This window comes from Talpa occidentalis, unplaced genomic scaffold (genome assembly GCF_014898055.3).
Source record: "Talpa occidentalis isolate TD23 unplaced genomic scaffold, MPIMG_talOcc4v2.1 talOcc4.6, whole genome shotgun sequence".
NCBI classification, from domain to species: Eukaryota; Metazoa; Chordata; class Mammalia; order Eulipotyphla; family Talpidae; genus Talpa; species Talpa occidentalis.
Genome location: NW_023604972.1, coordinates 110,550,897 through 110,809,671, shown reverse-complemented (window position 1 = coordinate 110,809,671; position 258,775 = coordinate 110,550,897). Strand labels below are relative to the sequence as shown.

Genomic DNA, 258,775 nt, shown 5'->3' with positions numbered 1-258,775 from the left:
CAGCACAAGTGCTACATTGTGGCCACAATTGACCTGGACCTTAAATCCTGGGGTTCCCATTATGCATATATATCTATTCATAATACAATATTGAGTGGATTCCAGATGAATATGGAGCCCTCTTCTAATGCTTACACGGAAAGGATTCCTCTACTTTATTTAGTCGACTTTCTGTCACCAGTTCTTTTATTTTTTTTTTTAAACTTTTTTTTTTTTGTTTAAATAGAGGCAGTTTGATTTATTTATTTATTCATTTGTTTTGTTTTTTTTTGTTTATACATGCACTGGGTACAGTCAGAAGCGCGAGGGTGAGAGAATTCTCAGAGCCAGCGGAGAGCAGGAGAGCAGAGCAGGCAGAAGGACCGAAGTACACTGCTGAGGGGAGCAGCGGGGGCGCAGGAGAGGTCTGCGCGCCATGTGGGACCCTCCTCCGGTGGCTGGGAGCAGCCGGGGATCGAACCGGCGCTGCAGAGGCTGCTGGCAGCTTCGCAAAACCCAGCGCTCAACCACTGTGCCACGGGGGAGGCCCTGTCACCAGTTCTTTAAAACATGCTATATAAAAGACATGAATTGTTACTCCCGGTCCTTCCTACCCCCCTTTTGCTCTATTATGAGCTGAGTCTGGTTAAATCACTTGCCTTTTTTTTTTTAAGATTTATTTATTTATGCATACAGAACTGTGGTATAGGCCAGAGGTGGGAGCAGGGGGGAGGCAGTGAGAGGATTCACCAGGGACAGATTTAAAAATAAAGGCAAAAAATTAAAATATAACACGAATACAGAAAAAATCTATAAGCTATAAAAGTATAGCTTATGGATTATCATAAAATAAAACTCCCTGTGCACTTCCCAGGCCAAGAAAGTAAATATGATTAACATTCCAGGAGCATTCTCTCACCCACCCACTCCCAATCATCTTTTGTTTATTTTTTTATTATACAAAATTATTAATATAGTGCCTCCCCGGTGGCGCAGCGGTTGGAGCGCTGGGTTGGCGAAGCTGCCCGCGCTGCGACGCCGGTTCGATCCCCGGCTGCTCCCTGGCCACCAGAGGAGGGTCCCAATGGCACGCGACCTCTCCTGCCGCCCGCTGCTTCCTCAGCAGTGTACTTTCGGTCCTTCTGCCTGCTTCTGCTCCCCGCTCTGGCTCTGGTGAATTCTCTCACCTTCTGCACTTCTGACTGTACCCAGTGATGTATAAACAAAACAAACAAACCAGCAAACAATAAATAAAGCATGCCTCTATAAAGAAAAAAAAAAAAAAAAAAAAAAAATTATTAATATATCTCAGTTTCAATGAAGGGCTAACAAGTATTTCAGAGTGAAGACAATTAATGGGATATAATAGAATCCAGACTGTGGAAAGGAAACAGGAAAAGTTATGGTAAAGGAATGACATTAAGACTGTGAAATTGAATATGGATTATATATATTTTAGATATAGTATTTTATCATATTAAGTATCTTAAGTTAGAACATCACTCTAGTTATATATCTAAATAGTCTCCTTTTTTTTGAAGATTTATTTATTTATGTAAACATGCACTGGGTACAGTCAGAAGCGCGGGAGGGTGAGAGAATTCACCAGAGCCAGAGCGGGGAGCAGAGCAGGCAGAAGGACCAAAGTACACTGCTGAGGGGAGCAGCGGGCTTGGCAGGAGAGCGGTGGCCGGGGATCAAACCGGCGCTGCAGAGGCTGCGGGCAGCTTTGCAGCCCAGCGCTAAACCGCTGCACCACCGGGGAGGCCCTCTAAATATTCTTTTTTTTTTTTTAAAGAGGCATGTATTTTATTCATTTATTTATTTGTTTTGTTTTGTTTTGTTTATACAAGCACTGGGTACAGTCAGAAGCACGGGAGGGTGAGAGAATTCACCAGAGCCAGAGCGGGGAGCAGAGCAGGCAGAAGGACCGAAGTACACTGCTGAGGGGAGCAGCGGGCGGCAGGAGAGGTCTGCGCACCATGTCGACCCTCTTCTGGTGGCCGGGGAGCAGCCGGGGATTGAACCGGCGCTGCAGAGGCTGCAGGCAGCTTTGCAACCCAGTGCTCAACCGCTGCGCCACCGGGAGGCCCATTATTCTTATTTTTTATTAAAATTTTTTTTGCTGAAAATAGACAATAGGTTGCTGAGATTGTATGTAAATCTTAAGAATATTTAGGGCCTCCCCGGTGGCGCAGCGGTTGAGCGCTGGGTTGCAAAGCTGCCCGCACGCAGCCTCTGAGCGCCGGTTTGATCCCCAGCCGCAGGAGAGAATCCCACATGGCGCAACAGACTTCTCCTGCTGTCCGCTGCTCCCCTCAACAGTGTACTGTCAGTCTGCCTGTTCTGCTCCCTGCTCTGACTCTGGTGAATTCTCTCACCCTTCCGCGCTTCTGACTGCCCAGTGCAGTCAGAAATAAATAAATCTTTAAATAAATAAATAAATAAACAAACAAATAAATAAATAAAAATAAAAAATAAGAATAAGAAGGAATGAAATAAAAAAAAATGTATCTTAGCTGTGTATAAGTACTTGACAACACTGGTGAAACATTAATCACTGACCACTCAGTGCCCAAATATCCCATGTCAGACAGTTTGCTCAAAATTTCCATTCACTGCAAATGTAATGGAGATTTGATGTATGGTGTTAGGTTGACATAAGTCATAACAATAAAAGCATTCCAGAAGAACTTTTCTGAACTAAATGAGGAGGCTAGCAGGTTCTACAACCTAAAATTCTGTGAAAGAACAAGGAGATTCACCAAGCAAGCACTTGAAAGTAGTCTAGTAAGACAGAAGCACTAGATGTTACCAGCTGGTATCTTTGGGTCTCTCTGAGAATGATTTCAGCAGGGTCCTCATTCAGTAGCACATGGCAATTTCATTAAGGAAAAAGGACTTCTAGATAGACACAAACAGACAAAACCTACATTTTAAAAGGGCAGATTTATTAAGAAAAAGAAACACCTACAAAGACACAGGCAGGCAGTCTTAGGGCAAGATCTGCATTTTGCTAGAGCAAGGGGGTTCCTGTTCTTTGATGGAATTACTTTGTGGAATTTATTGCTTTGGAGCTGGGTTGGGCTGGTTTTCTGCAACTGGTAGTCATCTCTGCCCCCACCTCTGATTCCTGAAACTTCCATAGCCAGTTTTACAGACTCTTTAATCATTCCTATCTCCCAATCGCCCATGCTCTTCTCCCCCATTATTTTCTACCTTTTCCCACCAAAACCCAGTCTTCTGCTTTCTATTATGATTATTGTCTTTTGCAATCCAGGCATCTACTTCCTGAGTGTTTTTTTTGCACTCCTGACATTAAAAAGTGAAATGTTAAAAAATTGAATCTATAGTGTGAGGTCAACTGACTTAATGTCTTAAAAAAATCATATCAGACTTGGCCTTGCTAATAAAAACACCCCTGAAACACGGACCCAGTGACTGGGCACTAGGTAACAGTAAGGCAATGGAGACAGCCCATGACAAACACTTTAGAAATTTAAGGCTTACATAGAGAATCACCTCCCAATTTATGGGATGGCAGTGACATGTGCTGTACTGGCACTGCATCAAAGTTTCAAAAGCGGGTTGGTATTTCTGCAAAACCCAAGTTCGGAGCCTAAGTGTTTGCTGCCACATCTAGACTCTGACAATGTGGTCCTGCACTTCTGTCCCATGTCTAACCTTTGCCTACTATTCCTGCCAACATAATTTTCACTTATATCTACATTACGTGTCCAACAGGTAACCAATAGTGCCCTTCAATGCCTCAATATCTTTGCTCATCTGTTGCATATACTCAGACCACCCTTACGCACCAGACATCAAAAAAAACCTCACCTTGTTTCCAGTATATCCCAAATATCAACAGATATTTATTGTGCTACCACTAGAGGCAAGAACTTGCAACAGATACAATAATAAGGTAAAGCAAAGCATGCCAGTCTTCATGGAGTGTATAACTAAGTGGAGGAGATAAGCATTAACCAAATCCTCACACAAATAAACATAAAACTGCAGGTCTGATTTTTAAATCTTTCCACAAGTCTGACTCCTCCAAGCAGAGGTTGGCCCTTTCATTTAGGACTTTGCAAAAGTCATTTGTATTTTTACTTGTATTGTTGCTATATTTCATGTCTTTCTCCCTTGATAACTTCCTCAACCAAAACTGAATTGTATCAATTGTTTTCCTTCCCTGTTGTTAACCATTCCAGTTCCCCTTCTATAGGTATATTTAACTCCTCGTAGCTTTATTCTTATATAATACTAGTCTTCTCGGGGATGTACTACCCACCCCAAGACTCACACAAACTTTATTCATGGAATTTATTACTTTGTCCAGGCCCTGTACTTTACTGGTGATCGACCCCCATACACTTAGATTAAGGAAATAGTAAAGGTAACTACACAACTCCAGGGTAGAATGCTAACTATAGCCAAGAGCATCTCTGGCGTGACACATTTTCCTTTTGCATCACTCACCTTGATAATACTTTCAGTTCACTGACTACTACACTGTCTGTGGTGCTTATCACCCCGGTTGGCCTGAAACACATATCTATGTCCTTTTTATTACAACACATTGGATAGTTTGGGTGTGGCATGGAATTCCTCTAAAGATGAAGATTTAAACAAGGCAGGCATGCAAATAGAAGTGGAGACTAGGAATGAAAGGCCAGAGTGTGTTCGTCTCTTTGACTACTGAGAACATACAAGATAATGAGTGACTAAAAGAGGCCATAGCTGGCCCTCACCAATGGCATATTGTTCATTGGATTAGCTTGTCCTTCTCTTTCTGCAGTCACTTTCAGGATGGTCTGTGAACCTTATTTTGCAGCTTTAGTTTTCCCCAAGAATAAGTTAAAGAGCACAGCCCTACAGAACAGGAAAATATGGCAATATATGCTATAGTTACTCTGAAAGAAGAATATAGGTGAAGTAAACTACAGGGCTCTTCTCCCACAGGAATATGGAGATAGTCAGCTTTCCTAGCCATAGAGGGAGCAAAAAAAGGAATCAATTTTACAATATGTCACTCTTTTGCATTCATTATCTGAATCTTCAAAATAGTCCAATGAACAATGTATTACTCCTAGTTCACATATGTGGAAAGTAAATCTTTGGCCAATTTATTAATTAGTCTAACAACAAATTAGTAACAGAGCCAACATTGAAATCCAGCTTTGTCTGACTCCAAAATCACCATGACACACACCTCCAGGATATTCAAAACACAGTTCATTCATTCAGTCAACAGATATTTATTGTGCCCCCACTAGAGGCAATAATCTGTTATTATTGCAATAGATACAATAATAAAGCAAAGCATGCCAGTCTTCATGGAGTGTACAACTAAGTGGAGGAGATAAGCATTAACCAAATCATCGCACAAATATACATAAAACTGCAGTTGTGAATAGTACCATGAGGGAAAAATTCATGGGACCATAAGAATATATAATAGGGATAGAACCTCGTGAAGTGGACATCCATTTTCAGCAGTCAAACATTCTCCCTTTTAGAAACTGCCCTTCCATTTCCCCTGCTGAACCACCCCTTACCCTTCTCTGACAATGCATTTCAAGTGGGGGTGACCCCACCACTGACTTCGTTGAAGGTCCCATGAGCAGTGTGGCTAGTGAAAGCACTGCACCCCACGACCACAGTGAGTGGTTCAAGAACATTTCATGTGACTCAGCCCAGCCAGTAAGGGAGAGAAAGGAACTTTTCCTGGGACCATTAAGAATGAGATGTACGTGCCTTATACCAGTATTCTCATGCAAGATGGAGGTTTCCACATAGAATGACCACTGGTCATGTTACAGGGCAGGGCGAGGGGCACCCCAGACCCCCCAAACCTGCCTGCTCTAAATAGGTTCTGCCATCCGCAGCATCAATACAAAACATATTAGACTTTAATGAAAAAGAGAAAAGCAAAGAATATAGTTTCTAAATCAAGCACCCAAAGTTACCCGTCCCCTCATGGGTAAAAGTCCACCAAAGTGGGATTCACCCAGAGCAAGGCCCCAAAGCTGGCCACAAGTCTAAAGCATTTTCCAGTGGGGACCCACAGAAAAGGATCAGAAACAACCAGACAAGTCTGGGAGGAAAAGAGCAAAATCAAAATCAAGACAAAAACCACCATTGTCACCTCCCCACAAGTCTCACCCACATCTGTGTCACCCAGTCCCCAACCAAAAGGCAAGCTCAATTTCTTCACGTGTCTCTTGGCCCCATGTGCCTCCTCCAGGTCTCCTCCTGGCTCTCCATCCTGCTTCCTTCCTTCCTCAGTCTCCTCTGCAGCTTCTACTCTCCCTGCGTAGCTCTACCCTCCTTTTGGGTGGGGCAGGAAACCTGGAACCTCCCCCTTTCCTGGGGACCACCCTGTTACAGTCAGTGGTCACAACACTATGAATTCCAAAGGATGGAGCTAGGGGAAACATCTGCTCCTTATCTACCAGTGGGCTTTAGGAGCACAGGGCCTCTGTCTAAATCATCTTTGTGTCTCCACAGGACACCCCTTTTACTGGGTTCTAGTTAATGTCTTTTGACTTCATGAATACAATAAAAGATAGTTTGGTTCTTCCTACTCTTGCTGGTGCTGCTTCCAGTGCACTTTGGTCATTCCTGGGGGTCTGGGGAATTCAAACTTCAACACTCAGTCTAGGAGAACAAGGCCTAACAGTCATTAAGTAATTTCATTACCAGACATCATTCTATGTGCTTGTCAGGTAGTAACTTACTTACTCATCATGAAAAATCTTTTTTTTTTTTTTAAAGATTTATTCATTTAGGCATTCAAGAGCTGGGGTACAGTCCAGAGGTGCAGAGCGGGGGTGTGTGAGAGGATTCACCAGAGACAGAGTGGGAAACAGAACAGGCAGGTTGACTGAAATACACTGTTGAGGGGAGCAGCGGACAAGTCAGGAGAGGTCTGCTGCGCCATGTAGGTTGCTCCCTGGCTGGCCAGAGATTGAACTCGTTATACAGAGGCAGCAGATTTCTTCACAGTGCTGTGCTTAACCCCTTGCGCAACCAGGGAGGCCATCATGACAAATCTTTAAGGTAAGATTAATCCTTACCTCTACTTAACTTTCAGGAAAGTGAAGTTCAAAAAATTTAAGTGAGCTTGTTCAAGGCGCATGGCTAAAAAGAGAGTCAGACTTTTGAATTCAAGTAGTCTGATCCAAAACCTGTACTTTTGAATCTTAATGATGAAGAATTTAGTTTTCCAGTTGTCCACTCTGTTCTGTTCTGTCTTCTCCACCTCTATGACCTTCCCTTCCTGACCTTCACACTTTCCTGCTCACGTGAAGGCCACTTTCCTTCACATGAATGTCACTTTTCCATTTCCTTTCACATGAAGGCCACTTTCCTTCACATGAAGGCCCCCTTCATGTTTCCTCTGCTCTTACCCACAGCAAACCAAATTTAAAGTATCTTCCCAGCATCTTTGTTGCCCACTTGGTTGACATAGATGAGTCTACCTTCCTTATCTTTGTTAAGCACATTTAGAGATAAAACTTCTGAAAGGGAATTCAGTTCAGCCTTTTTTTTTCCCCTCACAGAACATGTTTGGCCTGGACACTCCTGGTGGAAAACCAAACTCAAAACTTCATGGCAAAGAAACGTAGATTGAAGAAGCAGCATAAAAGCTACAATGGGCTTCCCTGGAGGTGTAGGGGTTGCGCCTCAGCGCTATCACTGCTGGGGCCTGAGTTCAGCCAGGGAGCTGACCCATGTGGCATAGCAGACTTCTCCTGTCTCACCCGCTGCTCCCTTCAGCAATGTATTTCAGTGGATCTACCTGTTCTGCTGTTCTGCTCCCCAATCTGTCTCTGGTGGATCCCCTCATCCCCCTCTGCACCTCTGGCCTACACCCCAATTTTTCTATGCATAAATAAATAAATCTTATTAAAAAAAAAGCTAGAATGATCTGCAAATCTTTGCTGGGCCCAATGTTAATTTTATATAAATGATCTCTAGCACACCAAGTTAGAGTAATAAACTCAATTTCAAATTCATGACACTAATTTATGTTCTTTTACAATTCAGTAATTACTACCCATTTTTCCCACCCTACACTTCCATCTTACCTCCCTTTCACTCCTTCACTGAATTTATATTACAAAATAAACATAATGAATGTGAATTTGACATTTCTCTTTTGTAGTCTGTATGAAGTGACATGAATTTGTAAGAAAATATTAGTTAATTGATATGAAATCTTTTCCAGGTTGGTTTTCCCAGAAATAGACTCTGTGACAGAAGTTAGCATGTGCCTTCCTGAGGAAAGGAGGGTGAAAAGCAGGATCAAGGAGTCTACAATGCAAGCCTCAAAGGCCTTGCTGGCCCCAAACGGTTGTCCTACAAACTGATAGTCCTTCAGAGATGGACAGAGTTAGGCAGGGGAAGTCAGCATTTGTTTGTCATTGCAGGCCAGCCCAAAAAGGATGGTTTTCTTAAAGTCCAGGCTAATCACCAGTCAAGCACAAACGTCAGCTGAGGGCTGACTCCTCAGAGTATTCTGGCAATTGAGAAAATAAAACCTTCATTCCTGAAAGGGGATCTAGGTGGGGTAAGACAGTGTCTACCACCAAAACGGTTAAATGTAACTTATTTGGTTGTCAAAATCTAAAAAAAAAAATCACATCTCCCAATCCACAACACATTTCATCATTCAAGTCCAGTCAGCATCATTTTTTCGGCCCTATTCTGAGACCATGGCAGAAGCAAAGATGGTCAGAAGAGGTTCATGCACCAGGAGTAGGAAATATTTACAAATCACTGTGTTACAGGGCCACTCCATGGAGTGCCAAAGTGTAGCCAAGGCAATATGTTTCTGAAAATGAAAGGTGGTTTCTGACAAGAATTCGGGCTTTTTCAAAAGATGACAGGACTTACCATGGCTGGACCTCAGCCAGCTGCTGAATATGTCCTATAAGTAATTGATAAAGCATTGTGGGCCCGGAAGCAGCTACAACTAAGTGGGGCCTGCGGCTGACGCAGCAGTGGCTGCTGAAGCACCTAGGCAAGGCCAAGAAGAAGGGACCACTGATGATCATCTGTCCAAGATGGCGGGCCTCGTGGTTGGCATCTGCAATGGCAAAACCTTTAACCAAGTAGAAATTGAGCCTAAGATGAAAAGCCAATACCTGAGCAAAATTCTCCATCACCTACAAGCCTGTAAAACACCACCAATCCTCTCCTCCTGCTTCACCCCTCTCAAGTAGCGCTTGGCCAGCAGAAATGCAGACAGGTTTTTGGTATGCAGAAATGAGGATGGGGAAGAGAATTCTAGTTGAGGGAACAGAGTAAGCAAAGGCCTTCTTCTTGGCCTTGCTACAAAACAAGTGATGCACATGACTTTTGTTTGCCTTTATCATATAAGTGAAAAATCCCCTTTGGATTTCTTCTGGCTAACCAAAAGTAGGTACTGATGTAGGTATTTTATAAAAGTGAAGTGCTAGGGCCTCCCCGGTGGCGCAGTGGTTGAGCGCTGGGTTGCGAAGCTGCCCGCGACCTCTGCAGCGCCGGTTCGATCCCCGGCTGCTCCCGGCCACTGGAGGAGGATCCCACATGGCATGCAGACCTCTCCTGCCGCCCTCTGCTCCCCTCAGCAGTGTACTTTGGTCCTTCTGCCTGCTCTGCTCCCCACTCTGGCTCTGGTGATTCTCTCACCCTCCCGCGCTTCTGACTGTACCCAGTGCATGTATAAACAAACAATCAAACAAATTAAATAAATAAATAAATAAATAAAACATTCCTCTATAAAAAAAAAAAAGTGAAGTGCTATAATGATATTGTGTGTTTATGTAATATATATATGCTATAATGATATTGGGTATATGTAGTATATATATGCTATGATAAATATATACTACATACACACACATACACGTACATGTATACACAGATATAGATGTGTGTGTATATATATGTATTCCTACATGAGCTGTATACTATGACTTTGGTTAAATATAACTATTTTATATTCGTGTTGTACTTGATCACTTTTAAAATAGATTTTCAGTGAAATTCTACAGTAGTCTGAATGAAAAGATATTTCATTTTCTTTTCCCTTTCTGCAATAGGTACAATTTTTCTTCTGGGAAGGAGCACATAGTGATTAATATGACTTCCTTGAGAGTGATAGACAGCAGTAAGATGGACTTAATCACACTTGTTTCCCACAAGAAAGGAAAAATTATTAATTATGTCATTAGTGTCAGAGGGTCTTCAGATCCATATCATGCAGCTAAGATGTTTACTTAAATTCTTTTCAAGTGGATTTTCATGTTTGGGGTTTTCTTCAAAACCTTTCTTCACGCCCACAAAGTACCCTAATAACTGCATGAAGTTGGTGGATTTATCTTACCTGTTAGCCCCATTGTGGAGGGATTGTCTCCACTTTTCTCTTGTTATGTTTGCAAGTGAATTCTTAATATGCCTATTCCCTATAAGCTGAATTCCTCTCTTTTTTGGGTCTCCAACCTGAAACCACCATTAACAACAGATACCTGTTCTCCAAATGTGAATCCTTTCCCCAGGATGCTCCACTTGTCTTCCAATGTATTGTCTTCCAGATAGCTTCCTGCTAAATCTTCCTCACTCTAACTTCTGCAAAGAAACGGTAGAAAATGAAATTTACAATCACAATGTCTTTGGAAAAATGGAGCCTAGTAAATAAAATCCTTTTTGTTCTACTGAACATTTGGATGGGTTTGGATATGCAAAAGTGGGTCTGGACCTTATCATGGAAATAGATACCCATAAGAACGGCTGTGCTCTGCATAAAAATGAGAATTTGGGGGGGCGGGAGGGGAAGGATTGGGGTCAGAATGGGGCGTTTGCAATTGTATGGGGGAATATAAAAATAAAATTTAATATTTTAAAAAAAAAAATAAAATTAATATAATTCTGAAAAAAAAATAAAAAAAAAAATAAAAAAAAAATAAAGACGTTCTGGCATTTAAAAAAAAAAAAAAAAAATGAGAATTTGCATTGGGGGCTGTAATATAGGAGTGAGAGGGTATTGAGGAGCTCCTAGACAGAGGAGAAACAGAAAGAGAAACAAGGTAACAAATATATTGCTAAGCCCCTTTATGGGTGAGAAATTAATTGAATAATTCCTGGCAGAAGGACTTTTAAAAAGTGCATAGTTTCAAGGGAAGCCGTTCACATTTTTGTTTTTTTATTTTTTTTTATTTTTTTTTTTTTTTTATAGAGGCATGCTTTATTTATTTGTTTGCTGGTTTGTTTGTTTGTTTTGTTTATACATGCACTGGGTACAGTCAGAAGCGCGGGAGGGTGAGAGAATTCACCAGAGCCAGAGCGGGGAGCAGACCAGGCAGAAGGACCGAAGTACACTGCTGAGGGGAGCAGTGGGCGGCAGGAGAGGTCTGCTCGCCATGCGGGACCCTCCTCCGGTGGCCGGGGAGCAGCCGAGGATCGAACCGGCGCTGCAGAGGCCGCGGGCAGCTTCGCAACCCAGCGCTCAACCGCTGCGCCACCGGGAGGCCCCGTTCACATTTTTGAAATGTTGCTATTCATACCCCATTTGTCTTTCTAAATTTTCACTAAAATCTGATAAAAACTAAATGCCTCTTGGTAATGTGTAAACACGTGTATATGTTGGGGGGAAAGGGGAATCGCGGTGTTATGAGTATATATCAAGTGAGAAAGGGATAGAATTAGCAAACGGGTTGAGATGGTGCAGAATGAGACACCCTGCATAAGAATTCGTGAGACCATCCATTCACAGTCCATTGTTCAATAAAAGCAGAACTTGGAGCCTGACATCATAACAGTAACAAGGATGAGAAGGAGGAAGCAAAAGAGAAGAATGAAAAGGGGGAAATAATCTATACTTATAAAGAAGCCAGTATTCTAAATGCTTTGCTTTAGTTATGTAAGGATGAGAATGTAATCCCCAACACCTGCCTCCTTCCCCCAGAGTTACAGAAATCTTAGCATTCCAGAGTATTGTAATGGTTCTAAAAGTGAACATTCTAGATTCCTATCATAGGAGACCTCACTAACATCTGGTTAGCTTTTAAGAGTTAGCTTTACCCAACTGGTGTTCCTAGTTTTCTCTACTGTTATTCCTAGTCCCTTGTCAAGACTATCTCATCATGCCCCAAACTGGTGTATATTTCTCCATACAGTTTCCAGAAAGGAGAAGAAAACAGTTTCATAATCAACTTTGAAGTTCTCAGATGGTTCTTTTTTCAAGAGTTAAGGCAGCTCTTGGCTGCCCTCTTCAGGGATCAAGTCCCTAAGCGGCTTGTCGCTGTTGACCAGAAACCAGGTAAATCCCAGCTACCCTTTGAGCTGGGGTTAGTCATAGTTTTGTGTACATGACTCTCCTCTTTTACTGCTGCCATGGGATCTGAGCAATGGCGTTGAACACACACATACATACCAATGTACCAATGTGTGTGGTAAAATAAATATACATACACATATATTCATATCTGCTTTTTAATCTCTTAAATGGTGTTGCTACTTTACCAACAAGGAAGATTTTGTGGAAGGAAAAAAAAAAAAGAAATGCAGAGCCTTCTCAGATAATAAAACATTAAATCAATCCAATAAATTTAGATAACGTTATCTGGCATTTATCTATTAAATAACCTCTTCTAAAAATTTCACATGCAGATTACATATCATAAAAATTAATAAAAATCTCCAGGAAAAAAAATTTTTACACTATTCCAGGGTGGCTAGTTTTTTAAAATTAAATTGAAATATGAAGAGTAAGTGAATATGCTTGATGTTCCTAAAGCTTCCAGCATGTTCCATTGATTTTTTGTAGCACACATGTTCCCTCTACTCACAATTTTTTGAAAGATTTATTTATTTATGCATACAAGAACTGAGGTACAAGTCAGAAGTGGGGAGGGGGGTGAGAGGATTCACCAGAGATAGGGTGGGGAACAGAATAGGAGAACTGACTGAAATACACTGTTGAGGGGAGCAGCAGGCAAGACAGGAGAGGTCTGCTGGGCCATGTGGGTCAGCTCCCTGGCCGGGGATTGAACTTCTGCTGCAGTGGCTGCTGATAGCTTCACAGTGCTGACACTTAACCCCTTGTGCCACCAGGGAGGCCCTGTTTAGATCCCTTATTTACCTTTACAATCTACTTTTGTTACAGGGCAGGGAGAGGGCACCCCAAGCCCTGCAAACCTGCCTGCTCTAAATAGGTTCTGCCATCCGCCGCATCAACATAAAATATATGAGACTTTAATGGGAAGGAACTTTAATACAATTAGGAAACTACATGAAAGAGCCCAAAGTTACCTGTCCCCTCAAAGGTAAAAGTCCACCCAAACGGGATTGGCCCAGAGCAAGGCCCCAAAGCCGGCCACAAGTCTAAAGCATCTTCCAGTGGGGACCCACAGAAAAGGATCAGAAACAACCAGACAAGTCTGGGAGGAAAAGAGCAAAATCAAAATCAAGACAAAAATTGCCATTATCACCTCCCCACGGGTCTCTCACTCACATCTGTGTCACCCAGTCCACAACCAAAAGGCAAGCGCAGTTTCTTCACGTGTCTCTCGGCTCCATGTGCCTCCTCCAGGTCTCCTTCTGGCTCTCCATCCTGCTTCCTTCCTTCCTCAGTTTCCTCTGCAGCTTCTTCTTTCTCTCAGCTCCACCCTTCTTTTGGGTGGGGCAGGAAACCTGGAACCTCCCGCTTTCCTGGGGACCACCCTGTTATACTTTGTCTTTTGAAAGGAATAAAAATAACAGGGATAAATTATAGCATCAAAAATGACATGGAATTAGGACCTCCCTGGTGGCACAAGGGGTTAAGCACCGCACTATGAAGCAATCCTCAGCCTCTGCAGAACAAGTTCAATTCCTGGCCAGCCTGGGAGCAACCCACATGGGGCAGCAAACCTCTTCTGACACACCTGCTGCTCCCCTTAGCAGTGTATTACAGTAGCTACGTCTGCTCTGCTCCCCACTCTGTCTTTGGTGAATCCTCTCACCCCCTGCACCTTTGGCCTGTGCCCCAGTTCTTGGATGCATAAGTAAATAAATCTTTAAAAAAAATTGGATATGAACACAGGCACTTGAAATGTTTTAGAATATCCAAAATTCAATCAGGATTTAACCTTTTAGACAATCAAAATGAGAGATCTCCTCAATGGATTAGCATTTCTAAAAGGAAAACACTAAAGAGAGTTCTCTCTAATTCAGGAATTCCCCTCAGGAGAGGGAAGGTAGGAGGGGTAGGAGGGAGGGGTGGGCAGGAACTGAAAGATGACCTGAGGGAGAAGTGGGGTTGGATGACCTTTACTGTTCTTACTGCAGTGCAATATTATAAGGGAGGAACATCACCTGAGGGGGATCTGGGAATTTGTGAGAGTGTTTTATATTGTTACAAAGATAGCATTTAATGAACCTAAATTTAGTCAACATAACTTGTTTCAAAGATAAATATTAAGTATTCTTTTCTACTTTTAATATGCATTGAATTTCCTGGGAATGCAACTACTGAATAAACTGAAGGAAAACTGTACTTCCTTTCATGGGAAACATTCCAAATTTAAGAAAATAATAACACTTATTGCATGCTAGCTAAAGTTGTCTATATATTCCACTACTTTTAGTCAGCATGTGTGGCTTTTTCCATATGAGAACGGTTAAAAAATCAATTGAGGCATACCAAAAAATAAATTTATTTGACCAAAACTTGAACCAGGTAGCATCCAATCTAGTAGATAGAAAACAGCTTAGAAAAGCTGTATGCAATAAAAGAGTTTTATAAGCAGCAGGGAGTGGGATCAAGGAAGTTATATTAGGCAAAAAAGCAATTCGATTATTGCAAGGTTTGTTCATGTTAAGGGGCTTCAGGGGTCTATGAGGCAGATTATGTACCTAGTGGTGGTCAGGAGATTCCTGATCAGGTTTAAGATTCCATTACTAGGAGAATAGAAACTGTAATGAATGCTTGGGTTAGTGACCTGGCGCTTAGCATCAGTAACTTTTTGTTTTTTTAATTGTACAGAAATACAACTGTTGTAGTGCAACCCCGATACAAAACGGGGTGCCTGACTGTGCGCTTAAAAGGACTTATCAATGCTCTACTGCAGGCACACACGAAAGGTTAATAAAAGGTTTATTTACAAGGGAAGGGGAGATGAGGAAATGTATAGCTCAGGGAGAAAAGTGGGAGACAAAGTTTTAAATGAGACCTACCCGATCCGCTGATCTGGAATCCCAAATGGCGCTCTGAGAGCTGGCCGCAAGCCAGGAGCCGTGAAGCCAGGAGGCGAGCTATAGCGAGCCCCCTAAGGCCCACGTATTTGGTTTTTATACCCAACCTGGCTGCTTAACTCCACCCTCAGGTCCCAGCCACCCTCCCTTTGGTGGTGATGGGATTTGTCTTTCCCAATGTCTTGATGGCTTTAGTCTGGACTGGGAGTGGAGTCCACAAAGCCTGTATGGGATTAGCTCAGGACATCATTTCTCCCTAACACGACCACCCTATTAAGCATTCCACTGAAACTATGACAAAGTGTTTGTATGTTGAATTGTGCTTTATTGTAAATTTCCTTTTGATTACAGTAAAAGGGGCAACAGAAATATTTTATTTTAAAAAGAGAAATGGCAAAATAGAAAAAACAAAAAAAGAAGAAAAATTAAAAAAAAAAAAAGAAAAGAAAAGACAACGGTATAAATATATAGAGCTGAGACCCAAGGCCTGGTATAAGAGCTTTTCACTTTGGGATTGATAGCTTCCTTCAGACAGAACACCCTGAAATCCTGGAAACCTTTCATTTACATCTAAGCATACACATTTACATAAGAACTCTACCCTTTAGTATATGCAAACAGAGCAACTCTTTTGATATTTGAACATGAGATAATGGGAAAGTGTGTATGAATAGTTTATTTAATAAACAAACTAGACTTAGTGGGGTTCAAGCAGAAAACAACTTTATTCCTTTCCACTCTTGTGCTTGTAAATCCTCTCTCTGGAATGATTCTCTGTCCCAGGATAAAATCAGGGCTTGTTCCAATCTGTGTTTACTCTCACTTTCAGAATAAATAGATCAGAATAAATAGATCTAGTTTAATATTCTATATTCCAGGCTTTCACTATTTCAAATTCTCCCCTCCCTCAAATGCTAACCTTTTCATTTTTTTAAATTTTAAACTTTTGGTGGGTGTAGGAGCAGTTTCTTCCCTATTTTCTACTTCTCTGCCCTGAATTTCAAGGTTGCCTTGCCCCCTCCTGTTTAATTGAAGGGGTTGGGGATCAGGAGAGGAAATAGGAAAAGGGGCCCAGAGGTTTCACACAGCTGTAATCTGTCATTGGTGTTCTCTAGATTGCAGATTCCAAGTTCTGATTCTCTCCCAGATAGTGCTTTTCTAGACACTTAGGAAATACCTCCTCTTGGAGAATTTCTAAGCTTCAAGACCATACTTTAAATTCCCACTGACTCCTCTAGCTGGTTAGTCCCTGGTTTTGACAAAGATTCTCTCAAGCAATTTCTGGCCACATTCCTCTTTGACATTTCTCAAGGAGGCCACAAGCTTGGCCTTTAAAGACTTAAACACTGACTTGGTTTCTAACTGTGCAAAGCTACATGCCTAGGATGATCCAGGCTCCTTTAACATTCTGGCCTGAGGAAACTCAAGGCTTCCAAAAAACTTTACTATGTGTTCCAGTCATCAAAGAGACAGGTCCCTGTCATGAAGATAGGCCTCAGTGGGAAGGTGGGAATTTAACTTCATCCAAATGGGTTTCACATAAATCAACCGTGCCCCCCCCCCTTGTTTTTTGTAACTTTTCACTTCTTGGACTTTACTGAGTCCTTTCTCATTCTTCTTATTCCCTCATTCTTCCTTTAAAATGCCAGCTCATCTCTATACAGATGGTAGTTGAATTCAGATCACAGTGGGACTCTTTTCCGTATTGCCAGAAAAAGGGGAGGCTCCAGGTTCCTGGCCCCACCCTGTTTACTGCAATAGTATGAAACTGATTAAAATTTGTCCTTACCACTTTAACTAGTGGCCTGCTGTGTTCTTTTACAATATCCAGTGACCCACTGCTCTGTTGGAGTCATGACTCTCCAGGAGGTCTTCTAGGGTCAAATCCAATTCCTTTCACTGAGTCCACCTCTGGCCTTTGGGTAACAATTGCATTCTCTACCCCACCAATCTTAGGGTGCAGACCATTCCCAATACAGCCTTCTTGCTTAGCTCTGTTGTCAGACAAGTAGGTCACCGGAGTCTTGCGTTTATAAGGTCTTAGTCAGGTATCCTGTCTTTCCTCTTAATTCATTTAAGGATGGTCTAAATACCTTTCTCCCTTTGCTCACTGCCCAGGACATTAGGTAGTAGGGAGAACATCACCACAATAATATAATAAATATTTTATATTCAATGCTTTTTGATTCCTAAAATCAAAAAACAAATTAAAAAACAAAGGAATTCTAAAGGATTTTCCCAGTTTAGTTTTCTTTCTCTCTTATTGAGTTTTATTTTCTCATTCCAAGTCTATGTTTGTATAATTTTTTGGGTTCCCAACTTTTTCCCCAAAAGTGATTGTCTTCCTTCACCTTTTTATACTTCTAAAAGTTTGGCTGAATTCATCCTTTTCAGAACAAAAGAAGGAGACTTCTCAGAGTCTTTCTCAGACTCCCATTTCATTCTGCTGAAGTGAAAAGAGCTACTGCCTTGGACGATAGTGGAAAACTGGATAAGATAAATTGCTTCCTTTTCAATTTACTTTCCACAAAAGGGAACCCACTTTAAAGGAAACTTATTTATAGATAGAATAAATGAATTTGATTCTTTTTTTGGGCTAGCCATAGTGGTGACACAAAAAGAGAAAGAAAAACACCAGAATTGTTACACTTACCCCATTGGTTGTTTCAGGGCCACTTCTTTTACCAGAAACTGAAGGTTTTTCACAATTCACTGTTGATATCATGGATGAAAGAAAACATTGCATGGGCATCAGTCATCCTACAAGACAAGGAGCCTGAATTCATAGGTATTCCTTAGACTGGAAGTGACATTCCAATTCAAACTAGTAAAGTAATAAAGGGAATCTATTTACCTATGTTACTATGAATTTCAGAGATGGTCACTGCCTCAATAAGAATTAGGTGCAAGAACTAAAAGAATGTCAATACTCTGATTATATTTGTCTCTGAAAGCTACATGAAAGGCAGGTAGAAATTCAGAAATTTTCCACTGGAAATTCCAGATTTATACCCTGTCAGTTTTAGTAATCCCAATGGAATGAGAATACTTCCTGGTAGCATCTGCAGAAAAGTCTTAGAAGGTTTTGACTGGTCTAAATTGAGTCAGGTACCCCAAGTCAATGTTGTGGTCATGGAGATTAGGTTCCAGTTAGGCAAGGGGAATTGGTAATAGTTGGGGTCAGCCCCACTCATACCACACAGCAAGACTTCTCTCAAGAATCTGGTATTCTCTTACCAGAGGAAAAGGAAAATAAGTGTTGACCAGACCTCAAAAGTTTTATTTTAAAATTTTTATTTATTTTTAATTTATGCATACAATAATTGGGGTGTAGGCCGGAGGTGCTGGGCAGTGCAGGGGGAGGGGATGAGAGGATTCACCAGAGACAGAGTGGGAAGTAGAACAGGCAGATCCACCAAAATATACCACTAAGGAGGGCAGTGGGTGGCACAGGAGAGGTCCACTGCACCATGTGGGTTAGCAACCTGGCAGGGGATCAAATCCATGCCACAGTGGCTGCTGATAGCTTGATAGCACTGAGCTTAAAACCCTTATGCCACCAGGGAGCTCACCCCCCACCAATTTTTTTTTAAAGATTTATTTGTATTTATACATACAACAACTGAGGTACAAGCCAGAGGTGCGAGGGGTGAGAGGATTCACCAGAGACAGAGTGGGGAACAGAACAGGCAGATCAACTGAAATACACTGCTGAGGGGAGCAGTGGGCGAGTCAGGGGAGGTCTGCTGCACCATGTGGCTAGCTCCCTGGCCAGGGATAGAACTCAGTGCTGCCGTGGCTGCAGAAAGCTTCATAGGTTGTCTTTACCCCTTGTGCCACCAGGGAGGCCTCCCACCAAATTTTTTAAAAAATCTCTATTTTAAATTTCTTCCAATTATTTATTTATTTATTTATTTATTTATATATACAAGAACGGGGTACAGGCCAGATGCGTGGGAGGATTTGCCAGAGACAAAGTGGGGAACAAAACAGGCAGACTGACAAAATACACTGCTGAGGGGAGCAGTGGGTGAGACAGGAGAGGTCTGCTTCGCCATGTGGGATTCTTGCTGGCCAGCCGGGATCGAACCCACGCTGCAGAGGCTGTGGACAGCTTCACGGTGCAGCACTCAAACCATCTACACCACCAGGGAGGCCCAAATGTGAGATTTAAAAGATAAAAATATAGGAATTCCTCAGACTATTATGTTATCTATTCTAATATTTAGTAAATTCCCATCTATTCATCTTTATTTCTTTTTTATTTGTTTAGGGAAAGAAAAAAGTTTATTGAGGAGAAAAGGCTGGTGGAACCAGGAAAGGGAGGGGCAAGGAAGCCCCATCTTTATTTCTAAATAAACCATCATGCTCTGATTTATAGTCACATTTACTTTTGTAGGATTCTTGACAGAGATGTCAACTGTGATAAAATTTGCCTTAATAACTTTATAGGTTAGAAAGAGAAAACTAAAAAGCAATAAAATAAAACCAAGGGAGAAAATTCAGAAATAATATACATGCAAAGTAACTCTAAGAGCGAAGAAACAGTTCTGAGTTAATTAGTCACCTTAGTTGTCATTGGGTAAGTACTGGAGTAAGTGGGACAAAGAATTCCATACTGACTCTAAGTAATACTGATGAACAAATGGAGCAATCCTTAATTACTCACTGAAACAAGAAACTCAGGTATAGGAAATCCGCAGATAATTCAAGCATTTCATTTTCATCAGGAATTCTAGCTTCTTTCTCACGCCTTTAATCACCATTGTTAAGCATTAAAAGAATATTCTATTTGAGTTTCAATTCCTGTTCATTTCCCTGTCAATTTTGAGATGGAAGTGCTGACTAAAACTGAAATGTCTCAAAGTAGGGTAGTTATGAGATGATACAAATGGAAGGCAAAGAACCTTTCTAGGTTCACCAAAAGGCTCACTGCTAAAAAAATAAAAAGTTTGTAAGAATGGGGGTGGGTGATATGTCTATAAAAAGCTTTGAATAAAGTAGGGGTTTAAACCTATAGGTTTTTTGACATACAACTAGATGATAGCAAAAAAAAAAAAAAAACTAGATGATAGCATTATCTGACTATTTCTCAAAGACAGAATTGAATTACAAAAGTCTTTATTTTCTAATTTTTTCTCATACATTTTGCTTTTACAGGTCCATGTCAGGCAATAGATTTATTTGGACAATATGCACTTTTTTTTACAATTAGATTTTTAACACTTCGTATTTTATCAGGATTTGAAAGGCATTCTAGAGATCTTACAAATCAATGAGGGAAAAAATCAATACTTTTCATCTGCCAAACAGTCAGAGGACTTGAACCAACAATTCACACATACACAAACACAGCTGATCGATGAACCTATGAAAAGGCATTCATGCAACCTCAATACTATTCAAAAGAATGCAAATTCAACCTCAACCGTACTCAAAACGCTAAACATTTTATTTATTTATTTTTAGATTTACTTATGCATACAAGAACTGGGGTGTAGGCCAGAGGAGCAGGAGGTGAGAGGATTCACCAGAGTGGGGAGCAGAACAGATGGATCTACTGAAATACACTGCTGAGGGGAGCAGCAGGCAAGGGAAGAGAGGTCTGTTGTGCCATGTGGGTCAGCTCTCTGGGCAGAGGATCGAACTCATGCCACAGTGGCTGTCAATAGCTTGATAGCACTGTGTCTTTAACACTTGAGCCATCAAGGACATCCCAAAACACTAAACATTTTAAAGATATGATTTTTATTTTAAAAACATCAGGGGTATTCTCAGATGTTTCTAGGGAAAAAAATTGGTAGAACATTTCTGAAAGGCAATATTTGTACACACACACATATATAGTCAAATATATTCTTTTAGCAATTTGATATTTCTAGGAACATATTCTAAAAAGTAAAGCATCATGTACACTAAAAAATTCAAAAATTTATTTTAGGAAGAGCAACCACGACATGTGACTTGGTCTATTAAATCCTGCCAGCCGGCCAACATGACCAAGAAGTCAAATCAAATAGTCAAATATCAATAAATAAATGATTTATTGACCAAATCACAACCCAGTTATAATCATTGGCTTTTTTCTTGTCTTATCTTCACAAACATTTATCTACTTTTGAATCTGTTCATATGTATTCAAATCATGAAATCTGAAGTCTAATGGGTAAGACATATATGTCAAACAATCATAAAAATAAGTTTAATTTATAATTATGATCGGTAATATAAGGAAGAGCACAGGGAGACCTAGGGAATCAGGGAAGACTGCCCAAGGAAGTGACATTTAGACTGAGACTTGAAAGTTTGTAAGAATTCGTGAAAAACATGTGTTCAACTAGAAGGAGCAGTCTGTGTGATGCCCATTTACACAACTGTGTGTTAGAAGAGTGATAGAGAAGTGTAATATATAGGAGAAACACATGGTATGTAGGAAAAAACCAATAGATGGCAAGGGTGGTTTCAGCCACCATCATCTCTCACCTGGGTTAATGCAATAGTCTGTTAGCTTCTTTCTCTTCCTGGAGATTCATTTTCCTAATCTCTTCTCCAGAAGATCACAAGAGGGCCCTTTTATCTCTCTCTCTCTCTCTCTCTCTCTCTCTCTCTCTCTCTCTCACACACACACACACACACACACACACACACACACACAATAAAAGACTTTACAAAGTCTTCAGGACAAACATCTAGTCTCCCTAGCACCAGGTCAAGTTCCTGTGACAGTCTGTGCTCTTTCTTCTCCAGCAACTTTTCGTGGTTTCCAAAAGCCTGTGTGTTATGGGTTTCTTCTCTTTGCATCTTTGGAAATACCTTGCTTTGGCTTATTTTCATTTTTGCAACTCTGACTGTGCAAAAGCTTCTAAAACCGGAAGCCTCTTTGCTTGTAGAATTCTGTTTAATTTGCCACTCATTATTATTATCATACGTAATTGATATATAACATTATATTAGTTTTAGGTATACAATATAATGACTTGATATTTGTATATATTATAGTGTGAGGACCACAATGTCTAGTTAGGTCAGAGCATAGTTATAATATTTTTTCCTTATAAGCCATGCATCTTAATTTTTAAGACTTCTTGTAAAAAAGGTATCTTGTAGTACTCTGTGCTTACACTAATAAACTTATTTACTCCACAAATATTTATTGAATGGTTACTATTGCTTGGCATTATTCTAGGCATGGGAAGATACAGCAGCAAAATAGATATATTAGTTTCATCCTTCAGGCTATAAAGGATTATATCTTAAGCATTTCTGTATCTTCAACAGATAGCACAGAAACATAAAAAGAAATTTGAGTTCAACTGAGCTAGAATCCAAGCCCAAGTCGGCCTAATTTCAAAGTTCATGCTTTTTCAACTACTATATAAAATTCAGGCTGAATGGACTCTATTAAAGCAAAAATAGTTAACACTATATATTAAGAAAAAATGGCAAAATAGAGCACAGTTAACTAGGGCCTGTTCCTTCATAGGCCCTTAATAATGTTATCTTGTAATTCTTCCTTTGAAATTATCATCCTTGGCTCAACGATCTACCCACTGGCAAATTACCATCATTTTTCACTCCCCCCTCCTTCCTTCTATACTTGCTCTCTGAATTCAGAAACATTCACTAACAAATGGTTTATAATAGGAAAAAAAATTAGATATCAATGTAAATGTCCTTCCATAAGATACTGGTTAAATAAGACAAATTTTCCAATGGATTATAACACAATTCTTAAAAATAAAAAGTTAACGTTAAAAGTATTGACATGTCCACATATTAATAAGTTGAAAAAACAAATTGTAGAAGAGTAGGTATAGCATAGACCAATTTTATTAAAATGTATGTGTGTGACACATATGTACAAATGAGACACAGGGCAAGCTAGGAATTAGGCAGTTTTAGGGACACTACAGGAGGGGACCTCAGAGAGTTGAGGAAGTCTTCAGAAATAAGGGCAGCAAGAGGAATGTAACTAATTCCACCAAACATCCCAGGACCAAGGACAACATTGTTAACGATGGCCTTGGTTTCCTTCAGGTGATAAAGGGAGGCAGAGATTGGAGAAATGGAGAATGGTTTAATTTATGGACAACTTAGAAGGGCAGCTGTTTAACTTCAATGCAGGGATGCTCATCTGAGGACTGGGCCATAAAGATAAAAAAGTAACAAATGGGGAAAGAGAAAGCTGTTAGATAAGGAATGTGAAGATCCCCCACTCAGTAGCAAATTAAGTGAGACAGCCGAGAACTAACCAATCACAAAGAGACTGGTGGAGCTTTAGAATAATGAGGGAAAGAAGGCATATATTCCCTGAGACACAACTCCACTTTGGCTTCCTTGCCCCTCCCAGGCCTGGTTTCCTGGCCTGGGAGTCCCACTTTATTTCTGTCCCTTTTCTCCTAAATAAACTTTTTCTTTCTCAAAACAAACCTGCCTCTTCTCGCTTGCTTGCCTGAGAGTCTGCGAAGTTCCTGCTGCGACTTCATGAGACACCAACCGGTGGGGGTCTAGTGGCTGGGGCTCAGCGCTGCCCCTGCAGCCTGAGTTCATCTATATGATCACACCCTAAGTTGATCTATATGATTACTCTAATTCTGAAACTTAAAGGCTTAGTATAGGTATCAAAATGAGAAATCTTCAGTTTTACTTCCATATCTGACACCTTTGGCTTTTTTTTTTTTACCTTTGGCTTTTAAAATATGCTCTGTGATAATCAGGGTCAGTGTTATGAGAAATATTAAAGATGTAAGTAGAATGGTTTGGGAGGGTTGCCAGTCAGTTTTATAGGGAAGCCACGGATTTAATAAAGTTTTTAAAATATGATATATATACTTTCATAAAATGGGTATTCATGGGGGCAGGGGAGGAGAAGAGGGATTAGGATCAGAAAAAGGGGTGGGAATTGTATGGGGAATGTAACTAAAAAAAATATGGGTATTCAGAGCCAAAAGTGGAGGATGCTACCCCAAAATGAACTTGAAAACCTAAGAGGATAAAGATAAGGAAAATCTTTATTTTTTGCCTTCACCTTTCTCTTTTCAAATAATACACAAATCAAGATTATTCCTTTGCAGTGTCCCATATGTTTATTATATTTGGAATCACAATGTAACAAAGTGGTCCAGCTCCAGATTCAGTTTCTCTTATATATATATTTTTTAATTTTATTTATACAATCACTGGGTACAGTTAGAAGCACAGGAGGGTGAGAGAATTCACCAGAGCCAAAGCTGGGAGCAGAACAGGCAGAAGGACCGAAGTACATTCCTGAGGGGAGCAGCGGGCGGCAGGAGAGGTCTGTGTACCATGTGGGACCCTCACTGGCAGGCCAGGATCGAACCAGCGCTGCAGGGGCTGTGCACAGCTTCACAGTGTGGTGCTCAACCGCCTGCACCACCAGGGGAGGCCTTCTATGTACAATTTAAAACCACTACAGTGCAATAGCAGGACCACAATCAGCAGTGAAGAGAATTCCATCTAGCTAGTCACATTTATTGAAGGCCTCCTATGAGCTAAACATTGGTTTAGGTAAGGGATGAAGTATTATGTTTTTTTTTGAAATATTTATTTATGCATACAAGAGCTGCAGTACAAGCCAGAGGTGGGGTGGTGGTGGTGGTGAAAGGATTCACCAGAGACAGAGTGGGGAACAGAACAGGCAGATTGACTTAAGTACACTGCTGAGGGGAGCAGAGGGAGAGTCAGGAGAGGTCTGTTGTGCCATGTGGGTTGCTCCCTGGCTGGGGATTGAACTGGTGCTGCAGAGGCTGTGTGTGTGGACAGCTTCATAGGTTGCGTCTTAACCCCTTGTGCCACCAGGGAGGCCCAGTATTATGGTTTCCTAAAGACTTTTTTTTTTTTTTAAAGATTTATTTATTCATTTACACAAGAACTGGGGTACAGGCCAGATGCGCGGGAGGGTGAGAGGATTCACCAGAGACAGAGTGGGGAACAGAACAGGCAGACTGACTAAATACACTGCTGAGGGGAGCAGCTGGCAAGATAGGAGAAATCCTCTGTGCCATGTGGGGCAGGCTCCCTGGCTGGGATCTAACTGAGCCAAGGCTTGGAGGCTGGGGACAACCTGATAGCACCTATGCTTTAACTCTTGCGCCACCAGGGAGGCCCTTGAAAGGTTTGGCGCAGTAAAGAAAAGGAGAGCCAGGCTAAATTTCTGAAGGGGGGGGGAAATTTATAGCGCCCTGGTGGGGATTCACGGACCCTAGGTTGGGGGTTGGTGAAGCTGCACACATTGCCAGGGAGGCAGGCTTTTACAGGGTGAGGAGAGGTCAGGTGGGAGACTGGGTTGCATGGCGGGAAAAGATTCTAGGGCGGGGAGGGGTTCATTGTCTGAATTTTCTAGGCAGGCTTCTGCATTCCTGGCCCCAGGTGGGCTTCCTGGTGGGCTTTTGCATTCCGGCCTCCTGCATCGACCTTTCAGGCCTGATTATTTTTAAAAGGTTGGTATGGTTATCCTCTCCGTAAGAGAAGAGGTCTTGCTATATTTTGTAAGAGGTCTTGATATCTTTAAGAGGTCTTGATATATTTATCATACAAATCAAACATTAAATATCAAGGAGGGGCCTCCCTGGTGGGGCAGGGGTTAAGTCTTAGTGCTATCAAGCTATTGCCAGGCAAGGTGGGAGGAGTTCCATCCCCAGCTGGGTATGTGACCCACATGGTGCAGCAGACCTCTACTGACTCACAGGCTGCATCCCTTAGCAGTATATTTTGGTGGATCTGCCTGTTCTGTTCCCCACTGTCTCTAGTGAATCCTCTCACCCCCTGCATCTCTGGCCTACGCCCCAGTTCTTCTACGCAAAAACAAATAAATGTTTAAAAAATAAATATCAAGGATAGTAACTGAGTATATAATTGCATAGTATAAACATACACTATGATTAAGTAGTAACCTGTTTGTCACACCCTAAGTTGTTTCTTCACTATTTGTTTTCAATTTTGCTTTTGCCATTTAAAGGCACAATTCACTTGCATATTCAAATTATCAATTTTTCCTTTGTTTCTTGAAATGACATATTTAGAGAAGCAGAAGCAGATCCTGAAGCAATGGGAGGTGGTGGAAAGAATACGGATCAAGACCCTATAGATTTTGTATGCAAGCCTGGAACAGCCAAGTCATGGCGCCCAATTTCTGTGTTGCCAAACCTTAAGCAGGTTGCTTAATGTAAACCAGTTTCCTCATTTACCCAATGAGGGACGCAGCGCCCACTTCTGAGTTTGATATAAGCATTAAAGTGCCCCGCACAGACAAACGCATCCAGCAAGTGTTAAAAATGTGAATTACCTGTATTCAGTCAGGCATTATATTAATTGGCAAGAGTGTCTACCTCCCCCATGAAGACTAAAACAAGAGACTGGGCAGGGTCACTTTTGATGAAGTTGCATTAGAAATTTTCAGCCGTCCATTTAAATACACACTCTGCAATGCACAAGGACCATAAAGTTTCCGCGTAGGAAGCCTTTGTGACTTGGGGAGAGCTAGGAGCAAAATACTCTACTTTTTGGGATTTTCCCTCGTTTCAGACACCCTCTCCCCACCTTTCCCCTCCCACACGTGGCTACTTTTCTTCCATGTAGAAGGTCAGCTTCACAGGTTTCAAAGTGAGCTGTCATTTATAAGACGAAAAGGCATCGCAATTAGAGAACTGTGAACAACACAAACCTCATTTGAAAAAAACCGCATGGACCGTGTGGGGTCGAGACACCGCTGAAACAATTCTCACCTAGGGAAACTTGAGTAGAAAGAAAAATAATTAGCACGATGACACCCAGGAGCCATTTTTACCATTTGGACTCTGAGCTAAGTTCCCCACGAACGTGTCTTGTCTCGCCTCAGCCATCGGCCGCCGCTGCGTGGGATTCTGTCCACACCCGCATTTGCACGGGATCCATTGCTTCGGGGCGCCCAATGAGCCCCGCGCCCGCACGGCCGCGCAGAGCGGCACACGGGGAGCATGTGATCTCCGATCTGCCCACCCGAGCGCGGTACCCCGTGAGCGGCGCGCGCCGGGCTCCGAGGCGTTTCGAGGCCGGGAAGACGGCATCGGCGCGCGCCACACGAGCCAGCGCGGCCGTCTCCCGGCGCCGCGCAGCCCTCGCGCCCGCCCGGCAGCCCCACCATCCCAGGCTCCGGGCGGCCCCGGGCGGGGGGAGGCGGTGGAAGGAGGGGCTCCTCAGGGAGCGGCGGGGAATTCCCCCTTCTACCGAACGTTCCCGATTGTTCAACGTCCTCACGTCAGCAGCAGGGGGTAATCCCCGACTCCAGCTGCTCCTGACGTCACGGCGCGTAGCCGCCGCCCCCCGCGCGCCCCTGCCGCCGGCGTCTCCTCTAAGCCCCGCCCCCAGATGTAGCCACGCCCTCTTCCCGTCCCCCTTGCCGCCCTACGTAGAGGGCGGAGCTTCTTGGGCCGGGGCGTGAGCGGTTGCTTGGGCCAGAAGGTTCTTTGGTGGAGGCGCTCCTCCTGCTGCTCCGCCCAGTAGGTTTGTTCGCACCGCTTCTTCCACACCCGTTTTCCCTCCTCCTCCTCCTCGCTCCGCCTTTCTCCCCACTTCTCCTCAAGCCCTCTAGTTCCTTCCCCGCCTCGCTACCTTCCACGATCTCGCGAGACTTGGCCCAGAACATTGCGGATCGGGTCGGCGCCATTTTGGGACTGAGACTGGTTGTGGGGGAGGGAAAAGCGGCAAAAGGGGATTATTCAAAGTACCGAAAACCTCCTCCCGGGATTGAGCGCAGCGGCACCCCCAGGCCAGGGGCACCTCTGGTGTGGCAGAAGGTAACACCGTCCTCTGTGCCCCGCGTCGGACTCTGGGGGAGGAGGGGGCTGCCCGGTTCGGCGTTAGGGTTTAAGGGGTCGAGAGCGGCGTTGGCGGCGCGAGATGTGAGGCTGCCCGTGGAGCGGGGGTGGGGGGGTGGGGGGTGGGGGGGCGGAGAGCTGGGGCGAGGGGGAGGACGGCGCAGGGAGGCCCCAGTAGGTATTGACTCAGCCCTGGAGGAGCGGAGGTGGCGGTTGTGGGGAGGGGGTGGGAGGCTTAGCCTTGGCGGCGGCGGCGGGGGGCGGGGGGTGGTGTTGGCGGAGGCTGGGAATGGGTTCGACGCCCTGCGTGCTCCGTCTTCCTCCGGCCTCTCTCACGCCCTTCTTTTGCACTGCTGCCCCTCCGGGGCGGAGGGAGCCGAGGCCGAGTTGTGGCCTTCGGTGGTTTCTTCAGTTCGCCCTGTCCCCACCTCTTTCAGCTCCGTGGCCCTAGCTGTGTACTGAGTCGAGGGCTGCCTTGCCCTTTTAGTCCGAGAGGACTTGTTTGTTTTTCTCTCTCCCCCCCCCCCCCAATTTTTTTATTTGCATCGAACCACTCTTAACGTGGTTTACGAGAAGAGCTGGGGCTCAGTACCTTCCACCCCCTCAGTGCTGGGAGAAACCTGTTTTCTTAATTCAAGGAAATGGGAACCGGCACCTTTATCCCACTGCTGCCCTCGGATGCCTGGGAAGCCTCACCCTGGGGCGAATTTAAGGAACCTTCCTGGCCCTGCTTCTCCGCCACGAACCTTTTTATTCTTGATGGGGGAATTGTGTTTCTTTTAGACATTTTAATTTGGAGGAGATGCTTTTTCTTTATACCCCTTTTCTTTTTTTAATTTTATTTAAATTTTATTTTTATATTCCCCATGCAATTACTTATACCCCTTTTCTAAGTTGCATTTACTAGTACTCGGTGGCACCACACCTGTTCTTTGGATACACTGAATAGAAAATAGAGGTCTTTTACAGGATTGCCATTTGTATATTTTTAATATTTACTCAAGAAGTATAATAAGGCTTGCTTATATAAACCCCTAATATAATTTGCACCTCCTTCCCATTTGAAAGTACTTGACCTCTAGAACATCATTTATTGTGCCTCCATCCCCTCAAAGTCCTTATTGTAGACTTATATTGGGTGCTCGCCTGGGCATAATCTTTTTTCAGATACCAGTAGAATTATGTAGAATTTCTCTCCGCAGCTTGACTCTTTGGGGATTAACTTTTATCTCGAAATTGAAACTCGGTGTGTAATTTAAGTTTCCCTCCCCCCCCCATAACTTTTACAGGTGATCCAATTACTCAGATATGAAGATCATCTTCTAGGTTTTGTGTAAAAGGCCCCGGATATTTCAAGTGGCCATTTTGGAATTACAATGTTTTTGGATAATTTTGTCCCAGAAGTTTATTAAAATTGGCAAGAATCATCTCTGAAGTGAATTGATAGTAGTGAACAATTCTACAAGCTACTTAAAAAGAGACCCAGGCATTTCTTCAGTATTTTGATTCAAACGGATTATATAACTGGTTAAAGTATTCAGCTGGTGGTATTTTTTTGCCTTTTCCCCAAACCCCTTCCCCTGTTGTTGGTGTTCTTCAGCCAAAACTGTAAGATATGTTTGATTTGTGTACTGAGTAATTTCAGCAGTTTCAAATTACTGTTTATTGCTGAAGTTTCATGGCAGTTTATTTTTACCTTTATCAGAAGTTTTAGTTGTTTTTGACCTCTCAGTCCTTTTCATGTCACAGTGGGACAGCTTTTCTAAATGAAGACATTGAAAGAATACAAAGTTTTTTTCCTTTTATCTTTTATTTAAGTGGAAATTTAAGATGTTGCCGTTTCCTAGCAGCATGGTAGTATTGAGATAGCTATGTGTCTCTGTAAATGCTGATGTTTAGGAATGCTCTTCAGATGTGAAATTTTCTTTTTGTTTTTGCTTTTGGGCTCATAATTTGGATATTTCATCTGGAGTGGATAAGTACAACAGTGACAAGTACATGGAATAATAAAGAAGATTTTATAACCTAAACCCAAGGAACTTGGCTAATTCTGGAGATAACCCTATGAAAACTTTAAAACAGAAGTATGGGTAGCTGACTTGAAGTAACTCTATGTCAAATAGTCATAGGTTAAGTATCTTCAAAGAACTTGGATATTATTTCAGAGGATACAAAATAAAAAGACAAACTGGAAAACATAAAGATTACAGAGAAAAACCCAACACCTTCCTGTGCGGTCCTCTTGGAATTTGTAAGTACTATATGGTGAGCAAATCAAATGTTCGTTTGTAAACTAATGAGTGTCAGGTTTATCCTCTGTTATTCTTGGAAGCCTTTCAGTTTTTTGCTTGGCTTCAATTTCCTGGACAGTCTGAAAACAACTATTAACAGCCATTGAGGAAATTGTAATGTAGAAAGATTCAAGATTTAAGAATATTTCTTATAAAACAGTCCAATTTTTAAGTTTTTGTGCTCTAATGGAAAAAATTAAATCCATATGGTCTCTTCTCTTTAGATTGGTAGAAAGGTAGAAAAGTCAAATATTTTGTATGTTTTGATAGCAAGCTTACTTTCTTAAGTGTGAGTTTAGACTGCATTCTAAGTGCATTTAATGCTGTAGTTTACAGTTAGGTCGCTGTTTAAAACAACTTACATAGGTCTTGGTTTTTAAAGTTATGTTTAATGACGCTTGGAAACATAACCGTTTCTAGCATTTTAATTCATTATAGAAATGAAGCTTTTGAAACAATTTGTTGGTTTTGTGTTTCAAATTATTCCTTAAGATCTCATTTCCAAAAAGTTAAGTCATGACTGGGAACAGAAACCAAGTGGAACTGAATAAACTGCATTAAAAACCTTTAATATAACTTACATTCTGTAGGGTTATAATGACTTAAGTTTTACAAAGAAAGCTTTTTAAAAAAAAGTTGTAGCTATTGCTGTAATAGAAGTCATTTTGACAAATGAGAGAATTATCTTTTAATAATTACCAGGTCGAATGGTGTGTTTAGTTACCATTAGTTATTACATTTAGTTTTTTCCTGTGAATCATAGCCATTTAATAGGAGTATTTGTTTTATTAAAAAACCCTGGAATTTTTTAAGCAGTTTATATTAGTGAACAGATTAATGGAGCTAAAATTAAGAGTTTATTTTGTTTATCCTTCTGAGATAAAAGATTATAATTTTTAAACACTTTACTGAAATAGTGTAATAACTTGTCAAAGTTATTTTGAAACAACTCTTTTTGCTATAATGTTGAATCCTACTAGCTCACATACCACAGAAGAGGAAGTGTAGCATACAAAAAAATGTAGACATTTAGATATGAATGTATCGCATTTATTTTCTGATCTAAAATTGAGATTGGAGAATTAGTAGTTCTTTTAAAATAGATGATGTTATTTGTGTTATCATACACTGGGTGTATTAATTCAAATTGAGTTTCCATCTTGATTTATGGTGAGAACATTCCCCACTCCTTCAGTTTTGAGAGCCTGTATTTTATGCATCTTCAATTTAATGGCTTTTCAAGTTACTTTAAATACGACTTTTAAATTAAATATGGTTAAGAAGTTGAACTTGAAGCTAATGACTTTATTTATAGAAAAGAACTACATAACTTATTACTTGTGATTATTCTTTTAAATTTCTTTTGTTTATGTTGTTACCCCAAGCTGTGGTATGATAAAAATTACTCTAGAGACCAAGATTTTTGGCAGTTAACTTTAATCTTTGAATAGTCAAACATTTATTAACATTGTTTACAGTAATTATTCAAGGAAATAATTACTTGAGGAAACTATTTTGATACTTTGGTATTCCAATAGTATTTGGAAAAATTGTTCATCTACTTGTTTCCTTTTCCTATATTTAAACTGTAGGTTAAAAATAAAATTCATAGATAATTAACACAGATGTTGATTGAGTTATGTAAAACTGTATTTTATGTATTATACTATCTTAATTACAGTAATTCTATGAGGAACGTAGTCTTATAGGTAGTAGTGAGAAAAATTAAGATTTAGGAGGTCTGTGACTAGGAGAAAGTTACTTGGTTTGGACCTTTCAGTACCATGGTTAGGTTGGAATCTCACCAAATTTCCAACCTGATTTCCATAGCTCCATACACTTAACCAGTATGACATATTTACACTGCCTGCTTGTGGATTTTCCTTTACAAACTCATTCTATTTGAGCATTACCCTGGTATTTTTCTTTTTACATGCTGCTTTTTTTTTCGTACTGATTACTGGTGGAGCTTGGGGACAAGCTTAGAGACAAAAAGAGAAACTACTGTTGAATTTTGCTACTTGTTAGTAGCTATTTGACAGCCTTGGTTAGCCAAAAATAAAAAAGTGGTTATATTCAGTTCTCATTTATCTATAGCCTCTGCACAGGTATGGTGCTCAATGCTGCTTATTAGCTTTATTTTACTTCCTCAGTTTTTGAACATATCACTAAATTTTTTTGTGTGTGCACTTAACACTGGTTGATGCTTTAGAAGTGAGAAAGAAGAATAATAGAGAAATAACAGGAATGGGAAACAGAAGCAGTAGATTTGATTTTAAGTGAGAATAAAATGGAAACCCAGTCGAGGTTATCTAATTTTCTTTGAACAATCTTTTTTGACTAATTTTTGATAATGTTTAGATGACAGTTTACATACAGGTAAGGTAGTGATGTAGAAAAAGGGTAATGAGGAAGAGAGACTTGGTTTAGGATTTGGAATACCTAGAAAAGGGTTTATCTGATCTTGCGTATATTCATTTGACCTCTTTTAGGCTTAGTTTCTTTAGAAAGCTGATGGAAATAATGCATATGAAGGCTTTTTATTAATTATGAAATACATTATAGATGTAAAATTTTGTTCTAATATTTTAAAATTCTTCTGCATTTTACATCTCAAACCATTATTACAATCGCTGAAACAATTACATTTTGTACCTCATTTCTGTTAATGGCATTCATTACCAACATCCATTCACAGTCTGCCTCTCCAGTTCCAGTTTCACGCATCCTAGGAATTTCTTTTTTGTATCTCATTTCTTTAATGAAATTCATTACTTGCCTCCCTGTTTTCAGTTTTGCCTGTCTTGTTTTAGCTTGGTTCTTGACTAAGGTAACTATCCTTTTGTCTTTAGTCCCAGTGTCTAACCTCTCTACTCTTTTTTTGTGGCCAGAGTATAAATACTGCTTTTGAAGTTGTTACTTTAGCAGTTCTTAGGGTCGTAAGCTTGGCATATTTAGGAAAGAGCTGGTCAAAAAGTGTTGTATTTCCTCCCTGGCTCTATCCCTAAGTGTTTTATTTTTATTTTCATTTTCTTTTTTTCAAGATTGATTTATTTTATACAAGAACCGGGGTACAGGCCAGATGTGTGGGAGGGTGAGAGGGTTCACCAGAGACAGAGCCGGGAACAGAATAGGCAGAAGGGAGCAGCAGGCGAGACAGGAGAGATCTGCCTCGCCATGTGTGATTCTCCTCAGCTGGGATCGAACCCGCGCTGCAGAGGCTGTGGACAGCTTCACAGTGCGGCGCTCAACCACCTGTGCCACCAGGGAAGCCCCCTAAGTGTCAGCAGTTTCTAACATGAATTCTTTTTGGCTACATGGTGGGTGTGGAGATGGTGGTTCAAGACTACTGTGACACTGATAATAATTTTATTTTCTTACATTGATTCTATTTTTGTAAAATATTTGATTTCTCCCCTCAGATGAGGTCCCCATAATTCTCCCACCGTCATAGTACCCATGAGTTGTCAACGTAATCCCTTGTGCTCTTCCTTATTTTTACCCCTCTTCCTCCCCTGCTGTATGTCACAGACCTGTAGTTTGCTTGCAGATTTTATCATTTTCCTGATCCTTTCTTTGGCTTCCCTGTATTCACCCTATAAATGAGACCATCTGATATTTTTCTTTATCCTTCTGACTTGTTTTGCTTAGCATAACTCCTTACCTTACCATCCCTGTTGCTGCAGAAAGTGTGAGTTTACCTTTTTGATTGCTCAGTAGTATTCCATTGCGTTTATATACCTGACAGAAATAATTATTTTGTGGGTACATTTATATACATTTTTCTGGGGAGTAAGTTCATTGTTTTCAACTGGACCCTCGGAAGAGAACAATGTCAGAATTATGGATAAACCTTTTTTTTCTTTAAAGGTTTATTTATGCATACAAAGGCTGGTGTACAGACAGGTCAGAGGTGCAAGGGAGGGGTGTGAGAGGATCCACAGGAGACAGAGTGGGGAACAGAACAGGCAGATTGACTGAAATACTCTGCTGAGGGGAGCAGTGGGTGAGACAGGAGAAGTCTGATGTGCCTTGTAGGTGACCTCCCTGGCCGGGGGTGGAACTCCTGCTTCAGTAGTTGTGGATTTCTTTACAGTGCTAATGCTTAACCACTTGCGCCACCAGGGAGGCCCCTGATAAACCTTTTGCGGTTGTCTCTCTTTTTCATCAAATTAGCTACTTGATTTCCTTTTTATCAGCTGCCTGCAGTAGAATAGTTACAGGTTTTTACTGTATATTCCTTCATATAATGGCTAGTTTCTGTATCTTTTATATAGATATTTCAGTTCCTTTTTCTTGAGTCCTCTTTCTGTTCACAGCTTGATGAGTACAGTGTTTTTGATCTTTCATTTTTTTGTCCTTTAATTTTCAGATTTTTTTTTTTTTACAGATTTATTTATGATACAAGAACTGGGGTACAGGCCAGAGGTGCGGGGGTGTTGAGAGGATTCACCAGAGACAGAGTGGGGAACAGAACAGGCAGACTGAGTGAAATACACTGCTGAGGAGAGCAGCAGGCAAGACAGGAGAGGTCTACTGAATCATGTGGTTTAGCTCCCTGGCTGGGAATCGAACTTGTGCTTCAGTGGCTAGCTTCATAGTGCTGAGACTTAACCCCTTGCTCCACCATGGAGGCCCAGTTTTTCAGATTATGCTTTTAAAAACCACATTTAATAGTTGTTCCCGTATATTTTTTTCTATTTTTACCAAGAATAAGCGTTACTAATGCCGTGTTACCTTTGAAACGAAGAACTTGCAAATATACTTGAAAAGTACTTAAACTGTAAAATAGGAATACTTACCGTTGTCTTTACATGTGTATACTAGTAAAAGAAATTGTTTGCCTTTCAGTATACATAGTTTCACTCAATTTCAAATTTGGGAGCAGTTTAGCTAAGTTGGTCTGGCTCCCTCTAAGACTTTCATAAATATCTGGCAAGACATCGGCCAGGACTGCAGTCATTTGAACACTTGACATGGACTGGAGGATCTTCCAAGATCGTTTCACTCATTGGTCTCATAGGTTGTTGGAAGGTCCACTGCTTGAGTTTCTTTACAACATGGCAATTGCATTTTCCAAAGCAAGTAATCTGAGAGATAGGTGTAAGTACAGTGCTTTTTGTGACCTGGACTCCAAAGTTATGAAGCCGCATTTTCATTAGAAGTTTGTCACAAAATCTAATAACCTGCAATCAAGGGAAGGGGAATTAGGCTTCCACCTTTTGTCAAAGAATTTGTAGGCTTTAAAAAAAAAAAAAAAGATTTATTTATTTATTTATCTATTTATACATACAAGCACTGGGTACAGTCAGAAGTGCGGGAGGGTGAGAGGATCCACCAGAGCTAGAGCGGGGAGCAGAACAGGCAGACTGATGAAGTACACTGCTGTGGGGAGCAGCTGGCAGCAGGAGAGGTCTGCGCTCAGTGTGGGACCCTCACTGGTGGCCGGGGATCGAACCGGCGCTGCAGAGGCTACGGGTAGCTTTGCAGCCCAGCGCTCAACCGCTGCGCCACCAGGGGAGGCCCTGTAGGCATATTTTAAAAAAACGATAATAAGAGGTAATCCTTTATAACCAGTAGTTGTCAACATAATAAATTGAATTCTTCACCCCATAGATAGGAGGTTGTGTTATTTTAAGTTTAAAAAATAAGTATGGTGGCTGGGGGGGTGCTCCCTGGTGGTGCAAGGAGTTAAGTTGCAGCACTATGAAGCTGTCTGCAGCCACTGAAGCACGAGTTCAATCCCCCACCAGAAGAGGTGACCCAGTTGGCGCAGCAGACCTCTCCTGTCTTGCCCACTGCTCCCCTCAGCAGTGTATTTCAGTACATCTACCTGTTGTGCTCCCCACTTTGTCTCTGGTGATTCCTCTTAACGCTTGTACCCCAGCTCTTGTATGCATAAATAAATAAATCTTAAAAAAGAAAAAAAAGTAAGTATAGGGCCTTAGTGGTGGTGCAAGAGTTTTAAGTCTCTGCACTATGAAGCCATCAGCAGCCACAGCCTGCATTCGATCCCCAGCCAGGGAGCTAACCCACATGGCACAGCAGACCTCTCCTGTCTTGCTCGCTGATCCCCTCAGCAGTTTATTTCAGTGAGGAGCAAAACAGGCAGGTTGAAATAGTCTGTCTCTGGTGAAGCCTCTCATCTCCTTCCTGCCCGCCCCCCCCTTTCTGGCCTACACCCGAGTTCTTGTATGCGCAAATAAATCTTTTAAAAAAGTAAAATAACAAGGGAACTACATTCTAAATATTTGTAAGTTTGGGAGGTTGAAAGCGTTCTACTTTTCTAGCTACTCTGTGAGATGTGGAGATAAGGCAGTTATTTCTCTTTGATGCTGATCCCCTGTCATTGTAATCAGTGAACTACTTTTGTGGTAAAATTAACATAGAATTTGCCACTTTAACTATTTATGATCATAAAATTCATTGGCATTAAGTATATTCACATTTTTGTGCAAACAGCTTCACTTTTCACAACCAGAACATCTTTCATCTTCCTTAGCTTAAATCTGTGAGTCCATTAAACATTAACTCCATGTTAATAGCTCTTCGTAATCACTATTCTACTTTATATTTCTATGCAGTTGACTGCGTAATTCATATAAAAGGAATCATGTAGTATTTGTCTTGCTGTGACTGACTGCTTTTAGCCTGATGTCTTTGAGGTTCATCCATGTTGTAGCATGTGTCAGAATCATAATTTCCTCTTTTAAGAGGAAATAACTCAATTGTATGTTATATGACATTTTGTTTATCCACTTGTTTATGGATGTACACCTGTGTTTTTCACCTTTTTACTATTCTGAGTAATGCTTCTGTGAGTCAGTCTACTAAGACCTGTTCTGAGTCCCTACATTTAATTCTTTTGGGTATATGCCTAGAAGTAGAATTGCTGGATGATGTGTTAATTCTGTTTTTAAAACTGAGGAATGACTATAGTGATTCCCATAGTGGCTGCACCATTTTGTATTCCTACCATCAGTGTACAAGGGTTCCAGTTTCTCCATCCTTTCCAACATTTGTTATCCCCCCCCTTTTTTTCAAAATCACTCTAATGGGTGCCAGATGGTAGATCACTGTGGTTTTGATTTGCATTTCCTTAATGATTAGTGATGTCTTCTTTCCCCACTGTCTATTTGTATATATTTGGAGAACTGTCTACTCAAGTCTTTCGCTCATTTTAAAAATCAAGTTATTGAATTGTCGGAGTTCTTTATGTATTCTGGATATCAATGATTATCACATTCCAGGCAGTATTATAAACATTTTTTTAGGTTCTGTTAATGCATACAAGAATTAGGGTGCAGGCCAGATGTGTATGGGGCAGCGGTGAAAGGATTCACCAGAGATGAGTGGGGACCTGAACAGGTGGATCCACTGAAATAACACTCTTAAGGGGAGCAGTGGTCCTCTGTGCCATGTGGATTGTGCCATGTGGATTATCTCCCTGGCTTGGGATTCAACTCATGCTGAAGTCGCTGGCAATACCTTGATAGCGCTGAGACTTTAACCCCTGCACCACCAGGGAGGCCCAGGTATTGTAAACTTTTAGAATGTTAACTAATTTAGTTTTCATAGACACTTTTGTGTGGGAAGGCCCTGTTGTGTCCTTACTTTTTTTTTTTTTTTTTTAAAGATTTATGTATTTATGCATACAAGTACTGGCGTGTAAGCCAGAGGTGTGAGGGGTGAAGAGGATTCACCAGGGAGAGTAGGGAGCAGAACAGGCAGATGTACTGAAATACACTGCTGAGGGGAGCAGCGGTGAGACTGGAGAGGTCTGTTGTGCTGGCTGGGGATCAAACTCCTGCAGAAATGGCTGGCAGTAGCTTGATAGCGCCATCTTTAACCCTTGCACCACCAGGGAGGCCCCTGTAGGCTTTACAGGTGAGAAAATGAAGGCAAAGATATTAAGTAGTTTGCCAAGGTCACACTACCAGTAAGTGGTATTTATACATACATATATATATATATATATAAAATGAGCAGGTTTATTAGGGAAGGGGATGGAGGAATAAAGGAAACTTTGCATAGACACAAGCGGGCAGGAAGAGCTGCCCCGAAAGGGACAGGTTTGCTAAGAGAGGACTGCATAGTTGCAGGCGGGTGGCCCGGAGGAGAGCTGCCTCCACTGAGGGAGGTCAGTGAAGAGAAGTCCCAGCATGGTACAGGTCACGGGCAGGCAGGGTAGCTGCTGCCCTGCAGAGGAGAGAGTTGGTGAAAAGAAACACCTGCATAGTGGGCAGATGGAGATCTGCCTGAGTGGTATTTTTGAACCCATACATTCTGTGTCCAGAGCCTTGCTGCAGTGTCTGCTGATAGCTTCATAGTGCTGAGACTTAACCCCTTGTGCCACCAGGGAGGCCCTTCCTTAGTGTTTTTAACTAGTAGGTCTTACTGTAGAGTATTGCTGTCCAACAGAATTTTGAGGTGATGGAAATACTTTATGTCTTCACTGTTGAATATAGTAATCAGTAACCACAGATCATTGAGCACTGAAGTGCAACTAGTGCAGACAAGTAATAGAACTTTAAATTTTATTTTAGTTTAAATACCATGACTACTAGCTGCCATGTTTATACAGCAGTGGTATAGAATCCAGTCAGATCCATTCCTTATAACAAGTGATTTTTATTATTTTCAAAAAATTTAAAAGATTTTTATTTTTGTGTCAAACTGGTGTGTAGGTCAGAGATGCAGGGAGTGAAAGGATTCACCAGAGACAGAGTGGGGAGTAGAGTAGGCAGATTTAACTGAAATACACTGCTAAGGGGAGCATCAGGTGAGACAGGAGAGGTTTGCTGCACCACATGTGGGCCAGTTCCCTGGCCTAGGATTGAACCCAGGCTGTTGAGGTGGGCTGTAGTGGTGATAGTGCTGAGACTTAAGCCCCAGGCCATCAGGGAGGCCTAACAAGATTTTTAAAGTTCCCTTTACTGTTTTAAATAAAATATGCTGTATATGTAACATGAAAATACACAGGTGTAATGAAAAAGGTAAATAAAAGGAAAAACATTTGTAATGTTTTTCAATATGTAGTAGTATAGGTGATCATTCTACAAAACAGATTTGCAAAATATCCACTATAGGACATTTTCTCTTCTTAAAAGAAACAGCCTAATGTTCTTAAATGTTCCTGTCGTTTAAGGAACAAAGTATCTTAGGCTGATTATTAATTGCAGTTAATAGAGAACATTTACTTTACTTTTCTAATATTTATTGCCAGTGTAGTTGAATGGGCAATTAACCAACATTATTAAAGCTATCCTGTGGTGTAGTGACATGGTGTTTCTAGAAACCAAAAGTAATTCTCAGTTTACCATACATTAAAGGTAAACAACTTTACCATATATTACAGGTAACCATCTTTGCCATTAAAGGTAAAGATCCAGTTTGAATAAGTGGATTTGGTCCTAGATGTAGGAGGAAAAATAGTGGGATTAATTTAAAAATCTTCTGACAAGAGAAAATAAATTTAACGGTCACAGTAGCATAGGGGAAACACTATTAAGTCTGTGTTTTTACACTAAAAACCATCTTTTTAATAGTTGGTCTATATAAATGAACATCTGCTGCTAATTTTTAATGGGGCATGAGCCCATTTTAAAATGAGGTTTATTTTTATTTATTTGTAAAGATTTATTTATGGATATAAGAACTGGGGTACAGGCCAGATGTGTGGGGGAGTGAGAGGATTTACCAGAGACAGAGTAGGGAACAGAACAGTCAGACTGACTGAAATACACTGCTGAGGGGAGCAGTGGGCAAGACAGGAGAGGTCTGTCTCGCCATGTGGTTAACTCCCAGGCGGGCCGGGATTGAACCCGTGCTGCAGAGGCTGCGGACAGCTACACAGCGCTGTACTCAACTGCCTGCACCACCAGGGGAGGCCCTAAAATGAGGTTTAATGAGGTATAGTTTACATAGAATAGATTTACTTTACTTTTTTTTTTTCAAGATTGATTTATTAATACATACAAGAGCTGGGGTACAGGCCAGAGACGCGGTGGGGGTGGGGTGGGGTTGAGAGGATTCACCACAGAGTGGGGAACAGAACAGGCAGATGGACCAAAATACACTGCTGAGGGGAGCAGTGGGTGAGTCAGGAGAGGTCTGCTGCGCCTTGTGGGTTGCTCCCTGGCCGGCCGGGGATCGAACTTCTGCAGAGGCTGTGGATTGCTTCATAGTGCGGGTGCTTAACCCCTTGCGCCACCAGGGAGGCCCAGAATAAATTCACTTTAAATGTACATTTTGAAGATTTTTTTACAATTCTTTAAATGTATACAATTTTTTGTATACATTTTTATAGTCCCAGAAAATTATCTTGTTCTTAAGTCTTCTCACCTCATTGCCAGTACCTGGTAATTTACCATTCTGTTTCTTTTGATATTTTGTGGTGTTTCTTAGAACATTATCATATAAAGGGAATCAAACAGTTTGTAGACCTTTGTTTCTGACCTCTTAGTTGTATTTCTTTTTTTTTTTTTTTCTGCTAAGTAGAATTGTCTGTGTGGCTATATCCGCAATTGTTTGTCCATTCTCTGGTTACTAGACATTAGGGCTGTTTCCAGTGGTTGGCTATAATGAATAAAAACTTTTGTGAACATTTGCCCATAGCGCTTGGTGTGGGTGTGTTTCCATTTTTCCTGTAGCTAACATTGAGATTGCAGGGACATATGAATTGTATTTAACTCTGCTAAAAAAAAAAAAGCCATTTTTTTTCCCCGAAGGTGCTAAAACTTGCATTCCCACCAGCAATGTGTGCCTTCACGCCAGTATTTGATGTTGGTCATTTAATCATACCACTGGGTGTATGGTTTGAATTTGTATTGTGGTTTTAATTTGTATTTCCTTAATAAGGGTGCTGAGCATTTTTTTATGTGGTTTAGTGAAGTGTTGAAATCTCTTGCCTATTAAAATAAATTGTCTTCTGACTTGTAACAATTCTTTATATACTCTGGATACAAGTGTATCAGTTACTTAATTTGCAAATAATTTCTGTTTTCATGATTTGTTGTCATTTTCTTAACAGTGCTTTGAAGAACAAGTTTTTTTTTAATTTATTTTATTTTATTTAATTTATACAAGAACTGGGGTACAGGCCAGATGTGTGGGAGGGTGAGAGAATTTACCAGAGACAGTGGGGAACAGAACAGGCAGACTGAAATACACTGCTAAGGGGAGCAGCGGGCGAGACAGGAGAGGTCTGCTGTGCCATGTGGGTATCTCCCCAGCCGGCCGGTATCGAACCTGCGCTGCAGAGGCTGCGGACAGCTTCACAGCACTGCACTCAACAGCCTGCGCCACCAGGGAGGTCCTGAAGAACAAGTTTTAAATTTCAAAGTAAAGTTTAATTTTTTCTTTCTTTCTTTTTTTTTTTTAACTTATTTGTGCATACAAGAGCTGGGGTTGTAGGCCAGAGGTGCAGGGGTAGGGGTGAGACAATTCACCATAGACAGAGTGGGGAGCAGAACAGGCGGATCTACTGAAACACACGTTGAGGGGAGCAGTGGGTGAGACTGGAGAAGTCCACTGCACCATGTGTGTTAGTCTCTGACCAGGGATCGAACTCTTTAGTGCTGAGGCTTAACGCCTTGCACCACCAGAGAGACTCCAAAATTGTTCTAATTTTTTCTTGTGCTGCTTTGTGCCCTAAGAAGTTTCTGCCTAACTCATGGTTACAGGATTTTACCTGTATTCTTCTAGAATTTTGTAATTTAGTTCTTTTATTTTTAGGTATATGATCCATTTTGGATGACTCTTGCATGCGGTGTGAGGAAAGGGTTGAGTTTATTTTGGGTTGGGGAGGGAATGTATTTGTACAGTGGTGCCAGTTTAATTTGTTGAGAAGGTTTTCCCCTTGAATCACCTTGAAATACTCTGGCCACGTATGTGCGCACCTCTTTCTGGACTTATTCATAGGTATATATATATGATGTCAGTTTCCTGGAGTTGTAGCTGATAATATGAATGGTAGCATTTGACATTTTATTATTAAGATTTGATTGACATCTTTTATATTCTGAAGTTTTCATAAGAAATACAGGTTAAAAGGGAAATTGTTTTTATGGGCATGTGAAAGACCAGTTACAAAGATGCACTCAAATTCACATAGCAATTTTTCTAATATGTTTAAATGTTAACTAATTAAATTTGACATAATTGGAAAATACATGACAACATTTCTCAACATTTAGTCTGGGATTCTTCCCCTCTAATGTCCACCCACCACCCCTTCTTATCCTTTGGGTGTTAGTCTGTTGTAAAGATGTTCTTTGCCCTGGTAGATGTTAGAGTACCTAGTATATGCCTGCATGTTTCTTTGGTGCTGGATATTTAGAAGCAAACAAGGCAAAAATGTAAGATTCCCTCAAACTCATATAGTTTGCTCTTAATTTCTGTGAATTCAGAGTAAAGAGAATCCTTGAATTTGAATTGTGCTTTCATTATACCTATTTCATTCTGCCTGTTATACAGTGGGTATTTATTTGATGGTGGCCAAATTGGGCTTTATGAGATTTATATTCCTGCTCTATAAAACAATGGTTTTTTTCCAACTTCAGTAGTTTATCATTAGAATCATGAACTAATGACTGCTGTATGCGTTGAGATTGTTAAAATGATAGAAACAGTATTCTTATGGCTCGGTCACATAGAGTAGTAGTGTTTGAGGACCATCTAACCTGAGATTGTGGTTTGGGGACACTGGTAAATGTAGGTTAACAGGATAGAACTGAGCAGAAACCAGATCTATTTAGATTGCATTTTGTAACATTTAAAATTGTTGAAACATAATGTATTGCATTCTTCTGAGGTTATGTTTATGTAACCTGTGATTATGGCACTGTGGCTTTAAATGGCATAATGATCTCTTATGTTTCCAATCCATTTCTCTTACCCATATTCTGCTCTTGTAATTTAATTGTTTTCCTGTCTCCACTTGAGTTTACAAATTTGATTGTTGCAAACTGGAGTTTCTTTAGCCTTTCCCAGAGCTATAGTGTCTGCCTGGCTTAAAAAATGGCTATATTAGGCACCTAGTCAAGTTAAGAAATCTGGAAGTCATCTGCTTTCTGCTTTTTCTCCCATCAAATGAGTTAGCAAATCTGTTTGCTCTACTTCCAGAGACTCCCAGATAGGTCCACTTCTATCCCATTGCTGTTAGATTTGTCTAAGCTACTTATTATCTTCTCTCACCTTAACCATAGCTGAACTTTGTAACTTTCTATGCTGTTTTTGCACCTCTTTAATTAGTTACAGCATAGTGTCTTACTGTTGGACCTAAGAATAATGTGCAGATTCTATAACTTTCAAGTCTGTCACCTCCATTTCTCTGCAACCTTGTTTAATACCTTCCTTATCTTCTTTCAACACATCAAGCATTTTCCTTTTTCTTAGTGTTTTTTATGTTTTTTTCCCCTCTTCTGTGCCCCCCCCCTTAGCAATTTACTTTGTATGTTACATTCTGAGTAACTTTCTCTAACCATTCTCTGTAAATTGGGCCACTCCCATCCACTCCTTGCTTACTATTTCTTTTTTTCTTTCTTTCTTTCTTTCTTTTAGATATTTATTTATGTGTACAATAATGGGTACAGGCCAGAGGTATGGAAGGTGGGGTGAGAGGACTCACCAGAGACTGAGTGGGGAACAGGAAAGGCAGGTTGACTGAAATACATTGCTGAGGGGAGTAGTGGGCGACACAGGAGAGGTCTGCTGTGCCATGTGGGTCACCTCCCTGGCCGGCTGGGGATCGAATTTGTGCTGCAGTGGCTGCTGATAGCTTCACAGTGTTTCATCTTAACCTCTTATGCCTCCCACCCTACCAGAGGAGGGGTGGGAAGTGAGAGGATTCACCAGAGAGAGAGTGGGGAGAAGAACAAGCAGATTCACTGAAATACACTGCTGAGGGGAGCAGTGGGCGAGACAGGAGAGGTCTGCTGCACCTTGTGGGTTAGCTCCCTTGCCAGGGATCCAACTCACGCTGCAGTGACTGCTGATAGCATTTTAATGCCCAGACTTAATCCCTTGCGCCACCAGGGAGACCCTGTCTCATTTATTATTAACCTATATCGCATGAATTCTGAGGGGAGCGATTTTCTTGCTACATATTCATAGTTCAGTTACTTGCAGAGTAAGAGAATTTTTAAATCTTAGTTAATTTAGCTTAACTTTTTCCCCAGAATTGGGTATATATTGTTGGTATTTGAATTTCAGTATTGTTTCACTGCTTGGGAACTAGGTGAAATATGTCAGGGGGTTATTCGTAGCACAGTTAATTTGTTGTTAGATCATGTAGAAGGCATATTATCTTAGGAGTTTTAGGTAATTTGTTACATGAATTTCTAGTCGGTTAGATTTAAACTATTTTGAATTTGTTGCTAGCTTTCTGAAGGGACTGCCTGATAAAAACTACTTTATTATATTTTCCTTTAAAGCTTTTCCCCCAAATTTCAGCTGCTTAAATTGTCCTCTCACCTTTAAAAAGATAAAACACAAGGTTTCAAGGAATAACTGCTAAATAATGCAGATGAACAGAATTTCAGCATTCTCTTTTTCAGAATTCCAGAGGGCTATGACAATGCATTTATGTTTTATGAGGAAAAAACAGGAGAACTTTGTTTCCTCCTCAAGTAAACATACAAGTATAGATTTTTCCCACAGCTTTAATTATTTTTGGTATTACAGGATTTCTCAGTGTAATCTTATTTTAATTTTTTCTAAGGAGTATGTTGCAGATCCCTAGCAAGGAGACTTGTTTGCTAAAACTTTGAAAGGATGTTAAACAACACTGTTGAGTATTATCAGAGCGATAATATAGTTGTGGAACACTGGTTTAAAAACTAATTGAAAAATGGATTTGTGGCCATTCTACTCAAAGCAGTTTACCGATTTAATGCAATTCCAGTGAAGATCTCAGTGGTGTTCTTCAAGGAAATGGAACAAAATACTGCTGAAATGCAAATGGAATCACAAAAAGACTCCGAATAGCCAAAGCACTTCTGAGTATGAAGAGGAAGAATGGTGATAGTATCCTTCAAGACTTCAAGCTATACTACAAAGCCATAATAATAAAAACAGCATGGTCCTGGAACAAAAACAGACACAAGACCAGTGGAATAGAATTGAAAGCCCAGAAATAAAACCACACATATATGGTCAACTAGTCTATGACAGAGGAGCAAAGAATATACACTGGAACAAGGAAATTTCAACAAATGATGCTGGGGAAATTGGACTACATGCAAAAGCATAAAACTAGACTACTATCTCACATCATTCACAAAAAATCAACTCACCGTGGATAAAGAACTTGAATGTAATACCTGAAACCATAGAATATAGAAGGAAACATAGGCAGAACTCTCCATTGACATAAACTTCAGAAACAACCTTTGGGAAACTTGTCTCCAGAAGCAAGGAAAACAAAGGAGAATATAAACAGCTGGTACTGTATGAAACTAAAAAGCTTTTGTATATCAGAGAGACGGTATCCAAAATGAAGCGACACCTCACTCAATGGGAGAATATATATGTGATAAGGGGCTGATATGGAAGATTTATAGAGAAGTCACGCAACTCAACAAAAACAAATTAAACAACCCAATAAAAAATGAGCAGAAGATCTAAATTGGCCACACCTGAGAGGAGACATCAGATATTGTCCAAAAATTAAAAAAAAAAAAAAAAAAAAACCAACCATTGAAGTAATGAAAAAAAAAAGGCTTCATTTGCAAATCAAGCTGTCTTCAGAACTCTACCTGTGAAGGCCTATTTGACTTAGTTTTTTCCTTTATTTGGAATTTTCCAATTTTTCACATTACTCTGGTCTTTTACATTAAAATGATTCTCTTGATAGGGATGCTGTAGAAATATTCATAAGAGATGTTTTCACTTCAATCCTATTAAATTAGAGCTTTCCAGTTAATGAGAAGCCAAAAGTCTGTTTGGGAACGGAGTTGGTTAGGTTTGTGGAAAGCAAGTTGTGATGGCAGTGGTACCTTAGAATCTTAGAATACATATTGTTTACCTGCATGGAAGTTGGAGGGTTTTGTATGATTTGAAATAGCTATAGGTAAAAGTGTCTGACTGGTTGGACTGAACTTTAAAACACAAAATCTTAAAGAATTATTTACGTACTTGTTATTAAAACTAATATATATATATAAAAATGTAGTCTTTACTGTATCCAGATTATTTACAGTGTGTGTCATGCATGCACTTAGTAGCTAAGAATTTCAGAGTACTGTGACCTTGCTTTAAAATGTGCTTCACATCTATATAAAAGCCTATTTTCCCTATTTTGAGAAAAAACCAATTTCTTGGGGATGTCATGACTAAATTAAACCATACTTGTAAAACACTAAGCAAATTGTACATAGGGTGAAGAGTGTGTACATTGCTGCTGCTTTTTTTTTTTAATTGTGTATATCGCTAGTGAGCGTTCTTGTGAATATTGAGTATATATTCTTTTTTTTTTTTTTAATAGAGGCATGTTTTATTTATTTATTTATTTATTCATTAGTTTGTTTTTGTTTATACATGCACTGGGTACAGTCAGAAGCGCGGGAGGGTGAGAGAATTCACCAGAGCCAGAGCGGGGAGCAGAGCAGGCAGAAGGACCAAAGTACACTGCTGAGGGGAGCAGTGGGCAGCAGGAGAGGTCTGCGCGCCATGTGGGACCCTCCTCCGGTGGCTGGGGAGCAGCCGGGGATCGAACCGGCGCTACAGAGGCTGCTGGCAGCTTCGCAACCCAGCGCTCAACCGCTGCGCCACCGGGGAGGCCCTTGAGTATATATTCTTATAAGTGAAATATCTGAGCGTAATTTTTGTGCTATGCCAAATTGCTCTTTTTTTAAAAAAAAAGATTTATTTACGCATACAAGAAGTGGGGTGCAGGCCAGAGATGGGGTGAGAGGGTTCACCAGAGACAGAGTGGGGAGCAGAACAGGCAGATATACTGAAACACACTGCTGAAGGGAGCAGTGGGCGAGTCAGGAGAGGTCTGCTGCACCATGTGGGTTGCTCCTTGGTGGACTGGGGATTGAACGCATGCTGTAGTGGCTGCGGATAGCTTCATAGGTGGCGTCTTAATCCCTTGTGCCACCAGGGAAGCCCTATGCCAAATTGCTCTTCATAGAGATACACCAGTTTACATTTTCGGTACCAGTATGGAAGGCATTTTACCCCAATGTTGCTTTTTTGAAGAGAATGAATATTTTCATATGTGATCCTTTTTCTGTGAATTATATTTAAATCTTTTTCCCCTTTTTTTCTGAGTTACATTTTCTGTTCATTTTTAGGAATATTTTATGTATGCAGGAAAGCCAGCCCTTTATCTTTTGTTTTCTTTGACTTTTGTTGTGGTAAATTTTGTCATGTAGAACACCTTTGCATTTACACGCAAGTGTACACACTTTTATCACACTGGCTTTGTGTATCTAACTTACAAAGGTCTTATGTCTTCTGAGATCCATAACATTTTTTCTCCCCCTTTCTTCAGATAACTGTTTCTTTTTCCCTTTAAATCTTTGAACCATTTTGAGAAAACATTGGAGGTAGAATTGTGCCAGTTTGTCTCACATACTGTACATTTTTGGGCATATGGACTTTTCTGTTGTCTTCCACTGGTAATTATATTTATATAGTAAAGCTATGGTGGTTTAATCAATGTAGTTTTAAAACTGAGTCAGCAAATAAAAGGGTGTTAAGCCATTTAATCTGTGGAATTAAGCTATTAATGTTTTATATCAATTTATGATTTTCTCATTCTAAAACATTGATTGCTTTTGGCATGTAAAATGTCAAATTCTGTTGTAAATAGTTAGGAAAGTTACATTAAAAATTAATGCTAGACCATAATTTAGATAAGAGTGGCATAAGACATTTGTACTTGGAAATCATTAGGAACTAGCTGTGACATCTGGGGTTGTACATTTTCTTTAAGACAAATTTTTTTTTAATTTGAAAATGAGGATTAAAAAACCCTTTTTCTTGTTAGAATTAATTGAGATTTATAAAGTGTTAATAGTAATATTTGCACATAGGTGCTTAGTAATAATCTCTTTCCTCTGTGTATGTTTCCAGTTTTCCATCTCTACCTCTGTCAGTCTGCAAAGTCAAGAATTCTGTTGTTTTTGCTAATAAATCTAAGGTGGATTTTCAGCACAAAGTAATCAGTTAGTGGAATTAATTTGATAAGAAATTCTTAGTCTGGTGGGTTTCACATTTTGATAGTTTAAGGATAATCATTACCATTATTGCACCTTCATTTTTTACATGAAATTGCCACTATGATCACCAGGAAGAATGAGCTAATCCTCCTTTTATGTCTGTTCCCTACTAGTATGCATTCTTGTACAGAATATTGTTTAATGGTCTGGTTTGGAGTGGCATCTGTGAATGTTGATGAAGTATGTTAATTCAAAAGACAATATATCAGAAATGTTTGTTTATCGGACGCGCAATCTCATTTACTGGACTAGTACATGGACACATGAGCTGAATCTTCTTCTGATAATTTGGTGAAGTAGGTTGATTTTTAAAAGGATGGTACTTTGGCACATTGAATTAAGTTCTGAATGCTTTAAATTGAAAGTAAATTTTAAGTTCTAAGCTAATCTAAATGTGTATTTATAACTTCAAACTGATATTTCCAATTCAGGTTCAGGATTACAAGGTTTCCTGCAATCTCATTTCTCAAGGACACCATAGGACTGCGTTTTTGTAATGGAACTAATTTTTTTTTTTTTTTACATTGCCCTTTTTTTTTTTTTTTAAAGATTTAATTATTTATTTATACAAGCACTGGGTACAGTCAGAAGTGCTGGAGGGTGAGAGAATTCACCAGAGCCAGAGCGGGGACCAGAACAGGCAGACTGACAAAGTACACTGCTGAGGGGGGAGCAGCAGGCACGCAGGAGAGGTCTGCATGCCATGTGAGATCGAACCGGCGCTGCAGAGGCTGTGGGCAGCCCAGCGCTCAACTGTTGTGCCACGGGGGAGGCTCTACACTACATTGTTCATTTTTGTATGATTGATTTTTCCTCCGGTGTTGTCCCCTTTAAGATACCCGTGAACCATCACCATAGACTCTTGTGATATTCCCTCTTGTTTTGATCCCTTTACCTCCCCCTTCCCTGATGAATGTCTCCAATTCATAGTTTGACTGCTAGTTTTGTCTTTTTTTTTTTTTTTATCCCTTGTATGGTTTCTCTGTTCCTCCTATAAGTAAAACCACCTGATATATTTCTTTTTCCTTCTCACTTATTTCACTGAGCATAATCTCTTCCTCTTGCTGCAAATGACATTTTTTTGACTGCTGAGTAGTATTCCATTGTTAATATATGCCACATCTTCTTAATCCAGTCATATTTTGGGGTATTTAGGTTGTGGAACTCTTTTTTTTATGGTAATTAATCTGTGTTAAATTTTCTGTCTACTGAAGACATTATTAATAAATTATATTTTTCTAGGAATTATCCATCTGCTTTTCCTCCCCTCCTGGCCTTCCTCCCTTTCCATCTGTATGATTTTAAGAAATTTTAAATTTAATTTAAATTTTAATTTGTAATTTTTATGTTTGTACTGGTGTCTCTTGAGCCCCTTGCAACAGTTTTGGGATTTATGTGTATGTTCTTCTGCTTTTCCAGTCTGTAAATTATTTCATGAAATTATTTTTACTTATTTTAACACATGAAAATCTATATAATCAGTATGTAAGATAAAGTACTGCAAAATCTTGACTGCTTCTGTTGTCCATTCTCCAGTTCACTGCTAGACACTTCATTTCTTTTTGCCACCATCAACATTGACCTTTGCAGTCCCAGACTGCCTTCATTTTGTTCTTGTGTTTCTTTTGCTTTTTTCTTGAGGTCATCATCTTTTTTTTTTTTTTTTTTAAGATTTACTTATACAAGAACTGGGGTACAGTCAGAGGCACAAGAGGATGTGAGAGGATTCACCAGAGACAGAGTATGGGGAGCAGAACAGGCAGATGGGCTGAAGACACTGCTGAGGGTAGCAGTGGGAGAGGCAGGAGAGGTCTGCTGTGCCATGTGGGTTTCTCCCTGTCTAGCCAGGAATCCCCGCTGCAGAGGCTGTGGACAGCTTCACAGCACAGCACTCAACCCACTGTGCCATCGGGAAGGCCCAAGTTCTTTTAAATAGGAATTGAATTGAATGGAATACTCGTGAATAATCCTTAAACTTTTTTAAAGTTGCACAAAAATTTTGAAGACTGCTGTCGTGAATTGATAGTGATGGGAACTAAAGTTCTAGATTTTAACACTTCCCTCTCTACTTGATCTACTGAGTTTTCACATCCCTCTCACCCACCCATTTTACACAAGAACAGATTTTTTTTAAGCACATTTTGTGAGACGTAACTGCAAGTTTAAAGCCTTTGAGTACTTTCCGATTTCCTGTATTCCTGTGTACTGTTCAAGATCCTCTAGGTACTGTCCCCAAAAGTATTTGGGTTTATATATACCTGGCATAGCAAGTGGTTTGTTTGCCTGATGGTTATTCCATTTGATTTGTTGAGAATATAGTGACTAGATTCATTAGTTCCAGATATAGTCATAACAGAATGGTTTAGTATCACTTAAGGAAGCCCTTAGTTTTTAGAATAATAAAAAAAAATGATACTGAATTCTAAATTCTTACCACAAAGTAACTGGTGATTTGATACAAATTTGATTCCAAATTTTATGGAATGGTGTTATTGGCCAGGGAGCAGGCAGGGAGAAAATCATTGATAAATCCCATTTCTTAACAGTGCTTGAGTGGGTGCTTTTGTTTTCTGCTTAATTTAAACAAAATGGCAAAATCATGAAGCTTTACCTCTCAAGTTTTCTTCAGATAGTTTTATACTGTTAGCTTTTGTTTTTTAGTTTTACAGATTAGCTTTTGATTAATTTTGAGGTATTTTTGTATATGGTGAATAGTGGCCTCGTGGATAGTCTGTTGTCCCAACATCATTTGCTGAAAAGACTGTTTTTCCCCGTCATTGAATGTTCTTATTAGCACTTTTGTTGAAAATCAGTTGCCCAAAGATAGATCCATTTGTTTCTGTTCTGTTGGTTTCTATCCTTATGTCAGTACAATACTGTTTTGATCACTGTAGTAAAGTGATCTTGCTTTTTAAGTAAGTTTTAAAGAAGGGAAATGTGAATCTTGAAACTGTAGTCTTTTTTTTCATTTTTTGTTTTGAATATTTGGGACCCCTTGCAGGTATTTTTTTTTTTTTTTTAAGATTTATTTATGCATGCATACAAGAACTGGGGTATAGGCCAGAGGTGTTGGGGGGTAAGAGGATTCACCAGAGAGTGGGGAGCATAACAGGCAGATCTACTGAAATATATTGCTGAGGGGAGCAGCAGGTGAGGCAGGTGAGGTCTGCTGTGCCTTGTGGGTTGCTCCCTGGCTGGCTGGGCATGGAACCTGTGCTGCAGTGACTGGCCATAGCTTGAAAGCACTGCCTTTAACCCTGCTCCACCAGGGAGGCTCCCTTTTTACTTCTTGAGTTGCTTTTCTTGCTGCTGTGAAAATTCATGTTTAGATTTTGACAGTTTAATGTGTCTGGGAGTGTTTATGCTTGTCTTTCTTGAAGTTGCTTTTTGGGTACATTTACTTGTGTCTAATTTGATAATTTAGCTCTTCAGATTCTCTTATCTCTGGGAGCTTGCATTTTTAAAAAATTTATTTTTTACATTGTTTTTCATTTTTAAACAATATTTGCCCCCCCCCCTCAGGTGTAGACCCCATAGAATTTCCTTCGCCAACTTACCTGTGCACCATCACCAGTCCCCTGTGCTGCTCCCTCCCTTGATTCCTCTCCCTCCTCCTCCCCTACAGAATGTGTCTGATTTATAATTGTCTGTTCTTGTTTTGTTGTGTTTTTTTTTTTTTAACACTGCTGTCTTGTTTGATTCCCCTATATTCCTCCTATAAGTGAAACCATCCGATATTGTTCTTTTCCCTCTGACTGACTTCACTGAGCATAATTCCCTTTAGCTCTGGGAGCTTGCATTAAGTAATGTTGGTATGCCTGATGGTGTGCCTGTAGGTCCTTTTGGCTGTGTTCAGTTTTATTTTTTCTTTTGATCCTCAGACTCATAACTTTAATTGACTTATCTTCACATTCTGTGATTCTAATGTTCATTCAGATCTTGTATTAAGACTGTTAGTGAAATCTTCATATCAGTTACTGCATTTTTTGACTCAATTTTTTTTCCTGTTATTCCTATCTCTTTATTGACACTCTTTTGACATTGTGAATCTGACATAACTTTTTGAGTTTGCTTAAGATGATGACTGTGCTTCATCAGATACAATTTCTGTTAATTTTGTTTTATTCCCTGGGAATAGCCCATACTTTCTTGATTCTTTGAAAGCGTTGTAGATTTTTTTTCTTGTAGAAAATTGAACACTTTGTTGTAATGTGGGACTCTGGAAATCATGGTTTTTTTTCTTATTAGAGTTTGTTTTTATTGTTTGTTTTGGTTTGTCCTGTGTTCCTTTAGTGGTTTTTCTAAACTATTTTTTAATCCTTTTATATATATATATATATATATTTTTTTTAAGATTTCTTTATACAAGCACTGTCAGAAGCGCAGGAGGGTGAGAGAATTCACCAGAGGCAGAACAGGGAGCAGAGCAGGGAGACTGACGAAATATACTGCTGAGGGGAGCAGCGGGCAGCAGGAGAGGTCTGCGCGCCTTGTGGGACCCTCGCCTGCGGCCAGGGATTGAACCGTCGCTGCAGAGGCTTCAGGCAGCTTTGCAACCCAGCACTCAACCGCTGCGCCACCAGGGAGGCCCTTTCTAAACTATTTTTGCTAAGTCTATTTCTCATGGATAGTCCCTGAAGTCTGTGCCCCTTAGGTAGTTTTTTTTTTTAACCTGGCAAATATTTTTATGAAATATAAAAAATATTAATGCAAAAGATATATGCTGAATAAACTATGAATGTTAAATACCATCAGAGCCAGTGTGTTATATTGTCTAAAGATTGTGCGTCCTTCAAACATGTATTATGCAGGGAACCAATTCCTAAATGCCTACAGTGTAACTGAGACAGGCTGAAGTTTTTCATAAGGTTCAGTGGTTTTACAAAGAGTGATTTTTTTATTTTAGTTTTTTTATTTATTCCCTTTTCCAGAAAGTAATTTGAATATAACACAGCAGCAGATTTATTTAGCTGTCCCATGTATATTGCTGCTTAGAGCTCTTCAGACAAGTGCCCTTTCTGCCATGTTCAGCTAGTGTTTTGTAGATGCATATTTGGAGCAAAAAAGGAGTAAAAAGAAAGAAAAAGAAGAAAAGAGAGAGACAAAAACCTGGTTTTTGCATATTGGGTTTGTTTTAAGGGCATTACTTCAATGTTTAACCAAGTACTCTTAACTCTTATTTTAACCTTTACTTTTTACTTTGGCTGAACCTAAAAATCAACCAGAGGCGAAAGCTTTCATCTTTTCAGATTTTTTCCTGAGCATTTCCTAAGTTTTTTGTATGTAAGGGAGTTCTTTGCAATACCATATTTTCTCAAGGAAATTCTCTCCTAGCCTTTTCTCCTAGGCTTTGGGTATGCTATCATTTACACAGTTGTAAGGTTTATCCCAGGTGCAGGAGGGTTGTTCATTTACCTTAGAATGTTTTGGAGGAATTCCTTTGCATAAGTATGTTTTCCTTCCAAGTTAGGTAAAACAAGAGGAAGTGCCGCATGTTATTCCTCAGGTAGCCTCCAGACAGGTTTACACAAACATAATTATGTAAGAATAAAATTTACTTGGAGGAACCAGAGACCATGTTCCCACACGGGATCTTCAAGACCCCCATTGTTCAGAGGATGTGGATCAAGGGCAAATGAAAATGCCACAAAGCATGCCTACTGTCCTAAAGGCCTCTTTTTTTTTTTTTTTTTTTTTAATTTTGATTGCTTGATCATTGTAAGCCTTTAGTTTTTTCAGAGTTCTGACAATTTGCTTCTGGCAATTTCTGTGGAGATGTGGGCTCTTGGAGTTCCACATTTCAGCATTTTTGTTGGTGTCCTTCGTATGTCCTTTCATATTTTTAATGCTCAAAGTGTAACTGATCTGGGCATTGGGAACCCATTCAAATTGGTTTTGGTGGTGTTTTGATATTTCCGAATCAGTATTTGGACACTTTCTTTCTTTTTGCTACAAGAAAATATTGCAGACTGATTTTGTGATCCAAATCCCTTATAAATTGATTGAAATAGATTCTGCATGTCAGGGTAACTCTGGATCCTCCCATAATTACTGTGGAACCAGATAGCCCCGTACCTGCCTCCCTTTCTCCCTTCAAACCCTCCCCAAAACTCTGATTTCTTTTGGTGGAAAATGGTTTTTAGAAACCAGGACTTGACTGTTAATTATTTTCATTGCTATTGTAGCATCAGTATGTTTTGGCACTGTCTCAGTGCATAGATTTTTGGGGAAGGGAGACGTATATTTATCACAGAGGTATCTGTCTTTATATGGTATGTATGTGAACATTAGTATTCTATTATTATAAGACCATGGGTTAACTATAGTGACATGATACACAAACCACAGCATTCTTCCTAGCTTTCATCCATTCCTCTATTGGTATTGCATTCTTTGAGTTATAAAATGTTGTTTTCATTGTTCTAGATATATTTACGTATTTTGTCAAGTCCCCTGTTTATAACCTGTCTTCTGTTGTAGTTGCTGCCACTCCCTCGTGTGGACATCCTCCTCTTCCTGTTTAGCACCTGTTCTCGTTGCTATTTTCCTCCTACTACTTTGGGAGGAATTCAGGCCTTATATACTCTTTGAGGTCAGTGCCCCACCCCACTGACTCTGAATGGTTGCCTTTCCTTACCCTGCTTTGACTCTTGACTTCCTGTGCTGGGCCCCTCTCATGTGTTGATATTCCCTCTGAGCTATATACCCTGAATCTAAGCAGGTTGTGTGGAGTCCTTAGCGCTTTTGCTCCCCCTCTTATACTGGCCTTAGGCCTGCATACAGGAGAAGAAAACCTTCTTTTAATGAAGCTTGTTAATATGTTAAACTAAGTTTAAAGAGAGGCAATATTCTACATGTTTAATGTAAAAGGAAGTAAAGATGCATTTGAATAATCATCTGGTTCTTGTTTATTATGAAGGAATGTTAGTAGTTTGACTAAATTTTGAGAAACCTTATCTTAATCTTATTCAAGGGTTTATATGTAGATGGTCTGGTAGTTAAAAAATACTTGTCTTTTTATAAGTTTAACAGTTTTTAGCTTGAATCTTGAAGGTATAAGTAGTCTTCCCAATTTTAATGGTGAGCAAAAATTGAGACTTCTCCAAAGTCATTCAACCTAGTAAATTGCAAAACTTAGTTGAAGCCAGGACTGTTGGACTCTGTGATCTGTGTTCTTTGTTAAAGATCTGTGCTCTGCCTTTAGTTAAAATACTTTAGCTATTGATTGATTTGGGGTATTTTTTTTTTTTTTTTTTACTTCATGACTCTCAAAGCTTACATTGTCTGAAATACAGACTTAAAAAGGTAGTAAGTTTCATGTTCATTTTGATGAATTCAGTTTGATTAGGTTTTTCATTGAAAACAGTTGGCACAGTTTTGCTGGATTTAGATGTAAAACATTTAAGAAATATATTTGTGTCCTTTTTGCTGTATATTGTTTTGGGCTGAAGAACTATATATAGGGCTTTTAATTTATCAGTTTCATTTTTTTTTTTTTAATTCAGGCATGTGCACTTAAAAATATACAGAATTTACAGTTTTGTTATCTTTTTTCTTCTCAGAACTAGTTTTCCCCTAGGGAATTTTTATTGTTGATTCAGACTTCAGGTACGGATTCATGAACAGGTTGTAAGCTGACTGAGAGATAATTTTGTATGGACAGTAATTAAAAATCTTAACTCTTTATGTTTATCTGGAACCTTCATACTTTATAATGGAATCTGGCAGAAAATTTCAAGATAAACTCCTTGGGGTGCTACTAGGACTGCTGATTTTCTCCCTTCTCCCACTGTTGGTGGTAATCTCCTATATGAACCAGTTGGTATAAGTGTAAAAGAAAGATAAAAACAGCTCTTCCACAGGAGGCCTACACACCGCTGCTGGGCCACTGCCATGTCTCTAGTGATCCCTGAGAAATTCCAGTACATTTTGCAAGTATTCAACACCGACATCTATGGGTGGTGGAAAATAGCCTTTGGCTCCAGTTAGGGTGTGGGGTGAAAATTTGCTCATGTGGTGTTGAGGAAAGCAGACATTGACCTCACCAAGAGGGCCAGAGAGCTGACAGAGGATGAGGTGAAGCGTGTGATCAGCATTGTGCAGAATCCGCGCCAGTACAAGATCCCTGACTGATTCTGGAACAGACAGAAGGACATGAAAGATGGGAAATACCATCTTTCCTGGTCAAAGGTCCTGGCCAACAGTCTGGACAACAAGCTCCATGAAGACCTGGAGCTACTGAAGAAGACACAGGCCCACAGAGGGCTTGTGCCACTTCTGGGGACTTCGTGTTAGAGGCCAGCACACCAAGACCACAGGACACTGTGGCGTACTGTGGGTGTGTCCAAGAAGAAATAACTCTCTAGGCCTTGTCAATGAAAAGTTCATACGGCAAAACAAAGCAACAACAAAAAAGAAAGATAAAAACATTCTTAGTGTATTTCTAATGTTGCTGTCTATTAGGTTGCTAGGGCTGCCACAACAAAATGCCACAAACTGGGTAGCTTAAACAGAAGTTAATTTCCTCACAGTTTTGGAAGTTAAAAGTCCAAGATCAGGGTGCTGACAGGATTGATTTTTTTTTTCCCCCCCAAGATTGATTTATTTATATAAGCACTGGGTACAGTCAGAAGTGTGGAAGGGTGAGAGAATTCACCAGAACCAGAGCAGAGAGCAGAACAGGCAGACTGACGAAGTACACTGCTGAGGGGAGCAGCAGGCGAGACAGGAGAGGTCTGCGCGCCATGTGGGACCCTCGCCCAGAGGCCGGGGATCGAACCAGTGCTGCAGAGACTGTGGGCAGTTTCGCAACCCAGCGCTCAACTGCTGTGCCACTGGGGAGGCCCGATTTCTTCTTTTTGGCTTGCAAGTGTTACAAGCCCCTACCCAAGAAGAATGGGTCCTTTGCCCTCTAGGAAAAGAATTCACCAGAGAGTCTTAGATGTAGTTGAACCAAGTAAGACATATTAGAGAGAGTCATGCATGAGGGAGACAGTGTGGGAAAGGAGAACTTAGCCTGGTTCCTGGAGGGGAGTTAGGAGTGGATGTATTATTTATTTACTTATTTATTTATCTATTTATTTATGCATATAAGAACTGGGGTAAAGGCCAGAGTTGTGGGGGTTGAGAGGATTCACCAGAGACAGAGTGGGGTACAGAACAGGCAGATTAACTGAAATACACTGCTGAGGGGAACAGCGGGTGAGACAGGATAGGTCTGCTGCACCATGTGGGTAGCTCCCTGGCCGGGAATCGAACTCATGGTACAGTGGCTGCGGAATCTTCATAGGTTGCTTCTTAATCCCTTGCGCCACCAGGGAGGCCCAGGAGTGGATATTTAAAGGGTAGGTTCATGAGACCTGTCAGAGGAAAGCAGCATTATAGCCTGTTTGTTCTGGGTAGGACTCCTTTGGGCATGCGCAGAAAGGATTCGTACCAGCTGCTCACGCCTGCTCTAAGCCTTCTCCTTCCAGGAAGTTGTATGATAATCATTAGTAGGGTGCAGTGTGTTTTTCCTATCATGACGCCTGATGGTCAGTGTGGTGGGCCAAAATGTTTGGACAGGACCTGTCAGTCCACCTGTTCAAACAGGACTTGGGGCAACTCATCCTATTGATTGCCAATTTCTTTTACCTAGACTGTCTCCTAGATGCCACTGTTTTCCTGCCTCTCCATGTATTTTCTTCTGTACAACCCTGTTCTCTGTGTGTTAGAATGAGTAGGACCCACCCTAAGTGCCTCTTTTAGTCAGTCATCTCTTTAAAGACCTTATCTTCAAATATGGTTGGTTTTGCAAGTAGGGGAAGTTGAAATTTCAGTATATGAATTGGGAGGTCATAACATACAGGGAAAGGAAGATGGAATGAACTCAGATGGCACAAAGCACAAATAAAAGAAAGTGAATAGGGTGGATTTTGGGAATATTGCATGATACCACTACACCAGCAGTGCCTGTTTAGGAGGGATTTTGAAACTTTAATTTGCTTTTACACTTGAGGGGAAGTATTATCTTTCTACTCTCCTAGATTCTCTGGTAGGGGCCCTGCAAATTAGACAAAAGATTAGCAAGATCAAACAAAACTGTTCCTTAGCAGTATTTACATTGGGGGAGAGTATCCAGAGGTGAGTAATTCAGAGATGGTTAGAATTTGGGATCTCTGTTTCTATAATTCCTTACAAGAAAGGGAGGAATGTGGAAAAGGGTGCTTAATGGAAAAACATACGACTTTTTGGAAAGATAGATAAATGGACCCTTAGAAGAATAAATGGGGAAGTAAAAGTTTGTGACTGTGGCTGGGTATGGTATATATATATATTTTTTTTTATCTCAGGAGAGAGTTGACCCCCTTCAGGGGAAAGGATTTATTAGTCCTTTGGAAGTCTCTGCTTTTAAAATAAGGGGTTTTAGGAACTCAGATGCTTTCAGCTCAAAATTTTTTCATGTAAGGGCAGTATATTTTGGGTGGGAATCCTCATTCCCTTCACCCACTGTGTCTGTAAATATTGTAATACTAACTACTTGCTGCACCCCCCCCTGCAGTGACCTTCAGGGCTAATGGCTGTTGCCATGGTCCCTGAGGTCCGGCGTGGGCAAGGAACCATGCACGCAGGGGGAGAACAGCAAACTCCCTAAGATGCAGAGAAGCCGAATGCCTGCCAAGAAATAATGACCACCAGAAGCTGCCACAAAAATGATTAAAAGAAATGCTGACCACCTGGAACCTTATCTCGCTTTCTCAAGGCCCACAAACTTTATTCTGCTACAACTGTCTTTCTAAAATCTTTCCTTTTTCTGGTCATTGATTGCTAATTAAAAAACATACGTAATTTAATAATTAGGCTAATGTAAATGAAACATTACTAAACACTGTTATAATAGAATTGTTGGTTTAATAATCTTTCTATTATGTGCTTAACTTTAGTACCTTTGATATTAACTGCATTATAATATAAATTTACCTATGACAATTAATTATGAGTAAACATAAGTAGGTAATAGTAGTAGTAGTTAGTACAAGAATATAGAAAGAGTTAATAACCTGTCCAATTAGGAATGAGGCTAGGTCCAGGTGTAACTTCGGACATAAATCACTGCCCTGTCAATTAAGCTAAGCCTATGAGCAAACTGATCTCTTTGATGTTCACTGTTCCTATGCCTTTAGAAAAAACATATATATACTTACCACTAACTTAATTAAAGCGCACTCAGATTTTCACTCTCTTGAAGTGTGTCTGTGTGTCATTTATTCATCGAATCCCTGACCACCCTGCGCAATCTCTCAACCCTGAGACGGCCTCATCGTCCATCGCTGTGCTGGTCCGCGGCAACTACTGTTTTGCAGAACATGAATTATAACATTTGCCATTAGCTATTTATATTCTTTCAGATTGGGTTTAAATTAAAATTCATAGACATTGGGCAGAGAAGCTGATATACATTTAGCAGTGTAAGGACTGTACCCAGTGCATGTTAAACAGGCCTCTACATAGACATTGCAGAAGTGAATATTTAGTAAGGATAGGTTTAGTTTATAATTTCCCAGTTAACCAATTTTTGAACGAAACCCCTTCAAAAATGATAAAATTTAACTGTTCAGTTTTTTGTGAATTTTTATTTAGTACAAGCTAGCAAGTGTATTTTCATTCCTATTGAGTTACTGGAATTATAATTTTAAGTTTCAAAAAAAAGTTCCTGGTAATCTAAGATTCGCATCACAAACAGCACAAAGCAGTTTGGTATTTAGTGTCAGGTCACAATAGATGTAAAAGTCTTTTATTCTAAAACATTTCAGTATTCATTTTTATTTCAGAAGACTTCAAAGTGTAATGCATTTAAATTAGAACACAGAGTACCTGATTTTTTTCTTGGAGGAATAATTTTAGACATACTCAAATATTTTGATCTTTTAAATTATATGTTCTGGTGCATTTGACTTTTCATTTTGAATTAAATAATTTATAAATTCAGGATGTCAATGAGATTAAAATATTTGGTATTCACATTAAATATATTTTAATATTGATATCTTTAGTGTCTGGATTTTTATATTGTTTATTTTGATTAGGTAAACTCTTAAAATCTTGTATTGTGAAAGTGATATTGTAACAGGGTGGTCCCCAGGAAAAGGGGAGGTTCCCTGGGAGGCATACTAAAATAAGACCAAGAAATACACTGGGAGAAAAATCACTTTACTGCTCTCTTTAACCTGGATCTGACTCTTGCGCTGGATTAAACTGCCAGCCTTCCTAGACGCCAACAACAGTGAATTTGAAAGGACTGATAAAAAAGAACTTTTAACCTACTTTTACTCTGTGACCCCTCCATCTGACTATTTTTACCTTTTGATTCCTTCATCTGACCATTGATGATTACCATATCTATTATCTCATCCTTCATTACTTTTCTATCTGTAAGCCTTCTTTCCCCACCTTACCTTCTCTCCCTTCACTCTCTCTCACTCTGAATCTCCTCTTGGATACATTTTGGGTTTCTAATATGAACCTGTTCTCCCCGAATTTCAATTATCTGCTCTTTCCAAATGCATATATTTTGGTTTATCACTAAACCTCCTGTTGTACTGAAGGTCTGGATATGTGTTTTGTGGGATTTTGTCTCAGATTTTAAGTACTAAGAAATTGATAGGACTTTAAAAAATTCTAACCTGGTATTTCCATTTGAAATAGTTTTGAAAATGGAAGATTGCTATGGTATTGATACTTTGATTATTAAAAAAATTCCCATTTTAAATTACTAGATTGCCATTTCATTATTAGATTATATTATAGATTATATAATTTTTTATAACATTTATTGTTTTTAAAAATTTTTTTTAAAGATTTATTTACACAAGAACTGGGGTACAGGCCAGAGTCGCGGGAGAGTGAGAGAATTCACCAGAGACAGAGCGGGGAGCAGAACAGGTGGACAGACTGAAAACACTGCTGAGGGGAGCAGCGGGTGAGACAGGAGAGGTCTGCCATGCCATGTGGATATCTCTCTGCCTGGCTGGGAATCATACCCACGCTGCAGAGGCTGTGAACAGCTTCACAGCGCTGCGCTCAACCTGCTGCGTCACAGGGAGGCCCTATAGATTATTAATTTGATTAGAAAAAATAATAAGCTTTATATTTAGATTAGTGCAGTTGCCCATTTGGCTTTTGCCTTATTTTAAAACTGAATTTACTATCATTGAATTGGGTTGACAACTTGAAACTTTTATTAATGGAATTGAGATACTCGCAAAATGTTTAATATGAAGAGGAATAGTTTCTAAAATATTTAAGATACCCATTGTGATGATTGTAATTAGAAAATCCTCTTTTATTATGGAAAACATCAAATACGATTGTTCGTATAGAAAAGAGCATACACCACCTTCCATGCAGCAACATTTACAAACATAGGAACAATCTCTTTCAACTATACCCCTGCTCAGCATTTTCTGATTTATTTTAAAGTAGATTTCACATTTATGAATTTAATTGTAAAGACTTCAGTATGTTTTTCATATACCACTATATTAACATTATCACATTTAAAATGATTATAATTTCTTAATTATAGCCAAATAGTTTGTTAATGAAACCAGATCATTTGGCCTTAGAAAATTCTGTGATCTGGAATTTATTAAGTTCCTCAGATGTTTAACTTGCTCTTCCTCTATGTTGAATTTCCTGTGAGTTGATAGACCAGGTTTAGACCAGGTTTTAGATTCTTTATGGGGTGGGGACAAGACTACCTATCGATAGTGCTGTGTATGTCTGTTGTGTCTCACTTGATGTTTAGTCTATTAGTGATTAGGCTGCTGTAATTTTGAAAAGTTTTATTGAGGTATTGTTTACTTAAAGCTAGCTAGTTTTAAGTACATGATTTCATGAAGTTTGACAAGTGTGTATTTGTATAACCAACACCATAATCACGATTAATACTCCATTACCTCAAAAATTTAGTCTTTCCCATTGCAGCCATCCCTTCCACCCATACCCCACTAATTTAGTTTCTGTGACTATATTTTTGCTTTTTCTTAAACTTCACTACAAATGGAATGGAGGATAATATTGGTCAGGAGCTACATGTTTAATTACTTCCATTTTTATGACAGGGACTTGCAATGAGGTGTTGAAGCCTTGTTTCACTGAGTCGGAGAGACTGGACCTAAATGGCGCAGCATGACTTTGCTCCAGCCTGGCTTAATTTTCCTACTCCACCATCATCAACAAAGGTACTCTCGCATCTCTTTCCTTTTTGTCTTTTAGTCTGCCCCTCTTTCTTTCATGTTCTTCACCAGTGTATTTGAGATGGAAAGTTTAATTTTTTTTTGCTTTACCATCTAAGTTATTTCCTGTTGTATTTCCTGTTGGTTTTTATTTAATAAAGTCAGTTTTCAATAATCAACACACTAAGCATTTACGTCAAGGTTGTTTTTGCAATAATCAAAGTTTTATGTGATTTAATTCAAACAGGTGTGGAATGTTGAATCTACTTTCGCAGTTTACTCTTGCGTACACTATTCTTCTGACAACTTGGTTTACTTACTTTCCTAAAGATATATTTTAAAAAATTAAATTTTTGAAGTCTTTTCAATTAACGAATACTTCTTTTTCAAATAAATAAGACTGAATTCCACATGACTGAAATTTCAGGGTATGATGAAAACTTTGCAACATTGTTACACATCAAGACTCACTGATATAAAAATGTTCATTTTAGTTAACAATGTTCATTTAGTTAAAAGCTTAGTTTAAGACTTAGTGTGCAGGGCCTCCCCTGGGCAGGCGCGCACTATGAAGCTCTCTGCAGCCTCTGCAGCGCCAGTTCCATCCCAGCTGGCCGGCGAGGGTCCCACATGGCGCAGCAGAACTCTCCTGCCTCGCCCGCTGCTCCCCTCAGCAGTGTATTTCATCAGTCTACCTGTTCTGTTCCCCACTCTGTCTCGGGTGAATCCTCTCACCCTCCCACGCATCTGGCCTATACCTCGGTTCTTGTATAAAATAAGTAAATAAATCTTTATTAAAATAAAAAAAGACTCTGCATTGAAGTTGTCATCTGTTTATATAGCACACTAAGAGGCAATTTGAAATTGATTAGAATTAATCTACTTGCCTAATATTTGTCTTTCATTTTATTTTTCCCTTAGTTCAAGAAATTCTTGGCTATTAATCAAGGCCTACAATGCTAAGGCATTCAACTAAACCTTTTGGGGTACAGGTAGTTCTTATGAAACTCTTTATTAAAAGCAGCTCTTACCAGAACAGTTTTAACTTGGGAATTTCTTCCCCAATAAGGATCATAACAAATTTGGCCATAATATATTGAAAAAGCTGCATTAGAGTGACAGGCAAAAGAATTTCATTGTTTGAAAATAGATCTCAATGATGAGATAAATTGACTTTATTTTAAACAAGTGGAGTCTCTGGATGGTTAATTGATTTGCCTGTTTTCACATAGACAAGTAGTGTATTCTGTACTCTAGAACACATCCATTAAAATGTCATTCATTCTCTCATTTGGTGTATCTGTTTTGAGTAGGGACTGGGTATTTAGCATACCGAGGTGTGTGTAAAAGCAGACATGGGCCTTTCTTGTAGAAACTTAGAAACAAGTAAGGAAGTTATTTAGTGATTAAATTATCATACTAATTTATATAGTTATTGTGGATTAAATGTGGACTAGAATCCAGGTACATTTCCTATTATGTGCTCTTTCCATAGGACTCATTTTAGAATTCTGTAAAATGAAATGATTTTAACATTTCATTTCATAGACTTGCCACAAAATAGGATTTAGGGAATGGAGGTAAGTATTAAGTTACTGAGATCACTTAGTTACGGACTCTCTGTTTGCCCCCTTTTCTCTTAAGTCCCTGCAGTTTACTTTTTTCTTTTTCTTTTCCTTTTCACCTGCTCTTGCTCATATGTCCTTTTAATGGGTTTGTTTCCCTTCCAGCCTACTTCAGAGTCTGGCTATATAGGAGTTTTCTGTTTCCTGGTTTATTTCCTTGTTCTCTGAAATAAGTGTGAGACTAGTTTTCATTTTAAAGTAGATTGATAAAAATTAGCCAGTAGAAAATTAGTTGTGAAACATTAAGAAAATAGAGAATAATTCGTATCTTCATTCAGATGTTAATCTGAGTTTAAGACTCTTGATCTGAATTTAGACCCTCATGAACAGTGATGAGTAATTTTGAGAACTGAGATTGCCCATTCTAAATTTTCATTTACTTTAAATCTCCAGAAAAAAGGTTTGTTTTAACTCTTAACTAACAGTATTTGAAATTATTTCCTTCGACTGTGCCCACCTTTTAGTAATGACTTTTACCTTCTGTCATGTTTTTTTCATTTCTTAGAACCACTGTTCATCTGTTCTCATAATTCTTGTCATTTGCCAGGGACCTTTAAATCTTACTCTGAATAAATGGAAAAACTTTACTTGCTATTAGTTCTTTATTTCAGCTTAATGCAGGTCTTTTATTTCTTCTTTGAAAGAATGATACCTGTGAAGACTTGAATTATGGGTAGGGATGTTTTCAGGCTGCACTTCATTGGGTTCCTGAGGTATGTAGAATATTAGCCCCATCATGTGGTGAAATTTTAAACTGCAACTGATTCTTTATATACCTCTTTACACTGATTGGGACCAGGGTAGAAGAAAAATTTACATGTTTATATAAATACTTAAATACAACTAAAACAAAAGTTGTATACATATAGTATATTGATATTTTCTTTTGTGATCTTTGATTCTTTTTCACTCCATTAAAAATGCATTTTAAAAGCAACATTTTTCTTGTTGAAGGAATACTGAAATGGTTGTAGACACTGGAAAGTTCAGATAGTGAAATCTCCTTTGCTTTAGATCCTTTTCCTTCCCATTATCTTATCCTTATAGTCACAGTGAAGTAATCTTTCATAGTAATTAAAGAAGGAATGTACCAGGGATGTGGTATTAAAAGGCTGTGTGAGGGCCTCCCCGGTGGCGCAGTGGTTGAGCGCTGTGTTGCGAAGCTGCCCGCCGCCTCTGCAGCACCGGTTCTATCCCTGGCTGCTCCCTGGCCACTGGAGGAGGGTCCCACATGGCGTGCAGACCTCTCCTGCCGCCCGCTGCTCCCCTCAGCAGTGTACTTCGGTCCTTCTGCCTGCTCTGCTCCCCACTCTGGCTCTGGTGAATTCTCTCACCCTCCTGTGCTTCTGACTGTACCCAGTGCTTGTATAAATAAATCTTAAAAAAAAAAAAAAAAAAAAAAGGCTATGTGAGTGGCAGAAAATAGGGGAATTGTTTTATTTATTTATTTTAAAAAGATTGGTTGATTGATTGATTGATTTTTACATATATGCATACAAGCACTGGGTACAGTCAGAAGCGCAGGAGGGTGAGAGAATTCACCAGAGCCAGAGCGGGGAGCAGAACAGGCAGAAGGACTGAAGCACACTGCTGAGGGGAGCAGCGGGCAGCAGGAGAGGTCTGCGCGCCATGTGGGACCCTCCTCCGGTGGCCCGGGAGCAGCCGGGGATCGAACCGGCGCCGCAGAGGCCGCGGGCAGCTTCGCAACCCAGCGCTCAACCGCTGCGCCACCGGGGAGGCCCAGGAATTGTTTTATTTAAACAGAACAAAAAAATAATAAAAACATATTATGGTGAGATTGTTACAGTGAATACATCTTGTTTGTAATCGATATTCTGAGTTCTATGATTTAGAGTATAGCAGTGTAGTGCTTTATTGATTAATTTATGGCAACATTTAAAAAGCAATGATTAATACTGTCTTAAAACTTTCCTTTAATACAAAAGCAGTGTCAACTTGCACTGAAAACATGTTCTACTATACTTTAGGCAAAGAAATGGTAAGAAAATTCAGTGGGATTGGTAGCCAGGTCATTGAAACTTCTTGTTTGCTATGTAGAGTGAATTTTTTTTTTTTTTTTGGTCAACTAATTTGGATGTTCTAGATATCAGAGAAAGTTAAACTTTTTCTTTTAAAGATTTATTTATTTATTTATTTATACATACATACATACATACATACATACAATAACTGGGTACAGTCAGAAGCATGGGAGGGTGTGAGAATTCACCAGAGCAGGGAGCAGAGCAGGCAGAGGGACCGAAGTACACTGCTGAGGGGAGCAGCGGGCGGCAGGAGAGGTCTGTGCGCCATGCGGGACCCTCCTCTGGTGGCCGGGAAGCAGCCAGGGATCGAACCGGCGCTGCAGAGGCTGCGGGCAGCTTCGCAACCCAGTGCTCAACCGCTGCGCCACCGGGGAGGCCCGAAAGTTAAACTTTTAAAAGGAATCAAGAAAGATTTAAAATGTGTAGTAAAGTGCTAGAGATCTTCTGTGGTTTGCTTACTCTAATATCTGATATAGTCATCATATTACATACCAATCACTTTGTAAAACGCTTTATATGAAGATTAGCAAAAATAATAGAAGGTAAATATGTTGAATTTTGACCTCATTAACAGATGAAGGTATTACTGGCTTTTTAATAGAATTTGCAGAGACCCATTATAACCCTTGGTCCACATTGGACATCATATGGGGACTTGATCAAGTATACTTAAATGATCACTCTCTATACGATCTAGGATTGTGTCTCTCTAGTGAGAGAATCCAGGTTGCCAAAACAGATTGTTTGAACTAAGTTCCTTTTTGGCTAGCTTATCACCCTGGCTTGTGGACACTTTAAAGAGAAAAAAATCATGTCCCGGGATGATCGGCACAGAATCCTAATATTTTTAAATATTAAAATTTAACTTACTAAAAAGAACCCCAAAATGATTTTTTTTTAAGATTTATTTATTTATGCATACAAGAACTGGGGTACAAACCGGAGGTGGGGGGGGGTTAGAGAATTCACCAGAGACAGAGTGGGGAGCAGAACAGGCAGATTGACTGAAATACAGTGCTGAGGGGAGCAGGAAAGGTCTGCTGCGCCAAGTGGGTTGCTCCCTGGCCAGCCTGGGGATTGAACTTGTGCTGCAGTGGCTGCAGATAGCGTCATAGTTTGCATCTTAACCCCTTGCACCACCAGGGAGGCCCAAGGACATGATCTTTTTGACTGTGCTGCAGTCATTGACTGAACTGTTACCATTAAGATTTATGTGGAGAATGTGGGCTGTAGATATATTGCTTTGAGTTGACTTTGAGGAGATTGTTCCAATGTTAGTATCAGTTGCTTGTGAACAGTAGGAATTTTGCTTTTACTGTTTCTAATAGGTGGCAATAGCTCAGCTTTAACAAATTAACTTCTAATGTTTTCATTTTTCCCAAAATTTTGTATCCTCATTGCTACACTGTTTCAATTTGGTTAGTGATCCTTTGACTCACTGGCCATAACCATGTTCTTCATCTGGTACCTTACCGTGATAAGACATCTCTTCCTTGTGTTACTGAAAGGAGGGTGAAAACAGTCAAAGCATCATTTGAAATATCTAGTTTCCATCCTACCTTTTACCACTTGGTCACTAACCAGTGAGGGAACCTCTCACTCTGATCCATCACTTGAATGAGAATAGTTGCAAATTCTGGAATTTCTCATGTGGTTCAGAATTTTCTTTATTTTTTTGCCTGAACTTAAGAAGACTTAAAATCTATTTGAAGTACTAACACTAATCTGTATTTCACATAGGGTTCTTTTACTTACCAGTGTTATGTCCAGTTGACCCATGTCAGAGACAAAGCATTATCTCTTGCCTAGTTGCTCTGTAGTTCCCCCCCCATTCCCCAACCCCCCTACCCCCACTTGCAGTTGTAGCTTCAAGTTTGGTAGTTCAGCTGCAGTGCTGAATATTGAGAAGTAACTGTTGGGGTACATATCAAACATTTCATGACCTCCCCCTGTTTGTAATTCCTCTGTTGACTCTGTCCTTTCTGTCTCCCATCCACCCTCCTGATTTTCCAAGAGCATACTAGTATGAGTTTGTATTTTCCCATTCATAGCAATTCAGCCAGAAAGTATGTCATCAGATTTCAACCTCTAAGGTAGTTATCAAAATATTTCTTAGAAATAGTTTTCCTCCCGAGTAAAAATCTAGTAAATAAAAATCCCTCTGTCTTCCACTTCTGTTGTAGTTCATGTAGGAAGGACAAAGTTAGTTAAATGTCTGGCAAGAGATTTCTGCCACATTATGGCCACACCCAGAAGAAGTTATGAGGAACTGATTGGACTTATGACTCCTCTCCTGTCTATGTGGTACTCCAGGAAACTGAGTAAATCTCCGAGGTGGCTTAAGTCATCTTAAATAACCGACTCAGAATTTTCTTGCTTTCATCTTCCAGAAGGCTTTAGCTCTGTCATCACCAAAGCTGTTTGTGTCTGCAAAGGGCTTGGGTTTTTAACCATACTTGCACATTAACAAAATAGTCCATGAATGTTTTCTTAATTGCTGGCAGATGACATGAGATATCTTGGACATGTTTATTTTTCACAGCACAGAAAGTGGCGTGAGAATAAGATTCTGGGGTCCGGGAAACTGGTACCAATAAGTCCTAAGCAGGGGCAACATGGAGGGTCCAATTGGATGATAGGGTTACATGTAGTGAGTTTTCATCATAACTGAGGATCTCTTTCCTTTGTCTTGGAGGGAGTTGTAACATAAACACAAATCTGAGAAATGGTTAGGATTTTTTTTTTTTTAAATTTAAGCTTGGTGTTTTGATTGTGATTTTATCAGATTAATTAATTAATATTGAGGATCTTTGTAAATAATTGTGAATTTATTCTCTTGATAATAAAAAAAATTTGCTTTGGAGAGGAGGAGTTTGGAAGTAAATTTAGAGAGCTTAAAATAGACCTGTAGCTTCATTTGTCATTATTTTCTGATGTTGAAGAAAACCTTGAACTATAGCAAAAAATTTAAATCCAGTAGTATGTGATATAAAATACTGTGTTTATTATAAGAACTATATTGTTCCTTTTCTTCCTTACAGTAGCATTTTGCCTTTAAAGTTTTTGGGTATAAATAGATGTAGGCGCCTTGAATAGGTTTTTTATCATTTATTATTTATTTATTTTTGAAAAGTTTTATTTATTTATTTATACAAGCACTGAGTACAGTCAGAAGCACAGGAGGGCGAGAGATTCACCAGAGCCAGAGTGGGGAACAGAGCAGGCAGAAGGACCGAAGTACACTGCTGAGGGGAGCAGCAGGCGGCAGGAGATGTCTGTGTGCCATGTGGGACCCTCGCTGGCAGCTGGGGATTGAACCTGCACTGCAGAGGCTGTGGGCAGCTTCGCAGCCCAGCGATCAACCGCTGCACCACCAGGGGAGGCCCTTGAATAGTTTTTTAATTTCCACCAGAGGAGAAAATACACCAACAGTGTTATCATTCTTACCTATTAAAAGTTACTCGTTACCAAACACAGAGGAAACAACCACAAAACTTTCTTTATCCTTAAGCATTCCTGTTTATAACTTAGGTCAGAGTATTATAGTTTTTAAAATTATATTTTAAGATTCATGTAAATATTTACCTGTATGTTTACAATTTGTTTCAGTCGTCACTGAATTTTGAGAAACATTCTGAAAACTTTTCATGGACAGAAAATCGTTATGATGTGAATCGTCGACGACACAACTCTTCAGATGGCTTTGATTCTGGTATTGGACGTCCTAATGGAGGTAAAAAATTTGCTAAGAAACATCAGAGTTTAAGGAAAATTTTCTTCCGCTTCTTTTGAGACTCCTTTGATTGCGATTCCGTCTTTAAGCGTAGCCATCTTTTTTGAATTTGTAATACTTTGCTTTCATCAAATGAAGGTAACTTTGGAAGGAAGGAAAAAAATGGATGGCGTGCACATGGAAGAAATGGTACTGAAAACATAAATCATCGAGGGGGATACCATGGTGGAAGTTCCCGTTCTCGTAGCAGTATTTTCCATTCTGGTAAAAGCCAAGGACTACATGAAAACAGCATACCCGACAATGAAACTGGGAGAAAAGAAGACAAGAGAGAACGCAAACAGTTTGAGGCTGAGGATTTTGTAAGTTTCTTATGATTTTAATACAAATGAGGTTTCTGCAGTGCCATTTTAGCATCAGGGTGATATCATGAGGTTTTATCAGCCAGCATAGCTTAGCTTTTTTCCTACAGGAATGACAATGTACAGGTCCAATTATTTTCAGTCCTTATTTTTTGGAGGCTTTTTTGTTCATAATTTCCCTCCTCTAATTCCCTCTCCCGCTCTACTTATTTTTATGTCTAACAATGTCTTTTATTTTACGGCTTATGCCAAATTTATGTTGTATTATTCTTTATAGAAACTTAAACAGTTTCTCTTAGAAGTAATGGCTGAGCTTAATGGCTTATTTACAAATGCATCATAATACTAGCTTTAAAAGCCATCAATTTTTTGGGAAGAATACTTTATCTGTCCTCTTTATTTAGATTATCTCTTAAATAACACATGATTATTCATAAATGTGTCTTAAGCTAATCTCAATGATAGTTCTCTTGCCCTTAAGCTACTTTCTCTATTCAAAAGTTTCTTTGCGGTTAGGGAATACAAACTAATTCTTGGCTTAGGCCAGATGCAAATAGGTATGAGGTAAGTAGAAACAACATTTTTGTATATTTTTTTTTCTATTCTAAATCTCACCGTATGGCTTGTGTAAACTCTCAATTTATGTAAGTCTTACTAATTCCTGGTGGTTAATTTTTCTGGTTATGTTGTTTGTTTTTTATTTTGTATATATTTGACTGGCTCTATGAGCCCACTAGTTGTTCTTGACCTTCAGAATACATAGGTGAACAAACTAGGCAAGGTCTTCACGGTCACTGAGTTTCTGTTCTAGTGGGGATATTTATAACATAAAAAGTTATTAGTATTTTTCAGAGAATTTAGACCGGAAGTGACTTCTGACTGAGGTCGGGAGAGGTTTCTAAGAAAGTTTCTCTAGGGAAGATTGATCTGGGAATACTTCATAAAGAGTGAGCTTTGTTAGAATGGGAGAGGGAAAAGCCTCATGCCAAGGCCAAAAGTTGGAAGCCAGTTTGTCATGTTTAAGGGATAAAAATTTGGCCACTATAGGCAAAAAAAATCATTTTAGGCCACGTTAAAGAGGTGGGAAAGGGTTTTAATTGAGAAGGACATTAGCAGGTAAAGGTAAAGAATTTTAATTTAACTGCAGACACAGTGGAAATCCTCCCTGGAGGGTAATTATGTACGCTGATTTTAGTTTTTTTTTAAAGGCTACTGTAGTTGTTAAGTCTTGAATGGATTACATTGTGAGCAGGGAGGCCAGTTAGGAATCAGTGTCAGTATCTCAGGAGAAAACAATGATTTGAAAATAAGTAGTTTGGGATATAGTTTGACATTATTTTGCACAGAAGGTGGAAGTTAGAGAATTCGATACATTGAATTTAGGGCCGGGGAGTGGTGAGGAAAAGAGGAACAAAAAAATCATTCTTTTTTTTTTTAAGATTTATTTATATTTATTTATACCAGCACTGGGTACAGTCAGAAGCGCGGGAGGATGAGAGAATTTGCCAGAGCCAGAGCAGGGAGCAGAACAGGCAGAAGGACCGAAGTACACTGCTGAGGGGAGCAGCGGGTGGCAGGGGAGGTCTGCGCGGCAACCGGGGATTGAACCAGCGCTGCAGAGGCTGGGGATCGAACCAGCGCTGCAGAGGCTGCGGGCAGCTTCACAACTCAGCACTCAACCGCTGGCGCCACCAGGGAGGCCCAACAAAAAATTATTCTTAGATCCTGCTAAGAACCTTGGAATCTCCATGCCTTCCCATTTCAGTGCTCCATTTTCCCCACTTGCTCTTTACCATAAAAGGAATTTTTATAATCAAGCTAGGGATGACACTGGTCTGCATCTGTAGTGTCTTGAGAGTTTAAATGAACAATACAAGTAAATTAAACTCATACCTGACAGATGCAAACACCCAGTAAAACCTAGTGGCTGCTATTGTCATACCCCACCCCCAACTTCCAGGATTGTATCAGCTATAATAATCCTAGTCTCAAATGTAGACCTATAGTGTAACTTCTAATACTATATTTCTATAAAGGCACGTGAAACTTTACACCAGAATCACCCCGGTTTTACTTAGTTTGTATCAAGAAATCATGCTGGTGTGCATACATATTCTCAGTAGAATGTTAATGATTCACTTAGGGGTAATTAAAATATTTGTATCAGGATCAGTTTATTCAATATCTATTAAGTATCTTCTTTAAGTCAGGCTGTATTAATTGATAATATGGGAATTATTGATGTAATTTTGGAAATTTAAGATTTCTCAAATCATAAATTTTTAGGATATTTGCTAAATATTTAGCAAATATTTCTAACTAAGTTAGCTTTAGGGTATACATTTAGTGTTCCGACTCTAATATCCTGAGGATCACTTGTTAAAATAAAATTTGCATTTACCTTTCAGAATGAGTGTGTTAATAACTAAAGTATCTAGCAGTGAAAATCTAATAGAAGAGTTGAGGAATGGTCTGATTTTCTTCTTTCCTGATTTTAGGCCCAATACTAAGAAAGGAGGGCCTTTCAGATTCATGGAAAGATCATACATTCTCTTTGAGTTTGTTTTTTTTTTTAAATTTACATCCTTTCCTGAGATAGTTGGAGATGAAAAGAGTATTTAAAATTAATATTATATCCTGTTAGATCCCTCAGTACAGTTCTGAGATTACTTTTATAGGATTTATTTTTTAAAATGTGAGAAGTTTAAACATTTATTTTCATTACAATTTTCTTCTAGCCATCTTTAAATCCTGAATATGAGAGAGAACCAAATCAGAATAAATCTTTAGCTGCAGGTGTATGGGGTAAGTAATTTCGGATTTATTTTTGAGGGGTACGAAATGCTTTTTGTAGGTTTTACTTTTTTGTGTTTTTTAAAATAAGTGGTAGGCTAGAATTAAACCTCATCTTTTAAATATCTGTTTTGATTATTACGCTAACAAAAAGAAGGTAATATGTACCTTTTATAAACTAGATATTGGGGGTAGATAAGTATTTAATTTGAAATAATTGATTTATACATATTAGTACCATTAAGTATACTCAAATGAGATTTATGAAAATGATTATAAGTTCATGTAATCATTTAATGTCATTTTAAGAGCAGCCTGATAAGCAAAGAACTCATTTTAAATTTTTAGTTGTTCAAACTTGAAAATTTAGCTAACTGGAAATAAGTAATCATAGTGTGATATAAAATTGTCTATGAAACTAGTCTATATTTGAAATTATTTGTTGTTTTGATTGTTAAAACCTTAATTTTTCTGGCAGTGTCTCCCTTTTGTTTAAAACTGCTGAGTTTAATTTGATAGCATCTTATAGAAGATTAAGCTGCACTCAAGTAGTACAAATTAGACAGCTTTTTAAAGATTCAAGTGAAGTTTAAAATAATGGAAATATTAAAAAAAAGATTTGATATCTGAAAAATAAATTTTATTATTTGATGCCAAATTCAATGGTGCTGTATCTGCTTTGGAACTTGTACATATGTTCATATGTATTTTTCTATTGAAAAATCAACAACTTAATCAAAACAAAAGGATTGTGGCTTATGACAGCATACTAGTCCTAACAATAAAGGCATTATTTTAAACTTTGCCACTTCCTGTGCTGTTCTTTATTGTATTTATGGGGTGATACTCTGGGGAATTACTTTGTTTTATTTTGCTCTCCCTATTTATTTAAAGGGCCTTTTGAGGGTGGGGGTGGGGGTTGTCAGACACTTTTGTTAGAACCATGTGAATGGCATTGTTTTTTCTGTATTGCAAATTAGTATTTCTACCACTCTCCCCAGGCCTACACGCCCAGACACACACATACCCAACCAAAAAAATCTCCCAAGCTCCTCTCTTAGGTATGTTTCCTTATTATTCAGTTTTTCTGGGAACAACTGATTGCATAAGAATATAGAACCACCTGGAAGGTGTTAAATAGAATCTCTAAGAAATTAGGAATAGTTCGGATTTGAGTAGAATGACAGTAAATAAAAAATCAAGAATGTCAGTGAGCATTTGTCATATAAAACTACCTATAGATAATATTGGTACTGATCCTTGGTTAATTTAATAATAGAAATGATTTAAGGGCAAATACATTTTTGGAAATAATGAAAATAAAATGTATTAATACAAAGATTTTGGTTCTACTGTTTCAGGGTTGATCTAAGAATTTTGAGCACTAGTTGAAAAGATGTTTAAAAGGAAGATGTACTCTTTACTGTGTCTTAGGTAAACTAATAAGTATGTTTGCATTAGAAAAAATTGGTTAATTGTGGTTGGTTAATTGTTAAATTCCCAGTACTTCCCACTAGGAATACAATGAAACTTTCATTGTATTACACCTCACAGTATTACTTTTCACTTTACCCCTGGGTTCCCAAATATTGTCTTCCCCATTGTAACATTTAGAATAGCTATGTTCCTGAGGAAGACAAGAGAGAATTTTAGGAAAGACTGCAATAGAACTTTTCTAGTGCTGCTTCCTTCCAGGTAAGTAAAAATTTAATAATGGAAATATAATATGTATTTTTAAAAAGGTTGTCCCTGAAACTATCCTCTTGTAGATTGAATCTAAACATAATAACTAATTAAAAAATTACCTTGAAGGAGAGTAAGCTATTTAAAATATAGTTACATAAATTATGCTTAGAATTTTATAGGCTTTATTGGAAACACCTTCATTCAGTTTTTATCTGTCATTTCTTTATGTTTTGATCTTAATCAGGATTACTGTTGTTTGGTGTCATAAAATAATCTTAACTCTCTTTCATGTCCTTAATAATTTAAAACTGAAATAGGATTTATGGTATTTCAGTGTACCTGTGAGGATTTGAAAATAATTTAATTGTGTGGTTGGTTTATTGGCATATTTATGGAGAGAAAATGGTTTTGTTTTAAGGCAGTTTGAGACATGATTAGTGATAGTTTTGACTTGTCTATTTTCAGAAGTCTTACTGGCTATTTTTTTGTCACTGGCGCTATAAGCAATAATTTTTGACAGATCCAAAGATTTAGTACATAAGATAATAAATGGTAAAAAATTTCATTCGCTTGTAATTAAGTAGTGTCTTGCTTCAACACAGCATTTATTTGTAGCTATTCCTTGATAACTTGATGAATTTTACTGATTTTTGCTCATCTTTGATATTTTACTTAACAGTGTCAAGGTTCATTTTTAGCAGTATTGTTTTTATTTTTTTAAAGATTTATTTATTTATACAAGAACTGGGGTACAAGTCAGAAGCATGGGAGGGTGAGAGAATTCACCACAGACAGAGCAGGAAACAGAACAGGCAGATGGACCGAAGACACTGTGGAGGGGAGCAACTGGCAAGGCAGGAGAGGTCTGTCCGCCATGTGGGAATCACCCTGGCTGGTGGGGAATTGAACCGGCACTTCAGAGGCTGCAGACATCTTTGGAGCACAGCGCTCAACCGCTGTGCCACCAGAGAGGCTCAGCAGTGTTGTTTAGCTTTCAAATTAATGCAAATTGGAAACCAGCTCTTATAGATGGGTTGTTTTCTGAAGAATTCCAGTGACATTAGCCAGAAAAATGCAAATTAACATAATTGCATTAAAACAAGTGAGGAAGGGAGTAATGTTTACTGAGTTTTTTTGTAAAAGCATTTTTCTGGTGGGTTATATATGTTGAAATGACTTTAATTTTCATCAGTCTGTCTTGTATGAAACCAGTTGTTAAAATTATAATAAGAAAAAGATAATGCAGTGTGTTTTCAAGGTTGAGAAGGGAACACTAATTGGACTTGACTAGACAACCTGACCAGTACATTTTATTTGGTCATGATAGAATAGAAGTATTACTTTTTCATCTTATAAGTTCTTATTTTAATTTTTATTTAGAAGTATATCTCTTTAGGGCCTCCCCTGTGGCGCAGCGGTTGAGCGCTGGGCTTTGAAGCTGCCCACAGCCTCTGCAGCGCGGTTAGATCCCCGGCTGGCCCCTGGCAAGGGTCCCACATGGCATGCAGACCTCTCCTGCTGTGCCCGCTGCTCCCCTCAGCAGTGTACTTTGTCAGTCTGCCTGTTCTGCTCCCTGTTCTGGCTCTAGTGAATTCTCTCACCCTCCCGCGCTTCTGACTGTACCCAGTGCTTGTATAAATAAATAAATTAAATCTTACAAAAAAAAAATAGAAGTATATCTCTTTAAACCTTTTCTTCATATTAGTAATATAGGGGCCCTTGTTAAGGAAAATACACTGTACCCCTCCTATTGACGTAAATAGTAAAACTCATTTGAATAAAAAATCATACTACAAGTCAGATGTGTACATTAAATAAAATTCAGCAGCAACAAAATTCAGACAGCATCAGTCCATATAAAAATAATCTTGAACTTTTTTGCGTTAAAATTGGTACTTAAGGGGGGGTGGGAAAAGGAAGGATTGGGGTCAAAATAAGGGGGTTGTAATTGTATGGGAAATATAAAAATAAAATTTGAAAAAAAATTGGTACTTAAATAGTAATTTCTTATAATTGCTATGTTTTATATATATTCTTTAGAGTTTGATATTTGTGTATTATTGTGTCTTAATGTGACTAAGATCCTTTTTAAATTAGTATGAAAGTTTATTTCAAATGTTATTTACCCTTCACATGTCTATATGCTTTTGGTCAAAGATGCTTCTTGTGGGCCTCCCTGGTGGTTGCCTAGGGGTTAAGTCTCAGAGCTATCACCACTCCAGCCTGAGTTCAATCCCTGGCCAGGTTGCTAACCCACATACGGCACAGCAGACCTCTCCTGTATCACCCACTGCTCTCCTTAGTAGTGTATTTCAGTAAACTAGCCTGTTCTGCTCCCCCTGCTCACTCTCTCTGGTATATCCCCACCGCCCCGCCACACACACACTTTTGGCCTACTCCCCAGTTCTTCTACGGAAAAAAGTAAAAACAAACAAAAAAACAAAGTTGCTTCTTGTGCTGAGATGATGAACTGAAATAATAACTGGCATTAATATGATGGTAAAGGACATCACTTGGTTGTGAACACTTACAGCAAGTTATTCTATTCTAACCATTCAGTGGAGGCTTATTGTTAGTATTTTTATTTGGGAATGGCAAACATTTTTAATTGCCTGACCTACCAATATACTTTAATTTTCATTTCCCCCAGTAGTGTAATATAATGGTTAAGTACACTGACTTTGGAATCAGATAGATTTGTATCCTAGCAGTTGAGCTTTTTTATTTACTGGTTACTTAGACTTTGGACAGATCATTTAATCCTGCTAAGAGAATTTTCTTACGTGAGAGCAAGGTGACCACAGTAATCCTAATGAGAAAAATGTTAATTTTAAATTGTTTACTTTGTAAAAGTCCTTGAATGTGTTACAGGTGTTTAAATAATTGTTGGTGTATTGTGTTCAAATTGTGTAAGAGGGGTATTCTAAAATATTTATTGAAAGGTAAAAGAAGGAATTTTAAAGCGATAGATCAGAGAATAAAGCCATAAGTGACTGAATCAGAAAATGATGTCTATAGGAGACAGCTATGTGGGTAATACTGAGAAACAACAAGAGCGTGAGGAATAAAGATCTCAGCTATGAATTGTATGTGTACCTAATTTACTCTGTATTTTATGTGGCAGTATTTTAATTCTAAGCTTTCTTCAAAAAATTGAGCCACATGCCCTCCACCATTGACTTGGAATTTAAAGAATAAAAGGTAATTTCATAGATATGAGGAGGGAATGAATAAAGGGATGTTTATTTATTTTTAAAGATTTTATTTATTTTTGCATAGAAGAACTGGGGTATAAGCCAGGGTGAGATGGATGAGAGGATTCACCAGACACAGAATGGGGAGCAGAGCAGATGTATCTGCTGAAATACACTGCTGTGGGGAGCAGCGGGCAAGGCAGGAGAGGTCTGCTGCACCATGTGGGTTATCTCCCCAGTTAGGGATCTAACTGAGGCCTTAGCAGTGCTAGTGCTGAGACTTAACCCCTAGGCCGCCAGGGAGGCTGGACAACAAGGTTATTTAAAGTCTCTGTTATTGTTAGATTGCAGTAATTTGTGAGGACATAAGGAAATGCAACCAATGGAGAAAGTCAATGGAGAAAGTGAGGTTGACATTTACATACTGTTTGCAGTAACAACTTAGACTCTTTCAAACATTTGGAAGGATTGTGTGAGGAGAATTTGTAGAGACGAGTCAGTGTGTAAATAATATAAAATAGAAATGATGCAAATTAAGGCATTGGCTATTAGTGCTTTCCTTACTTATATGTAACTGTTACTGTTATCTTATTCTTAAATGGTGAGGTTTAATGTATTTAGCATAATTACTGTCATGTATATAGGTTAGACTTAATTGTGCTTATTTCTGTTAACAGTTTTTTCTTTCTACACTCTTGTTCTCAAAAAAGGGACAACTTTAATTTGAATTATAATTGGAAGCCTATTAATGTGGATATAGTGTGATTTTTCTGAACTTCTCTAGTAACTTGTTTGAAGAAAGCATTTCACTGTAACTGAGACAGGAACTATTATTTCCATTTTATAGATGAGAGAGTAGCAAGGTTGGGGCAAGTAATCAAATACTGTGAATTTGGTATGAAAATACATGTTCTTAACACCCAGTGCTATAAACATTTGAATATGAATGCATAATAAATACATTAACAATATGTCTACTTTTCTCCCAATTCTTGTATCTTCCTTTGGTACCTTAATCTTCTTTTACTTTGCTGCCTCTTTTTTATGACTGATTTCTTAGGTTCTACCTTTCCTTTTTATGGGCTATCCTGTCATTCTTTGCCTCTTTATCCTATCATTAATGCCTCTTTGAGAAAACATCCAGACTGTTTTCTTAACTTGTCTTGGAATTAAATTTTAGGAAAGGCGAACTGTTAGGGACTACTGTGAGACTTAAAAAGATAGCGTATCTGCTTTTGCTTGTCTACTTTCCTTTTCTTCTGCCTTCTAGTCTTGATCAACAATTGCATATTATTTCTTTCCTTCTTTTTTTTTTTTTTTTTTTTTTTTTTTTTTTTTTTTTTTTTTTTGTTTAATAAATTTTATTGTTATATTCCCCATACAATTGCAGCCCCCCCATTCTGACCCCAATCCCTCCCCTCCCACCCCCGCCCCCCTAAAAGTGTCTCTGGTTCATAGTTTTTTGTTGATTTTGATTTTCACTTTCTTATAGTTATTCATTTTCCTGGTCCCTTATTTAAGTTTTCTAGATTCCTGCTATGAGTGAGACCATCCGGTATTTTTCTTTTTCTTTTTGGCTTATTTCGCTGAGCATGATCCCTTCCAGCGCCATCCATGTTGCTGCAAATTGCATGTGTTTATCTTTTTTGAATGCTGAGTAATATTCCATGGTATATATGTACCACATCTTCTTGATCCAGTCATCTATTTTTGGGCATTTGGGTTGTTTCCAAAGCTTAGCTATTGTAAACAGTGCTGCTATAAACATAGGGGTGCAGGTGTTCTTTGGAATTGATGTTTCTGTGTCCTTTGGGTAAATACCTAGGAGTGGAATTGCTGGATCATATGGAAGCTCTATGTTTAACTTCAGCCTTCCATGTGGAATCATTTTCCTTCTGCCTAAAGTACATTGTTTAGGATTTATTTTAGTAAGGATCTTTTCTTGGTGATTTTGTTTGAAGAAGTTCCATTTCTGCCCTCTGACATAAGGTATTTTCAAGTCCTAATCTGCTAGCCAAGATTCTTCATATTCTAAGCCTTTATTTTTCTAGAAATGTGTGTTGAAATCATTTCTTGCTGATGATCTTTCTCCTGTATTTGGTTTCTTCCACTTTTTTTTTTTTAAAAGATTGATTTATGCATACAAGAACTGGGGTATAAGCTAGAGGGTATGGAGGGTGAGGTGAGCAGATTCATTAGAGGCAGGGTGGGGAGCAGAACAGACAAATTGACTGAAATGCAGTGCTGAGGGGAGCAGCGGGCGAGACAGGAAAGGTCTACTGCGCCATGTGGGTTGCTTCCTGGCAGGCGGGGATCAAGCTCTTTATGCAGTGGCTGGCTATAGCTTGATAGCACTGTTGTTAGCCCCTGCGCCACCAGGGAGGCCCCCTCTTCCACTCTTATAGTAATCTTAACAGAAGGATATAGACATGAAAGAAGATAAACTTATTGCTTTAGATGGCCATATTAACCTGCAGTCTTCATCAGTCATGTTTGAATTTACTTAACTGTAATGTACTGACAGAACTGAACCTTCACTACATCAACACCTGTTTTCCTCTGAGATGAGGCTTTTGCAAACTATTACCCTTTTGCAATCCCAGCATTTATTATTCCTCAATTCTGAATTTAATTTAGATTTTGAGTACTATGATGCTAAGATTTTCTCTGGTATTTTATTTTATTTTTAATATTTTATTTTATATATTCTCTTGTATTTTAATTAAAAAAATTTAGAGTTCAAGAATCTTTTCATGCTTATCTGTTTGCAAAGTGCTAATTGCAAATCTGCATTGTTTAGAACTAGTCATTCTTCATTGATATCTGTTTGAGATCTTTATTCTTAATAATTGTGTAAGTTTTTCCAAAAAGCTATATACATCAGTGGTATAATTTCTGTGTCCTCTGTCTTTGAAAGATGTCTTTCTTAGTCTTCATGTTTTGGACCCTTTTAGACAACTAAGAGGTTGAGATTTTTGCCTTAGTAGAGTAACATGTTTAACTTTTTTTTTTTTTTAAGATTTATTTATGCATACAAGAGCTGGGGTACAGGCCAGACATGCAGGGGATGAGAGGATCCATCAGAGACAGAGTGGGGAACAGAACAGGCAGACTGACTGAAAATACACTGCTGAGGGGAGAAGCAGTTGAGACAGGAGAGGTCTGCTGTGCCATGTGGGATTTCTCCCTGGCCGGGGATCGAACTCGTGCTGCAGAGGCTGCAGATTGCCCCATAGTACAGTGCTTAACCCCTTGCACCACCAGGGAGACCCAACGTGTTTAACTTTTGAAAGAGGAACTTTTTTTTTTGTCAGTTTGCTCTAGGTCCCTGTTATTTTTCCTTCATCATTAAGTAAATGTATCAGCTCTGTATTTTTTGGAGAGTTTTAAGTCCTTATTTGATTCAATTTAGTTCTTGAGAAGATCCAGTAGGAAGTTGGGTTTTGTTTGTTTGAGGTGGGGTGTCATCACAGATAACTGCACAATTCGTCATCTCACATGATCATAGCTTTCTTAATAGCAGCTTTATTTTAATTTAGAATTTTTCTGGGATTTCTCTCTCTGAGTTAATTCTTTATTCTAAACTCTCCAGCTATGAAACTTGCTTTCAGAATTTTCCTAAGGGAAGGAAGAGAGATTTAACCATAAATATTGGTTTGATTACACATTCATATTGATTAAAGTCTAGAGTAGTTTTTCATGTTTCAGCAACGGAAGTGGGCTTGGGAAAAACTTTCAGTTAGCAGTTACTATAAGTGCTATCTTAAAAGTCAGTTATTGGTTGTTCTGCAACTTGCACAATGACTTGAATGTATAGTTCAAGTAAATATCAAATAAATGTGGCCAGTAAATGTTTGAATGACTCGGTATTATGAAAAAATGAATTCTCTTTTTCATTAGTTGTACCTTAATTACAAATTTAGAAATAGACTATAGTTCTTTGCATAGTGGTAATGATTTTATAATTAAGATTAAAAAGAATGAACCTGAGTTAGGGAAATTCTCTTTTCAAATGGAGAAGAAGCGTATAGTCATTTTATAGTCTGTTAAGAGTAATGATGAGAAATTTTCAATTAAAAAAAAATGAAAAATGTTAGAATGCATTCAGTCTTGGTTTGGTCATAATTTCTAGTCACTGTCTATCTGAATTCATCCATATTACTTAACATTGCTCAATTCTTACTGTGATCTGTTGGATTATGTTTTCACTTTGTTTCTTAAGCAGGAATATAGTTCATCCTTATCTAGCATAATTATTTTATACAGAAAGTAATTTAAAATATTAAGGTTTAAAATACTCTATTTTGAGGGCAGTTTTATTTTATGCTAAAATTTGAAACTGTGTAACTCTTATTCGTGCTTTATTCATGCAGAATACCCTCCGAATCCTAAATCTAGAGCCCCAAGGATGCTGGTTATTAAGAAAGGTAATACAAAAGACTTACAGCTGTCTGGATTCCCAGTTGTAGGAAATCTTCAGTCACAGCCAGTTAAGAACGGGACTGGTCCAAGTGTTTATAAAGGCTTAGTCCCTAAACCTGCTGCTCCACCTACAAAAGTAAGTTCTACATTGTTAAAAATACACATTTTGAGTTGATGCGAAGTTAGATACTTTGGGAAAAGAATGTTATAACTGTATACCATAGTTTGGGTATTGGTGAGCTGCTGACGTGGGGTGGGCAGAATTGGTTCTTTGTGTGTCTGTGTTGTTAATTTTAATTATCTGTTAAGTGGTGTGTGTTTACCATATATGTGTTTTCTTATTTTAGTAGTAGTGAATGAAATCTATAAAATTTTTGTATGCTAGGTGCATCAGTATTTGCTTAACAATGCTATTTCTTGGTGTTAGGTCTTAGGTTTTTGAAATTCCTACTGTGTTTCTTGATTTTAGATAATAAGAACCTAGCCTTAGGTTTCTAAAACTTTGAAGAAAAAAAAAACCTCCTAGTTCAGATATTTTTATATGAATGCCAAACTTTGATTTTATTTGTAGAAAAAGATGGAGAGAGAACCATACAGAAATGATTAAGAATTAAATAATACTTGTTTTTATGGTGTGGTAACAAACATCTCAAAGGGGATACAGTGTTGTAAAGCATTATTACATTTGTAAAAATAATACAATTAAAATGTTTTCATGAGCCACATGTCATCTTTATTTCATAGTGTTTGCTTTGTTTTTATTATCTGTTTTTAATATCTGTGTGTGTGTGTGTGTTTTTGTTGTTGTTGTTTTTTTTTTTTTTTTTGTTTTTTTAAATTAAGCCCACACAATGGAAAAGCCAAACTAAAGAAAATAAAGTTGGGACTTCTTTCCCTCATGAGTCTACATATGGTGTTGGCAACTTTAATGCTTTTAAAACAACTGCCAAGAATTTTAGTCCATCAACAACCTCAGTGAAAGAGGTATGGTATTTAAAGTTATTTTTAAGGAAGGCAACCTGTCTCAATCATTATAATTAGTAGTGAACAAAAAGACTTAAAAGTCATTAAATAAATACATTAAAGTGTGATGTTTTAGCTATTTTATCCTTGAATTAGCTTGTTTTGAAATGGGTGGACAGGGCAACAGGGCAGGAGGCCGGATGGTAGGACTGAATGGCCATTCACCTGCCGGGGGCTCTGAGATAAGAGCTGCCAAAAAACCCCCAAAGGCCAAAATACCAAAAACCAAAACCAGAGGCTGTAGCAATACAGTTCCCACAGAATAGGAGCCTATGGGCTATAACCTAACAAAGGACAGTGCCTAATAAGAGGACAAGTCACTGTCTGTGGGTTCTTACCTGTGCACACAATTGCAAGAGACCCCAGGCTCCAGGAACAACAACCATGGGATTTATTTTACGAACAGGAGAAAACAAAGGGCTTGACCTCAGGCTCCAGGTACAGCAACCATGAGATTTATTTTACAAACAGGGGAAACAAAGAGCTCACTGTACTGCAGGTGGCTGGCTGTCTCACCCAGATAGTGTCAGTGATGGCTGCCACCGGTCAACTAGGAGTGCTGGACAGCACTGGCCAGTAGTGATGGTCACTACTGGTCCCCCAGGGATGGTGTTGGAGACACCAAGTATTAACAGCTCTTCGTGAGTTAGTTGGGCTATGCCAACAACAAACAGATCTTTGAGACACCAGGCCCAGGGCCTCTGATGCTCCTTTCAGGCAATGTCAGAGACAGTACTGGAGGCCCACTCTCTGACAGAGGTCTTTGGGTTGTCTTCTCTCCTTGGAGGTCAGCTGCTGGATAATGCTTTTCTTTCTTCTTCGAAGGCCAGGAACAGAGTCTTACCCTTCTTTCTTCTTTTTTTTTTTTTTTTTTTAAGATTTATTTTTTATACAAGTACCGGGGTACGGGCCAGATGCACGGGAGGGTGAGAGTATTCACCGGAGATAGGGGGGAGCAGAACAGGCAGACTGAAGAAATACACTGCTGAGGGGAGCAGCGGGCAAGACAGGAGAGGTCTGCTTCACCATGTGGGATTTTCGCCGGCTGGCAGGGATTGAACCTGCACTGCAGAGGCTGCAGACAGCTTCACCGTGTGGCGCTCAACCGCCTGCACTACCAGGGAGGCCCTTCCCCTTCTTTCTTCTTCCTTTGGAGACTGGAGTTGCCTCTTCTCTTAGGGGCCTGGAACCATCTCCTGTTTGGGAGCTGGAGACTTCTCAGCTCACTCCAAACCTGGATTATATCCTCTTTCAGGGTGCCCCATCCACATATCTGATTGGACCATTTTTCAATTCTGTGACTGATTGGACCATTTAGCATCAGTCAGCTCATAGCTGGCACCTCATTGGTTCATTTCACAATCCAGGAACTACGCTGTTACATAAAAGGACTCTGAGGAGCAACTGTCATAACTGACAAAAAGGCAGTTACTGGGCTCTGAGGAGCAACTGCCACAACTAACTTGGGGTGGAGCAGCAGGGTGAGAGGACACGGCTGAGGCAACTGGGTTCTGGTAACAGAATCACGTAGTTTTTACTTGCTGTTTTTCCACTTTGGTTAAGTAGTAACAGTATGAAATATTTTTAATGAAAATTTGTAAACATACTAAAGCAGAGAAAACAGCATAGTGAAACACTGCAATACTTATCAATAAGAAAGAGGAATAAAAGAATTACGAAAACAGCAATTTAGACCTTTGTGATAATTATGCTGTAGGATTAAACCTTGACAAATAATGAGGAATTGTAATAGATAATCTTTCTGGGATGATGGCTAATTTACCAGTGTTTACATTTTGTGGTAGAGAGGATTAAGCAGGAGGGAAAGGTGTGTATTGTTACTGTGTTGCAAGTACCTGATCTCTTAAGTACTTATCTCTCATTTGACCACATTTCTGAAACTCCCAGATCAGGGAGTTCCTTCACTAGTTTAGGGTCAAAGAATACTTGTAATTGTATTGTTATGCATGGAATTTCTCTAGATATTATATTGAAACATCATAGCCTCTCATATACTAATTTTTGTGTTTTAAGTCACAAAATTAATCAGCATTCTCAGTGGTTGTGACTTAGAGTCATTGTCCTCTGCACACATTATTCCACACAGTAAAGCAATGTGATTTATTTTTGTGGCCGAAAATTTCTTAACACAGTATTCTAGCATTCTACTTTATAGTATTTTGTTGTAAAAAAACAAAACCCAGAAATGAAAGGACTCTAGTGCATCTCCTTTGCTCCTGCCCTCCCACAGAAATCTCCTCTGGTGAAATGCTACCTATTAAGTGTATATGTATATAAAGTCATAGGTAGATATTATTGACTCTGTTATTGCAGCCTAGAAGTTTGTGGAACATAGTTTGAAAAGCTGCTCTTTGTAGAAATATTTTAAGCAATTTTTGAATCCGTTTTGTAAAATCATGTTTAAACTCCTATTTTAGAAAAATAGTTCTTAATATTAACAGGTACTAATTGTTTCTTGGATAAGGAAATTCTTCTGTTTACTTATTTGGTGGGATAAAACATACAGCATATCGGGGGAAAAAGTCCTTTAAAATCATTTTTTATATTGTGACTAAAGGGAAGATAAGAAGTTGTGGTAACTGAACTTTATATTGACATTGGTTTTCTATGTTATATTTTTATCAACACTTCTGATTTTTTCTTAGTGTAATCGTTCAAATTCCTCTTCACCTGTTGACAAACTTAATCAGCAGCCTCGTCTAACCAAACTGACACGTATGCGCACTGACAAAAAGAGTGAATTTTTGAAAGCATTGAAAAGGGACAGAGTAGAAGAGGAACATGAAGATGAAAGCCATCCTGGCTCAGAGAAGGTAATTGAACATGTAGTAACTCTTGGTTTGACAGTATTTCAGCGAAGTATTTGATCAAATACCATTTGAAGTATCACATTTAGGCACTGCCGGTGATAATCTAAACTTTATTTAGGTTTTTAACAACAGTTCTCTCATTTCTCTTTTTAACGTCCTTAAAATCAGGATGATGACTCATTTAATTTGCATAACAGTAATAGTACTCACCAAGAAAGGGATATAAATCGAAACTTTGATGAAAATGAAATTCCACAAGAGAATGGCAATGCCTCAGTGATATCCCAACAGATCATTCGGTCTTCAACTTTCCCACAAACTGATGTTCTTTCAAGTTCTCTTGAGGCAGAACATAGGTTAGTATTTTTACCTTTTTTCCCTGGCATTTCCTATAGACTTCTGATACTATTACAGAAATGTGTTATTTATAACAGCTCTCTTGAGGTATTTTATGTACCACAAATTTTACTTGTTAAGTGTCTGAGTCAATGAGTATTTTTTTTTAAAGATATATTTTATTTATGCATACAAGAGCTGGGGTGTAGGCCAGAAGTCTAGGGGCCAAAAGGGCTGACCAGGGAGAGAGGGGAGCAGAACAGGAGGATCTATTGAAATACACTGCTGAGGGGAGCAGAGGGTGAGGCTGGAGAGGTCTGCTGCACTATGTGGATTAGCTCCCTGACTGGGGATCGAACTTGTGCTGCAGTGGTGGCCGTTAGCTTCATAGTACTGAGATTTACCCCCTTGCGCAACCAGGGAGGCCCCTGATTCAATGAGTTTTAGAATATTTGAAGTTGTACAACTGCCATTTCAATCTAAGTTTAGATCATTTCTTATATCTTGGCCCAGAACTTTTAAAGAAGTCATCTTTCTGTTGTAAAAAAAAAAAAAGTACCTCTTTCATATTAAATTATGTGTTGGGGATGAATGACTGGTATGCACATAAGAGGTTATATGAATGGATAAATAAGGTTCTGTGCTTCGCAAGACTTTGCAGAGGCTGCCCTTTTTTTGGTCTCTGCCTTGGACATGCCATCCATACAAAGCGAGAATAAGAACTTCCAGGCCACATGAGCCACACCTACTGTCCTGATGACAAGCACCTGAAGCACCCAGGAGGTTGGGGTACTTCTGGTGGTGTGCATCAATCATTATAGGATCAGTTTTGACAAATACCATCCAAGTTGCTTTGAGAAAGTTGATATCTTTGATAAAAGAGGAATCATAGCTATCAGCTTCGATACTAGGCACTAGTAAATGCTGCCAAAAGTAAGGCTAGACTGGCCCTTGTTTATTTGGTGCTGTTTGGTGGCTACAGTGTTCTGAGGAAGGGAAAATTCCCACAGCAGCCTGTCATTGTAAAAGCCAAATTCATCAGCAGTAGTGCTGAGGAGAGAAAGCAAGGGGTGTTTGTAGCTTGAAATCATGGAAGTTTCATTAAATGCTGCGATTTGTGCTTTTCTTAAAACAACATATAAAATACAAGATGAAGACATTAGAAAACCTAATAAGTAGCTTAAGAGTACTAGGGAGTCTGGTGTTACGAAAGAAAATGAAGAGTGGTTTTTACTTTAAGTATAAAAATTTAGCAAGTTTTCTTCAGTTTCTAGCTAGGAAGCCTTTGGCAACAAAGAACCTCTGAAGTTAAACAGTTCATTCTGATCTTATTATCTAAGACAGTATATCTTGGGTTTAATCATAATCCATTTTCAGAAAGATGTTTAAAGCATAAGCCTAAAAATCCTTTTTGGTGTATTTTGTGGACTTTGTGTAATGGATTGTGGACCATGTTTTCTTTGTACATAACATAAATGGAAGTACCCTACTTAAATGAAACTATAAAGTAGATTTTTATCAATTTCCTCTCTTTTCAGATTATTAAAAGAGATGGGCTGGCAAGAAGACAGTGAAAATGATGAAACATGTGCTCCCTTAACTGAGGATGAAATGAGAGAATTCCAAGTTATTAGTGAACAGGTAGGAAAAATTGAATCATGCAAGTTTTCTTTAAATAGCTCCTCTTTTTTTTTTAAAGATCTATTTATTTATGCATACAAGAGCTGGGGTACAGGCCAGAGATGCAGGGGGGAGAGAGGACCCACCAGAGACCGAACAGGGAACAGAACACAGGCAGACTGACTGAAATACACTGCTGAGAGGAGCAGTGCACGAGACAGGAGAGGTCTGCTTTGCCATGTGGGTTTCTCCCTGGCCAGCCAGGCATCGAACTCGTGCTTCAGAGGCAGCGGATTGCTACATAGTGCGGTACTCAACCCCTTGTGCCACCAGGGAGGCCCTAAATAGCTCTTCCTCAATTAACATTAAAGTAAGCATTGGGGGTGGGGAAGTTTGCACAGCTTTATTTAGGAATTTATTAGACATCACAGTGTAGGTCAGATTTGCCTTTTATTTTTAGCTGGTCTGTGTATGCACATGAAATACTTAGGAATTAGTATAAGCAGTATCTATGATTTATCATATTCTAGGCTTTTTTCCACTAGTAGCTCCTAGGTAAGCTTCACTTTTTTTCCCTCCATGCACATGAATATTCTATATTCTAAAACATATCCTTTAATTCTCTATTTTTTCTTTTTTTCTAAAGATTTATTTATGCATTACAAGAACTAGGGTGTAGGCCAGAGGTGCGGGGGCTGAGAACATTCACCAGAGACAGTGTGGGGAGCAGAACAGGCAGATATACTGAAATACACTATTGAGGGGAGCAGTGTGTGAGACGGGTCTGCTGTGCCATATGGCTTAGATCCTTGGCTGGGGATCGAACTCATGCCACAGTGGCTGGCGATAGCTTGATAGTGATAAGACTTTAATCCCTGTGCCACCAGGGAGGCCCTGTGTCTCTATATTTTCCTTTTTTGAAAGAGTATTAGGAAATACTTGATAATACCTCAAGGAAGTTGAGGTATTTTTTCAAATCCATTGCATTTTTTTTAATACATCTGGTAATGTAAAAGGGATTTTCTATATTAGAGATACAATGAAAAAATTTAAAGGTGAATTTATAATACTGATTTTTTTTCACTGTACTTTTAAATGCTTGTGGTAAAACATCATAACTTACCATCTTAACCATTTTTTAATTTACAGTAAAGTGGCAGTTAAGTACATTCACATTGTTGTGTGGCCATTACCACCATCCACTTCTAGAGTTTGTATTTTGTAAAGTAGAAACACGATATGCATTAAATCATAATTTTCATCCCTTGCTTCCTCTAACCTCTGGAAACCATTGGTCTACTTTTGCTCTCTGAATTTGACTACTTGTGTCAAATACATACAGTAGTACACTTTTGTGACTGGCTTGCACTTAGCATAATTTCCTCAAGGTTCATCCACATAGCATGTGTCAGAATTTCTTTCCTTTTTAAGATTGAACAATATCTCGTTGTATACACATACTGCATTTAGTTTATCCATTCACCTGTCAGGGAACAGTTGAGTTTCTTCTACCTTTCTGCTTTTGTGAGTAATGCTACCGTGAACATGGGTGTAAAAATATCTCCTCAGATCTCCACTTTCAATTCTTTACCTAGAAGTGGAATTGTAGATCATATAGTAATCTATTTTTAACTTTTTGAACAATGGCCATACTGTTTTTCCATAGTAACAATATCATTTTATATTGTCTCCATCTGTATCTAACCAAGAGTTCCTTTTTCATAAAAAGCCATCCTAATAACTGAGTTGTTTTGATATGTGTTCCCCAAATAACTCGTGAGCGTGAGTGATATTGAGCATCTTTACATGTACTTATTCAACTTTATGTATTTTCTTTGTAGAAATGTCTGTTTAAGTCCTCTCCCCATTTTTTTTTAACAGGGCTGTTGTTGTCATTGAGTTGTAACACTTCTTTATATGTTCTGGATATTGATCTCTTATATATATGATCTGCAGATAATTTCTCCCATCCTATTGATGGCCTTTACACTGTTGTGTCCTTTGATGCATAGAAGTTATGCATTTCGATGTAGTCCAATTTATCCATATTTTTCTTTTGTTATCTCTGCTGCTGTCACTGCCAAGAAATCATTGCCAAATTCACTGTCATGAGGTTTTCCACCTGTTCTAAACCATTATTGTTTTGGAAGTTGTCATTGTTTTATGTTAGTACTATACTGTTTGAATTACTGCAGCTCTGTAATAAGTTTTGAAATTAGGAAGTATAAAACCTCCAAGTTTGTTCTCAAAAATTGTCCTGATGTTTGGAATAACTTGAGTTTCCTGCCAATTGTAGGGTGGATTTTTCTAAAAGGGATTTTTCTAAAAAGGGATTGCATATAACCTGTAGATTACTTTGGGCAGTATTGCTTTCGAGTATTAAGTTGATTATAGGATGTCTTTTTGTTTATTGATGTTTTCTTGAGGTTCCCTCTCCCAGCCATATTTTGTAGTTTTCAGTGTAGAAGTCCTTTGTCTCCTCGGCTAAGTTTATTCCTTAAACTATTCCTGTGTATTTTATTCTTTTTAATGCTATTGTAAATCAAATGGTCTCCTTAATTTCATTTTCAGATTGTCACAAATGCAATTTGTTGGGGTTTTTTTTGTATTGATTGCTGCTCTTTTTACTCGGTTCTCACAAGGTGGTGTTGGTTTGTAGGTTATTTATTATTATTATTATTATTATTTTTTGCTTCGAAGAATTGGGATGTAGGCCAGAGGAATGGCAGGGTGAGAGGATTCACCAGAGACAGAGTGGGGAGCAGAATGGCAGATCTACTAAAATATACTGCTGGGGTCAGCAGCGGGCAAAACAGGAAACGTCTGCTATGCCATGTGTGGGTTAGCTCCCTGGCCAGGGTTAAAACTCAGGCCGTAGTGGTGATAGTGCTGCGACTTACCCCCTAGGCTACCAGGGTTTCTTTTGGGTGAAATGTTTGATTTTTCTACATAGATTATGTCTGTGAACAGAGATCATTTTATTCTTTCCAATTTCATATTTCTTCCTTTGCAATTAATTAAAAATTGTTATTCAGAAATTCTCAGTGAACCATGCTATTTTTCACAACATGGTTATGAAGCAGATGGTGGATAATAGTTTTGAAGGATAGTTGATGCCATTTATTTTATTTTGCAATGTTTACATGCGAAAAAAAATGAAAACTAAGGGTATGGTTGGGTGAGTTTTGACAAATAAATGTATGTGACTGTATAGCAATCATACCCTTAAGTTCCTCATCTCCTCCCATTCAGAAATCTCATGCCCAGCTTTAACCCTTGGCAGCCACTGATTTGTTTTCTGTCCCTATCGTCTGGTCTTTTAAGACTGTTTTAATAATTGAATCATACGCTGCAAAGTCCTATATAGATCAGGCTGCTTTCATGCCTTTGAAACTCATATTTGTGGCATAATACCCATTATTTTACCAGTTGTATATCTGTTTGAAGGATTCGTTTTTAATAAGAAGAAAGGAATTGGGATTCAGTGGGTAACATTACCATGGTGATAGTGCTAAGGAAAGTATAATATTGTTAAGATAATTGGCTTTAAAACCTTTTGATGATTAGTACAGGTAGTTGAAACCTGTTGACAATAAAATAACTGATACAAAAATGTTGTGTATACTGTGGGATGGAGACAATTGCATGTAAACATACCATTCACATTATTCTGAACAATGATAAAGATGGATATATTTTCTTTAATAAAGACACACCATTTTGACATTTCAAATGACAGAAAAAATCCTAAGAGCTGATTTATAAAATGATCTCTATTGTATAATAAAGGAGAATTATTTACTATGCTTAGGATATATGTAGTTTAGAGACATTGACTGTTTTATGAGGTAGCTAAGATTCCCATATAAAACAGAATGTAATAGCAGTTTTTGAATTGTTTAAGGTGAGGATAGGAGAGAGCATCATGCAAATTCAACAGATATTTCTAAAGTGCCTGTTACATACCCGATCCTATTCTGGAAAACTGGGAAAACATAAAAATTTGTGCCCGCATAGAACATAAAATCTAGTTATTAACCTAGAAGTAAGTCCAGATGCCATTATCTGGGAAAGCATAATTGAAGAGTTGGATTTTAGTTGCCTTCGACAGGTAAAGGTGAGGGCATAACATTCCTGGTGCAAGGAGTAAAAAAAAAGGCAAAAAGTAAGGATATATAGGGTGTATTGGGGTTTATAGTGGCTGAAACCTCGGGGTAGAAAGCTTTAAAGGAAAGGTCACAACAGCAGTAATAGGGTGAGTCTGAGTCCTGATTTGCCAGAGAGCCCCCGTTTATACAAACTGTCCTGCTATAATTACTAACAGCAAGTGATTTCATTTTTAACAGTGCCTTTATTTGAATAAGTTACATGGCCTCCCTAATAGTAACACTGTATGAGCTCTTAATACTCTTCAGCTATTATTCTAAGTGCATTTTTGTAGCATTTGTATGAAGTAGATAATAGTCCTGCTATATAGATGATGAAACTAAGGCTCCTCGAGGTTTTGTAATTTTCTTTTTAAGTATAGGGTTTATAAATAGTGGAGCTGGAATTTGAGCCCAAGTCTGACCTTACAGCTTTTGCTTTTAATCATGATCTAAGGCTGAAAAAATATATTGGAATTAGACGATAAAGTACTTTGCATGCCAAGTCAGGTGTGTGTAGATTGTACTTTCTAATGAGAAACACTTGGAGGTTTTTTTAAGATTTATTTATGCATACAAGAACTGGGGTACGGGCCAGAGGTGTGGGGGGTGAGAGGATTCATCAGAGACAGAGCGGGGGACAGAACAGGCAGACTGAAATACACTGCTGCTGAGGGGAGCAGTGGGAAAGTCAGGAGAGGTCTGCTGCGCCGTGTGGGTATCTCCCTGCCCGGGGATCGAACTCATGCTGCAGTGGCTGTGGATAGCTTCATAGGTTGTGTCTTAATCCCTTGTGCCACCAGGGAGGCCCCACTTTTGGAGGTTTTTTAGGAGTATGAAATGATTAGTATTTGTACATGAGTAAATATGTGTGTAAAAAAGCAAATTGTAGGATTTGTTAATTCTGTCAAATTAGAATAATAAAAATAATCTATCGTTTAATAGTTGCTGAATAAGTATATTCTGAGTAGCAGCAGAAGGTATTTTCACCTAAGGAAATGAAAATTTTTAAGATTTAGTACCTTAAATGACAGAATTGGTATCCACATCTACCCTGTTTGCATCCAAAATCTGTGCTCTTTTCATTATACTGATAACTACATAATTATTTATTAGTTGTATAGCAGTTTAGTGAATGTGTTTTTTTCTTTTTCGTAATGCATAGTGATTTATTCCTAGAAAATTGTTACATCAGTGGGGTCATTATCTGTGTCTTTCCCCCCCCCCCCAATGTTAGCTGTGGAATTTTCAGCGTAGAATACATTTTTATTAACTTTACTATGTTCATGGTTATATTGCTATTATGTCATTATTATGTTAAATAACGATTGTGTTAACTATTGTCATTATTATGTTAAATAACTCGTGGAGGGTAGTTCATTTAATTTATTTATTTTTGACATTTTAGTTACAGAAGAATGGTCTGAGGAAAAATGGTATTTTGAAAAATGGCCTGATCTGTGACTTCAAGTTTGGACCCTGGAAAAACAGCACTTTCAAACCCACTATTGAGAATGATGACACAGAAACAAGTAGCAGTGACACATCAGATGATGATGATGTGTGAAGGATTTCCTAACAGCTTTAGAAATTTTAGTGTGATACATCTCTCTCATACAGTTTGGGGTGAATTGTAAAAACGAAGAACTATAATTTATGTAGTAAAATACCCCATTAGAAGATGATTTTTTTGGGGGACTTCAATATGAAGAAAACCAAGAATGTTGTGTTGGGCTGTGTTGAACATTATTTTCTTTGTAAATGAATGTTGTAGACATGAGGACTTTGGTTGATCCAACATTGACTTTCTTCATCACTGCAGCATTTCTCTGACTAGCAATGTGACGATGTAACAAATGAGATTTTTCTCATTTAATAATAAAAAATTGTGTAATGTTTTGCAAAGCTTCTGTCTTAAAATGTCCAGGTCTTAAGAAAAAAGGCAGCTTACACTGTTTTGCTTGCAGAGTCATATCTTTTTCGTACAATGGAAATCCTCAAGTCCACTTTGTGTGCCCCAAGTCCCCCCCCAAAAGGACAATGTAGCATGTTGGCTAAAACTGGAGCAAAGTGCACTAAAACATTAATTTCCTGAATTCAGCTGTTGTACTAGTCACCTTTTAAAAACATAAATTGCTCTTTAGCCATTTTGTAGTTCAGTAAATGTTACAGAAAAGACTTGCCACACTTTCTTCCAAATTTTAAGAGGTGATTTTCAAGAGCTTTATTTGGGTATGTGTCAGACCAGGGTTTTCAGAGTTGATGGAAAAGAGTCTTGTGGGAAAACTTATTTTGATAAATTATTACACTTGCAGAAAAACTGATCACACTGACTGGATCTGTCCACAACATGGAAAATAAAACTGGATTTTCAGAATACTGTTGTTTTCTGTAGTGTTGAAGGTATTGGTCTCTAAACACAAATGTGCTTTATTCACTAATTAAAACAAAGTTATACTTTATTCAAGATGGTGATTACTTCCTGATTTTAGAAAAAATAAGCTATGGTAAATAGTCTTTATTATCAACTGCTTAATATGCTTATTAAATGAATGAATGCTAACCACTTTATTTTCATTTGTACATTAATTTTAGAATCATTTCTGTTTTACTGCTGATGGGAAGAATAATTGACTCTAATTGTATTTTGTTTTTTCTGATTTTGTTTACCCTCATTTACTATCCCATCCCACTCCCATGTTTAAATATATTTTAATTATAAAGAGTATAATCTTAGAACAGAAATGTTTTAGATTTTATGTCAGTGATTATTCTTTTTTTTTAAATTGTCTTCTTAGAAGGCTGCAATAGTTGTTCTGCGTCTATCTCAGTATCCTGCCTGGACCCCCCCAACTCTTACCTAAAGTCATTTTTTTGTTCACACTGAGAATGGTGATGGGGGGGAGGGGGACAAAATTGTCACCTTCACAAAACTTACAAGGATGAGTAACAAAGTATTTAATATATCTTTAAGTTATCTTTTAAAATAGGCATTCTATTATATGCCACATCAGTCCAGTCACACTTTGACAAAACTGTTCCAACGCATTTGAATGTCTTTTGGACTCTTGGGTTGCATTCTTTGGTTAGTAGATTAATGAAATCTAATACAAACTGTATTTGCTAACAAATGCTACAAGGGACCTGAGAAATGTGGTTTACATTTAAAATCTACCTTACTGTGTTATCTAAATAATTTGCAGGAAATATTTTGTAATTTTTTAATTTTCTGTCATCTCCTGCCTTATATTCAGATAAATTTGGGGGCCTAATTCTCATTTATCAGCAGTTAAGTAATATTTATTGTACATTCATGCATTGTGATATGGGGATGTGTTTAGTAGTTCACTTTATAAATATAGTAAGGTATAGCAGTATGGTTATTTTATTCATTAAATGATAGGATTAATAAGTTTGGTTGGGAGTGGAGCCTTACAAATTGTATTTTGATAGAACTGTTAAACATTAGCATAATTTTAACTTGCTTTTTAAAATAATGGTGAACTGATAAAGATTTTGGACCATACTTTTTGTGAGGGAGCCCCACCAAGTGTAGAAACTAGTTAAATTGTACATCTAGAGTGAAATTGCCAAAGTGCAAATAGACTGTGGAGGTTTTGGAGGTGGGTGGGTGGGATTAGTTTGGGCTGGTTAAACTCAGTTTCTCTGAAGCAAGTTTTTTTTTTTTTTTTTTAACAACCCACTTTATTTAGGTATAGCTTGACACACACTTGCAGCATATATTTCGATATTTTGACCTGTGAAACTGTCACTGCAATCAAGTGGTGTACATAGCTGTCACCTCCCAAAGTTTCATGGTGCTCCCTCTTTTGTAATTCTTACCTCTTAATGCCATCCTCCTTAGTATTTTTAAAATTTATTTTTGTTATGAATTGTAATTAATGAGCAAAATTCTTAATGGGTTTAAAACAATTTAAAAAACTATCTTGGTTTATATTAAGAAAAGGATGAGAGATTTATTTCATAAATATATTTTTATTGAAGTTGAAATAAATATAGCTGTATTAACCTAAATGCAACCATTGATTTGATAACATCAGATAATATAAAAAATTTAAATTCAGTATGTTGAAGGTTCTGGTACCTAAGCAAATACTCCTGGTCCCTTACTAGTATTTATAATGTACTGTTAATTAGAATATGGTTCTATAAACATTCATTTTTAACTTATTTAGAAATGTCATAAGTGAGTTGGTTTTTTGTTTTTTTTTTAATTTATTTATACAAGCACTGGGTACAGTCAGAAGCGTGGAAGGGTGAGAGGATTCACCAGAAACAGAGCGGGGAACAGAACAGGCAGACTGGCGAAATACACTGCTGAGGGGAGCAACGGGCTTGGCAGGAGAGGTCTGTGGCATCATGTGGGACTCTCGCTGGCAGCTGGGGATCGAACCGGTGCTGCAGAGGCTGCAGGCAGCCTCTTAGCCCAGCGCTCAACGGCTACGTCACCAGGGGAGGCCCTGAATGACTTGTTTTTGACCAGGAAAACAACCAAGTATCCTTACCCTGACATCGCCTTCTATTTGAAGCTTCATAATTCATAAACTTTATGAAGGAATCTAGATACCTGGATTAAAGAAGGCACATGCTGGTGAAATTTTTCTTTAAAGCAAGACATTTTAAATTTTGGCTTACATGATAAACTTGGCGATATTGTTAGGACTTTAAAATAATAGAGTAAAAGAATTTTTTCTTTTGAATAGTTATTTCTAAGGTCATAATGGTTATTTGGCTGTTGGGAAGGAGATGGGCAGGACATTTCAAACAATAGCAAAATTCCTAAAAATCTCAATTTTAATCCTAATCTTACTTTAGGATTGAATGCCTGAAATTAGGGGAGAAAAAAATGACGGCACGCCATAGAAAGCTGTAGTTGTTTTAATATATAATTACGGGCCCTGTGGGACAAGTATACCGGAAGACTTTCTACTTAAGGACTTGGGGGTAATTGTATAATCTGTAATTATGTACTTTAAAAGGTTTTGTGACTGAGTTTTATTTACTTAGGAGACATAACTTGTTCAGTTTGTCACTTGCTAATGCATAATTTATGCTACAAATTTACTCCACCTCCACGTAATTTATTTTTGTAGAAACCTTATCTGGCACATTGATTGTACTTTATAATGTGTCAAATCATTAGGTCTGTTGTAAGATCACTGTTGTGACATGTTCACTGTAGCAGTATTCTAATTCTTGGAGGTATAGGTGAGTGCTCCTAAAATGTGATTTTAATGTAGTGACATGCAGCATAGTGGGAATAGTCCCACCTGCATTTGAAACTTGGGGTTGGCTTTTAAGAGCCAATATAGATACTTAACCATAATATAGATACTTAACCTCTCAAGATGTTACTACCGATATTTGTAGTAGTATGAGGAAGAAAAGAATCACGAAAAGAACCTGGTGTAATATTGGGTACTTAGTAAAAGGTGTTCCATACATTGTAGCTGTTAATTCACTACTGAATAACACCATGTTATTCAGTAACTAGTTGTGTGTATGTAGTACATATGTTTTAAATTATGTTAAACAGGTAACTGTTACAGATAGTTGCACATAGTTGCTTTATTTGGCATCTCAGTTACAAAGTTTGATGATAACCTGGTTTTATCTTTAAAGTGAGGTTTTACCAGTTTTCTGAAATGTAATCATGAAACTTCTGGTCAATTACTGTTGTAAACTAATTACAAAGATTGACTTGAGTGCTTTCAAGTCTTTAAAAATTGGATTATTCCCAGTAGTCACATCATTTCATGCTATTTGTGGAAGGTAAGCACCACAGTTCCTTCACTCCATTTCTTTCAGGGATTTTTCCTTCTTCTGGGATGCTAAAGATGAGCAAAGATAATGGGCTGGATAATTGTAGTGGTGAGAGGGAGGGAGATAATTACTTTCAGCTACTTACACTTCTTAAATGGGCACTATATAGCAGAACAAACTTGTCTAGGTCTAGGTGGCGTTATTGATGACTTGAAAAAATGATTATAGGCTTCCACTTCTACGCAAGAAGTTTATGATTCTGTAGTGGCATTTTTACTTAGTTGTTGGAGAGTGCCTTTTCAGTAAGGGATAGGGATACACTCTTGTTGTCCCAGCCATATCGCCATTTCAATGTGGTTTTCTTTAATGATTGGAGAAAAGGGCAAACTAGCAATTGAATAATAACCCAAAGAAATTTCTCTTTAATTCATCTATTTAGTTGCCGTTGCTTACAAGAAGTTGGTGAGGTGGAAACATTTTTTGAATTTTATTTGGAGTATTTTCCCCTTAAATCTGAATTTAATATCCTGACAAGTGCTTAATAATATGTTGGTGGAATGAGTTGTGGAGTTAAGTCATTTGGCAGAATCAAGAAGTTAATAAAGGAACCACCTCTGTGGTCAAATAGAAGCATAGAGGCATCCCAACTCATAAAAACTTGATTTCCTTTGGGAGATTGCTTTCTAAATCAGGTCTTGACAGTCTTTATAAAGGGCAGATAGTAAATATTGGGGCAATATAGTTTCTGTTACAACTATTCAACTCTGCCACTGTGGTTGATCGTGGTCATAAGTAATGAATATACAAGTCTGTTCCAATGAAACTGGCCAACTGGGGTTGTTAATGTGCTAATCCTTGTTCTAAATCTTAAGAACTGACGTTTAAAAATGTAGAAACTTGGGTTGTGTTGTTTCAGTATTACCTGAAATGTTTTTCAGTTTTGCAACATGCTTATTTATTGATTTAAGAAAATATTACCCCCTCTTTGTAAAACGTGATAGTGTATTTTTTGCACAAGCTAAAGCATCTTGAAATCAGTTCAATGCCAGTGGAGATTGTTTTACTGAGAAAATGAGAAAAAACCTTAGTTAATATATGGAGACAGTTTTAAAAGGACAACTCTCTCCCCTGGAAATAATTACTTGTGTTACTCTTGTCAGCATTCTCTCTCTCTCTTTTAAAGATTGATTTATTTATACATACAAGATGTGGGTTATAGGCCAGAGGTGCAGCGGGAGAGGGATGTATGTGAGAGCATTCACCAGAGACAGTGGGGAGCAGAACAGGCAGATTGACTGAAATACACTACTGAGGGGGAGCAGCGGGCGAATCAGGAGAGGTCTGCTGTGCCATGTATGTTAGCTCTCTGGCTGGGGTTTTAACTCATGCTGAAGTGGCTTGTCTTAGCTTCATAGTGCTAGACTTAGCCCCTTGCGCCACCAGGGAGGGCCCCCATTCTCTTTGTTTATAAAGATAAAAACTTTTTTTTTAAAAGATTTATTTATTTATACAAGCACTGGGTACAGTCAGAAGCACGGGAGGGTGAGAGAGTTCACCAGAATAAGAGCAGGCCGACTGACAAAGTACACTGCTGAGGGGAGCAACGGGTGGCAGGAAAGGTCTGCGCGCCATGTGGGACCCTCACCCAGTGGCCGGGGATCGAACTGGTGCTGCAGAGGTTGCGGGCAGCTTTGCAACTCAGTGCTCAACCACTGCGCCATCGGGGAGGCCCTACAAAGATAAAAACTTTAATTGGATTATGCCAATAGTAACATGGGCCATTTATTTTAAAAGAAGAGCTTTTGCCTGCTTTTGGTGGAAATTAGAGCTTTCTGAGGCGACAAAGACTATCACCCTCTTTGTTCTGAAAATGAATTGAGAATTAGAAGCATTTCTTTACCATCAACAGGAGCTTGAAATATGAGGGTCCAGGGTTTGGTATGGAAGGCTACTATTATTACAAAGCGTGAGGTTCCCATCTGAATTTTGTGTCTGTATTCTAAAATGTATCCTGGTGAGAGAAAGCCCAGACAGTAGGTCAGATAGAAAACAGGCAAAAGTGAGCAGCAATGAGCAAGCTAAACCTACAAAGAGTAAAGGTAATTCCTGTGATAAAATTGATGACAGACTTGTAGGACAGGTGACAGTGTATGGGGTTAGTATAGGGTTAGAGTGAGTACAGGGAAGGCATCCTAGAGGATATCAGCTCGGTATTAGATGATGAATAACAATTGACAAGACACACACAGGGCAGAGGAAATTCCAGGCAAGGGGGTTGATCAGTGCAATGGCACAGTTCAGTACACACTAAGAGGAGAAAGGAGACTGGTGAGGCAAGCAGGCGCCAGACCCTGAGCAATCCTCTACCATACCGACCAAGCTTTGATTTTATTCTGCAAGCAGTGGGGAACCATCAAAGATGATAAAACCAGATGATCAGGTTCAGTGTGCTTTTTGTTCAAATTTAAAAATGCAGTGATACCAAGGTCTGTAATTGCCTAAAACTGCAGCAACAGGAGGGAAAACCTGTGAGTGCTTCACTCGTGATTTTAGGTGAAAAGTATCTAGTAGAGAGGTATATGTTAGCTATTTAACAGGTAACTTCCTGACACGTTGGGGAAAAGTTGAATAAGGATCTGGCCTGCTTTAGAGAAGTGCTTCAAGGTAGCCCATCAATAATACCTTGTTACGTAATGACCTTACAAAAATGAGACTCTGATAAATAATTTTTAGCTTAAGACCTTTTTCTCAGCCCTCTTCAAAGTGATTCACAGTTAACTATCAAATAACTGAATACTCATAGTGCAATTATTATAAACAAAATGTAGTGTTAATGAATGATGAAACACAAAGATAAAAAACATGGCCCCACATCAATAAACACAATCTATTTACCTGTGTCTCTATATACATCCATTTATACCTAAGTCAGGGAAGTTAAGTCTTGGATTCTTTGTCTGCATAACCTACGTAGATATGTAGACACATTCTCAATACCTGAAGTTTTTTTTTTTTTAAATCTCTGAAAGTAAGTGCTTTTGGCATTTCTAAAAATAGTAATTTACATTTATAGTATGTTCAAATTATACATGCTTTATGAACTTTCTTGAGCTATGTATCACAGTGACAGAAGAAATAATCCCACAACTTGCTAAGCAAACTCTAAAGTCCAAAAAGCAAAATCCAAAAAATTCTAGTATAAAAAATATTTAAAATAAATGTTTTGGCTTTGGAGGACACAGCTAAAATAATCCGAAAAATGCTTCAGGTACTGACAACAACCAGTATTATCTAACTTTGAATGCCCGTGTCTCTGGTACTATCCTGTGTGTTATTAAGTGCAGATCTTAACCATGTGGCTACTCTAAAGGCAGCACCAGTAATTTGGATGGTCCAGTTCCAGTGTGCTTGTTAAAAAGTCACATTTGTTTCATGTGACTTGAGTGAGAAAATTCTAAGATATTATAGGTCGTTTACCTTGGGTTGTAACTATTGATTTGGTAGGCAAGAATTTTGCTGAAATTGCAGGTGCTAACTTCGACAAATTTTAAGCTGTTCATTTTGACTTGGAAATGAGAGGTTATAGTCTCATAATTATCTTTCAGTGCAAGCCAGTGGCTCTTGATGGATATTTGTGTTGCTGAACCTGATGGGTACAGCCATTCTTGGGTCTCAGAAGGTCAGTATTGGTCAGTTGCTCCAGAATCCTGGGCCAACTTTCTAACTAGGCTAATATGAGCAAAAGATACGTGTCTGTGCAAGGATCCCCAAAGGATGAGGCAAGTAGAGAGCAGATAAGAAAGCTGTTTTCAAGTAGTTGAAGGACTATTTGGAAAAGAAGAATGAATTGGGTAGTTTTTGTGTGATGTTGGTTAAATTATCTAACTTGTATGTGCCTCAGTTTCCTTAGGGGTAAAATGGAACACTGGGGGCAATCTCATAAAATTGTTGGGAAGAATTTTTAAAAAAACCCACCCCAACAAAGCTCTCATGAGAACTTGACATGTATCTGCACTCAATAGTTTTTTGGTTATTTTTTTCTATATGCAATGGAGAGAAAGCTAGCAAGATGTCTTTCTAAATAAATGTGTCTCGCATGAATAAATATTTTTATGTTTTAAAACATAAACAGTTCCTTGTACCAGCTGCTGGAGTACACCAGAGTACACCGCAAAGAGTTAGTACTCTCCACTTTTACAAGCTGGAACTTGGAGTTAGTAATTTACCCAGTCACCCGGCAGCTGGTATGTGAATGGGCTGAAACTTGAGGTTTTCTGATGTCCTGACCCAGTGTACTTTTCTCTGTACCAGGCTACCTTAATGGAACTACTGTGAGTCAAAGGGTGCTGGAGGCTTGCAGATTTCCTTCAGCTCACTGAAGGAAAAATCTTTACTAGAGTACTTACAAAATGGTTTGTTTGCTGGGGAGTAAGCAGTGGCAGTATTCAAACTGGAACTGTGTGGCCAATTCTTAATAATGTCAAGACTTAATTGCATTAGGGACAATCTTGACTTAGATGAATATGATGACCCTCCTAACTTAGCTGTTATAGTATTAAATAGGTGAAATTTAACTTACTTTAAAAATTGTCACTTTTTATTGATTCATCATAAATAAGCTATTTCTCTTTTGGGTGTTCCAAGGAATTTCCTCCTGCTTTCAAAATAGCAAGTGTAAGAGTAACATAACTGGAATATTTAGATTTAGGTGTATGTGCCATTGCAACCTCATAGAATATTAAGAAGTTATATACTCAAGAATTAAAATCTAATAAAATGAATTAAGTTTTTTTTTATATACAACATGAAGTGAAACTGGATTTTTTTTCCCCCTTGACTTTTAAAGAGTCCATAATTATAAGTTTAAAATGTTTGTGTTCATTTCCAAGGGTTGCTGTAATGTCACAAACTAGGTGACTTTAAAAGAAGTTTATTGTGTGATACACAGTTCCAGAAGATAAAAGTCTGAAATCAAATGTTAGCAGGACAATGCCCTCTTGGAGGTTTGTAGGGGAGAATCCTACCACAGCCCCAGGAAAAAATGCACAAAACACATTGTTTTTAAAGCAAACAATACTCACCAACCTTTTAAACCTACATATTTGAACAATTGTCAAAACTAAGTTGCCAACATTGATGCATAACTAGAAAACTTCCTCAATTTGTATTAAATCAGAAATGTATTACCATCAATGCATTAATATCTTTACTAAATACTGAAAAAATAAATTATTTTTGTGAGAGTTTCATCCTGGCGATGTTATCTTCACACAGGTTGAGACTCTGTGGCTCACCTATCAAGCTCAGTGGAAAAGCAGGTCTGTGTTGGTGTTATGTGCTAGTCACAGCCACCTCAGATTATGTTCAATAAAAAAGCAAAAGGGTGGCACAAGGGGTTAAGATGCAACCTATGAAGTCGTCCACAGCTTCTGCAGCATGAGTTTGATCCCCAGCCAGGTAGCTACCCACATGGTGCAGTAGACCTCTCCTGCCTTGCCCGCTGCTCCCCTCAGCAGTGTGCTTTGGTCGATCTGCCTGTTCTGTTCCCCGCTCTGTCTCTGGTGAATCCTCTCACCCCCCACTCCTCTGGCCTGTACCCCAGCTCTTGTATGTATAAATAAATCTTAAAAAAAAAAGTGGTGTATACAGAGATTTGCAACAACTTTAAAGACCAAAAAATGTTCCTGTTATATGGTCCCAATAATAAACTCAAAAATGAGTGACAAATAGGGGCTTCGATGGGTTGTATATACTTTGGGTACAGTTATACTAAAAGCAGAGTTCCTTTGAAATCTTAAAAAAAAAAAAAAAGTGGGCCTCCCCGGTGGCGCAGCGGTTGAGCGCTGGGTTGCGAAGCTGCCCGCGGCCTCTGCGGCGCCGGTTCGATCCCCAGCTGCTCCCCGGCCACCGGAGGAGGGTCCCACATGGCGCGCAGACCTCTCCTGCCGCCCGCTGCTCCCCTCAGCAGTGTACTTCCGTCCCTCTGCCTGCTCTGCTCCCCGCTCTGGCTCTGGTGAATTCTCTCACCCTCCCGCGCTTCTGACTGTACCCAGTGCATGTATAAACAAAAACAAACAAACCAGCAAACAAATAAATAAAGCATGCCTCTATTAAAAAAAAAAAAGTCCCTGTTAGTTCTCAGATGGTGCTCAAATGGGATACTTAAATGTGTGAGCTGAATACTTGTTAGCCAAGACTAGCAGGTGCTCCTTGCCATTTATTCTTAAGGACTTTTAACTTCAATTTCTGCTTTCTTGACCGTTCTTGACAATTATCATTATGGAGATTTTTCTGCTATTAACTGTTTTAGTAGAAGTTGACATGGATTTAAAGGTGTGCATCTCACTGCCTCCAAATGACGTGAAAGAGAATGAAAGGAGTCCCCTGTGACCCCGTGAACTGAAGGAAGTAAATCCTGTACCATAGAAGAAAATCCCTGTCCAGGGCCTCCCTGGTGGTGCAGGGGTTAAGTCTTAGCACTATCAAGCTAGTACCAGCCACTGTGGCATGAGTTCGATACCCGGCTAGGAAGCAACCCACATGGCACAGCAGACCTCTCCTGTCGTGCCTGCTGCTCCCTTCAGTGTATTTCAATCACTCTGCCTAGTCCGCTCCCCACTCTGTCTATGATGAATGCTGTCACCCTGCCCCCACACCTTTGGCCTGTACCCCAGTTCTTGTATGCATAATTAAAAAAAAATCTTAGAAAAAAATCCCTTTCCAAAAGATGAAAAAACCACTGAAAGCAGGGGAAAAAAATGACCCTGTGCTTGGCTCCTACTTCCACTGGACCCCCGTCAATTCCCCCCAAAAGTCCTCAAATGGATTTTCAAAGAAGTCAGGTGAAAACTGGTCTCTTCCATCAAGAGATCCCCTGAAGGCATCAACCTGGTTACGGAACATGAAGTTGACTCAAACGGTCTGCCAAGATGGCTTCCTTCTTCATCTCCGCCGTTTACTCCCCCTTAGTCATATTTGTTATTGATGTCCCATTTCTTAGCATCTGATAACACCTCATAAGCCTGATTACTTGCTTGAATTTTCTGTCTGCTGCTTTTCTCAGGATTTTAATCTGGATTCCACCTCAGAGTCAGTTTCCAGTATGCTTTAGATGTCCTCCACTAGGGCGCAGCCTGCACACCCACAATTTCATGGTTACCCACCGTGCTTTAACAGGCTGTTGGAATGTCTTCATGGAGTCACCCCAGGATCCTTGCTTGTCTCTTCCTGGCTTTGGGTGACTGCTGGCAGTCCTTGGCACTTCTTGGTTTGTGGCAGCGTGGTGCCAGTCTGCTCCATCTTTACTTGACATCTGTAGAGTCAGGAATGGTCACTGAGCAGGTTTTCTGATCCAGCAGACCAGGTAAAGGAGGAGTCAGAGTCCTCAGTGGCTTTTGCAGGTCTTTGACTGGTATTTACCCGGTACACAGTAGGCAGGGGTGCTGCGGGGCTGGGAGGATGGCAGTCTGCGGGGCTGGGAGGATGGCAGTCCTCCCAGCCCCCAGCAAATCCTCACTATCTGGGCTCTCCGGCGATCTCGGCTTCTCTTCAGCTTCTTCTGCTGCTGCTGGCGTCCCCGTGACGCTGCCCTTAAAAACCCAGTCTTAGCCCAGGTGAATTCCATCTACATACGCCCACACCCCACTCCAGGTGCCCGCCATCAGGCATGCATTCAGGACCGCAAGGATCCATCATCTATCCTGATGGCGGGAGGGCAGAAAAGCCTGACGTTTTTCCTTACCCTACAGTCCACCCCCTCAGGGTTTTCTGCCATATAGTCTTCATATATACAATTTTCTTAGCAAACAAACAATGCAGCCGTGGCCCACAAAAGCAAATACATCACAATATAACAACAAAATACAACAGAACACAAATAAGTCCAGGCAGGGCCCCAACCTAGTGCAAAAGACAATTATTGGTACCAGCAGATAAGCCACCAAATCTGCTGCCGCAGGCACTGCTCATATGAGAGAGGGGAATCACTCATGGCATCTACTGTATCACACCAGGAGCCGTCAGGCTTCCTGACCTTCTCTGGCTGTAGTCTCGGCTACAAGCCACACACAGCATCCACCCCCAGGATGCACTCGCTCTGGGACTGGCGATTCTATTCTGTTGGGGGTAATCGCCAACCCTCAGGGTTTCTGTCTGCAGTCGCTCCAACACTCGGCCTTCATGGCCACCCATGCGACTCGCAGACCCCTGCACTCAGGCCCACCCACTGCACAAGCACTTGGGTCGGGGATCCAAACTCTACATTCGGCTTGGGCTCCACCCCAAGCCACGTTCCCCACCCGTCCCCCAAGGACGGGTTCCTCAGCTCCTCACCCTCTCTCGACAATGAGCAGGGCATCACCCACAGGTGATTTTACGAGACTCACAGGGCTTCAGCATACTCAGGCTGCTTAACAGCCGCTCAGGGCTTCTCAACTTAACATCAGCACCAGCTTTTGCCTTCTCAGTTGGCTTTTCTCCTCCGCCTGGCTGCTGGGCATACACAGGCTGCTTTTGGCCATCAAGGCCCACTGGCCACCCCCAGATTCCCATCTCCTGGGGTGTACAAACAATAGCATCCTCCCCCAGGGTCCCAAAAACAACATGAACTTGCCAAAGTTCCTCCGCCTTCTGGCAGGATTGTCAGTCCAAGTCCATCAGTCCAAGTCCATTAGTCCAAGTCTGTTGGCCTCTCCCTGCATCAGCACCGGCGAGCTCCGAATCGTGGTCCTCTCCTCCCCAGCGATTCTGCTGTCTCAGGGGTCGTGGGCTGGTCCTCTCGGGTGTCTCCTCCACGCGAGGTCTTGTCCCGCAGCTCCTGGACCTTGTCCATCTCCTGTGCCGCCATGACGCCTCCAGCGTTGTCACAGGCAAACAGTCTGTTACTCCTCAGTCCCTCCAGGTCTTCGGAGGCTCCATACCTGTCTGCCTGGGTCATCCTGCCGACTTACGCCAATTGTAAGGGCAGGAATGGACACGGTGCAGGTTTTCTGATCTAGCAGACCGGGTAAAGGAGGAGTCAGAGTCCTCAGTGGTTTTCGCAGGTCTTTTATTGGGATTTACCCAGTAGACAGCAGGCAGGGGTGCTGGGGGGCCGGGAGGCTGGCAGGCCTCCCAGCCCCCAGCAAATCCTCACGCTATCTGGGCCCTCTGGCGTTCTCTCTGCTTCTCTGCTCTTCCGTTCGTTCTGCTGCTTCTTGGCTTCTGCTGGCGTCCCTGTGACACCGCCCTTAAAAGCCCAGTCTCAGCCCAGGTGAATCCCATCCACCCATGCCCACACCCTAGTCCAGGTGCCCGCCATCAGGCATGCATTCAGGACCGCAAGGATCCATCATCTATCCTGATGGCGGGAGGAAAGAAAAGCCTGATTTTTTACTTACCCTACAACATCCCTCTGGGTTTCTGTATCTGTTTTCTCTCCTGATAAGAACACCAGTCATGGGTTAGGGCCCACCCTCTGCCAAGACCCTATTTCTATTAAGTCGACATCGTGAGGTTCTGGGTGGATATTCATTTTGGGGGTATATTTTCAACCCAGAATATTGTAGTTTCATTTTTTTCTTTAAACTCTATTCTTAAAATGATGTTGTAACTTAAGAAGCACTATAAAACTACTTGAAACTGTATAAAATAAAATAAGGTAAGTTATTAACTTCTATTAAAGCAACTTCTTTAATTAAGACAATTAAGATTCATTTCCATCATACTTATATTTTTCTCTAGTAGCTTTCTCTACTCCAAAAACTAAGATGTTATTACTTCCTCCCATGAGGTAGAGATCACTTGGTTATCAGTTTTATAACTTCCTGCATAGATGTCGCAGCCATAAATTGAAAAAAAGTCTTTTAATCTCCTTATTGTAAGCCAACTATTTTCAATTGTAAGAAAAATAGTTAATTTTAGTACAAAATATTATTATATAATTACATTAAAAAATTGAAAAGATTTTGGGAATTTAAAAATATTGCAGAACAGGATGTTAGAATATATTTAGTAGTGTTGTTTCCATAAAGGTGTAAGAAAAGCTTGTGGACCTCAAAATTATGATTCCTGCATAATAAAATTGCAGAGATCATAGCAGGTAGGACTGAAAGCAGTTAGCAAGAGCCCAATAGGAGTAGAGAGCATACTGAGTTCATCTCTGAAACTACACAGATTTTTTTTTTAAGATTTATTTATTTATGCATACAAGAGCTGGGGTACAGGCCAGAGATGCGGGGAGTGAGAGGGCTCACCAGAGACAGAGTGGGGAACAGAACAGGCAGATGGACCCAAATACACTGCTGAGGGGAGCAGCGGGCAAGACAGGAGAGGTCTGCCTTGCCATGTGGTTTGCTCCCTGGCCGGCCGGAGATCGAACTCATGCTGCAGAGGCTGCGGATTGCTTCATAGTGCAGTGCTTGACCCCTTGCGCCACCAGGGAGGCCCCTCTTAAATGTCCATTGAAATAATTTGAGCAATTTAACAATTTCAGCAGAAAATATGGCGAAAGTATTTTTAAATCTTTGGCGCCCTCAAGTGGCATGATATTGTAAAGCAACTCAGAAAATACTGCATATATAATTATTTTAAAATCCTCCCATTTTTACATCATTGTTCATTTTTCTACAGTGTTTGATATGCAAGATTGGGTGAAAAAACCTGACATTGAATGGAGGTTCCCTCTTGCTATATACCCCCAAAGCAGAGAAGCTGTTAGAAAGGATGAATGGATTATTAAAGCAGAACATTCACTTTGTCTAGGCGACTAAGGTCCTATCCCAGGCTTTAATACATTTGAATGATCAACCAGAAGGGTCAACTGCCTTATAGTCCAGACTATGGGAACCCTGCTGGGGATCCAGGAACATAAATTTATGGAAATAGTGGAAAATAGACATTGCCTTGACTCTGACCTTGGATCCACAGGCTATGTTGCTGAGACCATGAAGCCCTACATGCCTTGGAAAGGTGCTCTGCACTGGACTTTTCAATGGGATGACCCTACAGGGGTGGTGAGTTACTTTGTATCCCTGGGTGAGGGGGAACTGCTCAGTCTCTAGTGGCTCCCACTGTCCTGCTGGAAGCTGGACCTATTGAAATACACTTTATCTGGGATGGAACCTGCACCATTGAGAGGGAGGAAAATGGGGGTCCAGGTCTGACATAGCCCACCCAGTCCATCTTCTCATGCCTGGCAGCATTGCCTCCCCTGGCCAACATGTTTGGTAGGTGCAACCAGGTCAAGTTCCTAAAGCTGCCAGCTTCCCGCAACTCAAGGCCAGATGGCATATTCTGCTTTCCACTGAAATGATCATTTGGCTGCCATCTTTGCGCCGTCCGTTAGCTTGGAGCACATTATAGCACACATAGAAACCCTTACTAAATTTCCCCAGCAAGCCTTAAATGATGGCCAACTGAACACTGCTTTGCTTCTAATGATAAAAGCTGTTCATCACAATAGGAAGGCTTTGGACATGAATACTGCCTTGCAAGGAGACACCTGTGTGTTCTTACTCTGAACCTGCTGAAGCATCATCTTTATTATATCATTTGAGAACACAAGTAGAAATCCTGAGCGATCCAGCTCCTGGCCCAGGGGACTTAGTAAATCAGTGGTTGGGATCATGGGGCTTGTAGGGTCAGGAATGACCACCGAGCAGGTTTTCTGATCCCATGCAGACTGGGTAAAGGAGGAGTCAGAGTCCTCAGTAGTTTTTTGCAGGCTTTTATTGGGATTTACCCGGTATACAGCAGGCAAGGGTGCTGGGGGGCCGGGAGGCTGGCAGGCCTCCCAGCCCCCAGCAAATCCTCACTCTATCTGGGCTCTCTGGCCTTCTACTTCTCTTTTTCTTCTCTCGACTGTCGTTAGTTCTTGGCTTTTACCGGCGTCCCCGTGACGCCGCCCTTAAAAGCCCAGTCTCAGCCCAGGTGAATCCCATCTACCTATGCCCACACCCTACTCCAGGTGCCCGCCATCAGGCATGCATTCAGGACCGCAGATCCGTCATCTATCCTAATGGCAGGAGGGCAGAAAAGCCTGATACTTTTTACCTTACCCTACAGGGCTCTTGGTGGAAAAAATTACTTATTTTGGGAATTTTTTTAATATTAATTTTTAAATTTTTTACATCTTTGTTCATTTTTAAACAATATTTGCTTCCCCCACCCCCTCAGGTGTAGTCCCCATAGAGTTTCCTTCCCCAATGCACCCGTGCACCATCACCTCAGTCCCCTGGGCTTCTCCCTCCCTCCCTCTGATCCCTCTCCCTCCTCCTCCCCTGCGGGATGTCTCTGATTTATAATTGTCGGTATTTTGGGAATCTTGATCTTAACCTGTATTATTTTCCTGCACACGTTCCTATATTGTTGCTGTGGTTTTCAGCCCCCAGTGCAGCCAGATAGCTGCCAAAAGAGCACCTCCATGTTATCTGCAGGGCCAGCAAGCCCAGAGCAGTTTCTCTATGATCCCGGCAGAGGGATAAAGGAGTCCTGGAGTCTTCAGGGGCTTTTTCAGGCTTTTAATGATCTTTCTACAGCATTTGTAGTGAGGCAACCAGATGCAGGGCAGGCAGGGGGGCAGGCCTCATAGCCCTCCACGAATCTTCACTCTTCTGGATTGTGGTGTTCTCTACCTCTCTCCGCCATGCAGGCCTCTACTTACTGCTGCAAACTGCTCTCCGCTCTGCTCGCTGCTGTCGCCCTGAGACTGACGCTCCTCGCTAGATGCAGGTGCGCATGCACCACTCACGCATCCGCACACCCTACTCCATGTGCCGCCTCAGGCACCCTCAGGTGCCACCTGTAAGGCCACAGGTGTGGATCATTGATGGTAATGTAGGGAGGTTGGAAAACACCCCATTAGCAAACCCCATTAGGAAAACAACCCTACATTAGCAGAACTCCTTGCCCTACATTAACGACCCTCAGGTTACCTTGCAGAAGAGGGGAAGATATGAGAGTGTAGGAGAGCCCCAGAGAGGAAATGGAGACAATGTTGGAGGTGCTCACCGGGAGGATGTTGTAGGGTAAGGTAAAAAATCAGGCTTTTCTGCCCTCCCGCCATCAGGATAGATGAGGGAACCCTGTGATCCTGAATGCATGCCTGATGGCGGGCACCTGAAGTGGGTACACCTGCGCTAAGACTGTGCTTTTAAGGGCGGCGTCACCGGGACGCCAGTAGAAGCTGAAAGAGAAGAAGCCCGAAGCAGAAGCAGAGAACGCCAGAGAGCCCAGATAGAGTGAAGATTTGCTGGGGGCTGGGAGGCCTGCCAGCCTCCCGGCCCCCCAACACCCCTGCCTGCCATATGCCTGGTAAATCCAAATAAAAGACCTGCAAAAGCCACTGAGGACGCTGACTCCTCCTTGACCCGGTCTGCTGGATCAGAAAACCTGCACTGTGGCCTGTTCCCGACCTTATAGATGTCATTGCTGGGTAGCCCTCCAGCTGGAGCCGAGTAATGAGGGCCTGCATTCCCCCTCCCCTGTCCCTGGAATGCGAGTTCTGCCTACGATCCCGATCCCGACGGTGGCGGCTATTTTCGTGCACAGTTTAGAGAGGAAGTGTTATTGAGGCCACCTGGGCTATGGACTCCTGCCTCGGCCTCCATGTAAACTCTTCCTTTGTGGAGATCTGCTCGCCTTTGGGCTGCCGGGACAAGCTGGCGTGTAAGTTCCCTTGCTGTTTTAAAACCACTGTGTTAGCAGGTTTGGGATCTCTAGTGTGCTAACTTCTGAGAAGCAGGAAGGTTTTGCTCAGGAGCACAATCTGAATGTGGCTATATATGCTTATAACCACAACATGAATTTATTGGGGACAAATTCACATTGCATTGGCAGCAAAAAAGGGGAAGGTCATGAACGTCTTGGCTGAGTGGGTGTCGCCATTCTGTGGAGGGCTGAGAATCTTGGGGAAGAGGAGGAGGAGGAGGAAGAGGCCCTGGCGGCTCTTGCTAAACTCTGAAGACGCCTGAAGGATCACAGGCGTGGAGTCCATAAACATCTCCAACTGCCCCCACTTCAGTGCCTTTATTTATGCCACTTGGTGGACGTGTGTTACCTTTGGTTTAGGCCAGGCCTCCCTCTCCCCCACCAGGTTTTTAGCTGTCCTTGGCATCTTCAGGTCTGTTTCTCAGTGTCTGGGTAAACAAGAGGTTGATCACTTTAGTGTTTTATTTCATTGGCCCACCTTCCCATCAATGAGGGTCAGGACAGTATTAATAGATATGACAAAACCACCTTCCAGGCTGACAAGCTCACCTCTTTCTTTGGTCTCACCTTGCTGTCTGGATACCTGGTGGGGCTGGGAGAGTGGAGGGCGATGTACAAGCCAACACCCCTCTTCCTTGCTTTCTTTAAGGAAACAAACCTGCTTCCCACGGCTTGGGCTTTTGGTCTATTCTCTCTGCCTTTTCTATAATGTTTTTTTTTTTAAATCAAGAAAGTTTTTTTTTTTTTATTGAAGTAACACTGGCTTACAACACTGTACATGTTTTGGGAGCACAGGTGTGTGCTAGCGCATCATGCCCAGCACCAAAGGGCCAGAATCCCTCTACCACAATTCATTGGGCCTTCTCCCCTCCTTACTGCCCCCTATTTCACTCCACCCCTTGGAACCAAAGTTCTGCAGTCAGAATACAAGTGTTTGCTTTAGTTTGGTTTTGTCTGTTCCTTTGCTTTGTTTCTTTATAATCAACACACAAGTGAAATCATCTGTTGTTTTTTTTCTAACTTTTCACTTGGCATAATCCCCTCAAGCCCATCCATGTTGTTGCAAATGGCATTTCATCTCTCTCTCTCTGAATAGCTGAGTAGTATTCTATTAAGTATATACATCACATCTTCTTTATTTAGTTATCTGTTGGTGGACACTTAGGTTGTTTCCACACCTTGGCTATTGTAAATAGTGCTGTCATGAACAAAAGAGTGTGTAAATCTTTTCAAATTAGTGCTTTTTTATTCTTTGAGTTGATATCTAAGAGTAGAGTGGCTGGATCATGCAACAGATCCATTTTTAATATTTTGAGAAACCTCCATAATGTTTCCCATAGGGGCTGGGTCAATCTTCATTTCCACCAACAGTGTACATGGGTTCCTTTTTCTCTACATTCTTGCCAATACTTGTTTCTGGTTTTTTTGATAGGGGCCATATCTTACTGTGGTTTTCATTTGTATTTCTCTCATGATAAGTGATGGTGAACATTTTTTTCATGTGGCTGTTGGCCATCTGTATGTCTTCTTTGTAGAAATGTCTATTTAACTCTTCTGTCCATTATTTGATTGGATTGTTTTCCTGTTGTCGAGGTCTTAATAGATCTTGCACATGAACCCTTGCCAGAATTATGACGTGCAAATATTTATTCCTATTCAGTAGGAAGTCTTTTCCTTGTAACAATTGTTTCTGTTGCTGTGAAGATTCATATTTTGATGTGGTCCCATTTGTTTATTTTTTTCATTTTCTTTTATCATTGGAGTCAGGTCCCAAAAGATATCACTGAAGCCAGTGTCATGGAGCGTTTTGCTATGTTTTTGTCTATGTATTTAATGGTTTCATGTCTTACATCAAACTTTTAATCCATTTTGAGTTAATTTTTGTGTTTGGAATTATATAGCGGTCTAGTATTATTCTTTTGTATGTAACTGTCCAATTTTATCAACAAAATTTGTTGAAGATGCTTTCCTTTGTCCATTGTATGATCATCGATCCTTTGTTGTAAATTAACTGTCCACATATGTTTGGGTTTATTTCTAGGCTCTTAACTCTATTCCACTGGTCTGTGTGTCTGTTTTTATTGTAGTAGCATGCTGCTTTGATTACTATTGTTTTGAGTATTATTTTATATATCCATAAATGTACTGTTTGCTGTTCTTTTTTTTAAAAAAGGATTTATTTATTTATGCATGCAAGAACCTGGGTACAGACAGAGGTGTGTGTTGGGGGGTGAGGGGTGGGAGGATTCACCAGAGGCAGAGTGGGGAGCAGAACAGGCAGATCTACTGAAACACACTGCTGAGGGGAGCAGCGGACAAGACAGGAGAGGTCTGCCACGCCATGTGGGTCAGCTCTGTGGCTGTGGATCGAACTTGTGCTTCAGTGGCTGTGGATAGCTTCATAGTGCTGTGTTTTAATCCCTTGCACCACCAAGGAGGCCCTATTTGCTATTCTTTTTACAGTTTTAGCATGACAAAGCATATTTGAGATGATTTTATTTGAATATGTGAAAAGTTGGCTGACAGAAGAAAGGTTTCTGAAAGTCACAAAAACATATGAAATGGAAATGCTTCCTTCTCCGACACTGCCAGTGGATGTGCAACACACTTAGAGAGCTTAATGGAGGTCTCAACAGAAAAGAAATAATGAATTTGTATTTAATTTACACAAAACGCTTAGCTAAGATTTTACTATGCTAGTACCAGTGTATCTGGCCAGCAGAGGGAGCCAACGAGCTTCCCATGATTGCAAATTCCCTGACTATAGAAATAGTCAGCATCACCTTTGCCTGGCTTGCGCAGCATATCCAGTGTTTAAATTTGGCTACTAAGAAGCAAAGCCACAGCTTTCATTAAAAAAAATAATTTTAGGGCCTCCCCGGTGGCGCAGCGGTTGAGCGCTGGGTTGTGAAGCTGCCCGCAGCCTCTGCAGTGCCGGTTCGATCCCCAGCTGCTCCCCGGCCACCAGAGGAGGGTCCCGCATGGCACACAGACCTCTCCTGCCGCCCGCTGCTCCCCTCAGCAGTGTACTTCGGTCCTTCTGCCTGCTCTGCTCCCCGCTCTGGCTCTGGTGAATTCTCTCACCCTCCCGCGCTTCTGACTGTACCCAGTGCTTGTATAAATAATAAATAAATAAATCTTTAAAAAAAATAATTTTAACATATGCACATTGTTAAAAAATTTAATACCAAAACATGAATAAAAAATCTTTTTGTATATAAAAACACAAAATAATACGGAAGATCCCTATTCTCTCCAACCCTTCTTTCCAGAGGCAACCATTGTCACCTCCTGACTCTTTTACTCGGGGAAAAGAAATTAAGGATCTTTAAATAATGCCATAACACAGTTCAGATTTAAAAAGTACAGTAAGGATGCTTTAGTGAAAAATGTTTTTCTCTCTCGTCTGTTTCTTCAGCCTCCCATTTCCCTTCACTAGGGGCAACCAGTGTTAGCAGTTTATTGAATGACCTGCCAAGGAGATTTGATGAGTCCTTTAACAAATAAAACAGTTCCAGGAAAGCAATAGGTCCACATGTTCCATAATTCAAAAGCTTCCAAAAACAACTCAGAGAAAGATCTCTCTCCCTCCTCTGTCTCAAAGAAGCAACATTTAAGTCATATTTCCTGAGTTATCAACCTGAGACATTAGCTACTCGCTTTATATTATGGTAGATGAAGTTTTACCTCTTGTATTCTCTTTCCCCACTCCCCTTTCCAACCCCCTGGTATAAACATAATGATTACTTTATTTGACAAACAATATTCTTGATGGCGGAGCTTAATATTATAGTAATTTTTTTCCCCTTTAGATAATACTTTTTCTAGAGTTAATTGCCTCATTTTCCATTGGCTTAGCTTTTTTTTATGTACTTGTCATTGATTTTCCATGCACATCATCAGATTTGTTAAATGCCAATGATATTTTCCAAATTACAAAAGGATCACAAATCTTTCCCATTCTTGGTCTTCTTGTTCTAAACTGACCTGCCTGTGCTGAGTATACACAGAGCTCTCATCCTCTGACTTGCTTCATCCTTCACCCCAATAGATTTCCTCTTGCCTAGATCCTATGTGTTAATCAATTCTTATATGCATAAATAAATAAATCTTAAAAAAATGAACTTATACAAATGCTTTTTAAAAGAGAAAACAAACATCCCAATCAAAAAACAAACAGAAAAGTTTAATAGACACTTATGCCAAAAAGACATACACATGCCTACAGGTACATGAAAATTGCCTGTCATCACTTATTATCAGGGAAGTTCAAAAGCAAAATGAGAGATGAGATGCCACCATATGCCTGTGAGAATGGCCAATATCAATAAGACCAGAAACAACAAATGTTGGCAAGGGTGTGGAGACACAAGAACTCTCCTACACTGCTGGTGAGAATGTAGACTGGTCCAATCACTATGGAAAACAGTACAGAAGTTTTTCAAAATAGTAACAATAGCGATCTGTCCTATGATCCAGAAATTCTACTCCTACGTGTCAACCTGAGGAATGCAAACAATCTAATTTGAAGGAATATATGTACTCTTAATGTTCATTGCAATACTAATTATTATATCCACATAATGGCTTGTTTTTTTTTAAAAGATTTATTCAACTATGCATACAAGAACTGGGATACAGGCCAGAGGTGTAGGGCATGAGAGGATTCACCAGAGACAGAGGAAGGAACAGAACAGGAAGACTGACTGAAATACACTTCTGAGGGGAGCAGCGGGTGAGACAGTAGAGGTCCACTGCGCCATGTGGGTACCTCCCTGGCCAGGGATTGAACTCATGCCACACTGGCTGTGGAAAGCTTCATAGGTTGCGTCTCAACCCCTTGCACCACCAGAGAGACCCAATATATCCAAATTACGGAAACAAGCTAAAGTGTCCAGGAATAGATGAGTGGTTTAAGAAGATTTGGCACAATAAAAAACCACTTGGCTATTTAAAAAAAAGGATGAAATCTTGCCATTTGCAGCAACACAACGACATGGATAGAAATTGATGGATTATGCTATGCAGAAAAATTCATAAGGGGAAAGAGAAATACTGAACAATTTTATTCATATGTGAATACAAAGAAACAAAGGAAAGGTATAGAGAAAGCTAAACCGAAACAAACCCTAGAAATCTGAAAGTAGACTGAGACTACATACCAGAGGGTCATGGTAAAAAGTAGGGAGCAATGGGGGAGGGAATGCAATGGGGGTTCAAGGAGTTGGATGCCTTAGTGGTGGGTGTGGTGTGGTAACATACGCTACTCTTTTCCTTTCCCCTCTTCCCATTTTGAGCAGGTTTTCTAACTGGCTTGTTAGTTAATTTGCAGTCATCTTGTTGCAGGCCTGTTATCTATAGTCAAGGCTGTCTTGATATCATTGGCTATGTTTTTAGTGACGAGGACACCATAATTTTGTGGTTTTGTTAGTGGGCAGAATGAGGGGCACCCAAGAACCCTCAAACTTGAATGCTGAAAATGGGTTCTGCCATCTGCCACATGAGGACATACTCAAACAATTAGTGTGCAATAGAATAAGGAAAAAGAATATAGTTAAAATAATTTCCCCATGAAGCATCCAGAGTTACCCATCCCTTCGTGGGAAAATGCCCAACCAAACAGGGTCGGTGCAAAGCAGGACCACTGAAGCCCAAAAGCCTGCCACAAGTCTAAGGCACCTTTGAGCAGGGACCTATAGGGAAGGGGCAGAAGGGACGAGGTAAGTCTGGAAGGAAAAGAGCAAAATCAAAACCCAAGTCAGTGGCTGCCATTGTCAGCCTCTCCACGGGTCTCTCACCCAGGTTTCTGGCTCTTTCAAGTGTCTCCTTCCAAGTCCCCCATGTCCTTGGTGCAAGTCCAAGGCCATTCGTTTTGCTCCATGTACCTCCTCCAGGTCTTCTTCTTTCCCAAGTCCTTTATTTTGTTTCTGCCTTCCCAGCTCCTCCCTTCTTGGGGGCCTGGAACCTCCCCTTTCTGTGACTATCACTCTGTTACAGTTTCTTTTCATTTGTTCAGAGGTTTCTGATTTCTTTTTTGAGGGAGACTATGTCAATAGTTGCCTTGGGCAAAACCATAAAATTTATGCTCTAAGCAAAACACTAAAGCACTCTGAGCCATTTGAAGAACAAAAATTCAAAAAATCTTGACATTTGTTATTTATCATAGAGCAGAGATACAATACTTAGGCTATAATTTTCTCAGCTTATGCTTGATTGATCTTTAATAACCCAGAGTAAAAGGGCAGGTGACCAGTGATTTTCTTAACAGTAGCTTACTGGTATATATTCCTGCTCTTGTTTCAAGCTTCATGCAGTCCTGTAATTTTATGTCTCATTATGATAACTGGCATCTAATATAAAATGTCAGTGTATAAATCAACTATGAAATTAGCCTAAATTGTGTAATAAATTTTGTCACACTTCAGAGTTTTTGAAAATCTTCATTTATCTCTTTCTTATTACAATAAAATGGACACTTTTATTTGTGAAAAATCCAAAAATCTGATAATGCTGACTGCTGCCAATGATGAATAACACAAGTAATTTTCTTCATTCTTCATTATGTAAATGGTAAGTATCTATAGCAATGCACTTTGGTTTTGTAGTGCATGTAAAAAATTACAACACAAAAGATGAGACTTTGAAATGCTTATTTAAATGTATTTTAACAATGTGACATCCATAGAAAGGAGAGCTTCCAGTTTCCCTGCCCCACCCAAGGAAGGGTGGATCTAAGCAGAGAGAAGTAAGAGAGGTCTCGGAGAAGGAAGAAGGAGATCAGGAAGGAGATGTGAAAGAGGCACATAAAGAAGAGAGGTGAAGAAGCTATGCTTGTGTTCAGCCTTGGACTTGTACCAAGGACATGGGGGACTTGGAAGGAGACACTTGAAAGAGTCAGAGATGTGGGTGAGACAACCACGGGGAGGCTGACAATGGCAGCCTTTGTCTGGATTTGGGTTTTTATTTTGCTCTTTTCATCCCAGACTTGCCTGGCCCCTTCTTCCCCTTTTCTATGGGTCCCCACCAGAAGGTGCCTTAAAATTGTGGCAAGCTTCTGGGACTCAGAGGTACTGCTTTGGTCCAACCCTGTTTGGCTGGGCATTTACTCACGAGGGGATGGGTAACTTAGGGTGCTTCATGGGAAAACTATTTTAACCATATTCTTTCTCTTCTGTTCTCTCTATTGCACACTATATCAAAGTTCTTTTCCGTTGAAGGTCTTATGTACTCAAGTGTGATTGTCTTTATGTAGCAGATAGCAAAACCCATTTAAAGCAGGGAGGTTTGGGGATCCCAGGATACCCCACCTTCTGCCCTGTAGCAGTATGTTGTATGTACCCAAACATTTACCAATATATATGTCTTCACCTACATCTTATGTTTCCTAGCTCTAGTCTGAGAACAGCTGACGCTTGCTTCACACCAAAAATATAGGGTACAGTGTTGCTAATTGCTAAATAGTTTTCCCACTAAAAGGAACAAATGCCAGGGCAGGTTTAGAAAATGTACCAAATGAGAATGGAGCTTCTTTTTATACCATAAGTTAAGAAAGTTTTCAAGATTGATGGGGATATATTGAAAGGATGTAGGACTGTCAGCTTGACATATTTTCCAAATGTCAAATTTTTATGGTAAAATTTGAGCCTCAATAATAATGGGTCATGACCCATTGCATAAAACAGGTATACTATGCTTATACTGATATAAGCAAACAAATAATTGAATGTTTGATTAGGAAAAATTTTAAAGTCTCAACATAATTTCCAAAAAAATGCTTGTTAAGTCTAGGAAAAGGTTGATTTTTTTTTTTTTGGTGGAAAACTAGGCAAACACTACCTTATTCAAGTAATCAAAGTGAACATTATTAATAATGGAATAAGTTTAAATCCTGGGACTCCTGATAGTATGCAAAGTAAAGGCACAATCTAGTAATATATAAATGTTAATTTCCTTTATTCAGTTTTCCTCTTGGATTATGTAGAAAACTGTCTTCAATTGTAAGCAACACACACTAAAGATTTTTTGGGAGAAGAATAACATCATGTCAATAACTGACACTCAAATAGTAGATACATTTTTGAAGCATTCTTACAAATTTTCTTTTGAAATTGTTTTAAATTAAAATAACTGCTTTTAACAGTCTTAATTTCAACTTACATACCATATCTTGCCAGTCTTTTTGTAATAAAAAGACTGGTGTACTCATGAGGCTAATTAAATTAGTAATATTGGTCAAAGATTTTTTTCAGAGATCATTTAACAAGAAAAAAATTAAATTTTATGCATTGAATGAGATTCAGAATAATAAATTCTCAGAAATCATAACACTTAAATTACATACATAAGATATTCTAGAGTAATTAAAATATTTTATGACAATGGTAGAACTATGGAAATGCATTAAATATTTTTATTTATATTAAATACTATTATTTATAGTAAGGTTGTTATTAGAAATGACAAATTTAGTTCTAGATTAAGGAACATCTTTGTTTTTTAGACTTCACTAATCACCAATGTCATCTCCAAATGTTATTCAGATTTAATCATTGAAGATTTGTAGTGAAATGATAAGGTAAGCGAGACAGAAATGTTATCTAATCCATTTAAGGTTAAAAAAAAACTAAATTATTATTGAAATACCACTGCCCTACATCCTTGCCAGTGTATTGGCAGTATAGACTGTCCCCCGTCAGGTGTAGTCTTGGTCACATTCCCACTGCCAGAGTACCCATAGTCCTCCAGCAAAGGCTATTGTGCTCCTCAGCCCCTCATTTCCCCCATTCATATCCTTCCTTCTTCCTCTCTCCCTCTGAAAACCTTAGATCTATGGTCAAATGGCCTTTTTTTAAAATTTATTTTATTATACATACAAGAACTGTGATACAGGCCAGAGATGCTGGGGGAGGAGGGGTGAAGAAATACACTGCTGAGGGGAGCAGCGGGAGAGTCAGGAGAGGTCTGCTGCACCTTGTGGGTAGCTCCCTGGCCGGGGATCAAACTTGTGCTGCGGTGGCTGCACAAGTCTTAACCCCTTGTGCCACTGGGAGGTCCCCGAATGTTTTTTTCCAGTGGAGAAGTGGATATCCTTTTGAGTAGTTCACCTCCTGCTGTGTAACTGGACTGTAGAAGGCATGTTTGCCTGAAATTGTTTGAGTATAATCTTTTCTTATTAAAAAAATATTGCTTGCAAAGAAAAAATAAGAATTAAATTATGGATATCCCAGATCAGATTGCGACTAGGGAATACTTTTAAGTGACATTCAGATATAAATATTCAGACTGAGACATGATTTGTATGGGTGGTTTCTTTGGTACTCAGCAAGCATCCCCAAGCAAGGTAGAGTCAGTGTGAATGCGCTAAACAGCTTTATACAAAGAGTCACTTATACTTTGCAGTTTAGAAAGTGCCTCATATTTGTGGTACTCAGAGTCATATTTCACCATTGGAAAGCCCCAGAAGTTTCAGGAAGGCTTGAAGTTTTTACCTTGATTTTTAAGTAAATCTGCTATATATTCTAACACATTCCTAAATGGTACATGGAATGGAAACAAAATTGATTATTTCAGAATTACACTTATTGAAACAACTCATAGCCTCCTTATAATGGAGAAAATCATCTATTTTTCCTAGTATTTTCATGATAACGTTCCATGTTCTAAAATATGTGATCTTTGTTGATTCCATGATTCAGAATACTATTGGAATACTATGTAATATAGCGTCTTTCCCCTGAATGCTTGGGTCTCCAAAAAGTGCTTAAAATTTCAAAGTCCACAGAAATACCAAATGGGGGAGAAAGTTCTCTCTCTTTGCATATTGATAATAGCATTATCAACAATGAACTATAAATTTTGGACAGGTTCATATTTCCAAAGGCTTTTCTTCTGTAAAGGGGAGTCAGGAGTTAATTTTGGGTTGAAAATAACTATGATGCCAAGTGCCTCTTTCTCAGAGTTCAGACACTACATAGGATTTAATATACATGTGATTAGTGCAGTACGCTGCATGTCTAGTGCTCTGGATTGCTATGAATGGCATAGTGTTGAAGCATGATTCAAACTTCTTGAGTATCACCATCCCAATTTTGGACATATCAGTGTATCATCTGTACTCCTGCTTACTGTACATTTTTTAAAAACGGACTCACTTTTATATTTAAAAGGATCAATTTCAAAGACATTCTCTCACTATTGTACATGTCTATCTTTTGCCAAAAATTAGAAAATAACCATAACAAAAACTGATGATAAGTTATCTCATTTTTCACAGTGCAAAGAATGTTGACTATTGTCAGGTAAGCTTGGATTGAGTCTGCATTTAAGTTTTTTTTAATTGAAGTAATGTTGCATTCTAACATTACATAAATTTTGCATGGGCATCATTATAAATCAACATCTGTGTATGTTACCTTTTGTTTACTACTAAAAGCCCAATTCTATCTTTCACCAGATAGTTGATCCCTTTTACTCATTTTACCTAGCCTTTTCCACTTCCCTAATTTGATCACTAATTTGATTTGTAAGATGGATAAAAGTTCACCTTTTAGTGTTCCATGAAATAAGCATAATGAAATTATAAGGGGAAAATCCTCTAGTACTAGAAAAACATAGTTCATCAATAAATAGCAACTTTTTTTTTAAAGATTTATTTACTTATACAAGAACTGGGGTACAGGCCAGATGTGCAGGAGGGTGAGAGGATTCACCAGAGACAGAGTGGGGAACGGAACAGGCAGACTGACCGAAATACACTGCTGAGGGGAGCAGCTGGTGAGTCAGGAGGGGTCTGCTGTGCCATGTGGGTAGCTCCCTGGCAGGAGGTCAAACTCATGCTGCAGAGGCTGCAGACAGCTTCATAGGTTGAGTCTTAAGCCCTTGCGCCACCAAAAAGACCTCTTAATTAATTTTTAAAAAGATTTATCTTATTGTTTATGCAAACAAGAACTGGGTATAGGCCTAGAGTTGAGAGGATTCACCAGAGACAGAGTGGATCTATAGTTGGATCTACTGAAATACACTGCTGAATGCAGCAGCTGGCAAGACAGGAGAGGTCTACTATACTATGTGGGTCAGCAACCTGGCCAGGGATCAAACTCATGCTGCAATTGCTGGCGATAGCTTGATAGTGCCGAGACTTAACCACTGTGCCACCAGGGAGGCCCTTAATCATCAATTTTTAAGCTGTTTTCTGCAATATTTTCATCTTTACTTGTGGAAATCCTACTCAGTCTTTGAGTTCTAGACTTAAAAAATACTTCCTTCTCTCTGATTTTCCCTATTTTCCTGGCTGCAAATAAAAATTTATTCTAGCATTTTCAAATACCTTAAAAATAAACATACAAAGGAAAAACAGAAAATAAAAACTTTTTTTTTGCTTTTTATTGCTTATAATTTCCTCTAGTTTTTGAAGAGCTATTTTCATGAAACTGGTTTGTTTTTTAATTAACAGAAAGGAGATTTTGCATTAAGTGTCATGATTTATTTCCAAGTTGTTATAACAACAACACACATAAATTGCAGAAGAGATTTTTTTAAGAGAGCTTGTAGAGCTTAAGGAGGTTGTAACTAGAGACCTTAATAATGATAATAAAAAAGCTCCCATAAAGAACAAAATTGTGTTTATGCATATTCTTTAGTTTTACTTGAAATAGAGTACAAAATACACTAAAATTTGCTACAGTGAGTACTTCTCCCTTTAATGACCTGCAACATATTCTGTGTCCGTACAATTGGATATATTCCTATCAGGACAGTTGGAGGCAATTAAACCTGGAGAGATCAGGGTATAGCAAAAACCAGAATGATGGTAAATGGGTAAAAAAGGATTTTCATGCATATTGCAGTGCTTGCTGATATCATTAGTATATTTCAAGTAACTATCTAATTGGCAAGTAGTTGTTTAAGTTAGTTTAAAAAATGACCTTTGATATTACCTATTTTTAAAATGCTTTCAGTTTTTTTACCCTTAGAAGATCATAATAGATAATAATAGCTGAATACCTTTTTTTTTCCCCAAGCAAGTAAAGAAAAAAAATACAGTATGAAACTGATTCTTCATAATTGAATTAAAAAGCAGTAAATTTAGACGAAACTTCCTGCATGCATGCTCATTCTCACCTGGAATGATTTTGTCTTTTTTGACTTTGTTCTATTCCAAAGGTAAACAAAATTGTGACAGTTTTTCTTCCTATGATCACTGCTCCCAATACTGTGAGCCCAAAAGTTATCTTTTTAACACTCTGTGTTATTTTTCTACAACTGCTATTACAAATCAGCACAATTTACTGGCCTAAAAGCACAAATTGATTTTCTTATGGTTCTGCAGGTTAGAAACCTAACATGAATATAGCTAAGGTAAAATCAAAACATTTATAGTGCTGCTTTCCTTCTGGATGCCCAGTGGGGGGAATTCAATTTCTCATCTTTTCTAGCTTTTAGAGATCACCTGCATTGTAGCTTGTGACTACTTCTCCATTTTCAAAGCCAGCATCGTGTCTTCTCTGACTCATCTTGGAAAGGTTCTCTACTTTTCACAACTTTGTGTTGTATTAGATCCAAGTGGATATTTAGGATAATCTGTCAAACAATTCTGTTCCCTTAATCATATTGGCAATTGTGATAATGTTAAGTAACATATTCATAATGTCCAGGAACTAGGATGTCAATCTTTGGAGGCCATTTTCCTGCTTCCACATTCTGAACTAAGGACAACAAACTTTCTTTTTTTAAAATTTTATATATTTTTTACATCATTTTTCATTTTTGCACAATGTATGCATTTTCATCCGGGTTATAGTCCCCATAAAATTCCCACCCCCCTTGTTTTAATCCTATTCCCTTTACCCCCCCATGTAGTGTATCTCTGGTTTATAGTTGCTTGTTGATTTTGATTTTTTCTTTAGTATAATTAGTCTTTTTCCTGGTCCCTTATTTAGGTTTTCTAGATTCCTGCTATGAGTGAGACCATCTGGTATTTTTCTTTTTCTTTCTGGCTTATTTCGCTGAGCATGATCCCTTCCAGCTCCATCTATGTTGCTGCAAATTGCATGAGTTTATCTTTTTTGATTGCTGAGTAATATTCTATTGTGTATATGTACCACGTCTTCTTGATCCAGTCATCTATTTTTGGGCATTTGGGTTGTTTCCATAGCCTACCTATTGTAAATAGTGTTGTTATAAACATAGAAGTGCAGGTGTCATTTTGAATTAATGTTTTTGTATCCTTTGGGTAGATACCTAGGAGTGGAATTGCTGGATCATATGGAAGCTCCATCTTTAGCAGAATGAGGAATCTCCACACAGCTTTCCATAGTGGTTGGACCAGTTTGCATTCCCACCAGCAGTGCAGGAGAGTTCCTTTTTCTCCACATCCTTTCCAGCATATGTTGTTGCTTGTTTTTTTAATATGTGCCATTCTCACTGGTGTAAGATGGTATTTCATTGTAGTTTTGGTTTGCATTTCCCTGATTACAAGTGATGTTGAACATTTTTTCATATGCCTGTTGGCCATTTCTGTTTCCTCTTTGGAGAAGTTTCTTTTGCTCTTCTGCCCGTTTTTTGACTGGGTTATTAACTTTTTTTTTTTTTGTTGAATCTCTTCAGCTCTTTGTAGATTTTTGTGATCAGTCCTTTATCATTAGTGTTGTGTGCCAAAATTTTCTCCCCATTGGTGGGGTGTCTCTTTGTGTTTGTTACTGTCTCTTTTGCTGTACAGCTCTTTAGTTTGATGTAGTCCCAGCTGTTTATCTTTGCCATCACTAATACTGCTTTGGGTGATGTGTCTTTAAAGATGTTACTGAGGTATATGTCATGTAGTATTTCTCCTGTATTTCCGTCTATATATTTTATGGTTTCAGGTCTATGTCTAGTTGTTTAATCCATTTTGAGCTGGTTTTTGTGCATGGTGTGAGGTAGTAGTCAAGCTTCATTCTTTTGCATGTAGCAACCCAGTTTAAGGTCAACAAACTTTTGCTTCAGTCCATCTTGTTAATAATGAGGATTTAGAATGAATTACTTGTATGAAAAGACAAAATTTAGAAAATGTAAATAATGATTTGAAAAATATGCTATGGGGTTTTTTCCATGAGGACAAGAAAGTACAGTGCTGTGTTTAAGTGCAGTCATATTCACTGAGAGGGTTTAAACTGTTTTTGTTTGTTTGTGTTAAAGACTTTCTTTCCTTCTTTCTCTCTTTCTTTCTCTCTTTCTCTTTCTCTCTCTCTTTCTCTTTCTCTCTCTCTTTCTTTTTCTCTTTCTTTCTCTCTTTTTCTTCCTTCGTAGAAGAGCAGGGGTGTAGGCCAGAGGTGCAGGGGATAATAGCATTCACCAGAGAGAGAGTGGGGAGCAAAGCAGGCAGATTTACTGAAATACACTGCTGAGGGGAGCAGCAGGTGACAGAAGAGGTCTGCTGTGCTATATGTGGGTTAGTTTCCTGGTTGGGGGTTGAACGCAGGCCATCATGGTAGGCCACCAGGGAGGTCCCAGAGGGCTTGAACTGTTTATCACTATTATAATGCAGACCTTCCGTGTAATGGAAAAATAATACCCATGTCAATAAATTGGTAAAAGATTTAAGTAATAAAATTACACAAAGACTTAGCATAATCGTTGGAACAAGAATCAAAATTGCTAGTTTCTCCATCTCTACAGACATACAGTTATTCCAGGATCAATAGAATGATAGCAATATGTTCCTCCCATTAGGTGTTTCTTGGGAAAGAGAGAAAACAAGTGGGAGAAAAACAGACAGGAAAATAGGGAAGTTTCTTTACCCATCTGGCATAGGATCATATAGAGTAATAATTAAGAGCAAAGACCATCTGGAGCAAGGTTGGGTTATCTGAGAGCTGTGTGCATTGCTATATAAATAGCACTTTAAATCCTATATCCCAAAATCCTCAAAATGTTTGCGAAGAAGCTCTGGTATTGTGTTCTTAAAGTTACTTATATCTATTATATTTGTATGGTGGAAATATTATGTAATAATGTGATTCTACACTTGTTTTTCTAACTTCTCATTAGGGAATTTGTGTTAGGAATTCAATGGGTCATGGTGGGAATATTTATTTCTTGCAAATCGGTCAATGATAGAAATTAGGGATTCTTTCCCCTTGTAGCACTGATTGGTAAATGTTTTCCAGAACATGACTGCATATAATTCTACACAAAGCCATCTTCGTTTAAGAAAACATTTTTCCTCTATTAACATTAAGTAAAGGAGAAGAATCATTTTGTTATAAAGAGTTTTTATCTCTTCATACTTGAGAAACAAAATTGGTATAAAAAGACATAGGGTAAAGACTTTCAAACACCTTATTAGGAGGTTAGAATGAACTATTTCTCATGACTCATGAAGTTCCCCATCAGGTAGAATTGACACGCCCTAGTGACCAGTGGCTGAAGTCAAAAACTGTTATAGATGCTATCATCAGTGGGGGTTGCTGGTGAGGCTGGATAGCCCAAGCGAAAATGCAAACAAAGTATGTTTGGGGGTGGAGACTCTGGTAAGAAACATAAGGGACTGCAGAAGCAGCCCCCAGGATTCAGTGTTCAGGATTCAGCTTTTGGGATGTCAGTGATCCCGGATTTAGTGATTTCTGAACCCACCATGTTGGTCTTCCAGAAGGCTGTTGTGGGCCTCTGAAGGATGTGGAGAGGATTCCATCAGCCAACCTCAGAGAAGAAACCTTCGGAGGCTTTGCAAGTAGCCAAGCTACTTAAACTGTTCCCAGTTTTGCTGCTCTTACAGCTTGGCAGGGAAGGCGAAGACCCAGAGCAGAGCGCCTCACTGAGCTGGGTGAGTGTGGCCATTTATCGGGTTGTTAAATGTCTGCAGCTGCTGTTTGGAGTGTCGCTTGTTTAGTTCAGAGCTGGGGCATCTCGGCAGTTCTGGTGAGCATCTCCTGTTGTGTCTTCTGCTGTCTTTGTGAGTTGGATCCCTGTGTTTGTGTTTAAGACTTTATTTATTTAAAGATTTTACTTATTTTTTTTGCTTAGAAGTTGGGTGTAGGCCAGAAGTGTGGAGGGTGAGAGGATTCACCAGAGACAGAGTGGGGAGCATAACAGGCAGAATGACTGAAATACACTGCTGAGGGGAGCAGCAGGTGAGACAGGAGAGGTCTGCTGCGCCATGTGGGTAGCTCCCTGGTGGGGGATGGAACTCATGCTGCAGTGGCTGGCAATAGTTTGAGACCCCTGAGACTTTAGCCCTTGCACCACCAGGGAGGCACTGTGTTTAAGACTTTAAAACACTGGACACTGCTTTGGGTAAGGTAAACAGCGATTTTTGGCCACAGTTACTTTTTGTTTTTCCCTGGTTTGTTAAATAATCCCATTGTTGTTGTTCCCTGACCCTGAGTAGTCTTGCAATTGTGTGCGCAGATGAAGAACTCAGACAGTGACTGGTAATCTGTTTGGTCAGTATCCTTTGCAGTTTCAGTGTCCCTTGCTGCCCTGTATCACCTTTACTTTAATGAGGAATCTACTGCCATTTGTAAAATTTTATTAAGAATTTATGGTTTCTCAGTAAAAATCTATAATATATCCTCTAAAGTTTTATTGTTTTTGTAAAAATTTCCTTTGATACATACTTGAATTCTTAGCTAATGAATGATCTGTTTGAATTTCGTATTTGTATAACCTATTACCTAGTAAGGCACAGTTTACCTAACTTGATATGCAATTAGGAAAATGGAAAATATGAGCTTGAGTGTTTCTGATTTTCTATGTGAGATGTCAAAACCTTAAATATGGAACTGTAAAGAAAAAATTAAAAAACAAAGAGACTCTAAGGTGTTTTCCCTGGAAATTCTTAAGAATGACTGTGGGGAGCTTCACACTTTTCCCACCTTCCCACTGATCATGAGCACTCGGCTAAACGGCGTGGCGTGGCGTGGCGTGGTGTCACGCTGAAGACCGAAGAGTGGAGTGGAGTAGATGGAGCAGTGCGGCGAGCTGTGCTAGAACCGGTAATGAACCTACCCGGCATGGGTTGGTTGCGCTGCAATTACTAATAACCTTAGCTCTCAGATGCCACATGTTCAGCTTTGCTAGTTCATGAACGTGAACTACACCTTTATGTTAGAAATGTAATTTTTTTTTAAAAAAATACTAAAAATAGATTATGACAATATATTTTCCCATTAGGAAGGAGTCATCTTTGCTAGTACTTGCTAGTAAAATGATGAGGTTTCAAAAATGAATTAACAATAGTCAATAAAAGAAAACAAGATAAAATTCAACCAACCAAATACATAAAAAAATAAGAACAGAATGCTAGGCGTCTTGAGACACAATTTGCAGAGAAATTCTGTAATTGGAAGAGTTGGTGTTAAATCTTGCATTGTTAAATGACTTTTCACAGGAATTATATTGACACAATTTTGATGCATTTTTCCATTAGAAAACCAATTTCCACCTAAGTGGTAAAATCAAGCTGCAGCTTGATTGTTATAGTGAGAAGGATTATGCTGTCAAGTAGGATAGATCCTTGTGAAGGCAGTATTTTTGTTTAGACAAATCCTGAAAATTATTTGAGTGCAGAATAACAACAGAGGTCAAATGTAAAATAAGCTTTAAAGAAAAGTTGTTTCTCTTCTTTCTTAAATAGAATGACTAGCTCAATCCATTCTAGAAAGTAACATCCAACAAATTTTAAAAATCATTTAGATTATATTGAATGCTCTAGACATTTATTTTCTATGTTGGTTTGTACTTTTGTGGCTAATGTTATTTTTCTTCTCTTCCAATGTGTAATATTTTTTCCTAACAGTCTTTAATTTGGTGTGATTCTTTTGTTATTTGAATATCATCTTCTGAAATCAGTTATGGTCAATGGAGAAGTTTTATTTTTAGATTGTTTTAACATACTTGGTTTGATTCTCTGGCTTGTGACTGGTATGGTAATTTCTGACTCTAGGTTTGGTCCTAGAGAAAACAATAAATACCTGCTTTGTTTAGTGCAGGTTGAATGAACATCTACCCTTGAGAGATTTCAAAGTTGTTTGTTATTTTTAAGGTGTATAAGCCATAGTTTTGGTAAATCACAGACTTCATTGATGAACATGTAACCTATTGAAACTGAGTTTTTCAATAACAAAATATGTAACTTTATTGGGTTGTTTAAACGTACTGTCATAGTGGATTTTCTCTCTTGAATTCCTAGTAGATAAAATCAATTACTATCTGCCTGAAGAATGTATTGCAAGAAACATGAGGTCAGAGCTCCTTGAAAGCTAGGAGTTCTAGTTAAAAGTCCATGTCCTGATAGTACATAGAGGCAGAAAATCAGATTAATAAACATGAGACTGAGTGAGGTGGTCATTATTAACAGGATAGCAAAAAAGAAAAAAATGTCCATTTAGATATTGAGTTCCCTGGAACAGGGGCCCTTGTATGTACATATTCTCTAGACACATGTGGAATCCCAGAGTCTCTGGCACTCATAAATAATGAACTATATTTATTCTATAAAATAAGATCAACAGTATGATCTTAGCTTTGGCAACAGTAGGAAGTGAAGACAGAACTTTAATCTGATAAATGTACCTTGGTTGGCATGTGTAGAGCATTGTTGTTGGCATTCAATGCATTGGCTCCACATGACCTCTGTAGCCAAGGATAATGGCACAGCAGAGTGCAGTTGAACAGTTTACCTTCTCTATTGATGATTATGTGGACTCCCTTTCCCCTTTCCTCCGCTCATCCCTTTATTTTTTCTTCTCTGTACCTTAAGGTTATAACTCTTGATTTCCTTTGAGAAGGGTTATACTTATAATTCTATAATGCCAAAAGCCAAGGAAACATTTATTACAATGTTAAAAGGAATGGAAACAAGAATCAAAATTGGATAAGCTCTGTAGGCATGAATAGTCATAGCAAGATTTTGGGAGGAATGTAATGTGTTATCATGGCACAACAGAGGATTAGGAATCAGAGGACTTCAACTGTAGCCTCTGCCATTGATCAGCAGCACGACCTTGAGAACTTGAATTATTTATCATTATAATGAGGCATTTAGAAAACCAGGGCTCTTGATAGTCAACTATTGTGCGATTTTACCATAGCCTGCAATAATGGATTCAAACCTGAGCTAAACTCTGAATTCTTAGCAGTGCATGTGCTTTAAAATATATTTTGCTACTTCTTTAAAAAACTGAGAAATGGCAAATGCATAGCTTACTGTAGCCTTTGGGCTTTATATCAACTTGCTCTTGATAGTTTTATACCTAAAGGACAACATATATCAAGGGGATGATCTTCTCTGTAACTCTTGACATATTTTACATCATCACACCAATGCATTCTCGGCTACTTAAGCCAGTGCTACTGTGGCAGTCAAGGTCTAAAAGAGTCCTTGGTTGACTTAAGTGAAATGAAATTTTCAGTGCTTCCTAACACTTTCTATTAAAATATATTTGTTATAGTGGTAATTGTTGGTAGGTGACAGCAGACATTGATAGAAAAAAATACACCTTTTAGCCAGTGACAGAAATCAGTACTTAATTGTGTCTGTACAGAGAAATGTTTCTGAAGATCATTGTTTTTCAATGGCAGAGGTAATGTTCAGTATTGCATTTGAATCTCACTGGTTCATTATAATATAGATTAGAAAATTTAGTAGCCTAGCTGAATAGCCTAAACTGAAAGATTTAGAGAAGTCTGAGTGTTTTCCACCATTTTAGTCTGAATTAAACACTGTTGATGCCAATAAGTGGTCTATTATTTCTATATTGATGCCATTTCTCCCATAACAATTGCTACCCTTTGGAAGTATTGCATTAGTCAAATATAGATATTGTTTATTCATTCATAAAGAATAATTTATGATTTTGCCAAAGAAATGTTCATTGTTCTCTGAATAACAACATGAAGATTATTTTCTCCCCAGTAAATCCAGAAAATCAGGGATTAAAATGTACCAACTTAGAAAACCTTACAAACATTATACTGAAGAAAAGAAACTAGTCCCATACTAACCAATGGTGATTGAGGTAATAAAGGGTTTTATTTTGGAGAGATTGGAAGGTAGGATCAAAGGTCATGGATTGCCTCAATGGAGGCATGAAGGAACTTTGTAGGGTGATGCCTGTGCTATATATTTTATTTGGTGTGGTGGTTATACAGATATAATTCAGCTGTCAGAATTAATCATCTTAAATATTTAAGATCTGTGTATTTTATTGCATAAGAATTCTACTTCAGTAAAAAAATAATGTGAAAGCAGATTATTCTGAAAAATTTATCTCTATGCAAAGAAAACCAACAACTTTGAATTATAAAAGTATATGGGGCTTCCAATTTCAGAATGGTAGTTTGAGGAACTCTTTGGACTTTATTTCTGGTGAAATAATAAAAAGGGGTAATATTTTCTTTTTATTTTGCATCATTGTTCATTTTTCATTCAAATATTTTTTTTTTAGTATTTTCTTTTCTCAGGTGTATTCCCCATAGAATTTCCACCACCAAATTCACACATGCGCCATCAACATAGTCCCTTGTGCTCCTCCCGTCCACTTTTCAATCCCTCTGCCTCCCCCTCCCCTACAGAATGTCTCTGATTTATAGTTGTCTGTTTATTTTTGTTTGGTTTGGTTGTGTTTTTTTTTTTTAATATTATTTTTTTCCCTGATCCTTTATTTGGTTTCCCTATGTTCGTCCTATAAGTGAAACCATCTGATGTATTTTTTAAAGATTTATTTATTTATGCACGCAAGAACTGGGGTACAGGCCAGAGCTGTGGAGGGGCAGTGGGAGGATTCACCAGAGACAGAGTGGGGAACAGAACAGGCAGACTGACTGAAGTACACTGCTGAGGGGAGCAGCAGATGAGTCAGAAGAGGTCTACTGCGCCATGTGGGCTGCTCCCCAGCTGGCTGGGGATCGAACTTGTGCTTCAGCGGCTGCGGACACCTTCATAGGTTGCGTCTTAACTCTTTGTGCCACCAGGGAAGCCCCCCATCTGATATTTTTCTTTTGCCTTCTGACTTATTTCACTGACATAATCCCTTCTAGCTCCATCCATGTTGCTGTGAATGGCATTGATTTATTGGTTTTGATTGCTGAATAGTATTCCATTGTCTATATCTGTGACATCTTTTTTTTTCTTTTTCAATAAAGTATATTTATTCTTTTTAAAGATTTATCTATTTATGCATACAAGAACTGGCATAAAGGCCAGAGGTGTGGGGGGTGAGAGGATTCACCAGAGACAGAGTGGGGAACAGAACAGGCAGATCAATCGACCAAAATACACTGCTGAGGGGAGCAGCAGGCGAGTCAGGAGAGGCCTGCTGTGCTATGTGGGTTAGCTCCCTGGCCAGGGCTTGAACTCATGTTGCAGTGGCTGTGGATAGCCTCATAAGTTGTGCCTTAACCCCTTGCGCCACCAGGGAAGCCCTAAAGTATTTTTATTTTTATTTTATTATTTTTTATTTTTTTAAATAAATTTTATTTTTATATTCCCCATACAATTGCAACCCCCTTATTTTGACCCCAATCCCTCCCCTCCCTGCCCCCCACCCCCCATAGAGTGTCTCTGGTTCATAGTTTTTTGTTGATTTTGATTTTCACTTTCTTATAGTTATTCATTTTCCTGGTCCCTTATTTAAGTTTTCTAGATTCCTGCTGTGAGTGAGACCATCCGGTATTTTTCTTTTTCTTTCTGGCTTATTTCGCTGAGCATGATCCCTTCCAGCGCCATCCATGTTGCTGCAATGTGCATGTGTTTATCTTTTTTGAATGCTGAGTAATATTCCATGGTGTATATGTACCACATCTTCTTGATCCAGTCATCTATTTTTGTGCATCTGGGCTGTTTCCAAAGCTTAGCTATTGTAAACAGTGCTGCTATAAACATAGAGGTGCAGGTGCTCTTTGGAATTGATGTTTCTGTGTCCTTTGGGTAAATACCTAGGAGTGGAATTGCTGGGTCATATGGAAGCTCTATGTTTAGTAGGTCCAGAAATCTCCACACAGCTCTCCATAGTGGTTGGACCAGTTTGCACTCCCACCAACAGTGCAGGAGAGTTCCTTTTTCTCCACATCCTCGCCAACATTTGTTGTTGCTAGTTTTTTTAATATGTGCCCTTCTCACTGGTGTAAGATGGTATCTCATGGTAGTTTTGATTGGCATTTCCCTGATGACAAGTGATGTTGAACATTTTTTCATATGCCTGTTGGCCATTTGCATTTCCTCTTCAGAGAAGTTTCTTTTTAGCTCTTCTGCCCATTTTTTGACTGGATTATTTTCTTTGTTTGTGTTGAGTCTCATCAGCTCTTTGCAGATTTTTGTGATCAGTCCTTTATCATTAGTGTTGTGTGCAAAAATGTTCTCCCAGTCGGTGGGGTTTCTCTTTGTTTTTGTTATTGTCTCTTTTGCTGTGCAGAAGCTCTTTAATTTGATGTAGTCCCAGCTGTTTATCTTTGCCTTCACTATCACTGCTTTGGGTGATTTGTCTGTAAAGATGTCTTTGATGTGCATATCTATGTGACATCTTTTTGATCCAGTCATCTATTTCTGGGCATTTGGGTTGTTTCCAAGTCTTTCCTATTACAAATAGTGCTGCAACAAACATAGGGGTACTAGTATCAAAATGGGTAATAATTATATCAAAACTCAATCATCTGAAGTTTCTTGGAATTGTCCTAGTGACAACTACTGCTGCATTTATATTGATAGGGTGGCCACTGTGGCATCTTCAATGGTAATTTGTAACCAGCAGGATCCTGACATCCACCCGCACTACAGATTTTGGCAGAGACTTATGCAATGAAAACAGTTATGTGCTTTCTAATGAAATGTCATTTTATAACACGGTTACTTTTAAAAATCTGCACAACAGCCATGTCCTTGTTTGCTGTTCCTTTCTCAACCTCCCATGTTCACCTTCCCCTGTCATCTGCCCCCTCAATGCCCATTGACTCCAGCTGCAGATATTTAAAGTGTTGAGTGAAGTCATTTTGATTGAGTTATTCACTTTCGCTCAGAGGTATACATGTTATTATTAAGCTCTTTTTTTCTCTTGTCAGACACCATACACATATAAATACACAATTACTAGGTACTTCCTAAATAGAGGGTCTTTGACTGGACTTTGCCAGCTCTCATGGGGCACTCTTCATTTCAACTCCTTTGTGTTTTCTCCTGATTTCCAGAAGTCCCTGATGCTGATTTTGCTGTACAAGGCAACTGCAATTTGGAATCAGATAAAACTAGGTTTTAATCTGTGTGTCATTACTTACTAGCTGTGTTTTGATGGTGAAGATCTTTTTTTTTTTTTGAGGATTTTTTTTTAAAGGTTTTTTTTTTAAAGATTTATTTATTCATGCATACACGAACCGGGGTACAGGCCACATGTGCGGGAGGGTGAGAGGATTCATCAGACAGAGTGGGGAACAGAACAGGCAGACTGACTGAAATACACTGCTGAGGGGAGCAGTGGGAGAGACAGGAGATGTCTGCCGCGCCATGTGGGTATCTCCCTGGCTGGCCGGGATCAAACCCGCTCTGCAGAGGCAAGGGACAGCTTCACAGCACTGCACTCAACCGCCTGCATCACCAGGGAGGCCCTGTTGGTGAAGATCTTCATCAATTTTTTTATTTTTAAAATAATTTTTAATTGAACTTCCATTGTATTATATAAAGTTTCGGTGTGCATTGTTGAAAATCAACACAGGTATATACTACATAAATACACCACCACTTCTGTTTCCTTATCTGTAAAACGAAGATAGTACTTTCCAGGTTGTAAAAATCAAATGGGATAAGACATGAGAAAGTATTACTATTTAGAAGTCATGTACTAAACCACTCTAACTTCAACTAGCATTGTGGGTACAGAGAGTGAGATTAGAGTCACAAACCATCCATAAATGCAGACAGGCAGAAAACCCCACTTTGTACTAGCACCAAACTGCTTTGCCTCAGTCCACAATGACTTGGGAAGTTGCAAATAGGAAGGTAAAAGACAAAGCCATTCAGGGAATAGTCTTTATAAGAGAAATGCATATTACTGCCCAAAGTTGATTGTTCTTTCTGCAAGATTTTAAAAATGACACCAAAGGGAAATGTGTTTCTATTTGTCTTTTCTCTATTATTGTATTGCTGCAGAATATGTAATTTTTCACAATGATTTACAATGTAGCATTTAAATTATGGTTGGGAAATCCAGAAATCTGAAATAATTTTCTTCTATGCAAGTGTAAGTACCGTTTTAGCAAACTTTATGTCAATGCACTATACACTCTGGGTATTTCTCAGAGTAGTACAGGCAATACTGTAATCTGTCTGGAAAAGAACAAAAGTACTGTGAGTTATTGCACTGCATGTTGCTATTAACAAAGTAGGTTAAGACCAGTGACAGTTTAGTTCAAAAATATTTTCTGAGGTTATCTGCTACATTAGATGTGACTTTTTTAAAACCTGTTCTCTGTTTTCATTTTTTCCTCCTCTTTCTTTCTTTTTCTCCTATCTTCTATCTAATGTGTCATGCCATCTCCCTCCTTTTTTCCCTTCTTCCTGTCCCCTGCTGTCCAGCTATGACCTGTCTGTCTTTACCTTGAGAGGATACTGGGAGGAGTTAGAGAAGAATTTAGTGGTGTGGAGGTAGGTGCTAGGATGTGTCAACTTTGTTAATTTTATTAGCATGATTTTCTGGGATTCCAATAAAAACTAAAATTATGAGGAGTCTATTTAGAGACGTTTACCTCTGTTACTGCTAATGGACCCTTACTAAAATGAAATGGAACCAGATACTTTTAGTTGATGTTGCTAGCTGTTTTGGTGATACACAAACTGATTGTATTTATTTTAAATGTTATTTTAATCCAGAGATTATCTTAATTTGTGAAATATCAGTGTGTTCTTTTCAAAAATGAAATTTTGAATTCTTGAGTGCTTTGGTGCTTTACGGCAGATAGCCGTAAAGCCAGATCATCACTTTGTGGTTATACAGAACCATAAGCAGGAACATACAGTCGTTCCCTCAGAGGTCTTCTAGAAAGAACTATAACTCCTACTGAGATATTCTTGAGGTTTCATGTTTTCTTTCCAGATGTGCTCTAAGGCTGTCTAAGGTTTCAAGGTTTCCATTTATTTATTTATTTGTTTATTCAAAGATTATTTATGCATACAAGAACTGGGGTACAGGCCAGAAGTGCGGGGGGTGAGAGGATTCACCAGAGACAGAGTGGGGAACAGAACAGGCCTATGGACTGCTATAGGACTGCCTATACACTGCTAAAGGGAGCAGAGGGCGAGTCAGGAAGGGTCTGCTGTGCCATGTGGGTAGCTCCTTGGTTGGGGATCAAACTCCTGCTGCAGTGGCTGCGGATAGCTTCATAATGCTACATCTTAAACCTTTGTGCCACCAGGGAGGCCCTCAAGGTTTCCTTTTAAATCCATTAATCTAAGTAACGAATGCTTGGGAGAAGGCATTCTCCATATGTTTGATTTTGCATATTCATTCTGTACTTTGTAGTTTGTTATCACTTATAAGCACAGACTAGTCCTTGGGCTTTTGAGAAAATAATGCCAGTATATGAACATTAAATACTTAATTCACTATTAAAAGTCTATCAGGTACTCTCCCATGGGATAGAGGTGACAAAGTCAAGGAAACAGATTCTTGCTCTAGCCAAAGCCCTCATACATGGGGACTAAAGGCAGCAAATGACATTTACACTATAATTAAGAAACTGTGATGAGAACAAAAGTGGAGTTTCTCATCCAGAGAAGACTTCTTGGAAAAACTAAAAGAAAGAAATATCTTAAATAAGTTAGAAGAAAGAATAAGAATGAACTAGGAAAAGAGTAAAGGAGGAAGACAATTTCTTATAAAGTATATGAACAGAAGCAGAGAGGAAGGTCTTATGCAGGATTTCTAATTTTATTGTATGGTCAATGTTAGAGGCTTTTGAAAGATTTAAAAAAAGCACTGTTCTGATACTAGCTTCACTTTTGGTAAGTCAGTACTTAGCAATGAATTCTAGATGAGTAGAAATGAAGGTCTGGGCAATCAGTCAAGACTGTCTCAGGAAACTAGAATTACAGTGACTGGGATCTGGACTAAGTAATTAATAGGAATAAAGGGGGAGAAAAGTGTGGCTTTAGAGATATTCATTAGATAACACCCTTAATACTTTGCTATTACTTGGATGAAGTCTTTGAATAAGGCAAGGGAGACTAGGTCAGGTTTCCGAAGTGAACACCCACATGGAGGGACATGCTAGTGACGGGGACAGAGTACATACAAAAAGCAATCATTAGGGCCAAGTATAAACATATAGATGATATATTTGATTTTGCATATCAGAGTTTTGAAATGTCAGACCTACACATTGTCATGTGTACAATTGTACAATATCCGGTGTGCAATTAGATATAGAGACCTAGAATCCAGAAGGCAGATAGAGGTTATCAAATACATTTAAAAACAGAGAAATAAGCCAGAAAGAAAAAGAAAAATACTGGATGGTTTCACTTATAGGAGGAATGTAGGGGATCCAAATAAGGGATCAGGGAAAAAAGTAATTATAATAAAGTAAAAATCAAAATCAATAGGCAATTATAAACCAGAAACATTCTAAAGGGGAAGAAGGGAGTTGCATCAAAACATGGGTGGGAAGCGCACAGGGGACGCTGGTGATGGTACATGGGTGAATGGGTAATGGGAATTACATGGGTACTATACCCAAGATGATAAAGCATACATTGTATAAAAATGAAGCCTGATGTAAAAAATATATAAAGTAGTAATAAAAAATTAACAAACATAGGTGAAGATTGAGCTAATGGTGGTAGATGGTATTACTTTGAGATGGGATGTGTGCAATAAGAAAAGATTCTAGTCCAGACTCATTTTCTGAGGTTGAATGGTAATTGCCTAAATTTATCTAAACCCAGTCAGTTATTCCTTACTTTTATCTATTATAGTAAGACACTTACCAGAACCTGAATGATAGTAATTCATTAGCTAACCTATCAGCAGAATGAACTTGTCTACCAAATGATTCAATGAAAGACATTAATTCAAAATATGTATTCTAATCTAAAAAAGATATGTTTTCATCTGATAAGTTATTACTGTATTATATTTTCAAATTATCAGAATAGTTTGTGTTATGACATTTCTCTAGTAATTTTCAAGAGCTCTTGGGATATATAAAGGGAGTAGAGTTTATGATTTTCTTTACATTTTCTTAAAACATCAGGTAAAAATGCATACTGCTGACATTTAATAAATATTTACTGTCTCAGGGAAAAAAAGAGTATTACCAAGTTTCTTAAATTAAGATTTAAAGTCAACTAGTGTTTATTAGATTATTACTAATTCTAACCATAAACTTAATCTTATGCAGAGAATATTCCATTGTGTAGATGGAAGGTTTTAGTAGGAAAGCTGAATGCTGCTGGAGCATGGACAAAGTGTACGGAGCAGAACTAATGATGTCAATATCCCATCTTCATTTATCAGCTGAATGAGCTACTTTGTTCAATGAATCATCTCTCCACACTTATTTTTTCATGGTTCTGTTCTCTTCTTTCTGCTTTGTCTCAGTAGAGGTCAATGGAAATTTCAAGAATTTAAAATTTCTGACTTGAATCCTGTATTAGGGATAATAATAAACTTTGAACCTTATACAAAATATCAAACATGGAAAATTGACCATAGTTGTATCAGTTTCCTAAGACTATAACAATAGCACAAACTGGGTAACATAAAAACAAGGGAAACTGATTCTTACATAAAAATATAGGGGCAAGAAGTTCAAAATCATGGTGTTCACAGGGCCATGCTCTATTGGAATTCTGCAGCAGAGGAGCCTTAGCTCTTTCAGCGTCTGGTAACACAGTTGTCCCTGCTCTTTTAGATGCTGCACTTCAATCTCGCCTCCCTGGTCATGTGGCATCTTCTCCCTATGCCTGTGTATTCACAAGCTATCACATCTGTTTGTGTGTCTGTGTCTATGTTTTACTGTTCTTATAAGGATGCCAGTGTCATAGTCACTTAGGAATTATGCTAATGACCCCATTTTAACATAACCACATCTGCAATGACCCTATTTCTAAAAACGGAAATATAAATACCAGAGGTTAGTACTTTAATATATCTTTTTGTGGGACATAATTCAAACCCATAACTGGTTTTTTTGTGTGTGTGTATGTAGAAGAACTGGGGTGTAGGCCAGGGGTAGAATGGAGGGGGCAGGCTAAGAGGATTCATAAGAGACAGAGTGAGGAGCAGGACAGATGGATTTACTGAAATACACTGCTGAAGGGAGCAGCAAACGAGACAGGAGAGGTCTGCTGGGCCATGTATAACAGTGGTTCTTTCCCAAAGATAAATTAATTTCTGTATATCCAGAAGGTATATAATTGGGAACAAAAAGAATTTAATGTCCTTTCTTGCTTATATGATATCACAAATAAAGTCAGAAAACCTGTCATTTCAAAACATATGTTTTCCTTAGAAACTGCTGGAAGATATTTTTAAATGGTGACATTCAAAGTTTCAAGACAAAGTGGACAATTTAACTTTCAATAATTATGGAACAAAAAAAAATTCCCTTTATATAATCATTGGTTTTAACATCATTGCAAATATTTGAACAATTTTAAAGATTGTAAAATATTAATGACCCATGGAATTTTCCATGTTTTCTACTTATGGATAAGTTATGATAATACATTTAATCGGGCAACGGAAAAGAATCTGCAGACATAATAATAATATTACTGACATATTTTTGGTCTGTTCTTCAGAAAATGTACATCTACTAGTAGTGTATACAAGTGTCTATTGATTGTATTCTCAATGACGTTGCTGTATAAGCATTGAAAGAAAAAATATATCTTCTCTAGTCAGAAGGTGGATTGTATTTCATTGTTCTTTTAGCTGACATTTCATTGAATGATAATTAAGAATGATGTTTAATATTCATCATATTAAAAGTTTTCCACATTTATCTTTTACATTTTTGATGACTTTTCTTATTATTAAGTAGGAAATTTTATCTTGCTCTTTGCTTTGTGTTTTTTCCGACAATTTAGAAATCCTTTGCCCATATCAAGATAAGTCAAATATCTCGCTATCTCTATATATATGGGTGGGAAAGATGTATGTATATGCAGAACAAATGTTATGTATTTTTGAGAAATATGTTAGAAGAAAAAGCTCTTTATTCTTATTTATTAATTCATGAAACCAACTGACATATTAAATACTAACTCCACAAAACATTATGATGAGTTAGCCATGGTTTCTGTGGCTATGAAGTTCAGGGTTTAGTGGCGGATAGAGAGTAAAACAAGTATTTCCTGCTTATGTGATTGGTGTTATTACACGGATATATATGAGAAATAATGGTATCCAAGAGAAATACCTCAGTATTTCTTGGAAGATTTCAAAGAAAGTCTCTATCTGAGCTGGATGATAGTTATTAGTTGAAGCAATTCATAAAGGACAGAATGGAGGGAGATATTCCAAAAATAAGTATATGATGTGCCAAGTGGGGAAACTTTTCATTTAGATTGTATATTCAATAAAGATAGTGGCCATTTCTGGCTTGACCATTATCGAAGACACAGCATTGAACGCTCTACCTTTTATAAATATATTATTTATATTTATCTGTAAGTAGAGACATGTAAATATGTAAGAATAAATGAGAGGTAATGAAGGAAAAGAGGTTTGTTTGGCTAGCATGTGAGGTGGAGCCTTGATGATGATGTTGCTGGACATAGTGGAAGAGGTGGTTTGTGCCCTTGAACCTAATAGTCATTCCATCAAAAAAAGACATAATGGCCACTTTATTGATACTGAAAAATTACTTAATATGGCATAAGACTCATATGCCTGATAAGGGCTAAGATACTAGAAATAGTGTTTTTTAATGTTTAAAGTTAATCTGACAGTTTTTACATTTGCAAATTGTCTAAAGGTTAGTATAGCTTTAAAATTGACAGGGTATATCTATATGTCTATCCATATCTATCCTCTTTGTCTCTATCTATACACACATACATATAGCTATGTTTATCATATATATCCTAAAAAAGGGAAAATAAATTATTGTCATCAAAATATGACTGAGTTATTACCAGATTCTGTCATCTGTGAAGCAGAAGGTATCTTTTGCAGGTTCATTCTGCTTTACAGCTGCCAACAAGCCTGATCTACTTTCCTGACACTGTTGCTCAACGAGACTGTGAGGATTTCATGACTTCCACAGTATCAAAGTGCCAGTATCTTGTTCAGGAACGGAAGGTTGAGGTGTGTTCTAAATGATAGTCATGTAACTTGGAGGCCAGATTCTGAAGTTATCTGGTGTAACTTCTGATGTGACTTGTGAAGTAGGATCACCATAATTTATCTTCTTAACTTCCATAATCCGAAATTGAGAAGTTTCATGCTTCTATCAAAATATTAGAGGACACTCTAAGGGGAAAGTATTTTACTTTGTGCCCTTGTTGGAGTAAAGTTATGAATAGAAATTTCCTATCTGTGCAAAGTGCACTGCTGAATAAAACTTGTTAGGATATATCATAATAGGAAGTGTTGATAATGAAAAAAAAAAGTCCTGCCTTAAATCTTAGTTTAAAAAAACACAACACAAATACAAACTCCAAATGCACACACATATTATAAATATGGTAGCTGTTATTAAAGGGATGTCATTAAAAGGCCTCTGAAACAGTTCATGAAGCCCCCAACTTCCCATGATACATTTCTAGTTCTTTAGATGTTAATGAAAATCTCCTTGTGTTTTCATGTTCATTATTGGAGGTGTTCCATACTTGTTCATGATTTAAATTTCCATAAAAATGTAATGAACCTGGAGCTGGCATTAAAATGTCATTAAGATGACAACTTATGATCAGTGCCTCTTTAGATGGAGTTGGTGATAGGGGTTTCCATTTATTAATCCTAGCAGAGGTCTTACATGACTACTCATTAATCATTTTATTTTCATTAAGATGTCTTTTAAGATGTAACTGAGCCAAAAAAAAAAAAAAACCAAACCAAAACAAAAAAACCCAAACCGTTATTCCACAACAGATACCAGAATATCTTAGTCTTAGGTAGTTGAGAGGAACAGCATTTGGCATGTGGATTTGCTCTGCCATTTGTGTCTTTCCTGCTTTCCATTTATTCTCCAATGGCATTTTCTATGAGCTTATAAATTATCAGTTGGGAGTCGAAATGATTTAATGTTCCAAGTTCAGGCCTGTGAGATATGTCCAGGTGCTGATTTTTAGGCATCAAGATGCTGTGGGTGAAACTTGGATCAATTCAGTTTTAGCATATGCACATGAACTTAATTGGCTATTGGAAAATTGCTGTATGTTATATAAAGATCTTAAACATAAGTGCTTAGTAAACCATATCAGGAGAAATAAGTACACAGAGAATAGAAATAGACTCTGTCTTCTGAGTTTTCTGCTTTGTTCTTTTGATATTCTTTTGTTTGCCATGTACTTACATTTACTAATAAAGTAGGTGACAGTAGTTTCCAGCTACTTAAGAACAATATAAAAAATTGAAAGTTACAATATTGTAAAGTGAGATTGATAACAGAGTCTTCTTCCTTTAAGAAATGGTAAAGTCCATTTTACTTTGGTCAAGAGACACCTCAGATGAGGTGCCAAAGTGCTCCTTCATTAGCTTATGTGAGTAGATACAACTGAATCAAATGAAGTTTCGGTTTAGGAATGGTTGTAGATAAAAAATATGTATCTTACACTCTCTACCCAGTTTGGGGGATGGGTAAAGACTGTCAAATTAAATGATATGCATACTTCTGTATGCATCATTGAATAATAAAATACATAATAAATAAGTAATAGTAAATGAAAAAGGAAGCACCGTGGAAAATGTCATGGCAGAATGTGTGTGTATAGATGACAAGTTAAACAAATTTTTGAGAGATGATGCAAAGTGCACAAAGCATATTTGAGCCTGTTTAAGTAGAAAGACTGTTGGATTCTAGTACTTAGTGATATCCTGGATACAATTGGCACTCTACCTTCAAGGGGATCCCCATATGATCCGGAAATATACCCACAATAATTGAAAATAGGGACTCAGTTACAGCATGCCAATGTTTATTGCAGCTTTATTCACAATAGTCAAAGGGTGTAGTTTAAAACAATGTGGTAAATATGTGTAATTAAATTTTTTTCAGCCATTGAAATCAAGAGTTGGTGCCTGCTACACTATAGATAAGGCTTCAAAACATTGTGCTAATAGAAATAAGCCAGACTCAAAAGGACAACTGTTGTATGAAATATCTAGACTAGACAAATTTATGGAGAGAAAGTAGATAGATCAGAGGAATCATGCACCTGAGAAATGGAGGCTATGTGGAGTTAATACTTAGCTGGATAAAGAATTTGTATTGTTGTTGAGAAGACTGAAGGTCCCAGTGGTTTGTGATGTTGAAACAGGAATCAGAAATTCTATCTAGTGACTAATTTGCTTTTTAAATTATTGCTCTACAGAAATTATAACTACATTACACACATCAGAGAGAACTTGGGAGAGCTGAGTTTTAAGGACTCTGCAGGTCTCAAGGAAACTTTTCAAAAAGTAGGAAATACTATATTTCTCCTTGGAGGACAGATGGTTCCTGACACAAGTATAGCTGGCAGTGTAGAAGTGTGCGAGCATATGTGTGGGCACACAAGTGTCAGAGATACAACTTCCAACTTACTCCCTGGATGTGAGCTTGTGCCAGTGTTTTCTCAGGGAGTGGAATGCAGGTGAAATTGCATTCATCACACCTAATTAGGTGCCTTCATACAGAGCACAACATTTATGACCTTGCCTGGCAGTGGCAGAAACATCCCCAAGTCATTTGAGCCCACCTTCCAGGCCAGGAGCTTCCATTCCTGATAATCCCTGTTTATCCCAAAGTTTTACCCATTGCTGACCAAAGATCCACAGTCAGTTCCTGAGCTCTTCCTTTCCTTCTAACACATCACCAGTGTAAACAGGGTATTGTTCTTAACTTCTGAGTTCTGTCCCTTCCTATTTTTCTTTACAAAGCATTTGCTTTGTAAAGGAGTGATAGCCATTTCTGAGACTATAAATGACAATATATTCAAATAGAATATAGCAGTTTACAAAAACATGTAAAAGTTTGATTTTTGTCGTAATTGGATAAAATTGAAGACCTGTCAAGTAGACATAGATTGTTTTGAAAAGCCCTTGTGATTTAGTCAATTTTTCTTGAGCAAATTATACCCCTACTTTTCCTGTGAACTCTTTTCTGTATTTATTTGTTTCCATGGGACAGATGTCCCTGCTGCTTTCAAAGATTAAGAATAATTTTGTGGATTTGGAAAAAAATATATTTGAAGGGGGCCTCCCTGGTGGCGCAAGGGGTTAAGCACCGCACTGTGAAGCAATCTGCAGCCTTTGCAGCACAAGTTTGATCCCCAGGGAGCAACCCACATGGCAAAGCAGACGTAGCCTGACTCGCCCACTGCTCCCCTCAGCAGTGTATTTCAGTCCATCTGCCCGTTCTGTTCCCCACTCTGTCTCTGGTGAATCCTCTCACCCCCGCACCTCTGGCTTGCACCCCAGGTCTTGTATGCATAAATAAATAAATCTTTAAAAAAATATACTTGAAGGGTCTTCACATTAGATTCGGGGTGGAAATATGTTACAAATGAATTTGTTTCTCAGATTTGCTTTTTCATGTCAGGCTGGTAATTGATCCTCAGCTACTAGTTACTATTTTCTCAAGTGATTCATAGGGTCCCTCAAGCAGCAATCAAGAATGCATAGACCTGCTATATAGCGAACAATCTCTTGTGCTCCCAGCAGAAGATAATGGCAACCTTTATTTTAAAATTCTGGAGCAAAGTTTTCAAGCAGATCTTTCTCAATTCTGCAATGGCTCATGTTAATATATAGATTCTATAAAGATGACATATTCAGTTTTACTGAATTTAATTTAGACTTTATAATTTTGAAGCAAAACTCCACTGTCTTGATTATAAAAAACAATATAAAACCAAGAGACAAATATTTTCAAAAAACATAAAATATGCCTGTATGTCAGCTACAGTCATACATCAACAAAGTATAAGTGTAATTGAATCCCATCATTTTGGGAAACAATTTTAACTTTCCCTCTTTGAATACCATGCATTTATTGGCATTTGGATATCAACTGATTTTCCTTTATAAATTTAAAAATTCACATTTTGAAAATAAAACAGACTGCTCTAAAGTTCTATTTATATGGAAAAATAATGATAACATCAAAATATTACTCCATAAACCAGAATAGAAAAAAATGTTCTTGCTTCCTAATTTTTTTTTAACATTTAAAAATTCTTAGTATTCCAAGAATTAAGAATTGACAGTAGTGTGTAAAACCTTACTGTGTAAAACTATAGGCTTTCGGTGATTTCTAGACTCCTGTATTGTTACTTGATCCATGAAAGACCAAGAGCAGTGCGCTAATGGTCTCCTTCAGTCTATACAAAAAGGAGGCAAGATAGGTGTGAACTTGAATTATTTATCAGCAGCAACTGGAGAGGCTGTGGCTTGAAGCATTCATTTTGATCAAGAAATCAGGTATTTTTCTGAATTGTTACACTAGGCTTATTTATGAAAATTATGAAGTAATGATAAGTGCTCAAATTTCAAAGTCTTCAACCAAAAACGCTGTACTTTTTTTTTTGCCAGGACCTTCAGGCCTTCTCCATTCATCTAATTGATGAGAACCATGAATGGGAGATTTCATGAAACGTTTTGTAGGCATGTCCTAAAAGTGGTGTGCATCCTTCCTGCCCACATTCCATTCCCTGAGGCTTTGTCTCCTGGCTGCACTCACAGTAGAGGAGCTGGAAAAGTAGCCCAATGTGTACCCAAAAGGAAAAGGGAGAGTATGTGGTGAGCTTCTAGCCAGACACTGCCACCCCTTATCTTTTTTTTTTCTTTTTTATAGATTCATCCTTCCATGCACACAAGAACTGGGGTACAGGCCAGGTTGAGTCCTTTAGGAGAGGGTTGAATTTACCCAGGCTCAGGCCTTTCACATTCAAAGGATTCATGGCAATATTATTACCATAGTGGGTCAAAATAGGAGGTCTGTAAAAAGTCTGCTCTCTGGTTTCAGCTGAGGAAATTTGGAGAACTGTGGCACTTCATCGAGGATCTCCTTGTCTTGATCGCTAAGGCCACACTTCCATGCCAGTTTTGGTAAAATCTCATCTTTCTTATAGTCTTTGCATGACCTTCAGACATGACTTGAAATTTACAGCAGAACTTAATATTTTACTCAACTTGTCTAACAGTAATAATTGTAGCATCTGCCTTGGATGCTATGCAGCTGAAACCCTCATTTCAGATACATTAGTTATTGATGTTGCCAATCATTTCCAGATTCCAAAGAACTGTCCAGGATTAGGCTAATTTTTCCCAATTTAACCTCACTGTATTGTTTCTCATTTCATTTTATGAACTCTCTTGTGGGATCTTTCTGTCACCTCTAGACAGATCGCCACAGATCTTTCTGTCACCTCTAGAATGGACATCAACATCTTGCAGTCCCCCTTCCAGAATTATATTGTTTTCATCAAACATTACTGTTTTCCTCAGCTATTAATAGACTTAAGCCATCTTTCATTGCCCACCCCTGCAACATAATTCTAGAATTAAATGCATTTGAGAAATAGTACATACAGCTTTTGTCTTTCACAGTATCATAACATATTTATCAAAGAATCATTTTTTTCATTAAAATTTTTTTAGTTTTGTTTGACAATTATTTCCTATATTAATTTGAACAAAAAGTGCCTTTTTTTTAAAGATTTATTTATTTATTTATACAAGCACTGGGTACAGTCAGAAGCGTGGGAGGGTGAGAGAATTCACCAGAGCCAGAGCAGGGAGCAGAGCAGGCAGACTGAAGTACACTGCTGAGGGGAGCAGCGGGCGGCAGGAGAGGTCTGCGCAACATGTGGGACCCTCCTCCGGTGGCCGAGGAGCAGCCGGGGATCGAACCGGCGCTGCAGAGGCTGAGGGCAGCTTCGCAACCCAGCACTCAGACACTGCGCCACCGGCGAGGCCCTAAAGTGCTTTTTTAAATAGAACACTTATGAATAGTGCTTTCTGGAATGCATAACTTCATGTATCTTAAAAGGGAGGATGATCCTATTGTCCATTTTGATCCTATTGTCCATTTGTCCTTTAGATTCTGGGAGTGTGTAAGTATCTCACCTGGGTCAATCAGTGGTTTGATTGAAAGAGCCATCATCTTGGGGGGAGTTTGATACAAGAAATAGTCCTCATGAAAAATTTTCTAAGGGATACTGGCCTTTCTCTCTCAGGTAGAAAGTGAATTGTGAGAATTGCCCCTGCCTCACGTGTACATTGTTTGTATTGTAAACAATAAGATAAGGATGAGATTTGGAATGTGAGAGAAAACAATTTTGATTTTATCCAGTATTCTTTAACCTCTTGCAGTCTCAATTTCATCATCAATAGAATGGGGGTAGTAATGCCTATTTTTAAAAATTATTTATAAAAAAATAGACTGTGAAGTGGAAAGCACAGGGAACAAGGTAAACCTTAATGAATGTCAGCTTCTGAGCACAAGATATCTTTCCCCCATTGTTATGATGAGAGAAAGAATTTGAAGTTCAGCTTTCTTCTGTATTAAAAGGAAGGAAATCTTCTTGAATATTCTACTTAAAAGAAAAGTATAATCTCTAGAGTTGTGTAGGTGTTCATGTAGAGATTTGGCAGGTTGGAATTTTCACTTGAGGCCATATGTCTCTGGCTGGCTCATACAAGGATTTTATTCTGAATGACAACATGGTGAAAAAGTCAGGCCCACCCTAGATCCCTCTCATCAGGGTGGGGCGAGAGAAGGGACTTGTATTCTTTGTCTTATTTTCTTTGAGACTTTTTGTACAAAGTCTTTTCAAATTATTATAAACCTTGGTTCTCTTCTATTTCTGAATTCTCATCAAAGAATTTAATATTCAGTTATATGTATTTTGCCATAGCCTCTGTTATACCTTATGTTTTGCGTTCTACAATTCTAAGTGACTGCAGAATTTTACACTTTCCCCTCCTTTGTTTTTCTGTAGAAGGTCTAGGCCAATGTTGGGTATATTAAAGACTCATTTGATTCTTGTGGATTGCATGTAATATCTCAGAAGAAAATTGATTTAGCATTTGGAAGGAATCAAGTTCATATTTTTTCATCCATTTTTACTTAAATAGTTGCTTCTCAAAGAGACGAGAAAGGATGCTAAAGATAAAATGAGTGTTTCTGTTTTCCAAGCAAGATATAGGTAATCTGGGAGGAAAAACCTCTATTTTTTTTTTTTTCAGACTTATGGCCAGGTTTTTTTCATGATATATGTATTTTATTAGAACATGTAAAGAAAATTGCTCTTGTGACCTATCATGTTTGTGACATGCCTACTGATCTGCAGTCCACTTGCCCACTGGTCCCAGAAAGTCCCTTATTTGTAACCTACCAGATCGAAAGAAAATGGAGCTGCCATATGTAGCACGACATTGTGTCTCCTGCTGCCTGACAGCATGGTAAGCCTCAGTGGATATTAGCTATTCTCTACTTCACAGTCAAGGAAACAACCTAAGGTATTACAAAATTGAAATGAGATTAACTAACGTGCATCTATGTAAGAGAAAAGGGACAAATAATGGACAGTCTCAGAATATGCTCTGTAATTGAATTCTGAGACCCTCTCTATGCCCTTAATCCAATTGGCCCTTCTCCTGCAGGCTTTCTCTATCACCTTTCTAACTCAATAACTCTCCTCCTTCTCACTCTCAGAAAGATTCCTTTGACTTTTGTGTCTTGAAAATCCTGAAGTGTCAGACTTTAGCCCGATATTAATGGTGATTTTTCATGTCTGGGAATATAGTTAAGGAATTCTGACTTCAAAAAGATAAGTAGAAATATGGTCATTGTTCCAATTCTATTTTAAAATCTACATCATGTCATTGACTGATTTTCTTAAAGCAAAAAAGTTCTATGTTTAAACATATTCTTTTTTTTTTAAAAAAAGATTTTTGTTTATATTTTTTTATGCATACAAGAGCTGGTGTATAGGCCAGAGGGGTGGGGGGCGGTGGTGAGAGGACTCATCAGAGACAGAGCAGGGAACAGAACAGGCAGACTGACTGAAATACACTGATGAGAGGAGCAGTGGGCGAGACAGAAGAGATCTGCTGCGCCATGTGGGTTGCTCCCTGGCCACGATCGAACTCATGCTGCAGTGGCTGCGATTAGCTTCAAAGGTTGTGTCTTAACCCCTTGCGCCACCAGGGAGGCCCCTAAACATACTGTTTTTTAAAATATTTTATGGGGTAAAGCTAGTAGAGTTGTATATAAAATATATTATTTAGAAGAACTTCTCTCTATTGTGTAACTTGTTAAAAAAATCGCTCTGGTATTATTGTACAAGAAACTTTTGATTCCTCCTCAGTAGATTCTTGTCAAAAGGGCTTGTACATTAGATGAAAATATTTCTGTCAGAGCAAAGATAGAATGGATGACCCCACTTTATCTTCTGATCCCTAAATTTCTCCCTTGCTACAAAAGGGAAAATGAATTTCCGATCATTGTGTCCCAGCAAAAGAAATCAAAATCCTGATTTTTAAGTACACATGTAGTCTGGTAGTCTGCTGTTAGTTCTTAGATTCTAAGACTCAGTTAAATTGAGTCAAATACTTTTAAATATGTTTATTGGAAATGCTAGAAATTAGGATTCTACTAGAAAATGACAAGTCTGGGCAAAAATTTAAACTTAGGTGATTGCAGAATAGTATATTTACATACTAATGAAACTAAAAGATATCCTGTCAGGCTTTTAGATTGCTCATTTGTAAGTCAGTCTATTTTAGAGAGTTGTTACTGTGAATGCACAGGGATACACATGCAAAGGATTAAAGAATAGCCCTCCCTTAAGCCTCAATATTTTTAAAATTAACTTATTCTTTTAATTTGATCCTCCTCATCAGGTATCATCACCATAGGTTACCAGTCACCAAATCTCCCATAGTCCATTTGTTCCTCACTCTTCTCACAGCTCCCACCTCTGCATGCTTCAGATCTTTAATCTGCTTTCAAGCGTTAGTTTTAAAGTCTGTTTTTCTTTGATTCTTAGTTTGATTTCTCTATTGTCCACATATTAGTGACACCATCAGGTATTTATCTTTTTCCCTCTGACTTCTTTCACTTAGCATAAGCCTTTCGTACTCCGTTATTGTCTCTGCAAGAACATCTTCTTAATCTACTCATCTGTTTTTAGGCACTTAGGTTGTTTTCACATCTTGGCTATTGTAAATGGTGCTGCTATGACTATGTGCTCAGGTTTCTTTGTGAATTAATGTTTTTGTATTTTTTGGGTACATACCTAGGATTGGAATTGCTGAGTTGTATGGCAGATCCATTTTCATTCTTTAAGGAATCTCCACACTGCGTTTCATAAGGGCTGGGTGAGCCTATTTCCACCAACAGTATATTCCCACTCCCTTGCCAAACAACCCTGGTTTCTGGTAATTTTGATATGAGTGTGAGATGGTATCTCATTGTGGTTTTGATTTGCATTTCTCTGATGATAAGTGATGATGAACATTTTTTCATGTACCTTTTGGCCATCTGTGTGTCTTCTCTGGAGAACTGTCTACTTAGCTCCTCAGCGCGGTGCTCAACCGCCTGCGCCACCTCTGTCCATTTTTTTATTGTGTTATTTGTATTCTTATTGTTGTGAGCTTATTAGTGAGCTCTTTGTAGATCTTGGAAATAAGTCCCTTATCAGATGTATGGTATGCAAATATTTTTCTCCCATTCTGTAAAGTATCTCTTTGCTTTAGATTTATGGTCCCTTTTGCTAAGCAAAAATCTTTTTAGTTGATGCAGGCCTAGTTGTTGATACTGTCTTTTGTTTTCCTTGCTGCTGTGGATGAATCCACAAAGATATCTCTGAAGTTTATGTCATGGAGTGCTTTGTTTATGTTTTCTTCTATGTATTTTAAAATTTTAGGTCTTATAACCAAGTCTTTTATCCATGTTATTCTCATTTTTGTGTGAGTTGTGAGATAGTGGTCTAGTTTCATTCTTTTGCATGTGGCAGTCTTGTTTTCCTAATACCATTTATTGAAGACAAGCCTCAATATATTTTAAACAACTCAGTTATGGGTCAACATATGAAACACTGACAGAAAAAATATCTGAGAGGATGGTAGTAGTGAGGTAGCACTGGTAGAAAAAAATCTTTTGCTCATTTGAATATAAATGCATTTCCTTTAAAGATGTAATAAAATATTTAAAATATCACTGAATATTAGATATTCAAAAGTTTTGCCAATATAAGCAAATCTTAAAATGGAACTTTCATGAGTGACATCATTTTTTAAAAATATAATAATTTTGTAAATCAAGGAGTGTGTTCATATTACTGTCCGACATGAGTAGTTCCCTAAACATATGGGCTATTGTATCTAGTCTAGACTGTATGTCATAGTGTTGACACAATGGGACACTATTTCCATTTCAGAAATGCACATTTAGAATCATATTAAACTCAGCTCACAAGACATTCATTTTTCATTTCTCAGTAAATAGCTCTTACGCAACCCCAATTATAGCATGAGACAGTTAGAATTCCATTAAACTGATATTTAGCTTTGGTTGGTGGATTTTGAATTTCCGTAACCTGGTGGTTAACTACCTTAACCTGATTGGCAGTTGCCATTACTATGTAGTTTATTTAAATTGTTTCTATATGATGGAAGAATAGATGAAAAGTTCACATGACCTGCAAATTCAGTAATTTTTTTATTTCTGAAAAGCAATCTTTCCTTACTTATTAATAAATCCACATGAAGTGTGAATGTGATTAAAAAATGTATTATAACTCAAGGGGGATATGTTAATTCTGATGGAAACTAGCTAATACTTGTTACATAGAATATGTAAAAATCTTACATACAAATGTGAACTATTTTCAAATAAACCAATTACCAATTAAAAACTTGAATGACAATAGAAATTCAATTTACTTCATTATATTCACCTTGCGGATTTCATACATATTTCGTTTTAATTGTGGGAAGACTAATAGGGGCACATAGAGGTAAGTGACTGACCCTTTCCAGATAATTGCTAGAAGTAGCACATATATTTATCTCTTTATTTAGTTTATATTTTTATATTAGAGAGTTGTACTAATGTCATGGGATAAGGAGACATTCAGTATTGCAGTCATAATTTGAATTTTCAGAAGTTATTTTTTTCCCTATTTCATTTAGGGTTATTCATCTATAATTTTGGGTGATAATTGTTTCATTAAGAAGGTGGAATTAGTTTGGGTTGATGTCTACTATCTGTTGCCCACTTTGGTACCAGCCACTGTGTTAGTTTAGACCCTCATTATATTGCACCAAAATTCTAGAAACAGTTTCTGAACTGCACTCTTTGATCTTCTCTTTTCTATTTTAAGCACTGTGAAGTCTGGGTTAACTTATTTTAAAAACCTTATCTCATTATCATCAACTTCTTGGGTGATGTGCTTGTGTCACTTGTGAATAAATGACAGTTTCCCTTCAGAGGCCTCCAGAATGTTGTCTTTGTTTCTATTTCTCATCACTTCACTCCCTTACCCACTCTGGTCATAGCTATATAACTTCTTGCAATCCTTAAATTCTTCAAATTTTATTAGGGATTTTAAAATATTTATTATACCTCTTAATATCTAATATCTTCTTTACCTAGTGAGCTCCTACATTTACACAAAAACCCAACTCAAATATCTCCTCCATAGATAGATGGATACTGCCCCACATCATATAGTAACATAGTTTTATTGCTCTTTCCTATTCACATGTTAGCCACTGACACTAGTTCATTAATTTAATTGAGGACATAGGAATTACAAATGAAAATGCATTGTTCATTTTTTTGTTTATTAATTCATAGCTTTAAAATGTGGTACATGGTAGGAGATTATAAATTTTTGCTGAACCAATGAAATCATACTGCATTTCAGATTTTGGTGTCCTCGTAACAGATACCTGTATTTATTCAAAATTATTGCACATAAGAACAAACTTGCTAAATTTGAAGCTGACAAATAAGGGAACTGACTTGAGCTTTCTGCTTTCTGTCAGGTACCTGAGTAGGCAAATAGAATCTGAAAAAAAATATTGATGAATATTCATGAAGTAACTGTCATCAAAATGCAGAGGAGAAAAATAACAATAAAAACCCAGTAGACTGAGAATTGATAATGTATTCTTCATATTATTAAAGTGGTTTTTATGATTTTGAACTTCTGTTCAAATCAAATTTCATGTTTTCTGACAAACATATTTAACCATAATAACAGCTGGTACCTTTATTTTTAGTGCAAGTACTATTTGTATGTTAACTTGGCTTAGTATCTTTACTAGGTAGGGGGATTTAAAAATATATTTGACTGAATACATTAAAATAAATAATGTATGCCATCCATGAGCATGGCCTGTAAAGTTATGTGAAAACATCATGTACAGAAAAGTATTTTGTTGTTTTGGGAATCAAATTGTTCTCCTTGGAATACAGTTTAGAGAATAGTCTGAGTCCCAAGTTAACATTTTTTAAATAACAATTTTAACATTGGTAGTTTAAATTTTCAATATTTCTACTAGAATCTTTAATACCCATTGTGCTGGAGAATAAGTTAACCATCAGATTGCCTGGAGGATCATTTTACTCTGAGACTAATCTTTCCCTAAAATAATTGGAACCATATTCTTATTATAGGGTTCCTGTCAGGTCCTTTCTCCCTGTTTGAAAGCACATGTCAAAGTATATACAGGAGAGGACTTCCTAAATTTCTTCTTTCCTTTTTATTATCTATATGTTTCTCCTTATTTTGTGTGCAAAAAAAATAAATGCTGAAGCTTATAAATACCTCTAGAGTATTACAGAGACAAGTTTTGATCCTGGAAATAGATTTATGAGCAATAGCACTATATCCTGTTGATATTGCTTGTTGTGCATGTGTATATGTTCTTCATAATAAAAGCTAAGATCACTTGTGTGACAACACAATTTTTGATTGAATTTAAATTATTTGATGGTGAATATTCAAAGCCATCTGAGTTCACCAAAATGTAGTAAGTTGGTGAATTTCTTCTAATATATAGCATTGCATATTCTGTGGTGCTTTCAGGAAAGATTTTTTTTTTGCATATTTACTGGAACATTCTGCCTTTGGGAAAAAGCATGTTTTCTCTAGAAGATTAGGCCATCCTCCCTTCACATTAGCCTTATTTTTTCTAACCTTAGAACATCTGCAGTTTTTTGGGGGCTTAGAGGATGTTTGGTAAAAAAACAAAAACAAAAACAAAAACAAAACCAAAAAAAACCCCTGCATTGTATTCATGCTAGTTGATTCCTCTCTCATCCTAGAGAACAAAGAATATACTTTCAGGAGAACTGACATGGCAAATGATGGATGAAAAAAGTCAAAGCAATGCCTCTCATACTTTAAAACCTTTGCGCTCTCTCTCTCTCTCTCTCTCTCTCTCTCTTTTTTAAGATTTATTTATTCATACAAGCACTGGGTACAGTCAGAAGCGCGGGAGGGTGAGAGAATTCACTGGAGCCAGAGTAGAGAGCATAACAGGCAGACTAACGAAATACACTGCTAAGGGGAGCAGTAGGTGGCAGGAGAGGTCTGCGCGCCATGTGGGACCCTCACCTGGCGGCCGGGGATCAAGCGGGAGCTGCAGAGGCTGTGGGCAGCTTCACAGCCCAGCGCTCAACCGCTGGCCACCAGGGAGGCCCTACCTTTGCTCTCTTAAATTTACAAGAAAAAAAGATAAGCCCAAGTGTTTGTTACATATAATTTTATTTCAGATGTTTCAGAAAAGAGTTACATTGTGGATTGTTGGGAGGGAAAATCTGTTTGTAAGCTCTTTAGTAAACAGAAAACTAGAAAGGGATACAAGAAACATGGAGACAGAGAAGCTATGATCAACAGATTTATCTGGCTGAAAACACACAAAACCCAATTCTTTTTACTTTTCTCTTTTTGCTCCTTTCCGTTTCTGGTCCTCAGGCTGCTGTTCTTTCTGCCTTTTCTCTTCTGTTGTTCTTCGTCCATCTATTGCTCCTCTTCCTCTCACTCTACTCTCAGTCCTCCTCTTCACCCTTCTGCTCCTGCTCTCCCTCCTCCACCTTCTCCTTTTCTCTCCTTTCCCCCCTGTTCTTGCACCAAGGGAATCTACCCTTTTGTGAATTCATTTATACATGAAATCTGATTCTTCTGCTAGATTGATAAGAACTGCAGCTTATCACTTGGAGTTTTTGAGCTCCTAATTGAAAGATACTATATATTTTTAAATTTCAATTGGGTTAGTGTTCAAAGATATAAATTACTACTTCTGATAAAAAATACAAGATACAGGTAGTTATTTTATCCTTTGAGTGAATGAGCTACATATTTTAGAATTAAAATACTTTTACACTGACACTCATTTTATTTTGGAGAACAGTCACCCATTTTTCATTTGACATTTAAAAGTATCAAATATATGCTTGCTTTTTTTATAGACTTAATATAACTAAATGGGACTACATCATATTAGCAAGCTTCTAGACAACAAAGGAAGCCATCAGCAAAACCAAAAGCAACCTATAGAATGGGAGAAATATTTGCAAATCATGTATCTGCTAAGGGATTAATATCTGAATTATATAACACTCTCTTACAACTCAGCAGCAAAAAAAATCCAATTAATTTTTTTTTAAATGGACAGATCAACTGAGAAAACATTTTCCCAAATAGGACATGTGGATGGGTAAAAGTACTTAAAAAGGTGTTCAACATGAACAATCATCAGGAAAATGCAACTTAAACTACAATGAGATATCATCTCACACATTTAAAATGGAAATCACTAAAAATACAAGAGATAACAAGAGTTGGTGAGGATGTGGAGAAAAGATCACCTTTACACACTGTTGATGGTATGGAAAAGGGAATAAACTGGAGTCTCCTTAAATAATTGAAATAGAACTGTCATATAATCCACCATTTCTACTGTCGCATATATATATACACACACACACATACACACTCATATATATATGTGTGTATATATATGTATATGAAGGAGATTAAGTCGCTATCTCAAAGAAAATCTGTACTGCCATGTTCATAGAAGGATTATTTCCAACAGGAAAGACATGGAAACAACTTCAGTGTCAACCAATGATGAAAGGATATATATAGCCTACATTTGTTTTATGTATCGCATATATGTGTTATATTGCTATATGTATCATATATACATCTGAGATGTGTGTTAGCTATCTACCATCCATCTAGCTAAACACAGTGGAATATTATTCAGCTGTAAAAAGGAAATCCTGCCATTTGCATCAACAAAGTTGTGTCTTGAAGGCATCATGTTCAGTGAAATAATTCACACAGAAATAGATAAATACTGTATGATAACACTTACATGTGGGATCTTAAGCAAATAAACATGAGCTTATAGAAATAACAAGCAGATTTGTTATTGCCAGAGGCAATAGTTGAGTGTGAAGGAAATGAGTGAAGATGATCAAAAGGTACAAATTTCCATTGTAAGTTAAAGTTTTCTTGCAATGTAAAGCACAGTGATTATAATGTGCAGTGTTGGATATTTGAAAGATGCTAAGAGAGTAGATCTTAAAAATTCTCATTACAAGAAAAAATTTGTAACTACATGAGGTGATTGAAGTCAGTGAAACTCGTAGTAATCACTTTGCTATATATACATATATCAAATCTTTATGTTGTTTACCTTAAAATAATACAGTATTATATACCAATAATACCTCAATAAATCTGGAAAAATAAAATAAAATGTTCTTCCCTGAAAAAAAAGGAGAAACTAAAAGATAAAGGGCATAGATAACAGTAATTTTCTTCTAACAATGCTTGGAAGCTTCAGTCTCTAAAGCGTTCATTCAGTGGTTCCAAGTGGCGTATTGTGGCAGAATCTTCATTTGTAGTTTGGGATTCCCAGCAAAGATTTAAGAGGCACTCTTACTAAATTCTTAGTAAAGAAATACTTTAAATTCATCTCAATTCTGTCTTGTACAAAGTCCCTTCAACCCATGTCTCTGGTGAATTCCATGGTTTGTTTATAGCTCTCTGTATAAAATTTAAATTAACGTTTTTATTTTCTATGACGTGTGTGTGTGTGTGTGTGTGTGTGTGTGTTTTCCCAGTTTCTGGCACAAACTCTTACCTCCCTTTATTGCCTCAGGCTAGTAACCTAGATGCAAACTCAATCTAAACATCAAATAGAAACCATAAAACAAAATTAATGGCTACACCTACACTCTGGGTTCCACTTTGTAGATTCACCTGGTTCATCACCCCCACCTGAGGCATATTACTGATGTTCGCTGTGATGGTGATAAATGGACACCTCTCCACTGGATATTATACAGAGCCAGAAAAGTAAAATGTCACATGGCTTTAGATGTTTCTGCTTTAACCTCATATGTTAGTAATGATCTTGCACATCAAGAGATATAAAAAGAAATTGTGAGTTTCGTTTTTATGGTAATGGTTTAATGTCCAAGATGTTTAATTGAAAAACAATGCAAGGATGAAGGCCACTGCACTTTTCCTATATCCACAAACTTTCTTGTAACCCAAGGATAGCAATTTTTTTATATAATTATAGGATACTTTGGAAGCATGAGAAATAAGTAACTTTTAAACTAGATAAAACCATAACATATTAAAAGTTTTGAATGGGGATAAGATAAAAGTGACCTTTCTTCTAATGCTCAGAATTGTCATAGTAAGCAATAATAGCGTTATTTCTCATTTTATAAAGCTATCACTTCTAATTTGGATTTGCTGATATGACCTAATACTAAAGTAGGGGATGCTAAGTTAATAAAACTGCAAAATTTTCGACATTCTCCTTAAGGTATTTCCCTTGTATATGAGAAGCTACTTTTCTCTTGCTGCTTTTAAGACCATCTCTTTAACTGTTGTCACCTTAATTACGATGGGTGCTTTCTTTGGCTTCCTCTCACTTGTAATTCTCTGGGTTTCCTATATTTGGATGTCTGTTTCCTTCTCCAGATTAAGGACGTTTTTAGCCATTATTTTCTCAAGTAAGTTTTCTTGTCTTTTCTCTCTTGTTCTGGGAGGTGAATGATGTCAATACTATTTCTTTTGATGTTATTGCAGAATTCCTTTAAAATGTCCTTGTTTTTAAAACTTCTTTTGAACTTTGCTATTAGGTATGGATAAATTCTGTTGCTTTTTCTTCCAGCTCATTTATCCACTCCTCTGCTATAATGCTATTTTATCTTTCTTTTTTTTAATAGGGATTCATTTTTATTTATTTATGCATACAAGAACTGGGGTGTAGTCCAGAGGCATGGTGGGTGAGAGGATTCACCAGAGACAGTGTGGGGAGCAGAACAGGCAGATCCACCAAAATACACTGCTGAGGGGAGCAGCAGATGAGACAGGAGAGGTCTGCTGTGCCACATGGGTCAGCTCCCTGGCTTGGGCTGGAACTCATGGCACAGTGGCTGGTGATAGCTTGATAGCGCTGTGTCTTTAATCCCTGTGCCACCAGGGAAGTCCTATTTTATCTTTCGATTGTATATTTCAGTTGTATCACTGTATTCTTTATCTTTGTAAATTCTTTGGCTTTTTCTTAGATTTTCTAGTTAATCCATTCTTCAGTGAGTATTTTTATAACATTTGCTTTGAATTCTTCATGGGGTAATTTGATTATGTCTTTTCCTTAGTTTTTTATTCAGGGCCTTATTTCATTTGGGATATGTTCTCTAGTTTCCCCATTTTGCCTCCATGTGTTAGTAAACTCTACTATGAAAAGAAAGGCCCATCTTGGGACCTCTGGAGACTAAAATTGCAGACCATCAACACTAGCAGTAAATTGTTTTGTTTTCACTTGTTTCTTTGATTCTTCTATTAGCTAATCCATTAAGAGCTATTTAACTTAGTTAAATGCCAATTCAAGAATGTCATCAAAACAAAGATTACCTGTTTTAAAATTTTTCTTTAAAAGTGTCAGAAAAGAGGGCCTCCCTGGTGGTGCAGGTGCTTGAGCGCAGCGCTATGAAGCTGTCTGCAGCCTCTGCAGCACGAGTTCAATACCAGCCGGCAGGGGAGATGCCCACATGGCGCGGCAGACCTCTCCTGTCTCGCCTGCTGCTCCCCTCAGCAGTGTCAGTCTGCCTGTTCTGTTCCCCGCTCTATCTCTGGTGAATCCTCTCACAGTCCCGCACATCTGACCTGTACCCTGGTTCTTCTATGCATGAATGAATAAATCTTTAAAAAAATTGTCAGGAAAGACAAATGTTTATAAGCCCATGACAACCTAGACCATAGGGTGGTTTACGCTTGAGACAAACCATGACCCTGCAGGCTGAGGCCAGACCACTCAAAGGTGGCATCTAGGAAAAGCTAACTTTGTGTGAATCAGCATTCCTGGATTCTCTTGATTACCTTTAACTATCCCTCTCCCTGTCCCTGGTATTGACTTGAAATATTAGGACACTAGTCCAACCAGTGGGAACTGGACCTTGAGAAAACATTTACTTTTCTAACTCCAGTCCTTGTTTCTAGCAAGTGGCAAGTACAATCAACTTTCCCCCCAAAGCTTGGCAGACACATCTGGAAATGTAAAGACATTATTTTTAACTGCAAATAATCTACCCTGTATTTCAGAGTAAAATGATTATGTGAGTCATCTTCTAACACAGAGGTTACCATATATTTCCAAGTCAATAGAGCTAGAAAATAATCTTAAAACTCCGACATGTTCTGTCCTACCTATTCATTTAAAGTAAGTATGGTGGTCTAATATTGAGGTGTTGGCCAGAGGCATGGTGGGGGTGTGTAAAAAAAATTACCAGAGACAGAGTGGAGAACAGAAAAGATGCATTTATAGAATTACCCTGCAAGGGAGCAGGGTGAGAGAGAGGAGATATCATCTGCATAGGGAGAAGGGTTTGGGATGCTCTTTCATAACCTGTTTTTGTAGGCTTTTTCATGACTGGGGGAGTTGGTCTCTGTCAGTGGTTATCTGCTGGGACATCAGGTTTGGGTGGGCCTTCAGTATGGCAGTTATCCTACATTTTTCTGTTTGCCCTGTTTCCACATTTTCCAGAATTTTCTATGACCCCTCATTGGACATGTGGGCCCATGGACAGGTCCCCATGACAACTCTATGTGTTTCCCCTTCTTATCAACTTTTTTTTCTCCCATTATTGCTCATCTAAGCAATGTGCAGAGACAAAGTATTAACTCTATTATATGATATTCCAACAATAAACAAACACTTAAATTAATAAAACTTTGCTGTATGCCTGATATTAGATGAGATTGTCATAAACCTACCACCTCATTTTAAAACACACGATATAGGAAATAAGTAAATAAAAGAACTAAGAAGCATTTTAGAACAACTTGCAAAGGTTGAGAGCTCTCTTGGATGTGAATTTGATGCTGAGGTTCCCACAGTGAAAGCAGCAGTGAAGGATAACTAATCTCAAAGGGAAAATTTAAATAGTAATTTAAAAATTTTTGTAAAGCTGTAAATTAGTCTAATTCTAATATCAATTAGAGTGCACCCACTGCGTGACATTGGAATTCTTGTAGTTACATTTAAAAAGTAATTATGTGCATTGAAAAAAAAGAACTTTTGTGCAACTAGCAATAGCGAACTCTTGGCTAGAAGCTATGGACATAAATAGAACACATAAAGAACAAGTTGAAAGTTGTTTGAAACATTATTTAGGGTCTGTTCTAGAATTGCCTTGAGACAAAAGTCTCATGCAAGAAAATTTGGAAAACATGAAGCATGGCAAATTTATCACTTTGTGTCAAAAAAGGCAGCCAAGCCAAAAAATGATGCTTATTGTGCCAACATATAAAACAGGGCATTTTTTTACTTAGAAGAAAAACTTGAAAATTTAATTGAAAGTCCAAGGATATTCAGATATTGTAAGGTTTGATTGAAAGCATAAATATTAAAAATACCATTATTTCCTTATAGCCATATAAATACTTTCTATGAATATGTGTTAATTTTAAAGTATTTTGATGATAAAATAATTAGTTAAAATTTTTCTGAGAAGATAAATTTACATGTGTAATTTTTGGGAATCATTGTTTTATGAAAAAATTGCAAGCTGTCAAGATAGGAGCTCTTCTCAAGGTTACTCAACACCGTCAATGCACCTTGCAGCCTCCGATATTTACTAATACCTTCCAAGAGTTTCATTTTGATTTTCTTTTGTGTTTTTTTTAAAGATGTATGTATGTATGTATGTATGTATGTATGTATGTATGTATTTATACAAGCACTGGGTACAGTCAGAAGCGCGGGAGGGTGAGAGAATTTACCAGAGCCAGAGCGGGGAGCAGAGCAGGCAGAAGGACTGAAGTACACTGCTGAGGGGAGCTGCAGGCGGCAGGAGAGGTCTGCGCGCCATGCGGGACCCTCCTCTGGTGGCCAAGGAGCACCTGGGGATTGAACCGGCGCCGCAGAGGCTTCAGGCAGCTTCGCAACCCAGCACGCAACCGCTGAGCCACTGGGGAGGGCCTCTTTTGTGTTTTTATGAGTAGTGAAATACTAAATAAATTTTTAAAATTTGCTTGAATATGCAAATTGTTTAAGCATCTTATGACATCTTTTTTAAAGTAAGTTTTATTAAATAGATATAATCTGGATTAGTATGAGTAATTGCTGCTTAGAATTCCATGGACTGAATAAAAATTACTTGTTTAAAAATATTTCATATAGGTGAAAATGATGATGCTGTAATAAACCGAAAATATTTATGTGGTGAATGAGGGCAGCAATCCATGTAATGATAAGCTATAACATAAGAAGTGTCTCAGTTATGTATTTTCAAGTCTGGACACTTTTGAGGGTCAACTGCAATGCAAGATGGAGTGTTTCAATGTCTCATGACAAGATTGCTCTCGAAGAAATAAAGTATAAGGGTTATATAAATAGAGTGAGGATATATATAAGTATCCCTTGAGAAATTTAGATCATTTATGTTATGAAAATCACAGTATTAATGGCTTAAAAATAAATATTTATATCAAACACACATTTAACAAAACATTCCTCAAAATGTATACAATATTGGCAGGTGGAATAACATTTCAGTCCTTCACAAGCTACAAAGCAACTTGATCTCTCAACACAAAGAATTATGATTCAAAATTTTCATAAATATTAGTATGGAAATGCTCTATTAAAACTCTCTTCTTGATAACGTTATCTGGAATGTCATTCCAATATGTACTCTGAAATAGCCCACATATGCAGATAAATATATAAACATTCATGCAGGCAGATATATTTGCCCTTTGTATGTATGTTATTGTGTGAGCCTGATTTGGAAAACACAGTGACCCTGAGGAGAGATAAGATATCCAATCAAATTGTCTGATTGTTGCTCTTTGATTCAAGACAGATATTTAGAAATTGAGAGAATAATCTTATTCTCACAGAAAGTGAGAATAAACATTGTCACGGGTAGGGATGGATTTGGAGTAGAATACACAATCTCTTTGAATTTTTAAAACAAATTGCAGTCTCTCAAAGAAACTTGAGATTTTGAAAAGATGATTGGGGTGGTGGTGTCAGGCTTCAAACAAAGGCTCATGTTGTTTGTTGGTCAAATTAATTCCTTCTGACAAGATTTCACCCACAACATGGTGTAATAGAGAGGTCAGGATTACCATCTCCCTGAAATACAACTATAAAAAAATTAGATTGGCTTATAGGAAGATCCAGACATGCTGTCCCTACTATATAGTCTCAGGATTTTCCCACAGAGACCTCAAACTAATGTTGGTGGCTGCTGAGGGGCAGGAATGAGAAGTGAAGAAGGAGCATGACTGGGTTGGAGCTCGACCACCTAAGCCATAACAGGGGAGGCCTGGGACACTGTGAAATTCCCTGGAGGAACTCTGCTACATATGAGAAGGCACAGACCCTACCTGGGGAGCTGGGAACTCTGCCGACACAGACCCAGAAAACTGGGAACTCCATGGTTGGTATGGTTACCAAAATCTCTGTCATTTCCCCTATCCTGGAAGAATCAAAAATATGCCAGGCTAGCTGTCATATAAAGTTCAATACCAGAGAGAAGGACCTGTGATATAATTCTTGAATCCATTGGGAAAGTAAACAGATGTTGCAGCCCTGGAGAAACAATAGCAAAGGCTTGGATCGGGCAGTGAGAACTGTTGTTGGAGGCCATAATGATAGTTAGCACATTCCCACCTAACACACACTAGGTTGTTGTCACCTCCTGGGCAAGTGCAAATCAGTCTGGAGCATGAGCCTGACAATTCAGACCTAGCTCCCCGCATAGGGCAACTCAAGCTTCACAGATCATGACCCCTGCCATAAAGGACCAACAGGGAGGCATGGTGGGAAGTTGAGATAACCTAAGCACAGAATACAGTTTGCTGTGGAACTAAAGGAGGAGGTAGAAGCAACCAACTTCACTCCTCAAACTGAGATTAAGTATTAAAATCTCAGCTCTTCTGCCCACATCTCACAGCAAGGTAAACTAACAATAGAAACAACCAAAATGAATCCCTATTCCACCCCCAACACTGAATGCCAGGGGTCATGATTCAATGAAGCCTCAGTTGCCTTATGGAGGGGGGACCTAGGTCGGAACTGCCAGGCTCATGCTCATGCTCATTTCCCCAACATACACAGAGCAAATAAGGCATTACATATCTCTAGGAGGCCAGGAACATCTGAACCCAAAAAGAAAAAGCAAAATGAGAAGAACAGAAGTCCTGGGACAAATATAAAGGACACAGAAATAGAGGGACTATCAGACAAACCACTTCAAAACAATATTGAATATGCTAAAATAACTACTGGAAAGTCAATCAAAGGCAGATAGGCTGCCACAGAGGTTAAAAAGGAGATCCAGAAACAATGAGAGTTCTTTACCAAATCACAAAAGAGACTGAATGAAATGCAGACAAAGTTAGATAGCACTTTAAATAGGATTAACTGACAGAAGAATTTCAGATGTAGAAGATTCAAATGAACAAATCACCCATTTAGAAAAAGAGAATCAAGGCAAAGCAAAAATGAGGAAATTCTATGAGAAATATCAGACTCAATTATTGTAGAAGTGGAAATTTAAGAATAATTGGGATGTGAGAAGGCAAAGAAAGAGAAATGGGAGCAGAAAATTTATTGGAAGAAATAATAACTGAGAATCTAATGTGGATGTCCAGGAAGCAGAAAGAACACCTAAATTTTTTAATGCAAAAAAGACTTACATGTAGACAGATCATTATAAAACTATCAAAAATCAAAGAAAAAGAAAAAAAATTGCAGGAAGCAAGGAAAAATTACTTACATAGTCTCCAAACTAGGATTTCCCTAGAATTCAGCCCAGAAACTCTTCAGGCAATAAGGTTGAAAGGAAGTGTTCATAATTCTAAGGGATAAGAACTGCCAGTCAAGAATGCCCTAGCCTGAAAAAATGTAATTCAGGTTGAAGATGAAATACAGGTTTTCCAAAACAAACGGAAGCTAATGGCATCACCAGTTCCATAGTATCTGGAACTTCTAGCCCACACAATTAGGCAAGAGTAAGACATACAAGGAATCTAAATTGGAAAAGAAGTGAACTGTCACTATTTGCAGATGACATATTAATACACCTACAGCATCCAAAGACTACTACAAAACTACTAGAAATAATAGATGAATACAGTATAGTGGCAGGATACAAAGCAATACGCAAAAATAAGTTGCATTTCTTTTTAAAAAAGATTTATTTATGCATACCAGAGCTGGGGTACAGGCCAGAGGTGTGGGGGGGTGAGAAGATTCACCAGAGACAGGGTGGGTAGACTGGGTTCACCAGAACCAGTAGACTGACTGAAATACGCTGCTGAGGGGAGCAGTAGGCGAGACAGGAGAGGTTTACTGAGCCACATGGCTATCTCCCTGGCCAGCCAGGGATCGAACTTGTGCCGCAGAGGCTGTGGAATTCTTTATAGTGCTGTGCTTAACCCCTTGTGCCACCAGGGAGGTCCATAAGTTGCATTTCTAGGTGCAAACAATGTATTAGAAGAAAGGGAATAAGGAAAACAATCCCATTTATAATCACTCCAAAAAGAATGAAATGCCTGATAGTTAAAAAAGGAGGTAAAGGACCTTTATATTGAAGAATATAAAACTCTGTTAAAGGAAAGGAAGACTCAAAGAAATGGAAAGATACCCCATGCTTATGGATAAGAAGTATTAATATGATTAAAATGGTCATATTATCCAAAACTATTTACAGATCAATGCAGTTATCAAAATAATAATGACTTTTTTCAAGGAAATAGAACACAATAATAAAATTTACTAGGAAAGGCCCTTGATAGCTAAAGCAATCCTGAGAGAAAGAAGAAAAATGGAAATATCACATTTCCTGAATTCGCACTATATTACACAGTAACAGTAATCAAAAAGTATGGTACTGGAACAAAAACAGGATCTCAGATCAACGGAATAGAAGAGAAATCCCAGAGATAAAACCACACAAATATGGACAGTTAATATTTAACAAAGGAGCAAAAGCCATACAATGGAGAAAAAAATAACCTCTTTGTTTAAATGCTATTGGGAAACACGGATAGCCACTTGCAAAAAAAAATGAAGCAATCTCCATACTTAATTCCACACACAAAAATTAATTCAAAATGAATTAAAGGGGGCCTCCTTGGTGGTGCAGGCTGTTGAGCGCCACACTGTGAAGCTGTCTGCAGCCTCTGCAGCGCGGGTTCGACCCCGGTCGGCCAGTGAGAATCCCAATGACGAGCAGACCTCTCCTGTCTTGCCTGCTGCTCCCCTCAGCAGTGTATTTTGTCAGTCTGCCTGTTCGTTCCCGCCCTGTGTCCAGTGAATCCTCTTACCCTTCCATGAATCTGGCCTGTACCCCGGTTCTTGTACAAAAATAAAATGGATCTTTAAAAAAATACAACAAAACAAAATGGATTAAAGATCTGGATATAAGAACTGAAACCATAAAGTATTTCAAATTGAAAATAGAGTACACACTGCAGGGCATCTACGACAAAGATGTATTTGAGGACTTAATCCCAGTGACGAAAAACAAAAGCAAAAAACAAGCCAGTAGGACTACATCAAACTAAAAAAAAATGTCTGTACCTCAAAATAAACTATCAAACACACACACACACACCCAAAAAGGCAACCTACAGAATAGGAAAAAATATTTGTACATCACACGTGTGACAATGGCCTAATCTCCAAAATTCACAAAGTTCTTATACAATCCAACAGCTAATAATGGGCAAAGACATAGACACATTTCTAAAGAAGACATTCTGCTGGACTACAGACATGAAAAACTGTTGAACATCACTTATCATAAGGGAAATGCAAAGAAAAGCCAGAAATGAGATAGCACCTAATCCCTATGAGAATGGGCCACATAAAAATAATGAAATCAATGAATGTTGGTAAGGTTGCTTTGAAAAAGGAGCTCTTGTCCACTGCTGATAGGAATGCAAGTTGGTGCAGCCCCTATGGAAAACAGTTTGGAGATTTCTTAGGCAAATAAAACTGGAAATTCCATAAAATCTGCCAATATCTCTATTAGGTATTTATCCAAATAAAATGAAAACTCTAATACAAAAGATTTCTCTGTGCCAATGTCCATAGCATTGTCACCATGAAACAAACACAAATGTCCTTCAACATATTAATGAATAAGGAAATTATGGAATTTATACCCTGGAATATTACATAGCTGTGAAAAAGATGAAATAGTGGCATTCGGGACAAAATGGATGGATTTTTAGGTGATTATGTTAAGTGAAACCAGTCAAAAAGTGAATGACAGATATAAAATGCTTTCACTCATATGTAGAATATAAACAACCAAAACCATACGCACACAAAATATAGTAGCAATAAATCTTAAACTCAGTGAAAGAATTTAATGGTTACTAGAGGTAACAAAGGGGAGGAAGGATGTAATGGGTAAAGTAGGAAGATGTGATGCTGGCATGGGTTGTTTGCTGGAGGGTGAGTGGAACATGTGCATCTATGGAAGAACAAAAAGTTAACCCTGAATATAAAAATAATAAAAAAAATTCCCTCAGGCAGAAAAAGATGTATGGAGCCTAAACATCTTAATCTTTATTAAGCTTCTGTTAGTGTGATCAATAGTGATATTTCTGTCACAGAACTTATTTAAATAGAAAGCAGACCACCACCATTTTCATAAGATGTTATAGGGAGAAGTCAAGTAAATTTTCAGTTGAATTAAATAAGCTTAATGTTCTTTCCAAATTTCAAATTTAATAAAACTAGGTAGTCATTTTGTTACTCCTTTACAGAAGTGCAATTTTACATGCATTTAAGCCCTTTGATTCTGTTTTTCATTTATTTCCTACCTGGAATGTAGTGTTTTTTTAAATTTTAGTTCAAGTTCCCCCATTGTTATTCAAAACTTAGCATGAAATTGTAATTTCTTTTTTTGAGTTTTAAGTTTTCATAAAATTGATTTGATATTAATATGTATGTATTTGTATATACATATGCATACATACATCTGTGAGTGTATATCTATATCTATAGATAGATATATATCTACATGGACTGATTTTCCTCTTCATTACTTTCCAGCAATATATTTGTAAAGCAAATACTGGTAGGTTTCATTATAACACTAGTTTATATTCTGTGATTTCTGCAGTGCTATTGCTCTTTTGTTATCTGTAACATGAAATACATCAAATTAAAAAAATGTGTTTTAATGTATTTTACAGATAAAGAAAAGCTAGAAGTTTTCCCTTTCTCTGTGAGGAATAACATAAAAGGTTGTATTTGTATGTATAAACTACCATATAGTATGTGTGTCATATGGGAAGAGTGGGTGCTGCAAATAGAAAGTTTAAGTCTCAGGGCTCCTTTTAAATGCTTATGCCTTCTGATCAACTAGAAATTAGGCATTAATAGCTCACTTGTCTTCTAACAAATGCTTTAAAAAGCTGAGAATAAGCAGAAACCCCAGTGGAAACAATGATTGTTTCCAAGGTTAGCAGAACCTAACATCTTTGAATTTGGGTCATTACTGATTATTAAAACCCCTTTTTCTGGTTCTCCTGCTGTGCATGCATCTTATTGTGAAAAGCAGGCACCAGGGTGGCACAGCTGGAAACCAAGCATAATAGAATTCCAGCGTCCAAAACATTCTAAAATTCTCTGTGATTTCCCCACATGCTCACTTAAGAATGCTAATACTTCCATCTTTCATCTGTGTGTTTCTTCTGATGAAGAATATTTTAAAATGCTGCTAGAGAGACATGATTCATAATGATGATGATGATGAGGTTGTTGATGATGTCTGAGGATTATAAAACTTTTGTTTCATAGAATTTAAAGTGCAATGATTGAGTCTCCATAGTTAGTCTGTTCATTGATTTTGCATGTATGTTAACTGTTTCATCACATTAGTCATTTTAATGTTTTCTTTCTAGGAAAATACAGACTATATGATCTCAAACTGTACCATCTGTTTTAAAGTTTCTTAATTTATATGATTTTGGTGGTTCATTGCAATTAAAATAGTTGTGATCTTAAATAGGAAATATTTTTTACCTTATTTTATTTGAGAAATAATGGTTATTGTGCTCTCGTCTCATCAGTGCTTGTTTTTCCTCTTTAGAATGAAATATTATGGGTGGTCACATTATTTATTTTGGGTCTGAAATGTTCAGGTCCTACTATAAGTGGTGAAGTGGATTGTTAGGGGGAAAGGATGTCCTAAAGCTAATTCCGTACAGACTTTGTGGGCTCCATCCCCACCCCAGGCCAAAGACACTGGGAACTCCAAATCCCGTCACCACCAAAGGGAAGGTGGCTGGGACCTGAGGGTGGGGTTAAGCAGCCAGGTTTGGTTTAAAAGCCAGACACGTGGGCTTTGGAAGGGATCCCCCATTTTGGCTATCCGCCAGCTTGCAGGTTCGGCCAGCTCTGAGAGTGCCTTTGCGCTTCCAGGTCTGCGGACGCATTAAAGACTTTCCCTATTTTCTCCCTGATTTGTACATTTCCTTAATTCCCTTTCTCTTGTAAATAAACCTTTTATTAACCTTTTGTGTGTTCCTGTAGTAGAATATTAATAAGTCCCTTTTAAGCACGCTGGTGAGGACCCACAGCCAGGCGACCCGTTTTATATCAGGGTTGCCCCATAACAGAATAAGTACAGGAAGTTAAAGATCTTTGGGCAATATGGAAATATTTGGTTTTCAGTGCATGAAAAGTATATGTACATTTCAATAGTACTTGATGTGCTTATTTAATTTTGGAAATGATTGTTAAATAATGAAAATTATTATATATTTAAAATTTTTAAATTCATTTAAAATCATTTTTAAATAATTTTATCAGGTGGTGTTGATGCAAACAATATTGAAGTTTACATCTCAGGGTAAAAATTGAAACTCATTTTTTTTTAAAGATTTATTTATTTATACAAGAACCAGGGTACAGGCCAGATGAGGGGGAGGGTGAGAGGATAAACCTGTCTCTCTGAGAGAGACAGAGTGGGTAACAGAACAGGCAGATGTACTGAAATACACTGCTGAGGGGAGCAGCGGGCAAGACAGGAGAGGTCTGCCCCACCATGTGGGTGGCTCTGCGGCCGGTGGGGACTGAACCGGCACTGCAGAGGAGGCCCTGAAACTTTTTTTTTTTTTGGTGGGACCCTCGCCAGCAGCCGGGGAACGAACGGGCAATGCAGAGGCTGCGGGCAGACTCACAGCCCAGTGCTCAACCGCTGCGCCACCAGGGGAGGCCCCAAGAATTTTTTTTTTAAGATTTATTTATTTACTTATTTTATACAAGCACTGGATACAGTCAGCAGCGTGGGAGGGTGAGAGAATTCACCAGACCCAGAGCAGGGAGCAGAGCAGGTAGAAAGACCGAAGTACACTGCTGTACACCTTTCTCCGGTGGCTGGGGAGCGGCCGGGGATCGAACTGGCGCTGCAGAGGCTGATGGGCAGCTTCGCAACCCAGTGCTCAACCGCTGCGCCACCGGGGAGGCCCTGAAACCCATTTTTTAACTGAGAAAAAAAAGAGACACTTGATCTAATCAGCTTGAGGCTATAAAAAAGAAATAGAACATAGACTATACCAATTAATGCTAAAATATATGCTAATTAAATGAACAACGAAGCCCATGGAACAATGACAGACAAATTTGAAAAACTGGGATAAAGAAATTAACAAAAACATTAAAAACTTCACTGTTAAATCATTATTAAGAAATAATAAACCAAGGGCCTCCCCGGTGGCGCAGGGTTGAGCGCTGGGTTGCGAAGCTGCCCGCGGCCTCTGCGGCGCTGGTTCCATCCCCCGGCTGCTCCCCGGCCACAGGAGGAGGGTCCCACATGTCGCGCAGACCTCTCCTGCCGCCCGCTGCTCCCCTCAGCAGTGTACTTCAGTTCTTCTGCCTGCTCTGATCCCTGCTCTGGCTCTGGTGAATTCTCTCACCCTCCCGCGTTTCTAGTGTACCCAGTGCTTGTATAAACAAAAACAAACAAACAAATAAAATAAATAAGTAAATAAAAACATGCCTCTATAAAAAAAAAGAAATAAATCAAAATATATGAGAATGCTCAACAGCATTATAGAACATACTAGTACACTAAAAGAAACAATTATATCTAATACTCTAAAGCACATACTTTGTGTTGGGCACCCCTTTCAATATTTTATGTGATAATTTAATTTTCATAAAACATAGTAGGAAAGATGCTATTTTTTTATCACCATTACACAAAGATAAAGAAGCTGAAGTATCAGACGTAATATGCACATTGTTTTATAGTTGGACAGTGGCAAGATCATCAGGAATTTACAAATGGAAAACATCTATAAAAACAAGACACTATTTGGGAAGACTTGTTGATTAACCTTATTGTTCCATTAAATTTGGAAGTCATTATTTACCCCATCTAAATACAGTTATGCCATAGTTATAGCAATAATTGACTGCTTTTAATCTAAAATTATCTTAGAAAAAAGACTTCCTTTGGCAAGGTAGACTTTTTTAAATAAAGGCATACATAGTTCCCTTCCAAGTGAGATAACAGAAAAAAGCAAACATTTGTTTCTAAACTATTACTAAAAACACAATACAACAACTTTCAAGAAAGTATGTTGGATTTACAACTCTCAGGGGTGTTTGGACACAGGTCAGCAGTGCTGATTAGCATTGACCACCAGAGGCAACAAAAATTGTATTTTGTTTTTCCAAGTAAGACACCGAAGCAGGCCATGAAGAAGGCAGCAAATTTAAGGGAAATAGTATCCATTAAAACAATCTTTGCAAGGGATGTTAAATCTGTTTTTATTCATACTGTGCTCTTAATAGTTTCAGGTGAAATATGTCAATAGTAAAACCACCATGTTGTTTGAATTTCACACCTACTCTCTGTGTCTGATATCTATGTGTTTTAAAAATAGACATGGTAATTATATTCACCAGGCATGTGTAAACAAGTAATGGCCTCTAATATTCTCAAGTTTCAAACTTGCAGTGTAGGTAATCCTTTCAAAGAAAGAATATGTAGTTTCATTCCTGGAGGAAAAAATTGTGACTAACTACCAAAACAATGTCTTCATAAGGCTAAGAAAGCAGAATAATATGTAACAAAAATTGAATGAATATATACTCCTCAGTACTGGTGAAAGTCAGTATATATTATATACATGTGTTAATCATTGTGTAAGGTGGTGAATTGGAGATTGTGAAAGGAAACAAAATACATATAAATCATAGCTTAGACCCTCTAAATTTATAACTTGTTGAAAAGGAAGATGCTGTCTCTGAATCCTATGTATAACAAAGATAAGGTGCCAATTCAAGTGTTACAAGGAAAGAAACCAATTATTATATGGTAAAGATGTTAAAGAACTAGTTTTACACTTCATGACATACACCTCAGTAACATCTTTAAAGATACATCACCCAAAGCATTGATAGTGAAGGAAAAGATAAACAGCTGGGACTACATCAAATTAAAGAGCTTCTGTACAGCAAAAGAGACAGTAGCCGAAACAAAGGGACACCCCACTGATTGGGAGAAAATTTTTGCATATAACACGATGATAAAGGACTGATCAAAAAATTTATGAAGAGCTGACGAGACTCAACAAAAACAAAGTAAATAACCCAGTCAAAAATTGGGCTGAATAGCTGGGCCTCCCTGGTGGTGCAAAGGGTTAAGCACAGCACTATGAAGCTATCTGAAGCCTCTGCAGCACGAGTTCGATTTCTGGCCAGGGAGCAACCCACATGGTGCAGCAGACCTCTCCTGTCTTGCCTGCTGCTCCTCTCAGCAGTGTATTTCAGTCAGTCTGCCTGTTCTGTTCCCCACTCTGTCTCTGGTGAATCCTATCACCCCCCACACCTCTGACCTGTACCCCAGTTCTTGTATGCATAAATAAATACATCTTTAAAAAAAAATGGGCTGAAGAGCTAAAAAGAAACTTATCCGAAGAGGAAATGCAAATGGCCAACAGGCATGTGAAAAAATATTCAACATCACTTGTCATCAGGGAAATGCAAATCAAAACTACAATGCAATACCATCTTACACCAGTGAGAATGGCACATATTAAAAAAAACTAGCAACAACAAATGTTGGCGAGGATGTGGAGTAAAAGGAACTCTCCTGCACTGTTGGTGGGAGTGCAACAGCACTATGGAGAGCTGTGTGGAGATTTCTGGACCTACTAAACATAGAGCTTCCATATGATCCAGCAATTCCACTCCTAGGTATTTACCCAAAGGACACAGAAACATCAATTCCAAAGAGCACCTGCACCCCTATGTTTATAGCAGCACTGTTTACAATAGCTAAGCTTTGGAAACAACCCAAATGCCCAAAAATAGATGACTGGATCAAGAAGATGTGGTCCATATACACCATGGAATATTACTCAGCATTAAAAAGGTTAAACACATGCAATTTGCAGCAACATAGATGGCGCTGAAGGGATCATGCTCAGTGAAATAAGTCAGAAAGAAAAAGAAAAATACCAGATGGTCTCACTTGTAGCAGGAATCTAGAAAACTTAAATAAGGGACCAGGAAAATGAATAACTATAGGAAAGTGAAAGTCAAAATCAAACAAAAAACTATGAACCAGAGACACTCTATGGAGGGTGGGGGGCAGGGAGGGGAGGGATTGGGGTCAAAATAAGGGGGTTGCAATTGTATGGGGAATATAAAAATAAAATTTATTAAAAAAAAAAAAAAGCAACAACACATGTTGGCTAGGATGTGGAGAAAAAGGAACTCTCCTGCACTGCTGGTGGGAGTGCAAACTGGTCCAACCACTATGGAAAGCTTTGTGGAGATTCCTCATTCTTCTAAAGATGGAGCTTCCATATGATCCAGCAATTCCACTCCTGGGTATCTACCCAAAGGACACAAAAACATTAATTCAAAAGGACATCTGCACCTCTATGTTTATAGCAACACTATCTACAATAGGTAGGCTATGGAAACAACCCAAATGCCCAAAAATAGATGACTGGATCAAGATGATGTAGTACATATACACAATGGAATATTACTCAGCAATCAAAAAAAGATAAACTCATGCAATTTGCAGCAACATGGGTGGAGCTGGAAGGGATCATGCTCAGTGAAATAAGCCAGAAAGAAAAAGAAAAATACCAGATGGTCTCACTTATAGCAGGAATTTAGAAAACCCAAATAAGGGATCAGAAAAAAGACTAATTAAACTAAAGTAAAAATCAAAATTAACAAGGAACTATAAACCAGAGACACACTACATGTGGGGAGAAAGGAGTAGGATCAAAATAAGAGTGGGGGGAATTTTACGGGGACTATAGCCAAGATGAAAATGCATACATTGTATAACAATGAAAAATGATGTAAAAAATTTAAAAAAGAACACACATACAATAAAAATAAATAAATATGATCATTTATAAAGTGAGTTATAAAAAAAGAACTAGTTTTAGTTGAGAAGAAACATGATTTTTAGTTGAATAATACAATGATATTCAAGAGAACTTCATATAAATGTTGTAACTATTATTTTTTAAAATTAAAATTTTTCTTGAAATGACATTGTATTATCTCTTTATGTAGGTTTCTAGTGTACATCATTAAAACTCAACATGTTATGTATTTTCTTGTGTTCACCACCAATAATAATTCCTTCACTTGCCATAAAATTGACTAATTTATCCACCCTCTTTTTGGTTTTTCTTCTTATAACAACTAATTTGATCGTAGTATTTGAAAGAATTTTTGCTTTATTTAGTTCATTTGTTTTGTTTCTCTATGTACCACAAAATGAGTGAAAGCATATGTTGTCTTTTTCAATCTTACTGTTTTCACTAACATAATATCCTCTAAATCCATCCATGTTGTTGCAAATGGCAGGAACTAACCTCTTTTATGTATATGTGTGTGTGTGTGTATGTGTATGTATACATATATATTACATCATTGTTCATTTTTAACAATGTATACTTTCTCCTCTCCAGTGTAGTCCCCATAGAATTCCCACTACCAAGTATCTCATGAGCAATCATCATAGTTCCTTGTGCTCTTCCTTCCCCTGTTTTGTTCCCTCTGCCTTCCCCTCCCTTGCAGAATGTCTCTGATTTATAGTTGCCTGCTAATTTATTTATTTATTATTATTGTTATTATCATATATTTTTCCCCCTGATCCCTTAACAGAGTAGCTGAGTAGTATTCTGTTCTGTTACATATACCAGGTCTTTATCCACCTACACTTGATAGGTGACTTGAGTAGTTCCTTATGTCATAACTTAAGTTGCAGAGGAGAGATGGAAGATGAATGAGAAGAAAATTGGAATATTAGAATCAACCTGCTGTTGCTGACTTTGAAAATATAAAAGAGAACTATGAACTGGGGAATATGAGCTGCTTCTAAAGCTGAGAAGGGCCTTGGCTAACAACCAACAAGGAAACAGGGATTTCAGTCCTACAACTGCAGGGCACTGAACTCTGTCAATGACCCAAAACTATGGAAAATGAATCCTCCCCTAAGACCTCCATGAAGAAATACAGACCTGCCAGCATCTTGATTTCTGCAACTTAAAACCTATGACAGATTTCTGACCAATAGAAATGTATGATGATAAATTTGAATTCTTTAACCCACTAAGTTTGTTGTAATTTGTTATGACTACAATAGAAAACTAATAACTTTTCCTGCCCTGACCTACTTGATGGATATGAGATGATGCTTCCATCGAAAATTGCTACAGAAATCCTTCTTAGTTGTGCAAATTGAACTTCTGTGTCTTTCTAATTGCACAGATTTTTATGCATATGTTCTCATATATAAAAAGCTAAATGAACCACTCTAGTTATTCAGTGTTTAAATATACATTCCCATTTAACAAATCTGCCATTCTTGTCTTTCAGGATGACTTACCAAGGTCCCAACCTTGCTTGCCTTCATGAGTAGTTAAGTGATCAGTGCAGTCTGTACTCCCAGTGTAATCTTTGCCTTTGATGCCTCTGCTAATACTAGAAAAAAAAAATGTGTTCTGAACATTTGGTATTTAGTTTTTGTCCTAAAACATCTTACATAAAAGTTCTGAACTTTACATTAAAAGGTTTGTTTGTCTTGTCAAATATGAAGTCCTTATTTGGTTTTAAGCACAATAGAACCTTGAAAAGTTCTTTACCTTTTATAAAAACCATCAAAATTCCAAGTGTAACATTTCATACAAAGACTTTGCACTGATAAGTCTTCTTTGAAGAGACTTCCTTAACTCAAAATTTGAACAATATAATAATTAGAATTATTGTGAAAAATAATTACTGTTATTGTCACAAACATGGCATATGAAGAGATGTTTTAGAATTAATATTCTAGCAATAAAAGTTGCTTTTTTAGTCAGTGTATATAAAGATACAAAGCAGATAAACTTACATTTAAAAGTATGAAATACTGTATTTTAAATTGTCTAGTTTAACAAAAACTTTTTTTCCTTCCCATTATGAAGATAACAAAGGTTTACCTTTATTTAAATATAAACAACACTTAAATCTCATTTTTTAATGTGGGAGGAACTCACTGGTGTTTAGTAGATCAACATTAATTTTAAACCTTGGCTCTAAGTCAGATCATGAAAACATAGACTGTTTAGGGGTTGTGATCGCTTTATTTTCTATTTCCTATTTCTTTCTGATAAAAATACATAGCAAGTACATATGTCCAGCATCTAGGTGTTTTTATTCTGTAATTTCCTGGAGTCTAGGAACATATAATAACATTTGTGATTTATTGTTTGGTTCTTCTGCTTATCTGCAATCAAGATTGTGTGAAGTACTCCTTGTGAATAAATTCTCCTTGTATATTTTGGTCAGAGTTCAGTATATTAATTTAAATTTAATATCCTGATTGCTGATATTTTACAATGAGAAAAGTGCTGTGGGATGCAGAATGCTGCACAGTATGAGCTTTAAAGATGAGTAAGACTCCTGCAGGGGCACATATGACCTTGAAAATGTCCATAGATACTGACAGTGGCGATATGATTGTGGTGGTGGTAAATATTTTGTGTGGGTAATTATTTTTTTGAATAAGACTTTGTTGGGAGCAGATAGAAAATTTCCTCCTAAGTCTCTTGGTTCTTCTCAAGCTGGTCAAACAATCTTATTCACATCAGACGGGTTAGTGGGAGAAAATGAACAAATTTAATTACTTTCATATACAGAATCTATTTGAAGTAAATGGGACAAAATCAGCATTCTATTTATTGAGGAATTTTTACTAAAGGAGGCCTTGTTTGTGATAACAATGCTTCAGGAATATTTTCTTAAGGCATTCTTAGTGCTTCAGGAGTCAATATATCAAGCTTTCAAATGTCAGGCTTTTTGCTTGAGAAAATACATTTTTGAATGTGTAGATTAGATTTAGTGTATTTTTAGGGTAAATGTAATATTCTGGGTTGCCATGTCAACTTCACTCCAATCTTTATAGTATTCTGGGATTGACAGACTAAGGACACTCAAATTTAATTTCAGAAAAAGTACAAGTAATTTTAGTGTATTTCATGTAATATTTGGAACAGTATTATATTAAAATTATGAATAGAGATAAATCATACCTTAATTTCTATTTCCCTGCTGTTTTTAAAATGAATTATGCAACACTTTCCCCTTCATTTCATTATAAGGTACTTAAATTTTCTATAATATATAATTACTGAATTATCCAGTAAGATCATAAGGAAACAGTAAAAAGTTAGAAGATAACAGAGTAATTGGTAACTCTTTGCTATATACAAGTAATGTAATAAACCTATTTTATCCAGAGTTAAAGTTCTAAAATATGTAACAATTGAACAACTTACATATGGCAGATAAATAAGTGTTTGAAGTAGAAATAAACCATTGAGATACGATACTTGTATAGTTCTCTTCCCCTTCATGAAAACATTAAAATGAAGGACACTGAAGGAGTACAAAGAAAATTTAAACAAATGAAATGGAGATGGATTCAAATCAATTCATACATTTGTGTATAGAGCTATTGATACAAGCATTCAGAAGCACAACAGTATAATAACAGACGAGATATTAAAGAACCAGAGAATAAAGCATGCTGAATAGAAATAAAAAAAAGTAACTCCAAAAGATCAATGAAGCCCAAAGCTGCCACTCTAGGAAGAAAAAAAAAAAAAAGCTACAAAATAGATAAACTTCTAGCAAAACTCCCTAAGAAAAAAAGGAGAGAAATAATAAAGAGAGAAAGAAATGGAAGAGATATTACAAAAGAGATCTCAGAAATACAGAGGATCATATGAAACCACCATAAACATCAATTTGCCAACAAATTGGATAACCTAGAAGAAATGGATAATTTCTTAGAAGTATAACACCGTCTGAATCAAGAACATATAGAAAACCTGAACAAACCAATTATACTAAAGAAAATTGAAATACTAATGTAAAGTTTCCCAAAAAATAAAAGCCCAGGACCAGATGGCTTCACTAGTGATTTCTAGCAAATCTTCAAAGACAAAATAATTTCTGTCTTTCTCAAAGTCTTCACAAAAATTGAGGAGAAAATGCTTCCAAACACATTTTAGGATGCCAACATTATTCTGATACCAAAAGTATGAAAGGACATCACATAAAATAAAACCTGCAGAACAATATCCCCAATGAACATAGATCCAGAATTCCTCAGCAAAGTTTAGTACACTGAATTCAGCAATACAAGAGCAAACCTATACTTCTGCATCATACATTGTCTTGTATAACAATGTTAACTCAGTAAAATATAATTTAAAAAAACAAAAAACACTTTTTAAATAGTTGAGGTGATAGCTAATAAGTTGTAGGATTTTCAGTTATAGATATGTAATTAAGTTGTATTTGTTATTATTTTATTTCAGACTACATCCTTTTTGGTTAGTCACACAGTGATGGCAGATGGGGCCATGAAAACAGAACATCATGTAGGTGTCAAAGAAGTACTTCCTTTGCTTCATAATTCATGACCATTTAAAAACAGAACAACCTAAGACCTAAGTCATATAAAGAATTATAGCTATTTGCTGATGCATTGAAATATATAGATACAGAATGATAGCTGTATATTATGATATAGAATGTCTACATCTTTCACAAAAATAATTAATACACTAAAAATATGTCTTGAATACAAAATGTGCCAAGACACTTTATTAGGTGGTAGAAAACAGTGCTAAATACAGTAGATATGATTGTACCATTTTAGAATTTATAGTCTACTGAGGATTCATAGGTTATCATACAAGGATTTAAACTAATTTGATATTGAGCAGAAAATAATTGCCATGTTAAAAAGCTATGTGGTGTAGCAGGAATCTAGAAAACTTAAATAAGGGACCAGGAAAATGAATATAAGAAAGTGAAAATCAAAATCAACAAAAAACTATGAACCAGAGACACTTTTTGGGGGGTGGGGGGCGGGAGGGGAAGGATTGGGGTCAGAATGGGGCATTTGCAATTGTATGGGGAATATAAAATAAATTTAATATTTAAAAAAAAAAAAAAAAAAAAAAAAGCTATGTGGTGGTATGTGTGTACATGATTACTTTGTAAAATTGATCTATGCCAAAATAAATTTTAGATACCTTTCACTGTCTGACCCATAGATATCTTCAAAATGAATAAATGGATATTCCATAATAAGTTTTCTGAGTCCATGGCATGCCAGTTCAAATGATTGCGACATACTTGGTTATTCTTCATATCACTTTGATGGGTTAAACTGAGTTATGATAACAATTCATAGAAAATAAAAAGTGACAGTCTGAGTGCCATTTTCTTCCCCTCCTCTCCCTCCTCCAGTATTTTTAAAAATACAGATTAATCACTTTATTTAGTATCCCTCAATGTGAGCATGTATGATGATTCCTCTGTTTTAGAATTAGGGAATACATTTTGGCAGGAATACAGGGGTGACAATAATAATATCTAATGACTGGAAATTCAACAAATTCTAGTAGAAATCATCAGGTTTTCTAGTGCATGATTATAATTTAAAGCAAAATATTTAATTGTTTGCATGAACACAAATATTTGCTTTTAAGTGACCTGAGCAACTTTTTTTTTGAAAATTGCTTTTCATATTGAATTTAATTTTAAAATGTCAGTCTGTAATGTTCTTGGTTACATTTAGATCTTTTCCTAGAAATGGTTTCAAATATCTCCATCAATTTTAAGCTTTGCATTTGCTTCATCAGCTTTCAATTCCATGTCAGTAATAACCTTGTCTTCATGTCACAGGAAAGAAGGAAAGAGCTATTAAAAAACTTGCTTATGTCCCAGAATTGCTGCATATGTAGAAAATTGTTTTACTGATTTATAGCAGGTTTCATATCAATGCAAGAAACCATCATTTGAAGGTTTAATAGTAATATTGATATCACATGTATTTTGTGTTAAATGAAAAAAATAATAAGTGATTCTGAATATATATAATGTTGGTAGCTTTGTAAGTTAAAGAAAATGTCACCTTTGAAAATAATCTGCAAAAATGAAATAAACATGTTAAGAAAGAGTAGAAAAGTTGTTAGCAAAAGCATAAGATAAAAATATTTATTTTATAATTATGGAGTATATATATTTCACTAAAAAAATATGAAATGAAACCATTCTTGAGAATGAAACAAAAAAGATCTTTCCTAAGAAGATTGTGTTTACAATTTTAACAATTGAAAAATGAAACTTAGCTGCTTGTAAGTTATTTATCTATAGTTATAAAATAATTATATGGAAGAGGTTTAAAAATATATAAAAAAATCAGCCATGTGTGCCAAACTTGATTCATGTATTGACAGTATGATAACAAAGATTTTTTTTTTAAGATTTATTTATTTATACATACAAGAGCTGGGGTACAGGTCAGAGATGGGGAGGGTGAGAGGATTCACCAGAGACAGAGCGGGGAACAGAACAGGCAGACAGACTGAAATACACTGCTGAGAGGAGCAGCGGGGCAAGACAGGAGAGGTCTGCTGCACCATGTGGGCTGCTTCTCCACTGGCTGGGGATCGAACTTGCACAGCAGAGGCTGCAGACCACTCCACAGTGCGGCGCCCAACCCCCTGCACCAGGGAGGCCCCAACAAAGATTTTTGTTCATTGCAAAATTTGTTCACTAGTAGCATATGGGAATATAAAAAAATATAGAAATAAATGTAATAGACCTTTCCTGAAATATAGCTATATCTTGTGAAATATATAAAATTTACTACTTGTCAACTATCAGTACAATAACTAATTCAAGCAAGGATAATCTTGATGCTTTAATTAGTCAGTGAAAATTTATTTTTTAATATATATATTTTAAGATTTTATTTATACAAGAACTGGGGTATAGGTCAGAGGCATGGGAGGGTGAGAGAATTCACCAGAGACAGAGCAGGGAGCAGAACAGGCAGATGGACCGAAGACACTGCTGAGAGGAGCAGCGGGTGAGGCGGGAGAGGTCCTCTGCCACGCCATGTTGGTTTCTCCCTGGCTGGCCAGGAATTGAACCCGCGCTGCAGAGGCTGTGGACAGCTTCACAGCGCAGGGTTCAACCCGCTGCGCCACCAGGGAGGCCCATGAAAATTTAATGATGAACAATATATATACATAATCATTAAGCATCTCCCTTCAATTACATATTAATGTTATAGGGGAAAATAATGACTTTGAGAATCACCAATGGTGCTACACTTCAGTAAACCTTCATGTCTCCTGTATAATGTACTGAAAATGATACAACATTTCTCCTCTTGTATTCCTGCCAAAATGTATTAACCTGATTCTAAAACAGAGGAATCATCATACATGCTCAAATTGAGGGATACTAAAGAAAGTGATTAATCTGTATTTTCAAAAATACTGGAGGAGAAGGGGAAGAAAATGGCAGACAGATATGATCCGGGTGTTCACTGCCTCCCTCAAGATTACCAAGAATAAGAACCCAAGGCGCATAGCCACATTGAAAATGGAGCTGGGAAAGTGAGGGTGAGTATCTCAGGGAGGAGAGCCAGGAACTATCGGTAAGGGCGGACAGACTGAAAAGCAGTAAGTCAGGAATGGTGCGAGTTCACGGGAGGGGCTAGTGACCTTTTTCCCACAGTTTCTCAGGCTAAGCCACCTACCTGGAAAGGATGGCGCATAATTCACTGTAGGCGCATACCTGAACCAAAGTTCAACAAGGGACACCCAGTTGTCCTTGATGTGGTCTCGGGAGTGTCTGTGACTGTCCTGGGAAACCCAGGAAGACCTTACCCTTCCTCCCCAACACTGCACTTACTGGGAGGCCACTGGAGGCCACAGCAAATTTGGTCTACTTGGTGGACTTTTTAAACACTGCCACAGAACATATTACATACATTGAATTTTTGACAGGGGTTTTCTAGACCCCAAGCTTCTTAAAGAATGGGTGCATACCCATTACTCCCCCTCCTGCCCACATATGTTCTCTGATCTTTCCTCAGAAGATGCTGCAAAAAGAAAGACTATTCCTAGGGCTGTGGAAAGTGCAGCCAGATCACATGCATAGATTTTTCCACAGGGGCCATTCAGACCACAGGCTTCCCAGAGACTGAAAATATAATTACTAAAATTATATCTTTAAAATATTAAATTTCCTACTTTAATATATATAACTATGTATGTGTATACACATATCTATGTATATGTATCTATAGATCTACACATATCTATCTGTATATACACATATATATCTATAGATACATATTAACCTAATGTTCCCACATCCTTAGTTTTCTTTCAGGTTAATATGTCTATCATGTGAAGAATATTTTTATATTATATGTGCATTTGCTTCAAATGCCATTCATTGGACTGGTTGACGTTACATGTCTATTTTTTGTACCTGTGCTACTCAATACTTACTATGAGCTAGAATCATCTAGGAACTTACTAAAGTGAGAATGTTGCTTTGGAAGATCTGGATTGGATCTTGGGAGTCCTCATTTATTCAAAATTCCCAGGTGATGGCCTAGCTCTGTATAGACCTTTCTTTCCTCTGGCACTTTTCCTGACCTTGTTTCCTTCCTCTGATAACCCCCCTTTGTATCTCTAATAATGTTTCATGAGGAGGTACAAAAAAGCACAATTAGGTACTACTAGATTTAATTTAGAAAAGATTACTGTGTAATTTCCCTTTGAATAAATTTTCATGAGGAACTAGATTAGATTCAAATGAAAATCAGAATGAAATCTGATGAATAGAATTGTGGCAAAGTTTGGGAAAGGAATTTGTTAAAATACAGAGACCGCAGTTAAAAAAAATGTTTGCAAACATTTCCCAGAGCATGTGGCCCAGTTCGGTGCATGTCAATAGCCAGAATCTTAAATTTCTTGCTTTGAGAAGTTTTTTAGAATTCCAAACCTCAAAGAAAAGCGTAAAATGTCTGAAAACTCCCGAGGTTCGCCTGAATAGAGCAGCTGTAACAAATTTTTTATCCAAAAGTTACTTGTATCTATCAGCTATGTGCAGCTCTACAGTTTTTATTATCTAAGTGCCTATGGTTCTTGATCTGTATCCTTTGTTTTCTCTTTGGCTTACATAAAAAATAGTGAACTCCAAGTTCTCTTCCAGTTTGCTTGTTGAACTGATAATGGCCGGATCTGTGTTCTAAGAACATGGAGTACAGAAGACAAAAGCAGAAGACACACAAAATAGACATCCTCGGCCTGCATCAATGTCTAGGAAGATGGTTTTGCATTATGGAAGTTGTGTCAGTCAACTTGTTAGTGGTGTTGAGTTAGTGTCTGTTATCACTGAAGACACGCTACCCTTCAGAACAGAAAATAATTGAATTCTACACTGCTCTTCAGGGTCTGTTTTCTTACATTGGATATTTATAGGCTTGCTATTTACAACATAATTTCATTGATTAGTTATTTATGTGGCTTCTAATTTTCAAGCAATACCACAAAAATATATTATTGTGGGGTAAGTAGGGGGGAAAAGCTTCAGGCTTTTCTGCCCTACCATTGCGCATGCGCACTCAGCCGATCGGCATGGCACCGTGTGGTGTGCGTTGCGTGCGAGGCATGCGTGACGTGCGTGGCGTGCGTGGCGTGCGTGGTGTAGGGCAGTGCAGTGTGGTGCGGTGCGGTGCCGAGGGCGGAAGAGTGCAGTGGGGAGCATGAAGTCACCAACAGGGCTGCTAGAACCAGTAATGAACCTACCGGGGATGGGGTGGTTGTGCCACAATTATGATAGAGCCCATTCGACATATTGGTGTTTTTAATTGCCCTTCTTTTGACAAGACACAGGTATTTTATTGTGAATTCCCTTTAATAGTGAAGGGATTTATATCATGACTCCAATGAAATTTGAGATAAATATGTCTTGATATGTTTAATGAAATTTGAATAAAACTATTTGACTAAAACTACCATTAGGTCCTAAAGGTAGTATGCGATACTCTAAGAGGGTGGTCCCCAGGAAAAGGGGAGGTTCCGGGTTCCCTGCCTCAAACCCAAAAGAAGGTGGAGCTGAGCAGGGAGGAGAAGCAGCTGGGGAGGGGGCTGGAGAAGGAAGGAAGCAGGAGGGAGAGCCAGAAGGAGACCTGGAGGAGACACAAAGACCAGAGAGACAGGTGAAGAAGCTGTACTGGCTTGTTGGTCCTGGACTGGGCGAAACAGATGTGGGTGAGAGACCCGTGGGGAGGTTAACACTGCCAGCTTTTATCATGATTTTGATTTTGTTCTTTTACTCCCAGACTTGTCTGGCTGTTTTTGACCCTTTTCTATGGGTCCCTGCTGGAAGGACTTGGGCAGGATTTCAGGCCTTGCTTTGGGCCAACCTTGTTTGGCTGCTCTTTTACCTACGAGGGGATGGGTAACTTTGAGTGTTTGATTTAGAAACTATATTCTCTGTCTTTTCTGGATTGCACACTAATTGTATCAAAGTTCTTTACCATGAAAGGTCTTACATGTTTTGTCTTGATTCGGCAGATGGCAGAAGCTATTTAGAGCAGGCATGTTTTGGGGGTTATGGGGTACTCTTCTCCCTGCCCTGTAATAATACCATCCTTATTAAAATGAGATTTTTAAGTATTTTTGTAACTATTAATTTGATTGATGTTTTTAGAAGAGTACTTTTTAAAGTTATATATATATATTTATATATCTCATCATCTGGTCCTAATATTAAATTTTTCCTCACTGATTTATTGCAATATGTGTAGTTTAATTAATAAGTGCATAATTCCAGTTCAGAGAACACAAACTAATAATCCCCTTGATAAAAACAGATTTTAAAATATGACCTTTTTTTTTAATCTCAGCTTTTTATCTCATGTATGTTCTGGAGAAGAACAAAAGTTACTTTTAAGAATATTTATTTGATAAAGAAATAGGGAAAATCGAATGTCAAAAAGAATGGAGACATAATAAATACGAGCTGATACTAGGGTAAAAGAGAAAGAAACAGGCATAGTTGCCTATATATTAGGCAAGAAATGTTAAATAATTTGAAATCTGATTCCTCATTATCCGTTCTTTTGGGTTTTACATTTTGCCAGTGAATTTCCTAGAGCTAGGAGATTCAGTTCTGACACTGTCCTTTCCCATGCACCTTGTCATGTGAAATCTGAGAAAATACATTCACTCTTCCACTTAGCAAATAAATGTCTTTTGTCAGAATATCATTGTTAGTAACAGTTTCCCATAAAAGTTGATAATACAGTTAAAATAATTTCAGGACGGAAGGGAAGAGACATTCAACAAGGGGAACTAGAAAACATAACAGCAAAAAAGGAGAAAAATAGGTAAGTTGGAAAGACAGACGTGTTTAACCATTAATAATAAAAACTTGTTCAGGGAAGGCATTGACTGACCTTAAGAGACAAATGACTTGAAAGAGAAAATCATGTCTTTACCAAAAGAACATAAATTTCTCTTGATCCTTTCTGTTCCTACCTCCCCAATTTCTCTTTTATCCTTCACAGGAAAACAAAACTATTCAAAAACATTGCAACATGCTGTGTTCTAGAATTTCAGCGTTTTTGTGGTTGAAAATTTGTGCATTGCATTCAAACATCAGAAAATATAGCATCTTGGGCCTCCCCGGTGGCGCAGCCGTTGAGCGCTGGGTTGCGAACCTGCCCGAGGCCTCCGCGGCGCTGGTTCGATCCCCGGCTGCTCCCCAGCCACCGGAGGAGGGTCCCACATGGCGCGCAGACCTCTCCTGCCGCCCGCTGCTCCCCTCAGCAGTGTACTTCGGTCCTTCTGCCTGCTCTGCTCCCCGCTCTGGCTCTGGTGAATTCTCTCACCCTCCCGCGCTTCTGACTCTACCCAGTGCTTGTATAAACAAAAAACAAACAAACAAATAAATAAATAAACATGCCTCTATAAAAAAAAAAAAAAAAAAAAATATAGCATCTTTATGTTCTATAGCTAGTTCTCTTCACCGTCTTCCTCCCTCCACCCACTTTATTTCTTTCTTCCAAGATTTAATCTTGCTGAGGGCCGGTTGAGGGGAGAGTGGAGGGAAATAACTGTAACTAGTAACTATTATTTATAATAACCTTTGTTCCCAGCTTGTCTGAGTTCATCAAACACAATTATTTTGTTGTATTTAATGGGCAGGCAAATATTATATACAGACATGAATATACTCATCCGCCTACCTACCTGAGTATGCATGTATCTGTATATATGCATATCCATCTATTTTTGTTTTGATTTTTTTTAAGTTTTATTAAGAAGTGACATAAATTATTATATGCATTGAACATGCACAGCATGATGGTTTGAATTACATATTTTGCAAAATGATTACCATGACAGATTCAGCTAAAATCCATCTTCTCCTAAAAAGGAAAAAAATCCAAAAATAAGAAAATAATTTCTTGTGATTTACTTTCTTAATGACTTTCCTATATATCATAAAACAGTGCTAACTATAGTCATATTGTACATTACATCACTACTACTTATTTAATTTACAGCTGGGGTTTGTATCTTTTGACAACCTTCCTCTAGTTCCCTCTCTCCGAACCCACTTTTTCTGGTAACAGTTATCTCTTTTATATGTGTTTTGTGTTTGTTTTTTAGATTCTACAGGTAATTGAGATCATACAGTATTTGTTTTCTCATGGCTTAGTATAATACCTTCAAGTTCTATCTACATTGTTGCAAATGGTAGAATTTTCTCATCTTTAGAGTTGAAAAGTATTCCATTGTCTATATATATATTTATGATACATATATACACACATATTTATAATACATATGTATTATATACACACACACACTCTATGCATTGATTGATGCTTAGGTTGTTTCCCTGCTAGGCTGTTTTAAATAATGCTGTTGTGAACATGGGATGCAGATACCTTTTCTAGCTAGTGTTTTCATTATCTTTGAATATACTATAAGTGGAACTGGTAGATTATATGGTTCTTTAGTTTTTAATTTTTTTAGTGTAGTGCCAGGATGGCACAGAGCTGGTTCTCTTTGATCTGAGCAGACCAGGTAAAGGAGAGTCCTGGAGTCCTCTGGCTTTCTCAGGCTTTCATTGAGCTTTTGCATGTAGCACAGGGACGAGGTACACGGCAAGAAGGGGTGCCGGGGTGCTGAGAGGCTGGCAGGCCTCCCAGCCCCTGGCAAACCTTCACTTTTTACTGGGCTCTCCTTCTCCCTGCTATTCTCTCTCTTGGCAAATAAATCTATACTGCAGCCTTGGCCCACGGAAGTAAACAATGCAACTAAACATAACAATGTAACACAATGTAGGTGCCCACCATCAGGCATGCAATCCTAATGGCAGGAGGGCAGAAAAGCCTGAAAATCATTTACCCTACACTGAGGATTCTCCTTGTTGTTTATACAGTGTTGTATCAATTAGAAATCTAGCCAGTCCTCACAGGGTTCCCTTTTTTCCACATTCATACCAACATTTGTTTCCCTGTCTTTTTGATGATGGCCATTCTAATAGGCATAAGGTGATATTTCCCTTTGGCTTTAAATATGCAACTCCTTAATGACCAGTGATGATGATATATTTTTATGTACCTTTGGTCTTTAGTATATCTTATTGGAGTAAATGTCTATTCGGCACCATGAACATTTAAAAAATGAGTCTTTTGGGCTTATTTTGGTTATTGAATTACATAAATTCTTTGTGTGTTTTCATTTCTAACTATGCTACAATTTCGTAGGCTTTGTTCACTTTATTGATGGTTTATTTTGCTGTGTAGGTGTGTTCTCAATTTTGTTGGTGTCATATTAAAAAATATAATTGTCAAGACTTATGTCAAAGAGCTTTATTCCTATCTAGGGTTTCTCATCTTACATTTAATCAGGATCTACATTCATTCTTTTACATATAAATATCCAGTTAGCACCCAAAACCCTATTGAGGGTTTTGGGACCCTTGTCATAAAAAAGGTGATTATATATGCTTGGGTTTATTTTTGGGCTGTTAATTCCATTTCATTTGTCTATTGTGGTTTTTTTTTCCAAGTACCATACTGTTTTTGATAACTATTAACTGTGTAGTATGGCTTGAAATAGAAAGTGTGATAGCTCCTGCTTTGTTATTCTTTCTCAGAATTTTTTTGGCGGTGTAGTCTTTATATTCCATATAAATTTTGGGAATTTTTTTAAAAACTTTGTAAAAAATGCCATTGGAATCTTCATAGGAATTGCATTGAGTGTATAGATGGTTTTTGTTATTATCAACATGTTAATACTAATTATTCTGATTCATAAACATGAGATACCTTTCCATTTACTTCTATTTAATTTCCTTTTATTTTTAATTGGCATAATATTGGTTTACAATATTATATATGACTTAGAGGTATAGGCTCTCCCCCAGGTGTTGTTACCACACCAAGCCTACCACCCAAACACCCATAGTCCTCCACTACTGTTCTGCCTCCCCAGTTTGTTCTCTTCCTTTCCCCTCCCACTCTGGGGGCCTCAGTTGCACAGTCAGATTTCTAGGACTTGTTATTGGTTTGACTCTATCTGACCCTTTGTTTTGTTTATATTTTACATATAAGTGACAATCTGATATTTGTCTTTCTCTTACTAATATTGCTCAGCATAATCCCCTCCAGCTCCATCCATGTTGTTGCATATGGCAAGAGTTTATCTTTTATATTGAGTGGCATTTCATTGTGTGCATATGTGCCACGTCTTCCAAATACACACATCTGTCTTTGGGTATTGGGGTTGTTTCTATAGCTGGCTATTGTGAAAAATGCTGCAATGAGCATAAAGGTGTAGCTATCCCTTTTAATTAGTGTTTTTGTATTCTTCAGGTAGCTATCTAGGAGTGGAATTGCTGGGTTATTAATGTCTTATATTTTTACCATAGAAATATTTCATCTTTGTTAAATTAGTTCCTAAGCATTGTTTTTTTATATCATTACAAGTGGGATTTCTTTCTTTATTCCTTTTCCAGAAATGTAATTATTAGTGTATAAAAACACTACTGAATTTTGTATTTTAATATTGTGTCCTGAAACTTTACTGAATTTGTTGACTAAATCTAACAGTTTTTGGTTTGGTCTTTAGAATTCTCTCTCTAAAAAATTATGTTATCTGCAAATATAGACAGTTTTACTTCTTTTCCAATTCTGATAACTTTTACAACTTTTTCTTTCCTGTGCTAGCAAGATTTCCAGTATTATGTTGAATGGGTGTAATAAGAATTGTCACCTTTGTGTTGTTCCTAATCTCAGAGAAAAACTTTCAGCTTTTTAATATTGCATGCTAGCTGAGGGTTTATCATCTATGGCCTTTATTGTGATCTGAACCTTTTGTGTTTAATTTGTTATAAGTTGTCATAAATGGATGTTGAATTTTGTCAAAGGCTGAAAAATTAATGTATCATTACAATGAAAACAATCTCAACTAAAAGTAAGTACCTGAAACTGATTAAATATTCTTGAGAAACAGGAAGCTAACTAATCAGCTAAAACGTAACTGAGATACCTTTATATTTATGTAATTGATAATACAAGTGCCCACGAATACCCAATTTTCCTTTCTTTTTGGATCTATAGAGAAGATGATATTTTCCTGCTTTTTGAAAGTAAGTTGCAGACAGGTCATTATTTCCAGTGGGCTGTTAGAAGAAATCTGCTTTATTTCTATAGTAATTTTTTTAATTCTATAATACTGTTCTTATCTTCGTTGCAATGAACCAAGTGGTCTCGTATTCCATATTAAAAAAAAAAAAGGTGACAACTATTCTGGGTTCTTCTGTGATTGTGTGGGGTAGAGCCTTCCAGGCCATACATTGGATGGGCAGGATAAGTGCAAACTGTACACTTGCTCAAATATCTTACTGTGATTTGGAATTTTTAAGAACCTAAATTCACAGGTTCTACTTACCAATTAGTTGAACAATATAGTAGTTAATCTTTCACTTGCTTGTTAATTTAACCCAAAATTTTTTTAATCTCAAATTTTATCCTATTTTCCTTCACACCTAAATTACTTAATTTTCTCCTCTGTAAATTTATAACATGTCACAATATTTTATTCTTTTATGGTTCTCTTTGGATAGATGATCTGTCAGCTCTTTTAATTCCTTAACATTTTCACATTTAAAAACATCAAGCAATAGATTGTTACAATATTTTCATTTCAGATTTTTCCCCATTTTGGACATGTCTGAAATACTTACATTGAAGTTATAGTTAAAAAGATTTTGCCATTCATAAGAAAGTGTGATGACATATTTTAATAGTTTATCCTCAACGTAAAAAGAAAAACATTTCTTGCAGCTAACTAATGGGTTAAAAGAGTAACACATTCTAAACTCTTTAAAATGAAGAAGTTGGTGGAATATGGATTGAGAAAAGATTTCAAAGTGAGAATATATTCCAATAACACTATAAAAATTTTAAGTCAATTACCTGCAAAAGTGAAAAAAAAACAATTATGTTTGACAATTTAGGAATATAAAGTCAGGAAATATGCAATTGTTTTCAATTTCATCTCTCATAACCATATATACTCAATTACAATGCTTCTCATTATAGAAGAAAATTAGCTTTAGAAAACTGGCATGTTTGCAGTGCAAGCTATCATAATTAGGATTGCAGCTTTTAATTTCCAAGTGTCTAAACTTTGATTTACTGTCTGTGCTGGATTATTTTATGTATATCTTTTAAACAAGTATTTTTTTTTTAATAATTCATGGTACCAATTGAATTGTATATATGTTTAATCAGAGAGAAAGCAAAGATAACATTTTTCACAAGAACATGAAAAATCTGAGAAAACAGAAGAAAAATTTATTTTCTAAATTCAGAAACAATTTAAAAACCTTTCCCATCTTGTTTTCAGTTACCTTTGGTAGTATTTCTCCACGAATTTTTTTTACTAAGTTACAATTTCATCTCAGTTTTGAAAAAAAGATTATTAGATGATAAGATATTTGAAACAAGAGAAATTAATTAAATAAAATAAATGACATAACAGAATGAATGAGGAGGAAGATAATAAATTGATGAATGTTTTATTAGGCAGTGTCTTAGCTCCCAAATCATTGCATTGGTAAATTGGATATTATTAATGATAGTAGAGAATATCTAGTAAGATATTAAAGAATAAAGATACTTTCTTGAATCCATATGGGTAAAATCTGGTTTGATAGAGGATGAGGAAACAAAACAGCTTTTTTTAATAAATATAAACAACAACTGATAAGGTCAATAAAATGTAAGAAAGTAGTTATCAGTGGAGGGAGAAATCATTGTGAAATGAACTGTTTGTCCATTTTTTGCCATTTCCTATAATTGGTGATAAATCTCCCCTTTCATAAATAATTTTAATTGTGAATTTAGGTGTCAGCTATAAGTAGTTTTTGTTTCTGAGCCAAAATATCTGCGACTCATACATACGTGGAATCTTCTATGAAAGAATCAATATATGCACATGGTAAACAGATGATATTCAAGTTAAGATAGGTTCACCTTTTTTAACATAATAAATCTAAAATTACTTAGTTTACACTATCATTAAATTTATGAAGTATTCCTTTCTGAATAAATAAAATAATAAATTCAACTAATTAGAGCACTTTATTGTATTTAAGTCTTGGTATCATAAAGGTCACCTGAGCTTGCTTAACTTTTTGCTAATTAAAGTTGGTGTTATAGTTTTCTTATCATTTGAATCCAACACAGTTATAAATGCAAAGTCAGGAGCAAATATCAAATTCATACTGAGTGAAAATTGAATATCCAAAATATAAGAATTGTGGATAAGGAAGAAAACCTATGCTGTTTTTTTTTTTGATTCATTAAGATAATATATAATCGTTACTTGAATATACTTTCTAATACACTGAAAAAATACATCTTGGATTTTAAATAATATTCCATCACAGTGATATATTGTTTTTTTCTTAACTGATGTAGCATTGGGTTACAACACTATATATGATTCAGAGGTATAGGATCATACCTTTTCAGATGTACGTTACCACAGTACATACACCACTGGCTACCACAATCCTCCACTGTTGTCCATTGGGCCCCTCCCCTTCTTACTAATTTCTATAGTCAGAAATTTTAGGATTTGTCATTTATTCATTCTGTCTGACCATTTGTTTTGACCATTTTGACTGTTTTGACCGTTTCTCTGTGTTCCACAAATAAATGAAACCATCCAGTATTTGTCTAACTCCTGTGACTTATTTTTTTTTCCTCCAAAGATTTATTCATTTATCCATATAAGCACCGGGCATTGTCAGAAGCGTGGGAGGGCTAGAGAACTCACCAGAGCCAGAGCGGGGAACAGAACAGGCAGACTGATGAAGTACACTGCTGAGGGGAGCAGCGGGCGGCAGGAGAGGTCTGCGTGCCATTTGGGACCCTCGCCCGTTGCCGGGGATTGAACCGGTGCCACAGAGGCTGCGGGCAGCTTCGCAGCCCAGTGCTCAACTGCTGTGCCACCAGGGTAGGCCCTGTGACTTATTTTTTTTAACAGCATGCATGGAGCTGGAGGGGATTATGCACAATGAAATATGACAGAAGGAAAAGGAAAAATATCAGATGGTCTCACTTATAGGCGAAATATAGGGGAACCAAATAAGGGATAAGGAAAAAAAAGATAAAACTAACAGGCAACTGTACATCAAGACATTCAGCAGGGGAGGGAGAGGGATTAAAATAGGGATGGGAAGAGCACAAGAGACTGTGGTGATTGTTCACAGATGCCTTGGTGGTGGGAATTTTATGGAGACTATACCTGAGAGGAGAAAGAAAACTACAAAAATGAATAATGATGTAAAATACATATATAAAAATAAAACAAACATAGACCTTCCCCTCCAGTTCCATCCATATGAATGGTGTGTTTATACGTATATATGCATATATGTATACATGCATATAAATAGCTTAGTAGTTATATATATAATTATATATATATTTATATATAGTAAATAGCTAAATAGTATTCCATTTTGTGTATAGACCACACCTTCCTAATCCACTCATCTATCCTTGGGCACTGAGGTGGTTTTCATTTTTAGCTGTGGTAAGTAGTGCTGCATGAACTTAAGAAACAATTCAGACTCCAATCTAAGATATAGCTTCCAAACTACTATTGTTTCTATAGTGAAAACATTTAATCATAAAATTATCATCTGCTGATTGGGTGTTTGTTTTTTGTTGTTGAGTTTTATGAGTTCTTTATATACTTTGGATATGAACCTCTTATCAGACAATATGATGTAAACATATCTTGTCCCATATAGATAATTTTATTTTGTGGTGACTTATTTTACTGCACAAAAGCTTTTTAGATTAATCAAGTCCCATTTGTTTATTTTGATTTTTATTTCTCTTGCCCTTGGAGTTGAGTCCTGAAGACATCTCTGTGATGAGTGTTCAAATTTCATCACCTATGTTTGTGCTGTTATTTAAGGTCTTATATCTATGTCTTTATTCCAGTTTTTAGTTAATTTTATGTATGGTGTTAAATAATGATATAGTTTCTTTCTTTGTTCAATGTGTTTGTCCAGTTTTTCCAATATAATTTGTTGAAGAGGACTTCCTTTCTCCATTGCATAGTTTTGACTCCTTTGTTATAAATTGTCCATATTGTGTGGGTGAACTTCTGGATTTGCAATCTTATTCCAATTATTTGTCTGTCTATTTTCTGTTTTCATACCATACTGATTTGATTACTTTTGTGGTATAGTTTGAAGTTTGAGAGTGTGTCTTCACCACACAATAGCAACGTTTTATGTTTACTTCTCATTTTCTCACAGAGAATATTAAAAACAGAAATACTAGTTGCTAAGCTTTAATTAAATTATTTTTTACTGTTTCATCAAAGATTTATTTTTTTCATGCACAAAATATTCCTTTAATCATGAGTTTACTCAGTCATTTAACGAACATTGGCTTTTTATGTCTTTTAGTCAAGCAGACTATAATTTATATTTTATTTCATCACTTACTAATTGTGTTACTTTGAGCAATTCTCTTAAAGACTTTAACCCTTTATAAAATAGGGATAATTGTTGCAAATTTTAAAAGGGGTAATTAGGAACTAAAACCATTCTCTTCACTTCAAGGACAGTCTTAAGGAAAACTGGCATTTGGCTTTTTTCTGGGAATGGAGGACAGTGAAGAATAAAAGACTGATTGTTTCTAAGTATCCAGAAATTTTAGCTACCATTGCTTTTGCAACATTAGTACAAATAACAGTATTGGAATAAAGAAAATAACAATTTGAATTAATAAGAAAATTATTCAACCTCTGGTATCACTGGAAGCATACCAGAAATTTCCAGGAGATCACAGATCACACTCTGTGGACTATTGACAAAGAAGAGAAACAGGGGAGAATGGATGAAAGAGATTTAGATTAATGAAATTTGTAAGAATTGTGTTATTTTTATCAATCTGTTCGCATGTATTTAGAGAACATAGGATAACCTTTTATTGTGTTTTACTTTGTCTTTCTTTTCAAATGGCTTTTCTAGATTATTTGTATAACTGATGACTCATGAAGGTTTTGTAACACTGTGCCTATCTTTCTGATTAGTCAGAATCTGCTTCAGTGCTGACCCTGTAATAATTAAACACACATTTAACAGATAATTAATTTGTAGTTCTTGTAGCAGACTGAAAAAATTTGAACAGTAGATTTTCAGCCTTGTGTAACCTAATATGATAAACATATTATTTTTAAATTATTCTAAAATTGAGAAGAACCTTCAGCTTCAGGTACTAAAACAAAAGCTACTGTCATATTAATTACTTTTCCATTTAATTAAAATGAAATAGCACAGAACAAATGGCAAGTTTGCACAGTAAACAAAAATATGGAAGGATAATATCTTCTTGACCTTTTACCAGATCACTTTAAATATCTCTCTACTTAGGATTATAAAGTTTGCATATTATATTTTGAGCCATGCTTGCAGATGGTAAGAACGTAAAAGAACACACCAATACACCATTATTGGTTGGCATAGTGTATTATTCTACCACAAATTATTAGAAAGATGAATAGTCCTCTTAATAGTAGACAGAGTTTTTTTCTAATTTTGTTGTCCATGATCTTGAACATGTTAGTTTTATATGCTTTAGCTGATTCATTAATAAGAAGTTAAAGTACATGATTAGTCAACTTCATTCTTCTTTACTTCTATTATTTTTTAAAATTTTATTTACACATGCAAGAACTTGGGTGTAGGCCAAGGGTATGGCAGGTGAGAAGATTCACCAGAGACAGAGTGACAGAATAGGGAGAACAGGCAGAATTACTCAAATACACTGAAATATACTGAAATACTACTGAAAACACTGCTGAGGGGAGCAGTGGGGAAGACAGGAGAGGTCTGCTGTGCCATGTGGGTTAGCTCCCTGGCTTGGGATGGAACACAGGCCATCATAGTGGTAGCACTGAGCCTTATCCCCTAGGCTACCAGGGAGGCCCCCTCTTCTTTATTTTTAAATAACCTATAATCATCATTCTATGAACATGGGACCAAATTTATTAATTTTTTATATATTGAATAATAGTCTATAATAATAGTCTCTTAAAAAAAGACAATAGTGACTGAACCAAGGTGTTATCAAAGGAGATTCCTTGTTTCACTCTTGGAAGATAATCTGAAAATAAACCCAGACTGGCACTATAACCAGAGGGCCTTAGGGTTTGGAGCAAAACTGTATGTCTACTTGGTATCAAAGACCAGCACAGACTGTACCAGAAGGGACATTGAGGAGATTTATCTTTCATTAAACAAAAAGATTCAACTCTATTGATGATTAAAATTCTCAAAAATGGGGATAAAAGAAAATAGCTAACCATAATAAATGCGATGTCTGACAAATCTAGAGCTGACATCATACTCAAAATATCTAGAAACTGAAAGCTTGCCATCTAAGATCAATTACAAGACAAGAATGTCCACGTTCACCACTACTATTCAACATAGTATTAGAAGTCCTAGCTAGAGCAATTAGGCAAGAGAAAGGTCAAAATGAGTTGTTGGTTTCATGGATGTCTTTGGTGACTTCACTCCAACAGCAAGGGAAACAAAAAGAAAAAAACAGGGTTACATCAAATGGAAAAGCTTCTGTACAGTGAAATTATCATTAAAATGAATAGATATCCTGTTGAATGGGGAAAATATTTGCATATCATCTACCTGACAAACAGCTAATATCTCAGGTCTCCTATGAACTCATGCAACTGCACACACACACGCAAAAAAAAAAAAAATGTAGTAAAAAAATGGGCAGAAGGGCTGATTAGACTCTTCTCCAGAGGAGACATACAGATTGCCAACAGTCACATTAAAAAAAAAAAGTTTGTAATTGCTTATCAGTGAAATACAAGTCAAAACCACAATGAAATTCCATTTCACAGCTGTGAGAATGGCCTATATTAAAGACCAGAAACAGCAAGTGTTGATGTGTGCATGGAGTTTAAATGGAAACCTCTTACACTTTTTGTGGGAATGTAGACTGGTCTAGTACCTATAGAAAGCAATATGGATATTTCTCAAAATATTAAAGTTTGGTCTGCCATGTGATACAGCAATTCCATTGTTAGGTATCTACCTGAAGAATTAGTGCCTTGGTAATTTGAGGTGATATGTGCACTTCTATGTTCATTGCAGCACTATTTACATTAGCCCAGTAATGGAAATAAGCTATGACTGAGATGACTGAAATACACTGCTGAGGGGAGCAGTGGGCGAGTCAGGAGAGGTTTGCTGCGCCATGTGGGTAGCTCCCTGGCTGGGGATTGAACTCATGCAGCAGTGGCTGCGGATAGCTTCATAGGTTGTGTCTCAACCCCTTGAGCCACCAGGGAGGCCCAAATTCTTACTATCTATACTCTCCAAAATGGATATGACTGCAAGAAATTAATCATATGCCTCATTTCAGGAAGATGATGGAGGCAAAAATAAGGAGGTACATTATATTTCTTTGACTACCATTTCATAGATTATGAAATGAAAGCTAAAATTATGAATAAGCTTGAAATCACAAAAAGGTGGAGAACAATGCAAAGAATTGCCTATTTCTAAAACAAAAAAGGCCAATTGTCATATAAAGGTATATGATACCATGAAGCTTTCCTTCATTTAGGCAGGCATTTCTCAAAGTGTGGTATTTAGACTCATGTCAGAATTGCCTGAGGTGCTTCTTAAAAATAACATTTCTTTGTTTTCAATCATTGAATCTGATTATCTGGGTTGGGGCTGAGGGATCTGAATTCTTAATAGAACCTTCAGGGAATTCAATACATTTTGAAGTTTGAAAACTGATCACCAAGAGCTTGAGGATACCTGGCCATAGTTAGCAAGATAGCATGATGTAAGCTAAAAATCTTCATCTTCTTTAGCATGCAGTTTTATAGGGCTCTACTTGCATGCACTGATTCTACACAATTTCCTTTGTACACCAAATGTGGATGTTTCTCCATCAGCTGATGTAATATATTAAAATCTATTATATGGTGGAATTGTCATCCAGTCAACAGTTTTGCTTCTGAAGAATCAATTTTTTTGTCTTCCTAGTACACTTATGGGAATTATTGCCTTCATTCTACAAATACTAAAATAAAAGTAAAAAAAGATAAAAACTAATAGTTCTTAATGACAAGTAATACATATGGGAATGAAAAGATTATTATAGTTATATCAAATAATGAATTTTAAGTAATCTTATATAAAATATCTCATTAAATTTGCAGAAAAGTGAAGTACAAAGCATATAAATACATTTTTCAAAAGTGTCTGAAAAGCATACTGTAATTAGCAAGTCTAAAATATTTTGTTACCCTTTGTGATTGGGATCTTTAGCTGTCATTTATCTATCTGTCTGCCTATTATCATCATCTGTCATTTATCTGTTCATCTTTATATACACATCACTCTTATTTTATATTCCAAATTCTGCTTCAGGAATTTAATGTATGAAGTTAAGGGACTGCTACTATATCTCATATTGAGGTATTTATTAATTCAACAAATATTTAATACCTACTACATTGTAGGCAATATTCAGAAACAATATATTTTTATAGCAATAAACTAGAAATAGTGAAGTCTAAGCTTTCTCAAGACTTCCATTTTCATGGAGGAGAGAAGGCAACTCATTAGTCAATATCTGTCTGGTAATGTTGAGTACTATTAAAAAAAAAAGGAAAACAGAGCAGCATATTAATAGTGTGGTCAGGGAAAATTGCTTTGATAACTTGATACATGAATAGGGACCTAGGAGTAGTGAAGGGATAATCCATGACGCTATTAGGGAAAGCATACTCCAGGCAGTCAGAAAAACTGTACAGACTACGAGGCAGACGCTGGCGCAGCAGCATGAGGAGGGACAGTGGCCAGAGAGTGTTAAGGGAGAGGAGTTGTCTGGGAGATGCTGTCAGTGAAGTAGCAGGGCACTAGCTCATGGAAACCTTGCTGGTATACACTATTTGATGACTGTGGATTTATTCTGGGTGGGAAGTAGGGAGCCACTGGAAGGTTTGAAGAAGACACTATTTGCCATATTTTGTAAAGAATTTCTGATTTCATTGTGGTGAGTGGACTATAGAAAAACAAGAGTGGAAATAGGGCTGTCAGTTACAAGGCTTTTAAAATAATCTAAGCTAAAAGTAATCTTGTCTTGGGCCGGGGTAGTTGTGGTGGAAGGAAGGGAAAATAGTTGTCTTCTGGTTGAAACTAATTCAGTATTCTTAGTTGAAACTAATAAATTTGCTGTAAACTAATATGTGACTGCAGGAGAAGAAAAAGAATGATTTAAAATCTCTTGTTCTGAGAGACGGGAGTTGTCATTTACTAAAGTAAAGAACAGTGAGAGGAACATGTAAATGGGAGGGGGGAATGTGGAACAAATTGCTTCACTGGGAACATGGCAAACTTGAGATATCTATGGACATTGATGTGGAGATATCTAGCAGGTTCATGGTTATATTCGTCTGGAGTTCAGAGGAGAAGTCAAGAGTTAGAGATACAAATTTGCAGTCATCACAGCTAGTATTTAAAGCCAAAGAACCTGATGTGATCATCTAGGGAGTACTGTAGACATAGAAGACCTCAGGAACTGAGCCCCAGCAGGCTAAAGTATTTAGAGATTCAGGAGAAAATGAAATCAATAAAGAAAACCTGGAAGAAACAAAGAATGTCACAGGAGCAAACAAAGAAAGTGCCAAGTCTATATTTGGTAAAGGAGATATTAAAGAGTACCCTGAACTTTGTCAGTACTCAAAAAGCATTCTCTAAAATGGAATGAGAGTTTGATTGTGTAAAAATCTCTGAAAGATATGTGTATTATCTAACCCGACCTTGAGACTCAAAATATTTTTATCCCACACACCAGTGTAACCTAACAAATAACAGTGACTATACAAAGCAAATAATTGAAAATCAGTGTGCTGATATAATTGTCAATCTGTCATATAATTTATGATAGATTTTAATAATGATTTCTGGGGCAACATAAAAGTAGTATATTAGTTAATATATGAGCTTAAAAGCTTTTTTCCATTTTGAAAAAATGGAAATCTAATACTTTCATTTTCTTGCTCATTGCTTTCCCTTTTCATTATTGGATATTGTAATTAAAATGTAAATATTATTTTTATTTTTCTGTTAGTTGAAATGTTTTTTAAGTAAGTTGTTACAGATAAAAGAAGCCAATATTAAGCAAATAGTAATACTTAAATATAGATTATGTAAAGGATAAAACAATATATTAAATTCTTAATACATGTTGTGAAATTTTAATAGTTTTTCTCAATAATAATGTTAGCATGCACACTGAGGGATACCACAGGAACCCAAGCTTTTGTGCTGTAATGGGTTCTTCCACCTGTCTCATAAAGATAAATCATACTCTTAGTGTAAAAGAATTTTATCAGAACTAGTGTGCATAGAGAGAGAAGAGAAGTAAGGATAATAGTTTCCCAATAAAAAACCCAATGTTATGCATCCTCGTAGAGTAAAGGCCAGTGCAAAATGGGTCAGCTTAAAACAGGACTGCTGAAGCCAGAAAGCTTGCTGTAAGTACAAGGCACGTTCTGGTAGGTGCCGGGGACCAGCCTCCGGCAAAATGTAGTGTCAGGGGTTCCTGAAAGGATGAGACGGCGTCGGGGAAAACGAAAGGGCTGAGGGGAAGGGGACGAGGTAGAATGAGGAGACACTGACACTTGGTGAGGTGCTAGTATCTTCTGCTGAGAGGCTCAGCAGTTTTTTATTTATACATTTTTGGCAAGCAGTGAGATTACATTATCATGTGCATAGAAACAAAGCAGAAACAATCAGTGCATCTCTTTTTTCATGGGCTTTTGTGCTCTCAGTAAGAAGGCAACCTTCAAGGCTAATAAAAAACTAAGTCTTACACTAAAACTCATTGTTTCAGCTAAACAATAACCTAAGACAGTTGATAGCCGCCAGTACATCCCTATCAGCTAAAGCCTAAGCAAGAAAAGACTTTTTTTATTCTCATGGCCTTCACACCAGGGGCCGGCTGCTACTCAGCTATCAGAACTTTTTCTACCTAGAAACTCCTTAACTCAAATAGCTTCATTTAAAAACTTTCCCAAGAAACTTCAAGAGAAGGCAAAAGAAGGACCCACTATAATTATTGTATTGTAATGCTTGTCAGGCATGTTCAACAAACCATTTCCCATTGTCAAGTGGGCCAAACTGCCCAACAACTAATTTCCAAACAAACGATTTTCCGTGCTATTACAGTATGCTGATACATATAATTTATTGCCTAATATACTTTTTGATAAATTTTTCTCTCTCTGTGACCAAGCACAAAAAGCAAAGGGATGCCAGATCTTCAGCCCCACGGTGTGAGGCCTTTTTTCTTAGCTGTTTGTCAGTATCCTATCTGGCTGGGGCAACAATGCCCCCTGCAGCTGGTAGGGAACTATTGGAAAGATAAAAAAGAGACCAAACAAGTTTGGGACAAAAGAAGTGGAAATCAGAGTGCAAATCAAAGTAAGGTCTGCCATGTCAGCCTCCCCATGGGTTTCTTACCCATGTCTTTTCTAAGTGTCTCTATATATCTCAACTCCATGTATCCCCTTCCCTGTCCCCCAAGTCTCTGGTGCAAGTCCAAAGTTGAGAAGTAAACGTGCCTTCCTTCACATATCTATTCTGTGTGTCTCGTCCCCCAAGCCTTCTTCTTACTGCTAAACTCCACCCTACGTTAGGAACCTCTCCAGTAATAATGCCATCTGAGCTGCGATCGCAGGTACATTGTGAAGTAGGAAAGCCCAATGAGATAAGCCCACATGTGCTGTTTTATATCAAACATGGCTGCTTAACTCCACCCTTAGTTTGCAACAATCCCTCCTTTATGAATTTAAGAGTTATGGTAGATTCATGGCATAATGGAAGTTACAATACTCAGTGCTTGAGATCTCTTCAGCATGGAGGTGGGGTGGGGTCTGTAAAAGATCAGGAGTTCATTCAGGACATATTGTTTCTCCCACAATAACAGAGTCTGGAGACTTTTTTTTTTAAACTTTTATTTTCAAAGTGTGATTTGCATTTTTAAAGATTTATTTATTTATTTATACAAGCACTGGGTACAGTCAGAAGCATGAGAGGGTGAGAGGATTCACCAGAGCCAGAGCGGGGAACAGAACAGGCAGACTGACGAAATACACTGCTGAGGGGAGCAGCGGGCCCAGCAGACCTCTGTTTGTCTGTCGCGCCATGTGAGACCCTCACCAGTGGCCGGGATCTAACTGGTGCTGCAGAGGCTGCGGGCAGCTTTGCAACCCAGTGCTCAACCACTGCGCCACTGGGGAGGCCCTGGAGACTTTTATTGATAACAGGCTTACATAAGGTTCGTTGTCTTCTATTGGACTATCTCTGGTCACTAAGGGTAGTAACTAGTTTCAATTACACCCAACCCATAATTTTACCTTTCTGAAGAGGGTTCATATGGGTTACAAAATCTCTGAAAAGAGTTGTCATGTTTTACTGAATTTTCTGCTGATAATTAGAGAGTAGAAGGAATTTTCAAATTTCTCAGCAAATACAAAGATACACATTGATGCCTTCATAAAATTTCCAAATTTTATGTAAGAATTTGCGTTAGTATGATCAGATATTTGTATTTCCCACAGAGGAATAAGAATTTTCTCTAAGAATACCAAAAATAGAATTGCAAAATTTTCTTTTATAGAGATGTTATCACTGTGAACCCAGGCATCAAGTGCTGTCTAACGTGAAGTATTTACAGCAAAACATACTATTTAATTAATTGTGGATCAATATTTTAATTGAAACTTGTGTAAATAATAAGATTAACGAGCTCTTTAATTATGTAAGCTTTTTATCCATTTTTTCTTAGTTCCAATACACAGTTAATAGTCAATAAATTCAATTGGATCACATGGCATTTTATGTAGATATAGTAGAAATGTGAGAGTTAAGAATGCTTCCTGGAAGGATTGAAAGTACTGATCTGTCTTTGGCATTTAGGATGTTTCCATAGCATGGATATTATAAATAGTACTGCAGTGAGCATAGGTGTGTATATATACCCCTTTCAGGTATTGTTTTTTTTTGTATTCTTTTGGTAAATACCTAGGAATGAAATTGCTGGACAATATGGCAGATTTGTAGTTTTTGAGAAATCTCCATACTGTTTTCCACAGGAATTAGACTAGTAGCTGAAACTAAAGAAGTGACAATATTTTGGTGATGTGATCAGTTTCTACTGGGTCTCTCTCATATATGTAGGAGGTCTACATGTTATTAGTAACTTCTCTTCTTTGGAGATTTTCTTTTGTTGGATGTTAATTTTATTATTTGCCAGCCTAGAATAACCAAGACAGGTAGGGGGAATCACACCCTCTCACACCCAACACTCTCTCCTGTACAATCTACCCATAATCTTATTGACTCTTAATCCAAATTATATCTTCTGCTTGTTCATCTTCATTTCCTGTACCACAGTAAAAGACTTTAACATTTATTCAGCCTACTTCAACAGAGTCTTGGTTGCTATTTGTATTTGCAACTTTGCTCCTCTACAATCTGTTCCTTATAATGCAGAGTGTTAAAAATCATATATTCCCTCCATAACGTCTCTTTGTAATTAGAATGAAATTCATTCCTTTTCCCTGATAAAGCCCCAAATGACTAGTATCTCTACTTCTCCCTTCTCTTCTCATTCCTTTATTCTCTTGCCTGCCCACTCCAGCCCCCCTGACCTTCCTTGTCTTCAAAGATAACACTTTCTCTCCTGCCTTCCAGCCTTTTCATTTGCTCTTTTTCCCCTCTGACATGCAAGTTCGTCTGATCTCTGCATATTTGATTTTGTGTAGTCTTTCACATCTCAGTTAAAAAGTCAATTACTCAAAGAAATCTTTCCTTTTAGTCAATTAAGTTAATTGCATATTTTGATTCTTTCTATAGTACATGTGTTATGATTTCGTTAAATTAACCTTATAAAGTAAAACCCTGAGGTGTTGGATGGCGAGCAACAGTTTGAAAAACTACCATAAAAGAACCTGTAATAGAAAGGTTTGTTTCTCACAGGTTCTGCAGTAAGTACACAGGGCAGACTTCAAGGGGCCACACTGGGAGGTCAGGGTAGGTTGCAGGCAGGGAGAGAGGCAGGACCTGGATATTTTACCAGGCCTTTACCAGGGTCATAAATGGAGTGTTTTGAGGATCCTGGGCTAAGGCCAATTGCATCAATCCAAATAGAGTATGGTTTGGGTAAGTTCTCTGGGGAGCTGTTATCTAAAGATTGCTCAAATGGAAGGCCCTGGGAGGCAGGGTAAATTTTTTATTACAATGGCCTTTGGGGAAGCCATAGAGGAACTTAAATTTACTATGACTAAGGGCTGTTATTTAGGTCATATCCTTGCATGAGGGTAAATACCTCAGAGTGGTCAATTTAAGGTCCCTGCAGACAGGACAAAATGGATACTCAGGAAGCAAGGCTATGGAGTAGCTGAGATAAGATATCAACAACTTGTCTTCATTACTTTTCCTCTTTGCTTGCATATTTGCTTATATATACTGTCTGTCATTTCCTATAAAGTAATAAGCTCCATGGAGGGAAGTAGTGTATTTTCATTATGGCAAAATCTCTAGCCCCCTAAATATCCTGATACATAGTAATCTGTCAATAATATTTACTATGGTAAGAAAGAAAATCCTTACATGTTGCATCAGCAACAACACACTGATAAAGAAAAGAAATGGGAATTATGGAGCAGGCTGTAGGATGCAGGATGCTGTCCAAGGGCAAGATCCTGCCCTTTTTATTGACAGAGAAAAGGGTGGAACAAACTGAAAACCAGATTTATGGCTATAGGGAGGTAAGTCTACTGATGCATTCCTAAACTCCAGACTCCCACCCACGGCTCCAATCTTATTAACAAGGTGTCCCCATTGATCAGTTCTTGGGGAGCAAAGTACATCTGTCAGGGCCCCTGAGGGGTTTCCTGTCCTACTGCCTGATGTATACCTATTGCCCTAGGGCATCCTGCTCTTGTTTAACTTGAAAGGAGCATTGTACATCCACACTTACATAAAAAAGAGACAACACAATCTACTTATGCTTTCAGGGATTTTATTAGCTTTACAAGATGAACATAGAGAGTTTAGCACGAATTGGCTAATTGTTAACTTTAGCATTATATCATTATTAATCACATCGTGAATACTATAGCTGGTTGTTTACCTACTAGGTGCTGTTTTCCCAAGGTTAGTTTTTTTAAAATGACCTGATGATGACATAGAATTAGTATTTATGATCCTAGTGCTCTGGGGGAAAAAAAAAACAAAACAACACAACAGGTTCAATAAGTCATTTACAGCGTTAAGAAGGATTTTTATCTTCACTGGTCCTTCAAATTTCATAGTACTTGTTAAGTTTTTCAAAGGGCTTGTACTTCTATTACTTTACTTGGTCTTTACTCACAACCCCCTGATTTGGGGGAAATGTTTACAGTCAGTGAACAGAGGACCAGGGAAGCCAAGGAGTCCCCACGGGGCCAATCCAGATGGAAGGGACAATTTGTGAGGATGGAATTTGGGACTTTTTAGGATCTGAATATGGAAGAATATCTACTAAGCAGTGATCCAGAACATGTGAACAGAAATCAGGACCTGGGCCAAATTTAAAAGCCACTGATTATTGAAGCGAAACCATGACTGTGAGGCTGCTGACAGGGGCAGTGCAATTAAGGTTGTGATTTAGAAGGTATAGCCAAATGGGGGACCAGCAGGAGTCAGAAATCCTGGAGGGGCACACCCAATCCCCATGTAGATCCTTTGCAGAAAGGACAGTCTTATGAGTGTCGTCGGGGGCGGGGAAAGCCGAGATAGAAAGAGGAGGTCTGGACCTGTCTTCAAGGCCACGAGAGAAGTCAGGAGTAGTGGGACACGGGGACCTGTGACTGAAATGCATGGTCATAGTGGAAATAGTGCAAAGTGGTTCAAGAGAGGACAACTTCCCTGCATTGAAAGAGACAGGGGATTCTCCACTCTACACCACATAGCCTATCCCTGAGACTTTAGGCTGGTGGCCACACTAGCAGTTTTTAACTGTCCAAAAGGGTCCTGTAAATTTGGGGGAGACTTTTTGATGGTTTTCAGTCTGTGGAAATGAAAGGATAGGACAGCACAGTACTGAGAGGAGAGGGGAGCTTTTCTATTCACCCGTTGGCATTTCAAATGTGTTCTACACAGAACTCACCAAACAGGTTACAGGTGTTTGACTGGGTTTCCTGAAAGCTCACTAGAGCTAGTGCTCAGAAGAGTTGTGGGAGGAGAGAAAAGTCAAGCCGTTGTGCATCAGGCTTCAAAGGAAAAAGACCCTGTTCTCTGCCTGCTTGGGCTATAGATACTCCGCGAAGTCTTTAAAAAGCCTTTAATAGCATCCAAGAGTAGCCTGAGCCAGGTTCTTGTCTTTGGCTAGGAAAGAATTCAATGTCGAGACCAAAGTTACAGAAAAGCAAGAGATTTATTGATAGATAAGAAGGAGGGCAGGAAAGCTTTCCAACCTACAGGGGTCCCAAGTGGGTAGCCATTGAAGGGGTAAGATGCAGGTTCTTACATGGGTATAGTGAGCAAGGAATGAGGGTTCGGTTGTTGGGTGTCTCCATGTTGTGTCTCTTGCTGATTGTCTGGGCCCTTGAGGGTCTCCAAGGCTACTGAGGCCCACTGAATTTTCCCATGTTACCTGCGTTACCTGGTCTGCCTTTATGAAACTAGTAGTGAATTGTGTTATTGAGTGGGTGTTCTGAACATTCCACTCTTTACTGGGTTGGGGGGTACCATCCTGGTCTGGAATTGTCCAATCAAACTGATAAATGGACCTAGGGCTGGAGCCGGGTAGGGCGCCCGCCCTTCTGGTTCCAACCGAGTGTTTCTCAGGCCAATAAATGGACTTGGGACACCCTGTTCCTCACTGACTGCCTATACCCATTTTTCTAACTTTCTTCTTCACCCCAATTCTAAATTTGTATAGGGGCTCCTTGGTGGCACAAAGGGTTAATTCACAACTATGAAGCTATCCGCAGCCACTGCAGCATGAGTTCGATCCCTGGCCAGGGAAATAATCCACATGGTGAAGCAGACTTCTCCTGTCTTGCCCTCTGCACCCCTTAGCAATGTGTTTCAGTGGATTTGCCTTTTCTGTTACTGACTCTGTCTCTGGTGAATCCTCTCACACCCCCACACCTCTGGCCCACATCCCAGTTCTTGTATGCATAAATAAATAAATCTTTTAAAAAAAGAAACTAGTATAGTTATCTTTTTCCTTTTAATTACATTTTTGAGTTAAAGGTTTCAGGAGATAGTTTGTGTCACTTTAACATGTAGGTTATTTTGACTGAGGTCATGAAAGCCCTGTGGGGTCATGAGAAACTTTTACTATTTCCTTTGCTATCTAGAAGAATGAAAATTGGGGATTATTGCCCAGAATTAGGAATTTTTCTAGAAATATCTTTTTTTATATATCCCCCAATAGGCAGTTTTGTACACAAGATTGCATCTCCTTCATAAACATAAGGTCCTATCAAGATTGTTAATTCAGTTCAATACTATTCATAACTTTTGGATGCCTAATATATACCTAATACTCTCCTAAGAGTGGTAAGTAAAAACATTTAATATGATAACTCTTTGTTTTTAATTTTTTGAGGCAACATTGGAATATAACACTAGATATGATTAAGAGGTATAGGATCGGGCCTCTCTGGTGGCGCAGCGGTTGAGCGCTGGGTTGCGAAGCTGCCCTCAGCCTCTGTAGCGCTGGTTCGATCCCTGGCTGCTCCTCGGCCACCGGAGGAGGGTCCCACATGGCGCGCAGACCTCTCCTGCCGCCCGCTGCTCCCCTCAGCAGTGTACCTCGGTCCTTCTGACTGCTCTGCTCCCACTCTGGCTCTGGTGAATTCTCTCACCCTCCCGCGCTTCTGACTGTACCCAGTGCTTGTATAAAGAAAGAAATAAATAAATCTTTAAAAAAAAAAAGAGGTATAGGATCACGCCTCTTCAGATGTATGTTACCACACCACATCCACCACCAAAGCATCTATAGTCCTCCACCATAGTCTACTGTGCTCCCTCCCCATATTGTTCTTCAACTTCCCCCTCCCAGCTAGTAGTCTCATTTTTTAAAAAGATTTATTCATTTATGCATACAAGAGCTGGGGTGTAGGCCAAAGGTGTGTGTGTGTGTGTGTGTGTGTGTGTGTGTGTGTGTGTGTGTGTGTGAGAGAGAGAGAGAGAGAGAGAGAGAGAGAGAGAGAGTATTCACCAGAGACAGAGTAGGTAGCAGAATAGGTAGATCTGTTGAAATACACTGCTGAGGGGAGCAGCGCCTGAGACAGAAGAGGTCTGCTGCACCTAGTATTCTCAATTTTATAGTCAGTTTTCTAGGTTTGTTTTTGACCTCTATAGTCTACATAAGAGTGAAATTTTCTTATTTTGCTTAGCATAATCCCCATAAGTTACTTCCATTTTGTTTCAACTCATAAGTTAATCTTTTATATGTATATATAATTTTATATTATATATGTTCATACATATATCTGAATAGTATCCCATTATGTATATATACCATATCTTTTCAATTTACTCACCTGTCATTAGACATTTAGTTTTTCCAGAAGTTGGCTATTGTAAATAGTGCTGCAGTAAAATTAGGAGTAGATATATCCCTTTGAATTTGTGTTTTAGCATTCTTCAGGTAAATAACTAGAAGTAGAATTGCTGGATCATATGGTAGATTATATGGTAGATCAATATGGTAATTTTTGAGAAATCTCCATACTGTTTTCTGGAGGGGCTGGATCAGTCTACATTTCCACCAACAGTGTATGAGGGTTCCTTTTTACCCACATCCTACTGAAATAAAAAAAGGCACTTAGGCTAATGCAATAGAATTGACAGCCAAGATGCAAACCAACACTTATGTGGACAGTTATTCTATGGCAAAGGGACCAAGAGTATACTTTGGCGAAAGGAAAGCCTCTTTAACACATGGTTCTGGGAAAAGTGGATAGTCACATACAAAAACCAAACAAAGAAAAACCAAAAACCAACCATACCATTATCACACATTGTTTACAGAAAATAACTCAAAATGCATTAAAGATTGTAAGACCTGAAACCATAAAATACTATGAAGAAAACTGGCAGAACACTCCAGAACATTGAGTTCTCATATGTCCTTTGGGATTTGTCTCCAGTAGCAACAGGAACAAAAGCCAAAAGGAAACTGGGGCTATATCAAACTAAAAAGCTCTGCACAGTAAAAGAAACTCTCATTAAAATGACAAGACACACTACTGAATAGGAGGAGATATTTGCATCACCTGTATCTACCAAAGGGCTAATCACCAAGATTTACAAAGAACCCCTACAACAAAAAATAAGTAACGCAATCAAAAAAAGGGCAGATAAGCTAAATGGACACTTTTCCAAAGAAGACACAGTGATGGCCAATAGGCACATGAAAAAAATGTAAACCAAAGCAATAATAAGATACCATCTCACATCTGTGAGAATGGCCCATATCAAAACGACCAGAAACTCTTACTTGAATTTATTATCAAGTGTAGACAGAGAAACACATGGTTTCAGTGTAATGTGAAAATATAATATAGAGCAGTTATTTTTAATTTGGAGTCTCTGAAGACCTTTAGACATTACATAACCCTGACTTTATCTAGACCAGCTAAGTAAATGAAGCCCGAGGTGATTCCAGTGTGCTACTAAGATTGAAACCATTGAGACAGACCTTTACACAATTGCTAATGGGAATTTGAAAAAAAAAAAAAAAAGAAGATTTTCTTTTTTAAAGGTTATGCTGGAGCAGTGTTTTCTGGGGGAGATGAGAGTTAGCTAAGATGAGAATTGAAATGGTAAAATGAACACTTCAAGGAGAGAAAATTTCATGGAAAATTGCTGTAAGTCCATTGACTTATTTGAAATCTTCCTTTTTTGCATAAATAACTCTGGGCCATTAGATATGTGACATATTGTAAAAATTAAGGAAAAAAAACCAAGCATGTCTTAAAATATAAGAGTACTAAATATAAAACTAGAAAGTCCTCACCCCAATGCTTTAAGAAAGTTTTACTCTATTGGCAAATACATAATTTACATGGGCATCAAAAATTGGTATTAGCTTGAAGTCCAATGTGTAAAGTTAATAATATTGGCCAACTTTTATTGTGAACATTCTTTGAAATATAATACTTGTAACTGTGAGTATAATTTTCCATTTCTATATTGGCATATGTCTGGGTAGCTGTTACCCAAAGCAGGCTGCTTTATTGGCATGAATGAAAAAGCAACTAATTATGAAGTTCAACCTCTCTCTCCCTCAGAAATGTCCAAAGATTTCTACAGAATAAAGGATTTTTTTTCTCTCACTTTCTTTTATCCTCTCTCTCTCCTCTTGTAAATTAATGAAAATGGGAGTTTTAATGAATGAACTCTGTGTATGGCATACACTTATAATTCTACATATTTTCATATTTTACATAAACATTGTTTTGGATATGATGTTCCTATTACTCAAAAGTTTTATACAAGTAAGTTTTGTGACAAATAAGCTGAAAAGCAAATTATAATCCCAGATCTCCATTTTGCACATGCACACAAAAACATTTCTGTTACCGAGTCTCTAAATGACATATTACATAAATTTAGTTTCAAATCCGATTATTTTAATTTGATTTGATTGCAAATTGAACACAAAAGTTTATATTGTTTGAATTTGAAATAAAGCCACTAGATGGCGTACTGTATTAAGAATGTTAGAAACAAGTCTCCAAGCCTTGAGCCTAGGGTTACCAAGGCAACTTACTTTACTTGCTAGCTCTGGTTGTTCCCTGTGCTCTTCCCCCCACCTGTATTTCTTCCTCTTTCCAGATGATTAGTTTTATGTTCTATGCACATGGTTTTACATTATGATGGTTAGCTGGAAAATGACAAAAAAAGAAAAAAAGAGCGATGTGATATATCATTGTAAAATGAGCACTAAGTGTTAGTTACTTCAAGGGAAGGCAAGTGACTGTTGGGCATTGCCTGAAGTAACTTACCAGTTGGTTTAACATATGAGTCTTGAAGGAAAATAATATACAAAAGCCATGAAATATCTTGTAGGGTACTGCATATGAGTTATTGAGAGAAGGTATGGTTTGCTTAAGGTAGCACCCAATCAGGAACTGGAAGATAACCTAGATGCACTGTTAATAAACATCTTGCTGGGACAATTTATTCTCCTTCATCTCAGTTTTCTGAGATGTTTGGGATAAACTGCTAAGATTCCATTTAATCTCAATTATATGCTTTTTCTAATCTCTACAATTACAGGAATTGCATGAATGGTTATTTTGGGCCACAGTAGTTAAAAAAGCTTCAGGAATAAATAGAAATTTCTGATGTGTGTTTGAAAAGGCAATGCATGAGGCAGAGTCCAGCATGGGATCTGACAGTTGACTAACCCCAGGCGTGTTCAGGCCTGTAGTGTTTTCATTTGAGCGGTTTCAGGTGCTCACACAGGAGATGCACTGTGTTCTGGGGGGTCACACTCCCTCTTAACTACTTAGAAATGAGTTATGGCCTTAAGAGTTATGGTAATAAAAATAAAAAAGTAGAGATTTAGGTTGACTTTCTGTAGATCTTTAAGTTTTTGTTGTCTGCTAAACCAAAACAGTAAAAGAATCAATATATATGTACTCATAAAAATATGGTATAACCTATTTTTAATCAATGTATTTTGTGAGAATGCTTTACTTCATACTCTCCTGCGGTGTTTAAAACTGCCTCTTGGACTATACCTGAAACCTGCTAAATTGGAATCTCTTTGAGGTGGGCTCTGAAACTTTTCTTTTTTGACACATTCCTAAGAAGATTCTGAAGGACACGATAAATTGAGCATATCTGTTATTACCTACATATTAATGTATGCAAATTATTATACACATGCATATAAATAAACATGTATAATATATATAGAAGAAAATCTGAAGATTGAATATTCTGTTTCTATAGAGAGGCTAGAACCCTAAAAAGACCAGCCACTGAGACAGTAGGATCATTTATTTCAAATTTGTTTTGATGTCAATACCTTTAAAAATGTACATTTGATTAAATTTCCCTCCTTTTTTCTGTGTCTCAAATCAATGTTCTATCCCATTTTAGGGTGCTGTTTAAATAGATATTTAGGGCCTCCCTTGGTGGCGCAGCGGTTGAGCGCTGGGCTGGGAGGCTGCCCGCAGCCTCTGCAACACCGGTTCGTTCCCGGCTGCCAGTAAGGGTCCCACAAAAAAAAAATAGATATTTAAATGAATGAATTCGGGAAGAGAAATGTATTGGGTATAATTTGCAAAATAAAAAGAAACAGAGGGCCCTCCTGGTGGCCTAGGGGTTAAGTCTCAGTGCTATCACCTCTAGGGTTTGAGTTCCACCCACAGTCAGGGAGCTAACCAACATATGGAACAGCAGACCTCTCCTGACTCAATTGCTGCTCCTCTTAGCCATGTATTTCAGTAAATTCACCTGTTCCTCTGCTCACTCTGTATCTCTGGTGAATCCTTTCAACCCCTGCACCTCTGGCCTACACCCCTGTTCTGCTATGCAAAAATTAAAAAAAAATTGAAATAAATAAATAAAAATAAACAGAACCTCATGGAACACTGTTAGAAAACGGACTTATTTGGCTCAAATATCATGCTTTAGGTATTAGTTTCCTTGATCAGTATATCTTAATTACCATACTCCATATTTCTTGAATGTATCTATTTTGTTACAGCACTTCGGACATTATGAATTTATTATATCCAATGTGTTAACTTATTTATTGTCCATCAATCTATTAGTTTTAGGGTAGAAATCGTATTTCCTTTTCCCCCTTCTTCTTCATCACTGTATCACTAGAACCTGTAGAGTGGCATTCAACTGTTGATTAAATGGAAAAAAAAAATGGGTGGCTTAATCGGTTTATAAATATAACACAAAATTTCATTTAGAGGGACAAAAAAGGCCTCAAAATATCTTTTCTATCTACCATGGGTGCAAAAATATTCATCACCAAAATGTCATTGCATGTTTGTTGTTGGTATTAACTAAAAATTGTTAATACCGTAATGTGCATTTAAATACAGGTATCTGGTGGAAGACAATTTGATTGCATGGAGAGAGGGTAGGGAGTAAAACAAATACAGAATATAGAAGACTCCTTTGAAGAATGAGTCAGAAAGGAGGCATGTTCCTGAGTGCAGGGATTAGGGAGAGGACAACAGAATGAAGAGAGATATATACTGTGTCTTTGACCTTTTCATACCTTCATCCGTCAAAAAGGATGTTTAACCGTATGATAATATCAATAGACGCTGAGAAAGCTTTTGACAAAGTACAACACCCATTTGTGATAAAGGCCCTTGAAATTCTCGGGATACAAGGAACATACCTCAACATCATAAAGGCCATATATGACAAGCCCATAGCCAGTATCATTCTCAATGGCGAAAAGCTGAAAGCATTTCCATTAAGATCTGGAACAAGACAAGGATGTCCACTCTCACCACTGCTTTTCAATATAATACTGGAAGTCCTAGCCAGAGCAATAAGACAAGAGAAAGACATACAAGGAATCCAAATAGGGTAGGAAGTACTTCTTCCTATCATATCATCTGCAAATAGTGCAAAAGACATACAAGGAATCCAAATAGGGTAGGAAGTAATATACATAGAGAATATACATAGAGAATATACATAGAGAATAATATACATAGAGAACCCCAAAAACTCCACAGAAAAACTAATTCAAGTAATCAATCAGTTTAGTAAAGTGGCAGGATACAAAATTAACACGCAAAAATCAGTAGCCTTCCTATATACAAACAATAAATCTGAAGAAGAAGAAATAAAAAAACCCATCCCTTTTATTATCGAAACAAAAAAAAAAATCAAATACTTGGGAATAAACCTAAAAAAAGAGGTAAAGGACCTATACAAAGAAAACTATAAAACACTGTTATAAGAAATAGAAGAAGACACAAAGAAATAGAAAGACATCCCCTGCTGATGGATTGGAAGAATTAACATTATTAAAATGGCCATCCTACCAAAAGCAATATACAGATTCAATGCTGTTCCAATAAAAATTTCAATGATATTCTTCAAAGAAATAGAACAATTATTGATGAAATTCATATGGAATCACCAAAAACCCCAAATTGCCAAAGCTCTCCTGAAAAAAAAAAAAGGGAATGGAGGCATCATGCTCCCAGACTTCAAACTATACTACAAAGCCATAATCATCAAAACTGCATGGTATTGGAACAAGAACAGATACACTGACCAATGGAACCAAATAGAAAATCCAGAAATAAACCCACAGATTTATGGTCAACTAATCTTTGACAAAGGAGCAAAGAATATGCACTGGAGCAAAGAAAGCTTGTTCAATAAATGGTGCTGGGAAAACTGGGTCGCTACATGCAAAAGAATGAAGCTTGACTACTTTCTCACACCATGCACAAAAACCAACTCAAAATGGATTAAAGAACTAGACATAAGACCTGAAACTAAAATATATAGAAGAAAATATAGGCGAAACACTACATGACATGCACATCAAAGACATCTTTACAGACACATCACCCAAAGCAGTGATAGTGAAGGTAAAGATCAACAGCTGGGACTACATCAAATTAAAGAGCTTCTGCACAGCAGAAGAGGCAATAACCAAAACAAAGAGAAACCCCACCGACTGGGAGAACATTTTTGCACACAACACTAATGATAAAGGACTGATCACAAAAATCTACAAAGAGCTACTCTTTCATCAAAGAGTTGTTTGATGAAATCAACAAAAACAAAGAAAATAATCCAGTCAAAAAATGGGCAGAAGAGCTAAAAAGAAACTTCTCTGAAGAGGAAATGCAAATGGCCAACAGGCATATGAAAAAATGTTCAACATCACTTGTAATCAGGGAAATGCAAAGCAAAACTACAACGGGATACCATCTTACACCAGTGAGAATGGCACATATTAAAAAAACGAGTAACAACAAATGTTGGCCAGGTTGTGGAGAAAAAGAAACTCTCCTGCATTGCTGGTGGGAGTGCAAACTGGTCCAACCACTATGGAGAGCTGTGTGGAGATTTCTTGACCTACTTAAACATAGAGCTTCCATATGATCCAGCAATTCCACTCCTAGGTATTTACCCAAATGACACAGAAACATTAATTCCAAAGGGCACCTGCACGCCTATGTTTATAGCAGCACTATTTGCAATAGCTAAGCTATGGAAACAACCCAAATGCCCAAAAATAGATGACTGGATCAAGAAGATGTGGTACATATACACAATGGACTATTACTCAGCAATCAAAAAAGATAAACACATGCAGTTTGCAGCAACATGGATGGAGCTAGAAGGGATCATGCTCAGCGAAATAAGCCAGAAAGAAAAAGAAAAATACCGGATGGTCTCACTGATAGCAGGAATTTAGAAAACCTAAATAAGGGACCAGAAAAAAAGACTAATTAATACAAAGTAAAAATCAAAATCAACATGCAACCATGGACCAGAGACACACTGGGGGGGATGGGGTGGGGGTGGGGGCAGGGAGAGGAAGGATTAGGGTCAAAATAAGGGAGGGGTGCAATTGTATGGGGAATATAACCAAAATGAAAATACATGCATTGTGCAAAAATGAAAAATGATGTAAGAATAAAATAAAATATTAAAAAAGGACATTTATTTTAAAGATTTATTTATGCGGACAAGAACCGGGGCACAGGCCAGAGGTGCGGGAGGGTGAGAAGATTCACCAGAGACAGAGTGGGGAGCAGAACAGGCAGATCTACTGAAATGCACTGCTGAGGGGAGCAGCGGGTGAGACAGGAGAGGTCTGCGGAGCCATGTAGGCATCTCCCTAGCTGGCCAGGGATCACACCCGGGCTGCGGAGGCTGTGGTTAGCCTCACGGCGCAGTGCTCAACCCCCTGTGCCACCAGGGAGGCCCTCAAAAAGGACTTGTAACAAATGCATCTCACAAACATATTTAGCACAAATTTCCTTCAAGACATTTTCCAAGACATTTTTAGAGATTTACACATGGAGAAGTTTCCCCTGACCTATTAGAAGTTGAAGTGCAATAAGTTGAAAAAACTTACAAAAGAAAATTTACTTCAGAGTTTTCCCTCTACTCAACTCCATTTTTTGTCAAACTCAAATAGCACTCACCTTGGTTTCACCAGCCACAGGGCCTGTGTTTCAAATATATAGGTTTTTTTTTTTTTTTTTTTTTTTTTTTTAAAGTTTCTAGTTCGGTCTGGTTCTATAATAGGGTAATGCTATTTTTACCATTAGTATGCATTCAGCATTTAAAATCAAATTGTAATTCCTATATAATGACACAAGGGAAATTTATTGAGAAATGTTAGAGTAAGGAAGATACTACAAAATATTTAGAAAAGTGCAAATCATTGGAAAATGTGTAATTTCTACTTTCTACTGAACATAATTAAAAATGTTTTTCCTGAGTAAGTAGATGTTTCTAAAATCATGATGGAATGTGGCTCTAACCCTTAAACTCTTGCCACAGTAGAGATATTTTCAAATCATTCCATGAAGTCAGTATTACCCTTACACAAAAAATTGTCGAAGATATTATGAGGAAAGAAAACTATAGATTAATCTCTCATGAACATAGATGCAAAGCTTCTAGTAAAATTCTAGCAAATTAAATGCAATGAAAGATAAAAAGAGTGATATATGATATAGCAGTGACATTTATCCTGGGAAAGCAAAGTTGATTCAACATTTGAAAAATCATTCAATGTTACATTGTGTCAATGAACTCAAAAATAAATCATATCATTAACTCACTAGAATCAGAAAAGACGTGACAAAACATAACATCCACTTTTGATAAAAATTGTCAGGTAACTAGGAATGAAAGAAAACTTGTCCATCTTGATAAAGAACATTTACAAAATCCTACAGTTAACAGCTCGCTTATTCATAAAAGATTATGACTGTTTTCTTCTTAAGATCAGAAAAGTGAGAAAGATGTTTGATTGCAGTACTTATTTTAAATATTATATTGCAGGTATACTAACCTATGTACATATACATGTCTAAATATTTCTGTGCTTATTCATCTGGCTGCATTCACCTAACCATGATTTTGTAGTGATGTTTCCTTGTCTGTGGGTCCCCATACAGACCATTTTTTCTGTTCTTCCAGCTTGCTTGTAACTTCCCACTACAGGGAGAAAGTTGGCTTCCATCATCCATCCTTGTACTGAATGAATTTTCAATTTATATACATGTATAATAGTTTCAAATGAGTTATTAAATAATAACATTGGAGAAACTACTTTATAAACTAGAGGACATCACTTTTATACAACAGTTGCTATGCCTTAGTCTCACAGTTAACAATAATTTCCAAAGTTTCTTCAGTCAGCCCTTTCCACCTTTTTCCTTCAGTGAGGGTATTTCATAGGCTTAGAAATGATTAGATGGTTTTTTCACAGCCTGGATTTCATACTGAAACTGAGCACTTAATATTTTTCCATGTCATTATTTTACATCCTATAAGATTATTTTTAAAACACATAGGGGTCTTGTGTGATCACGTTCCATGGGTTTTGACAGGTACACAGTGTCATGTAGCCATCTTTACAGTATTATATATCAATAGACTAGTCTCACCAATCTCAAATATTCCCTTGAGTTTTTAAACCTCCCTTTTTTTCAAAACTCTTGATAAAAACTTTGTTTGCTATCACTATAGTTTTAACTTTCCCAGAATGTCATGCAAATGAAATTACACAATTTCTAGATTTGGAGACTAACTTCTCTCACTTGGCAATATGCATTAAAGATTCACCCATATTTCTGCATGGCTTAATCACTCATTAAGTTCAATATTGAATAACATTTCATTATTTGTTCATTTGTTTACCTATTGAAGGGCATTTTGGTTCTTCCCAAATTTTTAGACTTTGCTCTTTGCTCTTTCCCTCGAGCAGGTGGCGGCGGCTTGTGCAGCTATGGCCAAGATGAAGGCCCGGGATCTTCGCCGCCAGAAGAAGGAGTTGCTGCTGAAGCTGCTGGACGACCTGAAGGTGGAGCTGTCCCAGCTGTGAGTCGCCAAAGTGATGGGCGGTGCGGCCTCCAGACTCTCCAAGATCCGAGTTGTTCGCAGATCCATGGCCCGTGTTCTCACCGTCATTAACCAGACTCAGAAAGAGAACCTCAGAAAGCTCTACAAGGACAAGAAGTACAAACCCCTGGATCTGCGGTCCAAGAAAACGCGCGCCATGCACCTCCGGCTCACCAAGCTCGAGCAGATCCTCAAGACTAAGAAACAGCAGTGGAAGGAACGGCTGTACCCGCAGCAGAAGTACGCGATCAAGGCCTGAGCGGTGTGGCGTCAATAAAACAAACTGGCTGACGTTAAAATAAATGAGTTTCTGTTGCTTCTTGTGCTCATCAGCACCTGTTATCGGATGTTATTTATTTATTCATTTTTTTATCTTAGCCATAGTAATAGGTATGCAATGATATTCAGTGGTGTCTTTAGAATTTCCTTCTGAGAAAGGCTGATGAGCATTTTTTCATATACTTATTTGCCATCTATATCTTTTTTTTTCCCCAAAGATTTATTTATGCACACAAGAGCTGGGGTACAGGCCAGAGATGCAGGGGTGAGAGGATTCACCAGAGACGGAGTGGGGAACAGAACAGGCAGATTGATTGAAAACTTTTGGGAGCAGCGGCCGAAACAGGAGAGGGCTGCTGCGCCATGTGGGTTGCTCCCTGGCGGGTGATGGAACTCGTGCTGCAGAGGCTGCGAATTGTATCATAGTGCGGTGCTTAATCCTTGCGCCACCAGGGAGGCCCCATCTATATCTTCTTTGATGAAGTGTTTGTTCAGATTTCTTCCCTATGTTTTACTTAGGTTTAATGTTCTCATTGTTGAATTTCAAAAGTTCTTTGCATATTTTGTATATAAATCATTACTTTGATATATGATTTGCCAATATTTTCTCCCATTGTGTGATTTATCTTTTCATTCTCTTTACTGTCTTTTGTGTAGCATTAAAAAAGGTCTAATTCATCTATTTATTCCTTTCATGGACTAAATGAAAAGGCTTGGAGAGAATCTATGATTAATATTTGTTTTGGTATAGGTAGCAAAGTCTCTAAATTGCTCTACTTTCCTTGTCTCCCTCCCCTCTTCACTTTTGGACTTTGCTGTGGACTGCTATTCAAAGAGGGTACATGTCCTGAAACTCTTTCATTGTAACACGCTGCTATCTTACTGGAGGCTTGTTACTAGTGGGGGTAAAATGTGGGTGAGGTTGAGATTGTATAATCTGATTTAGTTTTAGTTATTTAGTGGGTCTGTGTCTTGGTGCTATAGCCATCACAAGCATTTCTGTAAAACAGTATTTCATAGCTTTTTGTATAGCTGTTTATTTTCTCCAGGAGAGTTCCCTATGTATTTCTCTGAAGACTTGTTATCTCTTTTGGTTTTGTTTCCATATTATTTTTCCACCCCCTTAAGTAAAACAGAAACCCTGAAGGGAACTTCTTACAGCTGGGATAAGATTTCAGAATTGTTTTCTGATGAATTTCTTTTTTTACATATGCTTCTGCCTGTTTCACAATAGTTAACCCCCTCAAATTATACCTGGATCAAGAAAAAATATTTCTTGAAACCTCAGTGTGAGAACATGATAGGGTCCCAGAGGGAAGTCTAGGCAAGTGTGAACAACTCCCCACCACCTACCTTTTTTCCTTCACTCTCATAAGAAAGCAGAACCTAGCAATGTTTTACTCTCATGCTAGTCCTCATTGCACTTCAGGTAATTTGTCAAAAATTATCATTTAAGTGTCCCCTACCAGTTTATGCTTTCAGTGTTTTGTGCTGAGCAGAACTTGGTTGCATATGCATCTATCTGGATTTGCTCCGTGACTCAGTTTTCTGGTGGACACACAAAGTCATTGATTTTCAGTTTCTGCAGTATTTTCTTGGAGTGAAGATGGCAGTAATGCTTTCAAATTCTTTTCAGTTGGAGCTGAAACCAGATTTTTTTTTCACTAATTTTTCAGTGCATACTTATAGAACATGTGTTGTGTACAACTAACTCTTAAGTACTAAAGATTCAGAGGTTTACAAAGTAAACAAGAAATCTGCCCTGATGAACCCTAGCATGGAAAAAAAAATGAATAATTATACATGCATCTAAAAAATCTTCATAATAAAAATAAATATAAGAGAAAAACAAAACAAAAGTTTTTATTATACTCAGGTGACGTACACAATCATTATGCTAGAGTATAAAGAAATTTAATCAAATTAAGCTATAGAATTATACTTTCGTTGGATACCTGCACGTACCTGCAGTGTTCCTTTTAGCAACAACCCATTGGTGAGAAAGGAGGAGCGTGATTTCTATATTTATTTAAGACAATTTTCAAAATATGAGCATTGGGTTCATTGTCATCTTTGCAATGTGAAATAATGATAAAGGGAAGAATGCTGCATTCAGTTAAAACACCTGATTTACTCTAAAGAGTATATACGCTGTGGCCTCCCCAGTAGCGCAGCGGTTGAGTGCTGGGCTGCAAAGCTGCCTGCAGCCTCTGCAGCACCGGTTTATCCCCGGCTGCCGGGCAAGTGTCCCACATGGCGCACAGACCTCTCCTGCCGCCCGCTGCTCCCCTCAGCAGTGTACTTCGGTCCTTCTGCCTGCTCTGCTCCCCGCTCTGGCTCTGGTGAATTCTCTCACCCTCCGTGCTTCTGACTGTACCCAGTGCTTGTATAAATAAATAAATAAATCTTAAAAAAAAAAAGAGTATATACACTGAATTACTTTTAAGGAATCGTGAACATTTGGGGGTTAAGAACTGCTAATGGGTAACAAGGGAAGTAATGTGTATTTCTAGCAGTTTTATGTAAATAATTTTTGGCAGTAGCTTTTTAAAAGCCTATTATGCATTAGAAAAGTGAATTGCATTATTTGAAAATGCTAAGTATTTCCAAGAACAAATGAGCACAAAGCCATTTATCCATAATTCCATCTGTAATTATTCATAAAAATAGACTTAATACATTGCAGTGTTCTGAGGCAGGTTGAGATATATATAAAATGTTATATTTGAAGATTAAACTTTTAAAGCAGCATTTGTTCCTTGACCATGGGAGATGGTCCCATGGAGATGGAGTCACCATCTCTTTTACCAACTTTATAAATATTAGACGAAATTTTTTTTGTTTGTTTTTGACAAATATTTCTTGAGTTCTAACTGTGCCGAACCTTTAGGAGTCATTTTGGTGTGTATTAGAAAGAATGGTTATGGTTCCTATATCCCAATGAAACAGTATTTTAGAGAAAACATGTACAAGCCAGGGGATTCAGAAACATATTTTTAATTGTTAGTTATTAAATTGAGATAGGCAGTAGATTAAAATTGAGTTAGAGAATGGAGAGAGGCTTCAATGACTAGCATTGTCAAAAAGGCACAATTGAGGAGACAGAACATGTGCTGGATTTGATTTAAGTGTGTGCTGGAAAACCAGAACAGAGGAAAGGATATTATTCAGGGCAAGATCAATCTTTATGGACATTGGGATAAGATAAATGATCTTTGAAATTATTAGACTAGCACCTGGGAGGGCCTGAATGGTATGTGTGATGGAGAAGATATTGAATCCAAGACTTTATTTTGCTTCTCAGGCTGAAAACTACTGAGAGAAAACATGTGTCTACTCATTGATCATTTTTGACACATAACACATCCATTTTACCAAAACAGACCAAGGAAATGTTTACCCAGGCAAAAGCAATGACTTGACTAGTTGATTGCATTTATTTGGGTAATTTAGTTTTGTGACCCAAGAAAAGAAAATTCTATGGTTTGCTCTGTTGGAAAATATCTCATTCAGCTGGTCAGGATCACCTTAGAGGTTGAAGTCAGCAGAACAAGGACTTGTTCACTGTGAAGAATGTTGTGGTAAAAAGTGCAAGAACATCTTAAAAGTGCACAGACCGAATGCCCAGAATGTTAAGAAGTTGCTAGAAGATGAAAGTGGAGATGATGGCCTCACTGTCACTTGAAGTATTTAGAATTACTTTTAGGATAAGAGATTCAATTTACCTTTGGTCCATATGTCTTCCCAAACACAGCTGTGACTAAATTAACTTGCAAAATCAAGGGATTGCTTTGCATTTGTGAGCAGTGTTCAATTTTATCAATTAACTAAGCTTGCTAGAAAAAAACCTTTTAATTAAAAATGCAAGAAATTGATTAGATGTCCTCTGCTGAGGAAAAAAAAAGTATGTGTCCTTTCTATTCATACATATACCTATATAAAAGAAGGTCAAAAACTCTGAGGGTAGGGGACAGTCACTCAGAGAAATCTGATGTTGGCCTCCTGGTACAAGGTCTTCAGTTTGTCTGTAAATAAGCTTTTTAATAAGTTTCCCCTTCACTAAACTTTGAATTTGCTTTATAGCTGTGAATTTTTTCAGCTGACAGTTCATATATTACAGAAAAATTAACATTACAATGAATAAAACTGTCTAATGCCAGAGGCACAGAATCTTTATCTCATTTTAATCATATCAAATAGTCCTATCTTTTATTTTTGTTGTCTCAAAATAAGTCATTGACTGTATTGTACATTTTAGTGCAGAAATTATAAGAAAGACTACTGATTTTTATAAACCCTATATGTACATTATTGTTACTATTTTATAAAATATTGCATATCCTAGCCTTAATTTTGTTGGTTAGGTGGATTATTTGAGATATAAGAGCTCATTTTTTTTTTTTTTAAGATTTATTTATGTGTACAAGAACTAGGGTACAGACCAGAGGTATGGGAAGTGAGAGGATTCACCTGAGACAGAGTGGGGACCAGAACAGGCAGACTGACTGAAATACACTGCTGAAAGGGAGCAGTGAGTGAGCCAGGAGAGGTCTACCATGTTGATATCTCCCTGGCTGGAGATGGAACTGGTGCTGCAGAGGCTGCAGATAGCTTCAGTGCTGTGCTTAACCCCTTGCTCCACTAGGGAGACCCAAGAGCTCATGTTTTTTATTTCCTCCATATTGCTACGTATATTTGTTAATCATAGGTGTTTGTATACAATATATACCAGACATGGAATGAAAAATACATGCTCATAAATGCAATTTATATATGAAAAATAACAAATATCCAACTCAGAATTCCTTTTTTGGTTCTGATAGTCTCTGTGTGCAGAATATATGCATATGGCCAACAAGCACATGAAAAAAATCTTCATCACTTAGCATCAGGCAAATACAAATCAAACCACAATTTGATATAACCTCACATTTATAAGAATATACCATATCAAAAAGTCCAGAAACATTAAGTATTGGATAGAGTGTGGTGCAACGGGAACCCACTGATGGTCCATGTAGACTGGTCCAGACACTATGGAGAACAGTATGGAGGTTTCTTTAACTATTAAAAGTGTGTCTACCAATTGATTCAGTGATTCCAAACTTCAGTAACTACCACATGAATGCTAAAGTACTAATTTGAAGATATATATGCTCTCTTATGTTAAGTTCAGCACTATTTTCAAGGGTCATGTTATGAAAAGAGCCTGACTAGCCAATGACAGAAGAGTGAATTAAGAAAATTTGGTATATACGCACAATTGAATAATATTCATTTACCAAAAAAAAAAAGATAAACTCTTCCCATTTGAGATAGCATTAGTTGAGCTGAAGCAAAATAAGAAGGAGATTGACAAATACCAGATGGTTTTACCCATAGGTGGAATATAGGGAAACAAAATAAAACGTCAGACAAAACCAAACAAAGAAAAAACAAAAAAAATGAATGTAGAATTGAGGTTAGCAGAGAGTGATATGAGAGTGGACAGCAGAGGGGCAAGGAACCCAACTGGAAAATTTGTTGGAGAACTGTGGATGTCTTAGTGGTTATGTGGTATGGTAACATGCAATATGAGGATGTGTGAACCTATATTTCTGAATCATATACAGTATTGAAAGCCAATATTATGTCAATAAAAAAATAAATGTGATATTAACATGAAAAGGAAAGAAGTTCTGAATTCATATTTGATATATATTCTTTTATCTCTGATCATAATTGTTAAGCATCAACATATGTATGATACCATAAAAGAGATTAGTTTCAATGAGCCTAAAATATGTTGTGCATGGGAAGGTAATACATAAATATATGATTATAAATGCAATTTATTTAAGAATAATTTATGGTTTTATTATTTCATTCTGGATTAATATATTAATAAAATCTGTTTGAACTGATACTTTCTCCATAACTCTGTATTAGTGTTTTCAGTATACAAAACACTAATTTAAATAAACAAAAATAAAACAGATTTACTTGGAAACCGAAGGCTGAATTGCAGGAGATATTGTTACAAAATTCATCTCCATGAAAGGGGAAAGACCATCACAATGCAACAATGGGTGTTATTTTCCCCATCTCCACTTACATGCAGCCACCTTGGATTACAATTCCCAGTATGTTATGCTGAATGGGGGTGGGGTGGGGTGGGGTGGGTGGAAGGCAGCTGGAAAGAAAAAAGGTGGACATATAAATTGAGGTAGAATGAAGGATATTGGGGAGACATTTTGAGGGGAGAAACATGGAGTAGAGACACTTGGAAGAGATATTTGAAGGAGAGACTGCTCTTGGTTTTTGGCAGAATTAATGGCAGCCTTTTTATTTGTTCCAGGGCACCCCATGAGGATTGAGATGGCCTAGGTGTGGGTCCACACCTGTTCACCTAAGAACTGGAGGCAAACCCAAAGCAGGCATGTATAAAGAAAGAAATGGAAAAGTAAAAAAATGTATATTTACAAAGAATTGACAAAGGCAGCGAGTTGGAGAGAGACAGAGAAACAGAAACAAGATAGCTAAGTAGCCAAAACATGCTAAATACCATCCGTTCTGTTAGCCAGGATGCCAGTCAAGTCTGCAAAAGCAAGAAGAGAAAAAAAGGACCCCAGGCTCACATGTGTTCCACATGTGCTGTAGTTACCCTGCTCAGGAAATCTGATTTAGGCATTCTGGGACTTACAGTTTGAGGCAGCTGTAAGTAGGGCAGGGAACATGGTACCTCTCCTTTCAACTTGATCTTGTGGGTGACATATTTTGAATTTCTGCCTCTTCTGTCCTAGTTCTCTGATTCTTGCCTAAGAGAGATTTTGTGATTGCCCATCAGAAGGTTCCTTAAACTTGTGGCACACTTTTGGGCCCCTGTTACTCCTTTTTGGATAGAACCTGTTTAGCCTGGTATCTTCTCAATGAGGGGATGGGTAATTTTCAGAATTTTATTGTGAATTTCATTTCCTTTCTTCCCTCTCTATATGCCCATGAATTAAAGATCTTTCATACTGTCTACTTTGCCTTTGTGAGTGCTTGGATGGCCTGACCCTTTTTAGAATGCATACCCCTTAATAGTTTAGGGTCCCTGGGTACCACTTGGTCATGCACTTACACAGAACTACTTAATCTTTAAAACTGAAATAGATTTAATAGAGGGGGAATTAAAGTCTTACAAAGTCATTGAAAGGTCTGGTAGAGTTACTCTGAAGTACCTGGAATGTCTTTTTGAACAAGGTCATTGAACTGATGTTTAAGGTGAAAAATGGAACTTCTGATAATGTAGGCAATCAGGAAGTTGCCGTGGAAATTGTTAGATCCAAGAACACACTGTCCTAGTTTCAATATAGGAAAGGAATTCACAACTTTTAGCCCTGCCTCCTCCATGGCATGTCTCTTGTAGACCCAGTGCCAACAAATGGCCTCACATACCATTGCATACAACCTCCATCTTCATGATGTCGCTGTGAGCAACAATAGCAAAAACAGACAAGTACTGGCTCCACTTGAGGTCTACCTTCCAAGTGGAATATGCACAATTAGTTTCTAACCTTATAGAATCTGTAGTACAAGAAATTGGAAATTAAAAGGGATTTTGATTCCTTACCATATGCATTAATGTCTGCCAGTTTCTACCAACATTTTAATATGTTATGATCGCAAAGAAATAATGTAGTAATCAGATTATGCAGTATGAATTCCTCAAGGGCAGTGATTTCTTGTTATTTGTTTGTGGAGCTCCAAAGACTCCAAAAAGGCTTGGCAGTCAGTCTAAGGGAAAATACAAATTAAAAAGAGGTTTAGTTCGTACTATTAAAAATAAGATGAGACATTCTCCCTGATCCTTTTTCTTAGAGCATTTATGTTAAAAACTTGTTTTTGAAGAGTCTTCCTCTGTCTCTTCAAAATGTATGAATATATCTATTCAAAATAAATGTATATATTTATATGTATGCATTTTAAACAGCAAAGTTCCTTGTCAGTTTAATGTCCCAGAAATGACTTTCTCAAGGACTTGAGATACATTTCTTTGAAATGTAAACATTCAAGGAAGTTAACACTCATCTCTTAGTTTCTATGAGAGTCTTTCTTTTTTTGTTCATTCTTATCCTATATATGCTGCCATCAATATTTTCATTATAATTTGCATTAACTCTATGAGTGCTTTATAATTAGTAGTCACTGATCACTGCTCAAATTAATTTTATTTAAATTATTTTACTTTTACTTTACTCTTTGCTCTTACATTACTAATCTTCACTTATACACATTGTTACTGCATGCCACAACCCTTCTTCTAGGTATTAAAGTTAAAAGTTGTACAGGGCCAGATAGGAAACTCAATTTTACACTTCCAAAATTAATGACATACCTATGGATAATTTACATGCCTGTAAAGTCTAAAAATGACAAACCAAGCATTTTTATCCTGAGTTAGGGAATGGAGTCTGGGACTTCAAGGAAGTCCAAGAGAATGCTGACTTATGTGACAAAATCAATTAGATTTTTGTCCTGCCACATAAATATGTTTCTCTGATAGACTAGGTCATTTCTGGAAATAGTGATAAATCTGGGTAAGATCACAACCTTTACTTTTCCAAGATGATAGCAGGCAGTGCCGTAGGCAACTACAACTGATAGGATGAAACCATGGCCCAGAGACTTCAAACTGTTAGTGAGAAAAACCCATCTAGGCCATTCTAATGGTTTGAACCACCTCCACCACAAAGAAAAGTAGTTGTGCCTTTGTGCTCAAAGGTGATTTTTTTAATGAGGAAAATAATCTTTTATTTCAGTTTTACATTACCTGAATTTTTTTTTTTTAATGAAGTAACTTTGGTTTGCAACATTGTTTGTGATTTAGAGGTAGAGGACCTTCCTCTTCAACTGTTTCTTTTTTTTTTTTCTTTCTTTCTTTCTTTTTTTTTTTTTAACCATAATACACTGCTCAAAGAAATTTAAGAGAGAGGAATAGGGTAGAGACCAATTTTAATATACAAATTCCCCATCAAATTCTGAAATAATCCATCATGGCTCTGCATGAGGAATGTAGGTTGGATTTTACCTTTATTTATGCAGTTTCTGGGCAGTTTTGTAGAGTGGACAACATAAGAAATTCCTGCTGTACTTCTATTTTTATTGTACTACAGGCCATATGGAAGAGATTGGCAATATAATTTCTCAGAATGGAAGTTGACACTCCCCTTTTGGTTTTCTTCCAGAGATCTGCTTTGGTTTGGAAAAAAAGAGAATTCATAGGGAAGATTTATCTTTTATTGTAATCTTCACATTTTCAAAAGCAGTATGAATTAGCTGTTAATGAGCTAGGACAAGTGGCAGCCTTAAAACAGAAGTATTAAGTTATCTATATTTCTCAGATTGCTACTTATAATAATTATTATGTTGAACTGGAATTGTGTGTATAATTTTCTATTGATCCCCCCACAAACAAGTTACTTAAAGGCAAGGAGAATGTATTTCATATTTGAATTCCAATCAAAAGCACAGTTGGCATATAATAAATATATGACATTCTTTATTTTTCCATATTTTGATTTCTGAAGAATTTCTAGAGGAAGGAAGGATATATATTTTGATATAATAACAAGCAAAATATTTCTAATGATAAAACTTTAAAGAGCTGTTTTCTATACTTATTAATTTCTTTACAAGGCTATCACAGTGAGAAAAACAAGATGACCACCTGGGGCCACACAAATTCATAAATACTATACCTTAAAATACTACTGTGAGTAATCACTAAATTGTTAATGACCAGATTCTTTTATTTTAGTCATTTTTTGTTTCTATTTTACTCCCCTACTTTGAGTAAGGAAATTCTGGATTCAAGTCCTTTGTCAAACATAGCTAATTATAGGCTATTAAGTGAGGACTTAATGACTCTGCACTCAGAGATGTTTGTTTATGTTAGAAATATATAAGGCTGTGGTTGCAAATACAATTGTGTTGCATTTGTTGATCTCGTATACAAATAAAAAACAAAATTATTGTACTAGTATTCATTGAGTAGCTACTAGTAAAAGCTTTTTTAAAAAATTATTTATTTTTTACATATTTTTTTTTTTAAATTGAGGCAACAGTTGAAGGTCCTCTCCCAGTCAGGTATCACCACTTGTGATAAAATATAATTTTACAAATTATGGCTTGGTTTTAACATAGAAAAGTGGATTTGAAATTGCCTAGAATAATATTAAACAAATAGTATTAAACACTGGAAGAAGCAACAGACTGTATTCAAAGTATGATTGTATTTATGCCCTAATTTAACATATCTTGCATTTTAGCCAATTTGTTTATGTAGTTTATGTAATGTATAGTGCTGCTCATTTGTTTTCCTTTTGATCTCATTAAAGGAGCTTCTCAGATGAAGGAATATAGAATTTTAATTTTTAAACAGGACACAGCAAGATTACTTTTATTTATTTATTTATTTATTTATTTTTTGTAGTTCCCATACCAGGTCTCACTGAAGTCTGCCAAGCCTACCATGATAACGTTTGTTTCCAAGATCTCCCCTGTAGTCCTTGAGTCTGCCAGGCTCTAATGCCAGTAGGATAACTTCCAGGACCTGTCCTGGAGCTCACGGGGCTCTGCTGGGGCCAACCAGTAGTGAGTCTGCTTCAAGAACGAGCCCTAGGGCTTGAGTTCTTCTGAGGCCTACTGCTGGTGGAATTGCTTCCAGTTTCCCACCCTAGAGCAAGCAAGATTACTTTTAAACATCCAAACCTGGGGCCTCTCTGATGGTACAAGGGGTTAAGTCAAAGCACTATGAAGCTATCAGCAGCTACCGCAGCACAGTTTCAGTCCCTGGCCAAGGAACTAACCCATGTGGCGCAGCAGACCTCTCCTAACTTGCCTACTGCTCCCCTCAGCAGTGTATTTCAGTAGATCTGCCTGTTCTGCTCCCCACTCTGTCTCTGGTGAATCCTTTTACTCCCTGCACCTCTGGCCTACACCCAGCTCTTGTATGCATAAATAAATAAAATAAATCTTTAAAAAAAAACAACAAAGAACCCCCATTCAAACCTGATCTATTTCTATTCCAGAAATACTATGATTGCAAGGCAATGATTTGCTAAAAAAAAAGTAAAATTCTCTCCTCATCTTTGTAACATGAAGACATGTTTTGAAGCATTGCCACTGAACATTGTTAGTTTAAATCATTTCCATTTGTGGAAAAGCTTCATTGTTGCTGAAAAAGAATTACATAGAAAATGAAGGCTTGGCTATGAAAGTCTCTGGTGATTGTTTAGCAATTGTGTACATTTTGGACTGAAACTAAAATAAACTATATTATAATCTATTTTTAAAAAATGCTTATGGTGTAAATATGTCATTCATGATTCTTCAAACATGGGTATTGCAAAATGAACATGGGGATGGTCTATATATAAATCTAAAAAGAACTCATGAAAAAATGATACTAATAATAGAGCCTACATCATTTTATGTCATTTCTAGAGAAAAATATAAAGCTGTCTCTGATTTCTTGTGATAATTAGTGCCTCCTTTATGATAACATAAAGTGCTCTAATGATAATGTTGTGAGAAGTCATTTTGTTTTTATCAACCGCTGAAATTTTTTTGGATGTTATCACCAAAAATAAAATTTATTTTTATATGGGTGAGTCAGACATTTAGGGTGCAGCAACTCACTGGCACATGACTGCCTTAATCCAGCTTTCTTTTCAGGCTCAGATTGAAGGCCTGATTTGTAATTTAATTCTTCATGCTAAGAGGTCATGATGACATTTACTCAATTGCTTTTAAGAGGTGACAAAGACAGTCACAGAATCATTTCCATTTAGGTGTACTGTGCCTTTTTATTTATGTAATCTCTTATATAAGCAGCAATATCTTCCACCTGATTTTCAGAGCTATGACAAAGAGTTAAGAAAAAAGAGCTTCAGAACATACAAAAAGGTAGAAAAGTAGGAAGAAAGTGAGATTCACAAGAAAGAGAAGGAAAATATACTAGTAATAGCACTAGTATATTTTTTTTAAAGATTTATTTATATGTGAATGCAAGAACTGGGGTACAGGCCGGAGGTGTGAGGGGTGAGAGGATTCATCAGAGACAGAGTGGGGAGCAGAACAGGCAGATCAACTGAAATACGCTGCTGAGGGGAGCAGAAGGTGAGTCAGGACAGCTCTGCTACGCCATCTGGGTCACCTCCCTGGGCCATGTGTGTCAGCTCCCTGGCCGGGGATGGAATTCATGCTGCAGTGCCTGCAGATAAATTCATATGCTGCGTCTTAACCCCTTGCACCACCAGAGAGGCCCCTTAGTATTTGTTTTCAAGACTACTAAGTAGGCTAGCTCTAAAATCACCCAGTATACTAAGAGACTCAAATAATAAAGAAGCTGATAGTAAATAAAGCACTTCCAAGTGTCAGAGTTATGGTCATCAATCATGGTTTGACCACCTATATTGTTAAAAGTCTTGGGAGGAGACCCTGGTGGTGCAGCGGTTGAGCACTGGGTTGCAAAGCTGCCCGCAGCTTCTGCGGTGCCGGTTCGATCCCCAGCTGCTCCCCGGCCACCAGAGGAGGGTCCCACATGGCGCGCAGACCTCTCCTGCCGCCCGCTGCTCCCCTCAGCAGTGTACTTCGGTCCTTCTGCCTGCTCTGCTCCCTGCTCTGGCTCTGGTGAATTCTTTCACCCTCCCCCACTTCTGACTGTACCCAGTGCTTGTATAAATAAATAAATAAATAAATCTTAAAAAAAAAATGTCTTGGGAGGAGAGCCAGGCTGAATGACCACATATGGATCCTATAGTTAGAGAGATGATCAGTTAACAAGTCAACATGAATTTGTCAGTTAGCAATTCTAACTTCAGTTTTCTTAGATGAACTTCCAAAGCACACATAACACAATAATGATCTCATCAACCCAGTTTTACACACTGTAGAGAAATGTGCATGGTTTGACATTCTCAAAGTATACTCCTGTAAAAGAGATGTAGTAGTGTGCTGTGGTAGTGAAAGAAAACTCAAGTTTCTCTTAAAATGCTCATGATTAGCTTGACATCTGGTAAATTGCTCATTAGCATGAATGTAATAGTATTATATCTGTTTATATATTATATCCTATTATATATTCTCTTTTGATCTTTTTGAAACTCTTAAATTTATTGTAATTCTTGATGTCATCCTGACAGAATAATGGTTCACTATATGAAGAAAAGGTAAAAAAAAAGAAATTCAAGTTTTCATTGGTCAGATTTTCCATGGCAACAAATATTGGCTAGTCAATCTGTGGCTTGATTGGGACTGGCTTGGATTCAGAGTTGCTCTATATATCTCTCACTTGAAACTGAGATGAACAAAGAGCATGTATGGATACTCATTTATTTGGTTCATATATGTTGATGGGTGCTATGTCTTCATGATGTATTCATGCCTTAAGCATTATATTATGTCCTTCCTTGTCTCTTTATTCACTTTTTTGAATAAATAAAAACCAGGAGATTTTTGTACTTCCATTCATATAAAGTTTCCAAGTCATAGGTAGGGATAGAATATATTACTGACAAAAGATGTTGAAGTTGGCTTGGCAAAAATATTATACAGTAATAACTTTAAATTACTGTAATCTTCACTTTTCAAGGTATTATAAATCATAATGTCAATGAACTAGAGGCTTTATTATTTTCTCAACATAAATAATAACAAGTTCTAGGTGAGTAGCTAAGTGGATATTTTGAAGACTGTTTAAGTGCTTTGATTTAGAGTAGTCAGTCAGCTCATAAAAACACAGAAGATAGAAGACAATTGAAGGTAAACAGCATAAAGCAGATATGCTAATTTAACACAGTTTTATTCTTAGATGTTTGAAGGATGTTCATGGCTTATGGATTTAGAATAAACACTGCCTCAGGAAAAGGGGAAGTATTAGTCAAAGGGTAGAGTTTGACATATAAATGCGAATGAATGAATATAAAGGAATGAATAAAGATATATAAGCTCTAGAGTTCTGTTGTACATCATAGTGCTTATAGTTAACAATACTGTGTTATTTATGTCAAAGCTTTTTCCATATCAGCAATAAGACTTTCACTTATCATTCATGTGTTCACTGGATTAGCACTTTATATTCCTTCAAGAACTTTTCCTTTGTGTTCAGATCTTAGCTAATTTCAGTGTTAGTCATTTGTTTTTCTGAGTTGTTGCTGTATCTCATCAATTAGCTTTTTGTGTTTTCTTAATCATATTTACATACTTTTTTCCATTTTATTCTATTTCTTTTCATATACCAACACTGAACTCTCTATCTAACAGGGAGATAAAAACTTTCCATATCTTTGTAGTTGGATTCTGGAGATTATTTTCGTTGTCATGTCATATTTTCTTTCTTTCTTTTTTCAATAGGAATAATAATATAACAGCACATTTAATTAGTTTGTATCATTCCTTTGTGTACCACTCCATATTCTTCCATCAAAGCTTTGCTACTGAAGTGGGTCCTTGTACTATTTTTTTTTCCAGTTTTTTTTTCACTTGTAATCAGGGAAATGCAAATCAAAACTACAATGAGATACCATTTATACCAGTGAGAATGGGACATATTGAAAAAACGAGCAACAACAAATGCTGGCGAGGATGTGGAGAAAAAGGAACTCTCCTGCACTGCTTTGAGTGCAAACTTGTCCAACCACCATGGAGAGTTGTGTGGAGATTGCTCAACCTGCTAAAGATGGAGCTTCCATATGATTCAGCAATTCCACTCCTAGGTATTTACCCGAAGGACACAGAAACATTAATTCAAAAGGGCACTGCACCCTTCTGTTTATAGCAGTACTATTTACAATAGCTAAGCTATGGAAACAACCCAAATGTCATGTCATGTTTTCTTGAGCTTTCAGCATAGCATGACATACAACGTATCTTATTGATTTTTTTTTTTTGATTGAGATTCCCCTGTCTTTTTAAGAATCTGTAGCAGCAATTTAGATAGTTGAACTATTTTTACTTTTCCAGCTATCGGCTGTGGACTTGGATATGTTATGACACCTGATGTTGCACTTGAGTTAGATTATGAAGTAGGACATGAAGGGTTCATGCCACTGTTGTGTATGTGCTATGGTGCAGGAGGTCTGCCTCATATTTGTGGCATTACCAATTTCTCTCCCTCAGGAGTTCCAGATGTGTGATTCTGCAACTTTTGCTCTATCAGTGCTCTTCACAAGGTCAGTACAATTCCCAAAGGTTGAGGAAGCGTGTATTCCAGCTCAGTGTCTTTGTTCTTCATGCTGAGGTTCCAGACTTTTGGGAGCACATCAGTCCATTTCTGTGTTTCCCCTCAGTCAAGGGTGTGTACCTCTCCCATCCCTGGGTTTCCCGGTGAAGTTGGCTGCCTGCTGTGTGAATCCCATGCATTGGACTTGCAATCAACAGACATTTCACTTGTCTAGCCTCCATTCAATGTAGCAATACTCTTGTTTTGGTCTCCTGTTGTCTGTTGTAGGCAATGTTGATTTATAAGTTGTGAACATGCTTAGGTCAATCTCTCATATCTGCACTTTTTTATATTCATAATTAAGTTTCTTTTGTTGATGTTACCATAGATACCTGATATTTTATTACTGTATCTCATTAGATTTATTTTCTTTAGAATTCAACTCAGTCTGCTTTTCTGGTAATATGATAAAGAGCATAATTTTATTGTAATTTTTTAAGAGAGAGAAAGAGAAGAGAGAGGAATGTATCCATTCTAAGTGGTGTGTGCTATTCTACCATATATGTCATTAATTTAATTCCAATTTTTAATTGAGGTTAGTTTATATCTTATTTTATAGCAATCTAGAGTACATTTGAAATTATGTATACATCTTCTAATTTACTAAAAATTGTTTTGTAGTCCTGGTTCTTAAAGTATGATAGAACAAAAATAGTATCCTCTACATATGCTGTGCTGTGATAGACAAATTCTTTCTTATTTGTTCATGGGTCATTTCTTCATTTCTTGTTATCTGGGATAATATGCTTATAAGGTTGTAGTGAGGATTAAATGAAGTTGTATGTTTATTTTTAAGTAAGTACATTGCCTTTCAGGAGAGAAAATTGTTATCAGGATAAAAATATAGAAGAAAATATGAAAAAATGTTAACAAACATTTATTGAACCTACATGCATTTATGCCGGAAATGGAGACAATACTGGCTGATAATGAGAAGAAATGATCATTAACAGAGTCTTTATTGATGGCTTCAGGAGATCTGGATTCTATTCTGGGCTGTGCCATTAAAATATTTGGACCTTTTTTCTTCATTTTCAAATATAGTTTGTGGCTAGTGAAATTATCTCTTTATAAACTACATTAATTAGGAATAACAATTTTTATGTTCAAAACATGTTTCAACATAAACATTTTTGAAAAATTGGTAGTTTTTGAAGGCCAAATTCATATTACTGCTATGACTGGTATTTGCATCTCTGACTGAATATATTCATAAAGAGCCTCTACTAGCTTCAAAAAAGGTCACTTCAATGGTCTCTTAGTGGTAAAGCATTTATTTTATATTGAATTGGCATCTGTATTATTGTAGCACTCTTACAGATGCAACAATATGAATATTTAGAAAAATTCTCATGTTAACTTATTGTATAATAATTTTTCCAGGCATTTTATATAGACTTCCTGAAAATAGAAGATTTTCTTCCAAATGATTAATAACCCCAATAATTGCAATGGAAATAGAACCCTAATTAATTAATCACTTAATTACTTTTGTGTTGCAACTGGATTTTTATCCATTCCATTTATATGCACAACTGGTTTAATAGCTTTTTACAGAATAGGTTGTGTGAACTAATTGACTAGAGATTCAAATAATGAAACCATGCTGCACGGAGATGTGGAGTAAATATCTCTCCTTATAGAATTTAATTGGTCATTAGCCTAGTTTATGAAAGTTGTAACTAATTCCCATTGACCTCTTCACTTGTGTTGTACCTTTTTGGTCATCCTACTGAGATGAAAAAGCTTACTCCATCAAATAAGGTATTCGTGTAGGTTGATAACTCTTAACAATTGCCTTTTTATTTAATAAGCACAATTTGAAAATTTTGTTTCACTCTACTATTGCTCTTATGGTCATTGATAAACACTTATTTTGTTAGTATAATCCCTGACTTCTGTTTCAAGGATTTGGGACTTTCAAAAAATTATTATTGTGACAAGTATTAACTTTACTTTAAAACTGTTTTTACAAATAATATTTTCAATTTTTTTATTTCATGGTAATTTTGGATTCATATCCAATTGTAAGAAATAATACAGCAATATCATATATAGCACTTGCCCAATTCCTTCCCCTTGAAAAATAACATAATGTGCAATAATGTTCTGTGTAAATAACAGCTAGAATGTTGAAATTGATACTATCTACTTATATAAATCAGGTTCTACAGTTTAAATGAAAATTGAGTGTATGTATTTATCTTTTTAAAAAATATTTTATTTATTTATTTTTGCGTAGAAGTGCGGGGTGGTGAGAGGATTCACCAGAGACAGAGTGGGGAGGAGAACAAGCAGATTAAAATACACTGCTGAGGGTAGCAGCAGGTGAGACAGGAGAGGTCTGCTGTGCCATGTGGGTTAACTCCCTGGCTGGGGATTGAACTTAGGCCATAGTGATGGTAGCACTGATCCTTAACCCCTAGGCCACCAGGGAGGCACCCTAGGTGTACGTAGTTAGTTCTATGTATTTTTTCACAAGTTTGACATTCATGACCACTACAGAACAGATCTGTCCCTGATATTGTGCCCACAGATATTTCCATGGGAATCTTCTTCTTCACTTCCTCTTTCCTCCTTTTTATGACACAGTTGGAAGTATAGAAAAGAAAATTATTTCAATAAATAGTTTTGGAAGACTGGATAGACATATGTAAAAAAATAAAATAAAATCTTATTTTAAAAATTCATTTATCCAAATGAATGGATCTTTGATCAACTGCAGCTAAATTTAAACTTCTTGAAGAAAATTGGGTTGGAAAATCTCTCTCTTACCACATAACAAATTTCAAGAACTGAACATAAAATGTAAAACTCTAAAAATATTAGAAGAAAATAAAACATAATATGTTCATAACTTTAGGATTAAAAGGCCTATTTGCAAGAAATAAGATGAAGGAATAATAAAGCAAAATACTTGTGTTTGATTATATATTAAGCTGTTTGTATTTATTGAAGTAACATAGGCTTCAGGTATGCATCATTATAATCACCATCTCTGTATTCTAATTTATGTTAACCATTACAAGGATAATTACATCTTTCACCATAAAACTGACCCATTTTGCCCAATTTACCCATCTCTTTCTTCTATTACCTTGTAGTTAACACTAATTTAGTGTTTAAATCTAAACGCTCATTTATGTTTAATTTAGTTCATTTGTGTCTTTGGGTTCTCCATAAAGCACATATGTGTGACATCAGTGTTTCTCTTTGTTCATATGATTTATTTCACTAAGTATAATACCTGTATGTCCATCTATATTGCTGAAAATGGAAGTATTTCATTGTTTTAAATATCTGAGTTTTATTTAATTGTATATATGTAGTACATCTTCATCTAATCATCTATGGATTGGTACTTAGGTGGTTTACAGTTCTTGACTATTGTAAACGATGTTGTAATGAACATTGGGGTGATATACAACTTCTAAATTAATGTTTTTTTTTGTATTTATCGGTTAAATATCTAGAAGTGGGATAACTATCAATATATCACACAGAATTTTCATTTTTTAAGGAAATTTCATAGGGTTTTCCATATACAAATTTATATGTTCACCAAAGGTAAACAAGGACTCCCTTTTCTCCATCATTTCCTACACTAGTTCTTTTTTTTTTTTTATTTTGAATATAATAACCATTCTTATGGGTGTAAGTCATTATGCCCTTGTTTTGATTTGCATTTCTCAAATAATAAGAGATAAAACATGTTTTGACATGCTTAGAGGAGTGTCCATTCAGATTTCATGCACAATTTTTATTTGGGTTTTCTTCTTGTTGAGTTTTATGAATTCTTAGTATGTTTTGGATAGTAACCATTTGCCAGTCACTTGATGTGCAAGTATATTATCTTTTGTTTTGATGCAAGTTTCTTTCACTTTACAGTGGCTCTTTATTTTTTTTTTTTAAGATTTATTTATTTTATACAAGAACCGGGGTACAGGCCAGATGTGTGGGAGGGGCAGAGGATTCACCAGAGACAGAGTGGAGAACAGAACAGACAGATTGAGGAAATACACTGTTGAGGGGAGCAGCAGGCGAGACAGGAGAGGTCTGCTTGCGATGTGGGACCCTCGCCGGCTGGCGGGGATCGAACTGGTACTTCAGAGGCTGTGGACAGCTTCACAGCGCTGAGCTCAACCACCTGCGCCACCAGGGGAGGCCCAGTGGCTCTTTATTGTTATGAGTCCCATTTGCTTGTTTTTAATTTTGTTTCTCATGCCACTGGAGACCATTCCCTTCTAAAATCTAGCAGGCCAATGTCACAGAGTGTACCACCTTGTTTTTCCATGTATTTTATGCTTTCAGCTCTCATATCCAGTCTTAATCCATTTTGAAATAACTTTTATGCATACTGCTAGATAGTGGTCTAGCTTCATTGTTTTGTCCATGGAGACCCAGTTATCCCATTTGTTGAAGAAACTTCTCTTTCTCTATTGTATATTCTTGCTTCCTATAAATAAATTAGTTGTCCATATATGTGTGAGATTATTTTGGGGTATTTATTCTGCTTCTGCTTCAATGATTTGTGTTTCTGTTTTTATTCCAATACTATGTTCTTAATTATTATACTTTGTAATTTAACTTGAAGTCAGGGAGCATGACATCTCAATTTTTCTAATTTTTTCTCAGATTTTTTTTTGTGGCTATTTGTGATCATTTAGAGTTTAAAATAAATTTTATGATTTTTGTTGTATTTCTGTGAAGAATTTTGTTTCTTTTTTCATAGGTGGTGTGTTGAATGTGTTTATTGATTTAATTTTGGTTAAATGGCCATTTTGATTATGTTAGTTCTTTGAATCCATGAGCATGAAATACCATTTCCTTTTGTCTTCTATTTCTTTGAACAATATCATAGTTTTTAGTGGGCAGGTCCTTCACCTTTTTTGTTAAACTTTTCCTAACTACTTATTTTCATGTGATTGTAAATCATATTTCCTTGATTTTTCTGAGTGTAAAGATTTTTGCAAATTATTTTTTTAGCCTGTGTGTTTACTATTTTCCTTTATTATTTCTAATAGTAGAGTAGTTTGGGATTTTCTATGTGTACTATCAAATAATCTACCAATAATGTAACAGTATGCACCACTGTTTTGTAGTGGAATAATCCAATTATCTATTAACACCAACTCAATTAATTTGTTATTTAAGGTCATTGTATTCTTCTTTATTGTTGTAAGTAGAATGTTCATTGATCCCTTACTATTATTCATTGGTTCCTTACTATTATTTTGTCACTGTCAAAATCATGCTGTATGTCTATTAATATTTGCTGTATTTCTTTTGATGTTCCTATGTTGGGAGGCATATATTTTAATAATCTTATATCTTCTTGCTGTATTGACTCTTTGTCATCATATCACATCCATCTTTATGTCAATGTTTCCAGTGATAAAGTAAAAAAAGCATCAACACTGATTTTTACAAAATTTCAGTCATCCTTTCCTAAGTAGAACACCATCAATAAGTGTTGAGTCAAACAGCTTCTATACTCCTATCAAAAGGAAATGTGAGAAAACACTGTCAAAACTGTTTTTAACATACTAGTATTAAAAAATAGAAGTATATGCCTCTGTTTCTAAAGATGATATTCCCCAATTTTTATACATTCCAAATGTGTTCCCTTATGACCTAAATTCTAGCAACAATTGTTGTAGCACACTATTTGACTCAAACTACTTTTCTATATATTACAAACCACTTACTTCTGAACCACAGCAGCAATAAAGTCACATGTCTATGGAATACTCACAGCAGATGTCTTAATAGGTGAGACCTTCAGAACCTTTAAGCATCCAGATGGAAATTATTTATTGATTATCTACTAAAATACCAGGTCACACCATTGCATAATTTATTTACTGCTTTATTTTTGCTATTTTGAAGTGAGTCTTTTAAGAATCTACACTTTGATAAAGAAAAATTCTTGTAAGAAGGCAAAAACTTATCATTAAGTAGAAATAAAACAGATGAATTAAAACTTTTTTTTTTGTTTCTGGTGCATAAATCTCATTTTGTGAGCTCTATGAATATTGCACAATTACTCTCTCAATGTGGTTCAAGGTGACAATCATGGGTCACTGCTGAGACTTTTCTGGACAGGGCCTTATAAAATCCCAGTACCGATAAAGGGTCTAATGGAAATAGCTATAAGAGGGCAGGGGAGCTGTTCTAGGAAACCTAAGCCCAATCACCTTTGAGATATTGGGAGAGAAAAAGAATGCCTAGGCATGCCACGAAACCTTTGTTAAGGTTTCATTAATCCTCCCACTCCCTAATTTTCTCACACAAATATTCTAAAACCTAAAACAAAACTGAAAAGCTGTTATTCCCAAGTGCCTTCTCACTAAGAGGACTGTGGAGGTGGGAATCCAACTCCATTATTCATTGAAGTTTCGTATGACCTAGAAGTTCCATGGGAATAGGAATGCATTTGCAATATCCTTTTCTTCCTATTTACTGTGAAATAAGCAAACACTCAATCAACTTTAACAATAAAAGCATGTCGGTGGGTTTATCAGGTGATTTATTGTTTTGCTTGTTGGAAACCAGATACTAGTTACTTTTTAACTTACTATAAAGCCCCATATTTACCTCATATTTATTTATTTATTTATTTATTTATTTTAATTTTTATATTCCCCCATACAATTGCAAACGCCCCATTCTGACCCCAATCCTTCCCCTCCCGCCCCCCACCCCCCAAAAAGTGTCTCTGGTTCATAGTTTTTTGTTAATTTTGATTTTCACTTTCTTATATTCATTTTCCTGGTCCCTTATTTAAGTTTTCTAGATTCCTGCTATGAGTGAGACCATCCGGTATTTTTCTTTTTCTTTTTGGCTTATTTCGCTGAGCATGATCCCTTCCAGCGCCATCCATGTTGCTGCAAATTGCATGTGTTTATCTTTTTTGAATGCTGAGTAATATTCCATGGTATATATGTACCACATCTTCTTGATCCAGTCATCTATTTTTGGGCATTTGGGTTGTTTCCAAAGCTTAGCTATTGTAAACAGTGCTGCTATAAACATAGGGGTGCAGGTGTTCTTTGGAATTGATGTTTCTGTGTCCTTTGGTTTACCTCATATTTAAATAAAAAATTAATTGATCTAAATTTTACTGGAAGATAGCATAACTTTAATACTAGTTCTTGAAAAGTTACCATTTCAGAATTATGCTGACAAGTACTACAGTTATTTTAGTGCTGAAATTTGAAATTTAAAAAAATGGTTTTGTTTCAATGAAATGGGTATTTGGAAATTCAGTATCTTTAGCTAGAACGCTTTATAAGAATTTTATTCTTGATCCAATTACATGGAGAAATTTCTTATGTGAATTAAAGTTGTTCACTTTCATGAGGACATTGGGAGATTAAAGAGGCATTGGAATATAACTGAAGACACACACACACAAAATGCTATTTCTAGTTTATAAAACCTTATAGCCTACTTGAGGAATGTGCTAATTCAGTTCCTCCAAGAACAGGCACCAAGGATAGGATTAGCTACACAAGATGCTGGGGGTTGGGAAATGCTTAGTGAAAGGAAAGAAAAAGCAGGGTTAGACATGAAGACATTTCAGAATTGATGCAGATTTTACATTTGTGAAAAGAAAGGGAAGAAAAATGATTGGATGAAAAGTAGTGCAATGCAGCCCTGAACAATTTCAGTCAGCTGATGGTAAGCACTCAAAGCTGAGTTATTCTTATATCCTGCAGGCGTGGTCCTGAACTATCCCTCTCTTACTGATTCATTGACTGAGAGCAGACAGAGGTAAGAATAATGTGAGTGCAAACATCGTGTTTGATTCAGAGAGGAGTCAGTGGGGAGAATGATGCATTTCCCTGGAGGCCATCGTGCGCTCTTTGTATCACAAAGATGTATATATTTCTCCATATAAATGCAAAAACCAGATTCTTACTAGTTTCTGTAGCCCTTGGCTTCTGAGAAATATTTTGAAGTGGAAAGTGAGACAAATTATAGCCTATTCTAAAGTGAGCTCTTCTCCCTAGTCTGATTGTCACCCAACAGCTGTTACACAAAAATAAAAGTTTACATCCTTTCTTATTAATGGTCATGTTAACTCTGCAGTGGAAACTAATGCCCCCATACTAGAAAATACAAAAGCATGAAAACAAAGCAAGGAAAGAGGTTAAACATTGTATTTACCATTCCTGTTTAGACAAAACTTTATAAAAAATAATTATGTACCCATTGCCATTTATCTCCCATAATACGCCTGTAGTTCCAGGAAGGCACAGAACAGGTTCTCTATGATCCAGGCAGACAGATAAAGGAGAGTTCTGGAGCCCTCAGTGGCTTTTCAGGCTTTTATTGAGCACGTTTTACACCATAGATACATAGAATGGATTGATATTTGACAGTGGCTCTTGGACAAAATGGGTGGATATGGTTAAAAGGTACAAACTGCCAATTATAAAAAATAAGTAGTGGAGATTTAATGGAGGACACGTTCATGTCTTAGTGTAGGTCTCATTTTGTTTAAGTGCTGTAGGGTAAGTGACAATTCCTCAGGCTTTTGTGCTATTGACCTCTGTGCTAGCACCTGTGGCCTTGAATGCAGGAGGCGCTTGGGAGCATGGGCTTGGGGCACGCATGCCTGATGGTGGACACCTGGAGTATGGTGTGGGCATGTGTAGGTGAGCAGAATATGTGACTATATATGTAATATATATATACTATATTATATGCACAGGATATCATATGCATACATATGTGCATATATAATTTATTATATATTATTTATATATAAAATATAAAATTGGTCCATTCTTCCTGTCCTTGAATTTATTCTAAAGAAATGATAACACAACAAAGCAAAAATGGATAATTATAAACCAGAGACATCCTGCAGGGGAGGAGGAGGGAGAGGGATCAGAGGGAGGGAGGGAGGAGCACAGGGGACTGAGGTGATGGTGCACAGGTGCATTGGTGAAGGAAACTCTACGGGCTACACCTGAGGGGGTGGGGGGAAGCAAATATTGTTTAAAAATGAACAGTTATGTAAAAAATAAAAAAATTAATATGCAAAAATTGATATAAGAAATGATAATACTGGGCCTCCCTGGTGGCGCAGGGGTTAACGTCCCAGTGCTTTCATGCTATCACCAGCCACTGCAGCACTGGATCCTCTGCCAGGGAACTAACCCACATGGCACAGCAGACCTCTCCTGGCTCACCCACTGCTCCCCTCAGCAGTGTATTTCAGTTGTTCTGCCTGTTCTGCTCCCCACTCTCGCTGGTGAATCCTCTCACCCCCTGCACCTCTGGCCTGTACCCCAGTTCTTATATGCATAAATAAGTCTTAAAAAAAAAGAAATGATAATATGAGAATGTATGTTTAAGTATATACATTCAAACATTCCTTACAGAGGAAAAATTCAGGGTAAAGCTATTATTCATCTATAGGGAATTCCTTGAATAAATATTATTTATATCCATACATACAATTTTATGTAATACTTCATATGATGTGTATGAAAATACAAGCTACTCTATTTCCACAGATACCATATACATTTTATCTAAACAAAAGACTAAATGTCTTATTTTTCAAAGAGGAAAAGATGAATTTGTTGAAGGTTAGAGACATGTGCCCTGCGTGTGATTAGAGAGGCAAACTGGAACTTGGTGTCATGCAGCGACCAGAAGCTGTGTATGAGCAGCTGGTGATGTGTGTTGGAAACTACCACAGCCTCTTTGCAAGACAACAGGAGACCTGCTCTCAGACACATTTACATGACCTGCCACCATGGCAGTGCTCACAGTCACCTGCTATACACAGAGCAAAGGGAGCGTGCTGCTGAGAACCCCAGAACACAGCTGCCCCTGCTGTGGCCACTGGGGTCACGCTGTCTGGAGCTCACACTGGCCTGCCATTCACAGTGTTGTTTCCGGAGACACAAACAATAGTAATAGCGTATCCTTTCCCTCCTGCCAGGAGCCATCATTGGGAAGACGCTAGCTTGCAGTCAGTTTTGAGTCTATATAATTGGTTAACCTCCATTTCTTCTATGGCACTGAGAAAAGCACACTAGGACAATGATGAAACCGACAACACATAATAAAATATTATTCAGTAAGCAAGTTGTATCTATATGTATTCATATATATATATTCTCCATCTGCTCCTATTAGGAAGTTGCAATTTTACCAATATGTATATAACATGCATGTTTTTAATTGTGTCATCTATGTTTCTTAAGAAGGATTAAATCTGGGAAAGTTAAGATATACACAGACATTTGTTTTTAATCACTTTTCATAGCTTAGCAATTTATGGTAAATATAACAATATATATTTACATATAAATTTATGTCTAAGTGCAAAAAAGTCTGATTAATTCTTCCTTGAATCATAATCTACTACCTATGAGCTGCTTTTGTCATGTAGCATACATTAAAAATAATAAATTACATTTATTTGAAAACATTTAGTGGATCAGAAAATATTTATGACTCTGAAAGTATATGATTCAAACTTGTATCATATGTACATGAAAATAAATGCCAAATAAAAGATATTTTGTATATGTATTTACAATTTTCTTCTAAATCCACCTGCTCAAGAATCTGAGAATTGCCTATTCATCTTCACTCCTTACTCTGGGCTAAATATATTTTAGAGTGGTTTTGAGACTTTTTTAACACAGAATTTGGAGACTGGAAGAGAGATTAAATAAAAGATGTATGATGCAAAAAGTAGAATGTGTAATAAGGAGTAACATAAAAGAAGTTGAGAATAAAGGTATAGAAAAAGAGAAACTTTGACAGAAATAGTAGGCTGAACCCTACACAGACAATGCTAAAAAACGTCCAGGGAGGTCAGAGCATGAACTACAGGGAAGTGAATTCAAAACATGCATGATTTAAATGAGCAAACGAGATTCATAGGGAGTGCTTTTTAAAGCACAGCTTGTACAGAGGCAAAAGACATTAAGCAACACAACAACAAATCAAAGGGAAAAGCCATAGTAATTGAAAAGTGAAGAGGAAAAGTAAAAATCCTATAGGACAAAAATCAACCACAATCAACAATTACATTAAAATCACCAGACTCCATGGACCTTACAAAATTGAGTATAGAAATTAAGCTAGAAATTTTGTACTAACACCTGAATACTATAATAATGAACAAAAGTAATGTCAAGTTCACACAGACTGCCCAAATTCAGGAAATAGGACTTTGCACATGTCAGATAAGGAAACTTTAAAAACTAGCGGATCATAAGTAAAACACAACCTTTAGTACAAGGAAATTATAATTCAACATTCCAAACAGAATTTTATATATATTCAATCAAGTATCTGTGGATATAAAAATCACCTTGACTCAGAAAATCACAGGCTGTAACTGCAAATAATGTTGGTTAATCTCAAGAATTAATGAGAGGGAAAAATACCAGAAGTAAAAAATAAATGACAATACCTAAAGGAGAATAAGCGATGGTGAAATAGAATAAGGAATGGTAGAGAAAGACAGCAATAGTCAAAAGAATGAAAATGACATAAATATGTTAAAGTAGATAATAGAGAATTTATTATTTTTATTTTTTTAAAATTTATTTATTTGTGCATACAAGAGCTGGGGTACAGGCCAGAGATGCGGGGGATGAGAGGGTTCACCAGAGACAGAGTAGGAAACAGAACAGGCAGATTGACCAAAGTACACTGCTGAGGGGAGCAGTGGGCAAGCCAGGAGAGGTCTGCTGCGCCATGTGGGCTGCTCCCTGGCTGGCCGGGAATCGAACTCGTGTTGCAGTGGCTGTGGATAGCTTCATAGGTTGCGTCTTAACCCTTGCGCCACCAGGGAGGCCCTAATAGAGAATTTAGTAGAAATATTTCACCAGACAGGGAAGGTGGTATTAATATGAGTAGAGTCTCTGAAGAGCAAAGAAAGCAATAGAATAGAAACAATATTTAAAATCATATTGTAAGAAAATAGTTAATCAGTTGAACAATTTTGGAATCTATACAATGAAGGGAATGGCAGCTATCTGAGGGGATCCATCCATAACAGTGTCTCTGAAAGATATCCAAGCAAGACTATTTAATTTTGAACTTGAAGCTAAAATTCTCCAAATAGAAGAATCAAATAGCTGGCAATAGTAAAGGAGTGAGACTGGCAACAGACTTTTTATTTTTTATTTTTTAAAATATATTTATTTATACAAGCACTGGGTACAGTCAGAAGCACGAGAGGGTGAGCGAATTCACCAGAGCCAGAGCGGGAACAGAACAGGCAGAGTGATGAAATACACTGCTGAGGGGAGCTGCTGGCGCTGCAGGAGAGGTCTGTGCACCTTGTGGGACCCTCGCCAACGGGCCTGAGATCGAACTGGCGCTGCAGGGGCTGCGGGCAGCTTCACAACCCAGCGCTCAACCGCTGCGCCACCGGGGAGGCCCAGCAACAGAGTTTTTAGAGCCAACATGCAAAACAAGGCAGGCACAGAGCAGCCACATGTTTTTTTAATAATGTTCAGTGAAGAAAGTGTGAGCTAAGGATTTAATAGGCAAACAAGCCATCTTGAAATACCAAGTTTATAGACAAACAATATTTAGGGAATTCTGTACCTATTTGTTCTTCTGGAGGAACATTTCCTATTTTGTTCCACCAAGAATACCTTTACAAGAATGTAATCAGAAAAATGACAGTGATCATTCTCTAATGAGTAAGCCATGTCTGGCAACCTATCCTCAAGCTCTGGGTTGGACATAGACATCTTTGAGAGAACAGACAATACAACTGGTCTCATATTAGTTGGTAAGGTCTCACCTATAAGTTCGGAGTTCAATGAATAGTTTAATATATAAGAAAATTCCACCCCCATCTATGTGTTGCTGTCTGGTTTAATTTCTATTTTTAATATTTCATAATTTACCCATTATTTCTTAATGTGAAATTCATTAAGTGCCATTAAATATTAACTGGTTAATTAAGTTATAATAGTTTGCAGGAAATTAATAAAGCTACAATAGCAAAAAAACATGCACTGGACTGAGTCAAAGTATTTGGTTACACTCTCATTTGTGTCAATAGTGGTCATAGCATCTGTACACTTGGCTCTTAAAATTGCTGGGTTTCAGTCCTCTTGAATGACTTGATATTTAGTTAGTGATTTTCATACTTTGGTTTGGGAAACCCTAGGATTCAGAAAACCTATTCAGAGGATTAAGCGTCTGTGTATTTTATACTTAGAGTTTCTAGTGGATTTTATTTGATGGCTAAAGAATAAATATTAAAAATGAGTGGGTCAAGTCTATTTTAGGATATCATACATTTCCTCTAACGTAAAATGATTAATAAAGAATTGGAGAGGAATTCCTATTGTACACAGCATTCTGGGGGTTAAGAAACGGTATATTTGGAAGAATATACAAATTGGTTGAGAAACTAAAAAAAAAAAATGAATCTTGCATGTACTTTTTTTGTTGGCCAAAACTGACTACCCTATAAAATCATGTTAATAATAATAACTTCCTTTTAAGTTTATGGAAATGAGTACAAAGCACACTGAATTAAATGCTCTTTAACTGTTTAGCATCTTTACACCTATATAAATCCATCAAGGCTGCCTGTAATAATAGCCAAGTCAGTAATGCCCACGGTGGAAGCTTGCTACTTGGAATGGAGCCCTGGGCCTAGTTGTGTGGACTGCAAGAAGCAAACTGCCATCCTGCAACTATTGCCCGTGATTTTGAGTCCCTATAGGCTCATTTTCAGAACTTGGAAGGAACAGATAATCTGCTGGTGGCTGAGCAGGTTAGCTCTCAGGTAATTCTTCTTCCTTAGTCTGCTCGGCTGCACATTCCAAGGGTGTTAAAACCTAAAGGCTGTGTTTCCCAGGCTATTGTGCTTGCTTTATGTTGGTTTGGCTGTCATAGCATCTTGTACACTTGGCTCTTAAAATTGCTGGGCTTCAGTCCTCTTGAATGGCTTGATATTTAGTTAGTGGTTTTCATATTTTGGTTTGGAAAGCCCTAGGATGCTATGACTGATGATATTCATTAGAAAACAAGAAGGACATTTTTCTCTTCCCTCGCTGGCTATGGAAGACTTCTTGGAAAGTACTGGCATTCATATGTGTGTTCTTCCTCTGGGGAAACCCAATCCAGACCCAGTTCCCATCACCTGGCATAGTGTCTGGGATCTGGGAATATCAAGCCTTTTCTTTTCCCAGACAAATAGTGGGTCTTGACTTGTAGCTGCTGGTTTCATTGTTGCCTCTATTCCATTTTGCTTTTAGTACTTGGCACCCATTTTCCTGTTTTAATTGCAGGAAGAAAATTTTGTTTTCTTTCATTGACCTTGAACAATACACTGTTATGGAAAAAGAAGTGTGTGGGTTTCTTAGTTTGTACTACTTCACAAGAAAGTAGTGTGTAACCTCTATATATTGAATCCTCCCCCCTTATAGGGGCTTGTATTATTATTTCCTCAGGAAACTGGGGTCTATTTCAGGATCATTTGATGGCTTAGCATATTATTTAGATGTGCTCCAACGTTAGTAGACCTTGAAAAAATACTTTTCTTTTTTCTTTTAAGAAGAAATTGATCATTTCAACCTAGTCCCAAAGTTTTCTACATGAAATAACTTACTGTTTGTTCTTAGAATATTTCTTTATAAAACACATTTACTGCATGTATTTCATGTTTAATGGTGTACAAACATAGCCTGCAAAAGAATATGGTTAGTGGTATTTGATGAATATTCTTTCATGTCAATAAGCCAATTCTTAAGATAGAGGCAGAGTTATTTAAATGATTAATCCTATAGAAAGTAATATCACAAAGGTTACAGAAGTCATAAATGTCTTCAAGAGATAAGAAAAATGGAGATGGGCGGAGCAACATGGCGGCGAGGAGACGCTGCGAGTAAGATCTCCCATTAAAAAAAGTTAATAGGGAGTAAAAGCGGCAGGTCCCAGTGAGAACCGGGACACGGAAGATAAACGGACGACTCCAGCAAACTACCCGAAGAAGAAAGTGGCCATAAAAGAGGACTAGAAGGGAGGGAAGCGCAGAACCCTGCTCCCCTCCCCCGCCCACAGAGGCGGCACTCTCCGACCGGCAGAGAGGAGGAAACAACAAACCAAAACAACCAACAAGAACAAAGGACACAGCAAGCGGGACTGTGCGTGGAAAGGAACTATTGCAGCCACCACACCCCGTGAACGGGAGCTGAGGCGAACCCTGCAGGATTCGCCGCGGCGGTGAGCGAACGGCTCCGGGCGCCAATAGAGAAGAACAAAGACCCCGGGAGACGCGCACACAGCCCGGGCTGCCCGTAAGCTGGCGCGGGAAAGCGGCGCGCTCGGGGAGCTTGAAAAGCAAGTGCAGACCGGAATCGCGGCTGCCCAGGTACCCGCGCCTGCGACCTAGGCTTGCGGGGAGAAGACCTAGGCTTGCGGGGAGACGCGCGGAGGTCCTCACTGAGGTGAAGGTCCCTCCCTGAGTGAGCAGGAACCAAGCACCCGGGCACGGGAGCGGTGCAAAAGGCGCCATTCCTGCGCCACTGAACTGGGCTACAGCCCGCGTCCTGGAACTGAGGGCTTTGAACTGAGACCCGGGGCACGAAAATTCGGGGCGTGCGTTCTCCACGATGGTGGGGCACAAGGCAGACACAGCACCCCAAAGCTGTTGAGGTGCACCCTACCATTCCCGCTCTGCTCCCTGTCCCACGGGGTTGGGGGGACGAAAAACAGCCCCCCAAGGACAATAGGAGAGATCTCTGGCGCCACCTAGTGACCAGGAAAAAAAAAGTCACTAACACCCCATAGAACAGGAAATTTCTTAAGACTGCTTGAAAAGGGCAGAAGGCTTCTGCAGTGGCCAGCCGGGAAGTTATTCCACGCCAGGCCCCTTCCGACCAGCAGTCTGAGCCCACAGAGGGAGCAGGCACTCACGTCCGGGGCAGACCGGGGGCGCAGAAGAGTGTGACTGAAACCGTAGGCGCAGGGACTGCATCCCGCTTTGCCATTTGAGAACAGGGACATTTCTTCAGTAAAAACTGCCTAAAACCAGCAGAAAGCTCCCCCAGAAGGCAGAGATGGCTCCTGGAAGAGCCAGAGGGGAGCGGAGAAGTTCACCCAAGATGCCAGTCAGTCCGAGCATCACAGTGTCCCAACGCATACGACAAATTAGAAAACAGACAGTAGGGAGTAGAAGAACCACACGCAACCTAACAACTCCTCAGGAAAGAAGCACACCACAAAAAGAAAACCACTCCCCAGATTGCAACGACAGCAACTTGGAAGAACTTCTGAGCCTTCAAGAAAGAGAATTTAAAATTGCCATGATTAAAAAAGTGATAGATCAGAAGAAGGAAATTGAGTCCCTAAAGAGGGAAAACAATGGTCAGAAGAATGAAATTGAGTCCCTAAAGAGGGAAGTAAAAGAAATGCAGGAGATCAAAGAATTAATGGAGGAACTAAAGAACTCCGGGAAAAGCAAGGAAAGCAGAATAGATGAAATGGAAGAACGAATAAGTTCTCTTGAAGACACAGAAATAAAAAGAACCAAAACAGAAAAGGAAAGAGAAGTACGAAGGAAAAAGAATGAAGAAAGACTTCGAGAACTATCTGACTCCATGAGGAAAGGAAATATAAGAGTTATAGGAATTCCAGAAGGAGAGGAGAGAGATGTAGGAACAGAGAAAATATTCCAGGAGATAATTGAAGAGAACTTCCCAAATGCGAAGAAGGAGCTGAAAATTGATATACAAGAAGCAAGAAGAACACCAAACTTCCACGACGAAAGGAAAAACACAGCAAGACACATAATAGTAAAGCTCCCAAGAATCCAGGACAAGGAAAAAATAATGAAGCTGACAAGAGGAAAGAAACAGATAACATTCAAAGGAAAACCAATCAGGCTGACATCAGACTTCTCTGAAGAAACACTACGGGCAAGGAGAGAGTGGAGGGACATAGTCAACAGACTCCAAGAAAACAGGTGCCAACCAAGAATACTCTATCCCGCAAAGTTCTCTTTCCTCCATGAAGAAAGAATATGGACCTTCCCAGACAAAGAGAAACTCCGGAATTTCATTACGAATAAACCCCCACTCCAAAAAATACTACAAGGAATCCTAAAGCCAGAACCTCAGAGGGACGAATAACAACGAAAGAAGACCAAAAAAAAAAAAGTTATTAAAAGAATAAATAAAATCAAAGGAAAGACAAACATAATGGCAAATACAGATGCTAACATATCAATATTAACTCTAAATGTAAATGGACTAAACTCTTCAATAAAAAGACACAGAGTTGCAGCCTGGATTAAGAAACAAAACCCAACCTTTTGCTGTCTCCAGGAAACACATTTAGCTACAAAAGATAAAAATAGGCTCAAAGTCAAAGGATGGAAAACAATCCTACAAGCAAATGGGCCAAAAAAGAAAGCAGGAACAGCTATACTTATATCAGATAAAACAGACTTCAAACTCAAAAAAATAAAAAGAGACCCCAATGGTCACTACATTATGATCAAGGGGACAATACTTCAAGAAGAAATAACACTCATTAACATATACTCACCAAACGAAAGAGCACCAAAATATATCAGACAACTGTTGTCCTCTCTGAAAACAGACATCAGAGAAAACACATACGTAGTGGGAGACTTCAACACACCACTATCAACAATGGATAGATCAACAAGACAAAAAATCAGTAAAGAAACTAAAGCTCTAAATAAGGACCTAGAGCATTTGGGCTTAACAGACATCTATAGAACACTAAACCCAAAAAAAACGGAGTACACATTTTTCTCAAGCGCACACGGATCATTCTCCAGGATCGATCACATACTGGGGCACAAGACAAACATCAACAGATACACCAAGATTGAAATCATACCAACCATCTTTTCTGACCACGAAGGCATCAAACTAGAAATAAATCATAAAAAGAAGGCAAGGAACTATCCTACCTCATGGAGATTAAAAGCCACACTACTGGAAGACCACTGGACTAACGAGGAGATCAAAGAAGAAATTAAAAAATTCTTTGAATTGAATGACAAGGAGGACACCAATATCCTAAATGTATGGGAGGCAGCAAAAGCAGTAATAAGAGGAAAATATATAGCAATAGAAGCTCACATCAAAAAACAAGAAAGAACTCAAAGAAACAACCTAATCTCGAAGCTCAAAGATCTAGAAAAAGAACAACAAAAAAACCCCAGAACCAGTAGAAGAAAAGAAATAATAAAAACCAAAGCAGAAATAAATGAAATTGAAACTAAAAAAACAATCCAAAAGATCAATGAAACCAAGAGCTGGTTCTTTGAAAAAATAAATAAAATAGACAAACCCCTAGCCAGGCTCACAAAGGAAAAAAGGGAGAAAGCACAAATACACAGGATCATAAATGAAAGAGGAGAAATCACAACGGACACAGCAGAAATCAAAAGAATAATCAGTAACTACTATGAACAGTTATATGGAAACAAGTTCAACAATCTAGAGGAGATGGACAAATTCCTACAACTCTACAATCACCCAAAGCTAGATAAAGAAGAAATAGAACACCTAAACAGACCAATTACAAGCAGCGAAATTGAAATGGTAATCAAAAACCTCCCCAAAAACAAAAGCCCAGGACCTGATGGATTTACAAATGAATTCTACCAAACATTCAGAGACGAATTAGTGCCTATCCTTCACAAACTCTTCCAAAAAATTGAGAAGGAAGGGACAATACCAAACACGTTCTATGAATCCAATATTACACTAATACCAAAACCGAAAAGGACAACACAAAAAAGGAAAACTATAGGCCAATCTCCCTAATGAACACTGATGCAAAAATCCTCAATAAAATTTTAGCTATCAGAATCCAACAATGTATCCATAAGATAATTCACCACGACCAAGTTGGATTCATTCCAGGGGCACAAGGATGGTTTAACATCCGAAAATCAATCAACGTTATCCAACACATCAACAAAAAGAAATATAAAAACCATATGATAATATCAATAGATGCTGAGAAAGCTTTCGACAAAGTGCAACACCCATTCATGATAAAAGCCCTTGAAATTCTGGGGATACAAGGAACATACCTCAACATCATAAAGGCCATCTATGACAAGCCAACAGCCAGTATCATTCTCAATGGTGAAAAACTGAAAGCAATTCCATTAAGATCTGGAACAAGACAAGGATGTCCACTCTCACCACTGCTTTTCAATATAATACTGGAAGTCCTAGCCAGAGCAATAAGACAAGAGAAAGACATCCAAGGAATCCAAATAGGAAAAGAAGAAGTCAAACTATCACTATTTGCAGATGATATGATAATATACATAGAGAACCCCAAAATCTCCACAGAAAAACTAATTCAACTCATCAGTCAGTTCAGTAAAGTGGCAGGATACAAAATCAACACGCAAAAGTCAGTAGCCTTCCTATACACAAACAATAAATCTGAAGAAGAAGAAATCAAAAAAACTACCCCTTTTATTATTGAAACAAAAAAAATCAAATATTTGGGAATAAATCTAACAAAAGAGGTAAAGGACCTATACAAAGAAAACTATTAAACACTGTTAAAAGAAATAGAAGAAGACACAAAGAAATGGAAAGACATCCCCTGCTCATGGATTGGAAGAATAAACATTATTAAAATGGCCATCCTACCAAAAGCAATATACAGATTCAATGCTATTCCAATCAAAATCTCAATGGCATTCTTCAAAGAAATAGAACAATTATTGATGAAATTCATATGGAATCACCAAAAACCCCGAATAGCCAAAGCTCTACTGAAAAAAAAAGAAGGAAATGGAGGCATCAAACTCCCAGACTTCAAACTATACTACAAAGCCATAATCATCAAAACTGCATGGTATTGGAACAAGAACAGACATACAGACCAATGGAATCGAATAGAGAATCCAGAAATAAACCCACAGATTTATGGTCAACTAATCTTTGACAAAGGAGCAAAGACTATGCATTGGAGCAAAGAAAGTTTGTTCAATAAATGGTGCTGGGAAAACTGGGTCGCTACATGCAAAAGAATGAAGCTTGACCACTACCTCACACCATACACAAAAATCAACTCAAAATGGATTAAAGAACTAGACATAAGACCTGAAACCATAAAATACATAGAAGGAAATATAGGCGAAACACTACGGGATTTGCACATCAAAGACATCTTTACAGACACATCACCCAAAGCAGTGATAGTGAAGGCAAAGATAAACAGCTGGGACTACATCAAATTAAAGAGCTTCTGCACAGCAAAAGAGACAATAACAAAAACAAAGAGAAACCCCACTGACTGGGAGAACATTTTTGCACCCAACACTAATGATAAAGGACTGATCACAAAAATCTGCAAAGAGCTGATGAGACTCAGCAACAACAAAGAAAATAATCCAGTCAAAAAATGGGCAGAAGAGCTAAAAAGAAACTTCTCTGAAGAGGAAATGCAAATGGCCAACAGACATATGAAAAAATGTTCAACATCACTTGCAATCAGGGAAATGCAAATCAAAACTACCATGAGATACCATCTCACACCAGTGAGAATGGCACATATTAAAAAAACTAGCAACAACAAATGTTGGCGAGGATGTGGAGAAAAAGGAACTCTTCTGCACTGTTGGTGGGAGTGCAAACTGGTCCAACCACTATGGAGAGCTGTGTGGAGATTTCTGGACCTACTAAACATAGAGCTTCCATATGATCCAGCAATTCCACTCCTAGGTATTTACCCAAAGGACACAGAAACATCAATTCCAAAGAGCACCTGCACCCCTATGTTTATAGCAGCACTGTTTACAATAGCTAAGCTTTGGAAAGAACCCAAATGCCCAAAAGTAGATGACTGGATCAAGAAGATGTGGTACATATATACCATGGAATATTACTCAGCATTCAAAAAAGATAAACACATGCAATTTGCAGCAACATGGATGGCGCTGGAAGGGATCATGCTCAGCGAAATAAGCCAAAAAGAAAAAGAAAAATACCGGATGGTCTCACTCATAGCAGGAATCTAGAAAACTTAAATAAGGGACCAGGAAAATGAATATAAGAAAGCGAAAATCAAAATCAACAAAAAACTATGAACCAGAGACACTTTTTGGGGGGGGGGCGGGAGGGGAAGGATTGGGGTCAGAATGGGGCGTTTGCAATTGTATGGGGGAATATAAAAATAAAATTTAAGATTAAAAAAAAAAAAAAAAGAGATAAGAAAAATGAAGGACAAATTGGATGTTAGTAAAGAGTTGGTAACTTACTCCAATCATTTTCTTTCTCTGAAAATCACAACATGATTTATAATTTAGAGTTGAATGGGTACTTCCCTGGTGGCACAGGGGTAAAAGACACAGCTCTATCAAGCTATTGCCAGCCATTGTAGTGTGAGTTTGGTCCCCGGCAAGGGAGCTAACCCACATGGCGCAGCAGACCCCTCCTGTCTCACCTACTGCTCCCATCAGCAGTGTATTTCAGTCAGTCTCCCTGTTATACTCTCCACTATGTCTCTGGTGAATCCTCTTATTCCCGCACCTCTGCATAATAAATCTTAAAAAAAAAAAACTTAGAGATGAATGGATTATTTTTTTACTTAAACTTTGATAAATTACTTAAAAAAAATCTCTAATCAACCAGCTACCTTTAAAAGAACTCATTTAAAAAATTTATTTAAAAAATCATTCTATTTATTTATGCATACAAGAACTGGGGTGTAGGCCAGAGGTGTGGGGGGGAGGGTGGTGAGAGGATTCACCAGAAACAGAGTAGGGAACAGAACCATGTGGGTTGCTCCTTGGCCAGCCGGGGAATCAAATCTGTGCTGCAGAGGCTTCGTAGGTTGCCTCTTAACCCCTTGTGCCACCAGGGAGGCCCACCCAACAAACCTTTTGTAAGTTGAAAATGCATCTGATGCATCGTGTCTACCAAGCATCAGAACCTAACCTAACTTAACCATGTTCAGGATACTTACATTAACTAGACTGCAGTTGTGAAAATCATCTAACACAATATCCTTTTCTAATAAAGTGTTGACTATATCATGTAATTTGTTGATTACTGTACTAAAAGTGAAAAACAAAATGAGTTTATCCTTATGAGCTCCTGGCTGACTGCAAGCTTATGATCACTGTTGCTGTCCGGCATCAAGTGAGGGAATCATAATGGCATATCATTAACCTGGGAAAAGCACAAAATTCACAATTTGAATAGTTTATACTTGAATGTACATTGTTTTCACACCATATAAAGATGAACAATCCTGAGTCAAACTATTATAAATTAGGACCTTCTCTAGAGATAATGAATCCCTTTGACTCTCCAGAGTAGGAGGCTTATATAAGAAAGCACAAAAAGAAAAATAAAGGTATTTGTTATAGAATAAAGTGTGTTCTCCCAAAATTCATATGTTGAAGCCCTAACAACTTATACCTAGGAAGATGACTATATTTGGAGATAAGATATTTAAAGAGGCAGTTAAATTAAAGTGAGTCCATTCATGGGAGCTTAAAACAACCTGATTAATGTGCTCATAAAAAATGAGAAAACAACACATAGCTTCTTTTGAAGATAAAATGCTACTTTTGGCACATTGAAATGAGTTGCTTCCTTGTGAATATATTATATTGGCTTCAAATTAGTTTACATCTTGGTCAGAATATTCAACAGTTGCTAAAAAGTGTCTACCTTACAGGTGGCAATTGCTAACTTTTAGGATCTCATTCATCAGTTAAATCGTCTTACTGCAAAAAGGGTTCAGATAATTTGGTGATTCAAAATATCAAAGAATCTGAGAATAGGATGATACTTTAGAAATGAGTTTAACATTTTCATTTCACAGTAGCACAAAGAAATTTCATGCCTTTTATAAATGCTGTTTGATTGCTCAATCCTTTATGTATATAGGTGTTCAAGAAACAATGAGATAGAACAGACTTTAGAAAACTATTTGAATTAAATGTTAGAGATGGCCCTAGATGACTGTGATTATCCTTCTCTTCTAAAACCAATTTCTTCCTTTCACTTACTTGTGGGGGCAGTGTTTAGACATGTTTGTAATCCAAGAAGTATCTTATTGACAATGATATTATAATTACATATTTACTTTTAAGGAAAACCACTTACAACCCAAATATATATTTACTTTTTCTATCTACTACACATTTCTCAATTCCTTTTTTAAGAATGTGAAAAAATACTGTTTTACGTGCTAATCAATTTGTAGAAACAAAGTTATTCAATTTCTTCACTTGAGTCTAGAGTTTTGCCTGGGAATTCTGTCTACATCTTACTGCAAATCAGCGTTAATATGGATTGTATTGTTTTCTACTCTAATCATATTTGATTTAGTCTATATAATCACATTAATTTGAAAGTACAAAGCTTTGCTTTATTTTGAATGACTTAAACTTCAACAAATACCTTTGCAATCTTTCTTCCTATATGTGGAAATCTTGAAACACTGCATTACTATCATTCATATTTTGACTTACCCATATGCTGGAATTGCTATATTTTTTTATCAATTTATTCTTGTTTTGCCGTGTGATTACAGAACACATTAATGGGATACACTTGGATTATTAGAAAATTGAAAATAGCTATTGGCTATGCTTATGTATAAGAGGCATAAAATGCAGCATTAATTTACTGACTGAATCTCTATTAACAGAGTATTAAAAACACTAATATTTGTAGTCCAGTAGCTCATTATAATTATACATCCCAGGGGTTAATAGTAAATCAACTACAGATTGATTCATTCGCAAGAAATGAAATCTAGAGTCACATTTTGTGTGGCCTGTAGTATTTCAGCATTGTCATTGCCCATAAACGGGCATTTGTAAATAGATTGGAGAGTAAATACAATTATCTTCACACTACTGGCAAATTAATTATGTAAATGAACCTTAAAAAAAAGTGTTTCTAATTCATAAGTTTTCAGAATGTCCTCTGGATAATAATTAGGCTTTTGTTCTGCTGCTTGCTTTGAGTTTCGTTTGTTTTTCTTATTCTAAATTTTTAAATTGAAGATTATTATTTCGTAGTTTTCCTTTTCAATGTAAGAATTTAATGTATCAGTTTTCCTCTGTGTGTTGTTTATTTCTCACAATTTCCATTTTTTTGAGTTCAAAACAATTTTTTAAAAAGATTTATTTATGCATACAAGAACTGGGGTACAGGCCAGAGGTACAGGGGGTGAGCGGGTTCACCAGAGACAGAGTGGGGACCAGAACAGGGAGACTGACTGAAATACACTGCTGAGGGGAGCAGCGGGTGAGCCAGGAGAGGTCTGCTGTGCCATGTGGGTTAGCTCCCTGGCCAGGGATTGAACTTGTGCTGTAGTGGCTGTGATAGCTTCATAT

General features: G+C 37.8%; 1 protein-coding gene, 1 long non-coding RNA gene and 2 pseudogenes across 4 annotated transcripts; 3 read left to right on the top strand and 1 right to left on the bottom strand.

Annotated features, from left to right (window-relative positions):
• Positions 1-15,910: 15,910 nt before the first annotated feature.
• LOC119260868 (uncharacterized) lies at positions 15,911-27,187 on the bottom strand. Of its 2 annotated transcripts, none has more exons than XR_008549138.1 (3): positions 26,888-27,187; positions 17,858-17,964; positions 15,911-16,026 (listed from the first exon to the last, which is right to left on the bottom strand). It is a non-coding gene; the product is annotated as an uncharacterized LOC119260868 (long non-coding RNA). The 2 variants fall into 2 exon arrangements; XR_008549139.1 differs by having other exon boundaries at positions 27,011-27,187.
• Positions 27,188-27,717: 530 nt separating this feature from the next.
• On the top strand, positions 27,718-94,467 carry GPBP1 (GC-rich promoter binding protein 1). 2 transcript variants are annotated; one of them, XM_037530607.2, is made up of 13 exons: positions 27,718-27,998; positions 29,309-30,270; positions 62,643-62,762; positions 70,036-70,159; positions 70,298-70,521; positions 73,260-73,326; positions 74,316-74,375; positions 82,568-82,752; positions 83,460-83,600; positions 86,306-86,473; positions 86,639-86,826; positions 88,345-88,447; positions 93,980-94,467. In XM_037530607.2, exons 3-13 carry the CDS (start codon positions 62,700-62,702, stop codon positions 94,136-94,138), a joined length of 1,482 nt encoding a protein of 493 aa, XP_037386504.1. In that variant the 5' UTR covers positions 27,718-27,998; positions 29,309-30,270; positions 62,643-62,699; the 3' UTR covers positions 94,139-94,467. The 2 variants fall into 2 exon arrangements, with proteins under 2 accessions (XP_037386504.1, XP_037386505.1); XM_037530608.2 differs by lacking the exon at positions 74,316-74,375 and having other exon boundaries at positions 27,719-27,998.
• On the top strand, positions 55,993-59,937 carry LOC129144782 (40S ribosomal protein S18-like; annotated as a pseudogene).
• Positions 94,468-111,568: 17,101 nt separating the features above from the next.
• On the top strand, positions 111,569-219,693 carry LOC119261068 (60S ribosomal protein L35-like; annotated as a pseudogene).
• Positions 219,694-258,775: the final 39,082 nt, after the last annotated feature.

What these genes read in the sequence shown, in the direction of transcription:
- GPBP1 (XM_037530607.2), top strand. Translation starts at nt 62,700, where the DNA reads ATGGCGCAGCATGACTTTGCTCCAGCCTGGCTTAATTTTCCTACTCCA. An exon ending in TATTGGACGTCCTAATGGAG is followed by an intron (nt 70,160 to 70,297) that starts GTAAAAAATTTG and finishes CATCAAATGAAG; the next exon opens with GTAACTTTGGAAGGAAGGAA. An exon ending in TCTCTTGAGGCAGAACATAG is followed by an intron (nt 86,827 to 88,344) that starts GTTAGTATTTTT and finishes CTCTCTTTTCAG; the next exon opens with ATTATTAAAAGAGATGGGCT.